Consider the following 240,324-nt stretch of genomic DNA (forward strand, 5'->3'; position numbering starts at 1 on the left):
CTTGGCATATGTACAAACTGTAGCTCCACGGGTCAGTCTCATCCAGAGAGAGGGATGGCCCAAACGTCACAGCCCCTACCATCACCCACGCCATGTATTTCTTTCGTCTCATCAACTGGTTTTTCATTTTAAATTGTCAGCCTCTCCTCCTCCTCAAAGCAGCTCCTGTCATCAAGAAAGAGTTGTCATTTCGAAAAATTAATGTGCTGTCGAGTCGGACCTGACACTTTGACGCACACTGTGCTTGTGTTATGATACAAATAGCCACGCCGGTGCCATCCTGGGGAAGAACACCGAGCCGCCTTCCCTTAGAACACCAATTTGCTGCAAGGTTGGTGCCTTTCAGTTGCCACCATGGATATATCCTATAGACAGTCATGAATCATTCATGAACAACTCTGCATGATTTATGCCCGCACTCAAAAGTAAAAAGACATTCCACACCTCAGCTTGTGTCTAGACAGAGACATATTATAGAGCTCTCGTTGCCCCGAGGTTGCCTGTTGCCAGCTTCAAAAATCCACACATTTGGACAGAAATCATCATCATCATCATAAATGACAGGACCAAGGTTTGGAACTCAGAAAACATCATTAGTAGAGCCATGTAGCATTGTACTGTATCTATGATTAAGGAGTGACTATGTCCTTTTTAAAAAACAGAAAGAGAAGTGCGACTGGGAAGCCGTGGTACAGGGATCTGGCTTCAAAGTCTTGCCGTCATCATAGTCCCAGCAAGAAGTCACTAGACTGGCGTACAGCATCCCTGAAAAGCTCTCTTCAGGGAGAGCGCAGAAAGCAGGCTGCTCCGTGGTCTCTGTTCCCGCCTAGACAGAGGGACAATTGAATGGTTGTTGTTGGATTCTGTTTTTCTCAGAATTTCACTACAAGGTGTTTCCTTTAAGACTTTGTAGCACTGATATTTTTCCTCCTTATGGGAGAGATGAACCTATACTGTGATAGAATTTCTCACAAATCCAGAAGCATTTACAACTACGTTCTACCTGGGTCATTGAGAAATCCTTTCCAAGCTCAGAGTTGTGGTTTCATCTGTCTTCTTTTCCTTTTTTTTCCCCCCTGCCTTTGGAAGGTTTCATGTGCAGCCACACTGTTGTCACCTCTGTACCAATACTTCGCCGCCAACTTGGGTTCTTGGCTTTAACCACAGCTATGTTTAAATAAGGGATCAACATCCTGTTTGTCAGCTAATGCCTGTTTAAAAACAAAATCCAGTTTCTAAAATCTTGAAAAATGGTGTGCCTGAAAACTAGTAAGAAAAAAAAAAAACTGAACACTAAACTGTAAAAAGGGGATTCTAGCAACAATATTTGATGTGTAAAAGAATATATTATTAAAAAATTATTTTGTTAAATATAAAGTGTGTTAACCAGCAAGCACTGTCTGTGGCATATTTTCTTCCCAAGTGTCTTCCTCTCCCCAGTCGCATTGTTTCATGGTGTGTTTTTGGTGGTGTCTATTACTAGAAAATACATATGCCTGTAGAGCTATGTTTAAATAGAATCAAGACTTAGCTTTAGCATCTGCCTCTGTGGATTTATTTGAATTTTTTGGTTTGAAAAGCAAGGAAAGATACAGAAGTGGGTGGGGGGAAGGGGAAAAGAAAGATCTTCCATCTGCTGGTTTACTCCCCAAATGCTTGCAACAGCTGTAGGTGGGCCATGCTGAAGCCTCAAAAAGGGCTCAGTAAGGACACAGACTCAGTAAGGGTCACCCACAAGGTTAGTATTGACTCAGTTCCTTGAGTACAAGATATGCAATACTGGAAAGCTGCAACACAACTGAAGGAGCTGGGACTCCAATTAAGATGCAGCATCGTAACAACTGAACCCATCACCTGCCCTTTCCAACAGGGTTGACTCCAGAATCGGAGAGCAGAGGAGCACAAATCAACCAAGAAGTGACAGGATAAACGAGGAGAGAGATCTTTTCCTAAGCCCTAATCTATTTATAATATGAATGGCAATCTATATTTATTCACTGGTTATTCTGTGCTGAGTTTTGTGCTATTAATTCATGCCACATATAGATGAGACAGCAACTTTTAGATGCCTTTGTTTGCTCTTAAGAAAACCAAACCAAGTTAAATGTTTGCATAGTATCATAGGATAGTACATGCCCTGCACGAATTGAGGTTCATGGTAAATTTTTCACACACACATACACAAAAATTGATTTGAAAATAATGAGACCTCCTTTTACCCATTATCCAGATTCAATAGTCAAGGTTTTACATAATTTATTTATTCTTCTTTTCTTAAGCTTTTGAAAACAAATATTAAGCATCATTTCCCCCAGCAAGTCACAGAAATAATCCCTTTTTAAAAATGAAATTTCTTACAAAACCATACAGCTATATCAAACCTTACAAAATTTATAATTCTTTGGTATCATCAAATATCCAATCTGTACATAAAAAAATCTTTGATTTTTCTAAAGATGAAGGACGTGGGCATCATACAATCCAAACAGTCCATGGCACTGCACTTGGCTTGTAATCTCTTCTAAATCCAAAGAGAGGATTTAAACCTGCCAGTTGGCTGCCTTGAACACCCAGAGTCCCAAATTTGTTTTTGTTATTTGAGCATTTACATTTAAACCACTGTTTAATTTTTTATATAAAACGTTTATTTTTATTTTGGAAAGGCAGATGTACAGAGAGAAGGAGAGACAGAGAGAAAGAACTGTCTACTGGTTCATTCCCCAAGTAGCCACAGAGGCTAGAACTGAACTGATCCAAAGCCAAGAGTCAGGAGCTTCTTCCAGGCTTCCCAGGTGGGTGCAGGGTCCCAAGGCTGTGGGCCATCTTTGACTGCTTTCCCAGGGAACCAGCTGGGAAGTAGAGTAGCCAGGACATGAACCGGCTACCTCCTTACAGGATCCTGGTGAGTGGAAGGCAAGGTGAGTGGAAGCCACTGAGCCAGGCGTTGGACTACTACCTCAAGGCTCTAAATTAAACACCCTCCCAGACTCAGAGCAGAGAAGCAGAAGGGATCCGTAATTTCTGCCAAAGGACCGGGAGCAAGCAACAGAGACCCCCAGAGTGAGAACCATTGCTGGTGACCAAGGCCCAGGGGGAGCAACATTTTCCTTGTCCTAAGCCTGCCTTAGGGAGAAACTGGAAACTTGCCTTTCTTCTGGAGACAAACCTACAGCCTAACACAGAGTAAAATAATTTATAGATTACCATCATCTTCTCTCTTGTTGGAGGAAAAAGAAGTCAAATACTAAAAAAAACAAAAAAAATCAACATGGTCTCCCCATACATATAATAAAGACATGTCTCTACCCCACCAACCTTTTTTTTTTCCTCCAACCTTTTCTTAACATTCAAATTAAGCTTTTCTTTCTTGGACTTCCTATTCAACCAATTATCTTCCTTCAATGCTGTTCGGTGTGAAGGCTTGCTTGCAGCTCAATTTAGATTCAAGTTTCATGCAAGGGCAGCTCAGAACAAAAACAAAGCCAAGAAGGAACTAAGACCAGATTCTGGGTCCATTATTTTTTGAGGTTTTTTTTTTTATTGTTGAGAATATTATTCCTTAAAGAAAGATGTTTTCAATGTTTGAAACACAAAATACAATCACTGAGTCAAAAACCTATGCTCTCTTACCACATTCCTGGTGAATTTGTACCTTAAGTTAGAGTCACGTCTTTCTCAGCTAGCTTCCACCTGAGCTGTGAAGAAAGAGCACCTGTTGCAACCTGCTCAACCTCATCTTCAGATATCTAGAAGGCATACTGTTCCTCGGGTGAACAATTTACGCCTAACACCATACTGCCTTCTATAAAGTAAAAGTTACATGCACTGAGTTGAATTAATTTCTCTTCTCTAATCTGAAGGATTCGTAATTTTTGTGTGTGTTTCAACATTTTATGTTGTGAATAATATGTCAGCTTTCTGTTTCATTTTTAAAAATCTTGAATTTCCAATATTCTAATCCCAAATTCCAACTTAAAGAATCTCCGTGTTGTGTAAGACACTAACTTTGAGGATAGGTTTATTTCAAAAACCTGTATTTTTAGAATTAAGATTGAGATTTACATTCTCTCAAATGAATAGTTACTTGGGGAGGGTAGAGTGGGGGCTAAGATTTCAGTACAAAGCTCAACTACCACGTCTCGAGCCCCAAGCCACTTAAGCATATCAGAGCCTACACTGTGTATGTAATATATAGCAATGACTTGTATTTATTAATTCAACCATTCGCACAAGCACCATAAAATTACTGTTGATTTCATTATGGTTACTGGAACACTGAGGTTCATAAAAGTTTCATGGTTTCCTCAGGATCACATGAATACAGAGAGGGAGTACTGGCTTTTATACAGAGCTTTCTCGTCATTAAACTGACCACTACCCATGAGATAGTTTAGAATGAGGCCGATGTGTGAGGATACAAAGTAGACTTACATATAGCTATCTTTTACAAGGATTGGTGATTTCAGAAGAAAGAAATGAGGAATATGATACTAAATTTGGATATTGTAACTTTGCTACAAGTTGGGTAGGTAGTCAAGGGGATGAAATTGTAGAATATAATAAAACTGAGTTGTATATTTGCAGTGTGACAAACAGGTGTGAGTCTAGAGAACAAGACATATGGCTGGAGATATGCTTGGGAAATTAAATCTGGTTATTTTCACTGAAACTCTGGATTAATAAACTTCAAATAAAATGTTGGCATGGCCATATTTCTATCTCAAAAAAAAAATGTTGATGTTAGGGCCCAGCGTGATAGCATAGTGGTTTAGATCCTCGCCTTGACCACCCTGGGATCCCATATGGGTGCTGGTTCTAATCCCGACGGCCCCGCTTCCCTTCCAGCTCCCTGCCTGTGGCCTGGGAATGCAGTCAAGGATGGCCCAATGCCTTAGGACCCTGTACCCGCATGGGAGACCTAGAAGAAGCCCCTGTCTCCTGGCTTTGGATTGGCTCAGTTCCAGCCATTGTGACCACTTGGGGAGTGAACCATCTGCCGAAAGATCTTCCTCTCTGTCTCTTCTCCTCTCTGTATATCTGCCTTTCCAAAATAAAAATAAACAAATCTTTAAAAAAAAAGTTGATGGTAGAACAAAGGAAGTTGGCATCCAGAAAAGGGGGGTAGGGACACTACTGAAAGATAATAACAGACATCTCAGAAAAAAATAGACCCAGGAATGATGTGGGTCAGAGTCACAGCACATCTGAGACAACAGCACTTCACAGAGGACCAAATGAGGATCCAACAAGGAAAAACAGCAACGTTTCAAACCCTGGTACTAGAAGGCTGCTGATGGCCATGGCCAGTAACCTGAACCCACACCTTATCTGAGGATGGCACATAATCTCATTTTAGGTTATTACACATAGATGCTAGTCCTGTGTCAGGCATATAGCATCAACTTCAGACACGCTTGTTTCTAGGGTAACCTATCCTCTTTCTATTTTCCAGCAATATTTTCATTTTGGTTACCATACTTGTGATTTGAATAGACAAAATTTACAAATGACCATGTTTTTCTTAGTATTCTTGAAATGGAAATCTTCAAAGTTTTGAAGGCTGCACATAGCAGAATTTTTTTTTACTGGTTTGTGGTAAAGTTAATTTCACAGCTTGGTGATACAGAATTTGTACATTGTGAGACAAACTATTATGTTTCCAATATCTGACCCAATTTGCCCCTTCAGAAAATAAAATGTTAGTTTCATTTTCAAATCATTGATTCTTCAGGATTCTCAAAACCCAAAAAGGGGATTAGTCCACTGTGATTCTCTCTGTTTTGCTTTCCACAGAATACTTAGTACTAAATGGCAAGTTAAAATCTTAGAAAGCCTTTCAATAAGAGATTTCTAAGGATGCCCAACCTCCTCCCCTTGTATTTCTTTGCCTTTATTTGGCTTTTGGTTGCATTCCCTTTTTTAATTAATCACAACATTGGGTCAGCCAGACCCATTAACTGCATTTCTCATTTAGACCTTTCAGAGATGCAGTTGCAGATGCAATTTAATTTGTTGACCCATGATCGATAGCAATTAATAGCATCTCTTTAATCTTGTTGAAAGGTCTGTCTCTAACTTCCAGTAGCGACCATCTCAAGGGAAGGGTATCCACACATGCAGGCTGTTTAACTTACAGGCGATAGTTCCCTTCAACCATCTGATCCAAGTCCATTTTAGAAGTCACCATTCTCTACACCAAAGTTCACTAAGTTTATTATGAGATTCTTCTGCTACAAGTTCATCATGCAAATATTCTGGAACAGGAACTCTGAGAAAAATACTGTAAAGTACTCTTTAGTCAGAAGAAAAATAAATAAATTAAACTTAAAATGTGTTAGGTTAATAAAATTGTGCCATGGGATTTTTCCATGTTGGTCTGGTCTCCTGTCTTATTAATTCAAAGGTTTTTTTTTTTTTTCAGTCCTTCAATTAACAACTTTCCAGGTAGGAAACTAAATATTGTGAGTAAACTGAATGATACACCCCTTTTCCTTTCTTTCAAGGAGACTCAAACAGGATGGGAAAGCTAAGTCGGTAATGGACAAGAAAAGAGAGGAAAGTGTGGTGATCAAGGAATGAACAGGCAGCACCCCAGGACCGTAGGCAAAGCGTAGTGCTCGGTCCTAGGTCTGGGAAAGCTTTCTGGGAAATGGAATTGGTTACTTGAATTTCAGCAAGCAGCAGGCCAAGTAAACACTGAGGAAAGTGGCCAACATCCTCATGCAGCTTATGACGTGGACATTTTGTTGATTCATCTCACACCATGGAATTGCCCTATCTTGCAGAGAATAAAATCAGCAAATGATACAAGACTGGCACAAAACCAGGAACGTGGCTTTAAAAAAGCAGCAAAGATAATCAATCCTATATTTAGAAGAAATTTAGAAGAAATTTGTAGTGATGACATCAATTTTTCTGCTCTTTAGTCACTTCACTAATCAGGGGAATCCTCTCTTCTCACTGTAGATGCCTGTTGTACTGCATTTCATAAAAAGTTATTCATATATTTCTATAGAAATTTTAGTAATTTATTAATGATATTTGTATTACTGGCTTCATCTATTAAACTGCTAATGGATACCAACCTAAGCTATGAAAAGAAAGGCTGAGACCCCTGTTAAAGCAGCAGCAAGCTAGCAAGATAGGTATTTTTGAACATATATCTATTTCTGAATTTATGGAAGTGAAAACATGAGGAGAGCATACCCCGTAAGCTCACAGGACTAGTCTTGAAACTCACTGTCAGGAAGTTCCCTGGGTTATAATTTTATGCAGCTATTAACAAGATACCAGACCACATCTTAGAGATAAATTGAGGTTATTGAATATATAAATTTAAGACATATGATTTGTAAATTATAAACATTAAAATGTCTAAGGTGCTTACTTGTGTATATTTGTATATATATACAGCCAAGGTCTATACATCCATCACTAGAGTGAAAAAAGCATAAATATTATGGTGGACAGATGATATCATTAAGATCAAAGACTGTGCTTTTATCTACCCAATCCAATTTTACCCCCTTTTGGTACCTATCAATTTTGGGCTTGTTTAGCCTATGGAAACTTTTAGCCTTACTTTTATTGTGAAGCATTTCCCAAATTGTGCTTGCTCATAGGTTTAATTTCCCATCCCCAATCATTTGTGGCTCATGTGGTCCATCAATTTTAGAGGGAGGCCGAACAAGAGTAAAGTTGCTGAAGGGAATAAAAATCAAGCTGCTGTGAAACCTAATACCACCACAGTGACAATGAAATAAACGTACAAAAAATGATGATGTTTCCTATTAAATGCACAAAATATGGACATGCATACATGGTTGAGCTTTTTCCTTTGCTTTTGTTTGGGGTTTTCCTGTTTGGCAACTAGATAAGCATTTCTGCTTGAGAGGACATCTGATCCATATATACCTGCTCTGTGTAGTATCTGATGTAGCCTTGAAGAGCCCCTCTCCCACAAGAAGAACAGAGAACACATTTCTAGGTATTCAGAATCACAGAGAGATGCATGTAGGCAGCTTGAGAAGAATTTTCTGTAGACCACATCTATTTTTTTAACAGACTGCACTGGTGTCCTGTTGTTTGGTCTGGGTACCATTTGCTGTTTCTGCAGGGAATCCCACAAAGTTCCCAGAGGTTTTCAATACCCAGCTACCCTCTATTCACCTCTGCTCTCAGGTATACTAACTGGCTACTTACACTCCTTGACTCCCCTGTTATCTTCCGCTGTGTGAGTTACTGAGCACAGAGTAGTGTGAAAGTCACCAACCACACTCATAAATGAGAGATGACTGTGATTCCACTTCACACTCCCTTTCTTCCAGCACAATTTTCAGCAATACCAAGGACCTTGGCTACCTGAAGTCCAGATGAGTTGACCTGTAACAGCTCTGGTAGAACATCACCACCACACCTTTATTTTTTTCACAATTTTTCTAATCAGCTGCCTTCCAATGACCGGGGAGTCAGGATCACTGCACAAAGCTGGAAAATAATGCATCTGAAAAAGCATAAGATAAGTTAAAAAATGAGACAGGTGGAGAATTTCATGTCGCAACATCAATACAGTATGAAATGATACACATTTTCCTTCCTTATACTTGCAGCAATAAAATTAGAATATACATTTGTAATTACATATTCCATTGCATTGATTTGCACTTGCAGAAAGTAGAAAACTAGTCATCAGACTCATGTGCCTATTGGTATCAACTCAAAAAAGTTCTTTGTTCACCATACAATCTGTATTTCAGCATATATATAAATCTAAAGCAAATAAGCTAGGTATATAGAACCATGCCATTTTCTTTAGTTGTTTTGCAAGGGAATAAAAGGTCATATTGGAAAAGCATTATGATAGCACTGAAATAGAACTAGAAACATGCTCTCTTACTTTCTTCTTAGGCATACAAAGAAATACAGATTTTTGACACTGGTTAATTTGAGCAATTGCATACTTATCATCAACAGAAATGAGATTGGATTGAATAACTCAACTAGAAGGAATTGGCTTTGATAATTGATTTATATCTATTGAGTTGGGTCAAATAAACCAGGTCATTGCAAAGATCCATTTCTTAATGCCTCTGTAGTTATTGTCATCATGGAGTCTGCAAGCCAAATGCTTTTCTCCTTTAAACAAATGATTCAATCTAAATGAACATATGTTTGCCTTATTTTATCTTGTTTTATTTTATGGCAGGAGAATACTTAACATGGGATCTATTCTTTTAACGTACTTTTAAGAGTACAATACAGAACTGTTGACTCTAGGTAAAATGTTGTGCAGAGAATCAAAGCTGTTTCCATTTTATATGATTGAAACACCGTGTTTGTTACTTAGTTTATTCCCCACATCATTCTCCCAACAGCCACTGGCAGCCACTGCTCTGCCTCTGATATTTCTGGATAACATATGCAAATGGAATCGTACAATATTTATTTTTGTATGCACGTTTATTTCACCTAAAATAATGACTCCATATTTGTCGATGTCATCACATACTGAAATGTTTTCTTACTTTTTAAAGTTTGAGTAATATTCCATTAGGTATGTATACCACATTTTCTTCGTTAATCTGTCAATGGAAATTATTAAGAATAGTATCACAATGAACATAAGAGTAGTGACTTTTTAACCTTGTATTGAATTATACCACATCTGCAGGAAAGCGTGTATATTGCCAGTACACTTACTTATAGGAGGCAAAATAAGGTTTACCAAGGTACCACCAAAACTCCCCATGTGACCCTTCCCAATCAGTAATCTCACCACCACAAAAGAAAACTCCATCCACAATGTGTGTGAACTCCCAACCATACTTAGTTTTGCCTATTTTGAAATTACATAGATAGAATCTTGCAGTATGTATCTCTGATTCAACTCCTTTTGTGAGAATCTTCCAATTACTTTGTCTTTATAGGAAAAAAAAAGAGTTTTATTTTATTGATAAACCTCTATTCCCTTTTTTGGAGGGTGGAATGTAATTATTAATATTTTTAAAAATATAAACATCAAAAGATAAGTAATCACAAATAAATGGGAAGAAATTTGTAAATTTTCCATTTACTCTATTATATGGGCTTAGCAGTACATTTTAATTTGAAAATTAGCTGAAATCCTACATTGGGAGCTGCTGATAAACAGAGGGAAATGTTCAGTGGATGTGAGGTTAGGTTTCTATTTTGAAAAGAAGGCTAGTCCTTCATTGCGGCACTTCATTGTGTCTGGCTGAACTTGTCATTTATTACTTTGTCATTCTTCATTGAGGTCTTTGACCAGTCTAGACAGAAGCAAGACTTCCTGCTTTGGAAGGTCAGATCCAAAACAGAAAGCAGAAAACAAACCTGACATCCAAAGTGAGGTCACAGGAGACCAGCAGGAAGACCAAAGCAGCTCCTGGAAGAACAGCACAGCTTAGCAGGAACTGCCTGCCCTATAATCATCCTAGAATCCCCGGCCTGCCTGCCCTCCACTGCTTCCTCTGGTTCTTGCTTCTACCCATTGTGGTTTTTTTTTTTTGGTTCTTTTCTTGGGAGATGCCAGTCTTGGATGCAAAGTGGGTCAAGCTCCTTCTTGTGTTTCTCCGTCACTCTCTGATTTTCTGTTTTTGGAAAAGTCATGGCTCAGTAATGGGTTTTATGCTCTAAGAGGGTTGTCTCCAGTGAGAATACTAAATTTATAAATATCCAGCAACGTGCTTGGCACAGAGAGATTATTCAACCAGTATTTCTTAAGTGAGTAGATAAATAAAATAAGTAAGGATTGGCAGGGAGTCCATACCTACACTTAAATAGCAAAATGATGGACTTAAGGCTGATTGTGAAGATAGTCCTATTATAATGTCATAGGGGAAATTGGAGAGGGGGTAGGTGGGAATTTGTGGAATGGGGAACGGAAAATTCCAGAGCCTATGGAACTGTATCATGGAATAATAAAATTAACTAATTAATTAAGTTTTAACAAATATCTGAAAAATTCTAATGATGGAGAAATTTGTGAACATTAGCAATAATAAATCTCTTCCTAGGCAAAAATTTTGAGTGGAATAGTTAATTTATCTGTTTGGCTATTAGTTTTAAATTGGTTATGCTGCTAAATAATATACATAATATTTTAGCTACATTAACAAAAATTATAATAATTTCAGAAAACGTGAAATTTCCAAAGACACTTCATTTATTGTAACTGTTATCTTTTTTTCTAGCTGTTGTCTATAAATCTGATTACAGGTTTTTAAAATATTTTTTCTTTATTCTTACTTGAAATTCAAAGTGAGAGAGACTTAAAAGACAGAGTGAGAGAGAGAAAAGGCAAGAGATTTTCCTACAGAGGACTCAAACTCCAAGAACTCACCATAGCCAGGGTTGTGCCAGCCAGATCCAGGAGCTTGGAAGCCAATCTGGCTTTTCCATCTGGGTGGAAGTGAAGTATTTGAACTACCAGTTGGGTTAGCAGAAAGCTGGATAGAAAACAGAACAGCCAGCATTCACTCATTCTTTCTTATCCTGTCACTGTGCCTTTCAAATAAATAAATAAACCTTTAAAATAAAATGATTAAGCAAATATTACAGAAATCCTAAAAATATACATTTTATCTTATCTCCCAGATACTTTGCTGTGTTTCCTTCTTCTTGTTCTTTCGATCTTGGAAATAACATGTAAGCTTCTCTAAACAAAGAAAAATAATTCTTGAGTGTCAGATGAATCTTCTTGCTTCCAAACACAACTTTATCCCTAATTTCCAACATTGTGATATTATAGTTTTTACAATTGAGGGTCAGCTTGTTCAGCACATTGGTACCAAAATTCCAAAGAGAGCTGAAGGCCAGTAGAGCAAGCACGATTAATTAGAAAGAGCCATATTACTTCAAATGTATCAATGTAGATCTTTTATGAAGATATGTGGCTATTTTCCACACATCTAATAGACCCATGTAAAATTAAGAATTTGGCAGAAAGAAGCTAATCAAGGCACTACATATCTTAGTGTTTATTTTGCTATAAGTCCACTGGTTTTCTTTGGTAAATTAGACTTTGGCTCTTTTGAAAGCAAAAAAAAAAAAAAAAATTAACAAAAATGTCCAAGAGAACATGTTACTGCAAAGCCTTCATGCTTTCTTCACAAGTGATGCAGGTATGTACCTGCTGGCCCACTGTTTGCAATTACAATAGGGCAATATGACTGAATTATACTCTGAACTGGCAGCTTTGATAAAATTGAAACATTTGTAAATCTGTGATGTCTTTGGAAGTGGGAGTGATTCCAAAACTGGAAGGAGTCTCAGAGATGGAATTGCTTAATTTTAAGGATGCTGATTATTAGCAATAATTATACATAATTATATTTATGTGTTATTAAATATAATAGCAATCAGCTTATAATTTTAGAAATGTAACAACTAATAAAATTTTTAACCAGTATCTTTGAAAAGCTAAATGGAAACTTTCATGTCTATCTTTCAGAAATGTTCTTTTAACACAAAATCTGTTCTTAAAATGTCATCAACCTATAGACAATACAGAGAACACCTCCATTAAAAATTCTTACAAAACTTTGTAATAATCCATTCAGTTACCCAAACTACCAGCCAAAAGAAAGGAAATTTATGTATAAATATTGAGTATGTCAATTTATCTGAAAGACAATTTAACAAACATGCTTAATCATCAGCTACATGGAAGTCATTGAACTTAATGTTGGGGATATAAAAGATGAATACAGGGACTCAGGCCAAAGCCACCACAACAAGGCAGTGGCTGAGTCCTCGGCTTCTCCTGGCCCAGGAGCAACCATCCCCTCAGGGTGAGTAGCCATGAGGGAAGCCTGGGAGCTGGATTAATGTCCTAGCTCCACCCTGCCGCCAAAAGCTGGTGGCAAGGTAAGTCGGGATGGATTCTGAACTTGGGATTGGGCAGTTTCAAACCCCCCACAGGGTGGCACTTGTGGGGGGCGCCCCTGCCAGACTCAGGCCAAAGCCGCCACAAGGCAGTGGCTGAGTCTTTGGCTTTGGGCGGCCAGTGTACCAAACGGTGCCAGGCTCTGCCTGCTGCCCACCCAGCGGTGAGCTCTGGGGTTTTTATGATATGAAATAGCTGCTTAGGGACACCCATGAATAAGGCTAGCTTTAGTGTAGGAGAGACACAAATTCCTGGTGATTCCCAGGAACAGGGACATGAAATTTTGGGGCAAGCATGGGACTGAGACCTGAAGGTTTGGACTGAGCAAACCTTAGCCCACAAGCAAGATTGGAAACCAGAGTGGAGCTCAGGACATGCCCAGCTAGGTTTTTGCACCAACTGGTCTGCATGAGCCACAGTGTCTAAAGCAGGAGTCACCACAGGTGAATGGGGCTGCATTTTGTTCAGGATAAAGTTATTGTCTCCCTTGGCACAAGTGTGGACTGGGACAAGATGCACCAGATCGGGCCAGACTGCAACACCTTCTGGTGCTCTGGAGGACCAGGGTAGATGTGGGATGGACTAGGCTAGGTCTCAACTCCAACTGAACCATATATGAGCTATAGGGGGGTGTGGACGAGCCATGGTTGGGCTGAAACATCCTATTCAAAGGATTTCTGTGTCTCTGTCTCTCATTCAGCTCTCTCTTTCTCTCTCTGTAACTTCAAATACATTTAAACCTTAAAAGGGTTAAGGAGCAGGAGTTATATCACTCAAGTGTACCTGGAATACTGGATAAGTTTGGGTTTGTGTGAGCAAGGTATGTTAAACTTTCAACATATCAAGTTGCAGATCACAGAGACATATTTAAGTATCTCTCTCAAGCAGTACCTTTGAAACATGAGTTGAAGGTCAAACTCAAGATAGGGATATAAGTGGAGCTGTTTTAAGAACAAAGATGATAGCTAAAACCATGAAGCAGTTAAAATGGCACAAGAACTTGGGGGGCATATCAGCAACACATGAAGATGCCCTATATGATGACAGGACTGTACATAGTACATATCCAAACATTTATCTATATTCCCTTGATGCTACAGCCTTATTCAGTGTCCCTAGTAATCACAATATCTATTTAATCTTAATCTTCTCCACTTATATTTTAGAGAGCCAAAGCCAAGAACTAGTATTGGATTATTCATGAGCAAAATTTAAGTAGTCTATGTGAAAACTAATGCTTCATTATCTTAAAAAGTTTGAACACAATGTTTTAGTATTAAATAAACATTATATAATAGGTATATGCAGCTGGATAAAGGACACTTGAACAATCTGCCCTCGCACACACAGTTCTTACCTATACCTGCTGAAATGCTCATTTCTCAGTCCATTAGGTTCAATTTAATGCATATAGAACATGGCTAGAATCAACAGGACTTTGAAGGCCTCATTTTTAATTTTTCTCAGATGAAAAATTTTGTGTGCTGCTCGAAATTTCTAGCACTTAGACAGCATCGACAACAGGCCCCATGGGAAGCATGAGGCCAAGGTTAAAACTCTTCTCAGTCAACATGCTAGGATACCCAAAGAACCAATTTTCATGGTGTTGCAGGTCTTTTGGTATTTACTGGCATGCCCAGCACCTGAGAACAGCAGGAGTGAACTGGGACTCATTTTAGTTGCCAATGTATCTAACTCTTGGCCTTAAATTTTCCCTAACTTTCACAAAATTCAAGGTTACTGTTTTAGCTTATTAGGCTTTAGTGGATTTATATCGTGTACAAGAAACTAAAGTGGAATCACTGGCTCATCCAAAATAGAGAAGAGAGTATTGTACTGGGAGATGTGGATCCCTGTTTATGCTGAATCAGCAACTGCCTTCGGCAGAGGGAATGTTTTTAGGAATTCTTATGACCAGGGTAGTACATCTGTGTACAAAAGTGATACTCCCATCCTCCTGGCCAAGTGTCATCTCCTTAATTTTGTTATTTTATTGTTAGAGATGGATTGGAGTATTCCCCTCTGTGGTCATATTCTCATTTGTAAATTGCCAGTTTAGGAGTAGGACCAAGGGCAGGCTGATCAAGTATATGGTAGGTAAGAGCTCACTTGGAAAGCAGTTCAAATGCAAGTCAGAAATTTTCCAAGCAGCAAAAAGTCTCCTCTTCCACTTTTCTAGTCGTGTCCCTCACATCTACCTTTGTCAGCACACAATCAGCACTGTTCTCTGGTTAGTCTAAACCAATAACTTGCTGAAAAATACCTCAAAGCTAATCTTATATTTGTACAATACTCTCCATTTCAACAAATTTTTTCAGATATGCTGTTTAATTATTCCGTATAACAACTCACTCTAGTGATGGAATAACTATTAGTATTACATTATCTTCTTCAGGAAACTGAAGTTCCTTAAAGTTAAATTATTTGTTTCGAATTACGTGACTAATAAATGGTGGAACTAATACAGAAATATCTTCCAAGTCTAGCCATGGGATTATCTTCAGGATATCCTTGCCACCCTAAAGCAAAACAAAACAAAATGACTGAACTATTACTTATACTATGGCCCAGTGTCATGGAATAAAGGGGTTTTCTTAAGAAACAAACTTTGTCTTTGACATTCCAGCCCTTTCCCAGAACCAATTCATCTTCTTTTCTTTATGGTGTTCCAGATCTGCAGAATGTCCCAGTATTCTGAGAGGTATCATTCCAACATCTCTCTGATTAACACATTCCTACTTGTCCTTTGCAAATCATAAATGTGACACTCCTTTCTGAAAATCTTTTGTGTAGTTTCTCTTGACACACTCATGCCCCTTCTGTAAACTAGCAGACTATGTAACTTATTTATTCATTTTAATAGGATAGCTCATTCATTCACTTTAATAGCACTTGTTACAATTTGTTTTGATACTGAATCCTATCTATTTTCCCTCCAACTGTGAGTTCTTGAAAGATAAAGGTTTATTTGCATAGTGACCAGAGCAGTCTCTGACAAAAGATTTTAAGTAACGAATTTGGCACAAAAGTCTCCACTTATAATACCAGAGTGTGTGATTCAACTCAAATCACTGTATCTCTGGTCCAGCTGTTTGCTAATATACACTCAGGGAGGCAGTGGATAATGATTTGAATTTTTGCATCCATACCACCTGTGACATAGACCGACCTGGCTACTGAAGGCATTTGGATTTGGACAACAAACCAACCACATGCAAGATATCTCTCCCACCCCATCACCGCTCTCTCGCTCTCTCTCTTCCTCCTTTTCTCTTCTATTCTCTCCTACAAGTAAAAAATACATAATTCTGAAAATTCAATAATTCAATACTGAATTCAAATTCAACTATTGTTGGCTGAGTGAATCTAAAATCTTTAGTGCAAATGATAATGTTCTTCCTTCCTTCATGGAAACAAATGAATATATATGTCAAGACATGTGGTCATAAAGAGGCCAGCAGTGAATAGAAAATAGTCCATCATGATGAAAGCTCACGGTACAATAGTGACACTAGCATCTTTCCGTTACTTCCCAAATCATTCTCAATTCCTAGCCAGTCATTCAGGCTAGGACCAACTCTAATTATTTTAAGCCAATGAAGATTTGTAGTGGATATATAACATTTTGAGGAATATTTCCTGAGCCGTCAAGATTCCTTAAATCAAATATTTTAGGGCATATTTCAAAAGATCTTGAGTTGCTTTAAAACCAGAATCTATTGAAAACAGCTTGTATATTTCTTATATCCAAAAAATAAGTTCACCACTTTGGAAACTGTTATTCAGTCCCAGCTCTCATTTCACCTTTATTTTACACACCCAAGAATCAGTTGTGAGCATTAGATATACAGCAAAAATTACTTGGAAAAGAAGAGAAATCACAGTCGTATTGAGATGAACATGCTGAAAGCAGCCAAATTTCATGGCTCACTGGAAACCACTTGAGGAAATTTGCAACCACAAATATCAAATTTGCAAATGCCAAGAGTTTAATGGATATTGAATGAAAGGCATTGTGGAGAGTACTGCAGAAAATCCAATATGCATAATTGTCTCCATTTCAAATATCCTACTAATTAATCCAAGGTCTCTGTGTTGCCTTGTCATTTGAGCTAATGTTTTTAATAGAATTGCCTAAGGAAGAAGCCTGAAGGACTCCAGTTGAGATGGTACCCTGAATTACTGCTGCAGCCTCCTCTAGGATGCACTTACACACACGGCACTGATAGGTTTGAATCTTAAAAAAAAATCTGAAGTGTGAGCCTTTAAAAACATGTATAAATATACATAAGGCTAGACAGAGCAGAGGGTGATAGAGGTCAGAGGAGGGCAGAGCCACCAGAACAACCAGATAGATTCATGATTAAAGAGAGACCCTGGGCAAATACTCCAGGACAAGCTTAAATTATAGGACACTCCTGTGGGAGGGGGAGAATCAAAGAGAGGTGACACAGCCATTCAGGTGGGACCCTAGCCACTCATTCAGACCCATCATTGGGTCTGTATTTTCTCTGATACCATCATTAAAAAAAAAAACCAAGTACAGTGATGTCATTAGGAATGACTCTGTGTGGAAGAAACCAAGTTCACAAAACTATAAACAGGGAAGAAAGAGTGCAGAAAACTAGATGAGGAATTGTCAATCGAGATGGACTTGCAAACTGAAATATCTGGTATAGGAAACATAACAAATCCAAGGGAAAAATTTCAGTCAGATGTACATAAGCTATACAAATTCTACTGTTTCATATCCCCAAAGAAATGAATAACATATTTATGATGAAAACAAAAATTAAGAACATCGAATCAATCCTATATGAAAGAAGAATGTGTAGCTTACAAAAGACCCAAGAAAGATATTTAAAGCTAGCTATTAAAGATAGCTTCTAATATATGCTATAAATTATTCAGTCAAGGTGGCCAAAGAATTAATTATCTTGAAAGTAAATATAAAAGAATTAACCTGAAATGAAGCACAGGGAAAAAAAAGAAAAGAAACATAATTGTAAAAAGTAAGATATAAATAATAATGTTAGCTAAACATGGTAAGGTCAAACTACTATTTTGTAAAAAATATTTTATTGGGTACAAAGAACAGATTTCATGTATTTCATAGCTACTATTTCAAAAACTTAGTCATACTTCCCTTCCCTCGCCTTCTTTCTCTCTCTTTTTTTTTGTTAAGATTTGCAATATCATACTAACAAGCAAACCTAGCAATAACATAACTAATAAAAGTCCAGCGAATAAAATAGCACCATATTACTTATGAAACATTTAAAATGTTACTAAAAATTCAAAGCAAGAAAAACTAATTTTGGATGCACACATTTCATAGCAGAGTGCCTAAGAATTCCAGCTTCATTCCCAATTGCAGCTTCTTGATATCACATGGCCTGGAAGCCTGGGGTGATGATGGCACAGTGTGCCTGGGAGACCCAGAAAAAGTTCTTGGCTCTCAGCTGAGAAGCAAGCACTGCCACAGCACACAGTTTTGGAGTGAAGCAACAGATTGGAACATATTTTCCCCCCTCTCTCCCATCATTCTTCTTTCTCCCTCCCTTCTTTCCTCCCTCTCACCATCTCTCTCAAATAAATGAGTAAATAAATACTTTTTAACCAAGCATCAGTGGGTTAAAGTGCTCAGACTAAGGCAGTGGTACTAACTGACAATGACTCCCAAGTCATTATCATTGCCACTTTGTCAAAAATCAACATAGCCAGGCATGAGTTAACATTACAAAAACAGCTCAATAACTGTGGCTGGCATGTGGTCCTTACACTGGCCCTTGCAGGGAGGCCCATATTCCCAGTCTTAGGCAGGAGAGTGACTTAAGATGGCTAAGCAAAAATGCCTGTCACTTCCCTTGCAGAAAGGATCCCTGCAGAGAGTACTGTGCTCTGACTGGCGGGACTCAGGATGGCCACTTGATAGTGGTACGGGAGTAGCAAGATACTTGCAGAGCACAAGAATCTAACGCAACACCACAGAGAGGACATCCAGACACCCTTCCCAGTGACTCAGCTCCCCCGCCCCATCCACCCTATCCAGTTTGTCCTGGTGCCAAAATAAACATCTCTGAATGGGGGAAAAGGTGACCTGCAGGCCTTCCATAGTTGGCTGCCTAGAGACCCCACAGAAACCTTGGTCACAGTTCAGTTACCTGGAATTTGCAAAGCTCTAGTGTCACAGATAAGGAGCCCACTACATATAATCCAATCCCTCATGACTCTTACAGCTCTTACAGTTCTGTGCAGTCTTGAAACTGGAGAGTCTGTGACACAATCGCCGCCTATCAGCTTCTACTGATGCCTGGGCCCAGCACAGTAGTCAGGCTGGCAGTAACTTAGTCCCTAGCAAAATGGTGCCTGATCCCCACAACGATAAACAGCCGCAGTCCCAGTTACTGGAGCAATTCTAGACATTGCTTACAAGTCTAGCTGAAGATACCACACAGAAAGACCACTGCTAAGTCTACCCACAATCAAAGCTAACACCATAGCAAATCGATACCTTAGTCTCCCCCTAAGGAAACAAACAAAAACCTGTTACATTGGAAAAACTACTGCTGTAACCAGTACAGAGACATACTGTTGTAACCAGCACAGCACAAGAAATGTCAAAAAGTAAAGAAACATGCCACCTTTGCCACCTTCAAAAAATACAGTGTTTTTTTAAAATAGCACCTTTCAAAGAAGAGGAAGTTAGAGAAATATCTGAAAGATTTTACAATCTGCCAATGTGAAGGATGCTCCATGAGGCAGATGAGAGTATTAACCAAAACTTTAAAGATATTTTTAAAACTCGATTCATAATTTGATTAATTCATTTGACACAGAAAAGTGTCAAAGAAGTTAATGAAAATAATAAATACAACTGAACAGTAAGAGAATAATCAAGCAGTAAAAATGGGTTTCTGAACTTGAAGTGTTTTAAATTAATGCAATAAGATGAAAAAGAAAAAATATTGAAAAAGAAAAGAGAAAGTCTGCAACACCTACAGAATATCGTTAAGCAAACAAAGATTCCACTACAGGAATTCCAGGGGGATAAGAATTGGAAAAATGCACGAAAGTATGTTTTATAACATAGTAGCTGAAAAATCCACAAGCCTCAGAAAAGAGAGATGTATCCAGATCCATTCATTTCAAAGAACCCCAACTCCATACCCGTGAAGGTCTTCTCCAAGGCATATTGTTATCATGCTGTCAAAAGTCAAAGACAAAGAATTCTTAAAGGAGCAAGAAGAAACATCAAATCAGTTGTATGAATTACACTAGACTGACAGCAGTTTTCTCAGCAGAATCTTTGCAGGCCACAAGAGATTGGTATCATATCTTCAATGTGCTGAAAGAAAAAGTCTACCAACCCTGAATCTTATAACCAATAACACTGACCTTCAGAGTGGAAGGAGAAGACAAAACTTTCACAGATAAGCAGAAACTTGGGGTATTTGTCAACATTAGATCAGCCTTACAAAAACTACTGGAGGGAATCCTTCATCTAGAGGCAGTAGGATGGTAACAGCCCCCATAAAAAGCCACAAAAGCATAAACTCACTGAGAGATACATGAGAAAAAGAAAGGAAGCAAAAGTCATCGTTGCACAGTCAACAAAGCACTAACACGAACAATACGAGAGAAATAGAAAGGATATTCAAAATAGCCAGAAAACATTAAAAAAAAATGACAGAAGTAGGTTGTTATGTATTACTAAGAACCTTAAAAGTAAATGGATTAAATTTCCTAGGCAGAGAATATAGGGTGACTGAAAGGATGAGAACTCAGACTCAACTGTATGCCACCAGCAAGATGCTCACTTCTGACACACATTAAACTGTGATGAAAGAATCCGTTCAGAAGGAAATACAGTCATTGTCAACATATATACTACCGTATATTCATTATACAACATATATACATGTAAATTAGTGCTTTCATCTCTAAAGGAAGATAGAGACTGCCCACTTGTCAATGGACAGGTCATACAGATAGAAAATCAACAATGAAAACTGAAGTTAAACTATACAAGAGCCCAAATGGGCGTAACTACTGCGAAATACTTCTTCCCACAGCTGCAGTATACACATTCTCATCAGTATACAACATTCTCCAGAATAGATCCTACAATAGGCCACAAAATAAATATCAACATATTTTTTAAATCAAAATAAGATGCTTTCACAAAAACAAAATGAAATAAAAGTATTGATCACCAAGAGGAACTGTAGAAATTACTCAAATGCGTGGTTATTAAGCACACATTTCAGCACTACTCTTAGCAACACATGACTGGCAGCACTACCAAGAGTAATTAAGTGAGAAAGAAACAAGAGCATCCAACTCAGAAAAGAGGAAGTCAACTGTCCCTGTTTGCAGCTGACTTGACCCTCTATATAGAAAAACTAAAACCTGAACAACAACAATAACACCAACCCTGTCAGAATTAATAAATGGCTTTAGTCAACAATGCAAGAAACAAGATCTGCTGGCAAAAATCATTAACATTAAATATCTTAGTAACAAACCTGGAAAAAATAAAACTAACAAAGCAATGTCATTTGCAATAACAGCTGCAAAAACTGGAAAATACCTCAGATTATATTGAAACAAGGAGGTGGAAGAAATTGAAGAGAATACCACCATGGAAGTCATCCCATGGTCATGGATTATAAAAACCGGTATTCTTAAATGTCTGTGCTATTGTGGATTTAATACCTATTGCTGCACAAAATAAGTAGGATTATGATCGGCATAATCTACTTAAAAATCAGCTTAGTATATTAAATGGAATAGAGAATTATTTCCTTTGACCCAACAACTTGATGTCCAGATACACAAGGATTCCTAGAAAATGGAACTGAAAGTGTACATGGATGTTTTAAGTACCACCATATAAACATGAGGAAAACTTTTGCATACCTACACAAAAGATAAGCTCAATAACTCCTATTGCAGCAAAACTTGCATGCTTATTTTACTAGAGAAAAATATCTCAGGATACTAGAGTGTAATTAAAATCGGCCAGCTGGCTGTATGTGTATCTACTGCATAACTATGAAACATGTTTAATCAGAAATAACTTACAAAATGATTTATACAATATAATACTATTGCTTGGATTTTATACCATGCAAGATATGTTAATTATGGATAAACATATGCACTATGACAAAAACTAAAATATGTACTAAATATAAACTACATTAATAATGTTGCCTTTAGAGATGAGGAAAGGGAATGATCAATAAATAGAAACATAAAATAAATATCTACAATGATTCACTTCTTTTATAAAAAGATCCGAAGGAATGCGACAGCTTGGTAACATTTGTTAAATCTGGTTGGAATAGACACTGATTTGTGTGTAGCATCATTTTTATTTGTATGCTTCCAAAATACTTACCTTATACAAGTAATATATTTCACTTAGATTTCTGAGTTTATTTTTGAGAAATAGAATTCCTTTAAATTTGGAGTCAAACACATGAGTTATAAGCCAAGCAAGGCTGTACAAAAGCTGTGTGTCCACAGACGAGTCTCTTGCATTTTAAATGACAGCACAATAACTACTTCACAGAGGAAGATTAAAGCAGATATGCTAAGTCGCACAGACCAAACGATTGATCTCTTGTGTGAGCCTGTCAGGACTCACATAACATTGCACCTCACACGCATAGCTTAAACAACAGAACTTACTGTCTCATAGTTATGGAAGCTTGAAGTTCAAGAGTAAGTGTCTACAGGGTTGGATCTTCTTGTGAGCTTGAAGGAAGGATTTGGTCCAGATTTCTGTCTGTGACTGATCAGTGGTGACCTGCTAAGTGTCCCATCAAATAATTACCACAAGAATCAAGATGCAATAGGGTAAGGATACATTTAAACAGATAGAGAAATATTAGCCAGTATGAAACAGAGAGGGCACATTCCAGAAAATAGGAGAGGACAGAACAACAGCAGAAGGCTACCTGGAGACTGACAGACACAGGAAAGCAGCAGACACAATAGTGTGGCAGTGCAGTGACTGATACCCCAGCAGCATTCAGCAAACGTCGATCTGAACTCCACTGGCAGATGGAACTCCACCAGCAACCAGGTGGGAAGGGACTTTTACCTGGAGCTCCAGAGGTGAACCCAGACCAAAAACTGCCCATCCTGCTGGTCTGTTTGATTTGAACAGGAGCAAAGAAAGACCTGCAGATCCCAGACAGGTAGCGCAGGAACAGGGTGGATTGCACAGCCCAGTTTGCCCCCTAGAGATGTATAGGGCACCATTTTGTTTAAGGAGGCAAGGGATATGGACAGTACTGTGCCTGCACTGAGTAGGGAGAGAACTCATTTCTGGCTCAGCGAACTGCAACAACATAGCATTCTACACGTTCCACCCAAGATAAGCCTGGGTATCTCTCAGACCTGATGGCCAGCAGATCAAGAACTTTAGCAGTAGTGCCATTTCTTACAGTGTGGAAAAACTAAGACTAAGAATTGAAAGACACTATTAAAAGACCAAATATAAGAGTTATGGGAGTCCCAGAAGGTGCAGAAAGAGAAGCTGAGTTTAAAAATGTATTCAATGAAATAACAAGGGGAAATTTCCCTAATCTGGAGAAAGAATTGGGCACAGAACTCCCAACAGGCTTGACCAAAAGCAATCTTCACCACGACACATGATAATCAAGCTCTCTTCAATTGAACATAAGGAAAAGATCCTTAAATGTGCATGCAAAAAAAAATCAACTGACATATAAAGGAATGCCAATTAAACTCAAAGGAGTCCTCTCACAGGAGACCTCTCACAGGAAACTCTACAAGCAAGAAGAGAATGGAGTAACATTCCAGATTCTAAAAGCAAAAAATTGTCGGCCCAGAATAGCATACCCAGCAAAACTTCCCTTTGTCTTTGAATTATGAAATAAAAATTTTCTTCATGTTGTTGATTTTGTATTGTGGCTTTTCATTTAAGGGGGTGTATAGTCACTGTGTAATGGAGACTATCATTTCCAGATGTTAGGATACAATGCAGTATGCATCTCTACTTCTAAAGATGGACTCCCAATGAAACTGCTTACTATATCTTGACCATAGGATGCTGGACTCTCTGCCATTGTCCATGCCCGCAATGATGGACATATGACTGTGTATGAAGAACTATACTATAGTAATGATGTAGGGGAACTCAGTGAGGGGTGAGGGAGCTGGGGAGGGGATAAGAGAAATCCCTGTACCTATGTAACTGTATCATAAAATGATAATAATAAAGACAAGTAAATAAATAGAGAAAGAAATATTTCCAAGTAAGCAGACACATACACACACACACACAAAAACCATATTGACTCTGGGTGTGGCTGTATCAAACCCCACCCCATTCTTATAAGTACAGCAGCATCATATTAGATGGAGGACTGCCCTAATTAATTAATTAATATATTAGCAATATATTAATTAATATATTAATATATTATATATTTTATATATTACATGTAATATAATATTATATAGTATATTATGTGATTAATATATATGTATTTGTAAAGTATATGAAGAAAACAATGCTACCTTTAAAAAGGTTATGCTCATCCCCAACGCATGACTGATTTACCTCACTGGTCAGAAGTTAGTGGGCCGACTTGAGGAATGGCAGAATGAGGTTACTGCTTTCAATTCAGGTCCTTCCTTTTCAGAAACAAAATGACACCTGTGTTGGTCAGGCCTACGGCTAAAACAATGATAGGACCTGCCAGATTTTTGTTTGCCACTCTACATCCAGTTTGCTAAGGTGGACAAAATGTAATTTTTAAAATGTCGAGACCCTAGGACTTGATTCCCATTAGAGCAAATTAGCTTCACTCATTCCTACCCAGAGTAAGCCTATGGCCCTTGCCTGCTGACCCAGAGAACAACTAAATCCATCAAGACCAGGCACTGGCTATGCAAAAAGCCTGACTTCTGTTCTAAGTCACAGGATGTATCACCTAACAGCAGGTAAGAGGCAATGGGAGGTAACCTTTAACTCATTCAAACAATCCCTTCCGTGTTGGCCCAGGCTTCCATTATCAGATGATTAACCCTTTACGAAAACTGTGAGAGAACAGAACAGTAAATACATAAATGCAAACCAAGGAGAGAAACTAACAAAATCAGATAAAAGATACACAGATGCCACAGCCTGGGGTTAGAAACATTCTTCCCATGTGACCATTTCTTTCCACCTAATTAAATACATTTGAGCGAAAATAGTTAAAAATAAATTACAGCTGAATGACCATTTTCTATCATACTGTATGGCCATTTCAGCTCCTTTCTCCGTAAAATATTAAGAATTCTACAGAATTAGTAATTCATGAATCTTTGCACAAATGAAATGCTTACATCTCCCTTTTGCTTTGGGTTTTGATTAAATCTGGTGTAAACTGAGATAAGAACTTTCACACATGTGGACACAGAAAGGATGAAAATGATCTGACATCTCTTCAAAGCATTGCAAATTTCTGTTTTTCTTCCTTAAAATAAGAGACATGGCTCATTCCTGAGTCAGAAAACTTATGAGCCTTAGGATTTATGTGGATTTCCCTGCAGAGACATCAACTAGCAACACAATGTGCTCAATTATGATATACAGACACAATTTAGGAGGAGAATCAAGATGGTGGCAAAGGGTGCAGACATGTTTGAGATGATGGAAAATTATTAGTGTAAAGAACAGAGAGCAGATTACAGAAAAAGATAGAGGTCAGGAAATCAACAAAGAGGTTCCTGGAGAACCCCTGGACATAGGGAAGAGGTAATGACGGTGGAGTGATGTCACAGGGAACAGAAAACCCAGCAGCCAGCTGGGAGCTGTGATCGGGACAGTTGGCATCTTCCTAACCTAGGACACTGAACATAAAAATTGACTTGCAGATCTGTAGGTAATACATCTTAGAAAACTGCACTAAGAAGAAAAATACACCAAACAGGTTTGCAATGTCAAAAGTTAAAAGAAGATACAGAGGCACAATATTACTGAAGACTTCCTGGTAGAGAAACAAAAGCCTCTAACAACTTCAGGGTTAACTGAGGAAGACCTTGAAAAAATGGGAGACACAGAATAGGGAAAATATAAAGTTTCTGACCAACAGTGAGAAGCACATAATACAAGAATTCAAAGAATTTTTAAAAAGTTGTTACACAGAAATTGAATATAATGAAAGGTGACATTTCAGAAGTTAAGAATGCAGTAGAGCAAGTTAAATATAGTGGAGAGTCTAAAAAGTAGAATGAGTGAAGCAGAAGAAAGAATATCAGAATTGGAAGATATTTCCTGTCACCGGGGGGAAATAAAAAGCTGGAAGCAGAGCTAGGCCAATCTTAAAAAAAAAAATCCAGGAATTAAAAGACACAATTAAAAGGCTCAACATAAGAATTATGGGAGTTCCATTGAGCAAGAACCTCGGAGCATACCCTACATGCAGAACCTGGGGAGGGTATGAAATTGGGTGGGCCTTCTCTCTTAATACCCCCCTTTAAACATGAAGGAAATAATATGAAAATAATAGTCTTACCCACTTTCCTATAGCCTTTGAATCTTTTTACCCCAATTAACTATGTAAAGATTGTAAAAAATATTTTAAAATAAAATAAAATTTATATATACTAAAAAAAAAAAGAATTATGGGAGTTCCAGAAGGCACAGAAAGAGCAACTGGGATTAAAGGCGTATTCAACGTAATAATACATGAAAACTTCCCTAATCTAGAGGAAGAACTGGGAAACAACATCCGGGAGGGGCACAGGACAGCCATCTTCACCAAAGCACACGATAATCAAGCTCTCCTCAGTAGAACACAAGGAAAAAATGCTTAAATGTGCATGTGACAAAAATCAAGTGACTTACAGAGGAACCTCAATCAAACTCACAGCTGACCTCTCAGAGGACACACTGCACGCCAGGAGAGAATGGAGTGACATATTCCAGACTCTAAAAGGGGAACATTTTCAGCCCGGAATAACATATTCTGCAAAGCTCTCCTTTGTCTTTGAAAATGAAATAAAATTTTTCCACAGTAAAGAAAAACTCCAAGAATTTGTGTCCTCCAAACCAGCCCTACAAATAATACTCAAAGATGTTCTCATGAAAGAGAAAAGGAACAGCAGCTGCCAAAACCACAGGCAAATGTGGAGAATATCCCATTAAAAGGCCAACAGAAGACTCAACCAAAGAACAACACATTACTAAGATGACAGGACCAAATTCCCCCATCAATATTAACATTGAATGTAAATGATTTAAATTCATCAACCAAATGTCATAGATTAGAGGAATGGATCAAAAACAAAACCCATCTATCTGCTGTTTATTGGAGACATATCTCACTAACAAGGATCAGAGGAAACTGAAAGTGAAAGGATGGAAAACAATATGTCAAGCAAATGGAAAGGAAAAACGTGCAGCGGTAACCATTCTTATATCAGATGATACAGACATTGATGTGAAAAACATTAAAAGAGACGAAGGATACCATATAATGATCAAGGGATCCATTCAGCAAGAAGACGTCACCATAATAAATATATATGCATCAAATGCTAAGGCAACTAGCTATGTGAAACAAACATTAATAGACTTAAAGGGAGAAACAGACTCTAATACAATCATAGGGGTAACCTTAATACCCCTTTAACATCAACTGACAGATAAAATAAAAACTCAGTAAAGAAACAACAGAACTCACCCAAATTCTAGAGCAAATGGACTTAGTTGATATCTATTGAACTTTTCGTCCTACAGTTCGAGAATACACTTTTTTTCATCAATGCATGGAACCTTCTCCAGAACTGACTGTGTTAAGGTCACAAAACAAGCCTCAGCAAATTCTAAAAAGTTGAAATCATACCATGCCTATTCCTAGACCATCAAGGAATGAAGTTAGAGACCAAGAAGTCAAAACACCCAAGAAGACTTGCAAACACACGGAGACTGAATAATATGGTACTAAATGAAAAATGGATCAGAGAAGAAATCAAAGGAGAAATTAAAAATTTGCTTGTGACAAATGAAGGCATCAATATAACATATCAAAACTGATGGGACACAATCAAGGAAGTGTTAAGAGGAAAGATCATTTCAATCAGTGCTTACATTAAGAAACTAGAAAGGCATCAAGTAAATCAACTAACCTTATAGTTGAAGGAACTAGAAAAGCAACAGCAAAACAATCCCAAGAGTAGCAGGAAAAAAGAAATCATCAAAATAAGGGAGGAAATACATCAAATAGAGACCAAGAGAACTCTACATAAAATCAATGAATCAAAGAACTAGTTCTTTGAGAAAATCAACAAAATAGATTCCCCACTGGCCCAAATAATCAGACACAACTTAAGAAAATCACATTTATAGTTTTCTCCTTTTTAATTTCATAGGAATGATGACTTGAGAAAATTCATATAAGAGGACTCTCTGAGTTACAAGTGACAAAACTTCTGTTCAACCAAAAAATGTGATTTTTGGCTCCCAGTAGTCTACTTCACGCACAGCTGGGTCCAGATGCCCAAACTTCAGTCATCTGTGCCCTGCTGTAGCTCAGGTTTACTTTCCTCAGGAAAAAGGCCTCCAGTACAGGCTCTCAAATTGTATTCTGCTAGGTTAGCAACACATAAAGGAAAACGTAAAATTGTCGAAAGCTTCCAGTAAGCACTGCAAGACCTGTGACCCATGAGCACATTTCTCTGCCTTAACCAATTTGTTCACCTAACAGGCATGGAAAAATTTTTGCAAGGATCACTGAAATATTTTCACATATTTTGCAGGTCATGAAATAATTAATGTAAAAATTAGTGAGCTGTGGACTGTTGAATTTCAAGTCCTGCCTGTTGTTGCTGTGGCAGGTTCAGAACCACTAATCTGTGGGTTTTCTCTAGTCCACAACCTGGACACTGCCCACCCCTGTCACTCTAAGCAGATGTTCAGTTCTCATCTTTCATGCTTCTTTCCAGAATTTAGGATGGGTATTAAAATCATCTCAAACCCAATGGACTGAAATGGGCAAAGCCTGGTTTCCCAAAGGAGAATCGAGGTGCTGATGTCAAAAACAAAATGCAGAGCAAAAGCAATGTGTACTCATTGCTGAAAGCTTAAGGTGTCATCCATCCCCTTGTGCTGGACACAAAATGGGTGGAGCCTAGAAACAAGAAGAGGCAGTTCATCACAGCTGGAAACAAAATAACATTTGAAAATCCATTTTCTATTGTGTTTGCAACAGCATTGCATTTTCATGTGGAAGCATAATTATGAAAATCACAATTATCATTTGAAAGTTGCTCCGTGGGTATCAGAAAATAATGAATCAAGAGTGACACTGAAAGGTTGTTTAGGTCATTGTCAGTCACTGGGAAAATCACATGAAAGCTTTCAGTTTTAGAAGACCTGAAGACACAAGATGCTACATTAATCATCCCATTATAATTACATTATTAAGAGAAAAAAAAAGAGTGATGTGCTGCCTTTTCTTGCTCCATGCAAGGCAATATTTGCATCTGTGCAGGTAACTAATTAATTTGTTGTAACAATTAGTTTCAGTGCCCTTGTGTGGTGTGTTAATTTCTCATTGGGGTAAAATGAGTCACTCAGATAAAAGTTGTGCTTCTGGGAGGAATGAATTTCCAAACCTGATAATGACTTTTGGATAAAAGCATATTCCCTCACCTCACGGAGAACAAAAGTCTCTGAAAGAAATGCTAATATCACCAGGTGTACTCTGACAAATGCCAATTAGGGGAACACCCCTGTTCAAAACTTGACCTCCTCTGATTATCTGTCCAGTGAATGACAATGTTACACCATATCACTGTAAATTAACTCTGCTGGTCCAAATAGCCCAATTCAATTTAAGCTTTACATGTAGGCAGTTTTGGAAGATATTATCTGAAAGATTGAAAGTCATTCCCCCATGGAAGGTTTGGGGTCGTTTAAAAATCATGAATTAAATAAATATGGAGCTTGCCCAATGCAGAGCCTGGTACATGGCTTGCAGCATTTCGCAGGAACAGATTATCAAATTTCATGATTTGGTACATTTTAGGACTTGCAATAGAGTTACAAGGAGTTGGTAGAAGCAGCAAATTTATTTTAAAACAGGTTTATTGGTTCATCAGGTATTCATTTAAGCAGAATCTACAGCATAACTGAATCTCTTTGGCCCTCTGTGACATGTTTTTCCAAATGGAATGATGATAAGCATAGAGATGTAATAAGTAGTTAAAGACTTCCCTGCTCTTGGAGGCACCAGATATTTGAAGGAAGAAATTACTTTCCTTCTCAATTTGCTGCTCGCTGGAGGATCAATGGTCAGCTGTTTTAGGGCCCTGTTAAAGAGAAATCCAGAGATGCCACAATCCTTCTGGATTTCAGTGAATGATACTAACAGTCATATTACAGTAAAACCAATGTGAAATATTTCATTTTTGCTGAGAAAAAAATAATAAACTGAGTCTATAAAGCAGTGTCACCGTACCTTTCATTAGAGCTACTAAGCCCTAGCATGAAATTAATTTACAACATTCAGAAAATTACTTAAGAAGCCCTTTCAGATTTCCAGAACTGTATAAATTATGCATATGATATGCATATGATCTACAGTCTTTATAATCCCAAGTCTGCTCAGAGATAAAGATGACAAATTCACTGAGATCTTGCACACCGTCTTAAATTTTTTTTTTAGATTTATTTTTATTATTTTTTTATTGGAAAGGAGGATATACAGAGAGACAGAGAGGAAGATCTTCCGTCTATGCCGATCCGAAGCCAGGAGCCTCTTCCGGGTCTCCCACGCGGGTGCAGGGTCCCAAAGCTTTGGGCCGTCCTCAACTGCTTTCCCAGGCCACAGGCAGGGAGCTGGAAGGGAAGCGGGGCTGCCGGGATAGAACCGGCGCCCATATGGGATCCCGGGCGTGCAAGGCGAGGACCTTAACCACTTGCACCACCATGCCGGGCCCCACTGTCTTAAATTTTAAATACAGTATCTTATCCAAAGAAAATCCAATTCAAAATATCAAGGATTGGTTTTGCAAATACATATTGACATTTTATTTTGAAAATATAAAGAGCCATATGTAGTGTAATGATTTGGAACATTGTTTCACATAACAACTAAATGAATCGATTCCATATGTTAGCAGCCTTGGAATACCACCAAATTTGTGTGAATAACATGACAATTAGCAATTTATAAAATGTCAGCCTTTTTTTTTCCTGAAAATGCTGTCTTGAAGTCCATAGCTTAGATCTGTTTCCCAAGTGAGCTGACTTCTGTCCAACAGTCTACAGCACTGATCATCAGGCTCTGCTGCATATTCAACTCACCTGGAGAATGTATAAAATATCTCCTGGCCAGGTACTTCAATACAAAGCCTCAATAAGAATAAATTCCACACATGATTGTTTTGTCATCATGTGAGCGGCAAAGAGGCGAATATATGTCCAAGCATCGGTTCATTTCTCCACTGTCCACAGTGTTAGAACCGACCCAAGTCGCCCTGTGAACTCAATGCAAGTCTGCCATGTCAGTAACATTATCCAAACGACTTGGACCATTGTCACTGCTTCTGAGGTCTGTACCAGAAGGAGGAAGGAAGCAGACGTCAGGGCTGGAGACAACCCAGGGGATCTGACGAGGAATCAGGTGTTTTATTTACTCTGTTAAATGCCAGTAAAGGTCAGATCTTTTGGAAGCAGCCCAGGTATTTCTACTAGCCAAAGATACGAACCACAGCATTACAGCATGGCTTCTCACAGTGGTGTCCTGTCAGTTTTATTATCATGTGGACCTCATTAGAAATGTATACCAAGTCTTGTCCAAGACCTACCTAACTAGAAATGCTGGGGAAGGCAGAGACCACACCACAGTCTCCAGATAATCCTGGTGCAAGCTGAGGTTGGAAAAGCTGCCTTACAGTGCTCTGAGTAGCTCATCCGGGAAAAACATGTGTGGCCGTGTTTGACTTGTCTACAACGGAAAAGGCAGAAGCTGAGGGAAAGATCCAGGCTTGCAAGTGCCAACTCCAATAGAACTTCTAGAACTTTTGTAAGAACACAAAATACATGACCATTACAAATCCTTCCCTTTGTGATAGTAATATTTATACATTTCACTAAAGACCATCTATATGTATGAACATAACATCCACATATGAAGTTAATTGACAATTCTTACATTTTAAAGCTAAATAGTAAGCAACATATTTGTAAAGAAGTATCTGAAAAGAGAAAAATCATACTGTTTTAAATTTAGTGCTAATACGTACCATAAGCCACAAATCACTATGCTATTATCATTGATTAATTGACTAGATCATCTCTAAAATTCTGTTTCTACGTTTTTTATAGAAATCTCTGTCTTTCCAAAAGATATTTGCTGATGTTTTCCACAGAGGAATAATAATTCAATCTTTCCTGCAGCCTGGTGCAAATATTTTTATTAACCATTTTGAAAATGCTGCTATTGAATTGGAGAAATCTTCTATCAGATTTGATTCATATAAGAATTTTACTAGTATGGGCATTTTTAGTACTTCATTGCATCAAACAACCTCACATATGCTTTTAATTGAAGAGCCTTGACTGGGGCCTTGGGTATCTCTGTGAACAAGAAGAGGCTACAGTTTCATTCACGTTATGTTAAAACCACCTTGCACAGATTTTAACAGGTTAAATTTCCTGATGGACCTACCAGCTACATAACTCATTCTGCTTCTGTGAGAGGGAGGCAGAGCCAGTATGCAGAGCAGGGAGTCATAAAGATCTCTCCTGGTGTTAAGTTAAAAAAACACAATGTGATAACCAAGCGGATAAGCTCCTCATCTTGCACGTGCCAGGATCCCATATGGGCGCCAATTCTAATCTGGGTGGCCCCACTTCCCATCCAGCTCCCTGCTTGTGGCCTGGGAAAGCAGTGAAGGACAGTCTAAAGACTTGGGACCCTGCACCCGTGCGAGAGACCTGGAAGAGGCTCTGGGCTCCTGGCATCAGATCAGTGCAGCTCCAGCCATTGTGACTGCTTGGGGAGTGAATCATCGGACAGAGAATCTTCCTCTCTGCCTCTCCTCTTCTCTATATATCTGAGTTACAATAAAATTAAATAAATCTTTTTAAAAATCATCCTTCCCCTCCCTCAAAGATCACGGTTACCTGTTTGTGAGAATAATTCCAAATTTTCGTATAATGTGGAATTCAACCATAGTTTATTTTTGATAAAAAAAAAAGTTAAATTCATGCATAATTTTTTTTCATAACATGTATTTCCACTCACTTTTTCAAGGCCCCTCATATGGAGAGATAAACACAGTAAACAGAGATTTCCCCGCACTCCCCTGCTGATCTCGACATTAAGATCCTGTGAGACTAGGTATAACTACAGATGGTGAAGTAAGGCTGAGATGTTTTCTGGGGCATAGGCACAAAACGCTTCTGGCTGCGTTTTGTGAAGCTTGACTGCTCAAAAATAAAGTTGCTGATCTGATCTATCCTGGGCAGAAAGGGTCATTTGGACACAGTTGAGAATATGCTTATATTTTGGTTTGTACCTATAGCTGCAAATAAGAGCGAACTAAATGCTGGGAGCAAAGACAGAAACACAGACAAAATTATCATTTGCCTGTTAACATGCTTCAAGCTCAACTAAGGCAGAAAGTCACCACCCAAAGGCAATATGTTTTCTGTGCTTGCTTGCTTTTGTATCCCCAATCACATCAAGACTACTTAGCACTGCTACTTAGAGGGCACATATTTAGGTTCCAATGATGAAGAATCCTGCCAAGCCAGTTTGGTGACCATCTCTTCTGATACGCATCTGCTTTATGGACTGGGGGATTTCCAGTGTAGAGCACTGAGGGTAAGTAGCTGGGCAAAGCAAGTGTTCTTCACATCTTTGTAAGATAACTGAGTGGATAGACTTACAATTTATAGGATTAGAAGACACTGAGTGACAAGTTGAAGCATGAGAAACAAAAAAGTATCCCCTGGCTGAATGTTTTCTTTTAACCTGATAGTTTAATCAACAGCTACCAAAATGAACATGGGTTTCAAACACCATCTTGTATCAGCATTTATCTCTCACAAGGTAAAAAGAAAGAAAGAGGAAGAGACTGCATTTTGTTGGAGAATGCAAGCACAGCTTAATGAAGTAAATGGCATTTTGGATGGCTTGGGAAGATGGAATTTGACAGATGACATATTTCAGGAGACTGTTCCAGATGGCAGGGACTTCATTAGCAAAAGACCAAAAAAAAAAAAAAGTAGAAAATATGATGTATTTTGGAGTAAAACAGGAATGTAATTTAACTGTACTTTGGGAAGACAAATTGGCAATCCAGGATGCAACAAGGATGAAAGGGTGTGACTACAGATTCACCAGAGCAGTTAGGTTATCATGGTAATGATTCAAAAACAAAGGAGCAAATTATCACGGGGACTGTAGCTCGGGAGAGGGAGAGAACAGGATGCTGTGAGGTATGAGATGATGGAAGCCTCTGTCAGATGTTCAATAGAGGAACTTGTAAGCAGGAATCAACAGGAAAGAGGGCACAAGAGGAAAGATTATAGCTTAAATAGTTCTAAACTCTGCGATCTGGAGTCTTCCAGAAGCCGGCTGGTAACATACGGTATAATGTCCACATATTGGTCTTCAAGTTGTGCCCGGAGGACTTAGAATGGAACAAGTTGGGACCTTGGGAAATCATCTGCAAACCCAACCCACAGAATCAAGGAAACCAGATCACGTTCCTATTTTCTTCACCATAGAAAACTCAGTGCATAATTTGGCACCTACTAACAGTAATTATTTAACAAACATTTGCGGAATCTGTACAATGACTCAACTAGTTAATCCTCAACCTCCAAGCATGGCATATACATGCTGGTTGATGTGCCAGCTGCTCCACTTTCCATCTAGCACTCTGCTTGTGACCTGGCAAAACAGTTGAGAATGGCCCAAAGCCTTGAGACCCTGCATTCTTGTAGGAGATCTAGAAGAAGTTCCTGGCTCCAGGCTTCACACTGGCTCAACTCTGGTCATTAACAGTCATTTGGGAAGTGAACTAGCAAATGGAAGATCCTTGTTTCTCCTTCTCTGTGTAAATCTGCTTTTTCAATGAAAAACAATCGATCTTTTTTAAAAATAATGAAATTTTACCATTTGCAACCAAATGGTCCCAACTAGATATCATTATGCTCAGTGGAACAAGTCAATCCCAAAAGGATAAATATTATGTTTTCTCACTGATATAAGGAGATCTTTATGCAAAATATGAGATCAGTAGCCATTTCAATACTGTTTCTGTTACATCTTGGGGGTCTGATATTTCTGTTTTTATATTCATTCATTCAAAGAAGCTTTTGGTTTTCTTACTAATTTGTTCATTGACTCATAGGTCACACAACAGCATCGTTTGCTTCAGGCAGATCTTTGATTTTCTTTTTCATTTCTTCTGCAACACATTGGTCATTCAATAGCCTGTTACTTAACTTCATGTCATTGTAAATTTTCTATTTTTGTCTCTGCTGCTGATTTTCTTATGTATTTTCATTTAAGGGTTGTATAATAATTATGCAATACAGATGTGAAGATACAATGCAGGTGCATCTCTACTTTCAAATCAAGGAAGGACTCCCAATGAAACTGTTGAATGTATCTTGACATTGTCCTTGCTTACAATGTCAGGACACACTTAAATAGTAGAATGATGGAAATACGACTGACTGTGAGGAACTATGCTATTGTAATGACATGGGGGAAATGTGCAGGAAGAGGAAGTTTGGGGAGAGTGGAAGGGAAATCCCGGAGCCTATGGAACTGTATCATAGAATAATAAAATAAATAAATAATTGTGTTGGCTAGAGGCCAGTGTTGTGACGCAGTGTGTTACGCCACCACCTACAATACCAGCCTCTCATCCTGGGTTACTGGTTGCAGGCTCGGCTGTTCAGCTGTCAATCCAACTCTGTTAATATACCTGAGAAGGAAGAAAACAATGGCCCCAGTGCCTGGGCCCCTACCACTCAAGTTAGAAGTCTGGATAGAGTCCCAGGCTCCTGGCCCTAGTCTGGCCTTGCCTGGTCCTTAAGGTCATTTGGGGAGTAAATCAGTGAATGGGATCTCTCTCTTTCTCTCTTTCCTCTCCCTCTATCTCTCTGTAACTGCATTTCAAATAAATACAGAAGTCTTTTTAAAAGAGAAATATTTGCTGAATAAAGAAACAAGAATTATAGTCTAATCAATGGACAAGATTAGATAGCAAACTGTAACAGTAGTAGAAATTATGCAAATGGATCAAACACAGGACATAAAATTCTACAAATTACACTTCCAGAGGAAGAAAGCCATCTAAGATCATTGGCAGTATAATAATAGTGTAATCAAATAAATGCTGGTATAATAATTCCTTACATTTGTAGTAATCAGGTCATAACTCATACTCAAAGTTCAATGGAATGTAAAGAATTTGTGTCCCAAATTTTTGTTGACACTGCGAAAAACAGTAGAAGATCGCCTAAATGCTTGGGCCCCAGCTACCCATGTAGGAGACTTGGTTCCCGGTGTCAGCCGGGCCCAGTTCCAGCTGTTGCAGCCATCTGGGGAATGAGTGAGCAAGTGGAAGATTTCTGTGTGTCTTCCTTCTCTCTGTAACTGATTTTTTAGTAAATAAGTAAATGAGTTTTTAAAAAATAACCAAAATACTTGCGGAAGAACTTTCAAGTTTTTGTTAAATTATTTTTTTAAATGTATAAACTATTTACAATCAAGCTTCCACATCAGGAAAAAATTTAAATAATGCAAAGTTTTAGGATGATTAGGTGAAAAATGGATAGATTGATTAATCTGTTCAAGGTTTAAAGTTATAAGCAACAGAACTTGGAAATGAACTCTAGGAAACTAAATATGCTTTAAGCATCATGTAAGGGAAAATTAGAATGTATTATAGGAGTGATTAATCTACCCCTTGAGATGTCCAAATCACCTATGGGTATGCCTGGTTTGACTACCAGCTACACTGTGCATCCAATCCAACTTCCTGACAATGCACCTGCTATACAGCAGATGATGAAACAAGTATATGCATTCATTCCAATGATGTGGAAAACCCAGATGTAATTCTTGACTCTTGGCTTCTCTCTCTCTCTCTCTCTCTCTCTCTCTCCATTTGTCTTTCTCTGTTCTTTTGCTGTTCAAAAATGCAAATAAATATATTTTTAAAAAATTAAAATATATCAAGCTTCACATAAAGATGACTTCCATCTTTAAAATTTGTGTGTACTTAAGTATGTGCATAAGCATCTGCAACTTCCTGTTAGACCCCATCTTGTTTCCTCCTTTACCCACAGGAAAATATTCCAAGAATGACACTCATGCCAAGATTGTCTTTCCCAGAAATGGCCCTGAGTCAAAAATAGAAGAGAAACACCAAAATCACATGGGCACTGGAGTGAGTTAGTGACAAACATTGCTGTACTTGTTCTTTGCTTTCAAGTGAAATGTCACTTCACTAATAGATTTCAAATGAGCTCTTTTGCACATGTATACCAATATGCTTTATGTGATATTTATCACCTAATAAACACATGAAAGATTGCACAGCATCTGTATCCAATGATCCTTGATGACAAAGCATTAGTGACCCGATCCTTTTCCAGACCTAATGATATTTTGCTCCAGTGGTCTAGTGCTATAGCTCATAGAAAACAAATAAGGCAACCATGCATAAAATTAATACAGTAAGCTCTCTAACAGTGATAAATTTGGAAATGAAGCAGACCTACATATTAATTCCATCCCTTTTAAAGGCTGATTTCCTATAAAACCTTGAGTCACCTCCTTCTTGACTTGTAAGCTTCTTTTGGAAATTATACCGTTATTTCCCATGAACCCCAACAGGCCATGTGCAGACAAGGTGAAAATAGAGGATAAATGAAGCTGTTGACAAGATCCTTAGAAATGCAAGTGCTTCATCTCATATGGAAAGGCAATTGATCTCTAAGCACTGGTCAGGCTTTCACTGGCCCTTTGTTGCTGATTTCTCCTGGCCACAATTCTGTCCAGTTGACTTGTATGAGAATGAGTCCTGAATTCTCTTGATATATGTGGAAGTTTAAGAGGATTATATACCTTGCAAATCATTTATAAGCAGCAGTATCAAGAATAGCATCAAGAAAAAACAAGCCAGGCTTTTGTAAGTTTCTTTAATTATCACTAGCAAAGACCTCTGCTTCAGAAAGTGAGCCTTTCTTTGCAACAGAAGGCTCTGTGTCTTGAGAAATACACAATGAATTATACTGCTGAGATTTGAAAAAAGAAATATTTAAAGTGCACTTTAAAGTGTTAAAACTGAACAATGTTGGGTTAAAAAAAATACCCCATTTGTAGGTTTTGAAAAACCAAGCAGGTACCCTTTCTATTTGTTTTGCATTATAGTGTCCTGAGAATGAGAGAAAGACAAACTAGTTTTATTTAAGGAACATATTGTTAATTTGACATGTTTTATGGGAAAAATGAAAGATTCCGGATGAAATGCTATTGTGAGTGACAGTTGTTGGTTTTACTTCACCAGATCCATAACAGCATGTGCTACGAACTTCAGAACCTACTACACTACCTTTAATTCACAGTGAAACTTTGATTTCAAGAATGAGCTTTCAGAATTCATGCGACCTGACATCACTGCTCTGTATACTTCAGTAAATTATATGTGTGTGTGGGGTGTGTGTGTGTGTGTGTGTGTTTGGATGGCTCTCTCTTGACAAGCTCATTATTTCAGATTTTTGTTGTACCATTTTAAAAAGAAAAACAAATATTGCCTTGCAACATGAACATTTCCGAAAGGGAAACTGCAAAGCGTGCTCCTGCACTGCTCCAGGTGGGGGGCTTCAATTACAACAAACTAGTTTACATATTAAATTGGTAGCATGACCCTCTAGAGTAAATGAAAGGCACACGCCCTGAGGGAAATTCAGGGCCGAGGTATGTGATCTTGATTCTGTCTAACCAGGACATTAATATTAATAGTGAGCTAGGTGCACTTCCTTTGCAAGCAACTATTCCCAGAGTGCTCTCACGGCCTTCATAAAACTCAGTTTGATTGAAAACCAGGCACAAGGAGTCAGCATTTTTTGCAGTTCCTTCCTTTACTTCACTTTTTTAAGAATTATTTTTTTATTGGAAATGCAGATCACAGAGAGAAGGACATACAGAAGAGAAAGATCCTCCCTCCACTGGTTCACTCCCCAAGTGGCTGCCAATGACCAGAGCTGAGTTAATCCAAAGCCAGTAGCTAGGAGCTTCTTCTAGGTCTCTCACATGGGTGCAGGGACCCAAAGCTTTGAGCCATCCGCTATTGCTTTCCCAGGCCACAAGCAGAGAGCTGGAAGGAAAGTGGAGCAGCCAGGAAACGAACATAGTAGAGTATATTAATTTATACCTAGATGATATAACCTACATATACACTATGCTATATGGAATATCCCTATCTATTAAAGTGATGTGGAGGATGATGGTTCCTTTTGCTTCTAAAGTCTTGATGATCAAAATAAGTTTAAATCAAGCAGAGTAGAAAATGATGCAATCAAAAGATGTAACAAATGTAAGGATGGATGAGGCTACTCCTCACTATGACATGGCATACTGTTTAAGATAAAATGTTTTTAATAAGTAGACAGGGTACACTTGAAAATGGTGCTGAGGCAGGCATTCAGTCCAGCAACTGAAATGACAGCTGACTCCTACATTCCATATCAGAGTAGCTAAGTCTGACCCATTAGTCCAACTCGTAACTCCCAGATTCCTAATACAGAGCCTGGGAGCAAAAAGCAATGACTCAAATTAACAGGTTCCTCCCGTTCATGTTAGAGACTAGAACTGAGTCCTGGATTGCAGTTAGAACTCGTTCCTGCCCCATCAGCTCTTGTGAGCATGTGAGTGAGTGAACCAGCTGATGGGGTTTCTCTTTCTTTCACACTCCTTATTTTTTCCTCTCCCTGTCTACAAGTAAACAAATAACTAAAATTGTGATTAAAAATACAGCATAACCGAAACATAAAGCAGTTTATGATCAATTTAAGTATTATGTCTTATATATACTTGTATCCTTAGCACTTTGATAAGATTGGCAGCACAATGGGTTTGCTTGTCCAGCATTACCATAAACACCTGAATAGTGCCATATGTTGTAATCTATGATGACAACACCTAGTCCAGGCGGTAGGAATTTTCCAGTTTCATCATAATCATATGGACCATTATTGTATTTTCAGTCCAAAGCTGACCAAAATTCCCTTACTGCAGTTGATTTTGTTTTTATACAGATTTTCCTACCATTCACTTTTTGCTATGGGCTGTTTTCCAATTGTGAAGTTACTCCAAAATGTTTGTGGGAAATGAAATTAAAAGTAACATGTTCTTTTGGTGCAAAAACAACTTTCAGTGAAAGAAAGCTACTTTTTTTCCCACTAATGCATATCAAGAAAAACTGTGCACACATTTCAAAAATGTTTTACAACAAAATAAACATCAACATCTTAAAGTATCCTATTCCCCCATACTGTCGTGATGAATTATACTTTCCCAGTGTTGACAGTCTTAAATCCTTGAATTGTGGGGCTTTGTGTTTCGTTAATTAGATCCCCTAAATAAGAATGAGTAGCATTTCTAAGTGCACAAATGAAGCTTTTAAAGGAGCACCGCCCACCAGAAGAAGAGCTGTATTCCACTCTGTCTGTAGCTTTGCACCTGTCACTCTGGTTTCCATAGCACATGCCTTTGGAAATTTGGGGAAAAAATGAGTAAATGCTGTAGTTAGTGACAAGTAACATGAGATTCAATGTTCGGGATGGTAGATTTGTACGTGTCATTTCTTGTGATTATTTATAAAGCACCTCAATGACTAACATTAAGATTACCCCATTCTTTACACTCTGAAGATCATTTTTAAAACCTACTCATGGATGTAAGAACTGCCACATGCAGCAAGTGGATCATTTAGGGATTATGAGAGATTGATTACATTTCAGTCTCTGCTCCGGCTTCTTCAAGGAAGATCATGTCTCTGTGCAAAATAATCACAGCCTTTTTTTTTCTGTATCCACTATCTCATTCATAACCTGCCAATGGGGATTGCAGCTAGAATATGCTGTCACCTTACTTAATAAAATGTATTCCTTTTTTCTTCCCGGTAAGTTGCATCTAATTGCAAGTGTGCATAAACAATTCTAAATATTAGAAAATACATCTTTATCTGCTTGAATTCCAATACACTAAAATTTTTACATATAAAAAAATACTTTCAAATGCATTTGGTATACTGCAATCATTTTGCAGGTGAAAAAGTGAATCTGACAGAATTAGTTGTTTTAAAAGGCAGTAATAGGAAATATCATATGAGTATAATTGTACAAGATTGGATACTTAGAATAATTAAATGGAATTTTCTATGTAATCATATTCCTTGTTTATGTCACTAAAATGTGACTCAATACAAGTTGTAAAATGTGAAATAACAGCAAAGAGGATAGGGAACAAGGTAGCCTGCAGATGAGAGGGTCACATACTTCTAGAACACAGAGAGGTAGAAAAGGACGAATAATTAATGGAAGAAGGCATTGGTAGATATAATTCTTGTGCTAACATGTTGCAGGTGGCAGGAAGCAGGGGAGTACCAAAGTGGACAGAGTCCATAAAAGTCAGAAAAACCTGCCCAGCACATACAGAGGGACAGATGGAAAGGAAGGTTCCTGGATTAAAAGGTGAATGCCAACAACAGGAAACTTTCAAGTGGGGTGAATACGGTGTCTGTGGCAAGGAAGTCATACCAGAGGAAAATCTAGCTGATTTGAAACATCAGGAAAAGCAATTTATGTAGATAGGAGAAAAATAATCACAACTAGCAGACAGAGATAGCCTAAAATTAAATAATTTAAATTATTGAGATGATTCAACAAATGTAGTATTTACAAAAAAAAATTGATAGAATTTTACATGGAACATAAACAATCTTTGGGAGTTTCATAAAACCCAGGAGTTTGGGTCTTATGAAAGAGACAAAAGAGACAAATTTAATTATAATGTAAGGGCCCGGCGCAGTGGCACAGTGGTTAAGGTCATCGCCTTGCACGCCCAGGATCCCATATGGGCGGCGGTTCTAATCCTGGCAGCCCCGCTTCCCTTCCAGCTCCCTGCTTGTGGCCCGGGAAAGCAGTCGAGGACGGCCCAAAGCTTTGGGACCCTGCTCCCCTGTGGGAGACCTGGAAGAGGTTCCTGGTTCCCGGTTTCGGATCAGCGCAGCACCGGCCGTTGTGCTCACTTGGGGAGTGAAGATCTTCCTCTCTGTCTCTCCTCTGTGTATCCGCCTTTCCAATAAAAATAAAATAAACATTTTAAAAAAATAATAATTATAATATAAGGCACATGTAACACACATTCCGTCAGTAATGTGTAATCCATGTATTGTGGTAGCTTAAGAGAACAGAATGCAGACTATTGAATTTCCTAACGGAGTTTACTGGACCTCAGTCTTACAAGGAAGGCAGGATTTGAAAATGAATACATGATTCCTTTGCGAGGAAGGACTGGAGAAGTCTTCATGTTTGGAACCGGTCTGCACGTGGCGGGAAGCACCGGCCTCTGCTGAGTCAGAGCTTGCCTCAGAGGACATTCTTCCCAGATCAGGAAGAACCTGCAATCCCAGGGGCTGAAGTTGAATGTATTTTAAATATTTATACAGGGTGGGCCATGAGATGTGTCTGATGTAGGAGAAAAGCAAATGTGTGTTTTCAGAATCAATGCACCTGCTTTAGGAATTTGAGTTGTGACAGATCCACATTATTACCTTAATCTAGAGGACACTGGCATCACTTTCCCATCCAGGATCTCCACCTCTTTTCCTGGGCAAATACACAGTGACTATCACTGCACATGAGTTCTGTTGGACAGAATATATAATATAAGATAATGCAGTGTATATTCCCCTGTGTCTAGCTGGATCTACTCAGCGAATGTTTCTTGACCTTCACTTCTGCTTTGTTCCTCTCTACCCACAATCCTCACAAAGAGACCTCTGCCATAATTCACTCACTCTCACAGAGCTTGCAGTAAGTCTGTCATAGTTAGGTATTGCTGTGTGACAAACCACCCCAAAACACAGTGATGTGAAACTGCAATAAACAACATGACACTCAATAACATTGTATTTACGCTTCCTCTAAATCAGCCATGTGGGCAGGACAACATGGGGAGAGCTCATCTGTGTTCCACAGTTTCATTAAGACTGCCTTCTTCACATTTAGATGGCTGACACCGTGTGCCAGGTGATGTTGGCTTCTGGCTGAGACTGGTCAGGGCTGTCCATTCAGACGCCTCTGGTCCTCTCGGTGTGGCCCCTCCAGAGGGCTGCCTGGGCTTTCCTGTCAGCCCGGCAGCTGGTTTCCAAGAGATGAGGAAAGGGGAAGCACAATGTGCTCACCTCCTAAGGCTGCTCATGCTCACCTCCTAAGGCTGCTCTCCAATCCCCGGACTGCATCCTTTTTGCTCTCACCCGGCATCAGGCAACAGAGACACGAATCCCTATCTCTAGGGAAGGCATGCCAAAGGATTTGCAACCATTGGCCATCTATACACCTACCATTGCAACCATTGGTCATCTATACACCTACTCATTCGAGGGAAAGGTCTTTTGAATAAGAGATCTATTCAACACCAAAGGAACTCTCACTAGCAACTTACACAAACTAATCTAGGGTTCTCATAGTTTTCCATTGCAAAAATTAAAAATAAAAGAGAGAGAGAGAGAAGGATCAAGCTAAAGAAACTGAATAATTATGAGAAAAACAAACATTGAAAATAACAATATGCTAATTTTAATTAACCTATAATTAGCTCTCAGAGTATCAGAAAGGATGCTATGACCTTAAAATAAGCACAGGTTGTTTTGTTTTTCAAGATTTATTTATTTTTAATACAAAGTCAGATATACAGAGAGGAGGAGAGACAGAGAGGAAGATCTTCCATCTGATAATTCACTCCCCAAGCGAGCGCAACAGCCGGTGCTGTGCCAATCCAAAGCCGGGAACCAGGAACCTCTTCCAGGTATCCCACACAGGTGCAGGGTCCCAAGGCTTTGGGCCCTGCTCAACTGGTTTCCCTGGCCACAAGCAGGGAGCTGGATGGGAAGTGGAGCTGCGGGGATTAAAACCGGCAAGGACTTTAGCAGCTAGGCCTCAATGCCGGGCCCAAAGCACAGGTTGTTTACGACAAAATAAAAAGTGAGAACAAGAAAGCATTTCTGGAAATTATATATTTAATTGTTGAAATATAAAATCCACTAGAAATATCAAAACTTAGAATGGATATGACTGAAGACCAAGTAAAATACCTGACCTATAAAGCAAAAACAAGTCACACTGAATTTAACTCTAAAAGACAAAATGATAAAGCAGAGAAAATTAAAGCACACAGAAGCTAGATCCAGAAGATACAACACCTGCTCTTCCATACGGAGAACCTAGAGAAATTTAAAGGTAAGAGAGAAGCAAGAAAAAGGGGGAGGGGAAAAAGGAAAATCTGCACAATTTCAAACTAAAGAATAAATGACAAAAATTTCATCTTCAGTACTTCTTTGGAAAGATGTCTTAAATTTAAAAAGAAAACTCCTAAAAGATTTTAGATAAAGAGGTTTTAACTAATATCTTCAAATATTTGAGAATATAATTATTGAACTGCATGACTAACCAGATCATCAGATAAATTATGAATAATATAATCACATTTTCAGATGTGTGAAGACTCAGAAAACTTGCTCTCCAAAACTTCTACTGAGAACAGCACGGTAGATTATCTTTTCACAAACCGAAAAATTAAATCCAAAGGAAAAAATAGCATTCAAGATAGCTGATTTTCCAGAATTTTCACAATAATGAAGGTGTAATCCTGGTAAGAAGTCTTGGGGGAAATGACTTTTACAATGCCCCAAAGATACAAAAATAAATTAATAAGGCTATAATGAAACAGAAAAAAACACAGAAATTCCTAAAGGATGGGAGAGAAATAGTTCTATACAAAGTCAGCTTTCAATTAAAAAGTCAACTGCTGATCATTGACTACAAGGTTCTCTAAATAATTATTAAGGATCTTGTAGTTATCAAGCACTGAACCATGACTTATCAAAATAAAAAAATAAACAAAAAAGAAAATTTTTTGTGTAAGGGGTAAAGATGAATGTAATAATGAAAGCAAATAGCTTGTACATTTTTAAATGTTCAGATTTTCTGTGGTTTGTTCTTTTTATCAGACACGCAATATATAAATACACATTTTCTAACAGAGCAAAGAGCATGATTTGTATCCTGTGCTGAATCCTGCATCCTTTATACTTATAGATGAAAACCTTCAATGGTGTTAAATGTCATTTTAGGACAATTTTCAATAGCACCTTAGATGTAATTTCAGTATGTGCATAAAATAAAATATTTTGTTAATTCTCAATTGTTTGATGTTTATGCTGTCATTTTTTCTCTTATATCTTTAATGACTATGAGAAAATCCTAGGACAGGGATAAGGTCATTGAACTTTTAAAATTATTCAACATTATAGGATAAAATTTTATTCATACAAAATTTATCTGCTATATCACCTCCTAAGCCCTTCTTCAAAATATGGTTTTCAAAGTTAGACACTGTCTCTACTTTCACATTGGTAAGCAGTAAAATCTGATTTTCTCCTTTGGGTCTCTTTATTATTCAGTGTATTGGGTTCTTCCTCCCCGCTTCCCCCCTTTTTTTTTCTTCTTTGCAGATCATCTTGGACGATAGACATCTCTAACATTGCAAATAATCAAATAGCCAATATCTAAGTTTCTAGCAAAAAGTAAATCTTATTCTTTTCAGAATTGTACTGAATTTTGTTTTCAAAGTAATCCCAGAAGATCCACACAGCATTGTTCTTCTACCAGTTGCCCATGATGAGCGTTTATTTTCATCACTGAATAAATTTTTCAGTCTTGGTTTAGAAAATGTAAGCGTGTCCAGCTAAGGTCCTGTCTTTTAAAGCGATGATATTAATGGCTTTGGTTGTTTTCCTTTCCTTAGCTGAGGAAAATATTTGAGTAGCTTAATTTTTCATGCTTTTGTGAGTTTAAAAATAAACAGCTGAATAAATAAATAACTAAAATTATCAAAAGACAATAAATTATTCATCATGTTGCTTAGTGTTAAATCCCTGATTAATTTTTCCCATCATTTCCACATAAACTTTTTTCTGCTCCATAGTACTTTGGCTACTAGCTAATAAAATGTGTGCCTGTGTGTTGATCACTGGGTTTAATTGCATGAATATGTTTATCAAGTCTAAGGGACTAATTACTATAAGCTTTCCACTACATTCAAAGTATTTTTCTGGGAATTAAATATTAAAAATGCAGAAGATTTCCCTGTTTGCAATGTAAACTGATTTATTCTCACAAGAAAAGATGATATAAGCTGAAAGCAACTTGGCAAATAAAGGAAAATTCCTTCTAATTGGCCTCATTGAATACATTCTATTTTTCCTTCTTAATTAAGACTTGGGGAGAAGACATTTAAAATAATATGCACAAAAAATTAATAACCAAAACACATATGTGATACTAAAAATGCTCCTGGAACTCCACCTGCACCAATTGGAATCAGTTCTTTTATTATAATCATTTAAGTTTTAAAAATTAGACAACAATTGAAATGCATGGTGCAATTTCTCAGTATATATAAAAATGCATTCCTCATGGGCCAGTTAATCCAGAACACTTGTTCCAAAGTTTTATACTTCTAAACATAAAATTCACAATGGGGACAAATGCCTAAAATGATCAAGTTTTATTAAACTCTGTTCGGTGAAGAATACAATTTGACTCATGTCATAGTAACATTGTGGATAAAAGCAATCATATTTTGAAGGCGCATTTTTCAGATTTACTTATATATTTGGGAAGGATTGAAGGAGAGAGAGAAAGATTATCTCCTTCACTGGTTCACTTCCAGATTCCTGAAGCTGGGAGACAGGATCTCAGTCCAGATCCCCCACAAGGCTATCAGAAACCCAACCATTGGCTCCATCAGTGCTGTCTCCCAGGGTCCAAAGTGGAAAGGAAGCTGGAGTCAAGCTCCAAAGCCAAGTAACGAAGCCAGGCCGTCCATGAGGGACACAGACATCCTCATTAGTGGTTTTACTGCTGACAATCAAGGCAAAAACCCATATCCAGTATCCTGTTGAGTCAGGACAAGTTGGAAGAAATTAGAGGATGCCCACTTTCACCACTACTATTCAATATAATCTTGGAAGCTTCAGCAAGAGCACTTTAAAAAGATGTCAAAGTAATGCCAATTGGTAAGGAAGAAGTCAGCCTATCCCTGTTTGAAAATGAAGTTATTCTCTATATAGCAGAACCAGAAACTGTTAGGAGGGCATTGGACCTCGCAAGAGAGTTTCACAAAGTTGCAGGATATAAAATCAGCAACAACACAAAAAAAATCAATAGCCTTTGTATACACAAACAATTGCATGGCTGAGAAAGAGCTTGCAAGATTAGTCCCATTCACAAGAGCTGCAGAAACATAACTTGGAAGAAATTGGAGCAGAAGTGTGAGGCATCTCTACAGTGAAAAATGACAAAACAATGAAGAAAGAAAAACACCAAAAATATGGAATAGCCTTTTGTGTTCGTGAACTGGTGAATTAATATCATCAAAACGGCCATATTACTGATGATAATTTAAAGGTTCAATCAAAATACCTACATCATTCTTCTTAGATTTAGAAAAAATAACACTAAAATTCATGTGGAAACACAAGAAATATTTAATAACTAAAGCAGTCTTAAACAACAAATATAAAGCTTGAGACATCACAATATTATACTTCAAGATTTACTGCAGGGTGATCATAATCAAAACAGCCTAGCTCTTGCACAAAAATAGACACAAACATCAGTGCGTCAGCAATGACACAATGGAACAGCAATGAACAGTAATGACAAAAATCCCAGACATTACCATGTAGCTACAACCAACTAATTTTTCACAAACAAACTAAAATCAATCCAGGAAGAAAGGACAGTCATTTTAACAAATGGTGCTGGGAAGATTGGATCTAATATTGGATCCCTACCTTGTACCTTATACACAAATCAATTTAAAATAGATCAGATATCATAATTTATGACCTGAAAACATCAAATTACTAGAGAAAAACTTTGGAGAAGCTGTGCAAGGCATATGTGTAAGCAAAGACTTTGTGGAAAACACCATAGAGCATACGCAATTAGGCGATTAAAACAAGACCAAACAAATGGGATTACATCAAGTCAAAGTTCCTGCATGACAAAAGAAGCTGTCAACAAAAAAGAAACCAACGGAATGGAAGAAAATATCTCCAAATTATGCAACAGATAGAGGATTAGTATTCAGAATATATAAGAAGCTGGAGAAATTCAACAATCACAAACAATCCAGTTAGGAAAAGGGCAAAGACATGAACAGGAAATTTTCAAAGGATAAAATACAAAGGGCCAATAGATACATGAAAAGAGAGAGAGAGAGAGAATGAGAGAGAAATGAAGGGGATATGGGGGAGTTTCTGATACCGGCTTCAACCTTGCTTAGACCTAGCTGGCTTTCTCTCTCTCTTTTCAATCTCTCTCTCTTTTTCCTTGCTCCTGCCTCCTGTCACTCTGACTTGCAAATACCTAAGTAAGTACACAATATTTTAAATAAATACTTTTATCCATCAACATGTATAGCATATATTAGACAAACAGTTTATATCGTATTCTAAGAAACAGCAAATTTTAAAATAAAATTCAAAATTGCAATTTTGGTATATGATTCTGTATATATCTCTTAACTTTGAAAGCAGATTCAAATGTTAAACTGTCTAAATACTGTCAAAACTGCCAGTGATTCCTAGTAGTATTTTTTTTTTTACAAATTATAGTTCATGAAATGTGTACAAAGTGTTTTCCTTGTTAATGAGAGAGACTAGTTTGCATTTGGGACAGCAGTTTGCCCATGGCCTGGCACCTCTGTTGACTTCCCAGGTGCATTAGCAGGAAGCTAGATCATAAGCAGCATGGTGGGACCTGAACCAGCACTCTGATCGGAAATGCTGCTACTGTAAGTGGCAGCTTCACCCACTGCACTGGCTCACTGTTAACCACAGACAGGACCTTGAACACACATTCAGGATAGCCAGAGTCACAACACAATGTCTAATGAGACTGTTGATCACTTCTCTCCTATACACAATTGTCCAGCTTCCTGAAACTATCAACTTAACCTCCATCTCCCAGCATGCACTGTCTTTGGCTTTCTATTTGGCAATAATAGATCCTATCTAATCAATAATGCATCTGTGTAATCATTAAGCTTTAATTTCTTTACATGATTGTGAGCATTTGAGAATCAGCGGATGGGAGTTCTTCCTCTCCTCCCTCTCTCCCTTGTAATAAATTTTTTAAAAACATATTCACAATAAAAATGTTAAAATGAGGTCTACTGAGATGAGCATTTGTCTGTGTTCGCCCATGACTTTGGATGGCAGTGTGGCTGTTCTGGAGGGCAGAAGGTTCATCGGACAGAGTAAAAAACAGCCACAGCTGGGGCTAGTGCAGGGGCATAGAAGGCAAATCCTCTACCTGAGGCGCCAACACCTCATATGGACACTAGTTCTAGCCCCTGCTGTTCCATTTCTGATCCACCTTCCTGCTTCTTGCCTGGAAAAGCAGTGGAGGATGGCTCTAGTCCTTAGGCACCTGCACCCACATGGGAGGCACAGAAATAGCTCTTGGCTCCCAGTTTTGGGTCAGCTCAGCTCCAGTCTTTGTGACCATTTAGGGAGTAACTAAACCGATAGACAATTTCTCTGTCTCTCCTTCTCTCTGTAAATCTTCCTTTCAAATAAAAATAAATCTTATTAAGAAAGAGTTGCAGCTGCACTGAATTTTATAAATAAAGTCTTCACTGAAGGACACAGACTGTATAGAGACCATTACTCACTGGATTTGAATCCAAACTCCACGCTCCATATCAGAGCCTCTGGGTTCAGGCTCCCTTTATATTCTAATTTCCTTCTAATATATAACCTGGGGGGTCAGCAGGTGCCAGCAGAAGTGCTTTGGTCCTTTCCACTCTTTCCACTCACGTGGCAGATTAAATTGAATTCTAGCCTCCTAGTTTTAGCTAGGCTCAGCCCAAACTCTGGAGCACTAGAGTAAATGATTCAGTGAATGGGAGATCTTTCCCTATCTATAGTCCATTTATAAATTTATGTCCATACCTTTCAAATAAATAAATATCCAAATTTTAAAACTGAATCCCATTATTTATGGTATGCAGTTAGATGCATAGTTTACTTGGGTTTTTAATAAGTGTCTTGGGGCTGGAGCAGTGGCACATCAGAATAATCCTCCACCCCGAGGCTCTGGCATCGCATATGAGTGACAATTCGTGTCCTGGCTGTTCCACTCCCACCCCCAACTCTGCTTATAGCTTGAAAGGGCAGGGGAGGACGATCCATGTCTTCAGGATTTTGGGCCTACATGGGAGACCCAGAAAAAGTATCTAGCTCCCTGCTTTGGATCAGCTCAACTCTGGCCATTGTGGCTATTTGGGGAGTGAATAAGTTGATGGGAGACCATTGCCTGTATGTTACTATATAGAGGATAATTTAGTCTCAAGAAAGATTTCATTTTTGCCTGTGCTGCAGATGATTGTGGGGCACATAGCCCAAGACCATTCTTGGGTGGAATGCTGACCAAGTCTAGCAAAAATCATAGACTGAACAGAATATCATCTCAGAATCCTAAAGCATTGGCAACTGGGATTTGCAAGCATTATCTTGAGGCCAAAGGAGCATAGAGCAGAAGCTGGAAGCCGTAGCCCTGTAAGTGTGTGTAACAAAAGGTGTCCCGATCCTTAGGACAAAGAATCACGTAGATGCCTTTGCAACCAGGAGGACCTGAGGCTCTGCTCTCTGACATGCAACAGCTTCTCATTGATTCCGGAAAAGTCAAGGCTGGGTACAGAAGACAAAGATGGAGGTTAGAGCTCTACACTGAAGGGGTAATTTCTGTAACTGAGTGTTGCAGTGCAGCGGCTTAGGTTGCTTCTTTGGATACTTGCACCTGTCATGAGAGTGCCCCCTGGAGCCATGCCTGCTTGCTTGATCCAGCTTCTGGTGCGTGTGCTTGAGAAGCAGCAAGTAAGAACACAAATACTTGAGTTTCTGCCACGTGGGAGAAGTGATTCCTGGCTTTCTCCTGGCCCAGCGTCAGCTATTGCAGCCATTGGGGGAGGGAGGGGAGGAGAGGGAAATCAGTATTTTAAAAATGTCTCACTCTGCGTCTCTCACTTCAATTCACCTGTCCCTCTGCATTTCAACTAAATAAATAAATCCCAATCCAATTCCCAGGTTCCTTTCTTATGAAAAAAGAAATGCTAAGCCACATTTATGTTTCTTCTTTGTTGATGTACTTAAATGCCACTGTTTCACCTCATTTTCTTCTAGAGCTGTTTTATAGGACTTTATATTTTCCAGCTGTTTTACAATCATGAACGAGTTAATGATTAAATTACTAGTTTCAAACGCTCATTATAAAGCAGTAACGACATCTTTGTTTCTCTCAAATGTTTGATCCTTTTTAACTCAGTGCCATAAGTTAGTGCATATGTTAATATTTGAAAAATATTTATGACATGAGAAATTTATGTATGTTTTATGATACCATCAAGTGCAAAAAGACACAAGCTTCAGGGCTTGAGATGATTAAGAGAAAATAAATGCAGATGCCTGAATTCTAATGTGAATATACATTTTCTCTTTGCTCTTCTCCATCTCTCTATGTTCGGAAAAGAACAATATCCTAATAAGAAGCAGCACAATATTATGCATTCCTATTTCAGGTTCTCAGAAAGACCCTGGTCTGCGTGGATCCCCTGTCTTTCCTCCAGAAAGCTCACTGAACTTAACCTGAGTCACTCTCTTCTAAGTCTGATTCTATCTCTCTGTAACTTCATCTCTCCCTGGCTTCCAATCTATTTTGCCAAATTAAAGCGTGACCTCCCTCACCTGAATGAAACTGACAAGGTTCATTTTCATCTTGATCAAAACTACACCACACAGATTATTATTCGGATATTTATCCAAATACCACGAATTAAGAGGGGTGCCATGTATATCAGGGATCTCACAGACTATTGCTGGGAATTTAACATTTAGAAATGCCACATGCTGCTATTGTGGCATACTGGGCTACGTAAACTGTATACACAAACTTTTAAATTTTTTAAAAATTTTATATCTAAAACGTCTTTCTAATAGCACCCCCACTCCGTCCCCCATGACTTCCAATCAACAGGAACACCTGGCTAGTATCCCTTTAAGCATAATTTTTCCACTTACGCTCATTGCTTACAATCCACACATTTAAGACTGGATGGTTCAATGCCAAAATCTGGGTTATCTCCACTTCAACACTGAGTGAGATGTTGGATTGAGTCATTGCTTCAGGACACACAAGCAGAATGTGTTAAGGCAAAAAGATGAATTCATCTCCCTTTCTGCCTGTTCCCTGTGCAAGCATTCTAAAGTTTGTGTCAGCAAAACACTGAGCAGTCACCCTTTAACTGTGTGAAACTACCTTTCCGTGACACCTAGTAGGCTGTATCACCCCCATTTTTTCCTATGCTTTGATACAAGATCTACACTACAACATGACAATGTAGCAGCACTTGTTATGGTGAATAATGAATGAAAAGCCTCATGGAAATAGGCACAAGAAACTGTAGGTGTTCTCTTAGCAATATGCAGTATTTTCTGACAGGAAAGGAGTTGCACATCGATGTGGAAAAAGAAAGCAACTGCCATGCAGTATTTCAGAAGCAGAGAATGTAGGAAAAGATAGCATCTCATAAAGCATAATTAAATTAGATGCAAGTATATTGCATCTAGTATTGCATTAACTTACATCACAACCATATGAATTAAATACTGTGAGCTAGGACAGCTAATTCTGCCATAATGAAATCTAGCTTACAACTGTATCAACATGTGCTCCTTCTACACTGATAAAGTCCTTAGTAAATAAATATCAGGCCAAATAGGGACTGATGATAAGTGAGGGAGGACTTTAAGTGAAGAAAAACCAAACGGTGTCCTAGGAGTTTGAGCAGAATGCATGGGGTAATGAGGGGCATTTCAAACCAAGGCACCAACCATAGTACATGGAAGTGGAGAGCCTTGAACAGTCAGATAAGGAGTCCAGTAATACTGTGTCCACACAGAAATACACTGCTGATTCTTAAACAATAGGATAAAATATCAGAGTTGTGCTTTAAGAATAAACAGAAAGACAAATATGCACTGTGTTAAAGAGGACTGAAGAAAAGTTGGAAAAATATTTAAGTATTTAAGTATATTTAATATTAAGTAGCCTAAATGAGGTTTATGGAAGGATGCTTTAGGATAATGCCAAATTTTCAGACAAATAAACTAAAATACACAGAAGTGTATACACTAAAATATACAGTGAGCACTCAGTGTTCACTGCAGCACTGTTCATGATAGCCAAACAACAGTATCCATTATAAACAAAGAGATAATGAGTACACAGCATGTACTCAGCCTTAAATAAGAAGCAGTATAGAATATGTGACAACATGAATAAACTTGATGACTCTGTGCTGACAAGCCAGGCACAGAAGGACAAATGCGGTCTAATTCCATCTTTACTGAGTGTCTAAAATACTGGACTTCATACCATCTAAGCATAGAACAGTTATTACCAGGAAAAGAAAATAGAAATTCCTTAATCAATTGGCTTAAATTATGCATTATGAGTAAAACCTGTATCGTTGTGCTTATGATTAACAAAACAGTACTATATACTTAAAATGTCACTAACAAGGTAAAAATCATGCTCTGTTCTTACTGGAATAAAATAAAATACATAAAATCATGAGGGAGCTAAGTTGTATGTTCAGAGTTAGGGGATCAGTTACAGAGCTATGTCTCATGTCAAGGACATCCCACTCCATACATCACTCCCTTAGCCACTCTGCTCTGTGGTTTCTCAAATATTAAGGCATTTTGTAAATCATGCCTTTACTGATAATTTCAAAAGTTAAGGGCATACTGATTACATACCCTTTAATAAATACTTAAAGCCTTGAGAAATGGAAAAATGTCAGTGTAGAAGATCTAATTTTTTCTCCCTTTTGAAACTTTTCATAGAAATATAGTGTACAAACCAAAGAATGCATATAATTATACAGATAATTAATTTTTGTTTATCACACTAATAAGCAATACCCAAATTAAGAATAAAGCATTAGTAGAACCCCCAAAGTTCCTGTCTCCCCTCTTCTTTTCCATGGTTAAGGATGAAATAAGAACATCTTGTTTAAGTGTGGTATGCTTCTGTGAAGTTCTACTCCTTTTTACCCAAGAGGAGATATTCATGTAATCAGTATACTGTACCTATATAATAACTACCACAACTAGAAGAAAATATGGTATCCGTCTCTCTTCCTCTGACTTATCTTACTTAGCACACTAATCACTGGTTGCCTCCATTTTGTTATAAACATCAGGAATTGATTTCCTTTTATGGCTGAGTAGTATTCCATCATGTGCCACGTTTTATTTTTGGTAGTTACGATGTATGTCTAGGTTGATTCCACATCTTGTCCATGTTGATTCCATTTTCTTTGGATACATTCTCAGGTGTGGAATAGGTAGGTAATATTATACAGCCATCTCTACTTTCTGAAGAAATCTTCATATTATCTTCCACAATGGCTGTATCAGTATACATTCCCACCTAGATGCATTGCTTTTAAATCTTTTTTTAATAATATCCATTCTAATTGGAGTGAGATAATTCATTGTGGTTTTTATTTGTATATATTTAAAGACTAATGATACTGATTTTTTTCCCTGTGTTTGTTGTCCATTTATAGTTGATCCTTTGAAAAGTGTCAATTCATATCCATTCTTTTTTAATTTTTAAAGATATGATTATATGTTTATTTACTTGAATGGTAGAACAAGAGAAACAGAGAGGAGCTCTCTCCTCTCCTTTGGCTCCCACAATGCTAGCAACAGCTAGGCCCAGACCAGTCCCAAAGCCAGGAGCCAGAAGTTCCATTCAGGTTTCTCATGTGCGTTGCAGGAACCCAAGTACTTAGAACATCATTTGCTCTACTCCCAGACATGTTAGGAGGAGAATGGATTAGAAACAGAGGAACTAGAACTCTAACTAGCTTTCTAGTGTGGCGTGCAGGCATCCCAAGAGGTGACTTGACCCACTGGGCCAAGTTCTTATCCATTCTTTGCCCATTTCTTCACTAGATTTCTTGTTGCAGAGTTTTTTAACTTCCTTAGATATGCTACCTATTAATTCATTTTCAGATGCATAGTCAGTTGCCTCCTTTTAAATTCTTTCCTTTGTTGTGCATAAACTACTTAGCTTAATATAATTCCATTTGTGTATTTTTGCTATTATGGCTTTTGTGGTCTTATCCAAGAATTCTTTCCCTGGGCATTTGTCTTACAACATTTTCCATAAGATTTCCCTTAGTGATATAAAGGTTTCAAATTTTAAGCTTAGGTTCTGGAAAACAAAGTAGTACTTGTTTCAAACTTCTGCTCGTGAAAATTCAATTTTCCCAACACCATTTGTTGAAAAACCTTCCTTTCTCCAGGGAATAATTTTTAGCATGTTTGACAAAGATTAATTGGTTGCAGACATATGAATTAATTTCTGGAATTTCCGCTCTGTTCCATTGGTTTACATATCTCTTTCTGTGCTAGTATAAGGCTGTTTTGATTATAACAGCTCTAGTATGTCTTGAAATCTGATACTGGGATGTCTCTAGCTTTGTTTTTATTGTTTCAGATTAATCTGTTTGGGATCCCTTGTTTTTCCATATGGCCTTAGTACCTTGATGCTGAAGTTGCAAATTTCTAAAGACAGTCTGGACATTGGATTAGTCATTCCAACCCACAAACTTTGAAGATTTTTTCATCTTTTGTGTCCTCTTCTATTTCTTTCCTTAATTAATAAAATTTAATCACAGAGCTCTCTCTCCTTATTAGTGAAATTCAACCAAAGATGTTTAAAAATATTTGTGACTTAGAATGGGGTGGAGCTTACAAATTCCAAGCACAGTATTACTGGTATGTAAGAATGCCATTGATTTTGGTATGCTGATTTTGTATACTGCAACTTTTCCAAGTTCTCTTATGGGTTCCAGTAGCTCCAGTAGTGTAGTTTATTTTTTAACATTTTTATCATGAAAAGATATCATATTTTTCAAATATTCTTTCTGCATCTATTAAAAAAAGCATGTGGGTTTTTTGCTTTAGTCTCTTAATGCCATGTATCACACATGTATTGATTTGCATGTGTTGAACTATTCCTGTATCCATGTGGTTCAAATGGGTGACCTTTTTCATTTATTGTTGGACTCAATTCATTAGTATTTTGAGAAATTTTTCATCTGTTTTCATCAGCAGTATTAGTTTATAGTTCCCTTTTTTGTTATTTCTTTGCCTAGTTTGGGAATTAAGTCAATGTTGTCTTTTAGAATGAATTTGGAGAGTTCCTTCCTTTCCAATTATTTTGAACATTTCAAGGAAAATTAGCATTAGTTTTAATCCTAATCTTAAATTTGGTAGACTTTAGAAGTGAAGCACCCAGCTATGCACCCAGCTTCCGAAAATGCTCTTTATTAGTGATTCAATCTTCATATGGATTATTGTTCTATTCAAGGTTTTCTGTATTTGCATGCCCACATTTCAGTAATATGTATACAAAAATCTACCCATTTATTACACATTTTCAGATTTGTTGGAATAATGATATTTGTAATAACTCATAATTATTTCTACTCCTGTGGCATTAGCTGTAATATCTCTTTATCTGTGTATACCCATTGGGTCCATTTGGACGATAGCATAAATGAGCTCTGGTACTTCTTGGCTTCTTAGTTGTTTCTGTCTAGTTTATCTATTCACTGATGAAAATACAATGTTGAAATCCCCAATTCTTACTATATTAAAGCTTAGATCTCCCTTTAGGTCCATTAACATTTGTTTGATAAAACTGGGTCCCTAGCGTTGGGTGACTACACATTTGCTATAGTCACATATTCTTGAATTGATCTCTTAATTATTACGTAATGGACTTTGTCTCTTTAGTAATTTTGTCATAAAGTCAATTTTGTCCAGAGAACCAAGATGGCTGACTATGAAAAACAGTGCCGTTTTGACCATAGGAAGATACCAGAACAGGAGAGGAAACACATCCCCACTTGACAGTTGCAGACATTTTCAGTGGAAAGACTACAGGAGGAAGGCTGAGTTCATGGAGCTGTAGGGACTATAGAATCGCACAGCAGCCAGCAGGATAGTGCTGCTGACTCTGGTATCTTTCAGAGTGGCAATGTCATCTTTTCAGAGTGACATAAAAGAAACCTATATTCCACGAGTGATTTTGTCTGAGGGAGAAGCTAGTGGCCTCCCCCGACTATGAGTCTGGTCTGAAGTGCTAGCAGGGGTGGAGTGCTCACTTAACTCTATGAAAGAAGGGCACATTCTTTTCCTCCCCTTCCTTTACCAAGGAGCCCAGCTGGTGATAGGGGAAAGCTACAATGTCCAACTTGGGTGTCACTTGACTCTTGTCCCACACTCAAGCATATACCAGAGTTCTTACACTAGAAAGAACTCCCATAATCACAGAGTATGGAGAATCCACTCTCTACTCTGCAAGATGTCTCTTATTCAGCTCAGGTGGCTTCTGCCAGTGGCATAATTGTCCACTGTTCTCCAAGTCAGGAAACAGTTGAGCCTTAGTTCCACATTAGCGAGGTGAGCATGTCATTTTTATGCACATAGGGCACAGGGGCAAGGTACCCTCCTTCATGGAGCAAAGTAGCTTCCCAAGAACTTGCCAACTCTCTTGGACAGACTGAAAGGTGATTGACATGAATGAAGCCTCTCTTGGTCAAAGACACCAGTGGCAGGAACTCTAGCCACCTCCTTTTAACTTGCCTTGAGAAAACAGAGTAAGGAACTGGCCTTATAGATGCAGCGGTGACTGACAGCAACCCTCTCTCCTCTGCTCATATTCCATGGAGTCTATTCTCTGTTCTGCCCAGTTCTCCAATAAAATTTTTCCTCATTCAGAACCCTGGGAAGGTGGCACTTTCATGATTTTCCTGGTATTTGTTTGTGATTGATGTCAGTGTATCTTCTCAGAATTCTGTCATCTTGCATCCCTCTAAATTTTCTACAGTAGGCAATAATTAAGGTATCGATCTTGAAAAATAGTCATCCAAAAGGCATTTAAATTATAGTGGTTGGGGGGACAGTATTACTGGGTTGGGATGCTTCCTACAAAGCTAGCATCTGATATGGGCACTGCTTCATTTCTTGGAAGCAATACTTCTAAGCCAGCTCCATGCTTATACACCTGGAAAAGCACTTGGAGATTTGCTTGGGTGTCTGTCATCCACATGGGAGACCCAGATGAATCTCTCGGATCCTGCTTCCATCGTGGCCCAGCCCTGCCAGTTACAATATTTTGGGTGGTGAATCAACTGATGCAAAATCTCCACTTCTGTTTCTCTCATGTTTTCTTTTTCTCAACACTATTTTTTAAATAATAAAAACGATCATTTAAAAAAAATGATTGCCAGAATACTTATTTTGTGAATGAAGGCAGAGAAACAGTGAGAATGGTCTTCCATCTGCTGATTTACTCCCCAAAATGCCTGCAACAACAAGAACTGAGCCAGGCCACTATCAGTTCCCTGGAAATCTATATGCATTGCCCTTGCAGATGGCAGGGACTCAAATGCTTGAGCCATCACTATCTGCATCCAAGGATGTGTATTAATAGGAAGTTGAGTCAGAAGCAAATCCAGGACTCAACGCATGTATGTAAATATGGGATGCAAGCATCTCAAGAGAATTTTAACTGCTTAGCCAAACATTCACCCATCACAGAGTATTTAATAGCATAGCAATAATTTTCTAATATGTTAAATGAGAGAAAAATCAGATTATACAATAGCTATGTTACAAACAGATAAGTCATAGACACAGATATACGGCAACTATTTAAACAAAATATTTAAGTGTTATTATCAACCTTGAAAGAAAAATATGGAGATATCTTATTAGATGTATTGCAATTTATTGTATTTATTTATTATATTTATGATCTTTCTATTGGACTTACACAATAAAACAGCACAATTTGCTAATGCTGAATTAATAGATTGGCTCAGGTTTTTCACTTTTTGTCTTATAGGTTTGGAACCTCATACCTACAGAAAGAATCATGAGCCCTGCAGCCTGGTGGAGAAAAATAAGCTAATATGTGATAGCTCTTTACAAAGGGAAATTAGAGGATGCAATGAGAATCCTTCAGCAAACAAAGGAGGAGGATTTGGGATGTAAAGCAGATAGGAGGTAACATACAGAACTAAGAATGCTATAGGAAGAGCAAAGGGCATGCAATGATGGCCTTGAAGGAAGAAGCAAGATAGAACCAATCGACATCAGTGTCCTGGAAAGATATTTGAAATATAAGTGAATGTGGGTAGAGCCATGGAATGTGTTAATCACTAGAAGCCACATCCTAAAAGTAATGAGGAGCTGTTGTTGTACTGGGTAGAGTGATGTGATGTAAGGCAAGACGTAATGCAGAGAGACAAGGGAAGTGAAATTTCATCTGCACAGGGTGGCAGCCTGGACCAGAAGAGTGACAATCGTTACGGTGAAGGAGTCGATGGAACAAAAGGGTTTAAAAATTATTTAGGGCTTGGATTGGATGAGGTTGGCAGGCATAAGAAAACTGCCAATGACAATTTCCTGATGTTTGACTGGAACAATTAGATAGAATGGATATGTTTCCAAGCTACTGGTAGTGGGGGCAGAAGGAGAAGGCTAGCAAAGAAGAAACCAAATTTTCAACCTCGAAAACTAAATTCCGAAATAATATTCACACTTCCTAATGAAATGATAGTCTGGCAGAATAGGCAGACGGTCGAGAATGTAATCATCAGGGACATGGGAATAAGTGATTCAAGTCATTTGACACACAAATGCTCCTCTTGCCAGCTGGAGTTTGAAAAGAAAGGCATAACTCCAACCACTTAAATAAGTAATGACCTTAAACAGAGCTTAAGATCACTTTTCCAACTACAACATCATCCAAACAGCAGGTGCTCTTTTTGCATGGGCTCTAACTAGAATCCAGAGATGCACATCTTAGTCACAGCAGTATGGAAAGTTCCTTGCTTTCGAGAAATTGACCACAGTTTTATTGCTCCAAATTGGCACCTTTTTTATTTTATTAGTAGAGGATTTGGGGGTGCTTCCTCTGTTCGAATCCCTCTTTCAGACAAGATTTCACTGCCTTTTAGAATTCTATGACAATTGATTAGAGACCTGGTTTGGCATCTCATAACTGCTGGACAGGCAGAAAAGCAGAAGGGCCATGTGGCTGACAGCAGGGTCTGGAATACTGAATTGCTTACAGGGTCAAGCCATATGAATAAAATCAGCCAAGTGCAGGATGAGGAAAGCCACATAGCACAATGGTAAACGGTAAATGATGCGTTGTCTTAGAGTTTGTAAAATATTAGTGAGAACTAGAGATTATAGCATTATGGAATGCATATGCCCTACTCAAAAGCAAATAGCTATTCAGCTGACTGTATAACATGAAGATATATACCATGTGCTATCAGCCCTTTTTATTTTATTTTATTTTATTCTATCCTAAGTTTTATGTGAGTGCCCATATTTGTATATATTGTCCATTAATTCAAACTTCTTAAAAATGTGTAAGCCAGAGCTCGGCAGCGTGGCCAAGTGGCTAAAGTCCTCACCTTGAACACCCCGGGATCCCATATGGGCGCCAATTCTAATCTTGCCAGCTCCACTTCCCATCCAGCTCCCTGCTTGTGGCCTGGGAAAGCAGTCGAGGATGGCCCAAAGCTTTGGGACCCTGCACCTGTGTGGGAGACCCGGAAGAGGTTCCTGGCTCCTGGCTTTGGATCTGCGCAGCACCGGCCGTTGCTGCTCACTTGGGGAATGAATCATTGGATGGAAGATCTTCCTCTCTGTCTCTCCTCCTCTCTGTATATCTGACTTTGTAATAAAAATGAATAAATCTTTAAAAAAATGTGTAAACCAAAAATATAATAAAGAAGCCTATCATAGGCTGTCAGGGTGCAACTGTGACAGAAAAAAAAAAAAAAACTTTGTTGATATTTTTGTCACGCCTTGGTGGAAAGGACGGTGCCTGCCTCTGTGAGTGCCTTTAATGCCTGGCGTTCTCATTGTCAAAGAAGTCATCTTTGCCCACATACCCTTGGTAGGAGGAGAGGCTAGAAAAATTAAAACTTCAGAGGTGTTATGTCTGCCAGACATGAGGCTGAAAAATACCCATGGCTCTGTCAGTTTTTTGTACTCGAATCCTAAATGAGTCAAATCTCTTTTTTAAATTATATTTCAATGTTTTTAGGCAGAACCAAAGACAAAACAAAATGGAAAATATGGTTCCTACCCACGGGGCATGAAATCTACACAAGAAAGACAAAACATTTCAGAAATAAAACACCAGCTGGGAAGGAGGCATAATTAATGAAATAGTGCCAGGATTATTGTCTCACTGCAATTACCAGGTGTTTCTGATACTTCAACAGAGACTGATGACTTGTGGCGGAGGGGACAGTCAAGGGACTCCGTCCTGCAAGTTCTACAACAGACTGAAATGGAGTGGAAATCTCTCATATGCTACGGAGCCTTATTCTGTCATCCACATGCAGCAAATAAAACTGATTTGCAAAGCACTGTAACAGTCCTTAATGAGAGTCATTCGACATTACACAACTGCCTTGACTTTCACAGAAAATTAATAGCATCTAATTGCCTTATGTCTTCCAGGTTTACCCCAATTTATCTTTCAAAGGAATTTGCTTTTTTGTTATCTGATTTTTTTAATACTTTGGTAAAGGATTAAAGGAAATAGATTGGAAACACACACTGCCCAACATGTACCGATCCCAATTTTGTTTTGACAAAGTATGCATAAGGCAAAGATAAAAAACAGAAAGAAATTAGTAGGCATTGCTTTCTCTGGGTCTTCATAATCTTGTTTGATCATTTTTACAAAGAAGCAAAACCAAACCACATTTTGCTAGCACTGCTCCCACTTTGAGAAATAATTGTAACCTACCTGTTTAGTGGCAGGAGAAGAGAGCTCACGAACTTTTTTCTGGTGACTTTTTCTGCAGTTCAGTCTAATCTAAGATGACACATCATAGTTAGATGTACTGCCAGAAACCCGGATTCTCATCCAGGTTAAGTGTCTCTTTTGTGGTAATGATCAGTATTGCGTGGGCCCATGTAACATGAGAGATCGCACAGTGGAATCTTATACAAGAGAAACAGAGGATAATGGTACAGCTCCTTGCTTCTTCCTCATTTTTCATAACTTGCGGTTGAACAGTGTGGCCTCTTCAGCACTAATTACAAGTGAAACATAAGGCATGGTAAAGCTAGAGGTAAGGTTTGCTTTGAAGGGCTCACATGTATTCCTGTGTCAGCTCTTCCTGGGACTGAGTCCAGAGCTGGCCGTCGCTTTATAAAAACCTTATTAAGATTTCTCTGAGCTCCACCAGTCTTTACATCTTCAATGTTCCTCCTCTACAGCGATTCAGCCTCTAAACTCCCAACTGTTCACATCCAGGTTGGGATTATATTGTTCCTTGTCATAGATGTTGGCACAGGGTCTGTTTTCAAACAGTTCCAGGCTGCTTTTTTCCAACAGGTCTTGGTCTGGCTGCAGGTAACATAACCACTTTCAGAGCAGGCACAGCTCTGAGCAGTTCCTTGTCTGAGGAACTCTCCCGAGAGAAGCAGAGTCTGCTCCTCACTGCACCACACTCCAGAGAGCCAACGTGAAGTCTTCAAAGTAGATCTGAAACGTAAAGGTAAAAAAGAATCCAATCTTCAGTGTTCTCAAGGTGAGGTAAGGTGACCCAATGTTAAAATTGTTGACTAACTCCTCCATCCTACACATGTGGGCCCCACTTCCCTCTAGTATGGACGTCCATCCATGCCTCTTTGTCTTTGTTGTCTCTGCTGGAAGTTAATGATAAAAATGACATTATTATAACACAACTGTGCCAGCTTCTTTGATATGCTTTATCTTTTGCTATATTCACATGAATTATCAGAGAAAAATTTGAATGTTTTCCCCCAAGGGTATTCAGTGCAAACATCATGGAAACAGGTTGGCAGAACAAAAAAAAATTTTTTTAAGTATTATTTCTTAACTAAATTCATCATGGATCATTCCCTTAAGATCTGTGTAATAAAAATCTAATCTCTTAAAATATTTTGTAGCTATAATCAGAACCTCTAGGACATGTTACCTTGCCAGCATCAATGTCACAAAGCAAAATTAAACCGCGTTTGCCAGCGCTGCCTCCATTTTGAGAATTTGTGGTATTGTGCCCATTTGGTGCAAGAAGAGAATTCGTGTTGTCTTGATAACATTATTGTGCTTCTCTCCTCTGCTCATGATGACTGTCATGAAGAGTCATTGTGATAAGATCAAAGATTTCCAAGGGGAACATCCACCAGGATCCCCTGAAAAGGTTTCCAAGAACATAATCTCACTGAAATCACCATTATCCAAAGACTTCATGACAGCTTTTCAATGTGAAACTCAACTTGATTCAGAGGCCAGAATTTATCAGTCTTAGGATCACTAAACAAAAACAGGTTGAGTGGTACCTGCAATACGCAGGTAATGAGCCCCAAATCTCACAGCACAAACCCTGTTGCTTCACAAGTATCAATTTCTTACTTGCCTATTTGATCTCAGATTCTACCATGTTACTGCATATCTCTGAGTGGGGAGCTTCAGTATTTGTCATTTCATACTAACCTACTGGTACTTCAGCTTTCTTCCATAGAGTCAGGGTATCTACATCAGTGGGAGGAGATGAACCACATAATTCTGAGAGGAGGAAATTTGATCTCTTTCTATTCTTCTGGCAGAAAAAAAAAATCCTTGTTCATCTCTTTTTCACCAAACTCCCACTCTCCTCCAACACTCATAGACTGTCATTAGTAGAGGTTGGCACTGAGTCACACTAAAAAATAGCCAAAAGCCAACTTACACAAGAAAGAAAATTATAAACAAATAAATCACAAGGGCAAGAAGTCAGAATGGAAAAAAAAAGTTGGTAAAATGTAATAAACTGAGAATGTATTCCATGGCCTGCAATTTCAAATGCTATTGAAAAACTGCTTTGCATTGTTAGATTAAAACCCCAACAAACAGCAGGGCTACTGAGACTAGAATGATGATAAAACAGGCTTCTATTTGGGATATGCTCCCAGGCAAGGTTCACCAGTCCACAAGGTAGCAAGTTGCTGGAGACAAAGCTGCACATTCCTTAAGCAGTGGTGATGAGGGGGCTTCAGGTAAAGGTATGTGTTGTCTTCTGATTGGTTGGCTCTGCTTGAATGAGTTAAGGCAGCTATTCTCAGTGGGAACTTTTGGCACCACCCAGGGGCTTTCTGCCTGCCCCAGACCCCAATGAGCTAACAGCCATTTATGTGCCCATGAGATACCCATATGGATTTGAAATCTAGTACCAAGAAACATCCCACAACTGACATTGCCTTCCAAAGATTTGGTGTTGGGGTCTTTTGCTATCCATTGGAGTTTGTGGCTACATTGTATTTGACCCAAGCCTGCATCTGACCTTTGTAAGTTTCTTCTGAGAAACACCAAGAAAGCAGTTTGGACAAGTTAGCATGCTACATTTTCCTAGACACTTGCAGCCAAGCTTTAGTCAATATGTCAGTTTATAGTTAGACTAACTTGTTTTATGAGGTCAACACAGGCCCCGCTGGCAATCTAGCACCTCCTTAAATATGAGTAAATTGTCTAGGATCCAAAACACAAAACTAAAAATCAATATGTAAATGTAAGAGTGTTCCTGAATCCATGACATGATCTATGAGATTCTTGTTTAAGAGTCTTCTTAATTCTTAAATAGATTCATGACATACCTGATGTATGAGATTTTTGTCAAATGTTTTCCACACGAATTCTAATCACATACTGAACTTGCATGACATAACCCTGTAACTGATCAATAAATATGAGGCACTAGGGTAGCTCTTAGTTCTTGCACCTGGCTAAGCCATAAGCTCCCAGGTTTCTGCTGATTCTATTCTGTTGTTTCTCATTCTTTCAGCACCTATATCACAGCCTCCTTCTTTTTGGATTTGTTGTACTTGCTAGGGTAGTGTTAACTGTGGTCAGATCATCACAAACCAAGTCAGTCTGGTACAGAGTCATTTACTAAGGGGTAGCCTGTGTGGCATGAAATGGTATTTCCGTGGTGTGGAAAAGTCAAAATTTTTTTCAGAAGTTTGATAGCTACCCTGTTGGGATTTAGCCTAGAAACAAGGTTGAATTCAGTTTTTGAATAACATATTTGTTTCAAGTCAAAACCAGATCAGAAAGAGTGTGTTACTGGGCTGGGCCCCTAGAGACTACAAAGAACTCACCTATTGTAGAAAATACTAACCCCCCAAAGGAATGGGCATTTGGGGAGTGAAATAGGGGATGGCTTCTTACAAAGTTGAGTTTAATACTCAAGTACAAGGATGGGGATGCATGAAGATGGAGAAGGGCAGTCCAGAAACTGGCACAGGTGAAAGCAAAAAACAATAGAGGGATCACAGAAGGAAAAAGAGCTATGTTAGGGCAAAAAACAAAGAAAACCTTGGAAATCCATGTTAACAGAGATTGGACAATGAAAAAAGTAACCTTATTTCATTCCTAATTCCATTCTAGGGAAGCATTAATGCTAACTGGGCAAGAGAATGAAAATCCCACAGAGCTCTAGCTCAGAAAACAGTGGGAGGGAGAGTGTAAAATGGCTTAAGGGAAGAAACAGCTAACAGTGCACTGAGAGAATTCTGGTGGCAACTGTAGAGAGCCTGAGCTGAGATGATGTCACTCTTAAGCAATGCCTGCACTCATTCAATCATTACCAAACAAAATGGATTGAAATGATGGATGAGAAAGGACAACTTTGATTCCTGTAAATCTAAAACTAAAAGCAAAGGCTAGGTCATCCAATGCTTGAGAAGCTAGGTTATGAATGACTAGAAAGTCTTGGAATGCCACTAACTAGTGTTTCTCTGGCTCTCTGCCCATTAAAGATTAATTGAACATATATTATGTTGAGGTGTGCTTTCGTGTTCTCTAAGGGGTCATTGTTATTGAGAAGTATTCTAGAAAGTGGAACTTTGAGACACAGGGCCAATGGGAAAGGCTTCAGGTCACTGAAAGTGTGCCTCTCAGATCCCCTTGCTAGACTTGAGACAGGATTATTATAAAAATCAAATTTTCTGGGCTTGCCTAGTGTGATGCCTTAGTGGCTAAATCCTCACCTTGCACATACCAACATATGCCATCTGGGTGCCGGTTTGTGTTGCAGCTGCTCCCACTTCCCATCCAGCTCCCTGCTTGTGGCCTGGGAAAGCAGTGGAGGATGGCCCAAAGCTTTGGAACCCTGCACCTGCATAGGAGACCCAGAAAAAGCTCCTGTCTCCTGGTTTCAGATCGGCTCAGTTCTGGTATTTGCAGTCAGGTGGGGAGTGAACCAGTAGATGGAAGATCTTTCTGTTTCTCTCCCTATAAATCTTCCTTCCCAATGAAAATAAATAAATCATGAAAAAAAATCAAGCTTTCTGCATCACCAGCTTTTTCTATGTTCCTAATTTGAGACGTGACATTAATACATACTTGCCCTAATGCCATCAGCCTACTCCTTACTCTTGTTCCTTTGTTGTCTTACCCTATTGCCCTCAGCCACAGAACATATTAAAAATCATATTTTTCCCATTGGAATATGATCTTTCTTCCTAGTATATGTTGAACTAGTTACTTTTAAGCTTCTGACCATAATCTAAATTTAAAATATTACTTCAAAATATATATAGTTAAAATAAAAATGTTCTAAAGCTGAGGTTGTCTTTCCAGATGCAAAAATAAAAATTGTTTTCATAAAATATAAGTAATTAATTCAAGTTATAAGTTGAAAAATTCAAGATATCATTATAATTTCATCCCTAGTGATAAGCACAGTTAATTTGTATAAGCCTTTTCAAATACATGTAAATTTATGGACTATAAATCACTAGATTGTTAGATTTGTAGATACTGGATAAATGTTTCTATTTAGAATTGTCATAGAATTCATTCATCATATAGAATTAATTCTTATGCTCTTTTGTTATTTTAAAATCTTTCCGTAGCTGCTTTTACATCCCTCAAACTCAATGCAAGATTAAAATCTACACTGAAATTAAAGAACTCTGTTTAGTTGCCTCATGGACCCATTATTGTCCTTACTTTAATTAGTTATAATATGTATATAGGACATTCGCTGCAAGGGAGCTGGCAGCCTTCATCAAACTCCAGGAAGTAAATAGGAACTACTTTTCATCTCAGAGCTCAAATTCATAAATGGAGACATCCAGCAGTTCGTAACAAGCTCAAGGTTATCCGGTAGGTGGAAAGCAGGCCTTCAAATCAAAGCCAGGAGTTTTCAGCTAAAATTTTCACCTACACATTGAAATAGGGCTATGGAGAATATTCAGGCTCCAAGACCTGTACCTCAGAGAGACTTTGGTCCACCTGGGTCTGTGCAAACCCAGTAACAAGGATTTTAAACAGGTTTCTGCCTTGCGTGGGTCCAGGGAATGGTAAATGGTCACTCTTCCAGTGTTCTGCAACCTCACCATGTTTGGGATTTCCTGAATACTGAAGAAAATGATTTTTTAAATGTTTATGCAAAATCAATTAAATCCAAACTTTCGTTAAGTGAGGTGTTTAAACCCAAAAAGAAGGTAGCCTGATGATTTTGAATTTGATGAAAGTGACTAAAATTTCATTTTTAAAGTGACTAAAATTCATTTTTAAAATTAGAATCTATTTCTTTGACAAGTTTTTAATTTAAATTATTAATACATGTTTTATGATCTTTAATTAACTGTAATGTTTGAACATTGCAGTCAGTTTTCCTACACACTTGGATTCTGGTGATAGGTGGCAAAATTCTCGTTCTTTTTTAAGTGTATGGATCAGAGATCGCACAGGTGCCTGAAAAAGCAAACTATTACCAATACGAGCAATCAAAATACTAAAATTAGATGCTTAGAGTTCATGTTTGCCTCTAAGTTTGCATTTGAGAAGCAATGAGACAGTGTCATAGAGCATTCTTCTTAGGTGGTTCACCGCTCTCCACCCACCGCCCAGACACCCAGAACAATCATGGGGACCAAAACCGCAACCCAAGAGCTCAATCCAGGACTCCCACATGGCCAGCAGGAGCCAATGGCTTGAGCTGCTCCCTGGCCTGCAACTGTGGGAAGCTGGAATCAAGAGCTGGAGCTACGAGAACAATCAGACGCTCCCGTGTGACACAGGCACGCCAGCGAGCTCCTAACCAGCAGCCCAGATGGTTTTTAGTTAACTTTTTCTTATCAGCATCTACTTGTTTTGCCACTTCGCTATAATTGCTACATAACTTCTTATACGTGCAAAGAAGATTTTGCCAATGAATGAATGCTTTGTTGGAAAATAACTATTGATTGTGTTTTGGAAAGCAACAAGCCATTTCCCCATTGTGGTCATCACTGTGTGTGGCTTGCCTGCTCATTATCCACTCAAAACTCCCTCCACTACATCTCTAATACTGCAGCGTTTGGAAGACTGAAAATTAAACTTTTAGGCTCTTTCACCAGCAAGAGATACAAATGAGATTTACGTGCTGCATATAATGCACCCTCATGAGAGGCTGGAATTTGGGAGTGCATTGAATGGGGAAAGAGGCTGACTGCAGGGTACTGATCGAAGCAGATCACAGCTGAGGTGGCAGAGCACTGCAGGCCCCAGCATCCTGATTTGGCAGCTTCTTGCTGCAACTGCCTTTCTCAAAACAAAAATGCTGTGACTCTGGGGCTGCTAGTTTCTCTAGGAAGTCATTGCTCTTGCTGTGCTATGGTGTGAGTGTATTGCCCAAAGTCCCTCAGTGAGCTATAGGAAAGCCCTGGCCTTATGGAACAGTGCTGTTCTCTCAGCAATGGGTTCATTGTCTCAAAGTGAGTTTGTAGTTTGTTCCATGCTTGCCTGTTCTTTGTCTTGATCATCAGCCTCCCTGGAGGAGTACAGCAAGAAAGTTCTTGTAAGATGCTGGCTTCTCCATCTTGGAGGCTGGGAACTTTACAACTAAGAGCCAGAAAATTTCTGTTCATTTTTGAGTTACCCATTCAAATGTTCTCTCTTACAGAAGTACAAACTGCTTCTTTGCCTTTTTCCATGATATTGTCCATCAGAAAACACATAGTGACACGTTCAGTTCTGCTTAAAACTGGCTGAGGCAGGACTGGACCAATGGTATGCCTGTTTAAATCTCCACCTGCAAGCACTGGCAGCCCATTTGGGCACCTGTTCGAGCTCCAGTTGCTCCACTTCCAATCCAGCAATCCGCTTCTGGCCTAGGAAAGCAGTGGAGGATGGCCCGAGGCTTTTGGCTCCTATGCCCAGGTGGGAGACTGAAAGAAACCCCTGGGTCTGAGCTTCAGACTAGCCCATCCCGGTTGGTCCAACTATTTGCGGAGTGATTCAGTGAATAAAGCTGTCTCTCCCTCTGCAGCTCAGTCAAAATCTGCCTTTCAAATAAAAATAAATCTTAAAAAAAACTAGCTACAGAAGTTCTGTTGCTTGCAATTAAGCATTGACCTATCGAAGCAGGTTTGGAATGCTTTGTATTCCTTTGTTCCAAACCTTGACCTCCTTAAGTTCTACTTTTATAGCTACTATAATACTTATGTCTTGAAAAACAAAGAATGCATTTAGAAATCAGGCAAGCAACAGTTCTATTTTGAAATTGAACATCCATCTTCATCCTCCCCACTCCTTCTCCTACATCTCAGAAGCATATTCCGCCAATAGTTCATCTCCCAGTGCCTTCCAGATGCCTTCCATGACTTCAGAAAGTAAGGAGATGTCTTCTCTTGACGTTTGTAAAAATGGCATGATCTGCATATTCATAAGTCTTACAAGTTGATTCCTTATCTTTCCAAATTTTAAGTATTACGCTATCTAGTTATTTTTAAAACATATTTTATTTTTATTGGAAAGGTAGATATAAAGAGAGGAGGAGAGACACAGAGGAAGATCTTCCATCCATTGATTCACTACCCAAGCAGCCACAATGGATGGAGCTGAGCTGATCCAAAGCTAGGAGCCTGGAGCCTCTTCCAGGTCTCCTATAAGGGGACAGTGACCAAGGCTTTGGGCTGCCCTAGACTGCTTTCCCAGGTCACAAGCAGGGGGAAGGATGGGAAGCAGGGCTGCCAGGATTAGAACCACAGCCCATATGGGATCCCTGTGTGTACAAGGCAAGGTGTTTAGCCACTAAGCTTCTGTGCCAGACCCTACCTGGTGATTTTTAACAAATACAAGTTATTCTCTATTATAGAGAAACTTAAATATATTTCCAAACCATCCCACCACTGGAAATGTTAACATTTATAAACAATGCTATAATAATAATTCTTTATGTCTTTATGCATCCATTTGGATATTTCCTGGAATCAACTCTGAAATCTAAATTAAAAAAAAATTTAAATGTTAGCAGATTGCATTTAACAGTGTTTTTAAAGAATAATGTCTGGTTTGCTTATTACTGTATCACCAGTGCTCAGAACAGCATCTGCCATGTAGAAGGCACTAAATAAACATGTGTGAAATGAATGCCAAGTGAGTGATTGAAACCAGAGTAGGAAAAGTGTTAATGCAATTCACCACACGCACGGATTAAAGCAGAAAAAAGAAATACATATACAGCCATCGAGATGGATGTTCCTATAAATTGAGTAAAGCTCCACATCTATCCCTTATTTCTTAGAGAAACTATTCATCAAGAAACAAAATACTATTAACCTTATAATAGAACTTACCAAAACCCAACAACAAAATAAACTGTTCAATATTCATAAAAAAGAAAGTGTGGTTCGCATTTCCAAGGTCTTGGTTATGAATAAAAATAAATTCACCAAGTCTCAGATAGAAAAGAAAGCAAAATACTCAAATAAGATATAAAATATTAAAAGACCTATTGACTTTTACATAGAAATGCAAAGTAGGCCTAATCCAAAATGAAGCCGTCTGCCTCAGAGGCGCACCGAGTGAGGGGCCACGCCATGTTGGAGGCAGGCCTGTGGTCTGGTGTGGTATAGGAAGCTGTGGTTGAGATGAGCAAAGAACCGAGGAGACAACAGCTTGGCTGCAGCCTTTCTGCCTCTTCTCTCAAACTCACAGCACCCTCAGCAGAGGCAACACGTGCGGAACCTCTCTCCTGCAGTATTTGGCTGGGTCAGTCTGAACTGCAGCTCACTCCCCAGTTGTGACCATTGAAGTATATGGAAAGACCAAGAATAAGCCTTCCTCAGTCTTGGGAGTCAAACAAGGAGTTGGCAGTGTGGCCCAAAACATTAAATCACAAGCTGTAACACCAGCATCCCATTTGAGTGCTAGTTCACATCCTGGCTACCCTGCTTCCAATTCACCTCCCTGTTAGTGCACCTGGGAAAGCAGCAATGCTAGCCCACGTGCCTGGATCCCTGTAGCACATGGGAAATCTGGAAGCATTTCTGAGCTCCTGGCTTTAGCTTGTGCGCAGCCCTGGCCGTTTCAGATGAGGGAATGAACGAGCAAATGAAAGATCACTACGTTTCTTTCTGTCTCTTTCTCATTATCTGTAACTCTGCCTTTCGAATAAACAAATGTTTTAAAAATAAATATGAAGGGCCCGGCGGCATGGCCTAGTGGCTAAAGTCCTCACCTTGAATCCCCAGGATCCCATATGAGCACCAGTTCCAATCTCGGCAGCTCCACTTCCCATCCAGCTCCCTGCTTGTGGCCTGGGAAGGCAGTCGAGGACGGCCCCAGGTCTTGCGACCCTGCACCCATGTGGGAGACCCGGAAGAAGTTCCTGGCTCCTGGCTTTGGATCGGCATAGCATCGGCTGTTGCGCTCACTTGGGGAGTGAATTATCGGACGGAAGATCTTCCTCTCTGTCTCTCCTCCTCTCTGTATATCTGACTTTCTAATAAAATAAATAAATCTTTAAAAGTAAATAAATAAATAAATAAATATGAAAAAGCAAATCAAACTAAATGAAATAATCTAATAATCAAACAACTCACAATTAGAAACATTATCTACTTAAAAATTATACCAGCTTAAGATGGGCTTACATGAGGAAGAAAATATATAACAAGTGAGAAATTCAAGTAAGTAGGTATCACATAATCACATATGCATGCATCTTTGTTTGTTTAAATGTCTATATTTTTCATTTACTTCAAAGAGTGAAAGAGAGAAGAGGAATCAGAGAGAGAGAGAGAGACCCTCCCTCTGCTTCTTCACTCCAAGCATGCTCACAACAGCCCAAGCTAAAACCAGCTGAGAACCAGCTGTCAGAGCTCAAAGCACTGAGCCGTTGTCTGCTGTCTGCCAGGAGGCGTGAGCAGGGGGCTGGGGAGAGAGCAAAGTGGCTGAGACTCAAGTCAGCTCTTCAGGATGAAGTGTCAATGTCCCCGGCAGTAAGACAATGCCTGCCTTTTTGTTTCTTTCTTTTTTTTTTTTTTTAGATTTATCTATTTTTATTGCAAAGTCAGATATACAGAGAGGGGCAGAGACAAAGAGGAAGATCTTCTGTCCATGACGGCAATGTCTGCTGCTGTGCGGATCTGAAGCCAGGAGCCAGGAACCTCCTCCAGGTCTCCCACGCGGGTGCAGGGTCCCAAAGCATCAGGCCGTCCTCAACTGCTTTCCCGGGCCACAAGCAGGGAGCTGGATGGGAAAGTGGGGCTATAGGGATTAGAACTGGCGCCCATATGGGATCCCGGCGCATTCAAGTTGAGGACTCTAGCCACTAGGCCACAGAGCCAGGCCCTGCCTTTTTATTTCTAACAAGTTTATTAAGATATAATTTCAATACCAATAATCTACCTATTTGAATAGAACAGTTCCATGAATTCAAATACATTTACAGAATAGTACACACACATCTGTAATCTCAATTTGGAATATTGAGTCAACCCCCCAAGAAACCTGGACCTGCAGCAATCAGCTGTCCGTGTCCATCACAGCAGCCCCTGGTAACCACTAAGCTGTTATCACGTGTTTGCGTCTAACTGCGGCACTAATAGACTTACACATGTGCAGTCTTTGTTGGCTTTTTCCTTTAAATGTGTTTTCTGTGTTCATCCATGCTGCGTAATTTCTGTTCGTGGTCCAATGATATTCTATTTCATGGCTATATCATTTTACTTAATCAGTTGTCTGTTAATGGATAAATGGATTTTTTTCCACTTTTTGCCTATTTTAAAGAATTCTATGAACAATCATGTTTACAATTTTCTCTAGAAATTTTGTCTTGAAAGATCAAAAGCGAATTTCTGATTCCTATACTCACTGTTTCAGATGTAGAGAAATTCTAGTTTCACAGTGTGATTACATTGCCATCAACAAGACATGAGAGTCTGATTTTTCCACAATTTTGACAATATTTACTGTCCACCGTTGTTGCTCTAGCCATCCAAGTGTCATGAAGTAGCATCTATCTTGGTTTGGGTTTGCATTTTCCTCAACTAATGATGTTAAGTACGTTTTCATATGCTTATTAGTCACCTTCATATCTTCTTTATAGAAGTTATAAGAATCTTTTTCCCGTTTTCAGTTGTTTACACTTCTTTAATTAAGTTACGAGTTCTAATTGTGAATACAAGTCCCTTACCAGTACATGATTTATGAATATTTTGTCATTGAATGAGTTATCTTTCATTTTTCGATTTTCACTTAATTGAGAGGCAGAGAGAGAGAGAATATTCATCTGCCGCTTCACTTTCCAAACTCTTTTGGATGTCTTGGGCTGAGCTTATACGGAAGCCGGAAGGGCAAGCCGGGCTTTCCTCATGGGTGGCCAGAGCTGACGTCAGCGCTCCCTGCTGCCCCCGAGTCCATAGCAACAGGTCAGAAGCCAGACCCAGAGCTCCAAGCCAGGCACTCCGATGCTGGAAGCAGGCATACTAACCACAATCTCAACTGTGAGGGTGTACACGCACCCCGAAAAACATTGCCAATCCAGATTAATCCCTAATAAATGCCATTTTATTACTATTTACATTTTGGAGGGTCTAATAAATGTCAAGACCTCTTTTCTGCATGAATTCAGAACTAATTGAAATCGGATACAGAAATCAGGGACGTGGAAGTCGTGCCTCAACATCTGATTAGGCTCTATTGGAAAAATGGCTTGGCGCAAGAATTAAATGAAACTGTTAAAACACCATAACATCCCTTCCTCTGATTTATACCTGGGAATACTGAAGTCGAGGGAAAAAATCTTAGTCCAAGCACATACGCACATTTAAGAATCAGGGCCTGTAATGTTTGGGGAAAGAGAGGATAGGAAAAAAGAGATGGAACCACTCATATCTTAGGACTTTTATCTTATTGGCTTTACCCAATAGAAAGTTATGAATCAATGTCATATAACCAGAAACCAGTAAGTTATTTCTACCACCATTACAACAGCTAGTGGCTGGGGCAAAATGTTTGAAAATTTAACAAAACTTTTCTTAATCTACTACAGGGAGGTTGGAAATTAGGTATTTCTCCTTAACAAGCATCATGAAATTTTAAGCCAAAATAGACAAAAATGTATACTTCCGTGTTTTGTCGTCCTGTGTCTTACTCTCGATTATCCATCATAAAATAAGTACATGCAGATAATTAGCACTTAAGCAGAACATTCAAAAATTAGAGCCTCATCCACATTGGAAAGTTTGAGGCACCTACCAGATAAACGGCATTCCCTGTTAAAACAAGAACCGACAGACACCTGTTGCAAACCTTGAAGGAAATTCAGTTCAGGATATAGATTTATAATCAAAAAGTCAAAAAAAGTTATCATAACTATTACATTAACATGTCAGACACAGGATGTTGATGTAGTTTTCCAACCGATGAGCCACAATACTCTGATGTCCCAAGAGATAAAGCCCTCAGGGCTTCGGGAAACATGGCAGAATTTGAGGTCCCCAGAGCCCACAGATCGCTTATTGTGTCATTTAAGCTTCAAGATTTTCACTGTTGGCCTTGACATGAACAATACTGAAAAGCGCTGTGACATTGATACAGTGTAGACCTCAGTAAGATCAGGGCTTTTAGAAACCTAACAGTTCACTGAAGAAGATAGACATGTAAGAACTATAGCTACTAAAACCCAATGCAGGAAGCACCAAAACAAAACCAAGTCTAAGGGAAAGGCTTGTCTATGGGACAAGAGCAGTCAGCATCGTTGAGTAATTACTATGTTGGAGAACTACAGTAAGTAATTTATAATTCATAGATGGCCCACCATCATTCCCTTGACTGGTAGGTCAAGACACAGAAAGATCAGGTAACCTGGTTTTATACAAAATAAACAGACTAAATGGGATTTGGACCCTGCTATTGGATCCTGGGCCTATACCCTTAGGCACTAACAAGTCCAACCACATATTTGCTGTCAGGAAGAAAGTAATTCCAAATGGCACTGAGTGGCATGTCTCAAATGCCTTCTCAGCTAATTCCTGGGACATTCTTCTTAAGTTTCTCTTTGCTTGGATCCTGAATGATGAATATTACAAATATCACATACACTTAAGAGTAGAACTCCAAATTGGGTAGCACTGAGAACAGATTCCTGTTAGAACAGAAAGTTATTGTGTCTTTTTCATCTTTGGGTCCTTAGTATGGTATCTACAATAGATGAACAATTCATTAAGATTTACTAGGTAAATGAATAAATACAGGAGGAAACCAATTAATAGAGCTGACAGACATTTAAGAAATGGACATGTTATAAGCAAAAAAAAAAAAAAATAGTGCCTCAATTTTCTCCAATGAAGACAAGATACGTGAAAAGCATCGTTCGCAAGATTGACATTGAACTTGTCATACTGTTTGGAATTTAGAATGTTACATTTCAAAGGGAGGAAATACCAAACCTAACTCAACATCGGAAGTGTTCCTTGTGGAAGTCAGTGCAGTAGCATAGCAACCTAATCATCTACCTGCAAGTCCCTGATTCCCAGATGGGCACTGATTCGAGTCCCTGCTGCTCCATTTCCTTTCCAGCTCCCCGTGAACAGCCTGAGAAAGCACTGGAGGATGACCCATGATTTTGGGCCCTGTACCCACACGGAAGGCCCAAAGCTGCTGGCTCCCAGGTGTGGAGCAGTTCAACTTTAGTTAGTGTAACCATTTTGAGGCGTGAATCAATAAATGGCAGACCTGATTCTGTCTGTCTCCCCTTTTCTTTCTAACTCTGCCTTACAAATAAATAGGTAAATGCATAGATAGATCTTAAAAAAAAAAAAGTATTCCTTGTGATAGAATAGGAGAGCATTAGGCCTCCATTCAAACATGTGGAGGGATAAAAATTTGTTTATGACAAGCCTAGACTGCTGTATAAAATCCTTCCCTAGTTTGAACTCTGTCTCATTTCCTATCCTAATTCTGCCACTGGAACCCACATACACCAAGGCAGTCCTTCTAGCTCATGATGGTTCACCAAATACTTCAGGGCACTTATCATGTTTTCTTATTCTCACTTTCACACTTCCAGTTTCCTAGGGTACCATTTGTTTCCACTGACGTCATATGCCATGTGCCTGTGTGTTTCTATAAGATGCTGAATTGATTGACAGGAAGTAAATGTTGCTACGGTTACACACTTAAGTTCTGGAACAACACAGATTAGGAAATTCCCAGATATGAAATCGCATGCACTCTGATGGGGGCTTTCCCAAATTTCACCATGAGGATAACCAATGTGTCTACCACCCACATGCCCTGTGGAAGGCAAATGAGCTTTCTTTTACATTGTTTCAGGAGTAATTTGAATATCTTCATTGCCTCCCATCCTCCCTACTTGTTCAAAGAAATAGTTATGTACTCAACAGACAAAAAGGAATGATGTGAAATGGACTCTTGGAAACTGAGGAAAAGTAAAGTTTCCAGAAAACATTTCAAAATAAACATTTCCAAATAAACCAAAAATTTAGTTCACCTCTAGATTTTCCCCATTTGGAGGGGAGGGAAAGTCATCCTAATCCTATTTTGTGCCCTTGATCGTGGTCTGCCTCCATTTTCCAGTGTCCAGTTTTCCATTCTAGAACAAAAAAGCGTAGCATACCATCTAGGTTTGGTATTGCAGCAAAGAAAAACAAGTCTCAAAATATAAAAATAAAACTTTTCCATGGGTAAGACTGATTTAAAGGCAGAAAGAAGCTTTGGAGGGAGGGACGCAACACTGAAGTTTTATTGGATCTATGTGCCAAGCTTTGATCGACCCATGAGTACAGCCTAGGCCTTCATACTGTGCCTGTGGTCAGCAGGGTGGGGATGACATGAAATCCTTGTTAGCAACACTAGATCTCCTGACATTTGTTAGGTAAAGAAACAGTAGGGTGTGTACTTAGAAATTAGAAAACTGCACAAAGACTGAAAGGGGATAGACATGAGGATAGACATAGGAGAGAAATGTCAGCATTATCCAGGAAGACGTTCAGAAGCTCTAGAGGATTTGTCCAGGACAAGAAGAAGCTGCTGACCTATACAGCTGCCTGTCCAGGAGATCCCTGGACAAGGATCCCTGTTAGTTGTGATTGTAAAATTGTGTGACTTGAAATGGTGTGGCTTCTGGTCCCTGCTCCCCTCTTTAGCATTGAAAAGCAGTAAGTTTCCTTCCTAAAGGGTAACTGTATTGATGCCTTGACCTTGCCCCAGAGGAGACCACTTCCCATGCCTCCTGTTTTGCTCAGCAAAGCTTATTCTCCTTCCTACCATCTTTCAGCCAGTAGAGACTTTTAATATTATCACATGATCAAAAGTAGTTCAAGGCTGTCATCATTCCACTAATGCCCCATTAAAGGAAAAAATGTTCTATATATTTATATAACTGCTTAAATTGAAATTATGATAACGAATTACTTCTCTTTTTGCCACTTAGTAATGAAGCATAATTGCACAAATCAATGTTAATTTATGACAATGGAACAATAAAATATTGATGAAATAAAAATCCCTAGACTTCAGTAATGAAAACAGGCATTTAAATCAATTCTCTATTCTGGAACCAAAGCAATCTTTCTGAAACACTTGCGAGCTGTTATTTCCCATCATTTGTACAGCAAAGTCCATTCACATGAACAAAATCAAATATATCCTCCTTGATTGCCTCTGGTTGACTGTTTGTATCCCATCATTTACATCTTCACTTTCATGCAGCTGCAACACTAGGCTATCTCTAGTTTCCCAGATATGCCACTTTATGTCACCTTACATTGATGATTGACATCACAGTACTTTCTCTTCTGTCCCCCTGTACGATCCAGTGATCCTTCCAAATCCTACCCAAATCTTAGCTACTCCAGAAAAATCTTTATACTCATGCTTTCCAATGCATCCAGGGCTTTTTCCTCTCTGCTGCCTCCATACCATATTTTTCTTTGCTGTATTTTTTTGTTCCAAGGAATAATGTGTTGTGGGATCTTTGGAAGCAAACTATTTGTGTACTGCAGTACATAAACTAAGTTATAAATGCATACACTATGAAAAGTTTCAATTAGATGGCATAGTTTAAATTATTTGATTATAAAACATGTTCATAGCATTCCCCAAACTATTAAGATAGCAGTACTTTAATATACACTTTAGATTTGATCCTTAGAATGGTCCTGAAAAATGAGTAAAAATAGATATTTTGTACTAATATAAAATAGCTAATAAGTAGAAATGCTAGAAGTAGAATCTAAGACTGTTAACACCTATGTTGTCCAGGACCCCCTCACTCAGAGCCTTTTTTGATCAAGTCAGTTCATTAAAAAACAAAACAAACAAAGAAAAACCCTTCTGGATGAAGCTTTAGTTATGCTAGGGGAATGAAATCAGACAATTCCATTGAAATACAGTTAAAACAATGCTTCCCTACTTCCACTCCAGGGCACATTTGGCAATATTTTGTGGCCCTTTCAGTTGCTGCAATTGGAATAGAGGTGCTACTCTCTCATGGCAGTTTATAACTATGGATTGGGTTGAAAATCTCAATAATAATCTTTTGTTGTTTTTAAAAAAAAAAAAGGTTTCTTTATTTTACTTGTAAAGTTGAAGTTAGACAAATTTTATCCATTGGTGCACTCCCCAAATGGCTCCAATGACCAGAGTTGGGCCAATTAGAAGCTGGGAGCCAGGAGCTTCCTCCAGGTGTCCCATGTATCTTCAGAGTCCAAAGGACTCGATCCATCCTCCACTATTTAGCTGATGTTTCTCATTTCATTAGCTGGTAATTGTATCAGAAGTAGAGCAGCCAGGACATGAACGAGTGTCCATTTGAGATGCTAGAGACACAGGCAAAGGATTGGCTTGCTGAGCCACTGTGTCAGTCACCCAATAATCTTTTCTTAAAAATGTCATACCTATTAGAAGGAGCACACTCTGGTTTCAGATATCATTCAATTCCTTTGATAATTAGCAACTTTTATTTTCTGGAATAATTCTTCAAAGTCATCACTTGTTGCAAATTTTTAACAGTAGGTTACAGTTGAAAACATACAGTAAAGAAGATTCAGGAGCCAAGAGTTAGATGGGGATTAGATATAAAGCATAAAGTATTTATCCTTCAAACAAAATAAAGCAGGTCCAAGATTTTCAACATTTAACTTTGTCAATCTCTCACTACAGGAGAAGCATGCTCTTCAAACTAAGAATTTTGTAAGTGCCCATCAGGGTGAATGAACTTTGTGTATCCCAGCAGAGCATTTAAAAAAAAAAAAAAAACAGCTGTTATGAGACAACTGATTCACTTGTTGCCTTTAGTTGACCAGAATTAGTGCAATCAGATTGGGTAGCAGGTGTTAGATCTTAGCCAAATTCATACAATTCAGGCTGAGTTTGTTTTAATCCAAATGTGGTATCCTCACAGATATCCCAACTCCTAGTGTTGGCAATCCTGTAGAGTCTTCTCCTATGTTACATTAGGCTGGTTTGTGATCAACAAAATACAACAAAAATTATGGCATGTTTCTTTCTAGGTTAGTTTTATCAAGCACAGCAGCTTATATCTCATATTACCCACCCCACCCCCGTCTCTATCCATTTCTCTCCCCTCTGTCTCTCTCTCTCTCCTTCCCTGTAGCAAGTCATCAGTAATAACATGAATAATCCTATAGAGAATCACACAGAGAGACAGCTGAGCAGTAGCCAGCAGAAATTGAAGCCTGCCAACTCCCTTGTGCCTACAGCTATTAAGCAAATATTCCAACCCCATCTCCTGAGATTCTGAAGCAGAATACTCAGGCAGAATGCTCAGTTAAGCCATTCCTTGTTTCTGACTGCCAGAAAATCATTTATATAATAACAAGTGTGTGTTACACCAATAACAGGTATGTATTACACCAATAATAAGTGTGTAATACACCAACCTACTCATGAAACTTGGGAGTTAGACATAGCCTACGTTTCTTATGTCTGTAACCTTAGGCTTCTCACACCCTGATCCAATAGCTTTATGTGTGGTGCATCCTGGTGTCTACAAATTATATGACATGCTCTTCAAGTGATGAAAGAAAAGTAAGAAGAATATGGAATGGTTGGGAACAGATAAAGCACGACTGTGCTCTCTAGATCTGTATAAAGAAATCGGGTAAAAGAGGGATATTCCTTTGATCCTGAACTAGTGCCTGAAACGAATGGGAATGCACACTGTGCAATCCTTAGCAGAGACTTTTCATGTGCCCATCCAGAGCAAACAGCCTAAGGACCAGAAGGTGAGCCACGCATTTAGTAAGACTTGACGTCAACCCTTTGCCCAGAAACTGCACAATTATATATGGGTATAATGTGGTGAGAGCCTATGGTTAGAGATAAGGTATTGCTTCCAGAAAACTCAGTTAAAATACCACTGCCACTTCAGAGAGGAGAAAGAGCCTGTTCCATTAATATTTATGACAGGAGAGTTTGGCTAACATAGGCCAAACACTTCAAGATATTGGTATAGGCAACGATTTCTTGAATAATATCCCTAATGTGTAATCAAAAGGCCAAACCAGACAAATGGGATCTTACCAAACTCAAAAGCTTCAGCATAGCAAAGAAAACAATAAAGAGACACTGACAGGATGGGGGAAATACTACTGACAGAATGGGGGAAAGCTACTTGTGTGACAACTGAGTAAATGTAGAATGTATCAGGAACTTTAAAAAAACTCCATAGCAAAAACCAAAGGCCCACAGTAAGGTGCAGGGCATGAAGCCACCATGTGTGATCTGGCATAGCACTAGGAGAGTGCCAGTTTTCCACCTGCTGCTCTACTGCCCATTCACTTGCCTGCCAATGTACCTGGGCAGGCAGTGAGAAGATGGCTCTCCTGAACGGAGACTCAGGCTCCTTGCTCCAGCCTGGCCCAGCCTGGCCTTTGTGGCAACTCTCTGTCTCTCCCCTGCTTTGTCTCTTTCATTTTCACATAAATAATAAATAATTAAAAATTCCAAATAATACAAAAAGAATCTGAGTAGACAGTTTCCAGAAGAAATACAAATGGCAAACATTTTAAAAATGCTCAAAAATCACCAGCCATCAGAAAAATGCAAATCAAATCCATATCACCTGTCAGGATGGTTATTATCAAAAAGACAGACTAACAAATACTGGTAAGGTTTTGGAGAAAGAGGAACACGTACGCACTGTTAACAGGAGAGTGAGTAGTGCAGCCACTGGGAAACAGACTGCCATATAATCCAGTAATACCACTACTGGGTATGGATCCTAAAGAGACAAACTCATTATATTAAAGAGATACCTGTTCCACCACATTAATCACAGCACTGCTCACTGTAGCCGAAATATGGAATCAACCAAGATGCCCATCATTAGAAAAATAAAGGAAATGTTTATAAACAATGGAATATTTAAAAAAAAGAATGAATTCCTATAATTGCGTCAATATGGATGTGATTGGAAGATACCATGTTGAATGAAATAAACTGCACACAGAAAGACCCTGCATGTTCTCTGTTCTATGTGGGAGCTAGAAACACACACACACACAAATCCAGAATACGAAATGTTGATCACTAGAAGCTGGGAATGATGAGAGAGAGAGAGAGAGAGAGAGGAATTTGGATTAGAAAATGAAGAGAAGCTGGGTATGGTTCACTAATTAAAACAATTCATCCTTCTGTGAGATGTTAACAAGACTAAGAAGCTTGTTGGAGAAAAAGCTGCTTTGCATTACCTCTTAACAATTTTGTTTAGTAAATTTAAAACTATTTTAAAATTTCTGATGCTACATTTTTCCCCCCAAAGGGCAGTAAAGGAAGAGGAGAAGAGGAATGAAGTTTGCTTCAAATACAGTGCTACCTGAGCAGTTGACTAAAAAAATAAACATGTAATATGAACACAAAATTATCTTGCACATAGCAACTACATGTAGCTTAGGAAAACCCTCAAGTCTGGGCACACCCTCAATTGATTTCTTAAGTGTCTAAGGGAGAAGGATACAGCAGCATTTTCTGTTCCTTTTAAAGATTTATCTATCTTTATTGGAAAGGAAGATTTATATAGAGAGAGAAAGACAAAGATCTTCTGTCTGCTGATTCAGTTCCCAAGTGGTCACAACAGCCAAAGCTGAACTGATTCAAAGCCAGGAACCAGGAGCTTCCTCCGGGTCTCCCATGCGGGTGCAGGAGCCCAAGGCTTTTGGCCATCCTCTACTGCTTTCCCAGGCCACCAGCAGAGAGCTGGAAGGGAAGTGGAGCAGCCGGGACACAAACTGACATCCATATGGGATCCTGGCACATGCAAGGGAGAACTTTAGCCATTATGCTACTGTGCTGGGCCCAAAGACAGCAGCACTTTTAAGGTTCTCTGGCTGTCCCTTTGATGTAATCAAGTTTCAAGACTCCTAAATCTGGAATAGGAGTCATTCAACAACACCAGAGGAGGGCAGAGACAAAGAGGTGCAAACCACTAAACTATGGCAAACGTATCCAGCCCTCTCATGAAGCTGGCTTACTGTTCTGTCCGTGTTTACATGACAACAACAACTTTCTTGAGCTATCCGAATGTTATATTCACTTTCATGGCATCAAGCGTCCTATTGACATTCTCTGAATGCTAAACAATAACAGTGGTTTTCCCTCACCATCTTTTTTCTAGCCGTCGTGGCTGTCAAGCTGGACATCAGAGAGGCTGTGTTCAGCAAGTTTCAATGATTTAATCCTCACAGTTGCTAGTGAAACGGAGTCAACAGAGGCCTCAGAGCAATGATGTGCAGACACACACCGGAAAGGCCACCTGATTATTCCTCCCGTAGTGACATGACTCCATGTGCTCTTCCAAACCCTTGGAGCTTACCTTTCCTCCTACGTCCGTCTTGTTATTACTCCACTTTATGACGAGCTGGGAGCCGACTGCCTCCCGGAGAGCTACAACCTGGTTTTTCTCCCTCTTAACAACAGCTTTCTAAGATCGTCTGCTCTGAATGTTGTGGGTGCTTATTAGGTAAGCAACATCGTGAGATCAGCAGGGCCTGGGGATCTCGCCAGGTGTTGATAAGAAACAATCACAGTGTTAAGATAATTACATTTTCAATGTTACGGGGAATGACCTTTGTAGTGAGGCATTAAAATTGTTTCACATCCAGACTCTCATATGCCTATCATAAATCGTTACATTGAAAAGTCTGAGCTTGTGCATTGTTTTAATACTCTTTAGGCTTCCGTTGTTTCTTCAATCCACAAGGTTGTTAATTGGAGAACAAAGAGGGAATTTGACAGACGTTCAGACCCAGAATTCTTCGGGAAACTTTATTTTCTGAAACATATAAAATGATTTTGAGATTTACCTTCTTGGTAATAACTTAGAGTCATAAATCTAGCAGCACGAGACCATCATACATTTTAGAATACCAGAGTAATCTCTGTCAGAGGAGGCATCCTAAGACAACTTAATGAGCAAATGAAAGCAAGAGAAATGCATTTCTCCTGTGAATGCAGCCAATGGAACGATTTTTTTAAACAAGGGAAATGCAAACAAGATACTGACTTTTCACTTACGGAAAGTATTACACATGCTCACACACACACACACACACACACACACACACCACACACCACACACCACACACACACACAAGGGCTCAACATCTTTTGTTTTCCTTTCTCTAATCCTGAGGTCAATAAGTTCAAGGATGTAATTTATTTTCTCAATACAAATAACTTGCCATTATTATAACACAGACCACTTGAGAAGAGGCACAGGTGTATTATAAACCACTTTACGGTTTGGGGTAATTTAGTGTGCCTGGATAATTTGAATTGAAAGTGCAATCAGCATGCCGCAATAAAGGATTGCCATTTTGAAGGACTACTTGCTCATATCTGGTTTTGAAAACAATTTGATTTTTATTGAGAGGCAGAGACAAGAGAGATAAGAATGAGTTTCCACCCCTCATCTATTAGTTTACTCATATTCTCACAGCGGCAGAGGCTAAGCCAGGCCAAGCGGGGGGCCAGGAATTCGATCCAAGGTCCAGACTTGAGCCTTTGGCTGCCGCCTCTCCGGCTCTACCTTGGCCATGAAGCTGGAACCAGTGAATTCACACACATTGCTGAGTCTGTGGGACTTTCAACTGTCATCTTCACTGTGGGCCAGATGCCTGCCTCCCTCTTGGGTACGTTTTAATTGTTGCTTTGTACAACTGTATAATGAAACTTGTGGAATATGAAAAACACAACGACATATGCTAAGCAGTTGACTGCTACACTTTTTTTAAAAACTGTAACAGTAGCAGGAAAAAAACACCCATCAACAGGAAGGGTTTTAAATAAATTATGGCCTATTTAGTCAATGAAATATTAAGTAACTGTTGAAACAATGAAGTGGCTTAGAAAACTCTTTAACTCATCTACCTCAGGTAAAACGTGTAGTTTAGTGTATATGATGTGCCATCATTTTGAGGACAAACAGGAGACTACATATATAAATATAACTAACAAATGCACAGGCAATTAAAAACTAACAGTGAATTGTGAAAAAGGGATTGAAACTGTTATAAGGCTTTTGACCCCGAATATGGCAGCAACCTGAATTCTTGTCTTACAGAAAAGAATTTTCAAGTAGATACAGTTTAGTTTTAAAGCAACGTTTATTAGAAAAGCTGAGAAAAGGAGCTTCCGTCCTAGTGATGGGAGAGGGCTTAGAGATAGAAAAGACCCTTACCCCCTGCCACTGTGGCAGAGGAAGGAAAGAGAGAGAGATCCTAGACCTCTGCCACAGCGGCAGGAGGAAAAGTGGAAAAGAAAGACCCGTATTGATGGTGGGGAAAGCATCTTTAAAAGGTTTACCTCGAAGATGTTTCTCCATAAACAAAGCAGAATTCCTGGTTTCCATGGTACCTGGCCCCCTGGGACAAAGGCCAAGAAAAAGATGACTTGGGGTCCCAGCATACCCTAACTGCCTACTGCCAAGTCTAACTCCTCCCTCAAAAGTATAACAACCAGGGGTAAAAAATAGAATTTTTACTTACACACCAATATATATTGTGTTGTATTTTGTCAACACTTTCTTCTAAAAGAATTCATTTTAGGTGCCCGGCAGCATGGCTTGGTGGCCGAAGTCCTCACTTTGAACGCCCCGGGATCCCATATGGATGCCAGTTCTAATCCCGGCAGCTCCACTTCCCATCCAGCTCCCTGCCTGTGGCCTGGGAAAGCAGTCGAGGACAGCCCAAAGCTTTGGGACCCTGCACCCGTATGGGATACCCGGAAGAAGTTCCTGGCTCCTGGCTTTGGATCAGGATAGCATCAGCCGTTGCTCTCACTTGGGGAGTGAATTATCGGATGGAAGATCTTCCTCTCTCTGTCTCTCCTCTTCTCTGTATATCTGACTTTCCAATAAATAAATAAATCTTAAAACAAAAAGAATTCATTTTATTTTTATTGAAAGGCAGAGTTGCAGAGAGGAGAGACAGAGACAGTCATTTTCCATCCACTGTTTCATTCCCCAAATGGCTGCAAAAGCTGGAGCTGAGTCCTTCTGAAGCCAGAGCCAGGAGCTTCTTATGGGTCTCCTACGTGCGTGCAGAAGGCTGGGGACTTGAATCATCTTTCTTGCTTTTCCAGGTCATAAGCAGGGAGCTGGCTCAAAATTGGAAGAGTTGGGATGCAAGCCAGCATCCATAATGAACACCAGAACTGCAGGCAGAGGATTAGTCCACTATGCCATCGTACTTGTCTGCACTTTCATTTAAAAAATGTGAGCCTTGGAGTTGTTGTGGTGCACCAGTTTAAGTGCAGCTCAAATTGTAGCATTGCATATTGGAGTGCTAAATCAAGCCCCAGCTGCTCTGCTTCCAATGTAACTTCCTATTAACATGTCTACGAAGGCGGCTGATAATGGCCCAAATATGTGGGCCCCTGTTATCTACGTGATGGACCAGGATGGAGTTTCTAGTTGCTGTCTAGCCCAGCTTAGTACTCTTGCAAACATTTAGGGAGTGAAGCAGCAGATAGGATCTCTTTCTCTCACTCTGTCTCTCCTTTTTGTGTTTCCTCTGCCTTTTGAATAAATTAATCCTTAAAATACATATACAGTGACATACATGTGCCCATTTAAAGATATGGTTTTGATTAAAGGATCAATTAAGCAAGAAGGTATATCATGAATGCCACAAATCAAGTCTCATTGCACTCAAAGTGACTGAAATTATACCACATATTTTCTTAGGCCACAAAGAAGAAAAACTAAGGATAAACTGCAATAAAGGCTATAGAACACTTTAAAAAAAAAAAAAAAAGATTTATTTTATTTTTATTGGAAAGGCGGATATACAGAGAGGAGAATCTTCCGTCCGATGATTCACTCCCCAAGTGAGCACAACGGCCAATACTATGCCTATCCGAAGCCAGGAGCCTCTTCCGGGTCTCCCACGCGGGTGCAGGGTCCCAAAGCTTTGGGCCGTCCTCGACTGCTTTCCCAGGCCACAAGCGGGGAGCTGTATGGGAGTCGGGGCCGCCGGGATTAGAACCGGTGCCCATATGGGATCCCGGGGCGTGCAAGGCGAGGACCTTAACCACTGCGCCACCGTGTGCGCCGGGCCCTATAGAACACTTTTAAATACATGCAAATTAAATAACATGCTACCGAATGAGCAATAAAGGAAAGAATTCAACAACTTTCTTGAAGTAAATGAAAATGAAAAATCTATCATATCAAAACCTGTGGGACATCACAAAACAGTAGTAAGAAAGAAGTTTATAGCATGAGGTGCCTGTAAGAAAAGAAAAGTCTGAAGTGAATGACCCAATGATGCATCTCAAAGACGTCAGGAAATTTTTTTTTCTCCTTTGCTGTTTTCTAAATAAGTTCTCAACCTCAAACTCTGATTCTCTCACTCTTGCTACAGCTGCATTCACTTGACATTTGAAGTCTACACGGAGTTCTTTCAGTAACCCTAGCACTTACTGAAAACCATTGAATGATCCCAACGGATACCACATGGCATAAAACAATGACCCAGGGAAAGACTTCTGGACTTTGTGACCCACAAAAGAGTGAGATAATTACATGTTTTCTCAGAGATCCTACAGAATTTAACATGTTTTCTTTCACAGCAATAGTTAGATTGTCATATGATGGTAGTGAGTGCAGTTCCTACACTGAGAGACAGTTGACAAGTCCCTACTTGGATTCTGAAAATAAAATAAAAATACACGAAAACCAAGTGAATCTAGACTTTAAAAAGAAAACAAATACGGCCCAGACTGCTGCTCCTGCAGATGCTGTCCCCACTCTTATTGCTGAATGTCATCATAGGAGTCACACACCTTTGAAGAAATGCTGAGTCCCATGGGCCTTTAACACTGTTACACTCATCTGTGTGGACCATCTGGGGGCACTTCTGCTCATAGTGCCATGGCCTGTTTATTGACTGAAGTAGTGGGCCTCGTTATGAATACATCAAAATGTGCTTGGCTTTGCTGTTTGGATTCTCAGAGTGATTTCTAAAACACCTTTTTGATATGCTAAGAGCCTCTTAATGAGGACAGAAACCATCAATTCAAAACATTAGGCTGAGAAAAAACAGCTATTAGTTGACAGTCTACACATTGGGACTGAGTGGTGGATTTTCATTCATCAGCAGGCCAGTTTAAAGAAGACAATCTCCTACTGACTGTGAAGAAAACAAACACATATTCACCTTTAATTTGCTTTTATTTGCAAACCTCCAAAGCCAGTTACCTGGTAGAAGGCACTGAATGTTGATACAAGGCAAAAGGAAAACAGGAGATTTTAGATATACTGGGCCCAGTAAAGCAAGTAGAAAGTAAGGACACCATTATTTGGAAAGATTTGCTTGCTTCCTACATAACCTCAGTTTCCCCACTGCAGAATGCAGACAGTCATACTCAATTCTTGAACCTATGTGAAAATCTGCTTCTAAATTGCCAGGCACACAGATGCATTATGATAACCATATGCTTTACCTTTAAATCATTCTATTCATTAACATTAATAAAATAAGAATAAATCTTGGTAAGACAGAACTCAGTTAAAAATCTAAAAAATGGTAAGAAAGCACTTTTTTGAGATGTCACCCCAAAAATCAATGAGGCTATAAGAAACTAAAGGAAAAATAGAAACAAACGAGAAATACCACACCGTTGAGTCATTTGAGGCATAAGACCAGAATCTAAGCAGAAAGAGTAGGCAAAGAGCTGATGGAATGAAATGAATGAAAAGCTCATGCTGGCCACAAGTGGGTGGATAAGTACCGGAAGGTGATCACACTCTGCCCGCTAGAACTGAGACACTTTGCTTCAGTGGGTCAGAAAACAGCAATCTCAAAACAGTTGCGAAGGCTGAGATGGTGATTTCTTTGATGTAGCCTTGACCACTCCTAGCATACCCAAGTCATATTGTAATATTCCAAGATGGTTAACAACAAACGAATTCCAATAAAGAATCAGACCAAGCTGAATCCTTCACTAAGTTGGGTATGAATGGAAAGAACTTGTTCCTATGAGCCAACTCAGGGACAAAGTGTAAGGGCATGCTTCCTTCTGGTTACACATGTGAAACAAGACTTTAAACTGCGATCAACAAGGCAGGCACGAAGGACAAAGCAGTGAATAGCATTACCCTAATCCAAATCATTTTGTTTTCCTCTTTTACTAACTCATTAGATACATAAGAAGCTTTTATATCATTCATGCCAAGTTTCATGCTGTGTTTTGAAAGCTTAACTTACCTAAAACATGTGTGTCTGTCCTTCCTTACATATTCAGGCCCACACTCTGCCATTCCAACTCTTAGGCAGTTCTGTTCCCACCTGTCATATTCTCCTTCGTTTGGATGTCTTCCTATCATCCCATAATTCAAGGCTGATGTCATCTTGAAAGAACACACACTCTCTATTTTCAGAGACTGTCATCAACACAGCTGCCTGGCATCCTGTCATTGCCCATCTTTGTCAGTGAATGCAGGGACATAAACCTTCAGTGACATTATGCAAATGTGTAATCTTCCCTGCATACTGTCTGCCTGGATGCCAATATCTAAGATGCACTGAAATAGCACACTGTCCTCTTGGGCAGGTGTAACCTGCTGTGATGTGTATCCAAAAAACAAACAAAAAATTATCTTGACCTCATTTAAGAGAATCTATAGTAACTAGAATGGACTGGAAATCTGGTTCAAAGGTCCTACAGGCCAAAAAAAAAAAAAACCCACCCATAAAACTGTCTCCTAATTCTCAAACAATGTAGACTTTCCAAGACCCATACCACACTCAATCTCAAATGCAGGCAGGCAAGTCTGCCTTCCTATTCCAACAAAATCCTTCTCTCCTCTCTTTTCCTCCTATCCTACAAGTTCATCAAGCCAATGATAATAACCTAGATGCACTAAAATTCCAATATACCAAGATATAATTAATTGGCATTAGATTGATTATTAGTATAAATTCTATTAGACTCTCCTACAATTGCTCCTGACATCCAGTTTGACCACTAATATCTCTTGTTTTCCCTTCTTTCTTCCACTTGACAATTTTTAAAATTATTGATTGTGATGAGCTCTTAATAAGTCCTTGGGGAAATGATATTGGGTAAGACAGGGTCTGTACTCAATGGGCTTGCAAACTGCTAGTGGAACTAAGACATACATAAATGTACACATCAAATCAGTAAACGACCATGCATTATCTTGAAGATCCAGAAGGATATCATGGAGAAGGTAGTAGTTACAAGAAAAACCAAAAGTGATATTTATAAGAAAATCAGTTGCAACTGCAAGAAATTTTCACAAATTTAATGCTTAATACAGCACAAATTACTCTTACAGTTCTGCAGGATAGAAGTCTAAAACCATGTTAAGTACCTAAAATGAAGATGTCAAGAGATGTGGTTTCCTTCGGAGCCCAATGCTTACATGCAAAAGCTCCTAAAGATTTCCTCAGCATCCCTGAACACACAGTCACCTATTTCTGAAGTCTCCACGTCTGTCTTCACGTCACCTTCCCCCATCAAATCTTTTTACAGAGAACTTCAGGATTATATCAGACTTAGCCAGGCAATTTGGAATAATCTCCGGTTTCTTAAATAAATAATATTTGCAAAATCGACTTTCAGCACATAAGGTACTTCAAGGTTTCTCTAATCCCACCAGATTAGGATGTGGACATCCTGATGGAGAGCGTGTGGTGATTGGCTCGGGATTTGCAACAACCAGCCTATTCCAGAAATTAGTGCTCCAGACCAAGAAAATTTCATGGAGGCAGGTAAGGATACTGTAATTTGAAGAAAGTAAGGTGAATGGTTTATGTTGTGGACATAGAGAATTTCCTTGTATGCCTTACACAAAAGGATACTAGAGCAATGGAAATTTTACTTAAAGCCCACTGAAAGTGATGAAAGCATAAGACTGAATGATTACCTTTAAAGATTAATACAAGAGTAATGTCAAGAATGATTTGCAGTAGACTTGTCAAGTGTAAATATCACAGAGGCTCAACAGCAGCTTAAATGAGTAAAATCCTCCTTGTCTACAAAGAACACAGCTCTGGCCGCAATATGGATCAATGAAGAGAACCAGCTCCACTCTAGAAAAGCCAGCACATCCAAACCAGAAGCTGCCGAGAGGGATGTGGATCCAGCATTGCATTGAATCATGTTTTTTAACTTTTTTTTTTATTGAAAAGGCAGATATACAGAGAAGAGAGACAGAAAGATCTTCCATCCCCAAGTGGCCACAATGACCAGAGCTAAGCCAATCCAAAGCCAGGAGCCAGGAACTTCTTCCAGGCCTCCCACATGGTAATAGGGTCCCAAGCCTTTAGGCTGTCCTCTAGCACTTTCCCAGGCCACAGGTAGGGAGCTGGATGGGAAGTAGAGCAGCCTGGACATGAGCCTGTGCCCATATGGGATCCCAGCAGATACAAGGTGAAGATTTAACCACTAAGATGTCACGTCAGGCCCCACATTAGGTTTTTTTTTTAATGTCAGATATCAGGATTTTAATACAACATCTCCCAATTTTAAATATTACCAACAACTCAATTTTTTCTCGAGAAAAAAATATGTTGTGTTGTCAAAAAAGCATGCCTGTGAACCTGACACAGCATTCAGCTGGCAGCATTTGGATTAAGGGATAGTAGAACCAGCCAAGAGACTTCATCTAGTACTCAGATCCGAGCTGCTCTGAACATGGAAGTGGCGCTGAGATTCGAAACACACGATGAGTCCCCAGACTTCCCTTCCCTTTCTCAGATTTGCCTGTCAAAATATCCGCCAGTCATCCAGTTGAAGAAGCAGAACATAGATTTGGGAGAATAAATGACTCTAAAAGGTCAGATATGCTAAATGTCAAGGAGTGTTATAACAACATTTGCTACAGAAATCAAATGGGCATTTTGGCAGCCGGCCTGGCTGAAGGTCTTTTTGATGGCGTATTTTCCCCAAGCCCATCTTGGTTTTTGGGGCCCAACTCTTCCAGTTACAACCAAAGTCCCTTAGTGTGCAGAAGTGACTACAGCCTGTATATTGCAAATCCCTCCTTGGCTTTTTCTTGCTAACAGAACTTTGATTCTCTGTAAGAATCTGTGTTCATGAGCTTCAGCAAAGCTGAGATCCTTGTGGACTCTGCACTTGAAGCTTGGGCGTATAACCAGTCATGGCAATTATCTTCCTCTGCCTGGTGATCAGCTTCAGATTGGATCCAACAATTCAGTTCTGACCACTGTGAAACAACTCTTCAAGGATAACATGCAGAGGAGTTCTCTTAGTTCTTATGAAGGAAAACACACTTAGACCCTGGAATTTGTCACGTAACATCTGGAGTTGTTACAGCCATCTTGTCTCCATAATGGACAAGCATGAGAAAGAACCAATATGCTGAAAATGGTATGGCCAAATCTGGCATGAACCTGCCTCCGTAGTGGCAGTAGCTGCTAAAAGTATACAGTGAAGTGCAGCTGTCTGTGTTAATAACTCCAAGGAAGGAAGCACACTGACTTTTATACTAAAGGTTATGAAAATCAAGTCTTTCAACAAAAAGAAAGACGGGTGGGGATACTGGCAAGAAAAGTAAGAAGGAAGACAACAGAAGAGTACAAATGTCCAAGGAGAAATTAAGAACTGACTGCAGAGGTTAGAGGTGATGATTATGCCAGCAGGTCAGCAACAGCAGAGGGACAGCAACCCCAGCAGCACAGGAAGGGGACAAGCTACACCTGCCTAAGCCGCTGAGGGCATCACTTAGAGAAAATTAATCCAACCAACCTAGACATCTGGTAAGTTTTCCAAGCAAAGCTTTGTTTAAAAGAGAAAATCTCTGTAAACTGCTTAGAGAACCTCAAATAACAGCACATTCAAACCCTTCGATCCAGTACCAAATCTGGAGACAACTACTGAATAGGTAAACCACTATCTAGTCAATTAGCCCAGATAAGTTCTAGAAGTCAGACTTTGAAACAACAAGTGACAGCAGCTCTAGAGGCTGTAGCAAGTAATATATTAAATGCTGAACTGGGCAGTAAAACTGTTGGGTATATGAAGTATGCACAGAGCAAGAGAACAAAAACCAGGAGAAGCAGTAAATGCTATACTTACCTCAACAGTTGAAGTTATTGTGAAATTTAAATAGAATATTTTAATGAGAAAAAATATTAACAATTAAATATGATCCTTCATGGAAGTATGACCTGAAAGTGAAGAAAATCTAGACAAACAATGAAAACTGTGGTTATGTAAAGCTAGTAAGAAAGATCTGTTAGAAACACAATTTGAGCACCCTAACTACATTAATACCTGATATCAACAAATAGTGAAATTAAAGCATAATTATCAATTTATTGATAAATGAATATAAAATTATTTTTATTAGCAAATATATCATTTCCTGAGTCACATTGTACTTCTGAAGATGCCAGTGTCAGTTGAAGTCCAGGGAAGCATTAAGAAGTTCTATGTAATCATGAAGGGAAGCACTAGCAATCTACGACACCACTAAATAATTTCCTACCTTAGAGATGGATGCCATAACGTAGTCTGTTCACTTTGCAGGTTAAAAATACAATTTTAAGGCTACTTCAACAAAAAGTTACCCTAGCAAGGCTAGTGAGTTATATAGTTACAAAATTTGTAATATAGTATGAAACAATCATTTGCCTAAATACCAATGTTTCAAATGCTCATAAAATACAATTTTATATATGCAAATTTTATACTGTAAAAAAATCATATTTATAGTCACAGTTATGTATTGCCCTAATTGCCTATGTTATAGTATATGGGATGATTGATGTTCACATATTCACATTCCATGATCACACAGACTTGGCTGAAACAAAGAAAATAGTTTAGACCTGAAACATTTTTCAATGTTTAATTTTTTTTGTCTTAGTTGAAAGGTATAATGACAGAGTAGGGGGATAGGAGCGATGTAGGAAGGGTTAGAAAAAAGAGGGAGGAAGAGAGAAAGAGATTAAGCTTGCATCTACTGTGACTATCAGAATGCTTCCAGCAGCTGTGAGCCTGATCAGGTCTCAGCCTTGAGTGACACTGCAGTCTTCATGTACTGGCAGATGGGAGACTGAGGTGCTAGGACTGGAACCAGGCACTTGGATGTGGGATGCAGGTGTCTCAAGTGGGGGCTCAAATAGCTGAGCCACAGTGATGTTCCTTAAAGCATCTTAAATGGTCTCATGGATGGAATGTCAAAGTTAGGCTCTTAGTCACTTCATACTTCATAGTACTGTCTTCTTCATTATAAATTTTCCAATTGGTAGTTCAAAACAAAGAAGAATTTTAAAAATTCAAAACTCCTAGGTATTATTAGTAGGTTAATAAAATACCAGCTGTATTCCAAGGAAACATCTGTGTATTATATAAGATTTCCTTCTAGCTAACTAATTACAACTTTTTTCTTTCATATCAGAAAATAAAACAGAGATCTCTTTGGTGACATTTAATTTTTAGTGAAAGACAACTGCTTAATAAAACCTTGTTACTCTTCTTTGTAACAGATAATCTGTAAATGGGTGTTTAGCCAATTTTATCATGCACGCATAAGTTTGGCTTGACATGATATTTGAGAACTGCTAGCTTATTAAATGCAATATAGTGTGCTTTTGTGAGGAAAAAAAGTTCAATTTCATGTTTGTGCTTTCAATAAAGGAAAGTGCTTAGCATTGTTATTCTGAGTCATTATAGATCATGCAATTGAAATGCAGGGTCAGTATGTGTCAGTAATTGTTATTATTTTCCATTTCTCAAAGTCAGTGCATTGACTCTACCAATGCAGCAGAGTTTTAAAGGAAACATGAAATGCTATTATACAAGAAAATTCATTTTTCATGCAGATTCTATAGACTTTTTCAATCTCATTATGATCTTAATATGCAATTTCTAATGTTCCCTAGTGATACACAATGAGATGTGGGAAGGGGGAGGATAGGCGAGTGTAATGGGGAAGTGTGTTAAAGGATTGAGAATCTAAATTGATGAGAAGGCTCACTATGCATCAACAGCAATAGGAGGCCATCAAGAATACCTCACACAGCCTTCATTAGAAATGTCATGCTCAGGGTGAATTCTCACTTCTACCTCTAATACTTGGCTTGGGTATTATGTGTAGTTTTCGATGCACCACACCTTCATGAGTGGAAAATGGACAAATAGAATTCAGGGAAGGATGGCCAGGCTCCAAAGATAGCTGGAAATCTTACTGTAAAAAGAACTGCTTGGAAACATAATGCAAAATGAAGCAAGCCAGCCGCTGAAGGCTGAATTCCACAGGTTTCCACTACATGAATTAGAGGCAGAAGTGAGAATGGAGGTTGGTGGTTGCCAGGGGTTGGGCAGAAGAGAAGAGGGGAGTGTGGTTTAACAAGGATGGAGTCTCAGCTTGGCTAGATTGAAAGAACTGTGGGCTGCACTTAATCCAGCTTCACTGTGCACACAAACATAGTTAAGATGACAGATTTTATGGTACATGCATTTCATCATAGTTTTACACATTTTTCAGAAGAAACTGCTAAAAGGACCAACAGTGTTTAATCAAGACAAGAGAAAGAACCAGGGGCAGAAAGAAAATAAACTAAAAGGGACAAACAACTTAATGAAGAGTTGAAAGTCTGAAAAAGTTAAAGAGAATGTAAGAACAAAATAATGAAGGTTAATCTCAGTAATTCAAGTATTTACTACCAGATATATCTACAGCAGAAGAAAATTAGAGCGTGTATATGTTTTGGACATACTGTTTATTTTTTAAGAATGCACTTATCTTGAGAGACACAAAGAGAAAGAGGAGAGGGTTAATGGGATGACGAGAGAGAGGAAAAGAGAAATAGAGAGACTATTCCCACTCACTGGTTCACTCCCCGGAAGCCCACAAAGCACCAGGCCAGACTAATGTGAAGAACCGTGAATACAGACAGGTTTTCCATCTGAGAGGCAGGAACACAATTACTTAAGTCACCATTGCTCCGTCCTAGGGACTGAGTTAGTAAGAGACTGGAATTGGGAGCCTTGAACTCACACACTCTGACATGGGACCTGTGTGTATAAACTAACATCTTCACTACCAGTGTCTCTACCAGACGTACTGCTTAAAAATAAGTATCATATTAGTGTGGAAACAATGGTCTTACCCACTCTCCTGTAAAAAAAAAATCTATCTATCTATCTATCTATCTATCTATCTATCTATCTATCTATCTGTTAAACCTCAAACTCAGAGAAACTGGTGTAAGACATTTGTGTCAGACCCTGGTAACTGTAATTTTACAAGGGCTGCATATGCTTTTGGTTGTAGTGTAATTGCTGAAGAATGTTTTTGCTGTTTGAATTACCCTTAGTTGGAAGGCTGGGTAAATGTTAAGTATAGAGAAGAGAAGCAAATCAGTAACTCAGAAAACTGACTGCTTACCTCTCAAGTCTTTCTCCTCTGGCTTCCCACCCCCACACAATAGTAGTATAAAGCTTACAGCCATTGGGAAACAAGCTTGTTTTTCATTTCAGGGCTGAGCAGAGATGATCCAATGCGCTGTGGAGTATATGTTTCATTTTCCTGACAAAGCTCTCCCTCCCAAATGACAGAGCTTAAGGAATGTATTTTGAATAGTGGCAGAAAGGTTATTTGACTCTAACTGTATGACTTCAGGATCCATGCTCTTACCTACTAAACTTAAAAGCTTTAAGTTGACAATAGAGCTGGAGAAAATATCAACATAATATAATAGTAAGAGAAGAGGGCAGAAGGAGAGAGAGATTAAAATGATTTAAATCAAGAGTGAAAGAGGGATATTACTGTTGAGTTTATAAAACTAAAAAGGACTTTATGGGTGTGCTAGTAGTCATTATATGCCCCTGAAATCAGATAGTCTAAATGGAACGGATAAATTTCTATAAAACACAAACCACTGAAGCTAACTCAAGAAGAAATTTAAATATTTTAATAAGTCTTTAATGAGGAAAGAGGTTCAATAATTTGCCATGTAGAAAAAGCTCAAACTCGTATTATCTTAGCAGTAAATTCTATCAACCATTTAAGGAAAGATTAACACCAATCTTTCCAAAGAGAAGAGGAAAATCTTCCCAATCCATTTTAGGAGGTCAGAATCCTTCAATACCAAAATCAGACAAAGACATCCTAACAAGAATTACAAATCAATGTCTCCTATAAATATATCCATAAAACCTCATTAACATGACTAAGTGGGATTCATTCCAGGAATGAACATTTGTGTCCACATACCAAAGCAACATGCCATATCAATAAAGGACAAAACCAATCATTTTAGTAATTGAAGAAAAAGCAATCAGTAAGATTAAAATCTACTGTAAAGAAAGCTATCTAGGAATAGTTGGAAATTCCTTCAAGTGCTTCTATTTCAGCACACATAGTGCTAGCATTGTGATGTAGCACGTTAAGCTGCTGCCTATAGTGCCAGTATTCCTGGAGTCTCAACTACTATGTTTCTGATGCAGTTTTTCCTGCTAATGTGCCTGAAAAAGGAGCAGGTGATATGTCAAAGCACATGGGTCCATGGAATACTTATAGTAGACATGGACAGACTTCCTGGTTCATGGCTTTAACAGCTCAACTCTGGTTGCTGCAAGCATTTGGGGAGTGAGCCAGCAGATAGAAAGATAAATAAATAAATGGCTTCATATGGAAATGAATACATAAACTAATCAATATTAACTTGTATATAGAAAATCATAAGGAATCCACAGAAAAACTAATACATCTAACAAATGAATTCAGCAAGATTAAAGGTTCCAAGAGTGATATACATAGTTGTATAGTTCTGTACATTTGTAACAAAACAAAAAAGTAAGGCTAATAAAATAATTGCACATAATAGCATCAAAAAGAATATTAAAAATAGGAATAAATTTCATAAAAGGTGTGTAAAGTTGGTACATTGAAAAACCTGTGATACATCATTGAAGTGTATTTTTTTTTAGATTTATTTATTTTTATTGGAAAGTCAGATATACAGAGAGGAGGAGAGACAGAGAAGATTTTCCTTCTGATGATTCACTCCCCAAGCAGCTGCAACAGTCGGAGCTGAGCCAATCCGAAGCCAGGAGCCTCTTCCTGGTCTCCTACATGGGTGCAGGGTCCCAAGGCTTTGTGCCATCCTTGACTGCTTTCCCAGACCACAAGCAGGAAGCTGTATGGGAAGTGGAACTGTTGGGATTAGAACGTGCGCCTATATGGGATCCAGGCGTGTTCAAGGTGAGGATGTTAACTGCTAAGCTGTCACGCCAGGCCCATTGAAGTGTTCTTAATAAAAACATACCTTTTGTCCACAAGCTGGAAAATTTAATAGTGTGACAATAGATTTTCTACTTAATAATATTTTATTGAATTTTATCTAAATTCAATGAAATTTCTGTACAAATTTCTTTCAGTTATAAAAATGAACAGTCTGATTCTAAAATTCATTATGGAAATTTAACAAATTTACCAGCTTTAAAAATCTTGCAAAAGAACAAACTTGGAAATGCATACCTACTAATTTTGTAACTTGCTACAAATCTACAGTAATCAAGACAGCGTGGTTTTTATATAAACTTAGTTGTACAAATTATATAGAATAGAGTAGAAAATCCAAAAATCCAAAAACAAACCTTTACATTTATGGCCAATTGATTCTTGACAGGGCTGCCAAGACCATTCAATGAGAAAAAGAATAATATTTTTAACAAACAGTGCTGGATGAGTGGAAAGCCACATGGAAAAGCTGAAGCAGGATCACAATTTCAAATCATAGACAAAAATTAACTCAAAATAGGTTATAGATATAAATGCAAACACAAAAATATAGAACTCTTAGAGGGTAACACAGAGGTCATCTTCTTGATCTTAGATTGGGCAATTTCTTCTCAATCACAGCACTAAAAGCACAATCGGCAACAAACAAAAAAAAATAGATAAAAAAGTGATAAGAAATTTGACTATTAAAATGGGGCTTGTTTCAAGAAAGCCATTAAGAACACCAAAAACTTTACAAAAATAGGAAAAAATATATCTTATATGGAATTTTGGATCTAGGACATATAAGGAATTATATAAGGAATTATAAAAAAGACAAGCAATCCTAATATGAAATAGGTCAAGGATATGAACAAATATTGCACCAAAAATGATAACCAAATAGCCAAAAAGCCCATGGAAAGATGTTTGACATACTCACTCGCCAGGTAATTCAAACCAAACTTCACATCTACCAAGTCATCTTCAAGCCAAAATCTAATAATGACTGTTACCAAGGAGTAAACAAATTGCAATCCACACTTACCACTGCTGGCAACTACTCTGGAAACAGTGTGTCAGTTTCTAAAATAATCAAACATAAAGTAGCCACATGATTCTGTGATTCTACTCCTAGACATATACATAAGAAAAACTGAAACGTATATTCACATAAAATCTTGTGTGAAAATGTTTATAATAGTACTCTTAATGGTAGGAAAATGGCAAATACATTGTAAGTATCCCACCTACTGTTGAATGGAAGCATAAAGCATGGCAAATTCATACAATGAAAACTTTTCATACAATATTCATTCATATAATGTGAACTAGTTACACAAAAGAATAAAGTGCTTATAAATGCTACAGTCTAGTCCTTGAAAGCACTGGGCAAGTGGAAAAGGCCACATCCTAGATGATTGCAATTGAATGAAATGATCAGAACAGGCAACTCAGAAACAGACGATGGATTTGTATTGTAAGGAAAAGGGTGGGACTAAAAGAGTGATTGCTAATAGGCATAAAGATTATAGTGTATCAAAAGTGTTTTGAAATTGGTGGTTACAGTTCAACAGCTCGGAATACAATAAAGCACAATGAATTGCATGCTTTGAAAGGATAAATTTTGTGGTATGATTTTCAAAAAGTAATAAAGGAGATGAGCATAAAGACATTAATATGAAGAATATTAATCTTACAGCCATATTTAAGCATTTCTATGCACATGAAATGCTACACAATGTTCTTTGTGCTATCCAATGTGTACCTGTTTGTAGTACTGATATTTAAAAATCTAACAAAAAATAGAAAAATCATCCATTTTATGGATTGGAAGAATTAAAATCATGAAAATGTCCATAATGCACAAAGCAGTTTACAGATTCAATGCAATCCCTCTTGAAATGCCAATGATATGCTTCTCAGATCTAAAAAAAAAAAAGAGCCTAAAAATCATACTCAACAGCAAGAGAGTCGGAATAGTTGAGAAATCTTTGAAAAGTAGCTGTAGGCATCTCAATCGCAGCTTTCAAGACATACCACAGGGAAGTTAGAGTCAAAACAGCCTGGTATTGGCACAAAAAAACACTTGTAAAAAAATAAGACAGACAGACCAATGAAAGAGAATAGAAACTACAGAAATTAGTCCATTCACCCACAAGCAACTTAACAAGCTAAAATTAATCACTAGCAACAACAACAAGAACAAATCAGTGATGGGAAAATTGCATCTATGTATGCACAAGTGTGACACAGGGCCCGCCTCTTAAACCTCATACAAAAGTCATCTCACAATGGATCAAATCTACAACCTAATATCATTAAATCAATAATAAAAAAAAGGACTTTGGGAGAAAATTCAGTCTGACATTGGCGTAAGCAAAGATTTCTTGGAAAAGAATGACTGTCATCCAGAAAATCAAAAAGACAACAAAAGTTGGTAAGGATATGAGGAAAAAGGCACATCAACCCACCTTTGGTGGGCATGGAAACTAAAGGGACAATTCTGGAATACAACAGAATCCTCAGAGATATGCAAATATGACGCAGCCATCCCACTCTTGGGAATTTACCCAAAGGAAATGAAATCAGCATACTGAAGAATTATTTATACACCCATGTTTATTGCAGCTCAATTCACAGAAGCAAAGATGTGTAATCAACTCAGATATCCATCAGCTGATTATTGCATAAAGAAAATGTGTGTATCCATTATGGAATTCTAGTCAGCTATGAAAAGAATGAAATCTTGTCTTTTGCAACAAAATTATTGCAACTGAAAACAATTATTCTTGATTAAATGAGCCAGTCCCAAAAGAAAAATGTATATTTTCTCTGATGGATGGTTATTAATATAGAAATCAGAGAAGTATAGGAATGAAACAGATTTTTAATGATTTGGTCCTTTTCTATTCTTCTGTTTGTACTTATTGAATAGTATAGTTGTCAACACATAAATCCTTTGATTATAAAGTAAACTAAAATTTTACTTGTACAATAATTAAAGATGAAAGATTTGGGGGGTTTAAAGGAAGGAGACAGGGAGGTAAGAAAAAACTGTTATCTTAGAATTCTTTGGATTTCATGAAAAACACTCTTTATATTAATGAAAATTTAAAAATAAAGCATTTTCCTCCAAAATGACACCCTTCCCCTCTCCAAGGCATCACAAAGTATCACATGCCAGAAGCTCTTCTCAGATTTCTGTCTTGGTCAAGTACTTGTCAAATACTTGGTCAAATACTTGTGCGCCTATCAGGTTTTTTTCTCATGAGAGATAGAGATGCGATTTTATTATTTATTTATTTATTTATTATTTATCTCCTAAATTATAATTCCATTTATGGAAAACCTCATGATAATTTATACACCTATTATCTTCTTTGAAATTCAACAAACACCATCAGATGGATAAAGATTACTATTTGTGTACTATGTCAAGGAAATTAAATTCTGACAGGCCTGTCCAAATTGACAGTAAATGGCCCAGTGGGGTCTCAATCCAGAATTTCCAACTCTTTGGTCTAGTATGCCTGCTACTGTATCACTCTGCTTTAGACAGCACAATGATACTGTTTTAACTTGAAGGATTGATGGCAAAACCTGTGGCTGCTGTGTTTAAAAGGGAAGTGCAAATTCATTTTATGTTGTTTTAGAAATTACAGAATATTGTAAAGGACAGGGATATTAAGTAAAAACAAAATCCTTTGCAGAACCAGAACTTCAGAAGAGCATGTATCTCCTTCCTGTGTGTCTTTTGATTCATGTCTTCTTAGTTTACTCAGAAAAAATAAATATTTTACTACCACCTCCTCTGCAGAACCAATATTGCTTCTGAAGAGCAAAATGCCTGCTATTCGGTCTCATGAATCAAAACTACTGCCAACTAAATCCTGGTTTCACAGTCACTATTGTTGGCATTGACAAGCAAAGCAAAAGACACCCTTGCTAAAAAGCAGTACGTTAATATTTTCAATGCTCCAATTTTTAATACATAAAATTAATATAGGTATTTGACAGCATGTTAAACTTGAACTCTATTTCAGAAATGCTAAACTGCATTCCAGTAGACACAAGTTTGACATCTCAAGGTGTGGAAGTGAGAGTATGGCCGAATTTGAGTGGCAGTCACAGATATCATTATCAGGAGACAAAAATTGATTTAATAAATCCTTGACTTTATGTGGCAGAAATATGTAGCAATGCTCCAAGAAATTGAGAAGCATTGTACTGGGCTAATCATGCCTAACAGTGATTTGAAATTAGGTAAAGTAGAATTCGTCAAGCCATGGAAAGTACATCTACATAAATATCAAGGGCTATGAATGATTGCATCAGCTCTTATCTTTATAATGGCAAAAACCCAGCAGCCGAAGCCAGCAAACTCAATCAGTGCCACAGGGAAACTGGCTCAACATTTCACTGCAGGATACAAATATGGCTATCTTCCTCCAAGGGCAATGGCAATTCTTAACACTGCAAGATTAAGGGCTCACTGTTGGACTTTTGGTAAATTCAAAGGCAGCTGACCATTGAAATATTTCTCCAAAATGTTCTGTGTTTCTTTCTCAGCAGTCAGAATACATGTTTGCCTGTTTCAGGCATTCCTTTGTTACTAGTACTTCTAATTACAAAATAATCGGAAATAACCTGTCTTGTGAAATGCATAAATTTTATCAGATGGCAGGTTTAAAAAAATAAAGCCATTGTCTTAAACATGGTGCTTATTAGCATCAGTTTGCCTTCATGCTATAAAGCAGATGAAGTAGGGGATCATTTTTGCACTGTCATTTTCAACACACCAGAATGAACACTTGGTAATATTAAACCTAGAAACTATTTCACATGAGTTAGATTTTGTTTTGTCCATCCTTCATCTTCGTGCAACTTCTATTATTTAATCCACTCATTAGGGGCATTTGCTTGACGTAGCAGTTAAGTGCCTTTTTCAATGCCTGCATCACATTTGGAGTGACCACACTTTAGTTTTGCTTCTACTTCTGATTTCAGCTCCTTCGTGATGCAAACCCTGGGAAGCAGCAGGTAAAGGCACAAATGGTTGGGTTCCTGTCATCCATGTGGAAGATCCAGACTCAATTCCGGGCTCCTCAATTCTACCTGGTTCAGCCTGGCTCCTGTGGACATTCATGATGTGAACCATTGGATAAGACATATTCATCTCTGTGCCTTTTAAATGAGTACAAAGTAATATTCTTTTAAAAATCACACTTGAAAAATTCCTACTGCTTCATGCTTATGGACATAGCAATTAAATAATACCAACCAGTGGTGTGCATTTGGTACAGCAGTGGAACCACTTCTTCCAACTCCTGCATCTTAGAATGTCTGCGTTGGAGCCTTGACTTTGTGCTCCATCTCAGTTTCTCGTTATCATGTACCTTGAAGGGCAGTACGTGACAGCTCCAGTAGTTGTGTGCCTGCCACTCAAATGGGAGAACTGGATTTGAATTCATGACTCCTGGCAATGCCTGTTCCAGACCGAGCTATATGTATAGCTAGGCAGACAGATCAAGAGCAACAGAGGGAGAGAGAGCAAACTGAATTTTTTTTTGAGTGCAATTCAGTAACATTGCTTTATTTCTGTAGAGTTGCCGTTTCTTTCTGTACTCAACTATGTAAAAAAAAATAATACAGGGCCCGGCGCGGTGGCGCAAGTGGTTAAAGGTCCTCACCTTGCCGCCCGGGATCCCATATGGGCGCCGGTTCTAATCCCGGCAGCCCCGCTTCCCTTCCAGCTCCCTGCCTGTGGCCTGGGAAAGCAGCAGAGGACGGCCCAAAGCTTTGGGAACCTGCACCCGCGTGGGAGATCCGGAAGAGGCTCCTGGCTTCGGATCGGCATAGTATCGGCCCGTTGCGCTCACTTGGGGAGTGAATCATCGGACGGAAGATCTTCCTCTCTGTCTCTCCTCTCTGTATATCTGCCTTTCCAATGAAAAAATAATAAAAATAAATCTTTAAAAAAAAAAATAATACAAAGACTAATGTGATCATGTATTCAAGAGTAAATCATTGATTATGTATTTGATTTGGACAGTAGAGCATGGGCAGTGTTTATTTTCCACGGAGCAATAAGGTTAATCAAATCAACCACTCACAGGGCAAATGCCAAGTAATTCAACGGATCACCTTGGGGTTAAGGAGCTTCTGATGTGAATGTGTCACCAAGAAAGGATGGCCAAAGGGCTCCTGGTGGCTCTCCCACCTTTAGTCAGCTCTGTGCAGCCTACCCTCAAAGACTCATTCCTGTCTTTAAGTGCAAAGGCAATGCTGACAGCATTTTGGATTGCTTTTCCTTTGGGAGCGGAACGACTCTAAAAATAAATTGCACCTTTTTGTTTGCTTTTGTTTTCAATTGCATCTTATTGCTTGGACTGTGCTCATTTATGAAAGTCCTGGTCAAGGACAGATCAAGGGACAGGTAATTAATCTCAGTGGAATCGAAGCCCAACACAAAGATTTGTTATCACTGTAACCAATTAAGGTAACCTAAGACTTGATTCTTCTTTACACATTTGCTTGCCATCCTTAGGAAGGGTCAACCTCATTTTTCTTTTTCTACCGTAAACCATATTTTAACATATACAAAGGAGAAATTTCTCATTCTCTCTCCAATTTACTCCCTCCAGCTTGGCTAGCTACTGCAGCTTGGGTGAGGTGCTTCTCTTCTTCCTCTGTTTTGTGTTCATTCTTTCTTCTTCTGCTTCTGATACATAGTGCACACATATTTTAACCTTGTAAACACACACACATTCTTCTGTTACTAGTAGTTCCATTTTGTGGAGTGACTACTTGAGAGTCTGGCCAGTTACACATAGAAAACAGTTCTGGGGGCACAACTGTTTTGCACTTACCTTTTTGCAGTTTAAAATGCAGATGTTATGGTCAGAGGTTCAGTGGGAATCCACAATGCTGCTAACTTACAATCAATGACAGTTGGAAGTATCCATTACAGGTGCAGCATGTGGTCCCTTACAACCTTCAGGTAACTATAGTGATATTATAATAGCGGTTTGCATACATGCTCAGTATTACCAAAACAGGGAATTCAATTGGTTGTTCCTTTGTCGACATTTTTTTTTTCCTCTCCCTGACTTTAGTGGGTTTTTTTTGTTTGATTTGAAAGCTTTTCCCTCATTCTTTCCCTTGAGTTTGCACTTTCACTTTGGTTTGAATAGCTCCTGTATTCTAAACATCTTCATACCTTCAGTTTGAATTCCTTCATGCACTGAGGAAAGAACATAGTATAAACCCTGTTGGGACCCCACTGTCTATAAGCTTTAGGATCCTATATTAACTAGGTCACAGATGCTTTTCTAGTAAGGGTCAATGGGCTATTGATTCTCAGTAGTAACTGGAAATAAAAATTAAGACAGGGCTTGGAGCAGTAGCTTAGAGGCTAAAATCCTTGCCTTGCATGCACTGGGATGCCATTCGGGCATGTTTCTATCCCGGCTGCTCCCCTTCCCTTCCAGCTTGCTATGGCCACATAGAAAATGAACCAGCAGATGGAAGATCTTTCTCTAGCTCTCCGCTTCTCTCTGTAAATCTGAATTTCCAATAAAAATAAATAAATCTTTAAAAATTGTGTAATTGTTGAATAGTTACATTCAGTGAATGTTGAAGTAAATGCAAACTCTGCCAGGTAAACAGAAAGACTAATAATTTATAGGGCAGATGGAAAAAATAATGTAGTATTCCTTTCATTGAAATGGGTGGACTTCTGATGTTTGTAAAAGTATGTAATTACAGGAATCCCACGAAACATTTTTCCCCTGGGATGATAAAATTATAAAATAACAAATGATATAAGCTCATGGGTTTTTTTCCCTAAGATTTATTTATTTTTATTGCAAAGTCAGGTATACAGAAAGGAGAGACAGAAAGATCTTCTGTCTGCTGATTCACTCACCAAGTGGCAAAAACGGCTGGAACTGAATTGATACGAAGCCAGAAACCAGGAGCCGCTTCCAGGTCTCCCACGTGAGTGCAGGGTCCCAAGGCTTTGGGCGATCCTCAACTGCTTTCCCAGGCCACAGGCAGGGAGCCAGATGGGAAGCAGGGCTGCCAGGACACAAACCGGCGACCATTTGGGATTTGGGCATGTGCAAGGTATAGACTATAGCTACTGTGCCAGGGCCAAGCTCATGATTTTTAAGACCGAAAGCCATTCCAGACTAGCAAGACAATCCATGTGCGAAGGGTAGTCTAGCAGAAGCAAAATACAATAACAACAAGCTAATGGCAATACAATGAGTTTTTCATTCAATGTGAGCCAGGGATGGAGACAAGAATTTTTCTACTAAACCATAACCTATTAAAATATCTAGTGATAGCAGTAGCAAGAATGAAACAGTTACAAGACTGAAACAAAGGGAAAGTCTGATCATTAAGGGAAAAGCAACTTGAACTCTAATTGACTAGTCTTTTAGCTTACCTGTAATAAAAGAAAAATTCAAACAAGAAATATGAAGCAGTATACATTTTTAGTGATTTTAAAAATCAGGAACAATTGGAAATGATTTGCAAAGGAAGAAAATTTTGGAAAAGGTTCAAAACAAAAGAAGTGGCTCAGGATGTAGATTTTAACTATTTCCTACAACTAAGTACAGGCTGACATGAAGGCTGTGTTCAACTTCTAAATCCCCCTTTTTATAAGGTTAGCCTTCCTCAAAATCTACAGCGTATCTAAGACATTCCCAAGGCAATGTCTTTTTCTATGGATTATGTACTACCAAAGCAAATGGTTTATTGCCCTTAATGCCCACAATGTACAGGCATAATAAATATTGAATAATCACATTTTCTCAGAGTTGAAAACCCCCACCGCAAGTATATGTTAGAAAAGTTTATCTGCCAATTCTTAAGAAATTAGTGCAACATAAAAAGATATGAAGCAATGATTACACACACAATTTGTTGTTTATTCAACCAGATTGGTGGCTATGTTTGACCTTCCACCTCCAACCTCACTCCCACTCCCTCCAAAATGTCCATGTGGTGATCACCACTGATGTGTGTGTATATATACACACACATATATACATATATATACTAATAACGTTCTCTTCTTAACTTTCTAAAATCCTCATCACCACTTCCATGCTTAGTCAATTTATATTTGCATTTTAGCAGACCCTGTTACAAATACTGTTTTTATTTTGGGGTTATCACAAGGTTTATAAATTGCTACAGCATTAATTTAAAGAACCTGCCCATGAAAACTAGGTAAAAAGAATCGCTTCTAAACAGATTGTGCTGGTAGTTTTTCACGTGGAGATCTACAGATAGCCGGTAGCCTCTTCTGGGCAGGACATGTCTTAGGCATCTATAATCATCATTCCAGGGCTCAAATTTCATTTGGAAGAGAAAATGTTTACTGTTTTGGAAGCAAGAAGCCCTAAGACACACATGAATAAGGTGCTTTATGTTGTCAAATACACTTAAAATTTATTTTTAATATTGTTTGCATAGTTGAGAGGGATGCATGCCCATGTGGGCTTCCAATTAGGGTGCATAGTGGAGGTATGAAGGAAGAAGGGTGGGACAGATACACTTTCTAAGAGCTAGTTCACCCTACTGGAACAACATTATGTGATTACATCCAATTGGCCTAGGTAAGCCAAGGTATCACTTTATTAAAATACGTGTAAAAGAGGAATTTCTGGTTTTTAGAATGAGCATAGATATAAAAGGCTTTGCTCAATTCACTCCCTAATCTCTGCCTGGAAAAAAATTTTTTTTTCCATTGGGTGAACAACCCAATGGAACCCTTAACTCAATATATGGTGAGTGAAACTAACAAATCAAAAAAGCAGCTACCTTGGTCAGGACAGAATAAAGCTAAACTCTTTCCTCTTTCCTCATGAAGTAACAGGACACACTCCATGACAACATGGAGGATTTGCATATGTTTATAAAAAAAGGAATTAAAATTCATTTGGATGCAATGTTGAAATTCATACTTACATGTTTTCAAACTTCATAGAAAGGGCATACATATAATGAATTATGCATGGATTTCAAAACATTTTTACAGCCAATAACTGAAATACTTTTGTAGAGCTGACAAAGCAGAAAACAGTAAACTCCAACACAGAAGAGAAGCAATCGGGACAGGGAAGCGGGGGTTCAAGTACCTGGTAAAGAGGGGAGTCCCATGTTGAAAATCAGCCTACATATTTCACAGGCAATCAGAATGGAAGGTACAGGGGTGGCAAAGGGTTCAAGACAGATATTTCTAGGAAAAATGGAAACTAGTCTATTACCTGGAAAGACTTGTCTTATAGAAAAATCTATATCGTGTGACCTTTTACAGGCTTGTAAGAAAGTAATGGAAGATTTAGACTAGATTCAGCAATTCAGACCTAGATTTTGCTAGGCTAATAAAGCTCAAGTGAAACTAAAGTTTACAACCCCCCAAGTAGGAAATGCAAGCATTGTCAATAACTTGAAAGAGCAATGGCTATTTCTACTCTCCTTGTGGTGAAAATTTTGGAAATTTAAATAACCTATTGGGAAAATGGAGCAGAAATCTGAGAGCCCAAATGTTCATCTGTCAACATAGGAAATTAATGTCTAAAATGGATGAACCAGGATAATGGAGAACAGAAGTACTATACAGAAGGTAAATGCCAAAATAAAAAATTACTGTAGCAGTTATCAACTGATAGCTTCTGGGCTGAGCCTGAAAGAGGTGCAGGAGACAGGCTTTTTCTTTTAGCATTATCTGACTTTTTAAACTATGTACACATTATTTTGCAACAAAAAAGTCTTTTTGAAAATACCTATAATCTATTTTAAACAGCTGTCTGATATTAAAGAAAATTTCTCCCCTTCTGATGACATTTGAATCTACCGAAAAAACAAGATGAATACATTTTTAAAAAGTACATTTTAAAAAAAAGATGAACTGAATCTGAGTGGATTTAACTATTGTTTAAATCATCTTCAGATTAAGTACGCTAATTTAGCAAATTATATGTGCATAGCAAAAAACCCTCATTTCCTATTAATGGTTTCAGCAATCTTCATTTCTTATTTCTGACTTGCATTCTTTTTTTTAAGATTTATTTATTTTTATTAAAAAGTCAGATATACAGAGAGGAGGAGCAAGGAAGATCTTTTGTCCAATGATTCATGATTCACTCCCCAAGTGTGCAATGACCGCTGCTGTGCCAATCTAAAGCCAGGAGCCAGGAATTTCTTCCAGGTCTCCCACACGGGTGCAGGGTCCCAAGACGTTAGGTCATCCTCAACTGCTTTCCCAGGCCACAAGCAGAGAGCTGGATGGGAAGTGGAGCTGCTGGGATCAGAACTGGCGCCCATATAGGATCCCAGCAGCTAGTCCATGCCGCCGGGTCCTCTGACTTGCATTTTTAAAAGAAAAAAACAGCTTCATGAAATATTGAGAAATATGTCATTGTTCTTTGTAAAAGGCTGGAGATATCAATCAAGGGGAATATAATTTGAATTGTGAAACGGTGAATGTTGGCTCCTCTGGTCCTAAGCAAAGTCCTTCCTAGCCACCTTTCCAAAATATCCGATAATGTCTAAAGCTAATGGCAACTAGTTCTACCCAAGGGAGAATCAAGTAGCAAGGTAGATTAGAAATATACGATGACAGCAATGCTGGCTAGCATGCAGGTCTCCAACAAGGAATGTATCTCAGAAATTATACTGTGTGTACACGACCAAAAATAGTACTTAGGCAATCATCTGCTTATTCTCTAGATCCTTGTGTCAGAGGATAGCAAAACCATGAGGGCTGTGGTCATGATGTGCTGGAAAAAAGCAACAAAATCTGATACCCCATAGGATCTCCATGCATCAATGTGCATATTACTGAATGAAAAATTATCAGACAAGATATTGTTCAGTCTCCCTTCAGAAAGAAAGGCCAGATCTGCATTTTTCAAAAGGAACAAGATAAAATACAAATGTACAACTGCAGGTCTATTTCTGTCACATAGTTGCAAAAGGTCAATTAAAAAAAAAAGCCAGACTTCATTTATTTTTCAGAGTACATTTTTTAAGGCATATTTATTTTGAAAGATTTACAGAGAGAAAGAGAAATCTTCCATCCACTGGTGACTCCCCAGAAAACTACAACGGCTACAGCTTGGCGGGGATAAAGCCAGGAGCTTCATCTGCATTTCCCATGTGAACACTTGGCCATCTCCCACTCCTTTCCCCAGGCCAATAGTAGGGATCTGGAATGTCAGCGGACCATCCAGGACACACTTGTACCCACTTCAGTTACTCTACTGAAACACTCACTCATTCACTATAAATTAATTAGCATATTGTTAATCCTAACATCCATACCCCAGCACAATGTGAATTCACCATCAGACATCAGAACTTCATAGATAAAAGAAAATGATTGTTAACAGTGAATACAGTGATAACTTTCAGGTATATTATGCTGTACAACAAATTCCGCCCCATGTAGCTTTAAATCTTATCTTGGTGAAACAGATAGATTAGTTAAAGTAATACATAGTGACATTTAGAGAAACACACATATACGCATAGATACACATAAATGTCTAATGAAGTCACAAGTAAATTTCCAAAAATAAATTTTTTAAAGTAGTGACTTGCAGTCAGGGCAGTGGAGTAAGGCATCAGATGCAGCACTTAGGACTCTGACTGGGATGGCTATTGCATCTGTGATCGCCTGGGTTCAAATCCAGCTTTGGCTTCTACTATTAAAGCATACCCTGGAAGGTAGCAGGTGATGGCTTCAGCCCTGGGTTCCTGTCACCCATGTGCTAGGTAATGACTGAATTTTTGTCACCTGGCACCAGCTAGCTCTGTCCCAAGCAGTCACAGATACTGGGGAATTAAACCAACAGACTGAAGATCTCTCTGCCTTTCAACAAAATTTAATCATCTAAACAATTTTCACACTTTCCCATTCCTACCTCAACTAGCACAGCCTGGCTTACTCAGCTGGGAGTCACTTTAGTGCTGAACCCAGTTATTACAAGCCTATGAACTAGATTTCCGGTGTGCTGTGGAGAAAAAAAAATACACAAACCTAAGTTAATTTACATTCTAGCTAATAAACTGACTTGACCAAGAGTTGTGGCTGCCGGATAAGAAAGATTCCCAGAATGTTCCTCGTCTCGAAAAGCATCACAGTGCAGCAGGTACCTGGCCCAGTGCAATGCCTGAGTTTGATGCCCGACTCCAGCTTCCTAACCATCAGACCCTGGGAGGTAGCGATTGCTCAACTATTTAGGATCCTACCGCCAATGTGGGAGACCTGGATTGAGCTCCCAACTGTGACCTTGGTACCTGTTCCCTTAGCCATTAAGATATTCACACTGAATGCTAGATGTGAGTTCTCTCACTCTGCCTTTTCAATGAATTTGCAAAGCCAACATTTGAACAAAAAACCCAAAAAGCAGTACCAGAGTACAGCGATCAGGCATGTTGGCTGAGGCTGAGGTGGTAACTAACGTGGGGTGGATACTACCTTCTCTTGTCCGAGACAATTTCAGTAAATTTTTCCAAACAGGAGTCAGAGTGCAGCCTCTCTAGGAGCAAGCACTACAACAGATGTAAGGACTAGGAGGACGTGTTGTGCTAGAGAAAGGAGCATGGTCTCATGGAGCCCTTCCAGTCAGTGGCATGATCTTGGGAAGCCACTGAACTGCTTTGGACACTTTGCTCATCTTAGAACAGGAGCCTTTACAAGCAGAATCACCTGTAAATCTCTTCAACAGGTCCACTTTCTTGCTCCTTCCAGCTAGTTTTTAAACCATAGGGTTGTAATGTTTTGGTGGAATCTTCAGGCTACATTATTTAGTAACCAGGTAGGCAAGGGATTATTTTGTAACAAATTTGTAGTATTAATAAAAACCATCTCACAAAAGTTAACTTTTTGTTTCCTTTTGAAGATGAGTAAAGTTACCTTGAGAGCAACCTGCAGGGGCTCAAGCTGAAGTGACTGAAAGGTGTGGAATCTAACAGGAGTTCTCGGACCAGCTCTTTTGAAGGTATACAGCCCAAGTGTGGAGGCCTAAGCTGTGCCTGTATCCATAGTAAATAACACCATGGGATGAAAGCTGCACAAATGTTTAGCTGAGTCACCAAGAGAAGCTACTTAAATGGGAAAACTCCAGATGCAGACAGGATGGAGAGAAATGAGATGAGAAATGAGAGGCTTGTACAAGCAGTGGTGCAGCTCACTAATAATCCACCTATGGTGCTAGCATCCTATATAGGCCCCAGTTCATGTCCCAGCTGCTCCACTTCAGATCCAGCTTTTTGCTTCTGGCCTGGGAAAACAGTGGAGCATGGTGTGAGTCCTTAGGCCACTGAACCCATGTGGGGGACCTGGAAGAAAAGTTCCTGGTTCCTGGCCTTGAATTGGTTTAGCTCCGGCTGTTGCTGCCATTTGAGAAGAGAATCAGAGGATGGAAGATCTCTCTCTCTCTCTAAATCTCATTCTCTCTGTACATTTGGCTTTCAAATACAATAAATCATAAAAGGAGATGGGAAACAAGCCAGGCAGGCCTTGTTCTAAGTATTCTTCAGTAGAGCAAAGAACAGGATGCATATTGCTGAACTGAAGGTTGGTGGGTAGGAGGGGGTGTCAGGAAGACAGATGACAGGACTACTCAGCACTGAGATTAGCTGTACAACAAGAGCCACCTTTCCAGGCTCTTATTTAGGACACCTTCGAAGCATTCTGCTTCCAGTGGGCTTAGGAGCTGATCCTGTGAGTGCCCATGGTATACTCAGCAACTTGTACACCCTTATACCCATAGGAGAGGACAGTGTTCCTCTCACTGTAGAAATGAAGAAACAGGTTAGACAAGCTAGTGTAGGGCTGTAAAAGTAGCCCAAGTGTGACTTCAACTTTGCAGATGCATACATCTGCCTCATGGAGGTTCATCACAAACCCTTTAAGAAAGGACAAAGGCAGAGCAGCACAGAGCTTTTTTGATTTCCACATTAACATTTTACCAGAAATTGAGTTATCAAAAGCATGCTTTGTGTCTTACTTTACAAAAGTATACAAACAGGGCTGGCCCTGTGCAGCGCGAGGTTAAGTTTGTGCTTGTAGTGCCAGCATCCCATAGGAGCACTTGTTAAAGTCTTGGCTGTTCTACTTTCAATTCCGTCTCCCTGCTTACAGCTGAGGAAAGCAGCGGAGGATGACCCAAGTGCTTTGGCTTGCACACACTTAGAAGGCCAAGCAGAAACTCTTAGCTCCTAATGGCTCCAGCTCCAGCCATTGCAGCTATCTGGGGAGTGGACCAGCAGACAGATCTCTTTCTCTATTTTTTTCCCTCTCTGTAAATTTACCTTTCTAAAAAGTAAAATTTTTGAAAACATTTCACGAGTAATCAACAATCCCGAATTTAAAAGAGTACATAGTAATGCCTACTAATTGACTAGAAAAAAAAAAAAAACAATAGAATCCTCAACAGTATAACTGCTTAGTCTTCATTTATTAAGCACTTTGATACATATATTGTTGAAAAAGGTTGACCAAGCCATACATGAATTTTACAATTTGTAGTAAATCCACCTCCAAACAAAATAGCTGCTTTTTGTTATCAAGTAACTTTTAACATGTTCTGCTTAGGGAACAAATACACACTTGGACTACAAAGTCCATGCACTTTTAGAACACAATTAACCCCTTTTTAACACTAACCATACACTAAACAAATAGGACCATCAAACTCAGAAGGATTTTTACACAGCAATGGAAATGATCAACAGAGTGAAGAGACATTCCACTAGTGAGAAGAAAAATATACTGGCAAACATCCATCTACAAAGGATTAATATCCTGGATATACTTAACTCAGAAAAAAAAAATGACCAATCCAGTTAAGAAATTAACAAAGGATTTCAACACAGTTCTCAAAAGAAAAACAACAAGGACCCGGCACCGTGGTCTGGCGGCTAAGATCCTCGCCTTGAGCGTGCTGGGATCCCATATGGGTGCTGGTTCTAGTCCCAGCAGCCCTGCTTCCCATCCAGCTCCCTGCTAGTGGCCTGGGAAAGCAGTTGAGGATGGCCCAAAGCCTTGGGACCCTGCACTCACATGTGGGAGACCTGGAAGAGCTCCTGGCTCCTGATCAGTGCAGCACCGGCCACTGACATCACTTGGGTCATCATGGGACTGAAGGTCTTTCTCTCTGTATATAAAATCTGACTTTGCAATAAAAATAAATCTTAAAAAAATAATAAAGAAAAGTAACAAACGGCTCACACCTGTATAAATCAAATGCTCAACATCACCGGTCATCTAGGTAATACAAATCTAAGACAACGAAATTCCGTCTTTGTCAGAATAGCTAAAATCCACAACATAGAGGGTAATAGATGCTTGAAAGGATAAGGAAAAAAGGGAACATTTATACACTGTTAGTGCAATGTAAATTAGTTCAGCCACTGTGGAAAACATGGTCCAAAACTATAAATAGATATGTCATAAGATCCAGCAATCCTACCTGGGTTATTGCCCATAAAATTTGAGCACAACAAGCCCAATACACAATAAACTACTATGTTTATAGAAGCACTGTTTACAATAGCCAAAATTTGAAATCAACTAAGGTGTCCATCAGTAGATAAATGAAGAAACTGGTATATATACACAGGGAAATATTATTCAGCTACAAAAAAAATAATACTCTACCATTTGCAGCAAAATGGATTCAACCAGAGGATGTCATGTTGAATGAAATAAGTCAGATCCAGAAAGACAAATACTGCATGTTCTCCCTTGTGAGACCAATGCTTTAAAAAAACAAAGGAATTTATCAGTATGCCAGCAAATACGGTTTTGCAAACTTTTGTTTTATACCATTATCAAACCAATACCTAAGAATGTTATAATACTATGGCTTTAATGATTGTGATAACTTTATAATTTAATGTGCAGGGTGAAATGATTTTTGTATTGAATTGTTTTTTAACATCATTGTTTATATTCCCATTAAACTAAGGTATTTTGGTTTTTTACTTGCTAAATACTTTATTGGGTAAAATATTAAGACTTTTACTGTAGCGTTGACCTAAAACATGTATTTCAAAAGCTAAGAAAAAAGAAAGGGAGATATAGGGAAATATGGAGAGGATGGGAGTAAGCAAAAAGCAGAAACAACGGAATGTCACTGTGCTTTTAAAATTGAATCTACAAATCACATTAAATCTATTAAACAATTAAAATTTTAAAATAAAAAAATGCATTTGAATTACCACAAGGATGACAAGCCTTTAGAACACACTGACCCATCTTCTATACTAACGCGAGAGGCAGCAGCTGCTTCTGTGTCTTCCCCATCCCTGGATTTGCTCATTCCAGGCAAACACTGGGCCTCACAAACCTGCTCTCTGCAGACATCACCTATCAGGTTCACAGAACAGGTTCAACTTGAGACTGAGACAAATGAGATAAAGACCAAGTTCTACTCACTAAAGTTCTCACTCACTACACATTTTTCCTAATTTTATTCAAAATTCCATTTTCCTATCTAGTTTCCATTTTTCAGCAATTAAGAGAAAAACAAGTAATTAAATGTGGTAAAAGAGATAACTATCTACAAATTAGTAACTGTTAAGGGGAAAAAGGGAAAAAGAAGAAAGCTGCAAGTGCTGACAACTAATCAGCCTGTCAGATACAAGAGTCCATTAAAAGGAGCTAAAAGATGCCCATGTTGGTCAAAGCTTAAATCTGAGGCTGGCCTGTGGTGTAGGCCAAGCTGCTGCTTGCTACACTGGTACCCCACTAGTTCAATACGTGACTGCTCAGTTTCAGCTGCAGCTCCCGCTAATGCACAGAAGACAGTGGGAGGCCACCAAGCACTGGGACCTCTGTCGCTCAAACGGGACATCACAATGGATTCTGAGCTCCTGAATCCTGGCTTTGGCTTCCCCGGCTGCAGCTGCTGCAGCCAACAGAGGGGTGAATCACTGAATGGATGATCTTACTTCCCTCTCACCTCTGCCTCTCTGCATAAAACTTCTGACTTTAACAAAAACAGGATAGAATCACTGTGCTCCTTAAATATGATTTCAAACTATCAAAGTCACATACACGCAAAAGAACTTAAGATAATACACTATCTTATAAGTATTTCTGTTCAAAATTAATGTAAAAGTTAATATTAGGAGGTCAGGTTTTATTTGTTGATAGATTTTTCACAAGTTAGGTTCAACTTCATTCTTAAGTAATACAGGGTTAAATCATTTTTATAGAAGAAACATACACATGGAAATATGACTTTATTTATGTTAAGTGAAAGGGTAAGTACGACTGAAATGAAATATCTACAAGGGTATGTGCACAGGAAGTACAAACTTGTTTTAACAGCTTAACATAAATCAACTACTACCAAAAAATATTTCCAGAAACCAAAAATTATTCTGCTTAATAGTGGGGGTTGGAAGACGGAGCACAAAAGAGAGCATTAAACCAAGAAAATATGCAGGAAATCCCAAATGCATTTTTACAAATAGGGATTCAAATGATAGTAACAAACACAAGTCTCTAGGAATGTGACCTGTGAGATAACCGAAAGTGACTGATACTATACAAAGGACTACCACTGTCCCAGTCCGGAATTGTTTAATCTGATTTGCTTGGCACTACAGTTTTTACCCATCTCCATCAGAAGAAGTGTGGGACAAGCACATCTCCAGGTTCAGAGCTCAATCACCCTGAAAGTTCAGGGTCAGATATGTATCATTTTGTTCACATAATATATTTCTTGATATGGAAAAGTAGTATATCAAGGAAAGAATTCAAGTAAAATGTATTTTTAAAGAGTCATCAGAATCTTAAACTTCCTTGATATTGTAACATCAGGGATATTCTATTCCAATTTCAATGTCAACTGTCCTCTGTGGCTGCCAAGTCTTACAATGTGTTTCCTCATATCTTGAATATTGTGCTGACACTCAGTTTCTACGAAAGATTTCATTAAAATAATCTGCTTCTTTAAAAATGTCTCAAAATCATCTAATCTATTATTAAATCAAGATGAGAATACTCAGACCAGAGAGATCTTTCCATTTTCACTTGATATTCTACCTATTACCTTGAGGTCTTGAATATTTTGCTATTGGTAGTTACGTCCTACCTACTGTTGTATGACTGTGAGACCTCGTATGAAGTACGTATGTGTCCACAGGAAATATATAAATTGATAGCTAATAAGAAAATGTATACAATAAGATCCATGTAGATTTTTCAGCAGCAATAAACAGTATTAAGGTTCAAATTTTGATTCCCCCATGAAAACACAAAATAAAAAGAACAAACTAAAATGAAGGAACAGACACTACAGAACTGTAAGAAACACAACAGGACAAAGAGCTCTGGCACACATTCAGCTCTGAAACTCTTCATTACAATAAAGCCAGGGAATATGTGGAAGCCTTGTCGACTTACTAAAGAATGGCAAGCATCTTTGCAGAAGGCAAATGTGACTTTTGATTAGATCATAGCAAAAAGCCAAAGCAGTAGCACAACCACTTTTATACTAAACCACAGCTCATTAAACTTAGCTGATAACGTGGATAAACATGATGAATCAAAAATCATTTGCCAGTTCTGAAAAGAAAAATGCATTACAGCATTTTTAGCATCAAATCTATAAACAGAGTAAATTTCTAATCTGGTGTTGGAGAAATTTATTTTTAACTCAAAGAAAATTTGAATGCTTCTACCTATTTATAAAAATATGAATGGTCAACGGTTGGGTTCTCACAAACTGCCCAAGTTCAACTTCAAACACTCATGCCGTGTCAGAGCTGTCAACAGGAAGCAGCTCAAAGGACATCACACAGTCTATAAACCAGCTGGATGGAGCCATCCAGACTTTGCCTTGCCGGATCCTTTCCGGGCGATAATTAGAGGCGTCTTCATAGATGATGTACTGCGTGCAGAAGCGCTGATCAGAATCAGGCTGGGCATGGTAAGCAATGGTGTTGATGGTCTGCGTCACATCGCTGTCTGGCTTGGGTCTCCTACTGAGAATCTGCCCCCCTGCTGCAGTGACAAGCTTAATAAGGTTGTCCTTTGGAAGGCGTTTGAAGGTTCCTCCAAAATAGAAGTAGCATCCATCAAACAGTTTTGGTAACTGCAATCAGGGGAAAACAATGTTAAAGTGGATACAAATATACAAAATCACTGACAATGAACCAAAGAAATAAAAGCAATGGTTTTGAACTGTTATGGGGTATTGAGAAAAACTGTACTTCAAACAAATTAAACAAAGAAAAATATTCAAAGGGTTCCTAGCCATATTTATAATTTTTTTATGGCTTCTTTAGCTTCCTAAAATTGTAGGAATGATCTGGAGTAACAAACTTCCTTTTTCGGGTTTGTATGCATTAGGTGGTAGGGAGTACATATGGTCCCAAGAATTCTAGGATATCTGAAGCACAGTTGAGGGACACTAGGCAAAACTCCATTAAATCACAAAGTGCTACCATTTTCACAGGCCCTTGTTCACTTCTGCCCATCCATATTCATCTGTGTGGTAGATATAGTGAGAGGGGAGCCTCCAGGCATCCAGAGAGGAAAGTGCCAGAGCACCGCAGACTAGAAAGCTACAGCTGGGGATCCAACTGGTTATGAAATGTGCTTCTGCCACCAGTTCTGTCCATGAGTTTTTTTGTTACTTATGATACACATATTAACAGAATAACTGAGTACTATCTATTAAAAAAATGCACCATATGGCAATAAAGACACATTAGCTAAATCTGAGTAGTACTGAAGTCTTTATTCAGGCTACTTCCTATATGTAGGATTTACCTCAGATTCCCAAAGGTTTATTAGAATGTCAAGATGCCAAAAACCCATTAATAATATCAAATTATTGCCTTTTGGATTTTACTGCTCACAGCATGATCTCTTTGAACCAAGTACTTGAAATAGTCTAAATAAAAATGTAATCTATCACATGTACTTGTTGAAGGGGCAGAGATTTTTCCTGATGATAATAAAATTGTCATAATATCAACAATGAAAACTGTCAAAACAAAAATACCAGTTGTTCTTGGTTAAGTCTACTTCTTTGTGGCCCATCAGGAACTTCATACTTTTCTTCCTGCTCACAAGTTTTATTTTGCAGACAGGCTTTTACCCCTGGCCAGAAAAAAGAAAAAAAGAAATACAAAATAAGTATCAAATGAGCATTATTTCTCTTTCACTAAAATTAAGCAATTTACCTAAGTGGTTTTTCTTTTTCATGGTTGCTATAAGTTTTATTCTGAAAAGAAACTGAAACCTTACTTATGCCAAAACAAACTATAATAAAATTGGTTTTCCATTTACGGAACATATAAGATATCATTCAGGGCACTAAGTAATTGGAGTTGGTGCTGAACATTAACTAATTGTAATCTCCTTCTGGAAAATTTAAATCATACACTTTCAAATACAGGAATAAAAGTCTACATTTGTACTTAACAGCAATTACCCAAATTAAGGTGAATATCAAGTTTATCATTCAGCCCAGTCTACAATAACCTGAACTGCACACTTACCACCTGCATTGTTCATTTTGACAAGTCACATCAAAATGCCTATTAGACTAGAAATGATCTGACATTAGTAGAGTGCTTTAGTGCAAAAACACCTAGTTCAGCCAGCCACATAACATGGACTCAACAGTAATCATCAGAAAAACAGTAGGCAGAGCCTGTGACATATTTAGGACTTCAGAGGTACACACTGAAGTTGCTAGCCTGGAGATGACTCAGATGGGCTTTAAAGGAAAATGGACATTTGGATAAATGTTCCATGGTTCTGGGTTAAAAACAAATAGTAATAGAGATAACTCAGTTTGACATTGTTTTAGAGACATTTCACTAACTTGTTTCTGGGCAAGGAAGCTCTATGAAGAACCATTAGTCAGCAGCTAGCACCAACTGTCTGATGTCCAGCTATACTCTAGAAATGATGCGAGGCTTCACAAACACTCGGGCCCAATCATGGAGAGGGGGACAGTCAATTTAACCAAGTGGTCACCAACACTTCTAAGGCTTGTTTTCATTTTATATATCACTAAACCATCCCAATTACTTTGAAAAAATTAAGCTTTAGATTCCTTTCTTATTGAAAAATAAAAAAGGAGAACAATAGCCCCTGATTCATAGGGACTTCTGCAGACAAATGCCAAGAAGCATTATAGAAACTCAACATAATCATTCAGTATGGTCAATTTTGTCTATTCTACTAACAACAGATTATTATGCATTTCATGAAGTTATGTTGTTCAAACACATCATTTTAATCACTGAGAAAATCCCATGAGACTAGCAACTATATACTACTCATTTACATGTTCTTAAGCATTTAGTTCATTTTTTCAATGAACACAAGTTTAACAGCAAAGGTAAGCAGCAAAGTTGGAAAAATATTACTGGTATCTTCACTTATTGTCTAGCATCCTTAGCACAAAGCAAAAGTTTCCATAAAATTAACTAAGGATCCAGTGTTTAAGAATTGCAAGCCTAGTTAGTGGTTAAGGTGCTTGTATTTTACATTGGAGAACTGGGTTTCTACCATCCGTGTAAGAGACCTGAAATGAACTTTGTACTCCTGACTTCAATTCCAGCTTGAATCTGGCTGTTGTGGACACTTTGTATTTTGGAAAACTGTTGAAAAATTCCAGTGATAAAATTCTGTCCAACTCTTCCCTACTTAACTCAACCTTAGGACAACAACTCAATCACTGGCTGCCCTGTAGAAAGGCTTCTTTCTATGAACTGAACAAGCAGGCATTCTGCCACAAACACAAGAACATCCCAAGACAGTACCTGATGGAAACCGATTCATTTTGTATGATTAAGAAGGGGTGCCCTGACCAATAAATATGTAAAAGAAAGAGCAGATCAGTAAGAGGAGGGAACTCTATACTAGTTCAGACTAACAGTAAGCTTTAGGAACATATTTTATAAGCTAATCATTTTAAAACTTTCTTCCCTATTACCCCAAACTAACGGCATAATAAAAGTTCAATATATGAGTCAATCTGCAGAATGAGTGAGAGAAATTTGGAAAAGCTGGCATCTTCTAAAGAAAACAACGTGTTTCAGCTCTATTTATTAAATGCATTTTATTTATTGTGTTCTACAAACACATTTTAAAAATATTTGGAATCACTGAATTTAGTAGAAAAGAATGTAAGGATGTGCAAAAACATGAAGTAAGCTTCACAACGGTGCTCTCCCTATGCCACACTTATTGAACACAAACTTCATACAACAGGGGTTAACATCTCTACACTCAAAATGGGGAATCAAAAATTATTTGTGTTCCTAATATTAATTTAGAAAATTTTATCTACATGCTTAATTCTTAAAAATCTGTTTAATTTTAGATGAATTTCTGAAACTTTATTTTAAACCAATGAAACTACATCAGAATATTCAAACTTAAGTTCATTTGTACTTATGTTTACAGATATTCAAGACACTACTAGCTTTAAATTTCAATACATGATGGCAATGGAAACTCCCTATTTTTGTCCTGAAATTGAAAGAACTTGAAAGACTTGAATTTCTGTTACAGAGTCAATTAGGGAACAAAGGTCAGAGTTATAATCAAACTAGAGAAAATCCATGGTTTCCAGAGTCGGCTTCTGTTCATGCAGTCTAGATGATTAACCTTGTGAAGAGTAACAACCCTGGGAATGGACTAGGTCGTCTCACACACACACGATGAAATTTTAAAAAAATATGTAACACTATTCATTATCACAAAACTAAACAAAGGAATTTAAAAGGAAAGCATTTTTAAAGTCTGGAAAACCAATCCCAAAACCACACAACAGTACTTTTTGGTTAGAGAAACAAGAGAAAACTCTTTAAAGCAAAATATTCTATTTCCTTTTCACCTTTTCATTAAATAATAAAGGATATAATTATTTATTCTAAGAAAATAATTTCCTGAAAATTATTACAACAGCAGCTACTATTTAGATCACATGTAGTTGTATCTTTCCAGCAACACTGACTCACTGCTCCGAGGGGAACTAGCTGCAAGGTGAGGCTCCTGTGTTCCTCACATTTTCTCAACTTGTCCATACTGCGCCTCCCCACCCCGTTTTTATTAAATAAATAAATGTTTCTGTTTAAAGACACTTTATTTTTACTTCTGACTCATTGGCATTGAATTAAGGGGCAACAGCACAGAGACTTGGGCCTTAACAAAACTCCAGAGACAGAAGTATTCTCTCCAAAAGCCACCTCACAGTCTTTTGAGCTCAGGAGTGTAGACATTCAGAGGTCATTTCAAACAGTGAAATAACCAACAAAAACACAAGATATGGCTCTCACATGTCCTTTGCACTTCTTACAGTACGAGCTGAAAAGGAATGCAGAGTGCCACCTAATTTTACCTCAGCTGGGAGCACACATTGTTTGCAACTTGTGCATGTCTACAAAAGGTTCAATATTGATTTGGTGGATTATGAAAAACTTTTAGCAAATAAGCAAAATCACAAAAACAGGATTTACTGTGTTTTATTTTTATTTCAAGGGAAGGAAATAAAATGCAATGAAGTTAACTAGCTTAAATTTATTTATCTACTAAACAGAACAGAAATTTAACCCCAAGTCAATTTACTTTTCTAAAGCTTATCTATTGTACACTATAGTTTCCTGGCATCTAAGATTAATTTGGGGTCTATGAGGCATGAAAAGATCAAAACCTTTCAGGAGATATTGCTTAATACATAAAAGTCCAAAAATTGGAACAATCGGATACTCAACTCTGAAAAGCAAAGCTTTGTCCAGAAGTTTCCTTTTCTAAGCTTGGGCTTCTTAATGGATATTCAAATCCAACACGCATGCCTGTGGCATCTGAAGTCCCCTAGGATGTGACTGCTTTTTTCAGTTTTGACTGTGTTTTGGAACAATCCTTCAAAAAGTTCATGGAAAAAGGAATTAAAAGGTAAGCCGGTTTTGGTGGAAAATATTTTGACATCCATGCACAGCTTTTTATAACACGCTTTTTCCATAATCTCTTTTTTAAACATGGACTGTTTGAAAGGTTTACTGACAGAGTATGCATGAGAGAGAGAGACTTCTTTCATCCACTAGTTCATTCCTCAAGTACTTCTGACAGACAGGGCTAAGCCAGAAAGATGCCAGCAGCCAGGAACTCCCAAGTGGCTCTCCCATGTGGATGGCAGACCCAGCCCTGACCCAAGTCCTGGCCACTGTGGCCCTGTGAGGAGTAAACCAGCAGACAGAAGATTTTTTTCTCTCCTTCTTCCCTGCTAACTCTGTCCTTAAAATAATAGAGAAAGAAATCTTTCAAGGGAAAAAACCCACATATATCAATGGATGGAAACTGTCATTTCAGCTGCATGAATCACTGATACTGCCTTTCAACACTATTCCTAGTTCTATATGGGAGAAGAGGAGGGTAAGAATTAACAAAAGGGTAGGCAAAAAGGATTTCTGAATAAGCAATTATATACAAGTAGTTACATAATATGACTAAGGGGGAATGAATCTCCCAAACAAGGATCTGTGAAAGGTCTATGAGGCAGTTACCAGCAAAGAAGGCTATCGAATTTCCTCACTTTTTAAAAGCTAAATTACTAAAAGCTTAAATCTACGTTTTAAAGATGTACCATTCTTCTAGAACTACAAGCTATTTGTAACTGAAATAGCACCAAAAATACACAGAATTAACATACTCTCAATCAGCACTAAACATTCTTCAAAAAAATTAAAATGCAGAATTAAACATCACTCTACATCAAAACCAAAAGCCCTATACGTTGTTAGATCCAAACAAGAATTTGTCACTCAATTTTAACAGTACATAAGCAAAATAAATACTGCTGAATTTCTTGTCTGCATCTATTAAAAAAAAAAAGCACTCAGCTAATCGAAGCAAAACAGCATTTTTGCAAAAACTTTCATATTAGGCTTTTTAATAATGTAGATCATAATACTGAGCTTTGAATAAAAGCAAAGTCATCAGAGCAAGCCTTCTACAACAACAGAAATGGAAAAGCAACTTATACAACTGTAATTCACACACACACAAAAATGAGTAGCAAAAAAAATCCCTACAGAAATGAATATAGTTTATAAAATTCCACAGAAAGCTGTGAAAGAACATTAAAATAGCAGAAAGTGGGCCTGGCAGCATGGCCTAGTGGCTAAAATCCTTGCCTTGAATATACCAGGATCCCATAAGGACACTGGTTCTAATCCCGGCAGCTCCACTTCCCATCCCTGCTTGTGGCCTGGGAAAGCAGTTGAGGATGGCTGAAAGCCTTGGGATGCTGCACCCGCATGGGAGACCTGGAGGAAGTTCCTGACTCCTGGCTCCTGGTTTCGGTTTGGCACAGCACCGGCCATTGCAATCACTTTGGGAGTGAATCATCGGACACAAGATCTTCCTCTCTCTCCTCCTCTCTGTATATCTGACTTTGTAATGAAAAGGAAATAAATCTTAAAAAAAGAATAGCAGAAAGTTCCACTCATGTTAAATACATCTAGATTTGATGTATCTGGAGCATCACAGAAAATACTGTCACAGATGAATAAATTTTGTGAATTCATAGTCAACCAGTTATTTATTAATTTGGCTAGTTTAAAATCAACATAGCAGTTCTAAGCATACTTGTTCATGTAATGATATATATTTTACTTAATGCATATTGAGAAACAGATTCTTGGAAAAAGCATATTCACAACATTTTCTTAAAACTTGGGTATAAAAGTTCTAAGATATTATTAAGGTCCCTCAGAAATTATAAAATATGTAATTACAAGACAAGTTTAATTTGCTACAAAAAGTTTTTTGAAATCTGTTCATTATTTTTCTGGAATACATTTTAAAAAGATTTACTTATTTTTATTTGAAAGGCAGAGCTCCAGAAAAAAGACAGAGAAATTAGTCTTTTTCCTGCTTTTCACATTGCAAATGGCCACAATGGCATCCTAGAAGAATTTCTGGTATTAGAAGAAGTTTTTCACTACTGTGAGAATCACCAAATGGCACAGTATTAAGTCAGTCTGAGTTCACCAGTGATTCTACATAAATGAAACAGGCATCCTATTAAAAATAATAAAGCTTACACCTCCCTGAAGCTCAGTTTTATGTAGATGAACCATGTAGGCTCTACATGGAGCTGAATGCCAGATCAGCACATTCACCAGAACAAGACACAAAGGTAAATCGTAAATGTCCTAACATTCAAAACATCACGGGCTTCTTTATCACCGGGACCTTACAACTACGAAAATCCACTCACAAGGTTCCTGGCAGAAATTCAGTACAAAAGCACCCACAATCAATGAAGCATTTTAATTGACTTTTTTGAACACTGAAGTTCTATAGATTGAAAGGAAAAAGTTCAAAAAGTTCCCCCTCAGTACAAATGACTAGTCACTTCGACTATTTATCAAACTTGTATGAACAAGAGGGACAAAAAGGAGGGACTGATGTGAATAGGTGGAATGCAACTTTTAGTCAGTCACTTAACTGGAATATAAGACAGCCAGCAGAGCAGCATCACAAGAAAAGAAGTGCTACTCATATGCAATAGGGAAAAAACACCAACTGTTGAACAGAAACCACAATACAACTGAGGACAGAGTCATCAAATGACAGATGAATTATATATTAATTGGTCAAATATTCCATAGTTAAAGCTTCCAAGTGCTGGGACTAGGGGCAAATCTTGTCAATCAAGGGACTGTAGAAACACCTGGAGAGTGTAAGATCTGGGTCTGGGAGTGGGCCTGTTAGGGAAACTGTAGGCACTCTCTGATGGGCTGCAGCTCCTGCTGATGAATATGAGAATCAGGGCTGGGGGAAGATCTGGCTGGACAGGTAGTAGTACCCGCTGGCATGTGTGTGGGCTGGATAGTGGGGTCAGTTGTGTTGAGCTGTTTCAATGCCCATTGATGTATACAAGAGCTGAATATGAGGGACAGACTAGGCCAGTCTACTACATATACTGGCAAGCATAGGAACCCGGGCTGGGTTGGAGATAGCCTTAGTGGAGCTGTCCCAATAGCCAGCTGAGACTAAGCTGCAGTTCCCACTGGTGAATGTGAAGGCTGAGTGTGTGGCAGCCAGGGTTGGGTTGGGCCACAGCATCCATTTGCTTACATAAGAGAAGGGGTTGGAGACAGAACTGACCCAGAAATTACAACTATCAATGTGTATGTTGGCTGATGTGGGGGAATGGATAGAGCCAGACCCTATACTGGAATTCACACGCAAGAGTCATGTAGGGATTGCCTCAGATGAGGTTTCTCTGGGGATCCTCCCTACTAACTACTGGACTCAGAACTCCAACCACGGGGAAAATCATAGGACCTGTGGTCTGATCATGGATTGCATGTGTCAGAACTGAACTCCTAAGTGTCTAACACGGAGGAGTAGATAGCATGTCCAGATGCTTATGGTGATATGGCAGCCCACTGAGGCCTGCAGAGGACATCCTGTACCAACGTAGAGGAAAGAGAGCAGAAGAAATTGGCAAAGTACCGCAGCCAAGTGTTAAGAGTAAATGTCTGGGCTAATGGTGACTCTGGGGTGGGCTGCGTCAGCAGATGGACCTTGGAAAGACTTCCTCATCATTGGATTGGTGAGATCAACAGCATTTCACAACTATCAGAACCACTTGAGCAGAACCCTCAGAGCATGCTCCACATTGGAGACTCTGGGATGGCAAAGGGTGGCTGTTCCCCATTCCCAGGCACTGGGGTGGGTGTGGTGGTAGGATGGCTGGGTGCTGCTTCTTCCTTAATCTATCCCCTTCTCCCAGATAACAGAAAAAAGAGGGGAAGATTTGGAAACAAAGGTCTCAACACTGATCACCTATGTGAACATCACACACACACACACACACACACACACACACCCCTACAAAGAAATGCAGAGGAGTCTCATAAAGCTTTTCACAAGCGATGAATATGAACATCTTTCCAAACTACAGAACAGTATCAACAAAACAACACTACATAACAACAGTAAATGAGTCTTTCTATTAAAAGTCACAAATTAATTTTGTTAAAAAGATCACTCTTCTTAACAAAGTGACAAAAAGGAAGCTAAAGGACAATTGTTAAGGCGGTAGTGCTTGAGTACCCCTTAGAATAAAGAGGGATACATTTCCAGCAGAGGTTGAGATAACAGGTGGTATACTCAGCACAAACAAGGCAGTAGCACTACAACAGTCTGAATTTCCCAATCACTTCCTAACACTTATTGAATTAGGTACAATAGCAATAGGGTGCTTTGTAAGCAGTTTATAGTTTTAAAGAGAAAAGAATGAACTGCTTTCATTCAATAGATTTGTTGTGTGTGGATGTTTACACAAAACATCAATATGTTACCATTAATATGACATACTTCATTACAATGCAGTGACTAACAAGTTTAAGCAAAACAAACCTAAATCCTTCAATAACAGGGAGTAGTGCATCATGAAAAAATGAAGAAACTAACTTGGTTAACTAATTATGCAATTCTTCAAATCCAATACGTACAGTCAAATTTCAGGATCCAGCATCCATTGAGAATTCCAAGCATACATTTCAGAGTACTTTGAACTGCACCATCAGGAACAATGACATGAGTTACTGGAGTAAGGAAAAGAATGATTCTTTAATTAGTCTGGCCTATTATAACCAGTCAGTCCACAGTTTTTAAACTTGAACTTTCTTCAAAGGTAATATTTTTCACCATTACTATTAGGTGTATAGTAACATTCTCTAAAGCGCTGTCAACAAGAAATATCAAATAATAAAGCACATTTCTAAAGGTCATATTATCAACTTTTATTTTCAAATTATAACTAAGGAAATTATGACATTCTATTGCAATTTGTCACTAACAAAGTCATAAATTAGTTCCAAAAATTTGAGTAATGCTATAAATTTTACATTTTAACTGCATCAAGACTATTAAGTAGTTAATTGCTGTAAAAACATTTTATTGCAACATGCAAAATATGCAGCCATATATCAATAAACATATAAATCATCAAAGTGAATCTGTATCTACTTCAACTGTTTTTCTACAAAAATTTCAAAATCTTTACCTGTACTGTCAAATTCAGCACATTTTTTGGCTTTAAGAATTGTTACGAGCTCATCAAGCATTTTTTGTTGTTCTGAAGAAAGCCCACTGCCTATCAGTACCAGCGGTCTATCCCTCCGCTGCCCAGTGTTCATCTGTGAACGAAATGGAGATGTCGTAGTGTTAAAATCACTTATTTTTTCCTCTTTTCCACCGAGTGCCAACTTCCACTGGTACAATTCAAGGAGTCGGAGTCAAAAGGTTTTCTCTCAGTGCCTAGAAACTAAATCCTAGCCCTGACTGCTTAGGGAAGATCCATCGAAGTGCCAAAAAACAAAAAACAAAAACAAACAAAAAACATTCTAGAGAAAGATATTAAACATTACTTTTATTTGATACAAAGGTGAACTTCATTTCTTGAGTTACTTTAATTTTCAACACTTCCTACTAAATCTGTACTCAGAATCTGGGTACTCAACAATTTTTGGAAAATAATTTTCCAACTTAGAATATTCCAATATTCCAATATTGGTCTCCACCGTTTCCTTGATTATGTCTCGTTAGGGTTTCACAACTTTATTGTGACCAATAAGCTGTTTCTTCTTCCAAAACAACTCAAGATACTCATTTAAATTATCAATTCAAGGCGCAGAGTGATAGTGTAGAGGTCAAAGTCCTCGCCTTGAACATGCTGGGAATTCATATGGGCTTCACATTCAGCTCCCTGCTCGTGGCCTGGGAAAGTAGTAGAGACGGCCCAAAGCTTTGGGAACCTGCAACCACGGGGGAAACCCAGAAGAGGCTCCTAGCTTTGGATTGGCTCAGCTCTGTCTGTTGCGGCCACTTGGGGAGTGAATCATCAGATGGAAGATCTTCCTCTCTTGTCTCTTCTCCTCTCTGTACATCTGCCTTTCCAATAAAAATAAGAAAATCTTAAAAAAAAAAAATGATCAATTCAGAGGACAACACAGTAGCATAGCAATGCTAATTTTCTTGCCTGCAAGCACCAGCATCCCTTATGGGAACTGGTTCAAGTACTGGTTGCTTCATTTCTGATCCAGTTCTCTATTTATGAACTGGGAAAACAGTGGAGGGTAACCTAAGTCCTTGGGCCCCTATGTCCACATGGGAGTACAGAAAGAAACTCCTGGCCCCCAGTTTCGGATCAGCTCAGCTCTGGCCATTGCAACCATCTGGGGTATCAACCAGCAGATGGTAGACCACTGCATTTTCCACTGTTTAAGAATATGGCCTTTCGGGCCCAGCACGGGATCCCATATGGGTGCCTGTTCTATCCCAGCAGCCCCGATTCCCTTCCAGCTCCCTGCCTGTGGCCCGGGACCCTGCACCCGTGTGGGAGACCCAGAAGAGGCTCCTGGCTTCGGAGCGGCATAGCATGGGCCGTTGCGCTCACTTGGGGAGTGAATCATTGGATGGAAGATCTTTCTCTCTGTCTCTCCTCTCTGTATATCTGCCTTTCCAAAAAAAAAAAATAAAATAAAATAAAAATAAATCTTAAAAAAAAAAAGAATATGGCCTTTCAAAAAAAAATTTAAAAAAAAAAGATCAATTCCCTATATCTTCCTCCGTTAACTTATTCCAATATTTAAATTCATACTTGGTCTGTGTGGTTTAAACTATGTGAAAAATAAGGAGCGCCAGGGCTCTTAGAACAGTGTTGACTCAGAGAACAACTTTTTAATATCACCAAAATATCAAACTCTCAAAGCCAAGAAAGTTGAAAATTGAAGAATTCAAAAAGAAGATCATACACAAAACCATTAAGAAGTCCTTACAGCTCATGGGAAGGAAATCAATGCTCTCTCAGACTAATGCTTTCCCTTTATTATCTAGACTTGGGACTTAAAGGAGACAGAAACAAAACGTAAAGGGAAGGCCCCAATGATAGGCATTAAAGATTAGAAGTCCATGATTCAAAGAAACAGTAATATGATGCAACAGCAACAGCAGAAATTTAATAGATGGAATCAGAACAGAAGTTAATCTAAAGTTATCTGATTTTGTTTCTTCTTTCCTGGAGCATTACAAAATGGCAAATCGGCACGACCGACCATATCAAAGGATTAAAAGCATTGACAGCACTTTCAAGTTTTAAGCACACACCATAATGCCTTCACATGTGTATGTGTTCACAGATACACTAGACATCTATCTGGATTATCACAAGCTCCAAAAAATACAAGGAAAAGAATGCCTACCAGCACAGTTTAACACTCATCAGAGCAGTGATGAGTCTAAGGCCTACATTGATGCTAAAACTATGAACAGCCTGATCAAAGTAATTCTCTCACCCAAAACATATTAGAGTCTGCTATGTTTTAAGCAAGTGATACAGGAGATTTCTTAAAACAAAGAAACAAAAACATTCTGGAGATGTTGTGCTTTAATGAGAATACTCAGTACTTCCAATTTCAGCTGTTGGAATCACTTCCTCCTATAAGGTCCATGAAGCAACATGCAATACATATGATATACACTCACCAACATTTACACTAACATTTTTGTATAAGGATATTTACTATGCCATTAGATGATATAACCATACCTAACCTAAAAACGCGTCATAACATAAAAATAGATCGAGTGTATGCCTACTCAATTACCATATGATATTAAAACACTATTGCCAAAATTCTATTCCATTACACAAATCAGTGTCACAAAAACAGCTCTAAAAAGAACATATTACTTCTTAATTTATTTAACTCTACCTCAGCTATATTAGTTCTCTGCACAGAATCCAAAATGAAACATTTTAAATATAGCACATGATACTATGTCCACAATAAAAGGAAAGCACGGAAGTGGGTCAAGCATTTTCCTAGCATAGTTTTAAAAGCTGCATTACAAAAGGAACTGGCACTGATTTCTCATAGATAAGGGATGCTATAACCAAACAGAAAGCAAGCAGCTGCCAAAGCCACATGTTTGCTGGGGCAAGGCAGCGGGGGGGTTAGGCTTTGGATTTGAATGAGCAGAGGTTTTAGAAGTGCAAAGCTCAAGAGATTCAAAAACCAAGAGTTAATGACCTAATTTTACAGAGATTAGATAATGTTTATTGGTATTAAACAAACCCTGACTTAAAAAATAATTTGGTATAGTGCTTTTTCTTAGGTAAAACTTTTAGTTACTCCTTATTAATGAGTTTATCAAAAGTAAGATTTAAAAAAAAATCTGAGATTAAATGGGTAAACACACTGCTCAAAAGGGATCGTAAACAAAGAATCAACAAAATGAGCATGGCAAGCAGCTTGTGAAGTCCTTAAGATTAGAGGTTGAATCTCAAATTCAAAGTAATGTTTTCTGACAGCCTGTAATGTTTACTTCAAACAAACAAAAATTCTAGATGGAAGTAAAAGGAATTAAGCCTCACTTTATCACTCCTTTCCTGTTGGAAGTTCCCTAATGCAGCTTCTCTGAAGGGCTTGGGAATCCCTGCTTTGGGGTTCTAGACTCAGCTACCAAGACTTATGTATGTTTTCAAGGGCAAGTATGTCCCATGCGGAATACTCCTTTCTCTCTTGCACTCAGCATACACTTTTGGAGCAAACTCTCCTGACACCAAGAGTAGTGCAGTCCCTGACCTCACGGAGTCAGTGTTCTAGTTGGGAGGGAAATAACAGTAGAACACATAGTGCCCAGATGCTGACTGGGACAGCAGAGGAAAGTGTGAAGCAGCACTGACACATCTGAACCACTCCGGGGCCTCACATTTATACTAGCAGAGAAGACAGCTGCTGCTAAGGACCTGAAATGAGAGCATGGAGCTGCAGTATCACAATCCCAGGTAGCAGAAAAACAGGAAATGTAGTGGGCTTCTGGCTGGGATCTCAGGATTTACATTTAGGCAACTAGACTTTCAAATTACAAGGATTGGATATCATTCATTGTATTTTCCTTAGGTATCAACCATCAACACAGCTTTAAGTAATCATAACAATCCATATAACAATCATAAAGTATAAGTTTTTCCACTGAACAAAAATCTTTCTTTTCTGAAGGAAACTTTCATTCTCAAACTCCAAGAATACTATAATGATACCTCTATTTTAGCATATTTAAAATAATCTTTTTCCACCTTTTAACACAAAAGGAATATGGTAGGATAACAGTTATGTTCTGGCAGAAGAGCTCAAGAACAAATAAGCATGGTGGAACTAAAGGAAGATGGTCCTAAGATTTAAGAAATCTGAGTACTTTAAATACATTATTCCTAGTTAATTGTTCTGGGCAAATTCCTCTCTGAATCTTAGTTTTACTGTAAAATGAGGAAATTAAATTGCTAGCTTCTAGACTCTTTTTTAACTGACTATATGTATAAAATTATATTTGCATATATAATTTATTTGAAATTGAAAATTATTGAAATTAATAAGCTGTTTGTCTTAAAGCACTGGTCAGTAGCAGCCACAGTGTTGTAACAGACAACCTGCTAAAACTTTTACCTTTAAAGACTCAGTTATTTCCAACGCTTTGTCAAGTAAATTCTCCCTGATCCTCACCTGAAGTCGACTTCTTCCTCCTCTACGATTCTGGTATACTGCTCCCATTAAGAACATAATAAAATGTGTATAAAAATTACTACATCTGTATTTTCTGTTGAACTATGGATCCCTAAAGCATATTGTTTGTGTTTTCTTTTAGCATGTACAACTCTTCTCAGATACAGATTTACATACCCAGTTATCTACTGAAACTTCACTACTTGATATTTTAGACATGAAATTGGCATGCAGAAGCACTCTTGTCTTGCACTTGGCAGCAAATGGCACCATTACCTTCTGCACTGCTGTGGTCACAGTGATTCTTCTACCCTATCCTCACACTGACATAAGCCATCAGCAGGTCTCACTGATATTGTCAAAACCTCATCGTCTGTGATCATCTCTGATGTTCTATCTTAAACCACATCACTGTGGCATTCCTCAGCTGTCATACTAAATACCTAAGTAATCTGTCGTCCTGCTCCCAACCTCACATTCCTCCTTTAACAAACCAGAAAGAGTGGGGAAAAAATGAAGCACATCATTTCCCTGCTTAAAATCTTTTCAATGGTCCCCCAGTACTTAGGGAACTAAAACTTCAAATATGCTCATTCACTGATAGGCCTATGCACCTGTGTCTTTAGAAAGTCAACTGGTAGCTCCCCTTCAGCATCTAGGGTTTAATTGAGTTATTTAATGGTACACCAGAATGAACTAAGGCAGAATGTTTCAGTAGCACACTACTCCATCCAGGCACACTGTGAGAAAAAACAAACAAAAAACTTCTACAAAGTACTCTTTTCTAAATCCCTGAAATCAGTGTAAATTACTGTAGTTTACACATGTGCAGCCTGTCTCTTTCCCACTAGAAGGTCAGCTCCTTGGCAATAAGAATCCTGTCAGTCACATGCATTGCTGTGGATGTGCCTAAAGCGAGAAGCAGCTCAATATAAACTGCTTGACTGTCTTTCCCTGAACATATCTGGAAATCCATAGCAGCTAATACAGGAAATGCTCAATAATTGTTTGGTGAATGAAAAGCAACCTGTTAACTAGAAATTTTCCCATTACGTTCCTTTCATAATGCATTTCAATAAAAGGTTATAATATCCCAAAGTTAATTCTATACTTACTACTGAGTCATGTCTAGTTGAGGATGATTCGTTCTTCTCTGTGAGCAGTAACAGTGATTTCACATTCTCATTGTCTGCGCAATCCACAGGCCGTAGACCAAATATGTTCCTAGTAAAGTAAGTGCAGATGGGTTTAAGTAAATAAAATGTGTGACCTGATTCTTAACTAAATCGATGCACTAGTGGAACAATCATGTCAATGTTTCAAAAACAATTTTAAACAAAACAGAACAAAAACCCAAACACGGCTCAGAATTCACACTGTACAAAAGGAACTAACCTCAAAAGCTGCTGAATTCAAATGGAAAAAAGATGTAAAATTTCAATTTGACATTAAGATGATTACAGGGTACATTTTTAATTATATACATTGTTACATGTAAACTGTTTAGCAACTGATTCTTTTGTATTCACACTCAGATTTTAAAGTAAGCTTCATAATCATTAATTACTGTGAATGAGATGCTTTAAAATGCAAATAAAAATAAAACGATAGCTACTATAGGCTCTATGATCTGTATAAGAAAACACATTCGATTAAACTCACAGAATGGGCATTTGGATCTACTAGAAGGAAAATTATATCACAAGATGAGCAATTCAATAAAGCAATGAACAGATTGTTTCAAAGATTAATTTTAATATGTAGGTATGGCATAATACATAAAAATCACAGCCACTGCAGAACAAACTGGTGTGGTTGAGAGAAGCATCCGACGCAGCTTCTGAGGATGCAGTCATTCCCAAGTCACAACTGCTATACTGGAAGACGCTCAGGAGATTAAAGTAGGACACTGTTATTTGACAGGTAAGAACAGAGAGGAACAACTCCCAATCATGGCTATTCTCATTTATTTCAGTAACATTAAGAACTGTCTATACTCTGCCTTATAATAATAACTAAGCAGTTAAAAATACAGGACTAGGGCCCACAGCCATAGCCTAGAGGCTAAAGTCCTTGCCTTGCATGTGCAGGGATCCCATATGGGTGCCAATTAGTATCCCAGCTGCTGCACTTTCCATTCAGGTCCCTGCTTGTGACCTGGCACAGCAGTTGAGGATAGCTCAAGTCTTGGGACCCTGCACCCATGTGGGAGAACTGGAAGAAGCTTCTGGCTTCAGATCAGATCAGCACCAGCCACTGTGGTTACTTGGGGAGTGAAAGAGCAGATAAAGATCTTTCTCTCTGTATTTCCTTCTCTCTGTACACCTGATTTTTCAATTAATGAATCAATCAATCAATTGGACTTGTGTCCACTATTCTACTTCCTTACTTTCATGTTTTATACAATTGCATGTTTTCAAAATCAGCATTTCTCCCATAATCTTTTCTAGACAGTTTTAGCTTTATTCCCAGCTTGGTTCAGGTTTCACGAAGACCTGATTTGAAATGAGGCTGCAGTTTGTCTGGTAGGTGATCTCACCCTAATGACGGACACGAGGTCCTTAATTCTCTTATGCCTGTTTAAAGGAACCAGATCAGCTTGGAGGCATGCCTCCCTGTCATGGGCAGGAATATATATGTTTGGAATACTGGCATGTAGGCCTGCTGCCATAAAGACCACGGAGAATGCGGATCAGCAGCCTATGTTACTTAGGGGTAGACCACTTAGTACCTAGAAGGATAGCAGCTGAAACAATTAATTAACAAATGTGCTTGCTAAAGATTGTTGCAACTTGCAAGTAATCTCAGACCCTCAGATTTATGTCATGTTTGATTTATACACACAGAATAAAAACAGACTCAGCAAGTTGCACTGGGGTCTTGAGCCAGGTTCATGTGTCAAGAGTCAATCCTGGTCACCTCTGTTTCTTTATCTTGTGTTATTTTCTCCTAATTCTTCCTATTTCTAATTAGTTCTTTCAGTGCCCATCTCTCAGCCTTGTACCTGGTAGGACTGCTATGTGCTGGCACTTGACAATTTTTTATTATACAGAGAGTATCATTAATGCCGAAATGCAATGTGTTACACAGGATATAAACGGACAAACACCATGGTGCTGGTGTTGTACGTCGTTCAGGCTGTCTAGGATGCTAGTATCTCATATTGAGTGTTGGTTCCAGGTCCAGCTACTCTGCCTCCAATACAGCTGCTGACTAACACATGTTCGAAAAGAGATGACAGTCCAAGTGCTTGGACCCTGTCACCCACATGGTACACCCAAATGGAGTTCTACACTCCTGACCTGAGCCTGACCAGTGTGAACTGTGTAGCTCTTTAAATGGAAGGTTCTCTATCTCTTCCTCCCTATTAATCTGATTTCATTTAAAATAAAAGTAGAAACATGGTACAATATCAGTTTTTCAAATGTATTGAATGAACACAAACAATTCTAGAAGAAAGAGTAAAATAGGGAAAAGAGGGAAGAGGAAGGTGTCAACTCTGAGGCAGCAGAGAAGGTTATACCACTGAGGGTCAGAAGCATTTTCTGAGTTCAGACACAAGGTCACTAATGATCTAGACAAAAGCTAGACAGTCTAGTGGATTAAGGTAAAGAGTGAAGCACAACAAATGTTTTTGTAAACACTGCTACTCCTAACTGCCAGATCGAGTCTCTCAGTGCTGGATAAACACAGACAAGTTTGTATTTTCAGATTCCTTTCATGTGCAGGCCCAACACTGTTAACTTTCCTCTGGCAAGAGTCTCATTCCAGCCAAGGTATAATGCAATCAACTGCATTTCAGCCTTCTGAGTTACAACAGAGTGACACAAGTCACTGTTTACATTTAGAATGGACAATCTCAGTATTTCAAAAAGATTTCATACATTATACTTGATACTTCTAAATGCCATTCCCTAAAATACGCTTATACCAACAGCACCCTTTCCTCACAACATAGGCTGTTATGAGAGTGAAAAATAGAAATCTGAGTTGAAAAATCAATACTCTGGGTCTTAAACCTGAACTCCCAAACTAAAAAATGAATAAACAAAACAATCATATACTATGTGCTATTTTTAGAAAACCACCACCATACATCTAAGGACTTTGTAAAGGCAAACATATTTTACAACTCACAGAGATAAAATTTAAGAGCTTAGTCAAGAACACTTTAACACACAGAAAGTGGATGTCATTAACAAAGTTACTTTATACAATCAGAAATAAAGGCCCACTATGACAACAAGAAAAGGTTAAGTGAGAGTGCTTTTTAAAGTACTCTCACTTAAAAGCTAAAAAGTACTCTCACTTAAAAGCTGTAACTTGGGCTCGGCACTATAGCGTAGTGGTTAAAACCTTGCCTTGCATGTGCCGGGATCCCATATGGGCACAGTTCTGATCCCAGCTGCCCCGCTTCTCATCCAGCTCCCTGCTTGTGGCCTGGGAAAGCAGTCGAGGATGGCACAAAGCCTTGGGACCCTGCACCCGCATGGGAGACCCGGAAGAGCTCCTGTGTCCTGGCTTCAGATTGGCTTAGCTCCGGCCGCTGTGGCCGCTTGGGGAGTGAATCATCGGATGGAAGATCTTCCTGTCTCTCCTCCTTTCTGTATATCCACCTTTCTAATAATAATAAAAAAAATCTTTAGAAGGTATAACTTTAAAATAAAAAAAAAAGAAAAAATAACTGCTTCATGAAAAAAAAAAAAAAGAACTGCTTCATGAAAACACACTCTCCACACTCTTCAAGTACATGGTTTCTCCTCTTAGATTATGGAAAGCTTCTATTTACACATGATCAATTGATGAATGCCATATCACAAATGATACAGAAGGAAAGATCAGTTAAATACCAGACCTGCTTGACCCCATACTAAATCTGTCATGTTCTTGTTTTAGCGTGAACCAGGAATATCCGTAATCGGGCAAAGATGTATGCAAGTTACCTTCAAAAAAAAAAAAAAGAGCTGCAGTAATGGACTAGTTGTAACATAGTGGGTGAAGCCACTACTTGAGACACTGGTATCCCATGTGGGCATAGGATGTATACTGACTGCTCCACTTCCAATCCAGCTCCATGCTAATTGGGAAAAGCAGAAGATAGCCCAAGGGTCAGGCCCCATGTCACTATGCAGATTTTGATGAAGCTCCTAGCTTCAGCCTGACCCAACACTGGTCATTTTGTTCATTTGGGAAATGAATGAGCAAATATAAAACCTCTTTTTCTATCCCTTTCAAAATAAATAAATAAACAACAAATCTTAAAACATACACACATAAGAGATAACAGAGCATATGTAAAATTTTTTTCTGTAGTACTTGGTTGTGTACACGCGTGTGCGCACGCATGCACACACACACCCTACGCTTTTTCTTCATAATGATGAATGTGAGTGGCCTGTCAAGTTACAGACTAAGTGTGAAAAATGAATTTAGAATGCATATAATTAGATTCAGTCTCTTTGGAAAAACACAGATACTACCTAAAATAATCTCACATGTAGTCACATGCATCACTAACTGCAGGCAGTAATAAATCAGTTATTCTCCCTCACTACAAAGGGAAGATTTAAACTTTTTTTTTTAGATTTCTTCAGCATCAGACTAGATAGCTAGCAGTAATTTAATGTGCTATATTATATACTGCTTACCAAGGGAGCTTACAGAATGATTTTTCTAAACATACTGAAATACAGCATACTCTTTGATCTTCTAGTATGAAAACCGAAGCCATAACATGCAGAGGAGGTATTCTGGAGAGATAGATTAGACTGAGAAAACTCTGCCCTTGTGTATAAGCCTACTGCTGACAAACACTCATCCTACTGACGAGAGTCAAATTGGTAAAGTGTGAATCACAGCATAAGCAATGAAGTGAAATCCAATGCAGATTTTTAACATGAATTTTAAAGGAGGTAAAGAATACAAAATAGCAGACAAGATGGCCTTGAGCCCAGGACTAGCAATAAGAAATTGTTGGCTGAGTATGAAGTACCTACGGAAGAAATAACAACATGGTTGTTAAAATGTATAGTTAATGGAAGAAAACCTTTATCAAGTGAAAACTAATCACTGTCATCTGATGTACAGGGGCTAAGTAGGATATAAAAAAAATTGATAAAATGAGCAGTCTAAAGCAATAGACATTGAAAACAAAGACAATGTGTACTTACAGAAATGGAAGGACACATGTCTAAGGGTCAATGAAAACAAATATATAATTTAAGCTATTTTCAAAAGAGGAAAGAATAGGCATGTTAAAAACCAAGTTTACATAACGTGCTTGACAATGTATTAATACCATTCATATACACCCTTTTCTATAGTTCAGCTCTTTTAATGTTCTATGGAAGAAAAGTCTATCTTATCATTGAAAGAGTCCCAGATGATTATATAAACAAAATAAACTTCATATCAAACTCCAAAGATTGTACCTTTTCTGACTGTTGAAATATGATACATCATCTCTGATCAAGCAAAGTCTTGATTCTAATATTTTAATAGTATTTGTTTGAAAGGCAGAGTTACAGGGAGAGAAGGTGAAACAGAGAATGAGTTACTTTCATTCTGCAGGTTCACTCCCCAAATGGCTGCAATCACTGGGGTTGGGCCACACTAAAACTAAGAACCTAGAACAAAACATTGGTGACAGGAACACAAGCTATCAGACTTTGGACCAGAAGTGAGGCAAGAGGGACTCAAGTGGCCAGCACACTGTCAGAACAAGCTAATCCTCCATCTGTGGTGCTGGCATCCATATATGCACTGGCTTGTATCCCCACTACTCCACTTTGGATCTATCTCCCTGCCAAACGGCCTGGGAAAAGCTGCTTAGAGGGCAAGTCCTCAGGAAGCTGAGTCTGAGCGGGAGACCAAAAAGAAGCTCCTAGCTTTTGACAAGCTTCGGACAAGCTCAGCTCTGGCCATAGCTGCCATATGGGGAGTGAACCAAAAGATGAAAAATCACTGTTTTTGTCTTTCTCCCTCTCTGTAATTGTGACTCTCAAAAAATATAAATACATCTTGGGGGGGAAAAAAAAATAAAACCCAAAAAGAGGGTCTTAAACCAGTGCTCATACCGGATATCAGTGTTGCAAGCAACATTCTGCTGTGCTACAAGCCAGCACCTTGATATTAATAACTCATTATCTCTTCATTCACAACATTGTATCTTAGCAGATATTAACAGGATTGTTCTCCTTTAGTGTATTCCTAGCCTATGCATTTACCTATGATTTTAATTAGTACACTGGCAAATAAGTGAACAAAGATTTTAAATTATAAAATCTATTTGCTATCTAAAGCTAATTTAAAAATGAAACTGGTAAATATTGGAGAGGTAATATACAGTAGGGGAATGTGATATTCTATAAATGTAGCTGTGGTCATTCTATGTAAGAACAAAGGAATGGGGTTAAGCAGTGGAACCTTCCTCCTGTGGACAACGCGAAAACCCAGGGCAGCTTCCTAAATTGTGTAGAAAGATGATGTCTATACAGCATGATAGCTAAGAACTGGCATTTCACAATTACACTGCCTGAATTTAAATCCCAGCTCTGCTACTCAGAAGTTGTACACTTTTAGAAGAGTTATACTTCTCTTTCGGCATTTCCTCATCTGTAAATGAGCCTACCGCACACACTCCACAGGACTGTTGCAAGAACCAAGTAAATTAATACAATGAAAGCACTTAAAACAGTGTTTTTAAGATAGGAAAACCTCAATAATTGCTATCAATAATGTAAGACAGTATAAAGGGAGAAAACAAATCAAGCTTGTAATGTTAACATCTCATTTTCCCAAAATTTATTATACATTTTATGCACAGCTTGTCACGTTAACTTACAGCACTTTTGAAAACTACCAGTGCACAATTTCTTTAATACTAAAATATCAAGAGATCTTTTATCCTTTATCTTTATCTTAGAGTAAGGTCTGGATAACTCTGAAAAATCACTGTTCTAACTAGTAGGATTCTTTCTCAACAAGAAGAATGACAAACATGAACTTATGAAAGAGTTAAACTGCATTGAATGTTTATCAGCATCCGGTAATCCCCACAAAGGCCTAACTCACAATACAGCACAGGTTTCAGCTATGAAATGGTAGCTACCCAACTAACAATGTGCCCTGAATGTGCTGCATCAATCGTAAATGAAGAGGAAAGACTGACACATTTAAACTTGTCTGTGTACATAGGATCATACAATCTAATGTTAAGATATATGCACACACATATGAACTGAGGTCACTTTTACTAATGTCAAACCTACTCAGTAATGACAAATTTATTGTGTATGACAGGATGGCAAGACAGTCTAGGAATGCAATCTTTCATGAACTTACAAACAAATTTAATTTTTCAAGTCAATTTGCTTGCTGTGAAGCAGGAAAAAATCCCAGTAATTCAAAAGAGCAATATGTTTTTAAAAAGCCATAAAATATAAATTATTTTTGTTATAAGCAATTGATATTTTAGAAATTAACTAAGGCAGTGAGACAATTAACAGGACCAATGGTTCACATAATATTTTCTACTCAGGAAATTTAAAGTCCTCCAAGAAAATTGTTAATGGTGAACTAAGCATGATATCCTTTAACCTACAAATCTGTAAAAAGGGAGAAAAGTATATGATATACTCCACATATTCAAAATGGTTCTTATGTGACTGCAAGATATTTGGTCCTAGATTCACAACAGGATGCACAGGAGGGAAAAGACTATAACCAATGAGGTTTAGAACAGCTGTCAAAATAAACACTGTAAACAGATATTACGAAATTTTTTATTACTGGACATTAATATAGAATTTTTTCCTCTTAAATAATAGACTCTTAGCTCACAAGAAGTATATTTCTCATGTGAAAAAAAAAGTAAACTTGGAATTAAATTAATACCGTATTTAAATCAAGACACCAATTAGGCATATTAAAGGAAAAGGAAATCAGTGTTGAAAAAATACCTGCATTCTCACATATATTACAACTATTCATAACCCGAACTGGAATGCAAAAGGTTCACTAATTGAAGAATACATGTGGTGCATAATCAGTATGGAACACTATTCAGCCTTAAAAGCACAAAAGCTTATCATTTACAATATTACTATGGCCAGACCTGGAGGTAAGCCAGACAAAGAAATACAAATATCTCACGACCTCACTCACATATGGAATCTAAAAGAGACAATCTTACAAAAGTTGGCAATATAATGGCAATTACCAGAAGTTGGGAATATGACAGAGGAAGGAATGTGGAAAGGTTTTTTTTTAATTTAATAGATCAAGTCTTGGTGGCCCTGTTTCCCTAACCCAGCTGCCTAATAATGTGTCTGGGAAGACAGTGGAGGACGGCCCAAATGTGGGCCCCAGACACCCACTTGACAGACGGGGATGGGCTTCCCAGTGCCTGGCTTCAGCCTGGTCCAATCCCAGCCACCGCAAGGGAAGACTTCTCCATTTCCTCCTTTGTCACTTTGCTTTTCAAATAAATAAAATCTGCCTATAAAAATGCAATTAAAAGTTCATTTAATGTAAAACATATGGACATTCATGTATAGCTTCTTCGTAACACACATTTTCTATGCATGTTCTGAAGACCCTAAGTGTACCAAGACAATTCTAAGGCTCGTTTCTCTTCTCTCTCCCAGGATTATGTTACAAACACCTTCAGTCCTCTCTACAGCTGGCATTACCCTAATTTAAGTAATTCAAACTGAAATTCTAACAGCAACAGAAGCTACCAAGTAAATCAAAACATACCAAGTAAAAAATGATGACTCTACGGCTGCTATAAGCACATTTGCTGCTACAAAACATGATTTCAGTATGAACTCAATTAATCACTTCTTTATATCTATAGTGCTAAGAACAAAATTGAAAATATTTCTAAAATTTATGTAAAATCTAAATTATCAAAATCTGTAAAATATATATATATAATAATGTTATGCCAATGAGGGGCTGAAATTACTTCTCTAAGACATTTATTTTAAATTCCACAGAAAAGATCTAAAGTACTTTGATTACTTTTAGAATTTCTGAGTATGATTCTGATATCAAAATCACAAATCATTTTAGTTTCCAGTTAAAAATGTAAAAATCCTAAATAAATCTGACAAATTGATAGAGTCTTTTCTAATAAATAATACAATAACACAATATAACAAGTATATTGTATCCTGGTAATGTAACCGTGGCTTTATATAAAAACATTTTAAAAACCATCAATGATATTAACAGGCAAGAAATAAGATTATCTCGGTGTACAATGGAAACAACATAAAATCATCTGATTAAAAAGTAGCAAACCAAGGGAGAGGCATCGTGGCACAGAAAGGAGTGATAATACTGGAATGCCAATTTACATTTAAATATTGGTTGAGTGCGATCCAGTTGGGATTTCAGGCTCCTGGCTTTAGCCTAATCCAGCCCCAGATGTTCTGGGCATTTGGGGATTGAATCAGCAGATGGAAGGTATCTCCTTTCCACCCCTCCCCACCCCACCCCACCCATTTCTATTGCTCTGCCTTTCAAAGCGATAGGAAAAAAGATTTTTTTTTCAAAATCACTGAGTGTTTCTAAAATAGAATAAAGAACATTAATCTTTATAAAATTGATGCTAACGTTGATTATAAACTTACAGTCAGTATTTTTTTTAAAAAAGACCAAAATAAGCTATTGTAGCAACTGTCCTGAAAATGTTGATAAATGAACATAAATTAATAAATAATTAGGTCCTAATGGTTGAATAGAAGAGAAAAAAAAAACAGTAAGATCAACAGTCTATTTGTCAAGAATAACAGGATGTACGTATTTTAAAAAGCGACTAGTTCACTAGAGCAAAAAAGAATCAAAAACCTGGAATAACTTCAATAAACCATTATTTACACACATACATAAAACAGATTACTAGGATGTGTATAAAACAGAAGACTTGACTAGAGAAACACACCTAGCCCACAGCCAGAAAGCTTTGTTAACCCACTGTCATCTATACGCTTACTCTAACTCTCAATCAAAATTTTAACATAATATATTTTAAAAACTCCTACCTCATCTTCCACTGCTACTGTCACTGCTTTAATTCACATACATCTCTCCATTTTCAGCCTCACTGATTTAAAACAAACTTTAAAATAAACTTCTATTTTACTTCCATTTTCTCACAAATATTTTGAAGCATCCTCATACACTGACAAGAAATACAAAGTTTTGTCCATGGAACTCTGCATTTATTCTACCAGCTAACAAGAACCAGTTCTAACATCCTAGCAAGGGTCCATTCTCAAAACACTGCTAACTTAGTGGCGGAAGAAGTTATCTTAACTGATCATCAACGAAAAGAAAATACAGAATATCTTCATTCATTCAAGTACTAACTCATTCTAGAAAGAAATGTGAGACACTTCGCAGTGCCTGGGAAAGCAGATAAGATCCCCAACCACAAAACATATGAACAAATGAAAAGATGACAGGTAACTGTATCACCAACCTCCTGCACTGGCAGTAAGCACTGTACACGCACCTGAGGAGTCAGGACAGGTACTGATGACACTCATGACATTCACACATTAGATATTCTCCATCACAAATGAATAAATCCGGGGCAACTTAGGTGTGGGAGGCCAGCATCACATATCAAAGGCTTCGGTGGGAGTTCTAGCTCCAGTTCCGAACTGCTTGATGAATGGGTAAAAGGCAGCAGCGGGTAGCTGGGATCCCTGCCAATCAGGTGGCGAGACCTGGACTGAATTTCTGGCTCCAGGTTGGACACAGTTAGGCATTTGGGGAATATAACAGTGGATGGAAGATTTCTGACTTTGTATCTTTGTCATCCATTCAAAATTAGTAAAAAATCATTATTTTTAAAAATGAATACTCCAGATAAAGTGAAAACTTGTATAAAGATTAGGACATAAAACAGCTGCACACACTTAAGGAAACCAAAATTTAGAAGTTAGTGTAGAAACTGTTTAAACAGAACTGGAATTAAAACAAAGACTTGTAGAAAGACACATGAGGGGCCCAGTGGCGTGGCCTAGCGGCTAAAGTCCTCCCCTTGAACGCACTGGGATCCCATATGGGCACCGGTTCTGATCCCAGCAGCTCCACTTCCCATCCAGCTCCCTGCTTGTAGCCTGGGAAAGCAGTTGAGAACGGCCCAAAGCCTTGGGACCCTGCACCTGCATGGGAGACCTGTAGGAAGTTCCTGGCTCCTGGCTTTGGATCGGCGCAGCATGGGCAGTTGCTCTCACTTAGGAGTGAATCATTGGACTGAAGATCTCCCTCTCTATTTCTCCTCCTCTCTCTGTATATCTGACTTTGTAATAAAAATAAATAAAGCTTTTAAAAAAAAAAAAAAAAACAAAACGACACATTAGGCCTGAGATTACGTAGAGGCTAATCATTCAAGGTCTTACAAACTTTATTTTGTAATCTGACCTTTAATTTAAAGCAAAGTCATGATGGGTGCTAAGCAAATAATGATTTGGGTAGATTTACAATTTTTGAAATCACACAGGCTGTAATATGAAGAATGAATTAAAGAAAAGTAATTTGAAAAGCAGACCAGTTAGGAAACCGCTAAAGCAAAAGCACAGGAAAGCACTTAAATAAAATAATAGTCTGAGAAAGAAACAACAAAGTTCAGAAATATTTAACACACCATCATACTCTAGGACCAAAATTACTCCTGGTACCTGCAACATCAAACCCAACCTAGTGCGTCAAATAAATCATTCCTTTCCAACTCTATAAAACACCTGTCCAACACAGTAGTCATCTGGCATATTGTTATTTAAATGGAATTAAGCTACATTTTAAAATTTATTCCATTAATAGCAATAGCTAATTTTCAAATGTCTAATAGCTACAGGTGGCAAGTTGTTCTTGAATGCCCAGCAGAGACACAAACATTTCTATTACCACGGAAAAGTCTTTGGACATCATAGGGCTACACATACTCCTAAATCCATACTCCATGAGGTAAGCCTATTTGGAGCAATAGCAATCTATGTGTGAAGGCACACTCTCAGTCTGATACCTGCTCGCAGTGTGTTAATAAGTTCTCACAGTGCAGTGAAGAATCATGGCATACCAAGCATAAGATACGCTCAGAGTTTGAGCTCATTAATCCTCTCTGTGCTCTGAAGAAATAGACAAGCAGCAGGCAGCACCCATGTGTTTAGGTGAGGACACCAAAACACAGAAATTAACCTGCCCGAGGCTATAAAGTCAATAATGGACTCACAAATAAAAGCTGGATTCTCTAACGTCATGAATGGGGCTCCACTCATTAAAGTGCTCCTGCTGATTTAAGACACCCTAGGATGGAAATGACTCCATTTCACCTAATCCAGACAACCGATTGTTTCATCAAATGGCATGCTATGCCCAAAGGAGGGTCAGATCTGTTAAGTTCTACATAGCTTAGATATCTATATTAGTTCTGTGTATGTGTTAGTGTGTGTGTGTATGAAACTTGTTTTAAAAAAAGAATACACAGAGTTTGTTCTGTGTTATGCTGAGAAATAAAGGAGATTATATATCTTTATTCAAACTAAAAGCACTAAGGTATGGTACATTCTTACAATATTGACTTGGGTTTCAATTATGTGAAACAGTTACATATAAAAAATTACACCCTAGAAACACTGTATTTTGTGATATTCATTGCCTGTAGCCAGATAAGCCTGACCTCTGTGTGCTCTTTTCAAGTCTACAGACGCAATGGGGACACAGGCAACTCTTGCATTTTCATTTCAACTACCCAATTAACTGAAAGCAGCCAAATAATACACAGGAAGATATGAGGCAAGTTACAGATTTAAGATACAAAATCTACATTTATTATTTGCTTGTGACTCTCTTGAGAAGAGCAAATTTAAAATACAGCTTACCAGCATTCACTAATGCATCTCTGTGCCCTGATACTACAAAACAATTCACCAAGATCTCATTTGAATAGTGTGAGTAATCTAATAATAAATTCCATGGCACTTGCCCAATATGTAAGTTTTTGTATTTCAATGGCTGATATGATAAATACGTAGAAAAAGAATTAACAAACAGAATGTTTAAAACAGTCCTAAAGCATCAGATAACATAAAAGTTTTCTTTGATAACTATTTTCCTATAATTAAGCTGAATCAATCTAAATACAGATAACCCAGAGTAAAATGAAAATGCCAATAAAATAGAATGTCCATAAAATAAAAATAGACAAAATGTATCTGACAATTGTTTTGAATTAAAATCAAATCTTTCCAAAACATGTAAGTATTATCACAAAAAAAAAGAGAGAACAATAAAAAAGAGTACAGAACCTAATGATCACACATAACTTACAGAAGCACAAGAAAGGCATCAACTTGGGTATCAGAAACTTTGCTTCACCAAACAGCATTGATTGAAAAGTACAATTGAACTTCAAAATCCATCTTTGGGGCAGTCACTGTGGCTTAGCATACAAAGACACCACATGAGAGGCCAGTATCCCAGATGGGTGCTGGTCTCAGTCCCAGCTGCTGCACACTGAGTTCAAGTTAATGCACCTAGAAAAGCAGCAGAAAACAGCCCACGTGTTTGGGCCTCTGCATCCCTGTTGGAGACCCAGAAGCTCCTGGCTCCAACCTGCCCATCTCAGTCCCTGCGGCCATTTGCAGAATGAACCAGCATATAGAAAGCCTTTCTGTCACTGCCTCTCTCTGCTTCTCCTCTCTGCAACTGCCTTTCAAATAAATATATAAATCCCAAAATAAGTAAATAATAATGATTAAAAAAATAGACCCAGCGATCAGCAAGTTCAACTACTCACACAGCATTCCTAGAGGCTCCATAGGACAGGAGAAGCTTAACTATATCCAGGTGCCCGTTCCTGGCCGCGTCATGAAGTGGGGAATCATTCTGGTATCCTGTGGTGTTCACCAGGGCCTTGTGTTGCAGCAACAATTCTACCACCTTCAAGTGCCCAAGATTGCATGCTTCATGCTAATTAGACAGAATCAATGAGAAGAATAGTGAAGAAGACCAGCTGTAGAAAAAATAAATGTGATTCTTGACCTATTAATTTATTCTTACATTAGAGACCACCAAGGCTCTAAACCAGTAGAGGCTACACTTATAATGCTATGGTAAGACATGTAATCTTTGCGATCAAGATTTACACAATTCACAAAAACACGAGCTATTCACTGGGCCCTTAGGTGTTCTTTTTCTAAAACAAAAATGCAGCTTTAAAGCAATTATAATTCTTAAGCTGTTCTGTAATAAAGTAAAAATATTTTTTAAAAAGATAAGGCCTTTAACAAAATTATGCAACAATCTGAAATTCTCCAAAGCTGAAGAATTTACTATATGCAGGGCTTAGCCATAAAGTTAAGTGGTGCATGAGCAGAGACAGAACCATCCAACAAATGAAAATCTCTTTCAGGTGAGTGAAGCAACAGATTACTGTGTGCTTGGCAACAGTGATAATAGAAGTTAACATGGAGCAAATACTCAAAAACAGTTTATTAAATAAGGAATAGAACTGGTAACAACAGAATCTTAAATACGTATGTGTGCGTGTGATATGTCATATAAATATGTCATATAAATGACATATATCTGTCATTTTCAGCAAAATGAGAGACCTGATTGAATCACTGGCTCCTGGCTTAGCCTGGTCCAACTCTGAAGGGTAACAGGCACCTGGAGAGTGAACCAGCAGATGGGACATTTCTCTCTGCCTCTTAAATAAATTATTTTTTAAGAACCATAAAAGGAACAGCACTATGTCAGATTAAGCCACTGTTTGTAGCACCAGATTCCCATATCCGTGCTGGCTCATGTCCCAACTGTCCCACTTCTGATTCAGCTGAGACATTCAGCTAATCTGCCTGGGAATGCTGCAAAGAACAGCCCAAGGACTTGCGTCCCCACACCTTAGTGGAAACTAGGAAGAAGCTCCTGGCCCTTGGTTTTCACCCGGCCCAGACAGGCCACGGCAGCCATTTGGGGAGTAAACCATGAATGAAAGATCTCTTTGGCTGTCTCTCCTTCTGTGTCCATAACTTTAACATTAAAATAAATTAAATAAATCTTTAAAAACCATAAAAAGACTAACTAAAAAAATAAAAAGCAGAAGTTACCAATGGTGTCCATCCAGCATTGTCTTTGACATTTGGGTCACTTCCATTGTTTAAGAGGTACTCAACAGACGGTATATCACCCTAGAAAAATAAAGTCATTAAAACCATCAAGTAAAGAAAAGAAGATACTAAGTTTGCTTATGAAGATTCTGTCTTCTTCAATATAAAATTTTAAAAAATTATCTTAGGCCTAATGTTTGTGACCTAATAAATGTTAAGTGAGGTACAAAAGAATGATTCTGAGGTCCTAGGCTATATGGTCTACCCAAGAATACAGAGTACAAAATTCGTGTTAGCAACTCAATTTCGCAATTTACTTAAATATATCAAATAAAGGACACTAGCCAACGATCATCCAGTTATTATGAAGTCTCATTTCATTTGCTGAAAAAGCAATCCTTTTGGAGCATACAGGCAACTGGTTTACAAGCATTATTGAAAACAAGATGCCCAGTGAAAACGATGTTAAAACTGCAAAAATTCATTATCTTATGGGCAATTACTCTATTTTCATTTTTAATTTTTAAAAGATTTATTTGCTTGAAAGGGACAGTTAGGAGAGAGAAAAGGATTTGTTTTCCATTCCCCAGCTTCACTCCCCAGCTGGAACTAGGTCAGGCCAAAGCCAGGAGCCAGGAACATCTTCTAGGTCTCCTATGTGGGTGCAGGTGAACAAGCATGTGGGGGATCTTCCACTATTTTCCGAAGCTATTAGCAAGGATCTGGATGGAAAAATGGAGCAGTCAGGACACATATTAGACGCTGGGTCATGGGTGATGGCTTATGGCCATACCACTAGCACTCCTTATGCTAAACACGGATCCATATCCTCAGTGCTCCACGCTGAACCAGCTATCATGCTTGGATGGATAGCAGAAGACAGCTCAAATACATGGGCCTCTCTGACCCATGTGCCACCCACATCAAGTTCCAAGCTCCCAGTTTCTGCCTGACCCAGCCCCAGGTTTGGTGGCCATTTGGAGTAATCCAGCAGTTGGAAAATCTCTGTCTCTCACAATTCCTACTCTGCCCTCCCCACTCATTTTGTAATAAACAAATGTCCATTATGTAATAAATACATACACATAAATAGCCTTTCAAAAAATAAATAAATCTTAAAACAACGTTAGGCATTGGGAAGAAAGATCACATTTATGTAATGAGACAAAGGTAAAATCCACATGAAGTATACTATTATTATCAGGCCATCAAAAATAACTAAATCAACCCCTTTAGGATAACAGGAGAGGGATACAGTGCTTAATTTCATTAATATGAAATAAGGCAAAAGCTTACTGACAAGGCTGAATAAATCTAAGCTGCAGCATATACAGTTTCATAAACATGATAAAAGTTTCATACACAGTGCTCTGTTCAATTACTTCTGTGAAGTGCTTATTTAGGAAAAAAGAAATCTCTACCACCCCTAGTCCAAATAACTCATTTCTGAAGGAGTTTTTCACTTTGTAGAAGTTTGCTTTCACAGAAGTCACTAAGACACTTAAATATGATAAAATTTGATGTTCTTTTTCTATCAAAGAAGTTTTGATTGTATTTATTTCTATTTCATTTTTTGACCTACTTCTCAAATACAGTAAATCTTCATGTAGTAGCTTAATATTTTCTAAAAAATAAATCCACACAACATGAATATCTATGATTTTAAATTAATAAGTGACCATTAGTGTTTACTGGGCCTAAGGAAGCACTGTAAGAAAGCTTTACTGGGCCGGGCGCACACGGTGGCGCAAGTGGTTAAGTCCTCGCCTTGCACGCCCAGGATCCCATATGGGCGCCGGTTCTAATCCCAGCAGCCCCGCTTCCCTTCCAGCTCCCTGCCTGTGGCCTGGGAAAGCAGTTGAGGACGGCCCAAAGCTTTGGGACCCTGCACCCGTGTGGGAGACCCGGAAGAGGCTCCTGGCTTCGGATCGGCATAGTATTGGCCGTTGCGGCTCACTTGGGGAGTGAATCATTGGATGGAAGATCTTCCTCTCTGTATATCCGCCTTTCCAATAAAAAATAATAAAAATAAATCTTTAAAAAAAAAAAGAAAGCTTTACTGCCACCGAGGGAGGGAGCAAGTGAATGGGAGATCTCTATTTCTGTGTTTTAAGAGATGCATTTGTTTATAATGCAGTCACAGAGAGAGGCAGAGAGAAAGAGACATCTTCCTTCCATTGGTTAACTCCCCAAATGGCCATAAGAGCTACAGCCTGGGATCTGGACTCATACAGGATGCTGGCACCATAGGTAATGCTACAGCATTGGTTTTCATTACTAAATACCAAAGAGAACACGAGGGGCCGGCACGTAATCTTCCACCTTCAAATGCTAGGATCCCACATGGGTGCCAGTTAATATTCCAGCTGCTCCACTTCCCATCCAGTTCCCTGTTTGTGGCCTGGGAAAGCAGTTGAGAATGGCCCAAAGCCTTGGGACCCTACACCTGCATGGAAGACTCGGAAAAATCTCCTGGCTCCTGGCTTTGGATTGACTCAGTTCTGACTGTTGTGATCAACTGGGAGTGAACCAGTGGATACAAGATCTTCCTGTTTCTCCTTCTCTCTGTAAATCTTTCTAATAAAAATAAATAAATCTTAAAATTTTTTTTTAAGGAAAGTGGAATCAAAGGCTAGTAAGAGTGAAACATCCATGAACTTTCTGAGTTCATTCATTTATCTTATGTGCACAGTTCTTACAGAACACGTAAATGTGCAAATTCTAGCCTTCTGGTCTAAGACAGCATGTGTGCAGCCCCTTTCACGCTATACCCCAATCAGTTCCCAATGAACAACAAAAACACATCTCCTGAATACTGGGTGGATGAACTACCAAAATTACATCCATCCCCTTCCATCAACATGAAAATACAAAAAAAAAAAAAATCTCAAACATCTCCATTCAAATTCTATGTGGCAATGACAAAAATTATTAGTCATGTAAGATTAGTCCCCTAGGAAAGTGACGATATGGAGAATGAAAGCACAGTGTCCCGCTGAGCTGCAAGAGTCCGCTTCTTTCCTTTCCTGACACCTCCCTGTATTAGCAAAGGTGGTTAACATCCCACACCCTCCCAAGGAGAGCTGACTGGCGCACTACTTGTTTTTTCTTATCAAGTCTATTTTCTCCTCCCTCGTACTTAAAAGTTTGTCGTATTTTCATATTTCTACTTTGTGTGAACTGTCATGCACATAAATAAAATTATGATAATTAGACAGAGTCCACAGTAACTGGATAAGCTTGAACCGCTATCAAGTTTCTAGGAAACAAATTAAGTCCTGCCTCAGATTTCTTTATGCTGCTTTCTTCTCTAATATTTTCAGAATATTTTCTGAGTAATAAGCACTCAATTTTAGGTTCTTCACAACTTAAAAGAATAACTGATATTTTTCAAAAACCAATGTAATAATTTTTTCAAAAAAAAATCATCTAAGGAAAATACTGAGGTTATAGGAAATTTTAAATGGATTTGGTATTTTCAAGTAATACTTCAAAGGCTGAAAATAAGGAAGTGTGTGTGACTGTGGGTCTCACTGAATATTTTTATTGCTAACTTTTCAGTGAAAACAAAGATTCTTCAGATTCACTAGATACTGCAAACATAAACAACATAAACATTACAATTAAATACAGTAAAAATGCTTTGACACATAAATGAACCATGTGCCCAAAATTTCCCCATCTAGCAATTAGATAATGCTAAAAACAGAAAAAGCCACCTGTTAGAGTTCTAGAATATATGAACATTTCTCTGGCTTCTTAACATTTACTCAATAAAATAACGTGAAAGATGATTCTAACACCCTAGCCAACAATGCAATACCATTACTGATACCATGATGGCAGACTTAAAGGCAGGAGGATGCAACAGAAGGTGAAAATGGATTTGACTCCAAAAGGTATTCTAGAAATTAAAATCTTAGGGCTTGTATAATGGGCCAAGCTACCACTTATGTTCCCATATTGGAACTCTTTTTCAAGTTTGCCTGCTCTGCTTTCAAACCAGCTTTTGGACAATGCCCCTGGGAAGGTCACGGATGACAGCCTCTATGCTTGGGGCTTGCTATCCACGTGTGAGACATGGAATTTCCAGCTCCTAGCTTTCACCCGGCTCAGCCCCAGTCATTCTAGCCGTATGGAGAGTGAACCAGTAAATGGAAGATCTGTCTTTCCTTCTAATTCCACCTTAAAAAAAATCTTAAAAAACAACACACCTAAAATCTTGAGAATGATCATGCTCATAATAGCACGAGGATACAACACATGAATACACAATATGACATGACTTCTTAAGAGTATAATGAATAACAAAGCCGAACCCTGAAGGAGACCCGCTCCCAATGCACTTTCTCTCTACTCAGCATGTCTTCACCACTGTTTGTTATGATGTAAGAAAAGTCGGTCTTGCAAAACCACCTTTACAACTAAGATGATGCCTACATCAAAAATACACCCAGGCAGGCCAGGTTTGAACCATACTGCCGCCTCACAGTAAGCCATTGCTAAGGTATGAATGATGACTAATCAATGCCAGTTAGTACTAGGAAAAGGGGTATGGAGCTGTGTGGTTTCGAGGATGCAAAAATTTAAGTAAAGGTGATTTAATAAAATTTTCTGGTCTCAACAATTTCCTTAATGTGTTTATTTTTATTTGAAAGACAGAGAGAAAAGGAGAAACAGAAAGACATCTTCTGACCCCTGATTTACTTCCCAAATGGCTGCAATGGCTAAAGCTAGGTCAGTATGAAGCCTGGAGCTTCTTCCATGTGTCCCATGTGGGTGTGGGGGGGTCCCAAATCCTTGGGACATCTTCCACTGTGCTCCCAGGCACATCAGCAGGAAGATGGATAGGAAGTGGAGTGGTAGGGACCAGAGCCAGCAGCCATAGGGGATGTCTGCACTATAGGTGGAGGTTTAATTCACTATGTCAGCTCAACAATTTGCTTTAATTAAATCAGAAGAATAGGGCCCAGCACAGTAGCCTAGTGGCTACATAATCACCTTGCATATGCCAGGATCCCTTATGGGCGCCAGTTTGTGTCCCAGCTGCTCCATTTCTCATCTGGCTCCCTGCTTGTGGCCAGGGAAAACAGTTGAGGACGGCCCAAAGCTTTGGGATCCTGCATCTGTGTAGAAGACCTGGAAGAAGCTCCTGGCTCCTGGGTTTGAACTGGCTCAGATCTGGCCACTGAGGCCAACTGGGGAGTGAACCAGTGGATGAAGATATTTCTCACTGTCTCTCTTCTCTGTGAATCTGACACTCCAATAAAAGTGGATAGATTAAAAAAAAAAGGCTAAAAATCAATTCAAAATCCATGATAATTTCTTAAATTTTGTATCAAAACTGCCCAACTACTGACAATAGTATTTAACAGTTAAATTCAAGAAAAGCTAAATGAGAGGCCTGTGATGTTATGGTGCAGTAGGTTAAGCTACCAACTGTGACATCAGCATCCCATAAGAGTCTGACCACTAAACTTCTGATCCAGTTTTCTGTTAATGTGCCAGGGTAAGTAGTCAAGATGGCACAAGTACTTGTGTCTCTGCCATCCATGTGGGAGACCCAAATAGAGTTCTAGGCTCCTAGCTTTGTTCTGGCACTGCCTTGGTTGCTATGGCCATTTGAGCAGTAAAAGAGTGAATGGAGGATCTCTCTGTCTTTTCCCCATTTTCTTTATAATTCTGCCTTTCAATTAAGTCTTAAGAGGAAAGAAAGGAAGGAAGGAAGGAAGGAAGGAAGGAAGGAAGGAAGGAAGGAAGGAAGGAAGGAAAGAAGGAGGGAAGGAAGGAAGGAAGGAAGGAAGGAAGGAAGGAAGGAAGGAAGAACAGTGAGAAACTCTAATTCGGACAAGACTCTAAAACAAACCAACAATCTGAACAAGTTTTATTAAACAATCCTGAACACATAGTGAAAAAAATTCAGAACAGCACCCTGCTACCAATTTCTCATGTCTTATTATGCTATTGTGGCTTTTTTCTGTGATGAGTCTAAGAGTAGGCAATCTACAGCCTGAGGGTCAGTCACGTACTTTTGTTAGAGGTTTTATTTGTTTACTTATTGTCTATCGCAGCTTTCACCCCATTATCTGTAGAGCTGAATAGCTATCATAAACCTGAAAATATTTACTCCAGCTGATGATGAAAGTACGTGTACCCCAGCAGGCATTGAGGCGTAGCACGTTAGCCCTCTACCACTCTTCAAACCCCAAATCCGTAATCCTTCCCTGGGATACCTGCATCTCACATCTCTTGCATGGGATCAAGTCCTGCCTCCACTTCCAATCTGGCCTCCTGCCAATTCATCCTGGAAGGCAGTAGGAGATGGTTCAAGTGTGTTGGTTCTTGCCATCTACTTGTGTTACCCAGATGGAGTTTCTGGGATCTTGGCTCTGGACTGGACCAACCTGGCTATTATGGGCATATTACTAGAGAAATCTTATGTATTAGCAAAAAAAGAATACAAAATAATATTTAGACTATTTCCTTATATCTATAAAGCACTAATAACACAATAACATTATACAATAGGCTTAATATCCTATCTATTTGGGATTTTTTTTTCAGATTCTGAAACATTTGTATATACATAATGAGGTATCGGGGGGATTGATCCCTATGCTAAAAACAAAATTCATTTGCTTCATGTGCATCATAAACACACATTCTGAATTTTTTGTTTTTCCGCACAAAACTGTTACATAATGCATAGTTTTCCATTTGAGACATTCAGTCAGCACTCTAAACATTTTAGATTCTGGGGCACTGTGGATTTCTGATTTTATTTTATTATTATTAAAGATGTTCAATGACTGCTTTTCTGCACATATACTATGCACAGATATAAAACATGGTGAAAAGAACAGTTTGATTTTGGTATCAGTCCTGTGGCACAGTAGGGTTAAGGTGCCACAAGCAGTGCTGGCGCTCCATGATTGGAGCCCTCTGCTAATGTGTCTGGGAAGGCAATGGAGGACAGTTCAACGGCTTGGGCCCTGCACCCTTATGGCTCCTGGCTTTGGCCTGGCCCAGTTCCTGCTATTACAGCTATCTGGGGAGTAAAGGAGTGGACTGAAGATCTTTCTCATTTTCTTTCTCTCTACCTGTAACTCTGCCTTTCAAATAAATACATAATGTATTTTTTTAAAGCCTGGTTTTGTATCATGAATTGCAGAAAACTAAAATATAATTAAACTACCATATTTCAAGTTGACCAAAGCATGTGACCCATGGCATGTAGTAATACTGCAGACTTCCCTTTAAGCCCAGTCCTCAACCCTGCCCCATCACTGGCACATTGATTTAAAAGAAAACCCATGGCAAGAGGAGGGCGGACCAATCATATAAAAACCTCATTTTTGCACTTTTCTCTTGCTTTGCAGGAAAAGTACAGGAATCTCTGGACCATACTCTACTAGAGGTAGTATGGTATAGATTATCATTTTCTTGCCATATATTTTATTCTGCCTACCAGCCTCATGTTTCAGAACTTCAAAGGAATTCCATTAAAACCTACCAAAGTTCTCTGGCCATTCAAACATCCTAAGTGAATTTACCAGGCAATATCACTCAGAACAGAGAAGCTATTCTAATTTAGTCCTAAACTCTACCAAACAGTGTTCCCTCAACACCTGCATGGATTCATGAAGTAAAGTCTCTAAAGCTACAGTGCTTCCTGCTCCCTTTTGCATGTCATTCTTGAGTCAACTTCAAAGAATAACCACAGCAAGCATATCTCATGCTGAGGAAAAAAGCCAAGTTCCAAACCCACCATTGCCACCTTCCAGGTGGTAAGGCAATAATTAAAGAGAATTCACTTCAATGAACAGGCTCACAGTGGGGCACACAACCACTCCTTTGCCGTGAACTGCAGGACTCCTATCTGATCATCCAATGTCCAGGTCACTGGAGGAATGCACAGACCACATCCTCAACCTTCCCAGTCCTGTCAACGCCTAGCAAGAAGGTCAAACAGGAGCAGAAGCTGCCTCCCACTCACGGTGCTAGTGGTGCTAGTGAGCTCTTCTGCTAGGCAGTCACTTAGCAATTATCTGCATTCATAAAGCAAGGAAAGAATGAGTAAACAGAATGGTAACAACAGCAGCAAATGCACATGGACAAGCAGAAGCCGTGATATTGAAACCAGTTTTCTCCTACAAGATCATGCTTTTCAGACCCAGAGGCCACTGCTCAACTGAGGTGAAGTTACAGTGCCTGTGAATTTTGTTTCTCTGTTTCAGAGGAAGCATTATGTTCCTGGTAGGTTAATTATCCTACCAGTCTTAACCTATCTGTCATAAACCCAATGGTCTCATTCCAGATGGTGCTTCAGAGTAAGCATCTTACCTTAATTGCAGCAACGTGGAGCAAAGTCTCTCCTCTATGATTCCTCTTCCCAGCCATAAGGCTGCTGGAGGATGCCTTCACTGCTGACTGGCTGCAGATCATCCGTTTGTAATGTGAACTATTCAAGGAAGGGGGTGCAGTGCCTGGTGAAAGGTTAATGGAGTCATCTGGGACCTCGCTGTTTTTTCTGCTCAGTGAGGTACGCACTTTACGTTTTCTTGGAGGTGGTGAAGAACAGTCAGGTACTGGCACACTTTCTGAAGGCTCAGTTTGCTCGGGAATATCTCCGCTGGTGGTTGGAATGCTGCTTATACTTGTGTTAGAAACGGAACTAGAATGCCTACGTTTTCCTATACCATCTAGTGTCAAAGACCTTTTAGATCTAAGATGGTTCTCAGAGACCTCCTCAGGAGTCACTTCATCCATGGTCTCAATGTCTGGAGACTTGTTCTGCTCAGCTAAAGGCAAAGAGACTTCAGTTATGTTTCCTATACCATCTACTGTCAAAGACCTTTCAGATCCAAGATGGTTCTCAGAGACCTCCTCAGAAGACACTTCATCCATGGTCTCAATGTCTGGAGACTCAATATGTTCAGCTAAAGGCAAAAAGACTTCAGTTATATTTTCTGAAGATTCAGACTCTATGCAAGTGCCACTAGCAAGTAAGTCTCTCTCACCTTCTGCCTGTGGACTAACAATAACAGATGGCTGGCTACAGAAGGACACCAGCTTTTCTTTGCATTCCTCTTTTGAGTCAAGGTCACCTCCTCCTTTTCCTACTGCTGAATTCCATTCTTGGTTGATTTCAGCTAAAGTTTTTTTTTTCTGCTTTTTCCCAGATGTTGTGGGAGTCTTTCTAGCCTTCTTAGGAACATCTGTAGGAGGAGTCATGGAGACAAATTCATAAGGTGAGGCTTCAGGAGCGTTTTCATCCTTCACCTTTTGAGGCTGGGTTTGCACTGTAACTTTACTCACAACGTATCTGACCTTCTTACTTCGAGGACTAAACCACATTTTTATTGAATTCTTCTTGTTTTCAGCATCGTTAAATAAATGTGTTCTAGATGTATCTTCTTTCAAATCTGACAGAAAAGAGGAAGAGGAATCTGTTATAAAAAACCTAGTATGGCCCATCTTGAGCTACCAAAGAATTTTACTCATAGTTCTCCTAAGGTGTACTATCATGTACTTGCACAGCTTGTTCTCTGCTCCTAAAGCAAATATTCACTTACTAAACAAATGTCTACTGAGGGCCCGGCACGATAGCATAGTGGTTAAAGTCCTTGCCTTGAACTCACTGAGATCCCATATGAGCACCACTTCTAATCCTAGCAGCTCTACTTTCCATCCAGCTCCCTGTCCGTGGCCTGGGAAAGCAGGTGAGGACACCCAAAGCCTTGGGACCCTGGACCCGCATGGGAGACCTGGAAGAAGCTCCTGGCTCCTGGTTTCGGATTGGCTCATCTCCAGCCTTTGCGGCCACTTGGGGAGTGAACCATCGGACAGAAGATCTTCCTCTCTGTCTCTCTTCCTCTTTGTATATCTGACTTTGTAATAAAAATAAATAAATCCTAAAAATTAAAAAAAAAACCCACAAATGTCTGCTGAATGTCACCTTGTGCCAGACAATGCCCTAGAGAATTAAGCTAAAGCAGAGAACTTTACATTGCAGTGAGTATATACAGAATATTCAAATAAGTAAAATATATAGTATATCTTAAGATGATAATAAAGAAAGAAAAAAGCAAGCATGGTATTCAGTAAGGAGACATATTACTGGTGTTTCATTTTTAAATGGTAAGTGCGAATCAATGAACATAAGTCTTTATATCAACAAACTAAAGGAAAGCAATGTGATACTGTCTCTAGATACAGAAAAAACTAACAAAATTCAATCTCCATTTATATTCTTTGCAAAATAAAAACACAGCCTGTGCCGTGCTCAATAAGCTACTCCTCCACCCTGTGGAGCCAGCATCCCAAATGGGTACCAGTTTATACCGCAGCTGCTCAACTTTTGGCCTGGGAAAACAGCATAGAGTGGCCCAAGTATTTGGGACCCTGCATCCCTGTGGAAGACCCAGTGCAGGCTCCTGGCTTCCTGGCTTCAGATCAGCTCAGTTGTGGCTGTTGTGGTCACTTAGGGAGTGAGCAAGCAAACGAAGCTCTGTCTTCTCTCTATAACATTTTGAAACAAAACTACATAAATCTTTTTAAAGTAAAATAAAACAAAAACTATTAATATAATCCAACTATGCCATTAACAGGTATATATCCAAAGGAAATGAGTTCAGTATCAAAAAAAACCCTGTAATATTTATTGCAGCCCTATTCACAATGGCTAAGTAACACAATCAAGCAAGATTCCAATATGATAAAGCAATATGCTATGCATGCACATGAATACACAGCATACCCCTCACTATTTATAGCAATGTAGGAAGAGCCAGGGACCTTATGTTATGTGAAATAAACCAGGCACAGAAAGGTCAATACCACGTGTATTTCTCATTCAAACGTAAAAGCAAAAACGGTTGACTCCATAGAAGTAGAGAGTTTAAGAGGGGTGAGGAATGGAGTGATGGTAAAAGTAGGCTGGACAGTGGGCACGAAAATACTCAAAAAGGGTAAAGAAGTGCCAGCATTCTGCAGAATAGTTCATAAAAAGTTAAAACATATTTCACAAGAACTGGATAATCAAAAGTTTCTAACACAAAGGAAAAAATGTTTGAGATGAAATGTTAGTTACCCTGATTTAATCATCAATCATTAGTGCATGCATTAGACTATAACTCTGTAAAGCATAAATCTGGGGCCTGGTTCGACAGCGTAGTGGTTAAAGTGCTCGCCTTGCATGCGACAAGATCCCATATGGTCGCCAGTTTTAATTCTGGCAGATCCGCTTCCCACCCAGCTCCCTGTCTGTGGCCTGGAACAGTAGTTGAGGATGGCCCAAATCCTTGGGAGCCTTCACCAGTGTGGGAGAGCCAGAAGAGCTCCTGGCTCCTGGTTTCGGATTGGCACAGCTCCAGCTGCTGTGTTCACTTGGAGAGTGAACCATCGGACAGAAGATCTTCTCTGTTTCTCCTCTTTGTATATCTGCCTTTCTAATTAAAAATAAATAAATCTTTTTTAAAAAAAGCATAAATCTGTACAATAAACATGATCTTGAATGCCGGAGAGCAGAGGGAGGCCCAGTGTGAACTGAGTGCTCTAGGGGACAGTGATGGCAGTACGGGTTTCTCAAGTGCAGTAAATGCATCACTCTCATTTTGAGGCTGCCAGTAGGGGAACCCATGCAGGTAGGGACGCAGGAACACAGGAGAGCAATGCACCTTCCTCTCAGCTTGGCTGTGAGCCTAAAAGTCATCAATAAAATCTTTGAATCTAAAACTCACTAATAAAATCTTTAAGAATTAAAAACAAAAACTAAAAGGATATATGCAAATCAGGAACAGATATGATTGCCTCAGCCTCACACAGGACACGGATAAATGTTACCCTCTTTTTCTCACAGCAGCCTCTTTGGCTCCTTGTTGAGGTAGGCTAACAAACTACCATCTTTACCTATCTGTATAGTCACATTTATTTGTGAATTACAGTATATGTACATGAATAAAAACCTTTTTTTTAAAGTCAATCTGCTTTTCTTAATTCATATGTCTCCACCTACAATGAAACTGTAAGGGTAGAAGCAAGGTTTGCCTCCTATAAAAATTACATGAGTCACCCACTTCTCTAATTCTGCCTGCTGTACCCCTTCAAGTTGTTTCATGTTCTTGCCGCCTTTGAGTTCATTTATTTTCTTAAAATAAATAAGTAAATAACTAATCCCTTAGGGCTAGGCCTCTGGCAGAATGGATGAGATGCAACTCAGGCAGCTACACTGCGGAGGTTTGAGTCCCAATTCTGCTCCCGATCCCAGCCTCTTGCTCATGCGCACCGTGGTAGGAACTGAGTGATTATGGCTCAAGTACTTAGCTCCTCGCCACCACACGGAGACCCCAATTGAGTGACTCCTAACTCTGGCTCAGCCCAGCTTTAGGTGTTGCTGGTATCTTATGAGTGAATCACCAGAAAAAAGCCGTTAGTTTGACTTTCTCATCTGTTTTTCATGTAAATGAAATAGAAAATTTAAAAATGTATTTCTTGGGGCCCAGCACAGTGGCCTAGCAGCTAAAGTCCTCGCCTTTAACGCGCCGGGATCCCATATGGGCGCCGGTTCTAATCCCAGCAGCTCCACTTCCCATCCAGCTCCCTGCTTGTGGCCTGGGAAAGCAGTCGAGGATGGGCCAAACACTTGGGACCCTGCACCCGTGTCGGAGACCCGGAAGAATTTCCTGGCTCTTGGCTTTGGATCGGCATAGCATAGGCCGTTGCTCTCACTTGGGGACTGAATCATTGGACTGAAGATCTTCCTCCTGCCTCTCCTCCTCTTTGTATATCTGACTTTCCAATAAATAAATAAGTCTTTTAAGAAAAAAATGTATTTCTTTAAAATTCCTTCCTCCCTTTCTTCTCCACCCCATGAAAACCAATCTAGGCCGGTCCATCACAGTGGTAAAAGCACGTGGACAGCCATCAATGAATACTTCTGAAATCCTAGTTTAAAAAAATTATTTATTTAAAAGCAGAATTGTAAAACACAAAAGAGAGGGACCGGCGCGGTGGCAAAGTGGTTAAGGTCCTCGCCTTGCACACCCGGGATCCCATATGGGCACCGGTTCTAATCCCGTTGGCCCTGCATCCCTTCCAGCTCCCTGCTTGTGGCCTGGGAAAGCAGTCAAGGACGGCCCAAAGCTTTGGGACCCTGTACCCGTGTGGGAGACCCAGAAGAGGCTCCTGGAACCTGGCTTTGGATCGGCGCAGCACCAGCCGCTGCGCTTACTTGGGGAGTGAACCATTGGATGGAAGATCTTCCTCTCTCTCCTCTCTGTATATCTGCCTTTCCAATAAAAATAAAATAAATCTTAAAAATACACAAATAAATAATAAAAAAAAACACAAAAGAGAATGAGAGAGAGAAGAGGGGGGGAAATATCTTCTACCCACTAGTTCACCCCAAAAAGACCACAACAGCCAAAGCTGGGCCAGTTCAGGAACTCCTGGGTCTCACACATGGGTGCAGGAGTCCAAAGACTTGGGCCATCGTCCACTGCTTTCTCAGGTGCACTGGGGCACCGAAGAGCCTGCACGTGAATCAGCATCCTTAAGAGATGCAAATACTGCAGCTATACCACAGCACAGGCTCTAACATCTGGAATCATGACAAGTATTTATACCAAAAGATATCAGAATTAATGTTAGGTGTCAGAATAAAACTTAAGAAATCTTCTAGTTTGATTTTGCTTTTCACTTGAAAAACGAGGAACCAAACTTCAGAGCAGGGCAAAGAGAAGGTGCATCCTGATTCCCGACTGTGTTCCTCACCGTACGCACTGGACGCTCAGTCACTGTGGGCACAAGGACCAGGGAAAGGTAGGGAAGCTGGGAAAGCAGCAGTGTTCAGACAAGATTAACCAGAACAATGACGTCAAAAATAATTTCACACTGCCATCAAAAGGAACACAGAACTAATAATCTCTTTCAGCCAACTAGGTCACCTACAATACGTTTTCTGGTGGTTTTTTGTTGTTGTTTCAAGAAGAGCCAATGTTTTGTTTATCCTATTAAAAACGAAGATTGAGAATGCTTTATTTAAAAAAAAAAAAAGACCTATAATATATACTTTTCATCTGAGAAGTTGCTCCTCATTCAAGCTGAAGAGAAACCTGGCCATCAGGGGTAGGTATTTGGCAAAGAGACTAAGACCCCATGTGGGACTACCGCATGCACACAGGAGTGCCTGGGTTTGAATCCTGGCTACACAGCTCTAGCTGATGCTTCCGCACTTGGGAAGTCAGAAGTGAAAGCTCAAGTACTTGGCTCCCCGCCACCAATGTCAGAGATCTGGAAGTAGTTCTCTGTTGTGATGACTTAGGAAGCAAATAACCAGATGGAACATTTGTATTTGTCTCTGTCTCTCTGCCCCTTTGTCCCCCCCCAAAAACAAACAAACAAACAAACAAAAACAAAGCAACAGTGGCTTAAAACAAGTTTATGCTGCAGAATCAAAGAGGAATTTTAATAAAATGGATTCAAAACATAAGACACTTAAAAACCCAATGGCTCTAGTGAGTCTTATTCCTTTCTAGGGTTTTAAACAAACGTTTCACATATCCTTACTCTTGACAATATTTAAGAGATATGAGTACAATATAATTTTAATTTCATTTTTCTCATTGTTTTAGGAAATAAATCCCTGTTCAACATTCTCATTTCTTAAAATGTTTGCAAGAAAGGGGCTACTGTTATGTCACAGCAGGATGAACCACCACCTGTGACAATGGCATCCCTTAAGGGTGCCAAGTTCAAGTCCCAGTTGTTATCTACTAAAGTGACTGGTGAAGCAATGAACATGACCCAAGTATCTGGGCCCATGCTGCCCACACGGGAGAGCCAGGTAAGTTTAAGCCAGCTGACTTCAGCCTGGTCCTGCATCAATCATTTGGCAAGTGAATCAGCAGAGGAAAGAGCTCATTTCCTTGCTCTTCTCTCTATAAATCATCCTTTGCTAGAGAATGTTATTGAATTTTTTAAAATTTCTCATCATTTTTGTTTACTGAAGTATTTTTTCACCAGTTTCAAATTGATGTACTGGAGGATTAACTAAAATTTAATTTGCACAGAATATTCTACCTTATAGTTTCACCAGCTTAAAATTACTAATATAACACAAAATTGTTAACCAAAATCTCAACTGCCTAAAGTTCAAAATCACTTCTTCTAATCTTCCAGCATAATTAAATACCTTTTTTTTTTCTATTAACTTGCTTTTATTCATTTAAAAGGCAGAATTAGAGAAAGAAGGAGGGAAACTGAGAGCAAGAGAAAGCTCCCATCTTCTGGTTCACTCCCAAAATGTCCACAAAAGTTGGAGGAGGCCAGGCTGAAGCTAGGGACCAGGGACTCCGTAGGAGTCTTTCATGTGGGTGACAGAGGCCCAAGTAGTTAAGGCACATTAGCAGGGAGTTGGATCAGAAGCATGGGGTAGACAAGACTGCAAACCAGCTACTCCACTGGATGTTGGTATCCAAAGCAAGAGATTAATCTCTGCGCAGCAAAGTCCACTTCAAGAAGTTACATCTTTATAAACAGATCTCCACCAGGTAAACGACTTGAGAAGATGAACTTGGGAAGAAGATTTCAAGTTTCCATGCATTTTGCCATTGCTCCCATTTTCTCTATGCTCCTGCTTCTCTGTGTCAGTATGATAACTGGTGACATGGTAACAAACAGGTCCACCTGCTTGGCTAGCTGCTCACAGTCTGGCATGTTACAGTTTGGCTCTGAGCCCTTTTGTCCGTAAACCCATAAAGGCAAGTGGAGTACATATCTGGACGCAGCTGCAGGTGAATATGCAGCTGTATGTGGCTACTGGTGGCTGTGTGTGTATGCAGAGATCTCTATGTACATGCCCAACACTGCTATGGACACTACACAGTTATCTCCTGGGGCCACACGACAGCTGGGAGCAAGTAGCTGTCCCTTGTGTATCACTCCTGTGAGTAATCAGGGAGCAAACCCACAATGGCGCCTGTTTTGACATGTCAGAATCTGAAATTCCTTGTCCTGCCCTGGACATAAAATGACAGCATTCAAACTGGTAAGAAATAGAAAATGCCAGGTTTTGATAAATAATTATATTTAACTTGAGAAATTTTACAAATAAACCCTGCCTAGAAAAGAATCCATTTGGACTGGGCGTGATGGCTTAATGATTAAATCCTCACCTTGCAAGCACTGGGGTCATCAGTTCATGTCCCAGCTGCTCCACCTCCCATTCAGCTTCCTACAAATGGTCTGGAAAAGCAGTAGAAGATACCCCAAATGTTTTATGACTTGAAGAAGCTCCTGACTCCTGGCTTCAGATTGGTGCAGCTCTAGCTGTTGCAACCATTTGGGGAGTGAACCAGAGGATAAAAGATCGTTCTGTCTGCCTTCTCTCTGCAAATCTGACCTCTCTCTCCAATAAAAACAAATAAATCTAAAAAAAAAAAGTATCCATCCAAACTATATTCTATCTATATTCTATTCCAAAAAGGTCAGTGCTGGTGAAATGTAAACATCCATGAGAGCAAAGCAATAAAACCAGAAGGAAATAACATACTTTTTCTGCTGCATGTTAACACCTCTTGATCCACAAGAAGGAAGGAAGGATCTCAGAAATCCAAACAATCAGAATGAAACATCCATTCACACAGACTTACATCTAAATTCAACAAGGTCTTTTCTTTGCAGTGATAAGTAGGCTTCAAAACCAAGCCATTTTTGATATAATCTCAAGTTTGGAGGAAAGGTCAAAATGAAATGTTACCAGGATTACTTTTTAAGAAAGACTCAGGATTACAAAAACTTAAAGGTTAATCCTCTGGTAGTCTCTAAAAATTTGCATTTGATTCTTTAAAAATGTATTTTCAACACAGGTGATGACATTTTCAGTTAAAAACAAGTCAAATTCAAAGTCAACAATGGTTATGCAAGCATCAAATTGAAGAATTGGGTATTTGCTGAAAAATCAAGGCTTGTAAGAATAGCAATTTATTCAATTAATTGAAAAAAAAATTAAATCTAAAAAGATAGGAGTTCATGCGCAGGTGTACATATTTCCCAGCTTATAAAGGGATAAACGAAGAGAAGGTATGTATATTCAAAATTTATGCATATGCAATCATTTTACTAATCATCTAGTAATAAAATTCCCTAGGAAGATTTTAAGTATACATCTAGGCATAATTAATCAAGCATCATAACATCAAATATGACTGCAAATTCTGAATTCCATGTAGTATCCCTACAATAAAATTGTAAAAATGCAAAAACAACATCACTTTTAGAACGTAAATTATACTATCAACAGCTCCAACAGTTTTTAATGAGTGAACAATTTTAACTAGAATAAATTATCATATTCATTTCATAAAGAAAAATATTGGTCCTTCCTCCACATAGTAAACTTCTTAATGATGACATTTAAAAGAATTCTATTCTATGAATTTAATTTAAATATTTCAAAATGCACCACAAAATATCTAATAGCCAAGATGCACATGTTACTAAAGAGCTGCTGAGCCAAGTCTCATTCTTAAAATTTAATAATAAACTAGAGAAGAGAAGCAATTAGAAAATGTGATTTAGCTATCATTAATCTACATCAAAGGATTATAATGATGTACACTGTGTGCCTTTCAAATTATTCTCTATTATAGGTTTCACAATGGAAGTCTCTTTGACTAACTAGTTCCTTATTAAAAAATCAAAGGAAAGTACTTTACCTATCATCTGTGCAACATTAACACCTTCACAGAAGATGCTAATTTTGTAAGTTAAGAAGTATTTAGTTATATTTAAAAAAAAAACAAAAACAGCAAACAGCTATTCAAACACTCACTCATTTTCATCTATTATAAAAACATAGCATATATAAAATACTACTAAGTAATCACTCCAAAATGACCAATATCTCGCTCTACACCAGCAAGCAGGAAGAAACTGTGAACTGATGAAAGCATAATCAATTTTTTTAAATGTCACCAACATAAGTGTACTTTACAGAACTTGACCAGCAGCTGTGAGATCTGATTTAATATGCTGGGATTTGAGAAAAATTAAAACCTTAGAAGTTTCTAACTCCATTAGCAGAATAAGGTAAAATACAGATAAAGAATATGGTCAGCTTATTCATAGTCATCAGAAAAATTTGACAACCTATTCTCTTTAAAATACACTGAAAAAGAAAAAAATCCGCTCAAGTATTTAAGGCTCATTTTAGAAAGTACTGCTATAAATCAGGCTTCTTTATCTCTAGTACACTATATACTATGTCCAAAATTTGACAAGCTTTTCCTAATTACCCACCTTAATTACACTAATTATGCATTTTATAGTAAAAGCAAGTAACAAGGTTCATTTGGAAGATAAATTGTGAACCACAGGGTTTTGAAAGAGAAAATGTGGGAGATGGTCTACCATTCCATGTAATTCATCATCTTCAACACATGACCGTTTTAACAGAATCATTTTGGAGTTAGACCTCAGGGATCACTTAATCCAAACACCCTCTAATATTATAAGGAGGGCCAAGCATCATTTATTTCTATACGAGTTCATTTTTGACCATTTTAATTTTATAAGTGTTTATTAATCATTTAACTACATTAAGCACATTGAACAGATAAACTACCAAAAATCTCAAATGCCCATCAAGGAAGGTTTGTCTGGGGAGAACTCTGAAAGAAGTTGGTGACTATGTAACCCATATAGAGCAGAAAAAGCCACATTCTGCAGAAACCACAAGTAAAAGCCCATTTTTCAGTATGTTTGCCCTCTAGATTTGCTGTCATTTACTACTAAGGAAGCAAAATTATTATCATTAAAAAATATTACTTAAGCTAAAAATCTAAGAATTTCCTTAAAGAATTATTTGAATTAAGTTAATCTTTAGGATAGTAATTAGTATAAGCAATGTCACTTTTTTAAATTTTATTAATTGTTTTGCATTATATGACACAGTGTTATGGGCACTGGGATTTCCCCCCACCCCTTCCTGAACCCTCTCCCCATGGTGGATTTCTCCACCTTGTTGCATTACCACAGTTCAAATTCAGTTGTGGTTCTTTCATTGGAAATATTTACCAAGCATAAAGTCCAGTGTCTTATTATCCTAGTGGGTTCAACGATTTCTTGGTGAGACCATCTCTGGTCTGAAGGTAAATCCAGCTAAGCATCATCCCAAACAATTAAAGGCCCCGACATGACCTCAACAGCCATTTACAACCTCATGGCATCAATTGACATGACATTGATTAATAGTATGTTGATGGGGAAGATGCGGTTTCTTAACTACATCCTGTGACTTCGTCATAGACATTTCAATTTTGGTTTGTATTCAACCTGATTCCATGCAGTTATCAGTTTAGGTACAATACATTTTTTTTTTAAAATTTAGGATGGGTGTGCAGAGAAATCCCCAGTACCCCAGTGAGGCGTTACTAATCTTTATGTCCCACCTAGTGAGGCCTGTTTGGGTCCATGCTGGGCGTTTCCTGTCTGATTCTAAGCTTTCCATGTTGTTGTCTGTCCATTCTAGATTTTTTGTTTGTATGTATATTTGCTTGTTTGTTTTGAGGGGTTACTGGAGCAATGTCACTTTTAACCATTCTAATTCACCAGCAGAATTATTATCTGCACTTTTGATGAAAATCCTGTGCTAATGAGAAAATGATGTACAGGTATGTATTATGTGACTATTCTGTGTAAGCTGAGGCCTGCTTTCCACACCAACAGAATCAGGGGAACAGGACGATCTAGCTCCTGAAAATCTGATATCATCTGACTATTAAAATTTCAACTAATTTTAAGTAAGTAATAAAAGCAATACCGCTAAAGCATGATAAGGACAAAAGTCATTAGTACTCTCTCTCTCTATATATATATATACACACACATTTTTTTTTTAAGTGCCAAAGGGAAAAGTATCATGATTTTCTCTCCAGATCTGAACTCTACTTTATGAAGAAGACAGTACTCAGAAATGCCTCAGGTCTCACCCAGACACTTCTCTCAAACTCACCTTTCCCAAATATCACTTCTAACGATTAGCTATTAAAACACTGGGACTTCCCTTTCAATGCAACTCCCTGCTCATGTGCCAAGCAGCAGGTAGCAGTCCCATGTAGCTGCCTGCCACCGAGGTGAGAATCCAGATGCAGCTCCCTCCTGACTCAGTCTTGGCTGTGGTGGCCATCTGGGGAGTGAACCAGAGGATGCAAGAACTTGTTACCCTCTTTTACTCATTCTGCTCTGCATGGGCTAGTCAATACCATGTCAATTAATTCCATAATGTTGTAAATTGTTGTTGATGTTATGTTGGGACTTTTAATTGATCAGGATGATATTCTGCCAGCTCTGCCTTTCAGACCAGAAATGGTCTCCCCAAGAAACCGTTGAATTTATCTGGACAATAAGATGCTGGACTCTATGCTTGATATATGTTTGCATTGCAATGAAAGAATCTTGACTGAATTTGAACTATAATACTGCAACAAGGTGGAGGAATCCACCAAGAGGGGAGGGCATGGAGAGAGGTTGGGGGAATCCCACAGCCTATGAAATTGTGTCACATAATGCAACATAATTTAAAAAAGTGATGAACCAAATATATATTTATATATATATATATAAAAATATATTTACATATATATAAACATTTCATTTTCCAAGATCCACAAAACATGAAAATTATGATTCAAACTTCTGGAAGTGTTATTCTGGTTTATTTACCAGAACAAAGGTTACTCTGCTCCTCCCTTTTGACCATTATCAGTATTACATTGTTGTTTTTATATTGCTACAGGTTCAAGTGTGTGCCTCCCCTTGCCTCCCAAATCCACAGGTTCAAGTTCTACACCTAGTGCCTCCGGGACAGTGTAGATGTAATTAGTTGGGGTAGGATGTAAATGCAGTGTGACTGCTATCTTACTGAGGGGAATGACCAGCACCCAGGAGCCAAGGAAACAAGCCCAGAGCAGACTCTGCCTCAAGGAACTGACCCGCCCACATGTTGACCTGACACTTTTGGCCCAGAATTGTGAGACAAATTTCTGTCTTTTTTAATCTGTGCTACTTCATTACAGTAGCTCTAGCAAATGAACACATTGCTTACAGTATTTGGAGAAGAGTCAAATTAAAGTATCATGTCAGCCACAAATGTCAAAATAGTGTCCCAAATTTCAACACAGGCCCACCAATACTATTATAACAAACACCTTTCACAAACTAGTAGAAGTTAAGACTTCGTGTTGTAACAGCATACAAAGTCACCACCTTGCAATGCTGCCATCCCATATGGATACCAGTTCAAGTCATGGCTGCTCCACTTCAACCCAGTAAACAGTTAAGCCCCTGGGAAAGCAGTGGAAGATGATGTACATGCTGGGGCTCCTGCACCCAAGTGGGAGACCTTGAAGAACCTCCAGGGTTCTGGTTTCAGCGTGGCCCAGCACTGACCATTCTGGCCATTTACAGAGTGAACCAGAGGATGGAAAATTCTGCCTCTTCTTCTTCTCTCTGCCTTTCAAATAAATTAAAATTACACCTTTAAAAAAATGTAAAAGTAAGTCCGGGCTAAGGCATGGCTGCAGCTGGAAGAATCCAGGCCAGACAAGCTTGATGGGAGCCTAGCTCCACCAAACACTGCCACATGGTGGGTAGATCTTAAGCTAAACTGGGCTTAAGACTTGAAAATTTCTTCCCTCCAAAGCCACCGTGCTGTGGGTGGATCTCTAGTAGGTCTGGGCATGTTCAGCATCCTGGCTCTACTCACTGCACCATGCTGTGGGTTGGAGCTCAAGTAAATCTGGGCTGAGGAATGAGTGGCTTGACTCTCCCAGCTGTGTGGCTGCAGCTGGGGGAACTCAAGCTGGCAAAGCCCTCTGGCTGCCAGGTGGTTCAGTCTGGGAACTTGGCGATATGGGGTTACAGGAAGTCTGGGAGATAGTACAGGTGAGGACAAGCAGCAGGGTTCACATTCAGTTAAGGAATGACTTTTGGGAATTCCAAGAAGGCCACTCTACTTGCAGGGCTACAACATGGAACCCACCAGCGAGTGTCAGAAAAGGGAACAAGTACTGTGAGGCTAGGCTATGAAGTCGACAAACATGTGAGTGAACCAGGTCTGGAGGTAGAATCCGCCATGAAGTATGTGGGCTCACGCATGTGGAACAGCAATATCCATTGGCAAAGTGCAAGAATTGTGGCTGGGAATAGGCCTGGTTGAGGAGCTATGGAGATGTCCCGACTAGACTGGAATTGCTGCTGGTGAATGTGAGCCAGAACTGGGGCATTGTGCTGGGCTGAACATGGCTGCATTCTCCCTCAGGACAGGTATGGACTGGGTCTGGGCAGGGCCAAACTGGGCTAGACTCCAGCACCCACTGGTACTCATGAGAGTCAGGGTGTGTGTGTGGAATAGGGATAGGTCTCGGCTCCACCTGAACCATGTGGGAGCTGTGTATGGGTACAGACTAGGTGTGGGTGGGCGGCAACACCCAACAGTAAGAACCGGAAAGGGTATGGGCCGACTAGGCAAATTACACCGTTCCTGCCAGGACAGTAGGTGGATGAAGTCAATCTGGGCCAAGAAATCACTGGTGCGTGCAAGATCTGCCACTGGGAGGAGACCAGATAGAGGAGTTTGATAAACTCCTTTGTCAGTTTGCATGCACTCCCGGCAGGTAAGCACAAGAACCAAGGCAAGGAGCAGAACAAACTGACCAGGCATAAATGTGGGTCAAGTCAGGGGGTGGGCCAGGTAGGGTCAGTTCACAATATCCACTGGTACATCCAAGAACCAGGATGGGGTGCAGGAGGGGCCAGATCAGGCTGCAACACCAGCCAGTTCACACTTGAGCCAGAACTGGGTGCTGTCTGGGCAAGGCTAGGCTGCAGCACCAACCAGCACTAGCTGGAACTGGGGGTAGGCTGGATCAGACTATCTGAAACACCCACTGGTGGATGCCAAGAAGAGATGAACCATGCCAGTCTGGGGGCAGTGGGTATAGGTTCATGAGCCGCAGGAGTTGGGGGTTCCAGAGGGGCCTGGGTCTTCTGGCCCAAGTCTTAGGGCCCACCTATATGGTGGGCGTTGAATCTGTGAACCCCAGGGGCAAGTAGTTCAGTAGGGCCTGTGTCATATGGCCCAGGATTTTCAGTCTGCCTGTGTGGGTGAAGGATGTGTGAACCTCATGGGTGGGGGGTCCAAAGTGGCCTGGGTCTCTTGGCCACTTTGAGTCACTGAGTGCACCTGCATGGTGGGAGCCAGGTCCATGAGCCCTAGGGATGGGGGATCCAGAGGAGTCACTGGGGCCTGCCTGCATGTGAGGGCCTGGACTATAAGCCCCAGGTGTGGGGGCTCTGGAGGATCTGGGGTCTGACTCACCTGCATGGTTGGAGCATCCAGTGGATCCCAGGTTGTATGGGCCACGGGTTTGGGCCTGCCTGCTTGTGGGTGCCAGGTCTGTGATCCCTAGGTGGGAGGGGTCTGCAGGGGTCTGGGTCTTGTGGCTCAGGTCACTGGGCCCACTTGAGTCATGGAAATCAGGTCTGTGAGCCCCAGGGTTAGAGGATCCTGTGAGTTACGGGTCGCCTGGCCCAAATCCTTGGGCCCACCTGCACAGTGGGTGCTGCATCCGTGAGCCCTGGGGAAAGGGATTCCGGTGGGTCCCAGGCTGCATGGCCCAGGGCTTTGGGCCCACTTGCACAGTGGGTGCTGGGTCCAAGAACCCCAGGGGTGGAGGACTCAGTTGGCTGAGGTCATCTGTCCCGGGTTCTTGGACACACCTGCCGGGGGGGGATGTTGTGTCTGTGGGCCCCAGGGTTGGAGGTCCGGCTTAGCACAGGTTGCCTGGCTCAGGTTCATAAGCCCACCTATAAGAACTGGTTTTCTTCAGTGTAAAGGATGGAGTTCTGGTGGCAGACTATGGTGCACAAAGAGGACATGGCAGCCTATTGGTGTCTGCAGAGGACATCTGGTACTACAGCAGAGAACGGAGAACAGAACATATGAACAACTAACCCAGCCAAATGATGACAGAAAAAAAGTGGGCAAATGGAATCTCTAAGGTCAACTGTGTCAGCCAGTAGACACTGGAAGGAATTCTTCATCCATAGATTGGCAAGATCGACAACACAGGAGGATTATTGCATCCACCTGAGCAGAACCTTCAGCGCAACGCACTACATTGTGACCATGAGTTGATATTGGGTGGCCTTTCCCCATCCTTGGGTACTGGGATGGTTGGGAGGCTGGGTCTGGCTTATCCTCTTATCTCCTCCATCCCCTCAGAAATGGGAAGAAACAAAGTTTGAAAACAATGATCACACTCATTTCTCTCTAACCCTAAATCCTTCCCACTGTGATGTAAAACATCATCTAAAATTTATTTTAAAAATTGGGGGAAAAAATCGCTCATACAGAAATACCTTTTATACCCTATACTTAAATCAAGGTGCTCACTCCACCCCAAATTCAAATACTATGAAAGACCAAAGAGTATGTACCCTTGATTCAAAAACCCTCTACCCAGCCACAGTTACCTATGGGGTATGGGGAACATGAGAGATTGTACAGCAATATTTTTAACTTGAAATAAACACTGTCTGCACAGCCTATTAAAGAGTTCAGATGAACCGATAACCAAAGTTTTCCTTACACGCTCCTTAAGTGCTTTATGATTCCACCATTATTTTAAAATAATAAGCATTTAAAAATATGTGTATGTAAGTGCATCCAGAAACAAGTAAAGTTTTGTCACGGTAGTATAATTTAAGATAAAAAACAATGCAAAGAACCAGATGGTGAAAATTTTTTGTAAGCAGACTATAATTTAAATTCTTAAAAAGACAGCTTCTGCACGATAGACTTGAAGTATTGGCCTTCTCCTTTTATTTTGTCCAATCAACTTCATCTTCGATAGATGATAAGAATACATCAGAATTGAAAGAATTAAAGGTATAAAAATGGAGATCAAATAACATTTTATGAACATTGTCAATGATTAATATCAGTCCACTACTCAAAAAGTGTTTCTTCTATAAATGCACAATAAAATGATGCTGCTTGGTCAATAAAATGACAATTCCATTACCTGCTAATGAAGATTCAAAACACTTTACTTGCTTTGCACAGCTAATTAGTTCTCAGCAGAAAGCACAATGGAAAGATATATACTTAATATGTAGAGACTAAGGACAATCTGAAAAACCTTAACCCCCATTCTCCATAGAAAAGAAAATGAATATTAGATTTTTGCACTTTCAAAACACAATCATCTAATTAATTCAGTCTAGTAAAGTGAACCATGGAAAAATGTTGTATTTTATCTTACAAAAGTATATTTACTTAAGTATTATGATAGACAAAATCACTTTCATATATTTTCCGGTGAAATTATAATAACTGTAAAAAGCAGATCTTCAAAAATAGAATGTAGACTAATGACCAAAATAAGTAAATGAATAAATGGACTCTATTTCTCCTGCTCTTGACATTAATGATAGCAGGCAACATCAGTAACCACTCCGCATCTTGGCTCCTCATCCATGAAACAAGGGAATTAGGAGCAAGCACTGTTGCGCAGTAGGTTGATCTACTGCTCAGGATGACCACATCCTCTATTAGATGCTAGTTCTAGTCCCAGCTTCTAGGTTTCCCACCCTGCATTCCTGCTAATGCATCCTGAGAGGCAATAGAACGGTGGGACACTGCCACCCATGTCAGACCTTGGGCTCAACTTTGGGCTCTTAACTTTGGCCTGGCTCCAGCCTGGCTTCTGTAAGTACTTGGGAAGTGAACCACAGATGCATAGCAGATCTTCCTCTCTCATACACATGCTATGCCTCTTATTCTCTCTTTCTAGCTCTCTTTGGCCCTTCCAAGAAAAAAATAAATTTTTAACTCTAAAAAAACAAAATTATAAGTTAGACCTATTTCTATAGTTCCTCTACTTTCTCAAAATAATTCCAACAACTATATAGTTGGTGCTGTGACATAGCAAGCTAAACTTCCGCCTGCAGAGCCAGTGTCTCATAAGGCACTGATGGAGGTGTTGGTGACTCCACTTCCAATCCAGTTCCCTGGAATGTATAGGTAAAGCAGCAGAAAACAGCCCCAGGTGCTTGGGCCAGTGTGAAACATAAGAGACCCAGAAGAAGCTCCTGCCTCCTGGTTTCAGATAAGCCTATCTCTAGCCACTGCAGCTAGCTGGAATTGAGCCAGCAAATGGAAGATCTATCTTTCCTTCTCTCTCTAACTTGGCCTTTCAAATAAATATATAAATCTAAAAAACAAACAAAACCAAAAATCTAGCATTCACAAAATCTGAGATATATCATTCAGAATTCTTGTTAAATCTTTTACCTATTTTGGGTGATCAATATAAATTCAACCATGATTTAACAAAGAGAAATCTTGGTATTTCTCACCTTGATTGTTGTCATGTAGTAAATTTCGAAGTTTACTACAAAGCTGGATCATGCTGCCCAACTGCCTATTTATTTTTATGTCTTGTATCCAAGCTGGAGTTTGGCACACTGGACATCGGGTTCCAATGCAGTCACTTACACAGTTACTTTAAAAGAATTAAAGAGAAAAAAAATCAATACATTCAACAGACTAACAAAAAAGTTTTAGCAGACAAAAATGAAGCAGAAGCTATTAGAGTGGTCCCTGTGAATACTTGTTAAATTGGCAAGGTTTATAGAGTGTGATACATATATATACATATAAATGTACAGTTTAAATCTAGGGGCCAGTGCTGTGGCATTGTCAGTAAAGCCTATTCTTGCAGTGCTGGTTCTAGTCCCAGATGTGTTACTTCTGACCCAGCTCTCTGCTATCTGCTTGGGAAAATAGCAAAGAATGGCCCAAGTCTATACTCACATAGGAGAAAAGAAAAAGTTCCTGGCTCCTGGAACGAACCAGTAGATGGAAGATCTCTTTCTTTTGCCTTTCAAATAGATAAACCATTACATTAAAAAATAATGTAGGCCTGGAATGGTGATATAGTATGCTAATCCTCCACCTTTAACTGCTGGCACTTAATATGCGTGGCAGTTTTGTGTCCCATCTGCTCCACTAGGGGAACAGGAGGATCTGGGGTATTAGTTGAGGACAGTCTGAGGCACTGGACCCCTGCATCCATGTGGGAGGCCAGGAAGAAGATCCTGGCTTTGGATCAGTTTGATTCTGGTCAATGTGGTCATCTGGGGAGTGAACTGGTGGATGGAAACCTCTTTCTTTCTCACCTTCTCTCTCTCTGTAAAAATCTGTCTTTCAAATAATGATTTATTTTAAATCTATTTTTATTAGAAAGGCAGATTCACAGAGAAGTTTAGACAGAAGGATCTTCCATCCACTGGTTCTCTCTCCAAATGACTGCATCAGCCAGAGCTGAGCCAATCCAAAGGCAGGAGGCAGGAGCTTCTTCCAGGTCTCCCATGTGGGTTCATGGTCCAAAGGATTTGGGTCATCCTCTGCTGCTATCCTAAACCATAAGCAAGGATCTGGATCAGAAGCAGGGAAGGTGGGGACATGAACTGGTGCACATATGGGTGTCAGCACTTGAAGGCCAGAGCATTAGCCTGTTGAGCCACCACACTGGCCCCAGAAACAATAATAATCCAAATCTAAACTTACTGATATAATTTGCTATGAAGAAACTTTTAGTCTGACATCAGCTTTTGCATACAGCTAAATCTACTGGGTGACACATTCTGAAATATGTGAGAGAAGGAAAAAAAAGATCTAGCATCTAATGTGCAATGAACTTGCAAACTAGCCTTTTCTTTCCTATATTATAACACTTGACTTGATGGAAATATCTAAAAATAATGCAAAGAGATCGGGAAAAAAGTATGTTTTGTTTAGGTTTTAGATTAATGTCTAAAGGTTTTAGTGCAGTTTTTGAAAAAAGTTTTTCTTCTTTCAGTATAATCCAGAGTCTCAATTATTATGTGTTTTGTCAATGTTATAATCTCACAGATGGGACTAAACAGGTCTTTACCTATTGAGATAACCAATCCTTTGCAAATCTGATGAAATCTTATGCACAATGCCGCCAAGAGAAATCAGTAAAAGGACTAAAATCAGTAAAAAAAAAAAAAAAAAAAAAAAAAAAATCAGTAAAAGGTTTGTCATCCTTCTAAAGGGCTTCAGTGTGTCCTAGTCTTCCTAGGTTGGGGCTGGAGGTGCAGAAACCTAAACCAACCAGTGTCCCATGTGGCACTGGAGGCTATGATTAGGATTGGAGCAGGTCACTGGATGAGAGACTTCATGATTGAATTTTTGGTGGCTTTATAAGACAGACCAAAAGAGACAAAGGCACTCCACTTTCTCAAGAAAACCTTCACAAACAGCCTTGTACCCATAAAGCCGCTGGCAAAATAAAACGTCCTTCTTCCTAACTGACACAGTCTGCAGCACTGTGTTAGTGACAACAGAAAATGGACTAATACAAGGGTCACGATGTGCCCGGAAGTCCATCTGCAACTTCAGAAACAAAATTCCTACAGACTCCACTGGCCCTCCCAGCTGGGATCGAGTGGGACGAGGTGACACAAACCGCGTAAAAGCCACAGCTCTGCTGGCATTCTGCTCCTGTGCAGATGCCAAACAGCCTTAAACAGGAGCCTCTGCACAGAAAACCTAGGCACTTCTCTTTGGTATCCTTAGTTCCTGGCATGCTACGATGCACAAGTAGTCCAAAAAAATATTGACAATTAATCTGTTATCCATAACGGAGCTGGGAAAGATCCCTACAATCAGCTAGCTCAAAAATTGTCATCAACATCAATCAAAGTCAGATTTCCTTAGCATAAGAACTTTGGTGAATCTGCTTGCTTATAAATTAGGAACTTTAACCTGGAATCCTAAAACATGTAAGAAATAGGTGCATTGATTATTCGGACTATGTAAATCATCCATCTTTGCGTACTATTTATCAAATACCAATATTTTGTTTCCAGAAGGTGAAAATCAGATTGAGGTGGTTAAGCCCCTCACACAGATTTGTACTACGAGTAAAATCAGTTTATCTGACAATCAAGTTGAGTATTATTCATCCAACAAAACAGGACCAAAATTATTTCAGACTTTGGTGTCTCCATATTTTTAGAATATCTGCATGGTTTTTACTGGTCAAGCATCCTTATCTGATCTAAACCTTTTTGAGTATGCTCAAAAAGATTGACTTCACAGTATTTTACATTACAAACTTATGGAATAGAGATGCCAACATCTTTCCTATTAATGTCTGCTTTGCAAGTTTTTAAAAAAAAATATTTTAGGAGTTGGTACAGTGGCACAGCACGCTCATCTTCCATCTGCGGCAACAACATCCCATATGGGCACCAGTTTATGTCCACACTGCTCCACTTCAGATCCCCTTTGCTTGTGGCCTTGGGAAAGCAGTGGAGAATGGCTTAAGTCCTTGGGCCCCTGTACCCATGTGGGAGTCACAGAAGAAGCTTTTGGCTTCAAATCAGCTCAGTTTTTGCCCTTGTGGCCCCTGTGGAGTGAAGCAGCAAATGGAAGACCTCTCTCTGTCTTTCTGTAAAATCTGACTTTCAAAAAAAAAAAAATAATAATCTAGGTGCACAACAGGCTAAAGAGCTATCCGCAACCTGAAGAACCACAATCCCATATGGGTACCAGCTCATGTCCCTGCTGCTTCACTTCCCATCCAGTTCCTTGCTTAGGGCCTGGGAAAGCTGCAGAGGATGGTCCAAAGCCTTGAGACCCTGGAGGAACTCCTGGCTTCAGACTGACTAGATTTCATCTGTTGCAGCCATCTGGGAGTGAATCAGTGGGTGGGTGGATAGAAGAGCTTTCTGCCTTGTCTTCTCTGTACATCTGCCATTGCAATAAAAAAAAAAAGTGTATCTTTTAAAAAATACAAATAAATATTTTAAAAAATTATTTGATATACATAAGTCTAAACCTTTAGAGAAATACGATTTGTCAATATATCTTCATTACTCAGTGATCCTAAATTTCCCAAATGATCAAAATATGATGCTATAATATTATGCTGGGTAAAAAATCTATTTAAAGGTCCAGCACTGTGACCTAGTGGCTTAAGTCCTTGCCTTATAAGCACTGGGATCCCATATGGGTGCTGCTTTCCTAGGCCAGCAGCCCTGCTTCCCATCCAGCTCCCTGCTTGTGGCCTGGGAAAGCAGTCGAGCATGGCCCAAAGCCTTGGGACCCTGCACCCTGTGGAAGACCCGGAAGAGCTCCTGGCTCCTGGTCATTGCAGCTCCAGCCATTGCGCTCACTTGGGGAGTGAATCATGGGATGGAAGATCTTCCTCTCTGTCTCTTCTCCTCTCTCTCTCTCTCTCTCTCTCTCTCTCTCTATATATATATATATATATATCTGATTTTGCATTAAAAATAAATAAATCTTTTTTTAAAAAAAGAAGAAATCTATTTAAATTGCAAAACAAATACCAAGGGAGAACAAGATAGAGCGAAAGCAAGAGAGAGAGAAAAACAGAGAGAGAAGATTTTTCATCAGGTGGTTAATTCCCCAAAGAGTAGCAACAGCCAGAGCTTGGTTAACACAAATCTGGGAGCCAGGAGCTTCATCAGGGTCTCTGCTATGACGGCAGGGGTGCAATGATTGAGGCAATCCTCTGCAGTTTTGCCAGGTCATTAGCAGAGAATCAGATCAGAAGTGGAGCAGCTCAGATTTGAAACGGTACCCATAAGGGATGCCAACGCTGCAAGCATATGTCTGTGCCAAGCCCTACTACTGCAATTTAATGTAATAGGATACAAAAATCTGCTGAAATATTTTCATATTTTATTCTGTGATAAGTCTAAAGAAACTAGCACTTGTTTTGACTTAGCATCAATGAAGATATACATAATTATCTAAAAGGAATATTGGAATATTCCTTTTCCAACTATTGACACGCATATCAGACTATCTTCACAAACTTCAATGAGAATAACAAGGCAACAGAATAAACTCCTAAGCAGATGAGAAACTAGCTGTCACTTGGCATGCTGCTTTAGAAACTACCACTGACCTCCTGAATACAAAGCATAACCCCATCATGCAGTACTAAACAACTTAATTTAAAAACTAGTGTCCAAGGGGGCAGACACTCCAGTATCGCTGCCTATACCCAGGCATTTGATATGGGCACTGATGTAAGCACAGCTGCTGCATTTCTGATCCAGCTTTCTGCTAATGTTTCTGCCAAAACAGTGCAAGTGCCTGGGCTCTCGCATCCATGTGAAAGACTCAGAAGACACTCCTGGCTCTTGGCTTTGGCTTGCCTAGTTCTGCCTATTGTGGACACTTTGGGAGTGAAGCAGTAGATGGAAAATCTCTTTATTTCTCTTTGTGTAACTTCACTTCCAAATAAATAAGCAAATTTTAAAAAATAAGTGTCTTTGTAGATGATCAAGTTATACTGAGGTCATTAGGAGCCAGTACTGTGGAACGGTCAGTTTGACAACTGCTTGCAGCAAAGCCATACAGTATCAGAGAACCAGTTCAAATCCTAGCTGCTCCACTTCAAATCTAGCTTCTTGCTAATGCTTCTAGAGGAGAACAGATGATGATCCAAGTATGTGGGCCCTTGGCACTTAGTTGGGAGATCAGGATAGTGCTCCTGGCTTCTGCCAGGATCAGACCTGGCTACTGTTGGCATTTGAGCAATAAACCAGCTGGATGTAAGATTTCTCTCTCTGTCACTCTTCCTTTCAAACACAGATCATTAGGGTGAGCCCTAATCTAGCACAACTGGAATTCTTATAAGAAGTGAAAAATCAAACTCAGACACACACACACACACCAACCCAAGGAAGACCATCATGGGAATGTGAAGGCAGAGAGACGAAGTTCCCAGGAAGCTGCCAGCAGCCAGGGAGAAGCACAGAATAGATCTCTCATGGCCCTCGGAAGGAGCCAACACTACCAACATCTTCATCTTGGACTTCCAGCCCCCAGAGCTCTATCATAATAAATCTGTGGTTCAAACATCCAGGTTTCATTGCCTTCTAATGGCAGCTTTAGAAAACTAATTCAATAAATGTCAAAAGCTAAATTACATAATGCTCAAAGTCTAGACTCAAAACACAGCTGAGGAGGCAGGTCAGTTATAACTCAAGATATCAGTGTTATGTAGGATGCGGCCCTTCCTCCACTTCTGACACAACTTCTGCTAATGCAGAACCTAAGAAGCAGCACAGATGGCCCAAGCACTCAGGTCTCCACCACCCACAGAAGACCCACATGGAGTTCTTGGCTCAGTTAGCCCTGGCTATTGCATGCATTTGAAGAGTGAACCAGACCCAGCTCCTCTTTTGCTGTGCCTTTCAAACAGGTAAGTAAAACCTTAAAAAAGAGATATGAAAAAAAAAAGAGTATGAATTATATAAAAGACATAAATTGGCCTTCAAAATTAGCAAAGGTACTTATTAAGCTGGACAAGTAATTCTCTTTGAACTTTGATTTTCTTACTTGTAAATTAAGACAGATATAAGGATCAAATATGAACAATACATTACAGGCTCTGAAAGTTACCTAATACTAAGTATTATTGCTCTTAATATTATGACAGAATTGCTATCTAGTTAAAAAACAAAAGTTACACTACATGCATTAGGCATAATTACTCACCTACAAAAGATGTGTTCACAACTTCCTAGACAAACAGGCTCCCTCAGAATATTAGTGCTGTTTGAAGAAAGGGAAACAGTCAAGATTTAGGTCATTTTCAGAGACATTTTATGCTTACCATTTCATAAATCCAAGACCATTACTACCATACATATTGCTTTTTCAAGGCAAAAATTTTAAGGATGCATTCATTTGAAAGGCTATTACGCTATTATGCTTTAGCACATACTCTGGTATTAACACCTGCTGAATTCAAAGAACAACTATCAAATTCCACCCACATTTATCACTTTTATGAGATGTATTTGCTGCTAAGCCAGAGAAAGCAACAACTTTGTTCAAGTACCTCTAAATCTGTTAGCAGTAAAACCAACTACGAGCTTCTTTCAACTACTAAAGTACATGTTAAAATGGTTCGAAGTACAGACCATATATCTCAAAATGTAACCAACAGGGAGAATGACCTCAGAATGCTATGTTCAAATGAGAAAACTTCGGAGTAAGGTTGGGGAGGATGGCAATAACTGGATGGAACATGGTACACTGGAACAGCAGGTACAAACCAGGACTGCCACAAGTAAACCAGATGCCACAGTCTGAATATAATTTGGCCTACTTTGGTCACCAGTCTCATACTGTTGGTACTAAAAGAATGGGAAACTATAGTTTTATCGGTAGGATCCATTCAAAATGATTAGACTTCATTAGGGTGAAAACCCATGGTCACATTTTGGTAGTTTTACAGGAAGATAGCCAGACACACCCTACCTGCCTCTGGCCACCTTGGGACTCTGGCAGCAAGGATGCCACACATCAGAGAATTAACCAATTAAGCTGGCCTATAAACCTCCAAACCAGTTAACCAAATTAAACCTCCTTTCTTTAAAAAGTAGCTTGCCCACTAATTTTATCAATGAAAACTAATCAATAACATGTTAGCAGTCTTCAGATTGAATCAGATTCACTCTTAAAAGAAACAAAATATTCCCAATCAAAACACCTTCTATATTTGACAGTCTTAAGAAGGTATAGGCACTTACTAGTCAAATCAAACAGAGTACACATAACATGCCAAGAACAACAGAGAAATAAAGTGCTTTACTTACTACACTAACCCTATAACCTCTATGTATTTATACCATATCAGGGGAAAAAAATTCTCTGCGTTTTTATATAAAATTCAACATATCATACAACATATTTTAATAGATATGAACATTAACGTGAAACTGAACTTACAGAAAGAATGCTGAAAGTGCACCAAACACTCCAGCTGCAGCACATGCCTGAGTTGCCTTGTACCAGACATTCTGGGCCTGGTTAATACCAAATCCATGTTCATTATACTGGTGTAATAGTGCAGGTGCTGCTGATTTGTTTGTTTTTTAACACAAGAGAGGAAGGTGGGAACTCCAGGCTGGGACATGCCTCCCCAGCCTCCAGATTGGCGGACTGTAGTTTGCCTGCAGAAAGGATCTAGGGACGCATTGAGTGACAGCAGCCGAGGGCATCTTTGACTGTGAAAGAATGCCTTTTGAGTTCTTCCACAAACTGGGCCACTGCTTCTTGCTGTCAAGAAGGCAAGGAAGTTTGGCAAGAAAGATGAGACAAGGTGGTTCAGAGTGGGGAATCTAGAGGGCACATCTGGGTCTGGCCAAGGCACCTGCCTTTACATGGGAGACCTGAGCTGGACTAAACAGCATTCCCTGCTAGCCCACAGTTCCAGCTGGGAGACTACTGAAGCTACTGTGGGGAAGACTAGAGTTGGAGCTGGGAGTGAGTCTGTAGCCCTTGTCAGCATTTGTGTGGACCAAGTCTGGGAGAGGTCTTAGCACCCACTGGCGTGCACAAGAGCTAGGACAGGGTGTGGAAGACATCTGGCTGGGCTAGAATGTAATTCCCACCACCTAGAGCTGAGACTGTGGCTGAGCCATGTCAGGCTGAGTTGAAGTACCTGACAGCATGTGCAAGACCTGGGGTTGGGAGCAGGCCAGGTAAGGAAACTCTGGATATTTCCCTGTGGGGTTGCAGCTCCCACTGGTGAGTGCAAGAGCTGGGGTTGTGGACAGACCAGGCTGGGCAGGGCTGCCGCACTCATCAGCATGCATATGGCCTGAGTCTGGGACCAGGCCAAACTGGACTGGACTCCAGCACTTAGTGGTAATCATGAGAGCCAGAACAGGTGTAAGAAAGGCTAGGCTAGGCTGTGTTACCCTCTTCGTGGCCCAACAACCAGAGGGGGCGGTCAGGCTAGGCTAAGCTATAGCACTCACTGGTGAGAGCCAGAATAGATGCAAGCCAGGCAGGCTGGATCACAATATGCAGCAGTGAGTGCCAGGACTGGGGCCATCCATGTCAGCCTGTGCACCAGCACCTGACAGTACACTAGGGGTCTGGCATTGGGGGGAATTGCCCTGCTAGGCACTGTTCCTGCTGGTGAGTATGAGAGCCAGAGCTAGAAGCAGGTTAGATCAGGCTGGGATGCAGCACCCACTGGCATACGTCTGAGCTGGGTCTGGAGGTGGACCAGGCAGGGTCAGTCCTGGGGGCCAGGACAGGGTGCAAGTCAGACTGGGTCGGACCACAACACCTGCCAGTTCATATGAAGGCTGGAGTGGGCCAAGCTGGGTTAGGCTGTAGTACCCACTGCTGAGAGCTAGGAATGGGGACAGGCCAGGCCAAGGTATGCTGTAGCATCTGCTGGTAAATGCCAAGACTGGGAAAGGCCATCTCAAACTGGGTTGCAGCACTTGCTCACACATGCAATATCTGGAGCGGGGAGCAGGCCTGGTAGGGTAACTTTGAGGACTCCCTTACTGGGTTGCTGTTTCCACTGGTGAGCCTGAAAGCTGGGACTGGGTGGCCTGGTCTGGGGGTGGATCAGGCTTAGCACAACTGCTGCATCTGCTAGTGTGCATGAGACAAAATGCATGTGGGAGAGCCAAGGCCATGGTACCAACTGGCAAGTGCTGGGACTGGGTGTGAGTCATTTCAGCTGGGCCACTGTATGCCCTGACAGGCACAAGTTCCAGAGCTATGGACATGCTTAGTACCCTTGGTACCCACTGCTGGGGAGCACAACAACCAGAGCTGGGGGCAGGCCAAGTTGGATAAGGGGTGGCATTTGTCAGCATATGTGAGGCCAGCAGCAGAGAACAGAAAGCAGAACAGGTTGGACAGTTCTGATCAAGCTTTGCAGCATGCTACTGTATCTGTGGATGCATTAAGGTGAACTTTGTCAATCAGCAGACCTTGGAAAGATTTTTTTTAACCCTGGAGCAATAAAATTGACATTTCTGATATATTGAAATCACTCAAGTAACAGCCTCAGAACACTGTTCCCCATAACAGAGTCTCTAGGGCATCATCAAGGAACGATCCCCTGTCCCCAGGTGCTGATGCAGTTGGGACAGCAAGAAGCAACCCTCTCCCTCTCCTCCCTGTGAACAGAGGAGAAAAAAAAACTACTGAAACATGTGTCCCACCCACATCCCTGCATACCTGATTCTCCCCATTTTAGTCAGAGACCCACATGGGCATGCATCCCTCTAGACTAGGTAGTCAATATTAAAAATTTTTTTTAAAAAGTACACACTTTATAAAACCCATTACTTTTTAAAAAGGTGATATCCAACTTTTTATATTATGAATACATTGATAAAAATATGAGTTCTTTAACTGTAGTAGTCAAAATGAACACTTTTATAACATGCATGTTAATCCTATTTTTTGATCATTATTTGACCTTGCAAATCCAACCTCTTTCCAGAACAGGTGCGCTGAGTTCTACTTGACTCTAGCTCTAGCTTCAGAATCTCAAAAGCACTATTATCTCAGTTCCTCTTACCACAACAGCTTTTGTCTATCCTTTATCACATCACCCTGCTCAGACCTCTACCTACCACTCGGAGCTCTCCATTCTATCCTGTAGCTCCTTGGATTCTCTATCTAATCCAGGGTACAGATTAACCTCTCCAGAGCCACCTTTCCCACCATCTAATTCTGCTCTCTTAGACACTCATGAATACTGATATATAATCCTAGAAAAGCCTACAAATAACCAATGAAAAAAATCAGAAAGATGTTTATCTCTTTATTGCTAACTTATTCATCCGTGCATCTCTACAAAAACAAGGTATCGAGTATTTCCTGAGTAAACAAGCAAACGAACTGACTGCGCTTCAAAAAATTTTATTTTATATATCATTAACCTTACTAGACCTAAATGTGTGAACATTTTACCACCTAAAAACATTTGTAACCCTTGCCCAGTATTTATCTCCCCCTAGTCGCAGAAGATCACTTCTTCCTTCCTAGTTGTTTCTTCCTTAAGACATGATGTTCTTCTCTGTCACCAGACACTATTCTCATCATTACAGGAGCCTTTCCTCTTATCACCTCTAAAAATGTACACGGAATCTCTCTTCCAGAACCTAAAATAATACACTTGATTCTGTTCCATTCTGTCTTTTTCCTAAACAAGTGCTCTAATGGACCTAACTTTACTCCTCACCACCCTAACTTCATCCCTTCCTGTTCTGTGGAAAATGCCAACTGTTGGTCCTCAGCCTCCCTCTTTGTCAAATAAGCATGACCTCACATTTTTTTTTCCAGAAACTTTGCTGTCTGCAGAGTTTTAATATTCTCACCACAAGTTTATCTGCCTAGTTTAGCATTTCTTTAGCTGCTTCTTTTCCTACCGCTCAATGCAGGAATATTCTATACTCTTTCGGCTTTCTCTGGTAACAACAGATTAAACACATTGATTCTAGATAGCTCTCTTTCAAAACAATAATAGCAATAAGCCTTAAAGGGCAGAAAGCAGCACTGTGCTGAAATGAGCGCTGGCATCCCAGATTGGAGTACAGGTTCAGGTCTCAGCTGCTCCACTTCTGATCCAGTATCTTGTTAATACCTCTGGGAAAGCAGAGGAAGATGGCTCAAGTATGTGGGTTCCTGGTTTTGGTCAAGCCATTGGATCATGTGATGAGCGAACTAGTGGGCACAGATTTTTTTTCCTTTATATTTCGTCCCTTCTCTATCACTCTTTCAAATAAATAAACTTTAAAAACACAAAACAAATGCCTGAATTCTGTTTTGTTTCTTATCTTCAAATTTCCCTTGTTATCTGACTTTGAAACTACAGTTTGTACTCCTCAATGTAGCAATAAGATGCTATCATGTAATTAGCAATAATTTAACACTGACAAATAACCTATGAGTTGTACTCATTATTCTAATTAGTGAGCTAGAATGAATTTTTGTTATTAATAAATAAAGAAGAATATAATAAGAAGTATAAATCTGTGCTCCTGTGTATTCTCGGGGGAGAGCAAGGACCGAAATGTACAGTAGAAGGTATTGCTGATTTCAAGAGAATGGAAGAGTAGCAGAAAGCCTAGACACATCACACAGAGGAAAGCACTGATCCGCACCAGGACCAACTCTGACAATGACTCGGGCTTTGGCAACAAGTTACAGAATAAGAGTTCTTGCTGCAACTGAAAGATCCTATCAAAATTCTAAATGAACCTAATTTTAACTAAACTATTCCATTGCATGGAATTTATTTCAGATACATTCAAGAGTTGCAAAAACGAAACTTCAAAACAGCAAAGTAACCAGACAAGATTATAATTATTTTCAGAGTGCCACATACACACCCCACATATATTTAAAAGCACTGAGAATAGCATTTGACTTCAAAGAAAAGCAAAGCCATGCATCAGTAGAACAAGGTCTGCCAAAGAACAAATAAAAATTACCTTGTATTCAAATTCTGTACCTGATCATCTCATACAATGCAAAGTTCACAAAGAATAGGTAATAACAAAATTCACCTTCAAGAGTAAAAAATAAGAAAATAATGTCTAAAGTAGGAAAGATACTGAGAAATAGTAATGTAAACATATTTATCAACACAGATGTAAATGCTTGAAAAACTAAAACAGGGGAAAAAAGTTGCCTAGTGTATAGAATCTAGTGGTAATAAGGGATGAGGCCAAGAATGGTTTCATTATACACTCTACCCATTGGCTTCACCATCCATGTGCAATGTGAACTTAAAATGTTTTAAATGCCATGAGTGCTTGGGCATAAAGATTAAGACACCACTTGGGATGGCAGCATCCCATCTGGAATGAGTATGTTCAAGGCCCGGCTCCGTTTCTGCTTGCAGTTTCCTCCTAAAGCAGACCTGGGACACAGCAGTGATGGCTCAGGTACGCAGGGCCCCAACCTGCCTGGTAGATCAAGAGGCACTTCTGGGCAACTGACGTCAGCCTGGCCTAATCCTGGCCAGTGTGGGCATCTGGGGAATTAATCAGCAGATAAAGGATCTCTTTCTGCCTTTGAAATAAATAAATTTTTAAAATAAAATTTATGACATTAAGACACACAACAAGCACTGCTTGTCCTAATAAAAGACTGGATACAAGAAAAAATTTTCCAGAAGGAAATGGTTACTAAGTCTGACAGACTGACCTGACAAGGAATGTTCTCTCATCAGAAATCCAAATTGCCCATAGGAACACAGAGAAGAAACTGACAAATAACTGTATTAGTTTTATTTTTTCCACATACATTTATCATTTTTAATTTTTAAAGAAGTAATACTAAGAAGGTCTCCCCAGTCTGGTAACTCTCCAGCTGTGTTACTTTTCTCTCACTACAGCTGACGACAGGCTGTAGTCTGACTGGTCTCATGTCTGAAACAATTCTCAAATATCCACTTCCAACTCTACAACTTCAGACGGTTCTCCTGAACCTGGAATACAACTTCTTTCCCCAAGAGCTATCCAAGCCCAACACAGTGCACAAAAGTTTTTAAAAACGACAAAGTAAAAATGACACATACCTCCAAAAGCACCCCTAAAAGCATGCACGTAAAATCCATTCTTTATACACCAAACGTATAAAGAATACAAACCTGGTGATATTTCACTCTTTTCTTTAGGGGCTTACAGACTAGTGGTGATTGCAGAAGCCAAATTAATATATGACTTGAGATATACAAATTTATCTAAAACTCAAAAAAGGACATAATTAGTTGGTGCTCTGTAACTCAGTGCTGAAAACTGTATTACTGATTCATTTATTTTTGTTTCTTTTTAAAATATTCATTTATTTGAAAAGCAGAGCAATACTGGGATAGAGACAGAGGAAATCTCTCATCCACTAAATCACTCCCCAAATTGCCACAAAGGCTAGAGCTGGGTCAGTTCAAAGCCAGGATCTAGGAACACATCCAGGTTTCCCACATGTGTGGTAAGGGTCCAGGCTCGTGGGCCATTACCCACTGCTTTCCCAGGCACATTAGCAGGAGCCTTAATTGGAAGTGGAATAGCAGAACTTGAACCAGCGCTCCAACATAGAATACTGGTACAACAGCTTAACTCACTGAAATACACACAGGCCCCTTTTCTTTTCTTTTTCTTTTCTTTTTTTGTTTCATTTTTATATACGATTTATTTTTATTGGAAAGTCAGAGTTACAGAGAGGAGGAGAGACAGAGAGGAAGAGCTTCCATCCAATGATTCACTCCCCAAGTGAGCGCAATAGCCGATGCCATGCTGATCCGAAGCCAGGATCCAGGAACTTCCTCTAAGTCTCCCATGCGGGTGCAGGATCCCAAGGCTTTGGGCCGTCCTCAACTGCTTTCCCAGGCCACAGCAGGGAGCTGGATGGGAAGTGGCGCTGCCGGGATTAGAACCGGCGCCCATATGGGATCCTGGGGCATTCAAGGTGAGGACTTTAGCCGCTAGTCCACACCGCCGGGCCCGGCCCCTTTTCTTAACTCCAATTCCCACAGTGTTATAGATAAAAGAACTTCTGTTTTTCCTAAACTGCCCAGCCTGTCATTACCTGCCTAGTATGGTGCTACATGAACAGCAGGATTGCAATAAATCCTTAGTGAAGGAACCAAGTGAAAAACTACATACAAAAATGCATGTGTACTAACGATTCCATTTTCTTAGTTCTCTAGTTTTTATTTGAAATACTTATATATTAGAAAGGAAAATATCTAGACAAATGAAAAATGTGTGCATGCTAACAGCATTTCACACCTTGAAAATTCATCCAGTCCACATTCTCCCCACCTGCAGGCAAACTTCTATAAGTTTAAGTGCCTTAACTTGGAAAGAACTAATTACAGAGGACAAGCATTTTTTAAAAAGAAAAAGATACTCTTGATTTAAACTTTTTTTTGCAAAGAATAACAGGAGAGTAAGTTTGGTTAAGATCACAGATACTAAGGTAGATGTGTTCCTTAAGTGGACGGCTCTGCTACACACCCCTGAGCTACTGACTGCTACTGACTATTAGGTCAGATAGTTACCCCAGAGTGCTTCCATCCTACAGAATCCTCAAGGATTTTGCAGATGCAGATTAACATCAAAATGTATAACCTTTCCAAGCAAATGAATTTCTTATGTTAACTGTAAGAATAAATAAAGCCTTCCAGATCTGATATGGAAGTATCTTGTTTTGTATAGGTATTTTATATGCTGGATTCAAGTAAATCAAATGGGGAAAAAATAAGAATCAAGTCATAAATGTGAAATGAATGGGGTGAGCATTCTAAAACAGAAATTTGCCGATGATTTACAAAAGAATTTACTAAACAAGACAGATAAGCCATAAAGAATATCAGGCATTCCCAACCCTAACAGTGTTGGCCACTCTATCTTCTCTGCCCTTCCTCCCATGTAAAAGAATAGCAAAGTAAGTGCTGATTTGCCTGCTTTTTAAAATTTCATCTCTTCCACCTAAGGCACAAATACTGAGTTTGCGAGGCTCAGCTGTGGGCATTTCTTTTTATATTGGCTTCCTCTCCAGTTTCGGAAATATGCGTTTAAAACCTCTTAAATGCAGATGGCTCTCGAGCTTACATTCCTATCCTATAATCTCTTCCTTGAGCCCAGATCCACACAGTAATAATCTCACCTGTAAGGCAACGGCCTATGCTACAGGAAAAGGTAAAAAGAATACTCAATGCGTCTGCTAATTCTCCTGGCAGCCACAAGCTTCCTGTAAGTGTCTATCGTGAAACTGTGCATGGTGTGTTCTAGCACTATCCCACAAGGCAGACCTGCATCTTTCTGCATTTTTCTACATCCACACTAGAGCCTTTGTCACTGTTCGCTATAGGTAACTGACCACGGACCTAACAAGGATCCTTGACAACTGACTTGGTGCTTCGAACATTATCATTTGGATGGGCCTCACATCCTATCTTAACCTAAATTCCTTCATTTTAATGTAAGAAACAGTGTATCTGGTACCATGGTTACAAATGTGAACTTGTCTTTACAAAATGTGTGGTATGGGCTTGGCGCAATAGCCTCGTGGCTAAATCCTTGCCTTGCATCTGCCGGGATCCTATAAGGGCACCAGTTAGAGTCTAGGCTTCTCCACTTCCCTTCCAGCTCCCTGCCTGTGGCCTGGGAAAGCAGTGGAGGATGGCCCAAAGACCCAGAAGAAGCTCCTGGCTCCTGGCTTCAGATCAGCTCAGCTCCGGCCATTGTGGCCACTTGGGGAGTGAACCAACTAACAGCAGATCTTTCTCTGTCTCTCCTCTCTGTAAATATGACTTTCCAATAAAAATAACCTAAAAAAAAGTGTGGTATAGCTGAAGAAGACAGATTTCAATCAAACAATCAAAATAACCCACAAATAAATCTCACAATTTTTATTTGAAAGACATGATACAAACTGGACATCAATAATCTATGACATTTTCTGCATGCCAAACCTCAATAAAAATCTTCTGAGCAATATTTTAAACCCAATGGGCAAAAATAATTCTGAAATCTGCAAACTGGAGGTAGCCTTAAAAATCACTGGTGGATGTCTGGTGCATCGGCTGAGATTCCTGCAACCCTATCAGTTTCTGGCTCACGTTCTGACTCTGCTTCAGGTGCAGCTGCCTGCTAGTGTGCAGCTGGGACATCAGCAGGCGCTGGCTCAAACACCTGGGAGGCTCCCACAGAAGCCCTGCATCACGTTCCCGGCTCCGAGCTCCAGGTGCCCTAGCCTCAGCTACTGCCGACATTCAGGGAGTACAACTGACTGTCTCTCTGCCTTTCGGATATACGATAACAAGAGAATAATAAAATAACAAAGCCACTAATTGATTTACTTTTTACAGATGAAGACAGCCGAGTTCCAGCGAAGGTATACAAACTGCTCTCCTTAGAAAACTAACTTTGTGAACCAAATGACTGTTTTCTAGATAGACAACTAATACTATATCATTTGATCCTGTCTTACCTCGCTGCCACTTGTCCTGTTCCACACTGATTTTACATTTCCTTTTAGTACATTATTTGCCAACAACGCCTCACTTGACTCCATTTTATCAATATCTGTCTACACCTCAAGGCCTACTTCACTGCCCCATCTAAGTACTCTTCTCCACAGCCCCTGCCCTGAACCACGGACACACTCTAGCCTTATAATGAGCCTATGCTCTTTAAGGGCGGACAATGCGCAATCACCTTGCCACCCAGGGCCACAGTGGTTATTGCTGCTCTAACGAGTAACCCAGAGCAAACCAAAGAGAGCAGTCATCCCACCGAGAGCCTGCCAGAATGCCTCTGAACATCTGAAATTCTGGAAGACAAAAGACGAATACTTGAGTCAGGAGATATAGCCTTATCTTATGAAGAATCATAATATAGTTCTTGGCACAGAATAGGTAATGCTCTAAGTATCTCATAAATACTAACTCATTTAATCTCCATAATAACCTAGAAACTATTAATATGTCAATTGGCAAATGAAGAAAAGAAAGTTAATGAAAAGATCAAATAAGGGAGCTGGTGTGGTGGCATAGCAAGCTAATCTTCCACCTGGGGTGCCAGTATCCCACGTGGCCACCAGCTCAAATATCAGCAGCTACACTTTCATGCAGCTCCCTGCTGATGGCCTGGGAACACAGCAGGGACAGGCCCATCTGCTGCTTCACTCTCCACATCCTGCAACAGCTAGGCCTAGGCCAGGTGGAATCAAGACTTGGGTCTGGGCTTCCCATGCAGATAACAAGGGCCTAAGTACTTGGGCCATCTTCTACTGCTTTACCAGGAGCATGAGAAGGGAGCTGGATCGGAAGTAAAGCAGGACTTAAACCAGCACCTTAACTGAAATGCTGCCAAGGCAAGCAGTGGCCTCACCTGAATCATCACAGGACCGAGCCCTCAACTCCAGGCTTCAGTCTGGGTCAGCCCCAGAAAACTGCATCTACAGTCAACCAGTGCATGGGAGAGCTCTCTCCTCTCTTTCAGATAAATGAAATAAATATGTAAACCATACATGAGAATACAAAATTAATCTTGATCATTTTTTAAAAGAGCCAATTCAGGGGGAAAAATCACACATTCTCAAAAATAAAAGGCGAGTTATCTTGTTAACTTTTGAATGTTAAAAGACCCAAGTCTCCGCTGTCAAACATGTTAGACCCACCCAACAGGAGTGCCCAATGATGCCCATGCCCAAACAGTGCCACATGGCACCTGGGGCTTTCACACTGCGTCTGCTACTGGCATTTCCTGCTCTGTGCCAGCTTCTCAATAAGGTCTTCCTCTCTCATTTGCCCCCATTTTTAAGCAGCTTCTATCTCTGGCTATGAGATGTGGTCCTAAGACACAGGTCACAACTGGTCCTGTGAACATCCTCATTAGCTTTGCCTTGAAGACATGGTTCTATGAAAGGTTAAGAAAGGATGCCCTGTAATGGTAATTTCTGCTGAAGAGACCATGGGTGCCTACACAAGGCAGATGACAGCCGGGGACAGGAGGCAGATGACAGCTGCAAGCAGAGTGTGAGGGTAGTCGGGGTAGTCACCAGCCTGCTGGGCAGAACTCTGGCACAGCTTCCACCACACCAGTTTCGAATGGCAACAGGCAGCAGCGGCCAGCAGCACCATCCTGTGTGGCTCCCCACTGCCCGCAATGATGTCGGTCAAGAGCAAAGGCAGAGGCAGACAGAAAAGTTTTGTCCCGTTTGGGTTAAGTATAACTGGCCTTGTGCTATTCACGATGGATGTTAAAGCCCATGTATCCTAAAATTTTACCAAAAAACTGTTTTTTAAACTTGATATTTTACCCACTGAAGCAGAGTTGAGAGAGGAGGGCTGGCGCTGTTGGGGGGGAGGGATAAGCCTTTGTCTGCAGTGCCATTAATTAACCCCTATGGGCGACAGTTCGGGTCCCGGCTGCTCCACTTCTCAGGCAGCTGCGTGCTCAGCGCCTGGGAGAGCAACAGAAAATGGCCCAAGTCCTTGGGTCCCTGAAGCCACGAGCGAGATCTGGAAGAAGCTTCTGGCCTCTCTGAGGTCCAGGAGGGAAAGGCGCTCGGGCAGATGCAAGGTCCGAGGGCAGGGACGCTAGACGTGGAATCTTTAGACCAAGGAAATGAGCAACAGAGGGGCCGTGCCCAACACACCACCACTCTTGAATCTGAAAAAAAGTCCACTGACAGCCCCTCTCCCACCCCAGGAAGCTGGTAACGGACGTGACACGTTAAAAACAAAAACAAAACTAAGAAGCCGCGGGCTGAGTAACCACGGCGAGGAGGGGAGCCCCGAGCCCAGGGGAACCGCGGCCCGGGGGTGACCAGGGGAACCGCGGCCCGGGGGTGACCCAGGGGTGACCGAGGGAGACCGCGGCCCGGGGGTGACCCAGGGGTGACCCAGGGGGACCGCGGCCCAGGGGTGACCCAGGGGTGACCCAGGGGGACCGCGGCCCAGGGGTGACCAGGGGAACCGCGGCCCGGGGGTGACCCAGGGGTGACCCAGGGGGACCGCGGCCCGGGGGTGACCCAGGGGGACCGCGGCCCGGGGGTGACCCAGGGGTGACCCAGGGGGACCGCGGCCCAGGGGTGACCAGGGGAACCGCGGCCCGGGGGTGACCCAGGGGTGACCCAGGGGGACCGCGGCCCAGGGGTGACCAGGGGAACCGCGGCCCGGGGGTGACCCAGGGGTGACCCAGGGGGACCGCGGCCCGGGGGTGACCCAGGGTGACCCAGGGGAACCGCGGCCCGGGGGTGACCCAGGGGTGACCCAGGGGGACCGCGGCCCGGGGGTGACCCAGGGTGACCCAGGGGAACCGCGGCCGCGCCGGCTCCGCCCCAGCCCTGCGGATTCAAACTCGAGGGGCGGGCCGGGGAGTCTCGGCTTGGGCTGAAGCCACACCTCCAGGCCGTCAAGTCGGCAACCAACTACCGTTTAAACTTGGGTTTGGCGCGAGGACAAGACGGGAAAGCCGCCCGGAAGGATCCAAGGAGAGTGGGGAGGGAGGAAAAGTCCACAGCAGACGGCCGGGCGGCGACGGCGGGATCCCGCTGCCCCAGGCCTCACGGCCACACTCGGTCCTTACCAGCGCGAGCAGCGCAGCAGGTTCTCCAGGCGGACCAGCGCGGCGCGGCTGTGGGCCCAGGCCCCGGGACCCGCCGGCTCCATGGCGGGCGCGGGCCAGGGTTCGTTCCCTGAGCGGACCCTCGGCTGCCGGATGCCCTGCATCGCCCCGCTCTCGCGGGAAAGGTTCCTCGGAAAGCCGGACGCCACCACAGGCTGCCACACGGATCCCGGCCGACAGATTCGCGCGTTCGCGAAGGCGGGACGGCTGGGGGCGGGGCGTGCCGGAGGGGGCGGGGCCTCGAAGGCACGCGAACGGGGTGGGCGGGGCCTGCTCCCCGAGTCGCGCGGGGCGGCTGAGGGTCGCCTCCGCCTCGGTCCGCGGGAGGGGCGGGGTCGCAGAACACACTGGAAGGCGCGGTGGGCGGAGCCTGTCAGGGCCACTGAAACACGCCTGGGAAGCGACGCGAGCGACCTGAGGGGCGGGGCTGGGGGCGGAGCCAGGCCGGAGTAGTTGGCGGGAAAAGGGCCCAGGCCGGAAGGGGAGGATGAGCGCCCAAAGCCTACAGCCTAGGTTGAAACTCAGGACCTGGTTTACCAAAGCTATGATGCTAGGGATGCTCGTTCGAGTTTTACGGATGGAAAGTCACACAGGTACAGACTTTCAGTTGAGCATTTTCTGTGAAGAGTGCTGTCTGTGGTGGCTCCTGTTGAACTTGCAAAAATTTGGCCTTAATGCTGAAGGTACCTAAGAAAGTCATTGTTTTAAAGATTTATTTTTTTTTATTACAAAGTCAGATATACAGAGAGGAGGAGATCTTTCGTCCGATGATTCACCCCCCCAGTGAGCGCAATGGCTGGAGCTGCTCCTATCTGAAGCCAGGAGCCAGGAACTTCTTCCGGGTATCCCACACAGGTGCAGGGTCCCAAGGCTTTGGGCCGTCCTCAACTGCTTTCCCAGGCCACAAGCAGGGAGCTGGATGGGAAGTGGAGCTGCCGGGATTAGAACCGGTGCCCATATGGGATCCCAGTGCGTTCAAGGTGAGGACTGCGAATAACAGAGGTTCTCTAAGGATTACGGTGTTGCAAAGGCTTTCCTGGGCGCCCAAATTCCCTCAGCATCTGTAGAATATTTGCATGTGGTTGGGTGTGTGTGTATACCCCTCTATTCCAAAACCTCCAAGGGTCTAGACACTAACTGTGTCTCACTTGCTACCCAGGGTGGTGCTGAGATGTGGTGTGGGGCTCCTTGTAGGTTCTGGGTATGTCTTGGATCTTTAGACTGTGAGCAAGCACTGGTGTGCTTTCCTGTCTGTCACGTTTAGCCCGAGTACCCCCAGTGAACCCCATCAGCAGCTGAATGTCTGACCAAGCTTGTCTCCCTCCCGCTCAGTTGCTGGTGCTGCGATGTAGTGCCCTTAGAAGGTCTTTAGGTTTAGATGAGGTTATGAGGGTGAAGTCCCCCAGGACAGTTTGTGTGCACTCAGAAAAGGAAATGTGGACTGGCTGACACCTGAGGAGAAGGGCTGACACCTGAGGATGCAGGGGGAAGGAAGCAGAACAGCTCTAACGTATGTCTCCTTGTGCCAGCATCTTAATTTCAGACTCCTAGTTTCCAGAACTGTGAGAAATGTCTCCTGCTTAAGCCACCCAAGTCACAGTATCTTGTTATAGCAGCCCAAGGTGAAAGAGTGTACTTCACAAAGAAAAGGCAGGTGTCACCGAGTCACCTTCTTCATCCCCTGGGGTAGAGGCACAGATGACGAGAGGCAAGACTCATCCAGATCTTCGTGATTTTTAATGGCTCCACTGAAAGTCAAACGGTAGAACTGGAAAAGGTTTTCGTTGTTTTCAACTAGACACAGGATAGCACACATAATAATACAGTATGTTTTAAAAAACAACACACACAAGCACCGAAGAGCTCATCCTTGATTTTTTAATCCACCTAAATCAATTGTTTAATGTTTGCCTAAGGGTTTCTGGTGGGGCCTAATAAGTGCCACCTGCAATACCTGCATACCGCATCAGAGATCCAGCTGCATTCCCAGCTGCACTGCTTCCAATCTCACTTGCTGCTACCTGGGAAGGCAGCAGAAGATGCTGATGTATTCAGGCTTCTACTTGGAGGACCTCTGGGAGTCTGGCTCCCAGCCAGCCCACCTATGGCAGGCTTCAGGGGAGTGTACCAACCAGAAGCAAGATCTCACTCTTTCAGCCTTCCCAAAAAGCAAATTAAGCCTTGAACAAAAGTCACACTATAAAAAACACTATGGTAAGGCCTAGCAAAGTAGCCTAGGGCTTAAATCCACGGGTTTCACGCACGGGGATCCATATAGGCACCACTTTGTATTCTAGTTGCTCCACTTTCCACCCAGCTCCCTGCTGTGGCCTGGGAAAGCAGTCAAGGACAGCCTAACGCCTTGGGATCATGTACCTCTGAGGGAGACCCAGAAGAAGCTCCTGGCTCCTAGCTTTGGATCAGCTCAGCTGACTGTTGTGACCACTTGGCATGTGAAACACTGGATGGAGGATCTTTGTCTCTCCTCTCAGTAAATCTGGCTTTCTAATAAAAATAATAAACAAATATATTTTTAAAAACTTTATCATGTAAAAAATCCTGTGAATTAAGGAGGTAGTAAGTTAGCTTAAGTATGAAATCATAAGTTATCATGCTAATATGAAGATAATTATATCTATGCACATAAAATCAGCACTGTTGGTACTTTACTTACCAAAGAATAACCCTGAATGTTTTTATCAGGTGCTTTTTTTTTCTTTTGTTTTTTTAGCAGTAGATTGATTTTTATTTGACAGGCAGATTCACAGAGTGAAGGCAAGAGAGAAGCCTTCTCTCCTCCGGTTCACTCCCCAGTTGGGTGTAATGGCCAGGGCTGAGCTGGTTTGAAGCCAGGGGTTTCTTCTGGGTCACCTGTAAAGGGGTATTATGACCCTAGAAAGTCAGGGATACAGGATTACAATTGATTGGATAATATTTGCATGATAACAACCCAATGGATACCTTTGGTATAACTGATTGGATATCATTTGTATGAGAACAGTTGAGTAGAAAGGCTGTGAATGAGAACACTTGGTGGAATATACAAAACAAAAGGAGTTCCAAATAAAAGTATAGAAACAGTTGATGGGCTTTGTTGATAAGCTCAATGCCTCCTCCCTCGTCCTATAGGACCCTCAGTGTATAAAGTCTGATTCCACTAATAAAGTTTGGCTTTTGACCATCAGTCAGAGTCCACCCATGTTATTATCAGCTCCGTGCACCAAGTCCATCTGTGCAGGACAGCGACAGTCACCCACACTGGAACAGTGGCTCTAGGACTTGGATCATTCTCTGCTGTTTTGCCAGGCCTTGAGCAGGGAGCTGGATGGCAAGTGGAGCAGCCAGGACATGAACCAATATCCGTATGGATTGCCAGCACTGCAGGTGGAGGGTTAACATGCTATGACACCCTGCTGGCACCTGTAAGATAATACTTAAGTTAGAGCATAATTTTAACTGATCAGAGAAAACGGAAGTTCTCTCATTTTGATAAAATGTTTGGTGACCAAACTGCTGTAATTGCCTGTTTGTAGAATACTATTAACTGAATTATGGTGCAAGTGCAACAAGTTCTTTACCTGTTTCTTCCTTGTTTTTCCTTTCTGTACCCTTGTTACGTCTCCCCAGTGTTTATGACAGTTTGACAGCTCCTCACTGATGGTCATTATAAACTAAACACAGTAGCAAGGTCACTTTCCCGTTGGAAACTGGAAACTTCATATTCTATTTCCTTACTTTACTAGAGGTCAAGTTTCTAGTACTTTGCTTTTAGTGGGGAGGGGATACTGTGTGTGTATGTGTGTGTGTGCATGTGCATATGCATATGTGCACAGCCCAAGGCCTTGGAACCCTGCCTCTGTGTGCAAGTCCTAGAAGAAGCTCCTGGCTCCTGGCTTCTGATCAGCCCAGGTCAGGCTGTTGAGGCCATTTGGAGGGGTGAACCAATGAATTGAAGATCTTTCTCTCTTCCTCTCTGTAAATCTGACTTCCCCCCCCCCCCAAATCATAAATATTTAAAAACAGGGCAGATGCTATCTTGCAACCTTTCCAGGGTTTCCCTGCAAGGATTTCTTTTTATTCTTAATCTTATTGTTTTACATGATACAGATCCATTTGCACAGGTATTTTCCCCCTTTGCCCTACATTTTCCCAACTCTTCCCCCCCATACTATTACAATAATGTTGTTCTTCTGCAACAGTCAAAAGTCCAACATTCTGCTATTGAAGTACATTGTGACATTGCAGATATAGACAATGATAGAAAGTCTAGTGTCCTATTGTCAAGGCATATTTCATGGTTTCATTGGGAGTCCTCCTTTTATTCTGGAGTAGAGGTATATACTAGAACATATCAGTATGCTAGTCTCCATTACAACTCATCTATGACAATATGTGTATGTACATGTATGTACATATTTACCTGTATATCTACTTATCTTGTGTTTTGCATGAAGGTTACCTTGGAGTGAACACAGGATCTTTATCCTTTGGGGATTAGCTTATTTTACTAAGCTTAATGGTCTCCAGTTGGGACCATTTTGTTGCAAATGGTAGACAGGCATCTGAGTTGTTTTTAGTATTGTGGATTGTGCCGCTATAAATACAGCGTTGCAGGTCACTTTCTCATAGGCCAGTTTTACTTACTTTAGATATATCCCCAGGAGCAGGAAAGCTGGGTTACATGCTAAGTCAGTTTTCAGTTGTCTTAGCACTCTCCATATTGACTTCCACAATAGCTTCAATAACCTGCATTCTTACCAGCAGTGAACTGGGGCACCTTCTCCCCACATCTGTGACAACAGTTGTTTAGTGTTAGATTTCTGAATATCCTACAGTCTCACTGCACTTAGGTGCAACCTCAGTTTGGTTTTATTTGCGTTTCTCCAATAGCTCGGCAGCCTGGGCCTTGATTGATATGTATGTTAGATACTTGAATTTGTGCTTTTGAAAAATAGCCATTCATTCCCTTCGCCCATTTCTTCACAGAATTGCTCTGCTGTCTTTAAGTTTATGAAGCTCCTTGTAAATCCTGAATATTAATTCCCTATCTGTTTTGTAGTGTGCAGAGACTCTGTCCGATTCTGTTGGTTGATCATTTCTTTTGCTGTGTAGAAGCTTCTTAGTTTGATACAGTCCCATTTGTTTATTCTTTACTTTGACAGGGCTGTCAGTTGTGCCCTTTGCCCGTGTGTGTGTATGTGTGTGTGTGTATACATAACCATACATATATACAAAGAGAGAGATAATTATGAAAGATGTAAAGATTTTGTTGTTGTTGTTATTCCTCTTCTTGCTGGAACCTACTGGCAGTTAGGTCTGGGGGAAATCCAGAACTATTTTGAGTGGAATCTACGTGGGGATGCAAAGTCGGTGGGGTACCTGGTGGGACCAGTGCACCGCATTCCAGCTCAGTGTAATGAGCTGTAAGTGAGTTCTCTCCAGGCTCAACGCTTGCATGCCTCACAGCTGTCCCTCCCTCCTTAGAATCCTTTCCACTGAACTCAACATGGCACCTGGTGAGGCTGGTCCGTGAATCCCACTCTGTTTTCATACACATCCACTGAGGCTCTGCCTCCTGGTTCTAGCAGGATGGGAAGTTCAGTGGTCTCCCTTTCCCACCTGACCGCTGGTGGCATTCAATTGCCGCTGGAGGGTCTGTTCATGGCCACAGTACTTTCTTGTGTGTGTAAAAATTTAGGCTGCTTGTTCTATTTTATTCCCAGGCTTTTCCAACTTTACAGTATTCCAAATACCTTAGACTCAAAATTATTCATTCTTCTGTAGTGTAACAGTCTTCTTGTGAGGGGATTCTGAGGCAAACTCTAGCCCAGTGCCCCCACTGTCTCGTTAGCATCTGTAGTATTGCTAGGCTACAAAGGCATCTGTGGCCTGGATCTTTTTACAAATCTTCACTCTCACTATAATGGCTTTCTAAAATCAGTGTAAACACTCTTTTGTGGTGTTGTGAAGTGTTTTACAAGTGTATCTCCCTGTTATTCATATGGATAAATACACATTACAAGAGGAAAATGGGCCATGTGTTAGACTCTCCTCCTATGGAGTGTGACAATATCTCACATATTCCTCTCTTTAAAGTAATTCTACTCTGACATTTCTCTGTGATGTCACGTGGCAGGAATGTTCACTTTGAATAACAGTTTACTATTTCAAGTGTATTCTCTTTTTTATTGGAAAGATTTATTTTATTTTTATTGGAAAGGCAGGTATACAGAGAGGAGAGACAGAGAGGAAGATCTTCCGTCTCATGATTCACTCCCCCAGTGAGTGCAACGGCCCATGCTATGCCCATCCGAAGCTAGGAGACTCTTCCGGGTCTCCCATGCGGGTGCAGGGTTCCAAAGCTTTGGGCCGTCCTCGACTGCCTTCCCGGGCCACAGGCTGGGAGCTGGAAGGGAAGCGGGGCTGCCAGGGACAGAACCGGTGCCCGGGCGTGCAAGGTGAGGACCTTAACCACTTGCGCCACCACGCCGGGCCCCAAGCGTATTCTCTTTTTTAGCGTATTGCTTGCAAGGACCTCTATAAAATTTAGAGTTCCCACAATGCAGGCAATTTAACAAAATTGATAAGTCATCAAAAATCGTACCGTTTGAAATGGAACAAACTCACCTTAACATCTAGGATAGCATGCTCTACTTTCTTCTTTTGAACAAATAGTACCGCTATGGGACAACGCTATTAACCTAAGTTAAAATCATAAGTGTTATACTATTTTTGTTCTGGAATGTAGTGTAGTTTAATGATTAAGTGCGCAGAGCTCAGAAGTTAAGCAGAATTTTGTCATAAGCCAAACCTTGATGTTTTCTAGGATTGTGTCCTTGGGTGTACTATTTAACGTATCTTTGAACTTAGTTTTCCATTTTGTAAATTTAGATGTACATATACCAACTTAGGGGTGTTGTGAGAAAGGAATTTCAGATTATGAAACTGTTAAACCAGTATAATCAATGGAATCACTTCACAATGAATTATACAGAACTTTAATATATATATTTTAAAACTTGGTCCAGAATAAGCACTTAATATGTTTTCTCATTTTTAGGGCTATCTTTAGCATTGTTGAATTGCACTAAGACAGCTATAGTATTTTTAAAATTCTGGTAGAATGCCTTGGGACCTGAACAGTTGTAAATGACCAATATATGAGTAAAGAATACTTTTTTTTAAAAAAAGAGACCTTATTATTTACTTAAGCAGCAACATGAGAGAGAAACACACACACACACACGCACACACACACAGGTTTTCTGTCTGCTGATTCACTCCCCAAATGGCTGCCAGGGCCAGAGCTGCACCCAGTTGGAAGCAAGGAGCCAGATGCTTCTTTAAGAGCTCTCAAGAAAGTGCAGGAACCAAGGTCTTGGGCTGTCTTCCACTACTTTCCCAGGCACATGGGCAGTCACCTTGATCAGAAGTGTAGCAGCCATGCTAGAATCTATGTTGCGTTACAAAAGAGAGCTTTAACTCTAAGCCACAGCATCCACCAACCCCAATGACAGGACTTACTAGAAGCAGGAAAGAGCCGCTCATTCTGTGACTATCGGAATAGGGCTACTTATATCAATTCCTTTGTAAATATGATGCAAAGGAAGCTTAATTCCATTAAATGATCATTATCTCTTTTAGTACCATCTCAAAGTATCTGTTGTATTCCTTTTTTTTTTAAGATTTATTTATTTTTACTGCAAAGTCAGATATATAGAGAGGAGGAGAGACAGGGAGGAAGATCTTCTGTCTGTTGATTCACTCCCCAAGTGGCTGTGATGGCTGGAGCTGCACCTATCTGAAGCCAGGAGTCAGAGCCTCCTCTAGGTCTCCCACACAAGTGCAGGGTCCCAAAGCCCTGGACCATCTTTGACCGCCTACCCAGGCTACAAGCAGGGAGTTGGAATGGGAACCAGGGCTGTCAGGATTAGAACCGGCACCCGTATGGGATCTTGGCACGTGCAAGGCAAGAATTTTAGCCTCTAGGCTACTGCACTGGGCCCTGGATTATTTTTTATTTTAATATTCACTTTATTTTATTTATTGTAAAGGCAGATATATATAGAGAAGGAGAGACAGAAAGATCTTCCATTTGCTGGTTCACTCCCCAGGTGGCTGCAACAGCCAAAGCTGAGCTGATTAGCAGCAACAAACTTCCTCCGGGTCTCACACAGGGGTGAGGATCCCAAGGCTTTGGGCTGTCCTCTACAGCTCTCCCAGGCACAAGCAGAGAACTGGATGGGAAGTGGAATAGCCAGGATATGAACCAATGCCCACATGGGACCTCAGCCATTGCCAGACAAGGCTTTAGCCACTAGGCTATGCTGGGTCCTAACTACTGGATTCATAACACTGTCCTTAGTATTATGTTGTGACCTCATAGTAAAATCTTTTTAATTTTTGCTAACTTTGAAATATCTTATTTACATAATTATATTGCTCCTTAAAGATGAGTAAAACTTAGTAAAATTAATAATTTTGTCCTGCACATTATATACAGTTTTTATGAAGGAAACAAATCAGTAGGGCTTAAATTAATCAGTACTCACCACCCAGTGGGTATTACAATGATGAATGTATGCCTCCTATGGATCAGGTCAGTTCCACTTTTAGGTATATTCGAGCTATTGGCTGCAATGGACTGGATTCCACTCTTTTGACATACTCAAAGTGTTACTTTGATATACAAACTTGGTCTCGGGGTTACCTAGACCTTAGTGTTCCATGAAAAATTACCCAGGTCTCTGGAAGCATCTACAATATGTTTTCAGTTGGTTTTTGAAAGTGCATTAGCACCATTCTTGTGAGCACCTGCTGAATTTCTGCCAGGGGATCCAAAGTAACTAGTCTAAGGATACGGTTGCATTAATACATGCTGATAGTGGTTATTTTAACAGTTTTGGTATTGTCTGTACTTCCTGATCATTTATCAACTTCACCTTGACACAGATATTTCACTGGTCATTGTTTTTTGTTGAATAGACTTCAGAGTTCAGCCCATTCCAGTGCCTTTTATTGCATGCTATTTTTACAGAGACACCTCAGTTGAAACCCCCATTTTTTGTACAGTCTAATTACTGAAGCACATAAAGCAGTTATAGCAGGAATTTATCACTTTCAGGTGGAAGTACTCCCAGCCAAATAAAAGATAGAGTAGGAATGCCAGAAGCAATTTATAACAGGCTCACTGACATTTTGTGTAGAGAAGCTCTCCCAGCGAACAAGCATCAAGTCGTAAATCTCTGTAAACGTGATTAAAGCAAGCGAGTTATTCTTTGAGGGGACACTATAATAAAAGAAAGCTGTGATGCCAAGCAGGAAAATTCTGTTGACAAAAATTACCAAAAACAGCTGTCAGTAAAATTTACAAACTGCTTGGTTTAAAATTCTGCTGGATTCCAGCAGCTGTTTGTTTGCACATAAAATGTTCATTTAGTAAGTGTGCATTGGCCCTAGTTTGGATTCCATTGTTTTTCAAAATTTTTACTCCGTTTAATCAAAATTCATGCACTAATTTAAATTTCTTTCAAAGGACAATGAGAAGTAAGCAATATATTGAAGTATTCCTTGTAGAAATATGTGTTGAATAAACAGAAACATTGCATTATCCAAAGCAACAGTACTTAATGATAAAGTGTACCTTGCAATTTTTTTTTCATGCATATGTACTGTGTTGGACATTATGCCTTATTCATGTTGAAATCATCTTGTATTGGTAATAACCACTAATGGCTCTTCAGCAATACATTTTATGCTTTAGAAAACTAGAATAGGGTCATGTGTTGGAGATACATTTTAAGCCTGTCCTCCATTTTTACATATTTCTTTATTTTGTTACTTTTAATCATTATTTCAAAATATATCACCTAAATCTCCTTATTATGTTTTTCATATGTCGGGGTAACAGAAAATGGCTTACTGATTTCATATGGGTAAAATAAGTTAAAGGAATGAGCAATGAGCCTGGAACACAGTATGTTCTTAATACTGACACTAAATAATGTACCAAAAACTCTAGGTTCAAGAAGAAAAGTTTAAAAAAAATTCTCAAGTCCAAGATCCAGGGCTGGGAGCAGCCTAGCAGGGGCATTGTAGGCACATGCACCTCCTGTTGGTAAGAATGATAGCCAGGGTTGGGGGCAGATTAGGATGGATGAGGCAGCAGCATCTATCACATTACCTGGGGGCATGGGCTGGGGAGGGGCACGCTGAGCTGAACCTCAGCACCCATGAGTATATGCACAAGAGCCAGATGAAGTGTGGACCATGCCAGGCTAGCCAAAGCATATACTGGCACATGCAAAACCTGGGGCTGGAGGTTGGCCTAGTTAGGTGCATTGGGAGATACCCCCACTAGGTTGTGAATTTGCTGGTGTGCATGAAGACTGGGCCTGTGGCAGGTTAGGCTAGGCTAGACCTGGACCACAGCACCTATTGGTTCACGTGAAAGATGGGGTTGGCGATGGAAATGACCAGACATTTACATTTATGTCCACCAGAATGTGCACTGGCTGCTGTAGATGACAGACTGAACCTACCATGCACTGGCTGATGCACACCAGAGTCAAGTCTGAGATCATTCCAGGAGAGGTTTCTCTGGGGACTCCCCAGTTAGATTGCTGGACTCAGACCCTAGCCATAGGGAAAATCACAAGAGTCCGTGTATCTGGACTGGGCCTAAGAGTCCATGTATCTGGACTGGGCCTCCAAGTTACCGCTGTCTGTGCAGTGTATGGCATGCCCAGATACACACAAGGGACATGACAGCCAGCTCATCTGGGCCAGTAGAGGCTGTCAAGTGCTTCATTAGAGAATGGAAAGCTGATCTGATTGGACCACTCTCCTGGCCAAATGTTATTTCAGCAAGTGGGTCTGTGGATGTAGTAAGGTGGACAGCCAATAGACTTCGGAAGAATTTTCTCAAGCCTGGTACAACAAAGCTGACAACATCTAAGAACTATCAAAACCACTCAAGTAACACCCTGGGAACATTCTTCCTTACATTGGGGTCTCTAAGGTGGCATCAAATGGCCTTCTCTCATCCCTAGGTGCTTATGTAGTTTGACAGCCAGGAGTAACCTCCTTCTCTGTGCACAAAGAAGAAAAAAAAAGAAAGCTGAAACATTTGTCCCAGACACCTTCCTCCATACTTTGAATCTCCCCACCCTAACCGAAGCCCACATAAGCACACTTCCCTCACAACTATTTAAACAATATTAAAAAATAAAATAAAAATTTAAGATGTCTTCAGTACTCAGAACTTTTTTATATCCTCATGTGTACTCAACTACACATCTTGTAAAACTGTCTCTGTACCTGAACCTGAAACAGTTACCTATACATATCATTTTTCATTTTGTAATCAGACACGGGCAATTGTAATCTTTCTTTTCCCTGTATTACTCAAATCATCTAAGAAAATATTTTCCTTTGGCTTTACTTTTTAGAAATCAGTCTAAATCATCCAGTCATTATATAATTCTGCCAAACACCCAATAGTCAATAGTGTAGGCACCATTAACATGCCATATGACAAAAGAAGAAATAGGGCTACACGAATTTTTTAAAACTGATTTTCCAAAGAACACAGAGCTTACAAGTGATAAAGCAAAGAAACAGAGCCAATTCTGCCTGAATCCAAAGCCCAAGTATTTAAGTGCCTGTGTAAGCTCATTTTATGCCCAACTTCAAAGAATGTTATTTAAGGCCAAATCAGTTTGAATATCAGAGTGCATACTAATTTTCAGCACAATTGTACATTGTTAAGTTACAGAAATTACAATTATAACTATACCCCCTCCTTCAGAGAATTTGCTGCCTCAGTCCAGACAAGATTTTTACATGAAACAATAGAAATTATGAGACAGATTACAATTAAGTGTTCAATTGTGTTGTGCACACATAAAGTATTAGAAAAGGTCAACGAAGAGAATGCTTAAAATTTCTTACTGAGGATTGGAGTGACGCGGGAGAGAGAACAGTGGGAGTTAGGTCTTGGAAAATAGACTTGAAGAGGTAGAAGGGGAGAGGAAGTTAATTTCAAATAAGCAAAATTATATGAACGTGGATGTATAAATGATAGTGGAACACCAGCACTAGTTGACCTGCAGCAGGGATGGATGCTGAATTGAAACACATGCTATGCTACTTTCATAGGCCGGAAATCATGCAATAGCAGTTTAGCTCAACCTAATGCATGCTATTAGGTAGTAGTGATTATAGTTGGATGTAGTAAAGAATTCTTAAAATCAAAGCAGGAATATTCTCTGGGAGTAAACCAGCAAGAATTGGCCAACAATGGCTAAGATTAACTGCTCATTCCTGTCATCCTAACAGATTTAGAAATATGATGCTCAAATTTTCAAAGAAAATCAATTCATTCAAAGCAGCTAGGGTAAAGTTATATAATTAAATATTTTGTTTTTAATTTTCACGTACTTATTAAATATAACATCCCCAGGCCAGGGACCAAACTGAAAGAAACACAACCAGTCCTGGTTTCCCAGGTGGGTAGCAAAAACTAGTCATTTGAGCCATAATTGCCATCTCCCGAGGTCTTCATCTGTAGGAAACTGGAGTCATGGGTCAAAAGCCAGGTGTTGAACTCAGGTACTTCTAGATGTAGGAAACTGAAATCTTAACAGGTGTCTTAGACTCTAGGCCAAATGTTTGTTCTGTATTTTTTTTTAAACTTTTAACAAAATTATTTGGGGCAACTTAACCCTGGGAATAAACATTAAATCACATTATTAATGACCCATGTTTATATATATATTCAATTATGTTAATATATATTTAATATGCAATAAACTTATATATATAGCTTTACCATTCATCATTGATGTGTAGTAGTTGGTATATATAGGCTCTTAAGAGTCATTGAATTTTGGGAAGTTTTACTAGTTGGTTGTTAAATTTTAGCTGTTGTTTCAAATCATATTATATGAAGAACAACTAAATACTTATACAAAGAAAAGGTAATAAATACTGAAAACCCCTAATGTCTTAAAGATATTACTGCATTTTCTTACTGCCTTTGTTCTGGATTTTATTTGCTTTTTTAAATCTCTATGGCACAAATGCTTCCTTGTGTAATGATGTACTCTTAAAATTTTTTTCATAATATTGTGGTCAGTGGCATCACCTTTCTTTGAATTCAGCTACAGGGAGAACATATACCCTGTAGTTAGCAGCAAATGCTACAGTTTAGGGACTGATTTCTTATTTTGTAGGGTTTTTTTTTTTTGTGGACTTGGATGAGAGAATATTAATATAAATTAGATTTTTAAAAATGTGTCGTATCTCTAGCTGTTGAATTTTGAATAGACATTAAACATGGTATGTCCTTTTAAGCATTTGGACTACTTCAACAAACATGTCTTGCATCATTGATAAACAGGTTTCACTTTTGGCTCACTCCTTAATTTTACTTGAATATGAGACAACATATGAAAGCCTACTGTTCAACATTTACCAGACAATCGGTACATCCACCTTTGATGTCAGGACTGGTCTCTCCTATACCTTCCCCTAGGAGAGCTCTCATACTTCCCGTTACATTTATTCACAAGTAATACCTGCGGTGTAGCAAGGCATCCAGTCTTTGCCTCTTGTCAGATTTCCCCAAGCCCCAACATGAGCTCTGCTGCCTGTGCTCAGCAGCTCAGAATACTCAGGTCATGAGCTTCTCTCTCCTTCAGGCTTTGTACTTCTCCAGTCCAGACCTGCATGCCAACTCCATAAGGTGCATTCTGCCAACGTTGCTCCACTGAAAAAGGGAGAATACCTTTTCCCCAGTTTTGTACCCACTTTGAACCAATGTACTGCTGCCGTGTGTCTTTATTATCACTCAGAAGTATTTTACGAAACTAATTCTTTGAAAATTTCTTGTGCATTTTGCATTCATATTCCAAGCCCATAAAAGTGTGGTTTAGATGAATGCTTCCTAGCCACAAAGTTTCTTCATTCTGTGTTTAAACCACATTTCACTAGGTATGCATCACCTTATCTAGTTTTTTTAACACTGCATACTACAAGATAATAAGAATCTTCGTCATTTATTGCATAGTATCTTGAATAGCATACCAGGGATACATATTCATATGAATAAATGAATGAATGAATGAATGAATGAATGAGGAAGAAATGATAGATATCATGCTGTAGTCAAAATCAACTTGGGGACATTCAAGACAGGTAAATAGAGGAAACGCATGCTGATTCTGACCACAAGAAAATAATGGAAGAAAGGCAACATGGAGGGAGATGGAGGGAGTGAGGAAAGTATGGTAATCTTATCAGAATTGTACTTATGACATTTGTTCTGTTTATACTAAATATTCAAAGCCAAAAGTTGAAAAGGAGTCTGCTTGGTGCTTTATGCCAGGACATTATTTCTATACTAAACCTTCTCTTTATATAGTATCAATTTTTTGTTTGTTGTTTTTCCCTAGAGTGTTAGATCATTTATTTACTAAGTTCTGTAAAATAACTATATTCTTCTAGCTCCTTGTTGGTGTTGCTTAGATTCCATCTACTTCCCCTTGCTATTTTATCCTCAGAAGTTATGTATACAATTGTAACTGGAATAATTATAATGTACCATGACTACCTGAAGACAAATAAAAACCTCGAAGTGTGTAAGATTGAATTATGTTTTAAAAAGAGACAAAATCTCCTATCTGCTAATTCACTCCCCAAATGGGTACAGCATTAATTGCTGGGCCAGGCTGAAGCCAGGAGCCAGGAACTCCATCCAGGTCTCTCTGTGGGGTAAAAGAAACTCAATCACTTGTGCCTTCTTCTGCTACTTTCCTGGGCCTGTCAGCAGGATGTGCACCAGAGTCAAAGTAGTCAGAACTCAAGCTGGCACTCCGATAGGTCAGCATTGCAGTTGGCAGCTTAACCCATCGTGCCGTAACAGTGACTCTTGCAGTCAAAATTAGATGCAAAAATATACCCAAAAATGCTTCGTCTTACATTTCATACTATACTTATTTTGTGGAATGTTCTTAAAAAGACTCTGATCAAGATACTTAGCTAAAAGTAGCACTAGGCAATGTCTTAAATGCTTTTCATTAGACAAGAGAGGGAAATTGGATTCAGGGCCCAGGAAGAAGAGAGAGGACAGAGAAGGAAAGGGAAAAAAGAGGAGCCAACTTGTTAGCAGTGTAGACTTACATCAGGAAGCTACGAGTGAAAAGATCCAGGAATTGGGTTGTTAGAGCCAAGAACAAGCGTCTTGGGGCTGGTGCTGTGGCAGATCAGGTAAACCTGCTGCTGCCTGTGGGGCTGGCAACCGGTGTGGGTGCTGGTTCACCTTCCTGCTGTTTCAGTTCTGATCTGTCTCCCTGCTAATGTGCCTGGGAAAGCAGTGAAGGATGACCCAAGTACATGGACCCCTGGACCCCTGAACCCTTGTGGGAGACGCAGATGAAGCTCCTGGCTCCTGGCTTCAGACCAGCCCAGCTCCAGCCATTGTGGATTTTGGTGGAATGGACCAGTGTGTCGAAGATCTCTTTGTTTCTGCAACTCTGCCTTTCAAATAAATAAATGAATCTCTTTAAAAAACTAAATAAAAATGAAGTTACTCAAAGGGGCCAGCGTATATCATGACCAGTAAAACCTCAACTCATAATGATAGCATCTTTTTCTTTAAGGAAAGGGGAGGGAGGGGAGGCAAGGCAAGACAAGCCACAAGAGTAGAGTAGTATAATATTTTCCTTACCCATTCTAAGGGGCATAGCTGACATTTGTACAACACACAAAAAAGGGAAAACTAATCCAAGTTTTAAATGACAAGGGGACCTTCAGAAAGGAAGACCCCAAGAGCCAGGAAAATTTCATTTTTAAACTTAGCTTAGTTGAAGAACAGACAGACTTTAGGAAATACTGTTGGCAGATAGTACTGCTTATTGGCAACAGACTTGGTAGGGGGCACCAGCCAAGACTTGGGTACTAGGAATCTTCTTGGCTTTCTGTGTAGCCCTGTGAATACAGGGAAGTACCACTTAGACTGAAGGTCTTCTGATCTACTTGGTAGAGTAGGTCAGAAATTTTTTTATGACCAGCTCTTACACAGCAGGCAAGAAATGATAAGACGAGGGTGCAGGTTAGAGCAATATTTTTAGCTTTTTTTAAATGGTTTTGAAGGGGAGGAATTCTGGTTTCTATTCCTGACTTGGGAAGACAGAGGGCCAGGATGGTAGGAGAAAATCAGAAAGACCTTGCTTCTGAGTTCCTTTTCTTCAGCTGAAAGCAGTGAAGACTCCACACTTTAGGCTGTCCTGTCTTGAATCCCAACGCTCCTCAAATGGAGCAGAAAAAGGAGAACATGTTTCATGTCCCAACAGGCCTTTTTGTGCAAGTGAAGTTGCTACACACTTTGTTTAAAGAACATCATGGTCTGACTGAAGGTGGGAAAAAAAAAAAAAAAAAGAAGAAAGAAAGAAGACAAACAGCTATTTGGAACCTGGGAATTTCTTTGGTAAGTAAATTACCAGCCAAGCTGGTACTTGATAGGAGCTCAGGGTTGTGAGTAGTTTGCAATATGAATTTCTTGCTTTATCTCAAGAAAAATGATCAGAAAGGCTTGATATATATATGCACATATACATATATATGTGTATACACATATATGTATATATAAATGCATGTAAATTATATAAGTATTTACAAGGGGAAATATTTCGCTACTGGAACAAGGCAGGCAAAAGCTAATGTACCTGCTACTTCAGGTTTCTATTGTCTCACCTTCAGAACTGTCCAAGTAGCCTGTGAAATAGAGGGAAGTCCTCCAGAGGCAAGAAACGACAAGCCTTGTGGATAAATCATATTACCAAAGCCTTTTTCTGGTCATATTATCTTCTCAACACAGTTCTGTTTTCACACCCAGTGAGTTGATGTCCAAGATTTTCACATCCTTCTGGCTTATTGCTGTAGGTGAACACGGATGCTGTGATAGCAGTAATTATCAAAACCAAGAGAGAACAGAAAAAGAAAAGTATCTTTCCAACTGCTTTTTTAATAACAAAGTTTTTTTTTTAAGCAAAGAGAGCCAAGTGGAGAAATATGTTTTAAAGTCTATATACACTTTTAAAAGAATTCCCAATTATATCTATGGATTAGCAGCCAAAATGGATAATAGGAGGGATATTGTAGGATTTCTAAATACATATGATTAAAAATAAATTATAATGTTCTTATATGATTATGAAATGCATGTTCTTACCATGGCCCACCCATTTACTTTTTTTTTTTCACTCTAGTTAAGCTATTGAAAGTTTCTTTTTTGCAAGTAATGTCATGCATCAAAATAAGGGTTTATAAACAATCACTGTGTTAGGTGCTGAAAATACAGGGGTGAATAAGACTGACCTGATCCCATCTTCACAGAGGTCATAAGTTATGCTTCCCTTTTACTCACTTTAAAATGGGGAAATAAGAATTGCCTTCTTGTAACATTGCTGAGAGGATCCAAAATGAATACTTCATGTAAAAGCAGTTTATAAACCTGGTATTTGAGAGATTATTATTAGATTTCTCTTTGTTGGAACTCAAAATAAGAGATACTGAGCCAAACCCACATTTGTTGGAATTAAAACAAAGTTATTAACTTCAATTGTTAGTGCACAAATGCCTTTGTAGAACAAAAAAATTCCTTCTTCAAAAACCTGCCAAGGTTTTGTGCAACACCCATTATGAGCAGTAGATAATGTGGCTTGCTTTGAAATTTCTCGTCTGTATTTTATTCCCAAGTAAGAATTAAGTTTCCTTTCTTGAATTATACGGTGCCAACACAAAATGTTGAAGTATTGAGCAAGAGTCACAAAATCTACCCATTATTTCCCTATAGGTGAACTTCAGACAAAAAAAAAATTTTCCTATAATTTAAACAGAAATATCCTCACACTTTAGTAATTTTTTATTATACAAAATTTGTACAAGATAGTTAAGTTCCATTGCTAAGGATAAAATAACCATTTTTATTTATTCATTGCAGTATAAATTTCATATTAAATTAAACAGAACCATTGTCTTATGCCCCTTTCTATGCTTTATATGCTATGACTCTTCAAAGAAAATTGCAGCATTCTCATGTTTACAGAGAAGCAATCTTGTTAGAGCTCAACTCTACCAAGCATTTTATAATTATTCAAAACTTGTTAAATAGTGCTTGAAGTTATTACTTGTATTTTAAATGTTAGTTGTTGCCAAGCATGTTTGAAATAGTGTTGTGGTGCTGTGATATGTATGCATGTTTTCATCCTGGCTTCTGGCTTTCTAAGTGCTTCCAGCATTATGTTTGGTTAAAATATTTGGCCTTTTGTCCTCGGTTCTTAAAACAGCCTTCAATCTTTCTCAAGTTGTAAAGGTGGAAGAAAACAAAAAACAAACAAACACAAATAACACTCTTAGTTATTTAGGACAAATGTCCTGTAGTTTACAGCTGAGTTGATGTTCATGCAGTTATTTTTGAAAAATCCCTAGATAACTTCTAAGAAGACTGGAAATCATAGCCCCATTCTTCACTTTCCTGAGAGGAAAGAGGGACACAAAGTTACAGTGATGGGATCACCAATGACCAGTGACTTCTCTCACATGCCAATAATGCAGCCTCCATGAAAACCCAAAAACAGGGTTTAAAAACATTTGGGTATTGGAGCACGTTGGAGTTCCCGTGAGGATGGCTCTTCTACTACCTCAGCCACTGCATCTGTTATCTCAGTCCGTTGTAATATCTTTTATAATGAACTAGTAAGCTTAAACTTACTCCTTTGAGTTCTGTTAGTAAATTGGTAAAACCCAAGGAAGGAATAGTGGCAATCCTAATTTATGGTTGCTTGGTCAGAAGGACAGGTTAATCAATTCAAAGGGGACAGTTTTGTGGGATGGAGCCCCCAACCTGTCAGATCTGATGCTACCTTCAGATAGGATCAGAACTGAATTGAGTTAGAACTGTAGAATTGATCCACTGTTTATTGGTTGGTAGAAATCCCTGCCACCTTCTTGGTCACCAGAGGACACAGAGGTTTTCTGTATTGATGTTGAATAACATAATAGGAAAAAATGTTTTAGCTTTATTTTATGTTTTCAGAAGTATTTTACCAGTTTTCAAGAATATTTGATCTGATGGTCCTCTAAATAAACTTGCCATTAGATTTTGAAAATAAAAGATACTGATAGAAACTTCATAAGGCGGTAAAATAGATAAATACATCATGTGCTGTTCTACAAGCTGAAATATGTTTGCAGCTTTTGTCACTAAATCAGTGTGGGTATTTTTCTATGTGTAGTTTACTTGGATTTATAGTGAAATGAACAAAGAGCAAAACCACTCTACCTTATAACTAACATCAAGTGTATATAAACATAATAGTCAAACACGCAAATATATTGATATAGTAGGATACAAGGTTAAACTGACTCGTGCTTACAATCATGTAGGCTTTAGAAATACAGGAAAAAGAGTTTTATGCAGTAAATTATTGCAAACAATAGCATATTCTGAAGAAAAGTGCAAACAACATTGTCCACATAGGCATGATGAATAAACAGACCACTAAATATGGTTTATGCAGGTTTAACCACAAGTAATACAGTTTTTGTCTTTATAATGCCAAACGTATTTTACAATCAATTTGCAATGTGACTAGAAAGCTGGTAAAATAGTTTCAGCCATGGTGTGATGTTCTGTTCTAGTTTAGGTCTATGCAGACACGAACAAGACCTCTAAATCCTGTTGAGGCACCAAAGAACCCAGCCTTGCTAAAGGGCAGTATGAATTCCCAGCAATGTACTTCATACAGAAAAAACTTAGGGTGGAAAATATCACCGTGCTTTTTGAAAATGAAGGTACATACGATCATAGTCCCAGTGGTCTGTACTGTAGCTTCTCTATTTTAAAGTAGCTTCTCTATTTTAAAGTAGCTTCATTTATCGTTGTCTTCTTTACCCACGACTTGGTATGATTGATTTATTAAAAGGCCTAGGAGAAGTTTTTGAAGAAAAGCATAGTTTCCATGATTTTCTGACTCTTGGTATGTTTTTCACATAGTGACAAAAATATTTGGGAAAATTATTGCTTTAACTTGCAAAAATAAAGTACAAGATAAATAGCATTAAAATTATGTCTTAAAAATAATAAACCTTTCTACTATTTTCCAATATAATTTTAGAAAGGCTAACAGCTCCATTTTATGATCTATTACTCATGTTCTGTATAAGTAAAATAAAGAACATGAAACTTTTTAAATCATGTTTGCCCTGGCCATTGTGGCCTTCTGAGGAGTGAACACAGATTGAAGCTCTCTATGTGTCCCCCACCTCTCTATGTCTCTGAGTTTCAAACACATAGACAAATCTTTATGCAAAATTTAGATAGAGTTCTAATTTTTTGGAAAGATTTATTTATTTATTTACTTTGAAAGACAGAGTTACACAGTTCTTCCACCTACTGGTTCTCTTCCCAGATGGCCACAAATACCAGTGCTTGAATAGCTAGAAGCCGTTATCTTCATCCAGGTCTCCAACATGGGTGGTAGCATCCCAAACACTAGGGTCATCTTCCAGTTCTTGTTTTTTTTTAAGATTTATTTATTTATTGGAAAGTCGGATATACAGAGAGGAGAGACAGAGAGGAAGATATTCCGTCCGATGATTCACTCCCCAAGTGAGCGCAACGGCCAATGCTATGCCAATCTGAAGCCAGGAGCCAGGAACTTCTTCCCGGTCTCCCACGCAGGTGCAGGGTCCCAAAGCTTCGGGCCGTCCTCCACTGTTTTCCCAGGCCACAAGCAGGGAGCTGGATGGGAAGTGGCGCTGCCGGGATTAGAACCGGTGTCCATACGGGATTCTGGCGCATTCAAGGTGAGGACTTAAGCCACTAGGCCACTGCGCCGGGCCCTCATCTTCCAGTTCTTTTCCCATTCCATTAGAAGGCATCTGGATTGGAACTGGGCAGCTAAAACACCAACCAGTGTTGGTGTTAGTGTTGGCTCTCATAGGTGGTGGCTTCATATGGCTTCATGTGCTATTATGTGTTAAACATGTGCTACACCACAATTCTGGAGTCTTAAACTAAATTTTTTAATTCATCATTTTCTACCTGTTTTCCCAAACATTGCTTTATTTATTTACTAGTTTGAGAAAAAACAAATGAGTGAGTGAAACAGAGAAAATCTTCCATAAACTAGATTACTCCTTGGTGCCTACTCAGCCAGGGTTAGGTGAGGCCACACAGAGGAGCCTGAAATTCATTCTACGCCTCTCACATGAGTAGTAGAAACACAAATATTTGAACCCTGTGCTGCATCCAGTGAAAGCTAAGACTTTTCAGGGACAAGTGACATCTTTTTTTTAAAAGATTTATTTTTATTGGAAAATCAGATATACAGAGAGGAGGAGAGACAGAGAGAAGGGTCTTCCATCTGGTGGTTCACTCCCCAAATGACTGCAACAGCTGCTGCTGCGCTGATCCAGATCCAGGAGCCAGGAACTTCTTCCAGGTCTCCCATACAGGTGCAGGGTCTCAAAGCTTTGGGCCATCCTCGACTGCTTTCCCAGGCCACAAGCAGGGAGCTGGATGGGAAGTGGAGTTGCCGGGATTAGAACTGGCTAAATATGGGATCCTGGGGCGTGTTCAAGATGAGGTCTTTAGCCACTAGGCACGCCGCCAGGCCCAACAAGTGACATCTTACCTCTGGTGCACCACATAACAACTCTCAACCTAAATGTATGTCTGATCAACACTTATTCCTGCTATACACTCACACTGGGACCACAGGTGACCACAGATGTACTGATTACCTATGATTCCCCAGTTAGGGAATATACAGATATTTCTCATTCCTCACTTGTATAGATAATGGCATTTATTAAATCATGATTAGCAAGACTGTTTAGCCCCCTTTTCAACTACACAAACCAGAAGAGTCTAAAATTTCTTTAGCCATTGGATTCCCTAGAAGATGAAAAAAAAATGTTGGTTAAATTAGATTAAGTTTAAAATCCAGAAGGAAAGAGATTTGCTTTCACACTGGAGAGCAGCAATGCAATCAGAATGGTCTCTTGGTATTTGTGAATGTTGTCTCTGTTGAGTTTGCTAAAACTTGATTTTCAAGTAGAAAATGGGTTTTGTTTATTTTGTCAAAAGTATATAGAAAGAGCTCTGAAATGTACCTCTTTCCTAGGTGATAAAGTAACTGAAACTGTGATTCCTCATTTTCAAAATATCCAGCGAGTAGGTTTCAACAAAGGGGGCTTTGAGGAACATACATGCTTATTTAGGAGCTATGAGAAGCAAGATAATTCAAAGTATTGAAGGAAAAGCAAGCTTCATAGCATGGTAATTTTTAAGACTGGAACAAGTTTCTGAAAGGAGAATCTGGGCTTCTGAGAGAGGAAGGGTGCAGGAAGAGACAAGGTGGATTACTGATCACTTTCTTTAATACTCCATGCCAGTGGTCAGGCAGACAGGAATTGGGAACTGAGAAACAGATGCAGGGGTTTGGGAATCCCATTCCAGAAGGTGATGCAGTGCAGAGCCAGTGCTAATCCTCTGCCTCCCAAGTGCCTGCTCTTTGATCTGGCTCAGAAGGATGTCTGTGGTTTGTTCCACTTCTCTCCCCCCGCCCCCTTTATTTGGAATAAATATTGGAATTATTGGAATGTCAGATTTACAGAGAGAAAGAAAGACAGAAAGAGATCCCATGTGCTGGTTCACTCCCCAAGCTGCCAAGATGCTCAGCACTGAGTCATTCCAAAGCCAGGAGTAAGGAGCCTCTTCCAAGTCTCCCATGCTAGCGCAGGGTCCCAAGATTTTGGGCCATTTTCTACTGCTTTCCCTGGCCACAAGCAGGCAAATGGATGGGAAGTGGAGCAGCCAGGATATGAACTGGTGCCCATATGGCATTCCAGCTCGTGAAAGGCAAGGACTTAACCACTAGACTATTACACTGGGCTTGGCCATCCACTTTCTTTTTGTGCTGAAGATCCTCATAATCTGACACTATTTGTTCCCAGGGAAGAGTTCCCTTAAGTTGAAAACTTTCTGTATGGAAGCTAAAATTTCATATTACATGTTGAAAGGGAAAAAAGAGAGAGAAGAAATGAGAGACAATCAAAGATGTAAGAGATTTGCTGGATCTCAGGCTTGAAAATAAAAATAAAGAATTGTGGAAATAAATGATCAGATTTAATAAAACTCACGTTGTAACTCCAATTTTTATGTTGAGTTTTAGAATGAGAAAAACATAAGCTGAAAATTCCTTGGCTTGGGAATGTAGTGTTGCAAAAAAGCTTTTATTTGCAAGGTATGTATCTTATTCCATTTGTGCTGCTATGAGAGAAGCACAGATTGTGTAATTTATAAACAGTGGAAGTTTTGTGTGTGTGTGTGTGTGTGTGTAATGTTTTTGTCTATTTGTTCAGAGACCGAAAACAGTACCTGTCTACCAATTTTGTTGCACAGTTCTTACAGTGTTTGGGGCTATTCTAAAGCCAAAGCAAGGTGCCAGCAATATAATACAGGTCTCCCAGGTGGGTGGCAGAAACGCAATTGGTTGAGCCATCACCACTGCCTCCCAGTCTGTCTGCTTCTATAGGAACCTGGAGCCAGAAGCTGAACTAGGAATGGGGTTCAAGCACCGTGATGTGGGACATGGACTTCCAAACTGGCTAATGGTTCTGGACCTGAGGAGTCCAAGACCAAGAGGCTGTGTTTGAAGAGGGCCTTATTGCTAAGCTGACAGAAATAGGAGGTAGCTGAAGTCTGAGACAGATGACCAACGACAAAGGCCCAATTAACTGATGCACGAAGAGAAATGCAGACCTGCCATGCTGAAGGACACACGTGGAACAAATTGCCGCCGTACTCCAATACAGTATAGAGAAACTGAAAGCAAAACCGGATGCTGTTACAGTGCAACTCATCTAGTTTGATATGCAGACTCCCAAGCCGAGAGAATTTTGGTGACTAAATGATGTTTTCAAAGCCTATACAGCAGTCTTCTAGTCCAAAGGATTTAAAACCCTAGCCAACTTCCCTTTATGGAACATCTCTCAGTGCTGGCACAAACTTTCTGTTTACTTTAGTCTTCTGTTTTTGCTTATTCTCCCTGTTCATCCTACAATCTCCATCCTTATCATTCTTTCTTGTCATGGGACACAAACCTGAACAGCTAGAACTACAAAATCCTGCATCTGTGTTATAATATGATTTAAGGCATCACATGAGGAGAGAGATGAAGAGAGGGCCCAGTCCCTTTTATTCACTCCTGTGATAATGAACTCAATCCTGAGATCATCTGATCATGGGGGGAGAACCTTCATGAACCAATCACCTATTTTTTTTCAAAGAAAAATGATTTCATTTTTTGAAATGTCGAATTATAGAGAGTTCTTCTATCTGTTGATTTACTTTCCCAAATGGCTGAAATGACCAGGGCTGGGGCCTACGGCAGCCCAGAGCCCAGGGCTTCCTCTGGTCTTCCACGTGGGTTTCAGGAATAGAAGCAGTTGATGTATCTTCTGATACTTTTCCAAGCAGATTATCAGGGAGTTAGATGGGAAATGGGGCAGCCAGGACCAGTGCCCAGCTGTGATGAACCATTGCCCAACTAGGATGCTAGCATCACAGATGTTGGAATAACCTGTTATGGCCACACTCTAGCTTGAACCAATCGTCTCTAAGAAATCGTATTTATTTTTCTTTCTTTTTCTTTTTTTTTAAAAAAAGATTTATTAATTTTTATTGGAAAGGCAGATATACAGAGAGGAGGAGAGACAGAGAGGAAGATCCATCAATGGTTCACTCGTCAAGTGGCCGTAATGGCCGGTGCTGCGCTGATCCAAAGCCAGGAGCCAGAACCTCTTTCCGGGTCTCCCACGCAGGTATAGGGTCCCAAAGCATTGGGCCATCCTTGACTGCTTTCCCAGGCCACAAGCAGGGAGCTGGATGGGAAGTGGAGCTGCTGGGATTAGAACTGGCGTCCATATGGGATCCCGGGATGTTCAAGGTGAGGACTTTAGCTGCTAGGCCACGGCTCCAGACCCAAGAAATCCTATTTGTTAATCATTTTGCGCTAGAGGTTAGGTTTCCAACACATGAACTTTCAGGGGACACATCCAAACCACAACATTAAAATACTTGTAATCCACTTTTTCCAAAGGCCTTCCCAATCCTCAGATATTCTCTTCTTAAGCCGTTATAATCATGGCTCTTGCTTTTCTCCAGTTGATGAGTAATTCTCCTTTGTAAATTCTGACAGTTTTCCACTATTTCTCTCGAAGAAAAAAATGTATCTTGTCCAATGTTTGCAGTTTTCACTTTGAGTTGGATTCCCCTTCTGTTTTGCATCATTATTTTTAATCTAATACTTTAACCTGTGTGAAGTATTGAGGCTATTTTTAGAGAGAATTCTATGTGATTTTATGACAAATTTTTAAGGTAACAGTTTCTATATTATGTATTTGTATGTATTTTGTATTTTACTATGACATTCAGTCTTATATAACACCAATGATTATAAAATCCTAGAAGAAAAACACTCCGATTTATGAATAATCAGGAATAGCTTATCTTTCACATCATCCTAAAATTGTTAGATTTTTGTAAAGAAAAAAAATCTTTTAAGAAGTAATTTATTGTTTTACTCTTAGAAATCCTTTTATTCAGCTGTAAGTCATCATAACACATTCTGGGAATTTATGTCTAGCTTTTACACGTTGCTTATTCATGAGAAATATAAAGCAGAGAATGGCAATTGCGTGTCTATTGTATAAGTATGATGGGTGATCTGTCAAAATGAACAGGATAGGTGTCAGGCCTAATAGTTGCATGCTGCTCAAGACGTCCACATCCGACATTGGAATGATTGGGTTCCATAAACAGTCTCTGGCTCCCGATTCTTCCAGTTTCCTGCTAATGTGCCCTTTGGGAGACAGCAGTGATGATCAAGTGATTCAATTACTGCCGCCCACATGGCAGACTTGCATTGAATACCTACCTCCTGGCCTAGCCTGGCCCAGCCTTGGCTAAATGGGAGCTCTCTAGCTCTGTTCTGTTTCTGCCTGTATTTGTTTGCTTATTTGTTTATTATTTTGCATGATTCAGTTTTGTAGGTATAAGAGTTCTTCCATCCCTCTCCTCTCCTCCCCTCTCTTCCTTTCCTGGTTTGCCTTCAGACCATATTTCCCTGTGTTATCACAGTAACATAGTCCCTTCGTAACAGTTACAAGCTTACCGTTCTGCTATTTAAATGTATCCTGACATGGTAGGCATAGGCAACGGTAGAAGATCTAATATCCTTCTGTAAAGGCATATTTAAATGTTTCTTTGGGAGTCTTACTTTTATTTGACAGTAGAAACGCATGCTGGAAAGTATCTTTATTTCCCAGTATGCAAATCTTCATTATACGGTTTATCTGTGAAAATGTGTGTGTGTGTGTATATATATATATATATATATACCTATATTTATTTCATATTATGCATAAAAGCTGTCTTATATCAAAGGAAACATGATATTTGTCCTTTGGGGACTGGCTCACTTCACAAAACATAATGGCTGCCATTTGTGACTGCTTTGTTGCCATTTCATTCTTTTTAAAGGCTATGTAGTGTTCAGTGGAGTCGATGTACCAGTTTCTTTATCCATTCCTCTTTCAGCAGACATCTGGGCTGTTTCCATGTCTTCACTATTGTGAATTGTGCTACTGTAAATATAGGGTTGCAAGTCACTCTCTTGCATGCAGTTTTGGGTCATCTGCTTTCTTAGCTCTCTCCACACTAACCATAGTGGCTGCACTGGCCTATACTCTCACCAACAGTGGATAGTCTCCCTGTATTTCTGCCTATCAAATCAAACAAGCAGTAAATAAACCTTTTTTTTAAAATTGATTTTCTCTGTGGTCATTTAAATTGGCAGACATTATTAGTTTGATAGGTTTGTCCCTAATTTTGTTACATTGTATATATATGTAGGAAAGAAATAGCTATAAATTTTGACTTGGTGAGCTTGGTGTAGATGTTTGGCATACAGATTAAAACAAAATCACCTGATCTTGGAATAATGGTTCAAATAACCACTCTGTTTCTAGCTCAGTTTCATGTTAATCTGTTCTCTAGGAGGCAGCAGATGATGGCTCAAGTATTAGGTCTTTGCCACCCAATTAGGAGGGTCACATTGTTTCTGAGCTTCTGGCCATGACCGGCCTACCCTGGCTCTTGTGGGCCTTTAGGGAATAACAAGTATATGAAACCATTCTGTGTGTGTGTGTGTGTGTGAGAGAGAGAGAGAGATAAGAAAGAATTGTAAAAATTTTAAATAATGAGCTTGGGGTCAAAAAATTTAAACATATGCATAGATTTATTTTTCTTTTCTTTTTGTTTTTTTTTTTTTTTAACCAAAGGTATATTTATTTACTTAGAAGGTGAAGTTATAGAGAGACATGGAGAGACAGATTTTCCATGTGCTTGTTCACTTTCCAAATTGCCACAACATCTGGGGCTGGACCAGGCTGAACTCCATTCAGATCTGCATGGTTTCAGGGGCCCAACAATTCGAATCATCTTCTACAGTTTTCCCAGGCCAGCTAGCAGGGGGCTGACCTGGAAATGTAGTACCTTAGTTGAAGCAGTGCCCAAAAGGGATGCAGGTGCTGTATCCTAACACTAGCTCCATATCATTACTTCATAATAAACTTTGTGAAAAATTACTGCACATGTTAATGACCTTAAGTTTTCTTTTTTCCCTATTAACTTTCTTGTTAATTGAGTCTGCCATAAATAAAATATCAACAGAGTAGAGGCCCATTTTTCCTTCCCTTTATGCAGTGCATATTCAGAGTGACAAAAATATGACATTGTTTCAAAACTTGTTGCTAGTAAATACACTGATACATCTGATACATCTGAATTTGAAAGTATATCTGGAATTTTTCTGCCATATTATGTATTGGTTGACTTTGATGTTTCCTTTGATCAGTTTGAATTTTTACATGTGTTTGAGAAAATCCCATTTAGGATTTTAAAATCCCAGATTTTATTTTTACTCTTCATTTAGGAAAAATTATGAAATGCATGAGAAAATCAATCTGTTTGGCTTGACTAAAATGCATTTCCTTTGGAAGAAGCCTTTGCATTACCTAGGCTATTTTACATTTGGTTGAATTAAAAGTGAAGTGATTATTAACAAGAAATCATTAAATGAATGGATATTGTTGGAAATACATTTTTTTTGCCTTATGCTCTAGTAATTTCCTTCCATTTTGAAACATTCATTTTTAAATTATTTCTGTGTTTAAAATTCAAATAATCTTCTGATTTGCTTTAAACAGTAGAGAAAACTTCTGGTAATGGACTTTTTTTGACTCAATTTCTGCATTATTGTCTGAACAGACATAATCCAACAATATCAGAAATGACCAATCAATTTCCCTGGGATATTGGCTGTAATACATATATACATATATTTCTACTTTGGTCAATGGAAAGTACAAAAAAAACCCTGTGTCTAATACACATTATTTATATATTTCTTTTAATTAATAAATAATAACATAAGTAATAATATAATTTAAAAGAATATGTCATAAATGATATAAATACTAATGCATTCTTAAAATTTTACTCAGTTATTTTAGCTTTGCTTTGAATTAAATTGTCAGTAAATTCCATCATATTTAAATTAATTAGTACATATTAGAGTTTAGCAAGTGCCTAGCAGTACATAAAAATTAACAAATGATTTAAAATCTCCCAAAGGAATTTTTAGGAATCTTTACTATGAGAGTTTGTAGAAAATAATTATAAAAATGCTACCTTCATAACTGTCACATCTTTCCTGGAAGAAAATTCTGTGGATTCTAAGGCACCTGTCATTTCACTCCATCTCTCTGAAGCTTTCAAATTTGTGACAATATAAACAACAGCATTAAATGATGGTGGAACAAACTGTAGACTGTGGGTGTGGATTCTGGGGTTTTTTTTTTTAAAGATTTATTTTTATTATTTTTGTATTGGAAAGGCGGATATACAGAGAGGAGAGACAGAGAGGAAGATCTTCCACCCGATGATTCACTCCCCAAGTGAGCGCAACGGGCCAATACTATGCCGATCCGAAGCCAGGAGCCTCTTCCAGGTCTCCCACGCGGGTGCAGGGTCCCAAAGCTTTGGGCCGTCCTCGACTGCCTTCCCGGGCCACAGGCAGGGAGCTGGAAGGGAAGCGGGGGCTGCTGGGTTTAGAACCGGCGCCCATATGGGATCCCAGGGCGTGCAAGGTGAGGACCTTAACCACTTGCGCCACTGCGCTGGGCCGATTCTGGGGTTTTAGTCAGGGTTCCTACTCACTAGAGAAATCACAGTACTCATAAATTTGTATTTACTGCATTGCCTTATTTGCTTTTTTCCAACTTCTTTTTTTCCAACTTCCAACTTCTTTGCAAATCTGATAACTTGGACCCTGATATTTCCTACATGATTCTCTTGAGTTTTCTTGATTCTTCACTTACTCTTACCCAGCCTCCAAGTGTGTATGTGTGTGTTTCACTCTTGTCTTCCAAAAGGAGTAATCCTGAGCCAAAAAAAAAAAAAAATCAATAAAACTATAACAATTCTTGACCAGTTTTCCCAAATTATACCCTTGTTTCTCCTCTACTAAGAATTTCGTACTCCTTTTGACTTGCATACAGCTATGGATTGCTGTGAATAGGATTTTATGAACTGAAATATTCTTTGGGTTTTTCATATCTCCTCAGTTGCAGCTCTTTACTGACCCTCATTATTCTGTAGAGTCATCAAATCCATTCTCCTTTTACTAAGGCTGTTATGAAGTAAGTTCATACTGCTCACCTCTGACAAGCTGCCTAACATGTCCAGAGTCTCCTTTGGGAGGCATTTCTGTAGGAGATTTTTTTGTGTGTTTAACTAGAGCTGTTCATCCGTATACTATAATTGTTAGACCACTCAGTCATGGGTGCCTGCTACTACAGTGATGGTCTAAAAAAACAGTTGGGCCCGGAGCCGTGGCGCAGTGGTTAATGTCCTCACATTGCACGCCCCAGGATCCCATATGGGTGCCGGTTCTAATCCCGGCAGCCCCACTTCTCTTCCAGCTCCCTGCTTGTGGCTCCGGAAAGCAGTCAAGGATGGCCCAAAGCTTTGGGAGCCTGCACCTGCATGTGGGAGACCTGGAAGAGGCCCCTGGCTTCAGATTGGCTCAGCTCCAGCCATTGCGGCCGCCTGGGGAGTGAATCATCGGATGGAAGATCTTCCTCTCTGTCTCTCCTCTCTGTATATCCGTCTTTCCAATAAAAATAAAATAAATCTTTAAAAAAAACAGTTGATATAGCAAGTTATGAATTACTGAGATGGCTGCCAATTGGTTGAATGCCATCAGAAAATTTTATGCTGTGTCCACGTCATATTTATTTTTTCTGTACTATGTTAAAGCTCAACTATTTATTTCATAATAAACCTGTGACAACCTCTTGTACATATTGATAACTTACACTTTTTTTCTCTTAATCTTGTTAGACTTGGTTCTGACACAAAATATCTGAAGAGTAGCAGCAGAATCATATTTGGTGGGGTCAGTGCAGTGGATGTGGGGGACACGAAGGTGTGAAGAGTATTGTTACATTGCTGGCAGGGCTGCAAGGAACTTCCCGCTGTTTGGCAGGGCCCTGTGGACGCTCTACAACAGCCTGAATGCAGCTCCTCCTTCCTTTGCATGGACACCGGACTGCCCTGCAGAAGAATTCTAATCCATCCAGGCATTGTTTGCTACTATGGAGTTGTCTTTTTTACTCAATGTGAGCTTGGAGGTTAATGTCAATAATAATGTCTTGCGAAAGGGCCTTCTGTTATTCCTACTGTCTTGGCTGTCCCCATTGACCTTATGCTAATCAAGGGACCTATATTTAGGCTTTCATTCTTTCCTTGATCTCTAAGTTCTCCTTTTCTTTGTGATACAAGATTAAGTTGTACAATAAGAATTGTAGTAGGAACTTCTAGAGTTTTTAGGTGAAACAAATAGCAGAATTATTCTTGGATACAACCACTTGACCATGATGTCAAAAGGTTGTGCCAGGGCATGTGATTGCTTCTGTATAAATAAAGGGGACAGCTTTCTCACATTATCCATTATGATCATGAAATTGTAGTGGTCCTTTTCTTTCCTCTTTACGCCTCATCTACACACCCTTCTCGAGATCTGAACTCAGCTGGGGCTGGACTCCGGCAATATTAGTTTTTCAGTAAAGGGATTTAAGAAACATGTTGTAAATATTGTGATCCTACAGACACACTAAACTCAAAAAATCTTAACCACACAAGTCCTAGCCACAGGTATATGATAAGGAGAATGTGAAAGCCTGGCTTGGTCAACCCCCAAAGATAGCCGGATCCTAATCCCTGACAAAAGTAAATGGTGTTTTACGTAGTACAACATTGAAAATGAGAAGCAATGAGAGTCCTCAGATGGGGAGATTATCTGGATTACTTGAGTAGGCTCTAAATGCAATCACAAGTGTTTGTGTTAACGACAGAGAGACATAATTATGGAGATCAGAGGAGAAATGCAATCATGAAGCAGAGAGGTTCAGGATATTCCATTGTTGGCTTTGAGCATGGAACAGGTTGTAGGCCCCGGTCTCCCAAGGGTTAACAGCACAGCTTGTTTCTCAAGGGTGTAACAGGAAGGGCAATCATGGCCTGATACATTTAGCCTGTGGCTCGACTGCAATTTCCCTCCTTCCTGCTTCCCATTGTTGCATGTCCTTGGGGGAGCTTAGGTGTGGCTTAACCATTGGGAGGATCCTGGGAGGGGCCAAGCAGACTATAAAAGATGCAGCTTGACTTCAAATAAGCGGCATTCTCCTCACAAGAATGACCCACTGTGTGTTGTCTGTGTGTTGTCTGTTTTGTCTGTCTCATAACCCTAGTCCCTCCGCTCGGCTCAGGTTGCGTGGTGACACGGGCGTTGCCCACAACAGGTGTCCATTATCCAAGGAAGCAATGCAGTTCTAGATGCTGGAAAAGCCAAGAAAACAGCTTCTGTTCTAAAGCCTCCCGACAGAGTGAGACTTTGCCAATATTTTAGTTGCAACTCAGACAAACTGATGTTGTAGTTTTAATGCCAAAAAATGAGAAAGAATAATTAAATCTTGTATTATACCTCTAAGTTTGTGGTGATTTGTGCGTCAACTACACGGAATTCCTGTAAATTTAGCTTTGTATCCCATTTGTGTTTGTATTAAATAGAGTGGGAGACACAGATTATAAAATTTTCTTTTCATCCCCAATATCTGGATCCTTGTATTTACTTATTTGGGTTTTCACACACACACACACATATATATAAAATATGTATTTATTTATCTTATTTGAAAGAAAGAGTTACAGAGGGTGAGAGAAAAAGACTGAGAAAAAGACTTTCCACTCAATGGTTCATTCCCCAAATATTCACAACAGCAGGGGATAGATGGGCATGAAGATGGGAGCCAGGAGCTCCTTCTGGGAATCTTATGCATTTGCAGAGGCCCAAGACCTTGGACCATCCTCTGCTACTTTCCCAGGCAGGATCAAACCTATATGGAGTTTGGGGTTATTTTTAAAAACTAATATTACAATATATTATGATATTAGTTACAATATTAGCCTTTAGCTAAAAAAATTTTTTTGACTTCTAAGTTTCCTTTTTCTGTTTTCATTTTGTCGGCTGTCACTGCCAATCACTACTTGTTTTCTCTCTGTTGGCTCTAAAGTCAGAAATTCCTTGTTGGGATAATTTTTGGCAGGAACTTATATTAGCAGTGGAGTATCTGGGACTCGAACTGGTGTCCATATGGGATCCCTGCAGTTCAGGCAGAAGATTAATCTAATGCACCACTACGCTGGCCCCTACTTATTGTAGATTTGACAAGTGGAGAATCATGAATTGTTGCTGACCAAATTTTGATTAAATATGAGCTCTGATCATTTTAACTTGCAATACATTCTGGAAAATATTCATACTAATGTGAGTTGACATTCTGTGTTTTAAAGCAAAACTCTTCAGATGAAGACATCTCTGAGATAAAAGGGTTTATTAAGCCATAACAAATGCTAGCCAGAACAAAAGGTCATGAGACAATTCCCGCAGCCTCCAGCAGCAAGGCCAGGTAGCAACTGAAATAATGTCCACCAGATCTAAAAAAGCCAGTGTGATTAATACAAATGTGGGGAAAGAAGGCAGGGAACACTTGATGCTCTTCCTTTGTGTGCCTATGTTGCTTGTCTTTCCTATGCTGTTTGTAGAATCTAAACTCTTATCTCTGTCATCAAAATCTAGGACCTTTCCCCTCCCTTGCTGGCCTGCCTGGGATACAGTAGTCACTCCTCATCTGTTGAAATGAGTCTTGTTTCTCAAGTGCTACTTTTGGGGAGGAAGCATGCTTTTAATAAGAGTCGCTCTTCTCTGAGGCTACTCAGGAAATGCCAAGCCTTTTAACTGCTGCCTGGAAAAATCTGACACTGGAAACATTAACCTTTAGAAGCCCTATTAGCATTTACTTGAAGACTGTGTTTTGTAGCGAGTAACAGGCTACACCTGAAGTCTAATAAGTTGTATTCCAATAACATAGGCTTAATAACAATGTAAAATGTATTGAGAAGTTATCAGAAACTCCCAGCTTATTACTCTAGAGTAAAGGACGTATTCTTTCGTTAATCTTTTGCTACCTAATGATCTTCGTTGGCTTAATCAACCTCAGTACCCCATCACATTCATTATGGCATTAATTCTTAGAGCTTCTAGGCAGCAAAATCCTTCATCTGCCCAAATCCTTGTTTCCTTGTAGATTCAGGTTTCATTGTATGACCAAGTTAAAGCTTATTTTTAAAATGATATCTTTATTGAGAGATTTCTCTGACTTGAAGGGAAAAAAAAGGCAACTTTGAATGAGAGGCAGTGACAACCAAGCTTGTTCTGTGTCTTCTGAGCCAGTTTCTGTCCGCATCACATGCCAAGTCCTTGGAGCTTCTTAAAAAGCAGGGACAAGACATCAAACTCTGTGTAGTCCTATGGCACAATCATGTTTTGATACATTTGATAACATTTTGGAGTATCAAATTAGACATGTGACCAATAAATACTCCTGAAGTTCTGCTACGTTAAAGCAGGAGAAAGAATCTAATGGTCAGCCATGGCAGGTTGGAGAATTAGATTTTTATTATAAAAAAACAGACTTAAGATACTGGACAACCGTGGAGAACTCTAGTTTATAGCTACCTTTCTGTTTGGTATGAAATTATAAATTACTTTTACTGATGTTATGATTTGCTTTTATTATTTCTAAATATATTGTTTAAGGGATTTTAAGTGAATTTAAAGCATGCTTACAATCAAATAGAAAATATATAATTAAAACGTAAAGAGTTTATAGTTTCATAGAAGGGAAGAAATAGAAAGAATTTTTGGTCAAGACCAAACAGAAAAATGAAACTGAGAAGTAGAAATTTTAATTTTTACACAATTATTATATTTAAGTCACAAATCTGGATTTGAGCTTCCTAACAGCTAACAAAAAAAAAAAGTTATCATCACATGTTAATTTTTGAATTTGCTTAAGACAATGATTCTTAAGTCAGATCCATGCAGTTTGTAATAGTCACTAATGACTTTTAGGGGTTTAAGAACACTATCAAACTTAATTCAAAATATGATTTATATGGAGGGTTTTTTAAAGAGAGTATTCATAATTTTATCAGATTCTTAGAGGAGTTTGTCAGATTGTTAGAAACTACTGAAAAACAGTCTTTACATTAAACAGCACTGTCACATAATTACATCATTAAAAATATTCTCAAAGTCAAAATTAAGAATCCAAGAGCCAGATTTTTCATGTGATGTGTTAGGTATCGTCCAAATAATACTTTTTAAAAATGAAGTGACCACAATTTGAAACTCTTGATGCAAAAATGTGTCAATGTGGCTCGAGCTCCCAATCCTATGTGACAATGACTATCGGTTAGAGCTCAGAAACGTCTGCCTTGGTTATCAACCAAATGTCTTTACTCCATCCCTTGCTCACCACTCTTCATATGCTTCAGGATGCTTCATCTGAGGATCCAAAATGTTCCCAACTGCGAAATTTTCCAAGTGCCTGCATGAGACACAGGGGAGAAATCTATGTGTGGCTTTACGTGACAGATCTCAAATGACAGATACGTGAAACATGGTTTATTCAATATCCTCCAGGAAAAAAGGATCCCCAGCCCCTTTAGCTACAATATACAAATTTTGTTTCAGGAATAAAATTATCATAAAATTACCTTCAGATTATGTGTATAACGGAGATATGTTACTACTTAAGTGAATTTTATGTTAAGGCTTAGATTTCATTTCCATTATATCTCATTATGTTTAATGTAAATATTTCTTTAAAATTTGACGAAAACCCAAATTCAAAACACTCCTATTCAAAGCATTTTGGATAAGGAACCCTCAACCTGTATTTTCTCCCTTATTGCTTACATGCCTTGAATTACATATTCTGTATAGAACTGATTCTAGTGTTTACTCCAGTTCTTGATAGATCCATTGGTCCAATAGTTCTTCACTTGCTCTTAGCCAAAAAATCTCGCAGGCACATATAAGGTGCATTCACTCAGCAAATATTTCTAGAGCACATACTCTATGCCACTTCAGCCTTCTGTTAAAAATGTAGGATGTATAGGTGATTTGTCTCTGAAATTTATCCCCTCTGAAATATCTAACCTAGTATTTTAATACCTTCTGGTTTTTCTTTCAAATGTGTCACAAATATACTGACTTATTTCTGCCTTACTTGCTCTCACCCAGCTGCACACCACTACCATCTCTCCCAGCCTCCAGCAACTTCTACTGTAAGTTTTCCTATTGGCACTGTTGCTGTTTCACAGTTCGTGCTCACGGAGCTGCTGGGGTGATCCTGTGTATGTAACTAGACCCTGCTGCCTCATGGCTGAGGGTCCTGCTCTGGCCGCTCAGCCCACTTGATCTTGATGGGCTCTGTGATGGAGCCCCACATCTGTTTGTTTCTTCCTGTCCCACCATTCTTCTCATTTAACTGCAGCTATGATGGTTTCTAGCACAAGCTCTGTAAGAATCAGATTTGTTCCAACTTTAGGGCCTTTACATGTCAGTTGGCTTGCCCAGCAACATTCTTCTTGTAGTTCTTTGATCTTCAGAGCTTTAAACAAGCTTTATGTGCTCAGATACTCCCTGGCATCCAGACCAAATTAATGGCACTCTTTTCTTCTGACAGTCTCCCTCATTGTGCCGCTGCTTCATTATCACCGTTTCATACGACTGTTCATTATTTTTCCATTTGATCATAATCTCCATGAAGCCAAGGTATCTTGTCTGTTTTATTCACCTGCATACCTATCTCAGGCACTTGTTAAGCTAAATAGATGCTTGGCATTGAAGTGGACAAGAGTGTTTGTTGAGTGAATGAATGAAACACCCTGGGAATGTAAATTGCTGGCTCGTGACATGCAATTCCCTTTTCTGACTCTCAGAGCCATGTCGTGCTTAAATGGTGCCATGAGGTAGGTAGGTTGAACTTGAGGAATGATTGATTGATTGTGCATAAGTGTAGCATTGTGAAAAATTCTCTGTAATCCATTTAATTTATCTTTGGTGGTATCACCTAAGATCTAGCCCCATAAACAGTCTTAGTATTTGTCCTTACTTAGTAATGTCCGCCAGCTGTGCTCTTTCCGAGCATACATCACTCTAAAAAAAAACAAATCAACAAAGGCCATTATTTTCAAGCTTAATTATTTGCCTTCTGCCTACGGTTTGAAATTGCTTTCACAGAAAAATAAACTCAAAAAAACCACCAACAGGAAAACTCTTGAAACTATTAAAATGAATTTTTAATATGGGTAGGCAGTGATAATTTTTAGTCATGTAAGTTCATAATATTTGATCAAAAGTAATATGTAGTGCCTTAGCAATATGCAGGATATATGAAATGTGTGCTAACATTTGAACTGCAATTGTTTAATATGGTAGAAAATGTTTTCCATTTTAAAGATAAAACTCTAGAGAGCTGTATGATTCAAGTATAAGACATAATAAATGAATTATTTTTCCCATTTAATTAAGAGGTAATGAAAGATCTAATAAACTTTCATTGAAAATGAAGGAAAGAGTTGTTTCTCATAAATATCTATGTTCAACTCTTGCATTAGGCATAAAAGGATTTCAAGCCCTAGAGGAAAATGAAGTACTCTGTCCTGCATAAGCAGGGAAAATTCCCACTGAGACCAAAGAGAAAATGCAAAAAGATTACAAAATAAAATCATTTCAGCACAAATGTATTGTTTTTATTCTTAAGAAAGTAGTTTGAACCTGTCCCTAAGTCTACATGGAATTACAACTCTTACTGAATACAGAGCAGAATACAGTAGCTCTGTTTGAGAGATCTGGGAGTTATGAAAAAGGGATTTCCAGATTTTCCTCAAATGCCAATCAATGTTAAATTTCTAAAACTTACTAATAATAACACTAGCACGTGTGTAGTACCTCATGGTTTCTGGACACTTTCAAATACCCTATCTCATTTGGTTTTCCAAAGAACTTGAGAAAAATCAGAATATATTTAGCAGTATTTTGTTGGTAGAAAAGGTTAAGTCAGGTCTAGAGTCACTTAGTACAAAACTGAAATAAATGCTATCCTTTTCCCAGCAGCTGAATATTACTTTACTTGAGAACAGTCTTTCATTCTACCAGATCCTTTCAATTTAGCCTGCAAATGCCCTGGAAGACTTAACACATCACTTTACATTTCCAATACGATGCAAATGAGCACTTAAAGATCCTTTTCTGTGGGCAGATTTTGAAAAAAGGTGAAGGAAAGGGTTGAGAGAGCCCATAGGCCCTGAAAAGGCAGGTGCTTTTTGAAAGAGCGGATTGCAGAAAGCTGGAAATTGCAGGTTTCCAGAGTAACCCCAAGTATTCAAAGATTGCATTGTCCTTACTTTCTGCTGCACTAGTGAATACCATGTATCAGAAAGTACATTTATTTTTCTCGAAACTTTTAATCCATGTTTGTTTTTGAAATAATGAATCAAGCCATGCCTCAGCTTTATCAAGTCACCAAACTAAACACCAAAATGGAGTCACTCATTCTAAAGTTCCATGATGCCAAACCAAAACTAAATTGTTATCTGGAAGGAATGGTAACCTCAAAATATGGCACCTTGATATTTGAGAAAGCAAGAGCAACTGGAAGGTCACTCTTCTTTTGCTCTTGTCCTTGTCGTATTATGTGTTTGACAGGCAGCTTCCATTTGCAAGGAAGAAAGGAACATCCTTTTCTCTAAAGAAACAGCGATACAAAAAGCCGTGACATATCTCTCCCATATCCCAGTTCATTACTGTTAGACTGTATCTTTTTGTCCTCCGATCATTTATCCATCAAACAATACAAATCACATTTACCGCCAAGCAATCCAACTATATGAATGTGTCTGTGTCTTTGGGTCTTCATTTCCTTATGAAGCTTCCTGTGTCACATAGAACTTATGTTAAATGAGTTTGTATCTTTTCCCCTATTAGTCTGTCTTTTGTTATAGGATCCTCAGCCATGTGTGTAGAAAACTTTCCTACTCGGCAAGCTTGTTTCACACAGCAGTAAGTAAGAACACTCAGACACACAGCATAAGCTTTTTTTCTGAATAGTGTACTAAGAAATTTATGTTGATAAAGGCACATGTTCTTACAAGCTCTATAGGTAGACTACATTTTTATCCCAAGTATGGCTATCGTCAAGACAAAGATGGTGAATGCAGAAGTATCAATACCAAATAGGCAATATTTTCTTTTTCTTTAAGATTTATTTATTTTGGGCCCGACGCGGTGGCGCAAGTGGTTAAGTCCTCGCCTTGCACGCCCGGGATCCCATATGGGCGCCGGTTCTAATCCCGGCAGCCCCGCTTCCCTTCCAGCTCCCTGCCTGTGGCCTGGGAAAGCAGTCGAGGACGGCCCAAAGCTTTGGGACCCTGCACCCGCGTGGGAGACCCCGAAGAGGCTCCTGGCTTCGGATCGGCATAGTATTGGCCCGTTGCGCTCACTTGGGGAGTGAATCATCGGATGGAAGATCTTCCTCTCTGTCTCTCCTCTCTGTATATCTGCCTTTCCAATAAAAAATAAAAAAAAAAAAAAGATTTATTTATTTTTATTGGAAAGTCAGATATACAGAGAGGAAGAGACAGAGAGGAAGATCTTCCGTCCAATAGTTTACTCCCCAAGTGACTGCAACGGCTGGAGCTGAGCCAATCCGAAGCCAGGAGCTCCTCTGGGTCTGCTATGCAGGTGCAGGGTCCCAAGGCTTTGTGCCGTCCTTGACTGCTTTCCCAGGCCACAAGCAGGGAGCTGGATGGGAAGCAGGACCGCCGGGATTAGAACTGGTGCCCATATGGGATTCTGGCATGTTCAGAGCAAGGATTTTAACTGCTATGCTATCATGCCGGGCCCCAAATAGGCAATATTTTCTATCAAAGCAAAATAATATTTAGTGTGATGAAATTAGCTAAAAGTTATTTCTAGACCAAAACAAAATGTTATTATATAAGGAAAAACAATTATTATTTGTTCCAAAGTTAAAACTAGACACAGACCAAGGGTTTTTTTTTTTTTAAGTTTTATTTACTTTTGTGGGAAAGGTAGATTTTGCAGAGAGAAGGAGAGACAAAGGAAAAGATCTTCCAACCACTGGTTCACTCCCCAAGTGACTGCAATGGCCTGAGCTGAGCCGATCTGAAAGCAGGAGCCAGGAACCTCTTCTGTCTCTCTTGTGGATGCAGAGTCCCAAGGCCATGGACTGTCCTCTACTATTTTTCCAGGCCACAAGCAGGGAGCTGGATGGGAAGTAGGGCAGCCAGTGTACGAACCGGCACCCATATTGGGTTCTGGCACATTCAAGGCGAAGACTTTAGCTACTAAACTATAGCACTGGTCCCACAGACCAACTTTTTAACCACAGGAGAATGTATGAAATGATTGCACGGAGTTTTTCTTGCTGCTGCTGCTGCTGAAGTCATTTGCTTTTCATGTATAAAGCTTTTGGGGGTTATTCCCTGGGTTCTTACTAAATAGTTAAGGCTCTTTTCTAAGTGGCATATTGCTATTGTCACATGGTTACTGCATTCTGAATCCAGCCATCATTTCCAGAATATCATAGGGTCCCTTGCTTCATTGTGACAAACCCAAACATTGTAATTGGAAATTTTAGGTACTGTTCAATAAAATCTCCTGTCCAATACATTTTCCTGCAAAATCTATCAAAAAAGCACTTAGTAAATTAATCTAACTTGAATGCAAGGAAGTTCTTGTGTTACTGTGTTACTCCTACCCTCACTTTCACTCTCAGCATATCATGGGGTGTTTTTTCATTTGCCGTTCATGTTATTTCCAATGTTTTATTGCCACTGACATCTCTGACCTTAGGCAAAATTTCGAAGTAGACAAAGCTCATTGCTAGAGTCCCGTCTTCTTTTCAAGCATACACCCTCCAACTTTTTGATAAATCTATCTGGCTATATTGCATTCATTTCTAGTGCTGCTTAAATATTCATTGACTCTCATTGGAGTCATGAAGTGGTGCCACAAAATATCCTTAGACACCAACAGCTTGTCACCAGGCTTAAGCTGTTGCTTTCATTGCTAAATCCACTGATAAATGTTCATGCTTTATTGGATCTGACTTATCAGCAGATAGCAATAAAGCTGATTATGATGACAGCTTCTTCTTCAATATACTGGTTTTTTGTTTGCTTCTGCACCCTCCCTCCCACTCTCCCAGCCACTTGGACATCTCATATCCTAAGTTTGTTTTTTTGCCATTGATCTACTGATGACTTCTTTTGTTTTTGAGACAAACATCCACACACACCCACACACAGCCCACACAACAACACTGAGAGAGGGAGGGAGGGAGGGGAGGAGGAAGGGAAGGAGGGAGAGAGAGAGAAGGGAGACAAACAGAGGGTGCTCTCATGTACTGGTTAATTCTCCCAAATAACGTGTGGATCGGTCTGTGCTGCATTGGGTTGATGTCAAGCTTCCATATGCAGGAGCCCAGGTACTCACTGCCTCCCAGAATGCAATTAAAACGCAGCTTAAGTCAGAGCAGAGTGGAAACTCAAACCTAGGCACTCTGATACGAGAATATGGGATGCAGGCTTCTAAATCAACATCTTAACCAATAGACCAAACTCCTGTCCAAGCAGCTTCTTTTTATCCTTCTTTACCCCCCACCTCCCTGGTTTTAACATCTGGGGCTTTCATGGTCACAAGTTATTTTTCTTCCCTTTTTTCTAGAATCATTCTCTTCGTGATCTCATTGCTTAAAATATCATCTATATGTCAATGACTCTCAAATTTATTTCTCTGCGTGGCCTTCCTCCTGAACTTTTGATTCATGCATCCAACTGCTTATTTGAAAGTCTCTCTTGAATATTTACTAGGTATGTCAAACTTAAGCTGACTGAAATTGAACCATATATCTTTCTCAGTAAATCTGCTTTTCTATCTTACTTAAAAGAAACTTGATCATTCCCGTTGATCCAGGTAAAATCAACAGAGACAGCCTGGACTCATTTCTCTCCTGACACATTCAACCTTTATACATCTAATTTCAAAATACATCCAGAATTCAGTCACTCTTCAGTGCATTCAATTACTTTCAGGGTGTTAAAAGATAAACATTGGCACATTAAATTTTCAAATCTATGGATGCTAATGTTTTGGCACAGTAAGTGAAGCCAGCACTTTGGATGCTGACATGCCCTATCAGAGTGCCCAGGATAAAGTCCAGTTCTGATCCAATCCAATTTCCAGGTAATACACATGCTCAGAAGCAACTTCTAACAAGTCGGGTCCTTGTGTTCCTGCCACTCACTGGGAGAGCCACATGGAGGTTGCTGACTCCTGGTTTTGGACTAGCCTAACCCTGGATGTGGGAGGCATTGGGGAGTGAGGCAACAGAGGGACATCTCTCCCTCTCTCTCTTTTTCCCCTCTTTCTTTTTCTCCCCCCTCTCTCTTTCTTTTTGTTTCTATGCCTTTAAGCAAATAAAAATGAACATTTTTGAGTCATGAATGGGGCAGCTCCAGACCACAAGCAGTTCATAATTCCAGCCAAAGGGCACAGGAAAAGGCTTTTAAACAGTTAACATGGAGTAAAAGCAAAAAACATACTTGATTGGTTAGTTGGCCTAGTTAGAGATTAGAAGCTGTTTGTGATTGGTCAGGAGGCAAAATTATAATATATTTTTTAAAGGTCTTAATTGCGTCTCCCTTGTAATTCTAGAATCAGATACAGAGTGAGTATTCCCATGATTGGCGCAGTGGAGCTTAGTTTTATATGCAGAAAAGGAATAAGCAAACAAAAATAAAAGAATAAAGGTCAGTTTGGTATTTTTAAAGTTATTTTCCTTGTAAAGACCAGCCAAAATCCTACCTACTTAGGCTGGCTCGTATGAAATGATTCCTTTTTCATCATCACTATGATTCTTCTGTTGTTACTGTTCTTGTTTTAAATGGCCCAGTTTGGAATTCATTTTGATGATGTGATTCTATTCTTGATTGATCTGATCTGCTGCAACCTAGTTCAAAACAATGACGTCTGATTTTATTTAATAAGATTTAATGGATCCGGCACAGTGGCACAGTGGTTAAGGTCCTCGCCTTGCACGCCCGGGATCCCATATGGGCGCCGGTTCTATCCCAGCAGCCCCGCTTCCCATCCAGCTCCCTGCCTGTGGCCCGGGAAAGCAGTTGAGGACGGCCCAAAGCTTTGGAACCCTGCACCCGTGTGGGAGACCTGGAAGAGGCTCCTGGCTTCGGACCGGCATAGCATGGGCCGTTGTGCTCACTTGGGGAGTGAATCATCAGATGGAAGATCTTCCTCTCTGTCTCTCCTCTCTGTATATCCGCCTTTCCAATAAAAAAAAATAATAAAAAATAAATCTTTAAAAAAATAATAAAAACATGGAACCATAAAAACACCAGCGATGCACCCTGCGGTTTTCTGGGGTTTATCTACTGTCCACAAGCTTACGTGGCACACCTCAGCATCTGGAGCATGTTCTGCTTGCTGCCCACTGCTTTGACTGCCGTGATGTGCTTTTCCTCGTGGACCAGCATGATGGACTCTCGCACGTCTTAGTAGACTCCAGTGTGTCAGAGAGCAGAGGAGCGTTGTACTGGGGCTTCTGTCCATACACATGAAGACTACATGTGTTGGTCCTATTTCCTGATGAAGATTTCTAAAAATTTATTTGGCAGCTCAGTCACAGCTGTGTTGATTTGTTCCAGTTGTGACACTACACATGGTGAAGTAGGTTTAATTGAGGCTCCCATGTCGTCGATTGATGGTAGTCCATTTTTCTATCAACATGATTTTTGTATGGATCACACCGTTCAATTAAAGGAGAATATGAGGAAGTCTATCATTCCTCCATTTTTTAGACCTAAAGATGGCAACAATTTCTATCATTCCAACTGAAATATTGATTCCTTTTAATTTACAATTTTATTCAGGTTGGGAGGTGGCCATTTCAGGGGCTTTCACTCTGCCTTTCTTAGCACCATTGCATTGTCAACAGATCAAGGAACCAATGTGAGTTTTCTGTTTGCTGCTGCTAATATCCAATTCTGCATTAAAATTAGAGAAATTAGCTCTTCTGCTGTGCAGAGACTTTTCCTGAGGCAGATGCTGCACAAAATGGGTTTATTTCTCCTCATGGTTTCTTCACCTCCTTTCATTGCCTCTGGAGAAATAGACGAAGTTACATCTCAACATGAATCAAGCTGGGGCAATCATTTGTTCTTCATTTAAGGAAGGAAATAATTTATTCAAAGAACTTTAGAAACTGGCGTGTAAGTATTAGCAAGAACCAGGAGAGTATACACTATAGGAATTTTTAGAGTTTGGGATTATGGGAGAAAGCTTGACATGGGCAGAATAGAAACTTCATAGGGAACAATTTATTGATAAGGGCCACTCTGTTTTGGTACAGAATATGATACCTTGCCCAGGATTCTGGTTTCAGTTTCAATATGCTCCAAAATGCGTCCTTGGAGCTTGGTGATAAGAATGCCTGTAGAAGGGCCCAGCTCAGCAGCCTGGTGGATAAAGTCCTGGCCCTGCATGCTCCCGGATCCAATATGAGCACCAGTTTGTATCCTGGTGGCCCCACTTCCCATCCAGCTCCTTGCTTGTGGCCTGGAAAAGCAGTCGAGGACAGCCCAAAGCCTTGGTCTCCTGCACCCGCATGGGAGACCTGGAGGAAGTTCCTGGCTCCTGGCTTTGGATTGGCCCAGTTCTGGCTGTTGCAGCCGATTGGGGAGTGAGTCAGCAGACGGAAGATCTTCCTTTCTGTCTCTTCTCCTCTCTGTATATCTGACTTTCTAATAAAAATAAGTAAATCTTAAGAGAAAAGAATTCCTGCAGTGGAGATTGCAGAGTTACCTTGACAGACTATCAAACAAATTGTCAAAGAGAAACAATCAGAGTCTAGAGAACCTGCCAACTGACTGCTATTTGGAAGACCCTGGGCAGGTATTCCTCAGTAAAACTCTAGAATGCAGTGACAGACCCTCACTTAGCCAGGTCTTCTGATACCTTAACATTGGACTCCCTGGACTCCAGGGTTATGAGAATTAAGTGTCTGCTGATGAAGCCACCTGTTCTAGGTGGTTTTTATAGCAATGCAGTCTGACTCAAGGAATCAGGGCTCAGTGAAGAACTGAACCTGTGCCACCTGTGCAGAAAATTAGTGGGTGCACATAACCAGGACCTAAAGCTTCCATTGTGTATCCCTCTGGGGCTTTCCCCCGTCTTTTGGAGAAATATTATTCTGTAGATTTGAACTAGAGCTGAGAAATCTGAATCGTAACAATAAATTCTAGTCCTGTAAGACTGAATTGGCACTTCCCTAGTTAATATATTGGCTTTGTATCTGGAATTGCGCCAAATATCTTCTTTCTTCAAAATTATCCTTATTAGTAGTGAAATTTTTATAAACTGTTTTTCTGTGTTGTTTCCAACTCCTAATGAAACCT

General features: G+C 39.5%; 1 protein-coding gene across 1 annotated transcript; it reads right to left on the reverse strand.

Moving 5' to 3' along the window:
- Positions 1 to 118,058: 118,058 nt before the first annotated feature.
- Positions 118,059 to 239,412, reverse strand: BARD1 (BRCA1 associated RING domain 1). The gene is made up of 15 exons (XM_040986438.1): positions 239,290 to 239,412; positions 197,176 to 197,242; positions 196,891 to 197,015; positions 195,183 to 195,730; positions 181,807 to 181,863; positions 175,596 to 175,741; positions 158,055 to 158,596; positions 157,515 to 157,919; positions 149,172 to 149,252; positions 147,857 to 148,029; positions 134,157 to 134,265; positions 128,541 to 128,673; positions 127,987 to 128,079; positions 119,502 to 119,599; positions 118,059 to 118,586 (listed from the first exon to the last, which is right to left on the reverse strand). Exons 1-15 carry the CDS (start codon positions 239,410 to 239,412, stop codon positions 118,242 to 118,244), a joined length of 3,045 nt encoding a protein of 1,014 aa, XP_040842372.1. The 3' UTR covers positions 118,059 to 118,241.
- Positions 239,413 to 240,324: the final 912 nt, after the last annotated feature.

The sequence above is a fragment of the Ochotona curzoniae genome, unplaced genomic scaffold (genome assembly GCF_017591425.1).
Source record: "Ochotona curzoniae isolate NIBS_2020 unplaced genomic scaffold, NIBS_Ocur_1.0 contig_4514, whole genome shotgun sequence".
NCBI classification, from domain to species: Eukaryota; Metazoa; Chordata; class Mammalia; order Lagomorpha; family Ochotonidae; genus Ochotona; species Ochotona curzoniae.

Bases quoted from the DNA above. Each gene is read 5' to 3' on its own strand.
- BARD1 (XM_040986438.1), bottom strand. From the start codon at position 239,412: ATGCAGGGCCAGGACTTTATCCACCAGGCTGCTGAGCTGGGCCCTTCT. The intron at 181,864-195,182 runs GTAAGGACCGAG...TTCTTCAAACAG, and splicing joins CTGCTGCGCTGCTCGCGCTG to CACTAATATTCTGAGGGAGC. The intron at 148,030-149,171 runs GTAACTTCTGCT...CTGTCTAATTAG, and splicing joins ATGCTGGATGGACACCATTG to CATGAAGCATGCAATCTTGG.